At 39.7% G+C, this 288358-nt stretch overlaps 13 protein-coding genes across 23 annotated transcripts in view; 8 read left to right on the forward strand and 5 right to left on the reverse strand.

The window, feature by feature from the left end:
* Positions 1–1022, forward strand: part of LOC118812632 (aldo-keto reductase family 1 member B1-like) — a 7681-nt gene extending 6659 nt beyond the window's left edge. Inside the window, exons 10-11 of one of the 2 annotated variants that reach the window (XR_005007564.1) lie at positions 1–339; positions 371–1022. The exon at positions 1–339 is cut by the window's left edge and continues 218 nt beyond it. The gene's annotated coding sequence lies outside the window, so the exon portion shown is untranslated. The other variant, XM_036577736.1, reaches the window with a different exon arrangement.
* An 887-nt stretch (positions 1023–1909) lies between these two features.
* Positions 1910–7328, forward strand: LOC118812629 (aldo-keto reductase family 1 member B1-like). Its single transcript, XM_036577733.1, has 10 exons — positions 1910–2199; positions 2603–2770; positions 4240–4356; positions 4446–4523; positions 5017–5139; positions 5501–5607; positions 6557–6638; positions 6730–6813; positions 6923–7005; positions 7117–7328. Exons 1-10 carry the CDS (start codon positions 2134–2136, stop codon positions 7157–7159), a joined length of 951 nt encoding a protein of 316 aa, XP_036433626.1. The 5' UTR covers positions 1910–2133; the 3' UTR covers positions 7160–7328.
* Positions 7329–15346: 8018 nt separating this feature from the next.
* On the forward strand, positions 15347–31942 carry LOC118812633 (aldo-keto reductase family 1 member B1-like). 10 transcript variants are annotated; one of them, XM_036577737.1, is made up of 11 exons: positions 15351–15508; positions 15843–15938; positions 28121–28192; positions 28951–29067; positions 29157–29234; positions 30054–30176; positions 30456–30562; positions 31179–31260; positions 31377–31460; positions 31559–31641; positions 31735–31942. In XM_036577737.1, exons 1-11 carry the CDS (start codon positions 15443–15445, stop codon positions 31775–31777), a joined length of 951 nt encoding a protein of 316 aa, XP_036433630.1. In that variant the 5' UTR covers positions 15351–15442; the 3' UTR covers positions 31778–31942. The 10 variants fall into 10 exon arrangements, with proteins under 10 accessions (XP_036433631.1, XP_036433634.1, XP_036433630.1 ...); XM_036577738.1 differs by lacking the exons at positions 28121–28192; positions 28951–29067; positions 29157–29234; ... (4 more) ...; positions 31559–31641; positions 31735–31942 and adding exons at positions 18215–18331; positions 18421–18498; positions 19322–19444; ... (3 more) ...; positions 20849–20931; positions 21025–21230 and having other exon boundaries at positions 15347–15508; positions 15843–16010; XM_036577745.1 differs by lacking the exons at positions 15351–15508; positions 15843–15938; positions 28121–28192; ... (6 more) ...; positions 31559–31641; positions 31735–31942 and adding exons at positions 16017–16430; positions 18215–18331; positions 18421–18498; ... (4 more) ...; positions 20849–20931; positions 21025–21230.
* A 6269-nt stretch (positions 31943–38211) lies between these two features.
* LOC118812627 (aldo-keto reductase family 1 member B1-like) lies at positions 38212–42882 on the forward strand. The gene is made up of 10 exons (XM_036577731.1): positions 38212–38370; positions 38816–38983; positions 39794–39910; positions 40000–40077; positions 40945–41067; positions 41370–41476; positions 42124–42205; positions 42322–42405; positions 42503–42585; positions 42677–42882. The coding sequence occupies exons 1-10, from the start codon at positions 38305–38307 to the stop codon at positions 42717–42719; spliced, it is 951 nt and encodes a 316-aa protein (XP_036433624.1). The 5' UTR covers positions 38212–38304; the 3' UTR covers positions 42720–42882.
* A 9004-nt stretch (positions 42883–51886) lies between these two features.
* Positions 51887–55945, forward strand: LOC118812630 (aldo-keto reductase family 1 member B1-like). The gene is made up of 10 exons (XM_036577734.1): positions 51887–52069; positions 52465–52632; positions 53227–53343; positions 53432–53509; positions 54031–54153; positions 54548–54654; positions 55197–55278; positions 55375–55458; positions 55564–55646; positions 55738–55945. The coding sequence occupies exons 1-10, from the start codon at positions 52004–52006 to the stop codon at positions 55778–55780; spliced, it is 951 nt and encodes a 316-aa protein (XP_036433627.1). The 5' UTR covers positions 51887–52003; the 3' UTR covers positions 55781–55945.
* Positions 55946–62773: 6828 nt separating this feature from the next.
* On the forward strand, positions 62774–78463 carry akr1b1.1 (aldo-keto reductase family 1, member B1 (aldose reductase), tandem duplicate 1). Its single transcript, XM_036577747.1, has 10 exons — positions 62774–63409; positions 64972–65139; positions 67999–68115; positions 68993–69070; positions 69198–69320; positions 70543–70649; positions 72950–73031; positions 75682–75765; positions 75853–75935; positions 77241–78463. Exons 1-10 carry the CDS (start codon positions 63344–63346, stop codon positions 77281–77283), a joined length of 951 nt encoding a protein of 316 aa, XP_036433640.1. The 5' UTR covers positions 62774–63343; the 3' UTR covers positions 77284–78463.
* Positions 78464–81991: 3528 nt separating this feature from the next.
* Positions 81992–97055, reverse strand: LOC118812638 (aldo-keto reductase family 1 member B1-like). Its single transcript, XM_036577749.1, has 10 exons — positions 96864–97055; positions 95558–95725; positions 95106–95222; positions 93358–93435; positions 93122–93244; positions 90396–90502; positions 87690–87771; positions 85067–85150; positions 84885–84967; positions 81992–82227 (listed from the first exon to the last, which is right to left on the reverse strand). The coding sequence occupies exons 1-10, from the start codon at positions 96927–96929 to the stop codon at positions 82185–82187; spliced, it is 951 nt and encodes a 316-aa protein (XP_036433642.1). The 5' UTR covers positions 96930–97055; the 3' UTR covers positions 81992–82184.
* Positions 97056–100220: 3165 nt separating this feature from the next.
* Positions 100221–116120, reverse strand: LOC118812639 (aldo-keto reductase family 1 member B1-like). Its single transcript, XM_036577750.1, has 10 exons — positions 115910–116120; positions 113552–113719; positions 113098–113214; positions 110881–110958; positions 110640–110762; positions 108511–108617; positions 106349–106430; positions 104691–104774; positions 104505–104587; positions 100221–101694 (listed from the first exon to the last, which is right to left on the reverse strand). Exons 1-10 carry the CDS (start codon positions 115973–115975, stop codon positions 101652–101654), a joined length of 951 nt encoding a protein of 316 aa, XP_036433643.1. The 5' UTR covers positions 115976–116120; the 3' UTR covers positions 100221–101651.
* Positions 116121–117523: 1403 nt separating this feature from the next.
* Positions 117524–138111, reverse strand: prdm4 (PR domain containing 4). Its single transcript, XM_036577751.1, has 12 exons — positions 138005–138111; positions 137200–137248; positions 136095–136210; positions 135825–136013; positions 132357–133121; positions 129769–129918; positions 127991–128109; positions 127725–127810; positions 125622–125749; positions 122397–122822; positions 120549–120717; positions 117524–118211 (listed from the first exon to the last, which is right to left on the reverse strand). Exons 3-12 carry the CDS (start codon positions 136207–136209, stop codon positions 117884–117886), a joined length of 2475 nt encoding a protein of 824 aa, XP_036433644.1. The 5' UTR covers position 136210; positions 137200–137248; positions 138005–138111; the 3' UTR covers positions 117524–117883.
* Positions 138112–139117: 1006 nt separating this feature from the next.
* Positions 139118–149525, forward strand: psmc2 (proteasome 26S subunit, ATPase 2). The gene is made up of 12 exons (XM_036577752.1): positions 139118–139284; positions 141790–141827; positions 143180–143261; positions 143384–143483; positions 143919–144050; positions 144153–144225; positions 145550–145645; positions 145749–145913; positions 146057–146144; positions 146987–147189; positions 148989–149085; positions 149230–149525. The coding sequence occupies exons 1-12, from the start codon at positions 139215–139217 to the stop codon at positions 149385–149387; spliced, it is 1302 nt and encodes a 433-aa protein (XP_036433645.1). The 5' UTR covers positions 139118–139214; the 3' UTR covers positions 149388–149525.
* A 5822-nt stretch (positions 149526–155347) lies between these two features.
* slc26a5 (solute carrier family 26 member 5) lies at positions 155348–189807 on the reverse strand. The gene is made up of 19 exons (XM_036577753.1): positions 189690–189807; positions 184991–185205; positions 183957–184096; positions 183748–183858; positions 177034–177206; positions 174938–175102; positions 174510–174662; positions 172707–172789; positions 172456–172603; positions 171141–171254; positions 170778–170855; positions 168851–168946; positions 168019–168125; positions 166509–166578; positions 165692–165784; positions 164955–165083; positions 163177–163386; positions 156471–156525; positions 155348–155650 (listed from the first exon to the last, which is right to left on the reverse strand). The coding sequence occupies exons 2-19, from the start codon at positions 185143–185145 to the stop codon at positions 155511–155513; spliced, it is 2220 nt and encodes a 739-aa protein (XP_036433646.1). The 5' UTR covers positions 185146–185205; positions 189690–189807; the 3' UTR covers positions 155348–155510.
* Positions 189808–200436: 10629 nt separating this feature from the next.
* On the forward strand, positions 200437–214548 carry pwp1 (PWP1 homolog, endonuclein). Its single transcript, XM_036577754.1, has 15 exons — positions 200437–200615; positions 202212–202270; positions 203017–203168; positions 203314–203399; positions 204633–204729; positions 204845–204955; positions 205647–205774; positions 206484–206548; positions 207058–207154; positions 207446–207507; positions 207621–207732; positions 207874–207964; positions 209948–210069; positions 211198–211303; positions 213640–214548. Exons 1-15 carry the CDS (start codon positions 200550–200552, stop codon positions 213726–213728), a joined length of 1443 nt encoding a protein of 480 aa, XP_036433647.1. The 5' UTR covers positions 200437–200549; the 3' UTR covers positions 213729–214548.
* Positions 214549–226384: 11836 nt separating this feature from the next.
* cacna1c (calcium channel, voltage-dependent, L type, alpha 1C subunit) overlaps positions 226385–288358 on the reverse strand; it is a 335868-nt gene continuing 273894 nt past the window's right edge. Inside the window, exons 18-48 of the mRNA XM_036577755.1 lie at positions 286396–286465; positions 284561–284693; positions 281632–281761; positions 281477–281536; positions 279604–279710; positions 277553–277640; positions 277307–277414; positions 274707–274759; positions 274433–274579; positions 271101–271302; positions 269892–270050; positions 269095–269205; positions 262827–262910; positions 262073–262156; positions 254707–254754; positions 251034–251177; positions 250859–250924; positions 249380–249471; positions 247837–247993; positions 246757–246884; positions 245338–245434; positions 245129–245231; positions 244897–244998; positions 242384–242511; positions 242156–242290; positions 238342–238682; positions 236351–236476; positions 234025–234143; positions 233811–233908; positions 231501–231845; positions 226385–229658 (exon numbers count right to left, since the gene is read on the reverse strand). Coding sequence (XP_036433648.1) covers positions 229281–229658; positions 231501–231845; positions 233811–233908; positions 234025–234143; positions 236351–236476; positions 238342–238682; positions 242156–242290; positions 242384–242511; positions 244897–244998; positions 245129–245231; positions 245338–245434; positions 246757–246884; positions 247837–247993; positions 249380–249471; positions 250859–250924; positions 251034–251177; positions 254707–254754; positions 262073–262156; positions 262827–262910; positions 269095–269205; positions 269892–270050; positions 271101–271302; positions 274433–274579; positions 274707–274759; positions 277307–277414; positions 277553–277640; positions 279604–279710; positions 281477–281536; positions 281632–281761; positions 284561–284693; positions 286396–286465 — 4143 coding nt within the window. The 3' untranslated portion in view covers positions 226385–229280. The remainder of the gene's footprint in view (positions 229659–231500; positions 231846–233810; positions 233909–234024; positions 234144–236350; positions 236477–238341; positions 238683–242155; positions 242291–242383; positions 242512–244896; positions 244999–245128; positions 245232–245337; positions 245435–246756; positions 246885–247836; positions 247994–249379; positions 249472–250858; positions 250925–251033; positions 251178–254706; positions 254755–262072; positions 262157–262826; positions 262911–269094; positions 269206–269891; positions 270051–271100; positions 271303–274432; positions 274580–274706; positions 274760–277306; positions 277415–277552; positions 277641–279603; positions 279711–281476; positions 281537–281631; positions 281762–284560; positions 284694–286395; positions 286466–288358) is intronic.

Consider the following 288358-nt stretch of genomic DNA (forward strand, 5'->3'; position numbering starts at 1 on the left):
GAGTGTCGTCCCTTAACAGTATATAACTATATAACTATATAACGTATATAATCATGCAGAGGGTGCTTTGAGTGTTCCTGGTTCTACATAGAACCATTTTCTTTACTAAAGAACCCTTGAAGAACCATAAAATAAAATATGGTAAAATAGGGTAAAATACAAAATATGCAAATGCAGTTTGTTTTTTTAGCTTAGCTCACTCATAAAATAATATTCTGTCATATTAAGTGATGATGAAAAGTGACAATATTTAAGCTTTCAGAGCAGCAAAGACTAAAAGCTGGTAAGTTCTGCTTTTGTTCAGTGCAGATCACTTGTTGTTATCTCTCCACTGACCTGGTCAACCTGCTCTAATGAGGACAGAAAACAGTCAGATTAGTCAAAATTACATAAAATATAGAATATTAGCATATTGACCAGGTGAAAAGAGTGCACAGTAACAAGAGGGCGGGATGACTGAGGTAGGACACAATAATATATATATCTGTAAAACACTGGAACCTGTATATGTTACCTGTATATATTACATCGGAACCTTTAAGAAGTCATGTTGTGTTTTATTTGACATTTTTATCTTTCTGAAAGAAACTGAATGAAGCTGTAGAGCAATGGAGGATCACTGCAGGTGTACTGTATACAGCCTTATGTCTGCTACTTATATCTGAAGGTTCTCTTTGTGAATAAAATAAATAAAATAAATTCCCCCTCCCAGAGTGGCGTGCAGCTGCTTGTTGGGGAGGTGAAGGCTAAGACAGAAGATGACATATATGCATCATTTATATATTTATTTAAACTATTTAATAGTCATTTATTAAAGTGATCAGATCCGTCACAGAGCAACTGCAATAGTTAGATTACAATGTGTGTGATTAAGTGGGATGTTTAATAAAATGTTCAATAGAGTAATGTTTTAAAAGCTAACTGTGCGCTTGTACATTTTGCCATTTTTCTGTCATAAATGATGCAGGTGAATCAGAATATGAGTGTAAACTGTCCAAAAATAAAACTTCTTCATTTGTTCATTGTGTTCAATGTGAAATATGTTGAATGTGAACATTATGCCATCGGAGCAAAACCTTGTATCTCCATTTTTGTTTTTCAGTTTTTGACATAATTTGGAAAAACCTACTGTCCTTTATATTGTGTGTAAATTTCAAGAGGAAAGGACCAAAAGAAACGGCCCAAAATCACTTGGAAAAAAGTCTGGTTCCATTGACATACATTAAAAGTAAAGCATGTTTTTTCCTTCTCCTGTAAAGTTCTCATTTTGGAGATACAAGGTTTTTGGTCTGACCGCAGTGATATATATATATATATATATATATATCAAAACCTCATATCTCCAAAATGGGAAATTTACAGTTCTCATTTTTCTTATTTATTACTATTTATGGTTTTACAATGCTGCTCTTCACCTTTTGTCTTAGTGGTGGTCAAGCAGTAGGTGAGTAGGTGAGAGATCTAATACTTTGAGAACTGACTGCCACTTCAAGCACTACAGGGCAGTACTGGGCTGCAACTGGGGGGTGGGGGGGGGGTGTCCACTTTCAGCATCATTTAAAATGTGTCCTATGCATTTCTAATTCCATCCATATTTGAAATTTACACAAAAAGTTGCCTTTGATGCACGTAATGTAACACAGACGATAAAAAACAACACAAAGTCATCGTAAGATTGTCTCAAGCTGTTTATATTCATTTTTAGCTGCAGACAGTAACCCAAAATGCATTCTAACACAGAATTATCAACTCTGACACCAACACTGATTTGATGCATTAGGCAATGGAAAAATGAACATGATTCAGCATAATTTTTTTTTTATTTTTTTATTTTGACAGCTAGTTGCCAGATGTGATGCCATTGGCTCCTGCACAGAACTGGAGTTCTACATTTTGATTGCATTTTATTGCGGCTGGAATCTTTTGGGGCTGGACTGGCTGCTAACTCTACCCACTTGGCTCCAAGCTCCAGCAGCTAATGGGTGGACTCTATACATGACCAATCAAATCTTGACACTGGCCTTTTATCTGGGGAGCTGCCACAGTGTTAAAAGCAGAGAAACTCCTGCTGAAAGCCACTTCACTATCTAGTACGTCTAGGTAAAAAAGAAAACAAACAAACATTGTTCCATCATGGCATCTGCTCTCACTCTCAATACTGGAGCACGGATGCCCATTTTAGGTCTGGGGACATGGAAGGTAAGAGACTTTAAAATTGTAATTATTGCGCTGCTGAAACACGGCCTGCTTTTGCTTGAGAGTACTTTTACAGTAACAAATGAAATGTGCTTGGAGTTGTTCTCTGAAATTTTCTCTGACTCTCCTTTATACCCATTTTTCATTTGTTAAGTGGAACCTGTGTATTCCATTATTCTCAGTCACTCATTACCAGCTACATGCATTTAAGTCACTGTAACTCAGAACTAATCTTGGAACCTCATGGCCTTTATAGTTCCCTCAATTTAGCTCATGCAAATGCAATCAGGACTTTGGTGGTTGTTCAGTTGGATTCAGTATTTGAGAGCACAGACAACATTAAACTAATGGTAGTTTAGAACTAAATGGCTCACAGTGTTAAAGTGTCAGTGATGTTTCTCCCCAGTCCACCCCAGGACAGGTCACAGAAGCCGTAAAGGTGGCCATCCAGGCTGGTTACCGTCACTTTGATGGAGCTTATGTCTATCAGAATGAGAAGGAGGTTGGGGCCGGCGTCCGTGCCATGATTGACCAAGGAGTGGTAAAAAGAGAGGAGCTTTTCATTGTCAGCAAGGTGGGCAGAACCAATGCTGTCATTAGATTTTACCTCTTACGTTTTTTTGCAATCTGCTTTTTGATAACTACAGTTTTTTTTTACCAACAATAGTGTGTGTTTATAGTCACTGTTGGAACAAAACTTCACATCTTCTCCCCACCCCACCATTACACATGACACCAACGTAATAACTTTTAACAAAAAAAAAAAAATCCCACAAACGCCCTGCAATTATGCCAAGACACATGTCATACAACATAATGCTACTCACCTTTTTCTTCAGTTGGGATGAAGGCTGGTTCACTGGTAGAGTTATGGGGACAGGGAGACAGGCTGGTCATTAGTTGGGGTATGGGGATGGGGAGACAGGGCTGGTTCATTGGTAGGGGTATGGGGATGGGGAGACAGGGCTGGTTCATTGGTAGGGGTATGGGGATGGGGAGACAGGACTGGTTCATTGGTAGGGGTATGGGGATGGGGAGACAGAACTCGTTCATTGGTAGGGGTATGGGGATGGGGAGACAGGACTGGTTCATTGGTAGGGGTATGGGGATGGGAAGACAGGACTGGTTCATTGGTAGGGGTATGGGGATGGGAAGACAGGGCTGGTTCATTGGTAGAGGTATGGGGATGGGGAGACAGGACTGGTTCATTGGTAGGGGTATGGGGATGGGGAGACAGAACTCGTTCATTGGTAGGGGTATGGGGATGGGGAGACAGGACTGGTTCATTGGTAGGGGTATGGGGATGGGAAGACAGGACTGGTTCATTGGTAGGGGTATGGGGATGGGAAGACAGGGCTGGTTCATTGGTAGGGGTATGGGGATGGGAAGACAGGACTGGTTCATTGGTAGGGGTATGGGGATGGGGAGACAGGACTGGCTCATTGGTAGGGGTATGGGGATGGGAAGACAGGGCTGGTTCATTGGTAGGGGTATGGGGATGGGGAGTCAGGGCTGGTTCATTGGTAGGGGTATGGGGATGGGGAGACAGGACTGGTTCATTGGTAGGGGTATGGGGATGGGCAGTAGGGCTGGTGCAGGGGTGAGTGGTGTGGGTTTTGTGTTAGCATGAATAACAACATAGCTGTGATTTGGTTGCAGTGAGTGCAGTAGATCACATAGAGAACTGGAGAATAGTGGATTGTAAGAGAAAATGGGAAAGGGGGGAAACACTACAACGACAGAAACAATGAGAATCAAGGTATTTACACAAAATGCATGGTGTTTACTTACACAATGTTTTTCCTGCCTGTCCAGCCCCAACCCCCTCTTCCACACATGAGTTGAGAAATATGAGAAAAACATATTCGGCTATGGCAGTTTACACTTCGCCATTGCAGATAAGCAAACTGCAGAGTCATTGACACCTTGCAGAATTTTTACTGCTATATAAAGACCTTAACATGAGTGATCACTGGCTGATGAGTCACACTACTCACAGTCCAGTACAAACAGAGGGAACATTTTACATGTTTATCTTTTCAGCTATGGAGCACATTTCATGAGAGATCTCTGGTTAGAGGAGCCTGTGAGAAAACCCTGAGTGACCTAAAGCTGGACTATCTGGATCTCTACCTGATGCATAACGCTATGGGCTTTAAGGTAATATTAATCAATAAACATTTATAATGTACAACATGTGAAAAGCATTACATGTGCACAAGTCCTGATTGCTGGATTTGAATCTGCAGCCTGGAGAATCTTTTCTTCCTCTTGATGCTGAGGGTAAAGTGATTCCAGATAACAGCACCTTTCTGGAGACATGGGAGGTAATTACACAGTTATAAACCTGAAAGTTCAGTACATGTACATAGACTGTTCTGGAACAGGTAAGAACCTCACCACAGCCTCTTTAAATGAACGCATACATATGTGTTAGGGATGTGCATGTGTACTCAAGTATTCAGTTAACTGTTCAAGGTGCCAGCGTTCAAATATTGTAATAACTATTTGGATATTCGTCAAGTTTCATTGCGGAAAGATGGAAAAAATATACAGACTAGCAATTCAGTGAAATGCCAGTTTTACGTTTTGCCAGCTCAGCTGTTTTTGCATAATGAAACACGTTGTCAAATGTACACCACTGTGTTCTGGTGAATTTCTGTGCAACAACAGTATTTTCACCTAAAAAGCTGCACCTACAGTCCTGCATTTGTCACCCAAGAAGATTTTTGCATTGTTTTCTGTTACTAAATTATCCATTTATCAACGCTTAAAGATGTGAATTTGTATCATATAAATGTTTTCAATTTTATCATAAAGGAAATGGAGAAGCTGGTGGACGCTGGGCTGGTCAAGGCCATCGGCATCTCCAACTTCGCCCAAAGCCAGATTGAAGCCATCCTGAACAAGCCAGGCCTGAAGTACAAGCCTGCCAACCACCAGGTAGCATTTTACAATCTGTATTTCTTACTTTATAATTCAATAATAGTTGAGCCTGCAATTTGATTTGATTCACAAAACCAAGCTCATAATTCTGTTTCCTCACATGCAGTGAAGACAAATTATGACTATAATAATGCTTACTAGCAACACTAGAGTTGGGAGGCAGGAGGGGAGCTGAAGGAGGTGTTGATCAGTTTTCACTGTTGTTTAAACAATGCAGTCGCATTATATAGCCTAATTAATCAAAAGCCTATTTTCCACAATGCACAGTTCCACCCTTCAGTAATCATTTTTAATGAGCTAAAGACGGCTTAGTGTTTCTCCAGTAGAAAACAGCTGATGTTTTTATCTCCTACTCCAGATTGAGTGCCATCCCTACCTGACGCAGGAGAAGCTGATCAACTTCTGTCACTCTAAGGGCATCACAGTGACTGCGTACAGCCCTCTGGGGTGCCCTGACAGACCATGGTGGGCAAATAAAACTTTTACCAGAAACCACCAAATTCCAGATTCCCTATTTGTCCTTAAACAGATTTTTCCAAATTTCTTTATAATTCAATTGTTAAGGCGTAAACAAAGTCATTCAGATGCTCCTTTCTAAAGAAACTTACCGTTTTAAATTAGTGGTGATAGGAACCAGACGTCTGAAGACATTAATGCCTCTAAAAGCTTACAGTAAGTTATTACATGAAATGGTTCTGAATATGTTGCCTGATGATGAAGACATTGTAAGATTAGTTTTTGGCCTAAAATGTCCATTCATGGCAGAGAGATTGGTACAAATTTAAGGTGTTGTATGGCATAAATAACCACATCAACATTCAATATAAAAACTCAGAAGATACGTATAGGTTCACTGGTAATTTTATATTTTTATATATTTTATATTTGTCTTGTGCAACCAGGGTCCATTCCGTGTGGAGTTTGCACGTTCTCCCCATGTCTGTGTGGGTTCCCTCTGGGTGCTCCCGTTTCCTCCAATAGTCCAAAGACATGCAATCAGGCCAATTGGACACGTTAAATTGCCCCTAGGTGTGAATGTGTGTGAATGTATATGTCTGTGTGATGAACTGGCAACCTGTCCAGGTTGTTTCGTGCCTTCTCCTCTGTGACCCAGAAGGATAAGTGGCTTAGAAAATGTGTGTGTGTGTGTGTGTGTGTGTGTGTGTGTGTATTTGTCTTGTGACATTTGGTTCCTATCACCGCCACTGTAAAGAAATCTGACTCAGTAAGTTTGCCTACAATAAACCATTTTATATCAAACCACTCTGACTGACTTTGTTTACATCTAAACAATCTAATTATGCTGAAATTTTGAAAAAACAGTGGAATTCCCCTTTGTGTAATCAATGAACCCACCCATCACTGCAGAACTGAACGGAACCCATTAACTCTACTGATCGATCTCTTTTAACAGGGCAAAGCCAGGTGACCCGTCCCTCCTGGAGGACCCGAAGATCAGAGCCATCGCTGATAAATATAAGAAAACAGCAGCGCAGGTACCTGTGTGTGTCGTTATGACATCATCATGAGTGTAGAAAGACGGTTTACGTTACGCGCTAAGAGGGTCATGATACGCTTTATCAACAGATCCTGATCCGGTTCCACATTGAGAGGAATGTTGCAGTTATTCCCAAATCCGTCAATCCGGAAAGAATCAAAGAAGATTTCCAGGTGATCTTACTGGATTGTGTACTGTATGTTACTGCATGTAAATCTTTATATACAAAAGGAACGTGGACCAGATCGTGCTGTGAATATTGCTGTTTCCTTTTTGATGCAGGTCTTTGATTTTAAGCTGAGTAAAGAAGATATGAACACCATTATGAGCTTCAACAGGAACTGGAAAATAATTGTTTTTGACCAGTGAGTTAAGAGATGCTAAGAATATGTGTAGTTTTATTTATTTATTTATTTATTTATTTATTTATTTATTTGATCAGTATAAAACTCTGTGGCACTCATCCTTTCATTTAGGGCTTCTAACCACAAGGACTACAAACAGCACACAGAGGACTGAGCTCCTCACCTGCACAGCCTGAACCAAAGTCAAGCCCAAACAATTCATAAACCAGGAAATCAGATGGTTCTCATGTGTTTTATTGACCACTCATTCCTGAAAGTGTCACTGCCCAATTTCGCTGTACCCTGTGCAATGACAATAAAGAATCTCGAATCTTGAATCTTAACAGCGACTGAACCAAGTCTCTGTGTGTCTCAGTGTTTTGTGTCTGTAAGCGAGCGTCTTCCCTTAACAGCGTAAAACTATTTTCTCAAACATTTCATGATTGTAGATGGAAGCTCTGCATTTACTGAGCAAATCGAAAATTTGATTTTTTTTGTTAGGAATGCAACTATTTTCTTATGTTCGCACCCAAATTCCACCTCAACCATTACCAAAAAAAAGTTGTTTCCACATCAACACTGCACACAGAAAAAATGATTCTTCAAGGGTTCTTTAGTAAAGAAAATGGTTCTATATAAAACCATGGACACCAAAAGAACCTTCTGCATAATTAAAGGGTTCTATATAGACCCATTTTCCTTGCTAAAGAACCCTTGAGGAACCATCATTTTTTAAAAGTGTACATATATCTATTTGATCTAAAACCAGTCATTTCAAGTAAAATATGTAACCCAATTTCCAAAAAAGTTGGGACGCTGTGCAGAATGTAAATAAAAATAGAATGCAATGATGTGCAAATCATGTAAACCATATTTTTAAAAGAAAATACTACAAAGACAACATATCAGATGTTAACACTTAATTATATATCAGATGAAAGACATTTGATTGTTTTTTGAAGAATATTGCCCATTTTGAATTTGATGCAAGCAACACGTTCCAAAAAAGTTGGGACGGGGGCCTGTTTACCACTGTGTTTCATCACCTCTTCTTTAACAACACTCTGTAAGTGGTGGGAACTGAGGAGACACTGCTGTAGTTTAGAAAGTGAAATGTTTTCCATTCTTGTTTGATACAGGATTTCAGCTGCTCATCAGTTCGGGGTCTCCTTTGTCATATTTTTCATTTCATTATGTGCTAAATGTTATCAGCGGTGACACGTCTGGACTGCAGTCCTTTTAATACAGAGCAATGCTGCTGTAATACACGCAGAATGTGGTTTGGCATCGTCTTGTTGAAATAATCAAGGCCTTCCCTGAAAAAAGGCAGCATATGTTGCCAAAACATGTATATTTCGTTCAGCATTAATGCTGCCTTCACAGATGTGCACGTCACCCATGCCATGTGCACTAATGCCCTCCTACACCATCATGAATACTGGCTTTTGAACTGTGCACTGATAACAAGCTGAGTGGTCTTTAGCCTGAAGGACACAGTGTCCATGATTTCCAAAAAGAATTTAAAAATTTGATTTGTCGGACCACAGGACACTTTTCCACTTCCCCTCAGTCCATTTTAAATGAGCTTGGGCCCAGAGAAGGTGGCAGCATTTCTGGATCCTGTTTATATGGTTAGTTCTTTGCATTTTAGATTTTTAACTTGCATTTGTGGATGCAGTGATGAACTGTTTTCACAAACAGTGTTTTTCAGAAGTGTTTCTGAGCCCATGCAGTGATTTCCACTACACACTCCTGTCTGTTTTTAATGCAGTGCTGCCTCAGGGCCCAAAGATCACGGCCAGCAAATACTGGCCTTGTCCCTTACATACAGAGATTTCTCCAGATTCTCAGAATCATTGAATTTATCAAATATATTTTTGCAATGTATGAAATTGGCCAAAAAATTTATGTTAAATATATTTTTAATTTTGCATTTATTTAAATTTGTTATTATATTTTTTCAATTGTATGTAGTTTTAACAAAGCTTACAGACATAATAAACATGAACTGAATGAACAGTACTGACTACAGTGTTCTAGCCATGTACATATGCAGTAAAACACAGTGTATTTCAAATAAACAAGACATTAAATCATAACTGCATTTTCACAGATTATCAATACCTACTACACTCGCTTCTGTCATGTTAAAGGATCATTTGATCATATTTAAAATTAAGATGCTGGAACACAAATTCATTTCTAAAGGTATCAGACAGTGAAGTGCATCAGACAGGATTTTAGATATTTTCACACATTTTCAAATGGAATTAATAAACACATTTACATACAATTATTTTTGTATGTTACATTTCTGTGTGTAAAATTTTCCACATACATTTTAAAATAAATGTATTTTATGGAAATATATTCTGAAATACATTTTCAGTGTATTTCAAATATATAAAAATACATGTCCATATATTTTTTTCATATGGGTAAAATTACGAAAATGATCAAAACAACTTCTGTGGCAGAATTACAATACTTAATTCTGTTGTTGGACATGAAATGATCAAAGATTCAAAATTCACATGCAATAAAACAACTTTAATTTTTGCTAATTGAAAATGCAGTAATCTCTTTTGACAAGGACTTAAATGGCTTTTATTGTGAAATGTGATTCCACGCAGTTAAATCATACAAGACTGGCACACGGTACCCATACTTTGCCAGGGGGACGTTATTAAAATCTTCCTCAGTAATGTTCTGTTTCATTCCAGTTGTGTCTTTAGCTCCTGAACAGATGTGCTGTGTGGACAGAGAAGCCAGTGACACGGACATTGTAATGCTTCATGCGCTGTAAACAACTTTTTCTATTGGTTTTGCTGCCACAGCCATCCAAAAATAACATGTGGCTTGTTGTTATCTTGTGTAGCATTGACTGATGAAGCTGTGGTTCACTGCAGGAACAGCCACAGCCTTACCGTCTGTTTTCAGACCTGAAGATCATTCCACCCTCACACACTTCACCCTGAGAATGACCGTTAGTGGAGAAAATGTCTTTATGAAACCCTGAGAGTACAGCGCCAGTCTCTCGCTCCGCTATTCTATTGTATACAAGCTTGACTGTAACAATGGAAGAACACTTTTTGGTGCTATACAGAACCCTTTTCAAAAACAAGGCTCTACACAGAACCATATATAGCACATTCTATATATATAGCAAGAACCGTTTCACCATGCAAAGAACCATCTGAGCATGCAAATTGTTTTAAGGGTTCATGGTTCTATGTGTAGCTGATTGAAGTCACATTGATAGAGTATCGGTGTATGAAAGCGAGGCAGAGGTCAGATCTATGTCATAATTGGTCAAGGAGTGGTGAAGCGCCTTGACACATTAGGCACAAGACCAAAATCTGCCAAGGACTCAGGATAAGACGCATGACCGTGTATTTTCCAAAACTGCCAAGTCTCTAATTGTCAGCAAAACTTTCACTGCTATCTCGTGTCCTAAGGTTGTTAGCATAAACTGATTAAACAATGGTTCCATAAACGTTCTGTGAGATTTCTGTGTATACAGCCATATCAGCGGTGTGGAGAGTGTTTAAGGGTAATTTAACTGCAACTGCTACAAAATAATAAACCAAAAGTTTGTATTTTTACTTTCTGTTTTTTATTATAATTTCAGCACTAGAGGGGAGCTTGCCAGCTTTCTTAGTGGTTTGGGTGATGATTAACTTTTATTGTCTGTTACGACATCAAATGTCCAGAGGTGAATTAAGGCCGTACATAATAAAACTAAGCCAACACCATCCAACTGCCAGACCACGATAACACCAACTACATATAATGGACCAATTATCAGCATTTATTTTCTTTTAACTTGTACAAGTTAAAGGCACCATCTTGAAAATAAAAAAGGCACTTAGCCAGTAAATCTAGCTTTAAACTGGTCAAGTGCATGTGAGCTTATCGAAGAGAAACCTTCAGGAGGTGAGCCAGTGCCAAAAACAAACTAGAAACCTAATGATAACTAAACTCATCTAACACAAAACAAAATTACAATTGTAAACCTACCTTTCTGTCCCAAACAGGCTAACACAGTTCACAAACAAAGCCTCGGGTGCTTGGTCTGGTCAGATGGAGGCTGATGACCACTGGAATAGCCCTCCTCTTCTGCAATGCCTCACCAGCCCATAAGTAACTGGAGCACCCACTGCTGTACCCAACCAGATCCCTCCAGACACCAACCCTAGGGTAAAAGTGATTACGAGAAAGACAGAGCACAAAACAAACACCATACATCCCCAGGATCATAACATGTCCTTTAAGCTGCACTATGTAATACTTTGTGTTAAAACTGAAAGATGTAACATTACAGAGTCAGGAGAAAAATAAAAATTACAGACAAACATAAAAGTACACCAAAATATGGTGAGCTTGTGCTCCTGCAAATTGCCCTAAAAAGCCTGAAATAATCATTTTAAAGTCATTTTAATGCTAACCAATCAGCACTCAGTAGCAGTAATGCCAGCCAATCAGCACTCAGTAGCAGTCACGCCAACCAATCAGCACTCAGCAGCAGTAATGCTAACTAATCAGCACTCAGTAGCAGTAATGCTAAAAAATCAGCACTCAGTAGCAGTAATGCCAGCCAATCAGCACTCAGTAGCAGTCATGCCAACCAATCAGCACTCAGCAGCAGTAATGCTAACTAATCAGCACTCAGTAGCAGTAATGTTAGCATCCTGCAGCCCAAAACCTGTTTGCTGTAGAAAAATGGAAATGTGCAGGTAAGTTTTCTTTACTTTTTAGTGAAACACATTCTTCTACTTTCTGAAATTAAAGTTCTGGGCGAGTGATTAGAAACTATTTTAACTTTTCGTTTTTAGCTGTTTAGCTCAATTTACTGCCATTCATTGAGGACTCGCTCACAGGCGCCCTCTGGCAATTTGCAGTCATGTTTTTCATAGAAGTATGTTCAGGGGCTGCATCCTTCGAAGGCTGCGTAGACCCACGAAGGCTGAATCGAAATGACGCGGTCTGCTCTACGGTGGATTTCCTGTTTGCATCACAGCTGAGGCAGAAACTTTTATTTTATTTATTTATTTTCATTTTTTCTTTTATTAGAGCTGGAGATGCTTTACTGCCAGCGTCTGCATGTCAGTTTAAGTTTTTTTCTTCAGACCACATCCACTGGATCCTTCGTTGCCATGGAAAAGAAGGACACATTTCTCGACCACATATGCAAGAGCCTTTGAAATGGGACAGCCTAGTCATGCCACAGTGGCGCAGTCGGCCTTCAAATGCTGCCTCTGAAGGATGCAGCCCCTGAATTGGGACATAGCTAGGCTTTTGAAGAATCCAAACCCTCTTGATTCCAAACCAGGGGACTCGATCTGTTGTCTGGACAAGTGAAGTTTATTCATTGCGCGCGCAGGTTCCAGACCCCCAGCCAGCCAGTAAGACACTGAGCTGATACAGTTTTACAGCTGGACTGATGCCAAGATTCGGCTCAGCCTATACATGACAAGTGACAGGTGTGACAGACATGACCATATAAGGAGAAACACAAAATAGGCAGCCTAAAATACATAAATAATAATAAAATAGCGCACACTGTGGCACAACAGTGAGGTAAAATTGACTTCTGAGCCTGTAAAACCAGCTGTCCTAAATACTGAACAGAGGATTGATTAATTGATTAATCTTGGTTAGTGTGTGTTGCGCTGGTCTGAGTGGATCAGACACAGCAGTGCTGCTGGAGTTTTTAAACACCTCAGTGTCACTGCTGGACTGAGAATAGTCCACCAACCAAAAATATCCAGCCAACAGCGTCCTGTGACCACTGATGAAAGACTAGAGGATGACCAACACAAACTGTGCAGCAGCAGATGAGCTATCGTCTCTGACTTTACATCTACAAGGTGGACCGACAAGGTAGGAGTGTCTAATGGAGTGGACAGTGAGTGGACACAGTGTTTAAAAACTCCAGTAGCACTGCTGTGTCTGATCCACTCATACCAGCGCAACACACACTAACACACCACCACGTCAGTGTCACTACAGTGCTGAGAATGACCCACCATCTAAATAGTACCTGCTCTGTTAGGGTCCATGGGGGTCCTGACCACTGAAGAACAGGGTAAAAGGGGGCTAAGAAGTATCAGAGAAACAGATGGACTACAGTCTGTAACTGTAGAACTACAAAGTGCACCTATATAGTAAGTGGAGCTGATAAAATGGACAATGCGTCATAATGTTATGCCTGATCGGTGTAGATCATTTGATAACTTGCAGGTACCACAAGTATTTTTTGGTAATCAGAAGGCTAATTACTGCTGGTTTAAGGGGTTTTGGTGTACAGCCAAGCCTAAGAGAGGTCTTATGCATGGTGATGTAAGAAAGGTGCTGCTCTTCACCTTTCATCTTAGTGGTGGTCAAGCAGTTGGTGAGTAGGTGAGAGATCTAATACTTTGGGAATTGACTACCACTTCAAACACTACAGGGCAGTACCAGGCTCGATTCCCTTTGGGAGTCATTTGAAATGTCCACAGTGCATTTTTAATTCCATCTGTATTTGAAATTTACACACCAAGTTGCCTTTGATGTACGTAGTTACAGTTAAAGAGACATCAAAAAAACAACATTGTAAGATTGTCCCAAGCTGTTTATATTCTTCACTGCAGCCAATAATACAAAATGTGTTCCAATAACTCAAAAATCTTTCCAATAACTCAAAATACATTCTCCGTTTGATATTATAAAAAGTCAGATTATTGTCTAGATGATCTAAGCACAGTATAAGGTGAGATAAGGCTTTATTTTTTGTGCTAAAAAAGTAAAAAAAAAAAAAAAACAGTGCATCTTCTTTCTTTCTAATATCCTTGATTGAACTCATTCATTCATTCATCATCATTAACCGCTTAATCCACATAGGGTCACAGTAGCAGTTGGGAGAGCAGAGAATCCCAGACGGCCCTTTCCCTTGCAACTTCCTCCAGCCCATTCTGGGGGATCCCGAGCTGCTCCCAGGCCAATTTGGAGATATAATCCCTCCAGTGGGTCCTAGGACAACCCTGGGGTCTCTTCCCAGATGCCCAAACCACTTCAACTGGCTCCTCTCAGTGTGGAGAAGTAGCAGCTCTACTCTGACCTCCTCCCAGATGACCGAGCTCCTCACTCTATCAAGTAGAGTGTAGCCGCCACCCTGCGAAGAAACCTAATTTCCGCCACTTGTATCTGGGATCTCATTCTTTCGGTCATGATCCACAGCTTGTGACCACAGGTGAGAGTTGGGATGTAGGCAGAGAGCTTTGCCTTATGGCTCAGCTCTTCACCACTACAGTCCGGTACAGTGACCGCATTACCGCTGCCGCCTGACCCAGCCTGCAACCGATCTCACGATCCCTCCTCACATCAATCGTGAACAAGACCCCAAGATACTTAAACTCCTCCACCTGGGGCAGGTCCTTTAACCTGACCTGGAGTGGGCATGCCATCCTTTTCCAGGCTAGGACCATGGACTCGGACGTGCTGATTGGCTTCAGACTCAGTTGCAAACCGCTCCAGTGAGCGCTGGAGGCATCCATGCAATCCAGCCAAAAGAACCACATCATCTGCAAATAGTAGAGATGCCACCCTCTGGCCTCCACCCATAATGACCTCCTGACCGCGGCTACGCCTTGACACCCTGTCCATGAATATCACGAACAGGAGTGGAGACAAGGCACAACCTTGGCGGAGTCCAACACTAAGACAGAATGAGCTTGACCTAATGCCGAGTATAGGAACACAACTCTCACTCTGGGAGTACAGAGAATGAATGGCCTGGAGTAGTAGCCCCGGCACCCCATCCTCCCGACCCCGACTCCCCAACCACTCCTGAGCCAATAAACTCCAACTGCACAGCAGCCAGCCGGGAATCATGAGCACCCCCGCTCGGTGCCTCTCACCCTGTGCAACTCCTGAGTAGGAGAGAGACCATCCATGGGAGCCAGCTTGTTAAAATGGGTCATTTTCAGTTATTCTTCCCTTGAAATGTTTCAAGGCTTTGCCATTTCACCTTCTTTTACCCATACAATACTGTAGTGACCGTGATCCATTATTTCTCAGTTTGCTTGTATCAAAGTTTCACTGTGCTGGGTTATATAATCATAAGAATGTGTGTGGAGAGAACATGTGAACAAACTCCTTTTTGACACATTGTGCAGAAGCAGATTCTGTATTTCAGCCTATTTATTCATCCAGTTATGAGTTTGTAAATGTTTTCTAAAGATTTTACTTCCACAGACTGAGGAGCTTTTTGTCAAGTCAATTTACTGAGTGCAAGCCTCTGCTGGACCGGCTGCTAACTCCTCCTCCTTGTTGGCTCCAAGCTCCAGCAGCTAATGGGTGGACCCAATCAAATCCCGACACTGGCGTTTTATTTAATGAGCTGCCTGTGTTAAGAAGCAGAGAGACGTCTGTTGGAAGCTACTTCACTATCTAGTACATCTAACAACATTTCTTCATCATGGCATCCGCTCTCACTCTCAACACTGGAGCACAAATGCCCATTGTAGGTCTGGGGACATGGAAGGTAAGAGACTTTGAAATATCGTGCTACTGAATCCCAGACTGCTTTTGTTTAAATGAGCTTTTCAGCAACAGCTTGCAGTTATTCTCTTGCACCATTGTAACTGCACAGTTGTAGGCTATTCTATCTCTCTCACTCCTCTTCTCTGACTCTCCTTTAATCCCTTTCTTACTGTGTTAAGTGGAACCTGTGTATTCCAGTATTCTCAGTCACTTCTTACCAGCTCCATGCATTTAGGTCCCCAAAACTCAGCACTAATCGTGAAACCTTATGGCCTTTTATAGCTCCCCCCACTTCCAACTCCCAGTGTTAAAGTGTCAGTGGTGTTTCTCCACAGTCTTCCCGAGGAGAGGTCACAGAAGCCGTAAAGGTGGCCATCCAGGCTGGTTACCGTCACATAGATGGGGCTTATGCCTATCAGAATGAGGAAGAGGTTGGGGCCGGTGTCCGTGCCATGATTGACCAAGGAGTGGTAAAAAGAGAGGAGCTTTTCATCATCAGCAAGGTGGACAGAACCATTACTGTCATTTGATTTTATCTTCTTATGGGTCTTATAGGTCTTCAGTTTTTAAGCAATTGATCAAATACATCATTGCTGTCGCTACAAAACCTCTCCTTTTTTACATCACCTTTTACATTACAAAATGTCAGGATGAATGGACCGACAGAAGTGCTCCACAATTACTTGGAACAAATAATTTCTCCATTTACTACCATTTAAAAGTTAGTCATGTATTTTTTTCTTCTATAAAGTCCACCACTTTTGGTGAATTTCTTTTTTTGGTGTCTTCTTGCCAGCTGTTAGAAAATGGGAAAGGGCGGAAACACTACAATGACAGAAGTGACGAAAATTCCACACGTTGGTTATAAAAACTCATTCTGCTATAGCAGTTTACACTTCTCCATGGCACATAAGCAACACATGGTAGCTCCTGAAGAAGCCCTCGCTTGACAGCTCTGATGTCAACAACTACAGACCGGTATCACTCCTTTCTTTCCTTTCAAAAATTCTTGAACGTGCAGTCTATAATCAACTGTCTCTCTTTCTCACGCAGAACCAGCTCCAGGACCCCAACCAGTCTGGCTTCAAACCAGCGCACTCAACAGAAACTGCTCTTATAGCAGTGACAGAGAAGCTCCAGTCAGCAAGATCAGCCAGTATGTCATCTGTCCTGATTCTTCTTGACCTCTCAGCAGCTTTTGACACGGTCAACCACACAATCCTTCTGGATGTCCTCACCAACCTTGGAATCACTGGCTCTGCGTGGAAGTGGTTCAAGTCCTATCTGGAGGATCGCTCTTATCAGGTAACATGGAGAGGGTCCATATCCTCTCCATGCAGGCTCTCCACTGGTGTCCCACAAGGCTCGGTGCTAGGTCCTCTTCTCTTTTCTCTTTACACTAGCTCTCTTGGCAATGTAATATCATCTCATGGCTTCTCTTATCACTGTTATGCTGATGACACTCAACTAATGCTTTCTTTCTCACCCTCGGACACACAGGTTTCCAGTCGGATCTCGGCATGTCTGTCTGACATCTCTTCATGGATGGCAGCTCACCACCTGAAGCTCAATCCTAGCAAGACTGAGCTACTGTTCATCCCTGCAACTACAGGTCCTCATCATGATCTCGCCATCTCATTCGAGAACTCTCTGATTGTTCCGTCAGCAAAGGCAAGAAGTCTTGGTGTGGTTTTGGATGGCCAGTTATCGTTCTCGACTCACATTGTGAACATAACTCGGTCATGCAGATTTCTGCTGTTCAACATCCGGAGGATCCGACCCTTTCTCTCGAGAGAGGCCACTCAGGTGCTAGTGCAGTCTTTTGTCATCTCAAGGCTTGACTACTGCAACTCGCTCTTGGCTGGTCTTCCGATGCAGCCATCAGGCCTCTGCAACTCATCCAGAATGCAGCAGCAAGACTCATCTTCAATCTCCCAAAGTTCAGCCACGTCACCCCACTGCTGCGCTCCCTTCACTGGCTTCCTGTAGCTGCACGCATCAGATTTAAAACCCTTATGCTTGCCTACAAGGCCAAAAATGGACCAGCCCCTCCCTACTTGATGGCAATGGTCAAATCTCGAACTGCACCACGAGCCCTTCGAGCTTCGAGTACAGCTCGGCTTGACCCGCCATCCTTCAAGGCGCGTGGAAGGCAAGCAACTAGACTGTTCTCTGTGCTGGCACCCAGGTGGTGGAACGAACTCCCACTGGCTGTCCGTACAGCAGAGTCTCTCGCTGTCTTCAAACGCAGACTGAAGACACACCTGTTTATTCAGCACTTAAATGAGCACTAAATTAAGTATTGATTGTAATGTATTGTACAGCACTTATGTATTTTATCGTATTGCACTGTTCTGTGTTTAACTCTGTCCCTTTTTCACTAGGTGTCAATGACCTTCTGATTCTACCAGTATCTGAGCTTAGGACTGACTTTCTCTCTAACCTATCGGTAGCTAGCGAAGATTCTTTCTCTGGATAGACAAAGCACTTTTTGTAAGTCGCTCTGGATAAGAGCGTCTGCTAAATGATGTAAATGTAAATGTAAATGTAAATGTAGTTTAAAAACTGCTGAGTCATTGACACCTGGCAGAATTTTTGCTGTTATCTAAAAGCCTTTAAATGAGTGATCATTAGCTGATGAGTCACACTAATCACAATCAAATACAAACAGAACAGCGTGGAACATTTTATATGTTCATCTTTTCAGCTGTGGTGCACGTTCCATGAGAGATCTTTGGTTAGAGGAGCCTGTGAGAAAACCCTGAGTGACCTAAAGCTGGACTATCTGGATCTCTACCTGATTCATAACCCTATGGGCTTTAAGGTATTCATATTAAATAAATGTTTATAGCATAAAACATGTGAAAAGCATTACATGTGCACAAGTCCTGATTGCTGGATTTGAATCTGCAGCCTGGAGAAGAACTTTTCCCGCTTGATGCTGAGGGCAAAGTGATTCCAGACAACAGCACCTTTCTGGAGACATGGGAGGTAATTACAGAGTCATAAACCTGAAATTTCAGTACATGAACATAGACTGTTCTGGAACAGATCAAAACCTCATTATTACCTCATTAAATCAATGCATATGTATGTACTCCATTATTCTGTTGCCCTGATATGAATGGATCAGACACAGCAGTGCTGCTGGAGTTTTTAAACACTGTGTCCACTCACTGTCCACGCTATTAGACACTCCTACCTTGTCAGTCCACCTTGTAGATGTAAAGTCAGGGATGATAGCTCATCTGCTGCTGCACAGTGTGTGTTGGTCATCCTCTAGTCCTTCATCAGTGGTCACAGGACGCTGCCCACAGGACACTGTTGGCTGGATATTTTTGGTTCTCAGTCCAGCAGCGACACTGAGGTGTTTAAATACTCCAGCAGCACTGCTGTGTCTGATCCACTCAGACCAGCGCAACACACACTAACACACCACCACCACGTTAGTGTTACTGCAGTGCTGCGAATGGGGGTCCTGACCACTGAAGAAGAGGGTGACAAAGTATGCAGAGAAACAGATGGACTACAGTCTGTAACTGTAGAACTACAGAGTGAAACTATACGGTCAGTGGAGCTGATAAAATGGACAATGAGTGCAGATACAAAAGTGTGCTGGTGAATTTCTGTGTAACACCAGTATTTTCACCTAAAAAGCCTCGTGTTTTCTTCCCATCGGTTAACCGATCATCCGTTCATTAACCCATTAAGATACTCAGGTATCAAAATTAGTCAGATTATAATTGTTCATAAAACGCACATAGAAGGTTCTGTGAATTTGGATCATTCTAATGTTTTCAGTTTTATCATAAAGGAAATGGAGAAGCTGGTGGACGCTGGGCTGGTCAAGGCCATCGGTATCTCCAACTTCAACCGAAGCCAGATTGAAGCCATCCTGAACAAGCCAGGCCTCAAGTACAAACCTGTCAACAACCAGGTAGCATTTTCCAATCTATAGTTCTTACTTTACTCCCCTGTTATTGAATGATAATGATACACTCATCAAGTTCACAATTCTGTATGACTAATAATGCTTACTAGCAACACTAGAGTCAGGAGGCAGGGGGAGAGATGGAGTGAGGTGCTGATTGGTGCTGATTGTTGTTCAAACAATGCAATCATATTAGATAGCATAATTAATCAAAAGTCCATTCTTCACGATGCACAGTTACACCATATTCAATAATCATTTTGGTAAAATAAATGAAAATATCTGATGTTTTAATCTCCTGCTCCAGATTGAGTGCCATCCCTACCTGACGCAGGAGAAGCTGATCAACTTCTGTCACTCTAAGGGCATCACAGTGACTGCGTACAGCCCTCTGGGGTGCCATGACAGACCATGGTGGGTAAAAACTAACACCTTTACCAGATACCACCAGATTCCAGATTTGTCCTTAAAGGGGAATTCCACTGCTTTTTCCAAATTTCTTTATAATTCAGTTGTTAAAGTGTAAAGAAAAGTCGTTCAGAGTGGTTGTGAAATGCTTAAGTCAATCACAGTGGTGGTGATAGGAACCAGACGTCTGAAGAGTTTAATGCCTGTCTTACACTACGGTATTACATGAAATGGTTATGAATGTGCTGCCTGAAGGCGAAGACATTGTAAGATAAGATTTTGGCCTAAAACATATTTTTAAAATATGAGGAGGGATTGGCATAAATAACCACCATCAACGTTCTGTATAAAAACTCAGAAGACTCGTGTAGGTTCACTGGTTTGTGTTGTAGTCCTGGCGATATCTCGTTCCTATCATCACCACTGTAAAGAAATCTCAGTCTTTATAATCAGCCATTTCACACCAAACCACTCTGATTCACTTTGTTTACGTCTAAACAATCTAATTATGCAGAAATTTTGAGAAAACAGTGGAATTCCCCTTTAAGTAATCAGTGAACCCACCCATCACTGCAGAACTGAACGGAACCCATTAACTCTATTGATTGATCTCTTCTTACAGGGCAAAGCGACGTGACCCGTCCCTCCTGGAGGACCCAAAGATCAGAGCCATCGCTGATAAATATAAGAAAACAGCAGCGCAGGTACCTGTGTGTGTCGTTATGACATCATCATGTGTGTAGAAAGACGGTTTACATTTCACGCTGAGAGGGTCGTGTGATGTTCTTACCTCAGACCACCTGATATGCTTCATCAATAGATCCTAATCCGGTTCCACATTGAGAGGAATGTTGCAGTTATTCCCAAATCTGTCAAGCCGGAAAGAATCAAAGAAAATTTCCAGGTGATCTTACTGGATTGTGTACTGTATGTTGCTGCATGTAAATCTCCTCATAATGAAGGAACATATTATTATATTATTATCTTTCCTTTTTGATACAGGTCTTTGATTTTAAGCTGAGTACAGAAGATATGAACACCATTATGAGCTTCAACAGGAACCGGAGAATAATCTTACTAGACTTGTGAGTTAAGAGATACTGAGAATATGTGTGGCTGTGTTTTTATATATTTATAATCTGTTTGTAACTCAGTGGCTCTGTTATCCTTTCATTTAGGGCTACTAACCACAAGGACTACCCACTGAACGCAGAGTACTGAGCTCCTCACCTGCACGGCCTGAATGTTCATTCTGTGCTGATATCAAGTGCAGATATTATGTAAACTAAGAAATAATTTGGTGCTCATTGTGTTTTGATAAATACTTATTCCTGAAATGATGATTAATTAACAAGGACTGAAATAAATTTCTGTGTGAAACTTCTTCAAGCGTTTTGTGTCTGAGCTGTTGTTGCTCCTGGATGCTTCCATTTCACAATAATTGCACTTACAGTTGACTGGGGCAGATCTAGCAGGACAGAAATTTCACAAACGGACTTGGGCAGAGGTGGCATGCTGTGACAGTGGCATATACGCTCATTTATTTTTACTCTGTAACGTTATGAAAATTCAAAGTAGCGAAGTAAAAGTATTTCAGTAAAAATGAACTCAAGTAAGAGTAAAAGTACTATGATTTAATTCTACTCCAAAAAGTACCGTAACAGGGAAAACTGTAATTATAGTAACGAGAGTAAATGAAATTTGTTACTTACACCTCTGGTTACAGGGCTGCCAACTCTCACACATTGTCCATGAGACTAAGGCATTTAGACCTAGTCTCACACCACACGCAGCATTTCTCACACATTTCTACATCTCTCCTCAAAACAGCCTACTGATGAGCCTGAATGCTCAAAGTTTCACACTTATCCAACTTTAATGATTAAAAACAAACTGGCAGCTGTGATTTACTCTAATTCAAGAGAGAGAGAGTGAGCTAGCTAGTCAGTCACTGCCAGTGCTGCACATAAGTGGCCTGTATCTGGTTGTAGAGAGGAGAATTACCACTCAGTATGTCTTCCGGGTTTCTGTAACGCTAGAGGGCACTCTCCTGAGAAAGTCTTAGATGAATGGGTCAAGATGGAGCATTTGAGCAAAATCATGGTTTATAAATACTTTTACATATTAAATATATAAATATTTTTAATGTTAATTTCCTGAACACAGAACAGCATAAAACATCTTAACACTGCTGTTATATCTTTGAGAGCTTTTGAACTCGAGCTATAAGAGTTTGAGACAGTGCCTCATGTACATTTATGACTTCAGTGAGCCAATAAGCTGCTCCACTGACCAGCCAATCAGCACTCAGTGGAATTAATCCTAATCAATCAGCACACGGTAGCAGTAATGCTAACGTCCTGCTTCCTAAAACTCATTTGCTGTAGAAAAATGAAACATGCTGGTAGGTTATCTTTGCTTTTTTAGTGAAAATACAAACTTCTACTTTTCAAAATGAAAGGAAAGTTCTAAGTAAGTCATTCCAGTCAGCTCCATTCACCCCCATTCATTGACAACTCGCAGTCATGTTTTTGACATAACAGGCTAAACAGGAAGAGGCCAGACTCCTCATAAACCGGCTCTGGAAAAACCTTCACTGAAAACACACAACAACCCCCCCCAACTAGTGTGAACTGAAGGGAGATGAAGAGGTAAACGACCGACTTGGTCAGTGAACTGAGCATGACTAATAACAAGTTCTTAAATAGCTAAAATGATAAGCAGGCAGGGGCGCAGGAAGGTTTTTAAGTTGGGGTGTTGCGTATGTGCGGTGTGGCCGATGAGTTGACTGTTTTCATTCGTTATTTATTTATTCATTTATTTGTTGAAGTATGTATCTGTAAGGAATCAGCCCATGCTGCCGCAGCCAGAAGAGGGCGTAGGCGACTCTCTGAGGATGAGAGCCAGTGGCCGTGGGAACTCCAATTCTCAGACTTCCCTGGGTTAATCAGGCCAACTGGCCTCACCTGCTGAGTGCTGTACTTAGGACAGGCAAACGGCACTGACACCTTTGTAGAGGGGTGATCAGAATGACAGCAAGACAGACGTTTGAACATGCTGCTCTGGCATTCCTTTGTTTGAATTTTCTCAAAAAAAAATCCTAATTTTTCCCCAAACCGGTCACACCAACATTCACATGCACATCTTGTACATTCACAAGTATCTGCCCCTGCCCCTGCCCCTGCCCCTGCTCCTGCCCCTGCCCCCGCCCTTGCCCCCGCCCTTCCCCTTGCCTCCCCTTACATCAAGCAGAACATGTCATACAGAGCTATAACGAGTCGAGTGGGGTGGGGGCGGAGATCACCTTCGGGGTGAAGTGTGTGGCTAGTGGTGACCTCCCCCTCGAGTTCAGTGTTTTGTATGGGCTTCTCTGCTGTGCCTTACTGTCTTACTCTCTGTTGCTGTCACAATTACATTGCTATGGAAATCCCTAAACTATGTTAGTGCCAAGCTAGTAATGGGATTTATTCATATTTTATGACATTTATTCTAAAGTTTTGCTGTAAAGGCCCAGCCTGTCCTGCCGGCCGCCAGCAGAGGGCGACGGCAGCGAGGTGCCACAAGTTCAGGGAACTCCAAATCCCAGAAGCCCTCGGGCTGATTAGGCCCAACCTGGCACACCTGTGGACTCCTCTACTTAAGGCTGTGGCAAACGGCAGCCCTTTGTCACACCTTTGTAGAGGGGTGACTGGTACGGTACTTAGCCCAGGTGGGTTAAAAGAAAAGAGGGCTGGGAAAAAAAAGAAATTGGCCCAAAACAACAGAAAGAAGAAAAAGAGGGCAAAAAAAAATACATTGCCCCAAAACTACTTAAAAGCCAAAAAGAAGGCTTAAATAAGAAACGGCTCCAAGCCATACAAAAAGTGTTTGTTCCACAAAGAGCAAACAGGTGAAACATAAAGCTGATCTACCTCTCGTAATCGCACAGTATTTGTTTTTGGTTTTCAGATTATCTTTTATTTCAGTTTTCTGTCTCAGCCTTTATTTGATCCCATTCGTTGAGGTGTGTTTCATGTTCTCGCCTGTGCTTCCCCGTGACAATTGGCAGTTATAGAGTGTGAAGCAGCTACAGAGAGCCTGTAAAATATGTGTGTGTGTGTATATATATATATATATATATATGTATGTATGTATGTATATATATAATTTTATTATATACATTTATTTACTATATTACCCTTCCCTAGTTAATAGCATGTAGACATCTGATATTCAGAGTTCAGAAATACTCACCCATAATTGTAAAATATTATGCAAGACAGCATGAGAGAGAGTGTGTCACCACGTGTAGCATCATAGCTGCACAGAATATGCCTTAAGTACACTAATAAAGAACATGGTTCTTCAAGAATTCTTTCGTAAAGACAATGGTTCTATGAAGAACCAAAAACTATTTGCATGCTTTAAAGGGCTCTTGTGTTGTGTATGCTTCTATACAGCACTAAAACGGGTTCTGCTGTTGTTACGATGTCAAGCTTGTACCATCGGCAGACCCCTTTTTTGGTGCTATATAGAACTCTTTTCAAAAAGGTTCTATACAGAACCACACACAGCACATTCTCCATCAATCTGAAGAACCATTTCTCTATGCAAAGAACCATTTAAGCATGCAAATGGTTCTTTGAGTGTTCATGGTTCTAAACAGAACCATTGTCTTTACTACAGATAAATTGAGGAACTGTCTCTTTAAGAATGTACTTAGCATCACTTGCATTATGGTCATTTATCATTCATGTATTTGTTATGGTTTTGTATTTTTGATAAATATTCCTCCTACATGTGAATATTTTTTCCTACCCCCTCCTTGTGAATTTCCACATTTTCACATATTGTAAAAGCTTATTCTCTATGTAGCACAACGGCACGGCCATGACATTATACACACACAAAAACTGCCGAGTCATTGACAACTTGCAGAATTTTTGTTGTTATCTCATGATTTAAGGGTGTGAGAGTTTTATTGCTCACAGTCCAAAACAAACAGAGAGTGAAGTGTAATTCAATGTTATATATTTACATATTTATCCTTTCAGCTATGGTGCCCGTACCATGAGAGATCTTTGGTTAGAGGAGCCTGTGAGAAAACCCTGAAGGACCTAAAGCTGGACTATCTGGATCTCTAGCTAATACACTTCTGTATGATAAAATTAATAAATAGATATTTATAATGTACAACATGTGAGAAGCATCTGCTTGCTGGATTTGAATCTGCAGCCTAGAGAACAAGTGAAGTCAAGTCAAAGTTTACTTATATAACGCTTTTTACAACAGCTGTTGTCAAAAAGCAGCTTCATAGAAAAATCTGGGTCTGAGTCCCCATGAGTGTCGCCAGTAGCAAGGAAAAACTCCTTAAGAGCATAAAGAGGAAGAAACCTTGAGAGGAAACAAGACTCAGAAGGGGAGCCCATCCTCCTCTGGTCCACATTGGATAGCAAAGCAATCATAAGTGCAATATGAGCAGAGAATAAGATTTTACCATTAATATAATATATTCAAATAGAGAAAAGGGAAAAACAGTCACTGGACAGAAGTATTTAGGTTAAGTAATGATAACTGATGACTGCTGTTAGAGGCTGAGGTTTTTAATGCATGTAATTCCTATGCTAGTAGGAAATTAGTTGCTGCGCCGCAGCTGCTTCCAAAAACTTTGATATAAAGGGAAGATTTGAGATAGGTACACCGATCAGGCATAACATTATGTTTATGTTATGTTTCTACACTCATTGTCCATTTTATCAGCTCCACTTACTATATAGGTGCACTTTGTAGTTCTACAGTTACAGACTGTAGTCCATCTGTTTCTCTGATACTTTGTTAGCCCCCTTTTACCCTGTTCTTCAGTGGTCAGGACCCCCATGGACCCTCACAGAGCAAGTACTATTTGGGTGGTGGATCATTCTCAGCACTGCAGTAACACTGACATGGTGGTGGTGTGTTAGTGTAAGGTGTGATAAGGCTTTATTTTCTGTGCTAAAAAGTAAAAAAAAAACAAAAAAACAACAAACAGTGCATCTTCTTTCTTTCTAATATCCTTGATTGAACTCATTCATTCATTCATTCATCATCATTAACCGCTTAATCCACATAGGGTCACAGTAGCAGTTGGGAGAGCAGAGAATCCCAGACGGCCCTTTCCCCTGCAACTTCCTCCAGCTCATTCTGGGGGATCCCGAGCTGCTCCCAGGCCAATTTGGAGATATAATCCCTCCAGCAGGTCCTAGGACAACCCCGGGGTCTCTTCCCAGATGCCCAAACCACTTCAACTGGCTCCTCTCAGTGTGGAGAAGTAGCAGCTCTACTCTGACCTCCTCCCAGATGACCGAGCTCCTCACCCTATCAAGTAGAGTGTAGCCGCCACCCTGCGAAGAAACCTAATTTCCACTGCTTGTATCTGGGATCTCATTCTTTCGGTCATGATCCACAGCTTGTGACCACAGGTGAGAGTTGGGATGTAGGCAGAGAGCTTTGCCTTATGGCTCAGCTCTTCACCACTACAGTCTGATACAGTGACTGCATTACTGCTGCCGCCTGACCCAGCCTGCAACCGATCTCACGATCCCTCCTCACATCAATCGTGAACAAGACCCCAAGATACTTAAACTCCTCCACCTGGGGCAGGTCCTTTAACCTGACCTGGAGTGGGCATGCCATCCTTTTCCAGGCTAGGACCATGGACTCGGAGGTGCTGATTGGCTTCAGACTCAGTTGCAAACCGCTCCAGTGAGCGCTGGAGGCATCCATGCAATCCAACCAAAAGGACCACATCATCTGCAAATAGTAGAGATGCCACCCTCCGGCCTCCACCCATAATGACCTCCTGACCGCGGCTACGCCTTGACACCCTGTCCATGAATATCACGAACAGGAGTGGAGACAAGGCACAACCTTGGCGGAGTCCAACACTAAGACAGAATGAGCTTGACCTAATGCCGAGTATAGGAACACAACTCTCACTCCAGGAGAACAGAGAATGAATGGCCTGGAGTAGAAGCCCCGGCACCCCATACTCCCGACCCCGACTCCCCAACCGCTCCTGAGCCAATAAACTCCAACTGCACGGCAGCCAGCCGGGGACACATGAGTACCACCACACCTGCTCAGTGCCTCTCACCCTGCACAACTCCTGAGTAGGAGAGAGACCATCCATTGGAGCCAGCTTGTTAAAATGGGTCATTTTCAGTTATTCTTCCCTTGAAATGTTTCAAGGCTTTGCCATTTCACCTTCTTTTACCCATACAATACTGTAGTGACCGTGAGCCATTATTTCTCAGTTTGCTTGTATCAAAGTTTCACTGTGCTGGGTTATATAATCATAAGAATGTGTGTGGAGAGAACATGTGAACAAACTCCTTTTTGACACGTTGTGCAGAAGCAGATTCTGTATTTCAGCCTATTTATTCATCCAGTTATGAGTTTGTAAATGTTTTCTAAAGATTTTACTTCCACAGACTGCGGAGCTTTTTGTCAAGTCAATTTACTGAGTGCAAGCCTCTGCTGGACCGGCTGCTAACTCCTCCTCCTTGTTGGCTCCAAGCTCCAGCAGCTAATGGGTGGACCCAATCAAATCCCGACACTGGCCTTTTATTTGATGAGCTGCCACAGTGTAAAGAAACAGAGGGACTTCTGTTGGAAGCCACTTCACTATCTAGTACATCTAAGTAGAAAAACAACATTTCTTCATCATGGCATCCACTCTCACGCTCAACACTGGAGCACAAATGCCCATTGTAGGTCTGGGGACATGGAAGGTAAGAGACTTTGAAATATTGTGCTACTGAATCCCAGACTGCTTTTGTTTAAACGAGCTTTTCAGCAACAGCTTGCAGTTATTCTCTTGCACCATTGTAACTGCACAGTTGTAGGCTATTCTATCTCTCTCACTCCTCTTCTCTGACTCTCCTTTAATCCCTTTCTTAATGTGTTAAGTGGAACCTGTGTATTCCAGTATTCTCAGTCACTTCTTACCAGCTACATGCATTTAGGTCACCAAAACTCAGCACTAATCGTGAAAACTTATGGCCTTTTATAGCTCCCCCCACTTTAATTCATGTAAATGCAATCAGGAGTTTTAAAGATGAGTTTGGTAGCTGATCAGCTGGATTTAGTATTTCAGAGCACAGACTACATTAAACTAGTGGTAGTTTAGAACTACATGACTCCCAGTGTTAAAGTGTCAGTGATGTTTCTCCACAGTCCTCCCGAGGAGAGGTCACAGAAGCTGTAAAGGTGGCCATCCTGGCTGGCTAGCGTCACATAGATCAGAATGAGGAAGAGGTTGGGGCCGGTGTCCGTGCCATGATTGACCAAGGAGTGGTAAAAAGAGAGGAGCTTTTCATCATCAGCAAGGTGGGCAGAACCATTACTGTCATTTGGTTTTATCTTCTTATGGGTCTTATAGGTTTTAAGTTTTTAAGCAATTGATCAAATACATCATTGCTGTCGCTACAAAACCTCTCCTTTTTTACATCACCTTTTACATTACAAAATGTCAGGATGAATGGACCGACAGAAGTGCTCCACAATTACTTGGAACAAATAATTTCTCCATTTACTACCATTAAAAGTTAGTCATGTATTTTTTTCTCCTATAAAGTCCACCACTTTTGGTGAATTTCTTTTTTTGGTGTCTTCTTGCCAGCTGTTATGTAACAAAACTGTTTTTCTTTTCTGTAATTTTGACTACACTGAGAACCAGATACTCTTCACAAATGAACATACCAGCAGTGCAAGGCATTACATAACAATGTTTACTGCAGAAACCTTGAGGGTGTGTCCTGCAGTCGCAGGGGTGGTTGGTGTGGACTTTGTGTTAGTGCAGTGAGTGCAGTAGATCACATAGAGAACTGGAGAATAGTCGATTGTGAGAGAAAATGGGAAAGGGCGGAAACACTACAATGACAGAAGTGACGAAAATTCCACACGTTGGCTGTAAAAACTCATTCTGCTATAGCAGTTTACACTTCTCCATGGCACATAAGCAACGCATGGTAGTTTAAAAACTGCTGAGTCATTGACACCTGGCAGAATTTTTGCTGTTATCTAAAAGCCTTTAAATCAAATACAAACAGAACAGAGCGGAACATTTTATATGTTCATCTTTTCAGCTGTGGTGCACGTTCCATGAGAGATCTCTGGTTAGAGGAGCCTGTGAGAAAACCCTGAGTGACCTAAAGCTGGACTATCTGGATCTCTACCTGATTCATAACCCTATGGGCTTTAAGGTATATATATTAAATAAATGTTTATAGCATAAAACATGTGAAAAGCCTTACATGTGCACAAGTCCTGATTGCTGGATTTGAATCTGCAGCCTGGAGAAGAACTTTTCCCGCTTGATGCTGAGGGCAAAGTGATTCCAGACAACAGCACCTTTCTGGAGACATGGGAGGTAATTACAGAGTCATAAACCTGAAATTTGAACATAGACTGTTCTGGAACAGATCAAAACCTCATTATTGCTTCATTAAATCAATGCATATGTATGTACTCCATTATTCTGTTGCACTGATATGAGTGGATCAGACACAGCAGTGCTGCTGGAGTTTTTAAACACTGTGTCCACTCACTGTCCACTCTATTAGACACTCCTACCTGGTCAGTCCACCTTGTAGATGTAAAGTCAGAGACGATAGCTCATCTGCTGCTGCACAGTTTGTGTTGGTCATCCTCTAGTCCTTCATCAGTGGTCACAGGACGCTGCCCACAGGACGCTGTTGGCTGGATGTTTTTGGTTCTCAGTCCAGCAGCGACACTGAGGTGTTTAAATACTCCAGCAGCACTGCTGTGTCTGATCCACTCAGACCAGCGCAACACACACTAACACACCACCACCACGTCAGTGTTACTGCAGTGCTGAGAATGGGGGTCCTGACCACTGAAGAACAGGGTGACAAAGTATGCAGAGAAACAGATGGACTACAGTCTGTAACTGTAGAAACAGTTGTGTAGTGAAACTATACGGTCAGTGGAGCTGATAAAATGAACAATGAGTGCAGATACAAAAGTGTGCTGGTGAATTTCTGTGTAACACCAGGATTTTCACCTAAAAAGCCTCGTGTTTTCTTCCCATCGGTTAACCGATCATCCGTTCATTAACCCATTAAGATACTCAGGTATCAAAATTAGTCAGATTATAATTGTTCATAAAACGCACATAGAAGGTTCTGTGAATTTGGATCATTCTAATGTTTTCAGTTTTATCATAAAGGAAATGGAGAAGCTGGTGGACGCTGGGCTGGTCAAGGCCATCGGTATCTCCAACTTCAACCGAAGCCAGATTGAAGCCATCCTGAACAAGCCAGGCCTCAAGTACAAACCTGTCACCAACCAGGTAGCATTTTGCAATCTATAGTTCTTACTTTACTCCCCTGTTATTGAATGATAATGATACACTCATCAAGTTCACAATTCTGTATGACTAATAATGCTTACTAGGGGGAGAGATGGAGTGAGGTGCTGATTGGTGCTGATTGTTGTTCAAACAATGCAATCACATTAGATAGCATAATTAATCAAAAGTCCATTCTTCACGATGCACAGTTACACCATATTCAATAATCATTTTGGTAAAATAAATGAAAACAGCTGATGTTTTTATCTCCTACTCCAGATTGAGTGCCATCCCTACCTGACGCAGGAGAAGCTGATCGACTTCTGTCACTCTAAGGGCATCACAGTGACTGCGTACAGCCCTCTGGGGTGCCATGACAGACCATGGTGGGCAAAAACTAAAACCTTTGCCAGATACCACCAGATTCCAGATTTGTCCTTAAAGGGGAATTCCACTGCTTTTTCCAAATTTCTTTATAATTCAGTTGTTAAAGTGTAAAGAAAAGTCGTTCAGAGTGGTTGTGAAATGCTTAAGTCAATCACAGTGGTGGTGATAGGAACCAGACGTCTGAAGAGTTTAATGCCTGTCTTACACTACGGTATTACATGAAATGGTTATGAATGTGCTGCCTGAAGGCGAAGACATTGTAAGATAAGATTTTGGCCTAAAACATATTTTTAAAATATGAGGAGGGATTGGCATAAATAACCACCATCAACGTTCTGTATAAAAACTCAGAAGACTCATGTAGGTTCACTGGTTTGTGTTGTAGTCCTGGCGATATCTCGTTCCTATCATCACCACTGTAAAGAAATCTCAGTCTTTATAATCAGCCATTTCACACCAAACCACTCTGATTCACTTTGTTTACATCTAAACAATCTAATTATGCAGACATTTTGAGAAAACAGTGGAATTCCCCTTTAAGTAATCAGTGAACCCACCCATCACTGCAGAACTGAACGGAACCCATTAACTCTACTGATCGATCTCTTTTTACAGGGCAAAGCGACGTGACCCGTCCATACTGAAGGACCCAAAGATCAGAGCCATCGCTGATAAATATAAGAAAACAGCAGCGCAGGTACCTGTGTGTGTCGTTATGACATCATCATGTGTGTAGAAAGACGGTTTACATTTCACGCTGAGAGGGTCGTGTGATGTTCTTACCTCAGACCACCTGATATGCTTCATCAATAGATCCTAATCCGGTTCCACATTGAGAGGAATGTTGCAGTTATTCCCAAATCTGTCAAGCCGGAAAGAATCAAAGAAAATTTCCAGGTGATCTTACTGGATTGTGTACTGTATGTTGCTGCATGTAAATCTCCTCATAATGAAGGAACATATTATTATATTATTATGTTTCCTTTTTGATACAGGTCTTTGATTTTAAGCTGAGTACAGAAGATATGAACACCATTATGAGCTTCAACAGGAACTGGAGAATAATCTTACTAGACTTGTGAGTTAAGAGATACTGAGAATATGTGTGGCTGTGTTTTTATATATTTATAATCTGTTTGTCACTCAGTGGCTCTGTTATCCTTTCATTTAGGGCTACTAACCACAAGGACTACCCACTGAACGCAGAGTACTGAGCTCCTCACCTGCACGGCCTGAATGTTCATTCTGTGCTGATATCAAGTGCAAATATTATTTAAACTAAGAAATAATTTGGTGCTCATTGTGTTTTGATAAATACTTATTCCTGAAATGATGATTAATTAACAAGGACTGAAATAAATTTCTGTGTGAAACTTCAAGCGTTTTTTTTTTTTTGTGGCTGAGCTGTTGTTGCTCCTGGATGCTTCCATTTCACAATAATTGCACTTACAGTTGACTGGGGCAGATCTAGCAGGACAGAAATTTCACAAACGGACTTGGGCAGAGGTGGCATGCTGTGACAGTGGCATATACGCTCATTTATTTTTACTCTGTAACGTTATGAAAATTCAAAGTAGCGAAGTAAAAGTATTTCAGTAAAAATGAACTCAAGTAAGAGTAAAAGTACTATAATTTAATTCTACTCCAAAAAGTACCATAACAGGGAAAACTGTAATTATAGTAACGAGAGTAAATGAAATTTGTTACTTACACCTCTGGTTACAGGGCTGCCAACTCTCACACATTGTCCATGAGACTAAGGCATGTAGACCTAGTCTCACACCACACGCAGCATTTCTCACACATTTCTACATCTCCTCAAAACAGCCTACTGATGAGCCTGAATGCTCAAAGTTTCACACTTATCCAACTTTAATGATTAAAAACAAACTGGCAGCTGTGATTTACTCTAATTCAAGAGAGAGAGTGCGCTAGCTAGTCAGTCACTGCCAGTGCTGCAGATTAGTGGCCTGTATCTGGTTGTAGAGAGGAGAATTACCACTCAGTATGTCTTCCGGGTTTCTGTAACGCTAGAGGGCACTCTCCTGAGAAAGTCTTAGATGAATGGGTCAAGATGGAGCATTTGAGCAAAATCATGGTTTATAAATACTTTTAAATATTAAATATATAAATATTTTTTATGTTAATTTCCTGAACACAGAACAGCATAAAACATCTTAACACTGCTGTTATATCTTTGAGAGCTTTTGAACTCGAGCTATAAGAGTTTGAGACAGTGCCTCATGTACATTTATGACTTCAGTGAGCCAATAAGCTGCTCCACTGACCAGCCAATCAGCACTCAGTGGAATTAATCCTAATCAATCAGCACACGGTAGCAGTAATGCTAACGTCCTGCTTCCTAAAACTCGTTTGCTGTAGAAAAATGAAACATGCTGGTAGGTTATCTTTGCTTTTTTAGTGAAAATACAAACTTCTACTTTTCAAAATGAAAGGAAAGTTCTAAGGAAGTCATTCCAGTCAGCTCCATTCACCCCCATTCATTGACAACTCGCAGTCATGTTTTTGACATAACAGGCTAAACAGGAAGAGGCCAGACTCCTCATAAACCGGCTCTGGAAAAACCTTGAAAAACCACTGAAAACACACAACAAACCCCCCCAACTAGTGTGAACTGAAGGGAGATGAAGAGGTAAACGACCGACTTGGTCAGTGAACTGAGCATGACTAATAACAAGTTCTTAAATAGCTAAAATGATAAGCAGGCAGGGGCGCAGGAAGGTTTTTAAGTTGGGGTGTTGCGTATGTGCGGTGTGGCCGATGAGTTGACTGTTTTCATTCGTTATTTATTTATTCATTTATTTGTTGAAGTATGTATCTGTAAGGAATCAGCCCATGCCGCCTGCAGCCAGCAGAGGGCGTAGGCGACTCTCTGAGGATGAGAGCCAGTGGCCGTGGGAACTCCAATTCTCAGACTTCCCTGGGTTAATCAGGCCAACTGGCCTCACCTGCTGAGTGCTGTACTTAGGACAGGCAAACGGCACTGACACCTTTGTAGAGGGGTGATCAGAATGACAGCAAGACAGACGTTTGAACATGCTGCTCTGGCATTCCTTTGTTTGAATTTTCTCAAAAAAAATCCTAATTTTTCCCCAAACCGGTCACACCAACATTCACATGCACATCTTGTACATTCACAAGTATCTGCCCCTGCCCCTGCCCCTGCCCCTGCCCCTGCCCTTGCCCCCGCCCTTGCCCCTGCCCCCGCCCTTCCCCTTGCCTCCCCTTACATCAAGCAGAACATGTCATACAGAGCTATAACGAGTCGAGTGGGGTGGGGGCGGAGATCACCTTCGGGGTGAAGTGTGTGGCTAGTGGTGACCTCCCCCTCGAGTTCAGTGTTTTGTATGGGCTTCTCTGCTGTGCCTTACTGTCTTACTCTCTGTTGCTGTCACAATTACATTGCTATGGAAATCCCTAAACTATGTTAGTGCCAAACTAGTAATGGGATTTATTCATATTTTATGACATTTATTCTAAAGTTTTGCTGTAAAGGCCCAGCCTGTCCTGCCGGCCGCCAGCAGAGGGCGACGGCAGCGAGGTGCCACAAGTTCAGGGAACTCCAAATCCCAGAAGCCCTCGGGCTGATTAGGCCCAACCTGGCACACCTGTGGACTCCTCTACTTAAGGCTGTGGCAAACGGCAGCCCTTTGTCATACCTTTGTAGAGGGGTGACTGGTACGGTACTTAGCCCAGGTGGGTTAAAAGAAAAGAGGGCTGGGAAAAAAAAGAAATTGGCCCAAAACAACAGAAAGAAGAAAAAGAGGGCAAAAAAAAAAATACATTGCCCCAAAACTACTTAAAAGCCAAAAAGAAGGCTTAAATAAGAAACGGCTCCAAGCCATACAAAAAGTGTTTGTTCCACAAAGAGCAAACAGGTGAAACATAAAGCTGATCTACCTCTCGTAATCACACAGTATTTGTTTTTGGTTTTCAGATTATCTTTTATTTCAGTTTTCTGTCTCAGCCTTTATTTGATCCCATTCGTTGAGGTGTGTTTCATGTTCTCGCCTGTGCTTCCCCGTGACAATTGGCAGTTACAGAGTGTGAAGCAGCTACAGAGAGCCTGTAAAATATGTGTGTGTGTGTGTGTGTGTGTATATATATATATATATATATATATATATATATATATATATATATATATATATATATATATATATATAATTTTATTATATACATTTATTTACTATATTTATTTATTACCCTTCCCTAGTTAATAGCATGTAGACATCTGATATTCAGAGTTCAGAAATACTCACCCATAATTGTAAAATATTATGCAAGACAGCATGAGAGAGAGTGTGTCACCACGTGTAGCATCATAGCTGCACAGAATATGCCTTAAGTACACTAATAAAGAACATGGTTCTTCAAGAATTCTTTCGTAAAGACAATGGTTCTATGAAGAACCAAAAACTATTTGCATGCTTTGAGGGCTCTTGTGTTGTGTATGCCTCTATACAGCACTAAAACGGGTTCTGCTGTTGTTACGATGTCAAGCTTGTACCAACAGCAGACCCCTTTTTTGGTGCTATATAGAACTCTTTTCAAAAAGGTTCTATACAGAACCACACACAGCACATTCTCCATCAATCTGAAGAACCATTTCTCTATGCAAAGAACCATTTAAGCATGCAAATGGTTCTTTGAGTGTTCATGGTCCTAAACAGAACCATTGTCTTTACTACAGATAAATTGAGGAACTGTCTCTTTAAGAATGTACTTAGCATCACTTGCATTATGGTCATTTATCATTCATTTGTTATGGTTTTATATTTTTGATAAATATTCCTCCTACATGTGAATATTTTTTCCTACCCCCTTCTTGTGAATTTCCACATTTTCACATATCATAAAAACTTATTCTCTATGTAGCACAACGGCACGGCCATGACATTATATACACACACAAAAACTGCAGAGTCATTGACAACTTGCAGAATTTTTGTTGTTATCTCATGATTTAAGGGTGTGAGAGTTTTATTGCTCACAGTCCAAAACAAACAGAGAGCGAAGTGTAATTCAGTGTTATATATTTACATATTTATCCTTTCAGCTATGGTGCCCGTACCATGAGAGATCTTTGGTTAGAGGAGCCTGCGAGAAAACCCTGAAGGACCTAAATCTGGACTATCTGGATCTCTAGCTAATACACTTCTGTATGATAAAATTAATAAATAGATATTTATAATGTACAACATGTGAGAAGCATCTGCTTGCTGGATTTGAATCTGCAGCCTAGAGAACAAGTGAAGTCAAGTCAAAGTTTACTTATATAACGCTTTTTACAACAGCTGTTGTCAAAAAGCAGCTTCATAGAAAAATCTGGGTCTGAGTCCCCATGAGTGTCGCCAGTAGCAAGGAAAAACTCCTTAAGAGCATAAAGAGGAAGAAACCTTGAGAGGAAACAAGACTCAGAAGGGGAGCCCATCCTCCTCTGGTCCACATTGGATAGCAAAGCAATCATAAGTGCAATATGAGCAGAGAATAAGATTTTACCATTAATATAATAGATTCAAATAGAGAAAAGGGAAAAACAGTCACTGGACAGAAGTATTTAGGTTAAGTAATGATAACTGATGACTGCTGTTAGAGGCTGAGGTTTTTAATGTATGTAATTCCTATGCTAGTAGGAAATTAGTTGCTGCGCCGCAGCTGCTTCCAAAAACTTTGATATAAAGGGAAGATTTGAGATAGGTACACCGATCAGGCATAACATTATGACCACCTCCTTGTTTCTACACTCATTGTCCATTTTATCAGCTCCACTTACTATATAGGTGCACTTTGTAGTTCTACAGTTACAGACTGTAGTCCATCTGTTTCTCTGATACTTTGTTAGCCCCCTTTTACCCTGTTCTTCAGTGGTCAGGACCCCCATGGACCCTCACAGAGCAAGTACTATTTGGGTGGTGGATCATTCTCAGCACTGCAGTAACACTGACATGGTGGTGGTGTGTTAGTGTTAGGTGTGATAAGGCTTTATTTTCTGTGCTAAAAAGTAAAAAAAAAACAAAAAAACAACAAACAGTGCATCTTCTTTCTTTCTAATATCCTTGATTGAACTCATTCATTCATTCATTCATCATCATTAACCGCTTAATCCACATAGGGTCACAGTAGCAGTTGGGAGAGCAGAGAATCCCAGACGGCCCTTTCCCCTGCAACTTCCTCCAGCTCATTCTGGGGGATCCCGAGCTGCTCCCAGGCCAATTTGGAGATATAATCCCTCCAGCAGGTCCTAGGACAACCCTGGGGTCTCTTCCCAGATGCCCAAACCACTTCAACTGGCTCCTCTCAGTGTGGAGAAGTAGCAGCTCTACTCTGACCTCCTCCCAGATGACCGAGCTCCTCACTCTATCAAGTAGAGTGTAGCCACCACCCTGCAAAGAAACCTAATTTCCGCTGCTTGTATCTGGGATCTCATTCTTTCGGTCATGATCCATAGCTTGTGACCACAGGTGAGAGTTGGGATGTAGGCAGAGAGCTTTGCCTTATGGCTCAGCTCTTCACCACTGCAGTCCGGTACAGTGACCGCATTACCGCTGCCGCCTGACCCAGCCTGCAGCCGATCTCACGATCCCTCCTCACATCAATCGTGAACAAGACCCCAAGATACTTAAACTCCTCCACCTGGGGCAGGTCCTTTAACCTGACCTGGAGTGGGCATGCCATCCTTTTCCAGGCTAGGACCATGGACTCGGAGGTGCTGATTGGCTTCAGACTCAGTTGCAAACCGCTCCAGTGAGCGCTGGAGGCATCCATGCAATCCAACCAAAAGGACCACATCATCTGCAAATAGTAGAGATGCCACCCTCTGGCCTCCACCCATAATGACCTCCTGACCGCGGCTACGCCTTGACACCCTGTCCATGAATATCACGAACAGGAGTGGAGACAAGGCACAACCTTGGCGGAGTCCAACTCTAACACAGAATGAGCTTGACCTAATGCCGAGTATAGGAACACAACTCTCACTCCGGGAGTACAGAGAATGAATGGCCTGGAGTAGTAGCCCCGGCACCCCATCCTCCCGACCCCGACTCCCTAACCGCTCCCGAGCCAATAAACTCCAACTGCACGGCAGCCAGCCGGGGACACATGAGTACCACCACACCTGCTCAGTGCCTCTCACCCTGCGCAACTCCTGAGTAGGAGAGAGACCATCCACGGGAGCCAGCTTGTTAAAATGGGTCATTTTCAGTTATTCTTCCCTTGAAATGTTTCAAGGCTTTGCCATTTCACCTTCTTTTACCCATACAATACTGTAGTGACCGTGATCCATTATTTCTCAGTTTGCTTGTATCAAAGTTTCACTGTGCTGGGTTATATAATCATAAGAATGTGTGTGGAGAGAACATGTGAACAAACTCCTTTTTGACACATTGTGCAGAAGCAGATTCTGTATTTCAGCCTATTTATTCATCCAGTTATGAGTTTGTAAATGTTTTCTAAAGATTTTACTTCCACAGACTGAGGAGCTTTTTGTCAAGTCAGTTTACTGAGTGCAAGCCTCTGCTGGACCGGCTGCTAACTCCTCCTCCTTTTTGGCTCCAAGCTCCAGCAGGTAATGGGCGGACCCCAGACATGTCCAATCAAATCCCGACACTGGCCTTTTATTTGATGAGCTGCCACAGTGTAAAGAAACAGAGAGACGTCTGTCGGAAGCCACTTCACTATCTAGTACATCTAAGTAGAAAAACAACATTGCTTCATCATGGCATCCGCTCTCACTCTCAATAATGGAGCACGAATGCCCATTATAGGTCTGGGGACTTGGAAGGTAAGAGACTCGAAAGTATTGTGTTACTGAATTCCAGACTGCTTTTGTTTAAACGAGCTTTTCAGCAACAGCTTGCAGTTATTCTCTTGCACCATTGTAACTGCACAGTTGTAGTGTTTTCTATCTCCCTCACTCCTCTTCTCTGACTCTCCTTTAATGCCTTTCTTACTGTGTTGAGTGGAACCTATGTATTCCAGTATTCTCAGTCACTTCTTACCAGCTACATGCATTTAGGTCACCATAACTCAGCACTAATCGTGGAACCTCATGGCCTTTTATAGTTCCCCCCACTTTAATTCATGCAAATGAAATCAGGGGTTTTAAAGATGAGTTTGGTAGCTGATCAGTTGGACTCAGTATGTCAGAGCACAGACAACATTAAACTAGTGGTAGTTTAGAACTACATGACTCACAGTGTTAAAGTGTCAGTGATGTTTCTCCACAGTCCTCCCGAGGAGAGGTCACAGAAGCCGTAAAGGTGGCCATCCTGGCTGGTTACCGTCACATAGATGGGGCTTATGTCTATCGGAACGAGGAAGAGGTCGGGGCCGCCGTCCATGCCATGATGGATCAAGGAGTGGTAAAAAGAGAGGAGCTTTTCATCGTCAGCAAGGTGGGCAGAACCATTACTGTCATTTGGTTTTTATCTATTACAGGTCTTCTTTTTGCAGCCTTTCAGAACTGTAGTTTTTAAGCAATTGATCAAATACATCATTGCTGTCGCTACAAAACCTCTCCTTTTTTTACATCACCTTTTACATTACAAAATGTCAGGATGAATGGACCAACATAGGTGCTCCACAATTACTTGGAACAAATAATTTCTCCATTTACTACCATTAAAAGTTAGTCATGTATTTTTTTCTCCTATAAAGTCCACCACTTTTGGTGAATTTCTTTTTTTGGTGTCTTCTTGCCAGCTGTTATGTAACAAAACTGTTTTTCTTTTCTGTAATTTTGACTACACTGAGAACCAGATACTCTTCACAAATGAACATACCAGCAGTGCAAGGCATTACATAACAATGTTTACTGCAGAAACCTTGAGGGTGTGTCCTGCAGTCGCAGGGGTGGTTGGTGTGGACTTTGTGTTAGTGCAGTGAGTGCAGTAGATCACATAGAGAACTGGAGAATAGTCGATTGTGAGAGAAAATGGGAAAGGGGGGAAACACTACAATGACAGAAGTGACGAAAATTCCACACATTGGTTATAAAAACTCATTCTGCTATAGCAGTTTACACTTCTCCATGGCACATAAGCAACACATGGTAGTTTAAAAACCACAGAGTCATTGACACCTTGCAGAATTTTTCCTTTTATCTAAAAGCCTTTAAATGAGTGATCATTAGCTGATGAGTCACACTAATCACAATCAAATACAAACAGAACAGCGTGGAACATTTTATATGTTTACCTTTTCAGTTATGGTGCACGTTCCATGAGAGATCTTTGGTTAGAGGAGCCTGTGAGAAAACCCTGAGTGACCTAAAGCTGGACTATCTGGATCTCTACCTGGTGCATAACCCTATGGGCTTTAAGGTAATATTAATCAATAAATGTTTATAGCATAAAACATGTGAAAAGCCTTACATGTGCACAAGTCCTGATTGCTGGATTTGAATCTGCAGCCGGGAGAAGACCTCTTTCCTCTTGATGCTGAGGGCAAAGTGATTCCAGACAACAGCACCTTTCTGGAGACATGGGAGGTAATTACAGAGTCATAAACCTGAAATTTCAATACATTTACATAGACTGTTCTGGAACAGATCAAAACCTCATTATTGCCTCATTAAATCAATGCATATGTATGTACTCCAGCATTCTGTTGCACTGATATGAGTGGATCAGACCCAGCAGTGCTGCTGGAGTTTTTAAACACTGTCCACTCACTGTCCACTCTATTAGACACTCCTACCTTGTCAGTCCACCTTGTAGATGTAAAGTCAGAGACGATAGCTCATCTGCTGCTGCACAGTTTGTGTTGGTCATCCTCTAGTCCTTCATCAGTGGTCACAGGACGCTGCCCACAGGACGCTGTTGGCTGGATGTTTTTGGTTCTCAGTTCAGCAGCGACACTGAGGTGTTTAAAACTCTGGCAGCACTGCTGTGTCTGATCCACTCACACAGCACAACACACGCTAACACACCACCACGTCAGTGTCACTGCAGTGCTGAGAATGACCCACCACCCAAATAATACCTGCTCTGTGGGGGTCCTGACCACTGAAGAACAGGGTGACAAAGTATGCAGAGAAACAGATGGACTACAGAGTGAAACTATACGGTCAGTGGAGCTGATAAAATGGACAATGAGTGCAGATACAAATGTGTGCTGGTGAATTTCTGTGTAACACCAGTATTTTCACCTAAAAAGCTACACCTACAGTCCTGCATTTGCCATCCAAGAAGTTTTTTGCCTTGTGTTTTCTTCCCATCGGTTAACCGATCATCCGTTCATTAACCCATGAAGATACTCAGGTATCAAAATTAGTCAGATTATAAATGTTCATAAAACGCACATAGAAGGTTCTGTGAATTTGGATCATTCTAATGTTTTCAGTTTTATCATAAAGGAAATGGAGAAGCTGGTGGACGCTGGGCTGGTCAAGGCCATCGGTATCTCCAACTTCAACCGAAGCCAGATTGAAGCCATCCTGAACAAGCCAGGCCTCAAGTACAAACCTGTCACCAACCAGGTAGCATTTTCCAATCTATAGTTCTTACTTTACTCCCCTGTTATTGAATGATAATGATACACTCATCAAGTTCACAATTCTGTATGACTGTAATAATGCTTACTAGCAACACTAGAGTCAGGAGGCAGGGGGAGAGATGGAGTGAGGTGCTGATTAGTGCTGATTGTTGTTCAAACAATGCAATCACATTAGATAGCATAATTAATCAAAAGTCCATTCTTCATGATGCACAGTTACACCTATTCAATAATCATTTTGGTAAAATAAATGAAAACAGCTGATGTTTTTATCTCCTACTCCAGATTGAGTGCCATCCCTACCTGACGCAGGAGAAGCTGATCAACTTCTGTCACTCTAAGGGCATCACAGTGACTGCGTACAGCCCTCTGGGGTCCCCTGACAGACCATGGTGGGCAAAAATTAAAACTTGTATAACACCATTCCAGATTCCCCTTTTGTCCTTAAAGGCGAATACCACTGATTTTTTTTTTTCCAAATTTCTTCATAATTCAATTGTTAAAGTGTAAAGCAAAGTCATTCAGTGTGTTTGTGAAATGCTCCTTTCTAAAGGCCTTGAATGAATCACAGTGGTGGTGATAGGAACCAGACATCTGAAGAGTTTAATGCCTGTCTTACACTAAGGTATTATAATGAAATGTTTATGAATATTCTGGCTGAAGGCGAAGACATTATAAGATAAGACTTTAGCCTAAAACATGTTTTTCAAACCCATTCATGGAGGAGAGATTGGCATAAATAACAGCCATCAACGTTCTGTATAAAAACTCAGAAGACTCGTGTAGGTTCACTGGTTTGCGTTGTAGTCCTGGCGATATCTGGTTCCTATCATCACGACTGTAAAGAAATCTCAGTCTTCATAATCATCCATTTCACACCAAACCACTCTGATTCACTTTGTTTACATCTAAACAATCTAATTATGCAGACATTTTGACAACCAAACAGTGGAATTCCCCTTTAATAATCAATGAACCCACCCATCACTGCAGAACTGAACGGAACCCATTAACTCTACTGATCGATCTCTTTTTACAGGGCAAAGCCAGGTGATCCGTCCCTCCTGGAGGACCCAAAGATCAGAGCCATCGCTGATAAATATAAGAAAACAGCAGCGCAGGTACCTGTGTGTGTCGTTATTACATCATCATGTGTGTAGAAAGACGGTTTATGTTACACGCTGAGAGGGTCGTGTGATGTTCTCACCTCAGACCACCTGATATGCTTTATCAACAGATCCTAATCCGGTTCCACATTGAGAGGAATGTTGCAGTTATTCCCAAATCCGTCAAGCCGGAAAGAATCAAAGAAAATTTCCAGGTGATCTTACTGGATTGTGTACTGTATGTTGCTGCATGTAAATCTCCTCATAATGAAGGAACATATTATTATATTGCTGTTTTCTTTTTTGATGCAGGTCTTTGATTTTAAGCTGAGTAAAGAAGATATGAACACCATTATGAGCTTCAACAGGAACTGGAGAATAATCTTACTAGACTTGTGAGTTAAGAGATACTGAGAATATGTGTAGCTGTGTTTATATATTTACAATCTGTTTGTAACTCAGTGGCTCTGTTATCCTTTCATTTAGGACTTCTAACCACAAGGACTACCCACTGAACGCAGAGTACTGAGCTCCTCACCTGCACGGCCTGAATGTTCATTCTGTGCTGATATCAAGTGCAGATATTATGTAAACTAAGAAATAATTTGGTGCTCATTGTGTTTTGATAAATACTTATTCCTGAAATGATGATTAATTAACAAGGACTGAAATAAATTTCTGTGTGAAACTTCTTCAAGCGTTTATTTTATTTTATTTTATTTTTTTTTTGTGTCTGAGCTGTTGTTGCTCCTAGATGCTTCCATTTCACAATAATAGCACTTACAGTTGACTGGGGCAGATCTAGCAGGACAGAAACTTCACAGTCTGACTTGGGCAGAGGTGGCATGCTGTGACAGTGGCATGTTTAAAGCCACTGAGCTCATCAGTACAACCCTCTACTGCCAGTGTTTGTCTATAGAGACTGCAAGACTATGCACTTCATTTTAGCCACCTACTAGCAATGAGTGTGGCTGAAACACCTGAACTCAATAATTAAGAGGTGTGTCCCAATACTTTTGTCCATATAGTGCACCAGTATTTTGCCGGGGGCTGTCGTTCTTACTTCGCATACTATTAAAATCTTCCTCAGTAATGTTCTGTTTCAGTCCAGTTGTGTCTTTAGCTCTTGAACAGATGTGTTGTGTGGACAGAGAAGCCAGTGACACGGACATTGTAATGCTTCATGCGCTGTAAACAACTGTTTCCATTGGTTTTGCTGCCACAGCCATCCAAAAATAACATGTGGCTTGTTGTTGTCACACTTCCCTCCCCTCCCGCTGTCTCCGCCTCCCAGCCTCCAGACTTCATTGCCCAGAACCCCACTCCTGATCACATGACCACCAACCTCCCTCACATGACTCTCCAACATTCTGCCTCACCTGAGTATTGATCACTCACACCCGTTCCTTGTTACAGTTACCTGTGAGTTCAGTATATAAGCCCGGGCTTTAGTTTAGCTCATTGCGAAGTATTGCCTTTGTTATCGGAGCCTTACTGAGCCTTCTATTGGTCTGTTTGCCATTTCGTGTATGAATCTTGCTTTGTTTTTCTTTGGCCTTGCCCTCTCAGTATAGTTGTGATTTCTGGTTTGACCCTGTTTCCGTTTTTTTGGACATTGCTTTTTGGACTCTCCTCGTGGTTACTGTTTTGGTCTATTGTTTTTTGACATTGAACTGGCCAACTTTGATTTCGGATACTCCCTTTGTTAATAAACCCTTTTTACCTAAGCGAGGTCTGCGAACGGCAGAATTCTGTTCGAGCCTGACAGTTGTTAGCTCATGTAGCATTGAATGATGAAGCTGTGGGTTCACTGGAAGAACAGCCACAACCTTACCGTCTGTTTTCAGACCTGAAGATCAATCCACACTCACACACTTCGCCCTGAGAATGACCGTTAGTGGAGAAAATGTATGTATGAAACCCTCAGAGTACAACGTCGGTCTCTCGCTCCTCTATTCTATTGTGTATATATACTTGACCGCTATACAGAACCCTTTTCAAAAACAAGGTTCTATATAGAACCATATACAACACATTTTTCATCAACCTGAAGAACCGTTTCACCATGCAAACAACCATTTAAGCATGCAAAGCGTTCTTTGAGTGTTCATAGTTCTATACAGAAATATTGTCTTTACTAAAGAACCCTTGAAGACCCATCTTTTTTTAAGTTTGAAGCTGATTGAAGTTACATTGACAAAGTATTCCTGTATCAGAGAGTTACTTAGTTACTTTTTCATATTTCCGCTGTCACAACCTGAACATATATCTGAGCTGACTCGGCTACATCATTGAAAACAATCTGGGTAACGCTTTATTTGGACAGTCCACTTTAGATGCTTTGTAGATACTTAATTTACTTTCAAGTTATGTTCAACTAAATATCTACTAAATTGACCATCATTTTCTTTAACTGTAAACCTGCTCTAATCCTAAACTAGAGACATAAAATTCAGGTCCAGAAAGTAAAAGTCCTTCCCAGGATTTTGCTCCAAAGGCCTGGCTTCTCTAGTTAGATCAAACCACCAGCAGAGCTGTCCAGGCAGTTGGAACAAAATCCTGGGAAGGATTTTTACTATCTGGACCTGAATTTTACACCTCTGTCCTAAATACCCTTAACCTCAACCCAAAACCTAAACCCAACCCTCACCCAGGTCCTAGCCCTAACCCTGGTCCAAATCCTAACCCTAACTCCATCACTGTTTAGAATCAACTGAGTTTCAACAGATGGTTTGTGCACAATTTGAACATCTGTCGATCATCTATAGGGGACTATAGTGGACTATCCAAATAAAGTGAGACCACAATCTGTACAGAAAACACTGAGAGCTGAGACTGATCACAGTTCGCTCTGCTAGAGCACATCTACACACCTCTCTGTGAGCTGTGTAAGGAACTAGGTTCCTTCTTCCTAGTTGATCTGTTTCCAATAAAGTATTTTAGAATCCCTGAAAGGCTGTACAGAGGATGTTGCTGTTTAATTAAGTTCATTTAAGACAAATCATGAGTAGACTGCTTAATTAATATGTAATTTTAGTGAGAGTCCTGCTGCCCATCAGCTCCCTGGACTCTAGCTTAGGTGTGAACCTCTACAGACAGTAAACACATTCACAGCCTTCACACTGTATATTTTCACTGATATCTGTTCAGAACATTTACACCATTAAAATCAGCAGCAACATCAGCAAAGTACCCAGCTTTGATTTTTACTGTAATATATTTCACTAATCATGCTGATCACTTCATACAGAATCAGACATTATTACTGCATTTCACAGTTAAACAGCTACACAGCCTCTCACAGTTAAAGACAAACACAGAGAGAGAGAGAGAGAGAGACAGAGAAAGGGCGGGAAGGCGAGGAGAGATCAGATCAGGCCATTCAACAACACCGCAACAGAATCACTGCCAGAGTTTACGAAGAGTCTGTATTAGACTAGATTCCCTGTCTCACAGCCATTCACGGCCATTTCTCTCCAAAACAGCAGCTAAAATAGGCTGTATAAATGGTAAACTGTAGTCTGTGGGCGACACCTGTTAACTAAAGTATCTGACAGACACTTGTAATAAAATATACGCAGCAGATTTTAAGTTTCATAAACAGAAGCATCTTAAAGACAGAAGAAAAGCGTAAACACGGTACCTGTTCAGCTCGGATCAGCTAACTCAGCTAATGTTCCCTTAGGCTGGAGTCAAGTTGTGAGAGCAGAGATCTGATCAGGTTTCGCGTTCAGCTGCTGACAATAATGCCGTTTTCTTTAGTTCATGTTAAATGAACACAGATGACCGTTTGGACGCGGTCTGTTCCTCGTGTGTGCTGGTTCGGTTCTCCTCTGTCCTTCTCTGTAGTGTTTTTCCTGCCAGAGCTGCTGTTTTTTGATTTGGTGAATCTTTTAAATTTAACCACGCTTCGTTCTTATTGGTTTCTGAGCTGATACACTCATTTATTTTTACTCTAACGTTATGAAAATTAAAGTAGCGAAGTGAAAGTATTTCAGTAAAAATGAACTCAAGTAAGAGTAAAAGTACTATAATTTAATTCTACTCCAAAAAGTACCATAACAGGGAAAACTGTAATTATAGTAACGAGAGTAAATGAAATTTGTTACTTACACCTCTGGTTACAGGGCTGCCAAGTCTCACACATTGTCCATGAGACTAATGCATGTAGACCTAGTCTCACACCACACCCAGCATTTCTCACACATTTCTACATCTCCTCAAAACAGCCTACTGATGAGCCTGAATGCTCAAAGTTTCACACTTATCCAACTTTAATGATTAAAAACAAACTGGCAGCTGTGATTTACTCTAATTCAAGAGAGAGAGAGAGTGAGCTAGCTAGTCAGTCACTGCCAGTGCTGCAGATAAGTGGCCTGTATCTGGTTGTAGAGAGGAGAATTACCACTCAGTATGTCTTCCGGGTTTCTGTAACGCTAGAGGGCGCTCTCCTGAGAAAGTCTTAGATGAATGGGTCAAGATGGAGCATTTGAGCAAAATCATGGTTTATAAATACTTTTAAATATTAAATATATAAATATTTTTTATGTTAATTTCCTGAACACAGAACAGCATAAAACATCTTAACACTGCTGTTATATCTTTGAGAGCTTTTGAACTCGAGCTATAAGAGTTTGAGACAGTGCCTCATGTACATTTATGACTTCAGTGAGCCAATAAGCTGCTCCACTGACCAGCCAATCAGCACTCAGTGGAATTAATCCTAATCAATCAGCACAAGGTAGCAGTAATGCTAACGTCCTGCTTCCTAAAACCCGTTTGCTGTAGAAAAATGAAACATGCTGGTAGGTTATCTTTGCTTTTTTAGTGAAAATACAAACTTCTACTTTTCAAAATGAAAGGAAAGTTCTAAGGAAGTCATTCCAGTCAGCTCCATTCACCCCCATTCATTGACAACTCGCAGTCATGTTTTTGACATAACAGGCTAAACAGGAAGAGGCCAGACTCCTCATAAACCGGCTCTGGAAAAACCTTCACTGAAAACACACAACAACCCCCCCCAACTAGTGTGAACTGAAGGGAGATGAAGAGGTAAACGACCGACTTGGTCAGTGAACTGAGCATGACTAATAACAAGTTCTTAAATAGCTAAAATGATAAGCAGGCAGGGGCGCAGGAAGGTTTTTAAGTTGGGGTGTTGCGTATGTGCGGTGTGGCCGATGAGCTGACTTTGTTTTCATTCGTTATTTATTTATTCATTTATTTGTTGAAGTATGTATCTGTAAGGAATCAGCCCATGCCGTCCGCAGCCAGCAGAGGGCGTAGGCAACTCTCTGAGGATGAGAGAAACTCCAATTCCCAGACTTCCCTGGGTTAATCAGGCCTACTGGGCTCACCTGCTGAGTGCTGTTCTTAAGACAGCAGCAAAGGCCCTCAGCCCCTTTGTAGAGGGGTGACCGGTACAGTGTCAGAGAAAAGGAAGAGAAAAAGAACAGAGAGCCAAATGCTCCAAACAAAAGACAAAGAAAAGAGAGACACAAGAAAAGAAAATACAAAGCAGCTTCAAAAGAGAAAAAAGAAAAAGAGAGCCAAAAGAAAAGAATCTCTAATAATAATAGAAAGGTTTATCTGAGTTTAACAAAGGAGAACGTTACTGTAGGCTGTATCCTCTCATTTGGACATAGATAGATAGATAGATAGATATAGAGAGAGAGATAGATAGGTAGATAGATAGATAGACAGATATATATAGATACATAGATATAGAGAGAGAGAGAGATAGATAGATAGATAGATAGATAGACAGATATATATAGATACATAGATATAGAGAGAGAGAGATAGGTAGATAAATTAGATAGATAGATAGATAGATAGATAGATAGATAGATTACATCACATCGCAACTGATTACATCACAAGGTGAAGTTTAAAGCTGAAACGAACACAGATAACAGCTTGTTTAACACATTAGAGGATTTATGTTAAGATCAATATTCTCGCAATTATCTCACTGTTGTCAGAAGAAAACCTCATAGGTCCAAAACTGTAACTTTACAGAAGAAGGAAAAAGCATACTTAACTTTTAATGTAAGTCAAACGTACCAGATGGCCCTATACATTTTGTATAAAGTTCATGATGTATGAATAAAAAAAATGGCCCAAAATGACTTTGATGATTTTTTCCTTCTATTACTATTTTGGAGATGTTTTGGAGATGATTGGACAGGTTTTGTTCCAACAAAAGCGATATATGCTGTGCCTGATCCGCTCAGACCAGCGCAACACACCACCACCATGTCAGTGTTACTGCTGAGAATGATCCACCACCCAAATAGTACCTGCTCTGTGAGGGTCCACGGGGGTCCTGACCACTGAAGAACAGGGTAAAAGGGGGCTAACAAAGTATGCAGAGAAACAGATGGACTACAGTCTGTAACTGTAGAACTACAAAGTGCACCTATATAGTAAGTGGAGCTGATAAAATGGACAATGAGTGTAGAAACAAGGAGGTGGTCATAATGTTGTGCCTGATCGGTGTATATATCTGCAAGCCATTTCACATGTCATGTGTTTCACCTGTTTTGCAGTTTTACTTCAAAAACGAAAGCCCATCTCTGAATATTACTGGAGGAGTTCCAGTTACAGAGAATAGAGTGCAGAGCTGATGCAGAGAGCCAGTAACATTAAGTCACAATATGCTTTTCGGGTGATCGTTAGTGCTTGAAGAACACTGGCCAACCAGACAAACACAGCATGATTAGACCTTTATCAGTGGATTTAGTGCAGTGCAGTGTGTGAAACACTAATTGTGGCACTTTTGGGGCTTTTTGTCTCATCAAATGTCAGAAAACAATGAACATCATGGCACCTTATGATAAATTTCTTGAAATATTACTATACATATTTTTTGCCATATTACCCACCCCTAGTTAAAAGAATCTGATAGTAGTCTGATATTCAGAGTTCAAAAATACTTACCTGTGATTGTGAAATAATCTAGCAAGAGAACACAGCAGGAGCGTGTGACCACGTGTAGCATCATGACTGCACAGAATACGCATTATGTACATTCATAAAGAACACGGTTCTTTAAGGATTCTTTAGTAAAGACAATGGTTCTGTGTAGAACCATGAATGCTCAGAAAACTATTTGCATGCTTTAAGGACTCTTTTCATTGTGAAATGGTTCTTCAGATTGATGGAAAATGTGTTGTATGTGGTTCTATACAGCACCAAAAAAGGTTCTTCTGTTGTTGCAATGTCAAGCTTGTACCAGTGGCAGAACACGTTTTAGTACAATATAGAACCATTTTCAAAAAGATTCTATACAGAAACATCTACAACATTTCGCCATACAAAGAACCATTTTGTAACGCTCGGACAGAAAACCAGACGTGTGCGGATGGTGAGTGCAGGTGGTTTAATATAAACCAAGCGGCCGTAGTCAAAAGGGGAAAAACAGAGATCGTAGTCAAAAAACAGTCCAAAAGTCAAAACACAGATCATACACACAAGCGAAATTACCAAAGGAATAGGCAAGAGGCAAAAACGGAGTCAAACGAAGCAAAAAGGTCAAACACGGTAAACAATCAGATCAGGATGAAAAACGCTCAGTAGTCTCGGAGAAACAATACCTCGCAGTGATTCTAACTAAAGCCCGGGCTTTAGTTTATCTACTGGGTTTATCTACTCTAAACTACCTGTCATATGATCATCAACACAGGTGCAAGCAGTCAAAACTCAGGGGATTGTGAGCGCTGATAGGAGCGCCTGTGAGAGTCTGAAGTCACATGAGACTCCATAGTATCCTGGGAAATGGAGTTCTCGTCAGAGTCGGATTCCGAGTGCGGCTGCTCAGTCACATGATCTCCCAGAGACTTCTGGTAGATGATGTCCGTTTCCTCCATAGAGGGAGCCGAATGCATGACACATTTAGGCATGCATATGGTTCTTTAAGTGTTCATGGTTCTAAACAGAACCATTGTCTTTATTACAGATAAATTGAGGAACTGTCTCTTTAAGAATGTACTTAGCATCACTTGCATTATGGTCATTTATCATTCATGTATTTGTTATGGTTTTGTATTTTTGATAAATATTCCTCCTACATGTGAATATTTTTTCTAGCCCCTCCTTGTGAATTTCCACATTTGCACATATTGTAAAAGCTTATTCTCTATGTAGCACAACGGCACGGCCATGACATTATACACACACAAAAACTGCCGAGTCATTGACAACTTGCAGAATTTTTGTTGTTATCTCATGATTTAAGGGCGTGAGAGTTTTATTGCTCACAGTCCAAAACAGACAGTAGAGTGTATTTCAGTGTTACATATTTACATATTTATCCTTCCAGCTATGGTGCACGAATCGTGGGAGATCTCTGGTTAGAGGAGCCTATGAGAAGACCCCAAGGGACCTAAAGCTGGACTATCTGGATCTTTACCTGATACATTTCCCAATGGGCTTTAAGGCACTATTAATAAGTAGATATTTATAATGTATTTATATAAAAAAAAACCCTGTCATTGGACAGAAGTATTTCAGTTAAGCAGTGATAACTGATGACTGCTGTTAGAGGCCTATGAGAGTAACTTTGTCACCAGTGAAAACCAGTAACTACTGTTAGAAGCTAATTACAGACAACTACGAATGTTAATGACTACTGTTAGAACACTGTAGTGAAGATCTGTTAGTATGAACATGAGAAGAGCTCAGAGTATTGTGAGGCAGGTTAAGCAATGTCTACGCATATATGCTTTAAATCTGGATGCAGCATGTCATCATGATGGTCAGTGGTATGCAGGTGAGGTTTGCACAACGTTGTCTAGGTAATCTCATCACTGTATAAGATGAGAGATATCTGTAAGACTATTTCTTGTGCTAAAAAGTAAAGAAAAAAAACATACAGAAAACAGTAGCCACGTCTACATGCAGCCAAATAATCCGTTAATAATCCGACTAATAGCTCAGTCGGAATAGAATACGTCCATGTAAACATCTCAAACAGAATAGGCTCGTCCGATTGAGGCCATTCAGAATACAATTTCTATCCAACTGAACGAGGTGGGTAATCGTGCAAATAAACTGTTAAATAGAAGAATAATATCCGTGTAAACGCCTGTATCTGATTACATTCCCTATCGGAAAGTCTGAATCTGCAATCAGAATGTATTTAATCAGATTGGCAAAAATCTTTGCATGCAAACACAGCCAGTGCATCCTTTCTTTCTTTCTAAAATCCTTGTTTCAGCTCATAAAAAGCTGTATTGCTATGCATCCACACAAGTCAGCTTGTTACAATGGTACATTTTCAATTCATTTTCTGTTGAAATATTTCAAGGCTTTGCCATTTCACCTTTATTTTACCCATACAATACTGTATTTACCGTAATCCATTATTTCTCAGTTTGCTTGTGTCAAAGTTTCACTGTGCTGGGTTACATTATCATAAGAATGTGGGTGGAGACAACATGTAAACAACAAACTCCTTTTTGATGCATTGCGCAGAAGCAGATTCTGTATTTCAGCCTATTTATTCATACAGTTACAAGTTTGTAAATGTGTTATAAAGCTCTTACTTCCACAGACTGAGGAGCAGCGTCCAAATTAGCTTTTTGTCAAGTTTACTGAGTGCAAGCTTCTGTTGCACCGGCTGCTAACTCCTCCTCCTTGTTGGCTCCAAGCTCCAGCAGCTAATGGGTGGACTCCAGACATGTCCAATCAAATCCTGACACTGGCCTTTTATCTGGGGAGCTGCCACAGTGTAAAGAAGGAGAGAGACGTCTGTTGGAAGCCACTTTTCTGTCTAATACATCTTGGTAAAAAAAAAAACATCGCTTCATCATGGCATCCGCTCTCACTCTCAACACTGGAGCACGAATGCCCATTATAGGTCTGGGGACTTGGAAGGTAAGAGACTCAAAAGTATTGTGTTACTGAATTCCAGACTGCTTTTGTTTAAACGAGCTTTTCAGCAACAGCTTGCAGTTATTCTCTTGCACCATTGTAACTGCACAGTTGTAGGCTATTCTATCTCTCTCACTCCTCTTCTCTGACTCTCCTTTAATCCCTTTCTTACTGTGTTGAGCGGAACCTGTGTATTCCAGTATTCTCAGTCAATTCTTACCACCTACATGCATTTAGGTCACCATAAATCTGTACTAATCGTGGAACCTCATGGCCTTTTATAGTGCCCCCCACTTTAACTCATGCAAATGCAATCAGGGGATTGAAAGATGAGTTTGGTAGCTGATCAGTTGGACTCAGAGCACAGACTACATTAAACTAGTGGTGTTTCTCCACAGTCCACCCCAGGAGAGGTCACAGAAGCTGTAAAGGTGGCCATCCTGGCTGGTTACCGTCACATCGATGGAGCTTATGTCTATAAGAATGAGGAAGAGGTTGGGGCCGGCGTCCATGCCATGATTGACCAAGGAGTGGTCAAAAGAGAGGAGCTTTTTATTGTCAGCAAGGTGGGCAGAACCATTATAATATAATTAGAAAATTCCTCCTTTCACTTCCATTAAATGCAAGTAATGCTTTTCCTGCTCCAGTGAAGGTTTTGGAGATATGAGGTTTCTTTTCTGTTGTTTAATTCTGACTTTAATCTTGATAAATGAACACACAGCAATGGAAATTATTACATAACAATGTTTAATGCAGAAACCTTGGGGGGGGGGTTGTGCAGGGGTGAGTGGTGTGGGTTTTGTGTTAGCATGAATAACATCATAGGTCAAATTTGGTTACGGTGAGTGCAGTAGATCACATAGAGAACTGGAGAATAGTGGATTATGGGAGAAAATGGGAAAGGTGGGAAACACTACAAGGACAGAAGTGATGAGAATTCCTACATGGGTCGTAAACACTCTGCTTTGGAAGTTTACACTTCTCCACGGCACATAAGCAACACATGGTAGTTTAAAAACTGCTGAGTCATTGACACCTTGCAGAATTTTTGCTGTTATCTACAGGCCTTTAAATGAGTGATCATTAGCTGATGAGTCACACTAATCACAGTCCAAAACAAACAGAATAGGCGGGAACATTTTACCTGTTTATCTTTTCAGCTGTGGTGCACGTTCCATGAGAGATCTCTGGTTAGAGGAGCCTGTGAGAAAACCCTGAGTGACCTAAAGCTGGACTATCTGGATCTCTACCTGATTCATTTCCCTATGGGCTTTAAGGTAATATTAATAAAAAACATTTATAATGTACAACATGTGAAAAGCATTACATGTGCAAAAGTCCTGATTGCTGAATTTGAATCTGCAGCCGGGAGAAGACCTCTTTCCTCTTGATGCTGAGGGCAAAGTGATTCCAGATAACAGCACCTTTCTGGAGACATGGGAGGTAATTACAGAGTAATAAACTTTATATTTCAATACAAAGACTGTTCTGGACCTCATCATTGCCTCATTAAATGCATATGTATGTACTCCAGTATTCTGTTGCACTGATATGAGTGGATCAGACACAGCAGTGCTGCTGTGTCCACTCACTGTCCACTCTATTAGACACTCCTGCCTTGTCAGTCCACCTTGTAGATGTAAAGTCAGAGACGATAGCTCATCAGCTGCTGCACAGTTTGTGTTGGTCATCCTCTAGTCCTTCATTAGTGGTCACAGGACGCTGCCCACAGGACGCTGTTGGCTGGATGTTTTTGGTTCTCAGTCCAGCAGCAACACTGAGGTGTTTAATGAGCTGTCTGATCCACTCGCACCAGCACAACACACACTAACACACCACCACCACGTCAGTGTCACTGCGAATAGTCAAATATCAAAATTAGTCAGATTGTACATTCTCATAAAACGCACATGGAAGGTTCTGTGAATTTGGATCATATAAATGGTTCCAATTTTATCATAAAGGAAATGGAGAAGCTGGTGGACGCCGGGCTGGTCAAGGCCATCGGTATCTCCAACTTCAACCGAAGCCAGATTGAAGCCATCCTGAACAAGCCAGGCCTCAAGTACAAACCTGTCACCAACCAGGTAGCATTTTGCATCTGTATTTCTTATGTTAACATTCAGTAACAGGACTGTAACAATACGCTCAGCCTGCAATGTAATTAGGTTTACAAAACCAGGTTCACAATTCTGTATTCTCATAATACTTTGAACTAAATTCGAGTGAAGACAAATTATGACTGCAATAATGCTTACAAGCAATGCTACAGTCAGGAAGCAGGAGGAGAGCTGGAGTGAGGTGCTGATTAGTGCTGATCGTTGTTCAAACAATGCAGTCGCATTACACAGCCTAATTTTTGAAAGTCCATTCTCCACAATCCAGAATTACACCATATTCAATAATCATTATTTAAAGTGTTTAAGAAGGTCTTGTGTTTTTCCAGTAGAAAACAGCTGATGTTTTTATCTCCTGCTCCAGATTGAGTGCCATCCCTATCTGACGCAGGAGAAGCTGATCAACTTCTGTCACTCTAAGGGCATCACAGTGACTGCGTACAGCCCTCTGGGGTCCCCTGACAGACCATGGTGGGCAAATAAAACCTTTACCAGATACCACCAGATTCCAGATTCCCCTTTTGTCCTTAAAGGGGAATTTCACTGATTTTTCCAAATTTCTTCATAATTTAATTGTTAAAGTGTAAACAAAGTTATTAAGAGTGGTTGTGAAATGCTCCTTCCTGAAGGCCTTAAATCAGTCATAATGGTGGTGATAGTAACCAGACATCTTAAGAGTTTAATGCCTCTAAAAGATTACAGTAAGTTATTACATGAAATGGTTATGAATGTGTTGCCTGATGGCAAAATAAGATTTTGGCCTTAAACGTGTCTTTAAACCCATTCATGGTGGAGAGATTGGCATAAATAACCATCATCAACATTCTGTATAAAAGCTCAGAAGACTCGTGTAGGTTCACTGGTGGTTTTGGACAGTAATTAAAATGTCTTATCTAATTATGCAGAAATTTTGAAAAAACAGTGGAATTCCCCTTTGCGTAATCAATGAACCCACCCATCACTGCAGAACTGAACTGAACCCATTAACTCTACTGATTGATCTCTTTTTACAGGGCAAAGCCAGGTGACCCGTCCCTCCTGGAGGACCCAAAGATCAGAGCCATCGCTGATAAATATAAGAAAACAGCAGCGCAGGTACCTGTGTGTGTCGTTATGACATCATCATGTGTGTAGAAAGACGGTTTACGTTACACGCTGAGAGGGTCGTATCATGATATGCTTTATCAACAGATCCTGATCCGGTTCCACATTGAGAGGAATGTTGCAGTTATTCCCAAATCCGTCAAGCCGGAAAGAATCAAAGAAAATTTCCAGGTGATCTTACTGGATTGTGTACTGTATGTTACTGCATGTAAATCTCCTCATAATGAAGGAACATATTATTATTATTATTATATTGCTGTTTTCTTTTTGATTCAGGTCTTTGATTTTAAGCTGAGTACAGAAGATATGAACACCATTATGAGCTTCAACAGGAACTGGAGAATAAGCTTACTAGACTGGTGAGTTAAGAGGTACTGAGAATATGTGTAGCTGTGTTTATATATTTAAAATCTGTTTGAAACTCAGTGGCTCTCTTATCCTTTCATTTAGGGCTACTAACCACAAGGACTACCCACTGAACGCAGAGTACTGAGCTCCTCGCCTGCACGGCCTGAATGTTCATTCTGTGCTGATATCAAGTGCAAATATTATTTAAACTAAGAAATAATTTGATGCTCATTGTTTTTTTTATTAAATACTTATTCCTGAAATTATCATTACTTAATAAGGACTAAAATACATTTCTGTGTGAAACTTCTTGGAGTGTTTTGTGTCTTCCCTTAACAGTAACATTAACACTGACTGAGAAATACATCAGGATTTTTCAACCATTTGTTATATTTGTAGGGCTGCACGGTTTATTGTTAAGGCCTGCGACTAGAAACACCCAGGCAGAGAGTGACATGGGTAGACTGGTGGTAACGTAGTGTCAGGCAGCAATTCTTGAACTTTTTAATTCTAAACCACTCTTTTTTGTTGTTAGTTGCTTAACCTAAACTATATAGACAAACGTATTGGGACACCTACACATTACACCCACAGAGGCTTTTATGAATCCCATTCTAAATCCATAGGCATTAATATGTTGGTCCCCGCTTTGCAGCTATAAGAGCTTCCACTATACTGGGAAGCTTTCTACAGATTTTGGAGAGTGTCTGTGGGAATTTTGACCTATTCATCCAGCCAAGACGGCCTGGCTCACAATCTAGTTCATCCTGAAGGTGTTCGATGGGGTTGAGGTCAGTCAAGTTCTTCACACCAAACTCACCCAGTGATGCCTTTATGGAGCTGCTTTGTGCTCTGGGTCTCAGTCATGCTGGAACAGAAAAGGTTCTTCCCCAAACTGTTCCCACAAAGTTGGAAGCGTACAATTGTCCAAAATGTCTTGTTCTGCTGAAGCATTAAGATTTCCCTTCACTGGAACTAAGGGTTCTAGACCAACCCCTGAAAAACAGCCCCATATCATCATCCCTCCTCCACCACACTTTACAGCTGGCACAGTGCAGCCAGGCAGGTAACGTTCTCCTGGCATTCGCCAAACCCAGACTCGTCCATCAGACTGACAGATAGAGAAGTGTGATTCTTCATTAGCCCGACTGATCTGACTAACAGCTTAATCGGAATAAAATACGTCCATGTATACACCTTAATCAGAGGAGTCTACTCCGATTGAGGCCATAATCCATTAAATAGAAGAATAATATCCGTCTAAACGCTTGTATCTGATTACATTCCCAATCGGAAAGTTTAAGTACGTTCTGATCATGTTCGTCGTGTCATGTTGTGTGAAAGTTTATACTGTTCAGCAAGGCGGAGCAGAAACTGGTCTGCAGAGGAGACGAAGTTTATGCTCTGATCTTTAAAAGACGGCGGTGGGACGGACGTCCAGCTTATGTGTCTCAGAACACGACGTCTTCCTCTCGGCCTTCTTTAATAAGGACATGTGGAGGACGTTTTCCTAAGTCTGACATCATTTTAGATTACTTAAAAACACAAGCACTGCTCACTGCTGCTCATCTCACTCTGACTGGACTCACGTGATGCTGGTTGTCATGGTAACGTTTACACTGAGTGGTTCTCCATACATGAGCGTCATTTTGGATCGGATTACTTGTAGTGCTCATGTAAACTGAGATTTTTTATCAGATCGTTGAGTGGAGTAAGCACATAAACACTTCAGTCTAAACTGTAATTGGAATGTTTTCTGTCAAAAATCTTTGCATTTAAAGACAGACGCTCAGCTTTTTTAGTGAAATACATTCTTCTACTTTCTAAAATTAAAGGAAAGTTCTGGAAAAGTGATTGGAAACTATTTTAACTTTTCATTTTTAGCCGTTTAGCTTCATTCACCCCCATTCATTGAGAACTCCCTTGTGCCCCTGCTGTTTTGCAGTTCTGCTTTTGATATTTGGGGAAATAGGAAGTGGCCAGGCTCCTCACAAACCGGCTCTGGTAGTTCTCTGGTAAACTCCAGAAGTTTTCAGGTTCAGACCTGCAGAAATGACTTCAGTTCCATCTACTGGGGGGAGCAGGGAAAGTGGAGCAGATTGTAGTCCTGTGATAAAGCTGTAAAATCCATATTAGGGTCCAATGGACATTTTATTGGTACATTTTGTTTTTGTACTATTTGGTTACATACTTGTCAGAATTAAGGGTCAAACACATTTTGAGTTTTGAGGAAGAAATGCTCGGACCAGCCGTTTAGGTGTGTTTAGGTGTGCTGCGGCCTTATATGTGTTCCGAAGTGACCCTTTTGTGCATTCTGATCCCATTTGTCCAGATAACCTATGTTTCATGTTTGTATCTTGTTTACTGTTTAGATGAATAGTTAAAAGACTGTTGGACTGTGACGTATGTTGTTGTGCAGCTGCAGTACTACATTTTCACCACTAGACATTTATACTGTAATTAAAGGGGCTACTAGAGAAAAATGTCTGCATGATATAATTAGACCATAAGAGAATACATATTCTTGATTTAATGTCTTGCAATAATTAATATAAACCATTTCACTGGAAGCTGAAAAACTGAAGAATGTATTTTTTTTTTTATTGTAAGTTTCCAATTAAGTTTCTGAAAGAAGAGAAATAGAACTAAATGAAGCAGCAGAACAAAGGAGGATTACTGTACTGTGTACTGTATACAGCCTTATATCTACTCCTAGTGTGTCCCTTTGGACATCCTGATCCCATTTTTGCAGTCAATAAATACATCATCCTTCCAAAGTGACGTGATGCTTATTGGGGTGGAGATGGCTAACATGACATGCGTGCACATGAAGGGATATATATATATATATATATATATATATATATATATAATTTATTTATTTATTTAATTATTTAAATATCATTCCTATACAGGGTTACTGTATTGGCTAGTTGAAAAATGTTATCACAGTTTTTATCACTTATTATACAAATTTCGTCTTTTGGCTACATTAGACTACTTATTCTTCTCAAAACAATAGAAAATTCTAATTTAATTATGAATAAAATTATGAAAATCATACAAAAGGATGATGATCAACCAAGTTATAACTATACAAACTTCATCCCAAGTTCTATTTTCTTGCAATACTTTAATTTATTTGTTGGACATCAAATGGTTAAAGTTTTGAAGTTCACATGCAATAAAACTATATCTTTGCTAAATGAAAATGCAATAAACTTTTATTGCAAAGATTTTTATGACTTTTATTTTGAAATGCGATCTGATGCAATTAAGCCGTGCGAGACTGGCGCACAAGTCTCCTGTTCTCCCTCTGTACACTATTAAAGTCAACCTGAAAACAAAATGGACCTTTTTACCTTGTTAGTTCATGTTCATGGTCACATTAATTACAGTCCATCATGTCGTATAATTCAAGACAAAATTCTTGTTTCTTTGATGGCAGTGTAACTTTTGCTGCCTCTAAACGTTGTTTGACGTTTGGCTGCGTCATTGTGTTCCAGCGGGCGGGAAAAAATCTACTAACCAATAACATTCTTTCGTATAGTGTAAGTATTTAAAGGGGAATTCCACCAATTTTTCCAAATTTCTGCATAATTCAATCACTCATAATTCAGAAAGGTTTGATGTGAAATACTTTATTGTAAAAAAAACGTACCGACTCAGATTCCTTTACAGCAGTGGTGACCTACACGTGTCTTCTGAGTTTTTAAATGTAGGGTTGATGATGGTAAAATAGTGGTAAATAGTAGTGAAAAACACATGGGACAAAGTTCTGCAGGTAGAAGAAGCTGCAGCCATCCTATTTGGTCAGAATGAGGCCGAGGTCAGGTCTCGCCTCTGTCACGATTGGTCAAGGAGTGGTAAAGTGGCATGAAAATGTAGCATGACACATTAGACACAAGACCCAAATTCACAAAGGACTCATGGGACAAGACACATGACCTCGTATTTTCCAGAAAAGTCACTGATTGCTTGGAAATTTTGGTTGCTATCTCATGACTGAAGGTGTTACCATCAACTAATCAACCAGTGAATGAAAGCTTACATAGGAGTCATGTACAGTCATATCAGGGATTTGGGAAGTGTTCAAGGACAGCAACTGCTATAAAATAATAACAAAATTGCTATTCTAATTATAATACTTTTAACAATAGCATTTTCACTTGACTTAATTTTTGTTTTATGTATTTATATTGTAATGACGTGAGCATCTAATTGGTTCCTGACAATTATTCATGCTAATGTGTACTGGGCTATCTACTCTCTGTGAGAAGTGTATCGTGTTTTCTATCTGTTTTTTTGCTACTGCTATTGTTCAAAGCTGATTAAAGAGCAATGTTGTCATGTGCCCAGCCTCCGAGCATGGCTCCCCCTTGGATCAATGCTACAGTGGTGTCAGAAGTGGGACACTGTGTCAGCTCAATGAGTTAAAGCAGAGGCTGCAGTTGGAGCCAGGACCAGCGTCACAAAGTGGAAAGTGTGGCCCTGATCTGGTGTTGAGTTGCTTGGAGATGGCGACAATGGAGCCCTCCCTATGGCCGAACCTGCCAGCCTCCTCCGATATAATGGCAAGACCCCCTGGGAGCTTTCTGAGGCGAGGGTGCAGCTGGTGACTGACTTCTACAGGTGGTCAGATGAGACGGCAGCAGTGCACTCCTGTAGGGGGAGGCACTGCAAGTGCTGCTGTTCACCCTGAGGACCGTTGGCACCTGCCAGGATTGAAGATGGCCCTTCAATGGCGCTTTGGAGGAGCACTGGACCCTGCAGCTCAACATCATTGCTGAGTCAATGCAGGGAAAAAGAGGAGAAGCTGGGGGTGTTTGGTGAGGCAGGCATATAAACACATGGCTACCTGGAAGCAGTGCGGCAGGACCCGGCCCTTCAGGTGTTCCGGAGTGCCCTAATGCTAGAGAGCCTACAACACCATTTGAGACTACTGGTGCCATCATCCCTGGCTAAAGCAGAGAGTGGAGGTGATCCCTTAGAGATTGTCACTGCCAAGAACTGGTGCCAGCATCAACGGAAAACACTGTGCTGTGAGGGGCAGGTGGCCCCCATTCTGCAAGACCCTTAGAAAGGGCTTCACAGTGGGTAGGCTGGGTCAGCAGAGGAGCCTTTGGCTACCATGCAATGTAGCAGCAACGCAGGCACACACTGCAACCTGAGACCTCGTCGCAGCCCCTCCAAGAAGAACACAGAAGTCACTGAAGAGTGATGAGCTTCAGCGGGTGACGATGACCTCGACACCATCACTGGCTTGCAGTGGTTCAGCTCCCTGGACCTGTAAAGGTCACTCCAGAGGCCAAGGAGAAAAGTAGCATTCATCCTAGGGGTGGGGTTATGGCAGTTCCGGGTCATGCCCTCTGGACTGTGCAACAGCCCTGCTACATCATAGCATTTCAACAGGGGATGCTATGTGGAGTCTATCGGCCGATGGGTGGCCCACTTCGGGGTAATCAAGACACTGTTGACACAGATGTGGAGCTCATCATCCACTGTTGCAACACCAGCACAGCTCAAAACATACAATCCATGGTGTCCCGATGGAGTGAGTAGGAGTGGATGTCCTGGGATCCTTTCCAGACACTGAGCCTGGAAACTTTGAGTCCACTTAATCCACAAAGAGACAGGACTCAATGGACGCAAAGGACTCTAACAACACAACTGGCCATCTTGACATCAGCAAGACTGGGACCACCACCTGCCCCTGAGCTTTTTTTTAATCTTACTCACTCAGATGTCTTTACAGTGGTGGTGATAGGAACCAGGGGTCGTCATGACTACAACACAAATATAGACATTTTATTTACCATCCAAAATCATCAGTGAACCTACACGAGTCTGTTTTACACGGAATGTTGATGTTGGCAAAGTAGTGGAAAATCTGAAAAATAAACTTTCTTTCAGGACTATTTTTCCTCATAATGTCTTGCATGTACCTCTCCACCATAAATATGTTTAATAAATACAGTTTAGGCCAACACATTATCTCAAAACGATCATAAAACAATGTCTCAGGCAACAATTCTGACTTGGCAAGTTTCTCTACAAAGATGCATTGAACATCAAACCATTCTGAATGACTCTGTTTACATCTTAGTTAATTTAATTTTAAAAGTCAGTGGAATTTCCCTTCAACTGTTAGGTTAGATGCACTGACCCACTCGTATTCAGGTAGCTATAAAGAGTAGCTTTCTATTGAAACATTTAAAACATAACATATATTGTATACACATATATGTTTATATATATATATATATATATATATATATATATATATATATATATATCCATAGAGATGGGTAATTTCTGGTATGGGCGTTTTAATATGCTGGGTTATATAAGGATGTTTTTAGGATGTGGACATCATGCTAGGTATGGTCACTCAACAAATCACTCCTTTCATACAGTTACTTCAGCCGTTTTATTCATGCATTTATGATGCTTTGTTGATGAGTTTACTTCTTAAAAGTCTTCACATTAACAGTTCTACCACCTTTGTACCTATAATGTACATGAAAGGGCAAAAAGTCAAGTCAAGTCAAATTTATTTCTATAGCGCCTTTTACAACAGATGTTGTCACAAAGCAGCTTTACAAAGAATCCGGGTCCCCCAGTGAGCAAGCCTCGGCGACAGTGGCAAGGAAAAACTCCCTCAACAGGAGGAAGAAACCTTGAGAGGAACCAGACTCAAATAGGGGAACCCATCCTCCTCTGGTCGACACCGGATAACAGCACAGACACAAAACAGTAGAAGTGGATACAGTTTAACACCACTGTGCAGAGCACCGGCCGCATCTCACATCAGACCCTCTTAGGACAGGCAGCCGCTCAGCTCAGGGAAAAAGAGGGGGAGGGGGGAAGAGGGGGGGGGGTAGGGGGGATAAGAGGGACATAGTTAGGAAAACAAATTAACCAAAGGCTCGACTAAACAGGTAAGTTTTTAGCTTAGACTTAAAAACTGAGGCTGTGTCTGAGTCCCGAACACTGACTGGTAGGCTATTCCAAAGCTGGGGGGCTTTGTATGAAAAGGCTCCTCCCCCTGACGTAACGTTATTTATTCTGGGTACTAATAATGAGCAGCACCTTGTGATCTAAGTGGGCGTGTCGGTTGATAGTAGGAAATAAGGTCACTGAGGTACTGAGGAGCAAGGCCGTTCAGAGCTTTATACGTCAGCAGAAGAATTTTGTACTCAATGCGGAATTTAACTGCCAATGTAAGGTACACAAAGTCGGGCTAATGTGGTCTAAATGTCCTGGTTTTGCTGAGAACTCTGGCTGCAGCGTTCTGGACTAACTGAAGCTTGTTAAGGTTTTGGCTGGAACAGCCAGAAAGCAGAGCGTTACAGTAATCTAACCTGGACGTGATAAAGGCGTGGACTAACGTTTCTGCGTCCTGTAGCGACAGTGCAGTTCTTTATTTAGCGATGTTATGAAGGTGGAGGAGAGCTGTTCTGGTAATATTGGTAATATGCTCATCGAAGGCCAGACTGTTTTTTGAGTGCAAGCTTCTGTTAGACTGGCTACTAACTCCTCCTCCTTAGCTCCAAGCTTCAGCGGCTGTTGGGTGGACTTCAGACATGACCAATCAAATCCTGACACTGGCCTTTTGTCTGGGGAGCTGCCTGTGAAAAAGCAGGGAAACTGCTGGTGGAACCCACTTCACTGCTTAGTACATCTAAGTCAAAGAAACTGCCTCATCATGGAATCTGCTCTCACTCTCAGCACCGGAGCACGGATGCCTGTTGTGGGTCTGGGGACATGGAAGGTAAGAGACTTCAAACTTCTAGTTATTGTTGTTTGAATGTATTTATTCAGCAGCAGAAACACAGCACTGTGCAGGTCTTAGGCACATAAGCAGATTATTTAAAGCTATTTATCTTGGCAGTAGGTTTGTTTTTGTTGGTAAAATCACCACATATTAGAATAAATGCAAGTAAGTTCTCTACAATCTTAAAGAAGATGGTTCTTCAAGGGTTCTTGAGTAAAGAATCAGGTTCTATATAGAACCATGAACACTTGTTATATAGCACCTTCTATTGTTATGATGTCAGGCATGTAACTTAATAGAAGAACCCTTTTTGGTGCTATATAGAGCCATATACAACATGTTCTCCATCAATCTGAAGAACCCTTTCACAATGCAGAGAACCCTTTAATCATGCAAAGCGTTATTTGAGTGTTCATGGTTCTATATAGAACCATTTTCTTTACGAAGAAACCCTTGATGGATCTTTTTTAAGAGTGTAGAATGTTGAATTCAGTGTGCAGAGCACTGACAACACTCTTAAAAAAGATGGGGTTCTTTAGTAAAGTCAGTGGTTTTATACAGAACCATGAACACTCAAAAAACTATTCACATGCTTAAAGGGTTCTTTGCATGGGGAAATGGTTCCTCAGATTGATGGAGAATGTGCTGTACATTTTTGAAAAGGGTTCTAGATAGCACCAAAAAGTTTCCTCTGTTGTTACAGTCTTGACATCATAACAATAGCAGAACCCTTTCTGGTGGTATATAGAACCATATACAACACACTCTCCATCAGTCTGAAGGACCATTTTGCAAAGCAGAGAACCTTTAATCATGCACAGTGTTATTTGAGTGTTCATGGTTCTATATAGAACCATTTCTTTACTAAGAGACTTTTGAAGGACCTTTTTAAAGAGTGTAGAACAGAGCGTTTCACATAAAACCACTAAATGTTTAAACTCATACAAATGTTGAATTCAGTATGTCAGAGCACCGACAACATTAAACACTCTAAATGAAAAAAAAATGGTTCTTCAAGGGTTCTTTACTGAAGACAGTGGTTCTTCATTGAACCATGAACACTAAAAGAACCATTTGCATACTTAAATGGGTCTTTGCATGGTAAAATTGTTCCTGATTGTTTGATGAAGAGTGTATTATATAGAACCTTTCTGAAAAGGGTTCTACATAGCACCAAAAAGTTTCCTCTATTGTTACAATCTTGACATCATAACAATAGCAGAACCCTTTTTAGTGCTATATAGACGATATAGAAATAAATAGAAACATACAACACATTCTCCAACCTGAGGAACTATTTCACCATACAAAGAACCCTTTGAATGGTTCTATATAGAACCTTTTTGAAAAGGGTTCTATATAGCACCATGTCAAACACCTTCTCCATCAATGTGAAGAACCTTTTAATCATGCAAAGGGTTCTTTAAGTGTTCATGGTTCTATATAGGACCATTGTCTTTACTAAAGTACCCTTGAAGAACCATCTTTTTTAAGAGTGTAGTGGTAGTTTAGAACTACGTGGCTCACAGTGTTAAAGTGTCAGTGGTGTTTCTCCACAGTCGTCCCGAGGACAGGTCACAGAAGCCGTGAAGGCAGCCATCCTGACTGGCTACCGTCACATCGATGGGGCTCATGTCTATGAGAACGAGAAGGAGGTTGGGGCCGGCGTCCGTGCCATGATTGACCAAGGAGTGGTTAAAAGAGAGGAGCTCTTCATCGTCAGTAAGGTGGGCGCAACACAAAAGCACAGTGTAGTGTTTTAAAAAACTGGCAAGTCACTGACGACCTGCAGAATTTATAAGATTAAGTGACCCTTATTAGTCCCACAACGGGGAAATTTCAGCGCATTTTGACCCATCCATGCAATGAAACACCACATAACACACTAGTGAACACACACACTAGGGGGCAGTGAGCACACCTGCCCAGAGCAGTGGGCAGCCCTATCCACGATGCCTGGGGAGCAGTTGGGGGTCAGGTGTCTTGCTCAAGGGCACTTCAGTCACGTACTGTCGGCTCAAGGGATCAAACCAGCGACATTCCGGTCACAAGGCTGGTTCCCTAACCTCCAGCCCATGACTGCCCCAATGTTTTGCTGCTATTGGCTTTGAGGTGTGATTATTAATTGTTTCCTCAGCAATCTACTGTTTACTGTATTCGTACTGTTTTGTGCAATGCAAAGCTCATATGTGCTCTAATGTGAACCCAGAACTGTCTGTGGACCCTCAGGTCTTCACACCTGGAATTAGAATGAAACACTAGTTTCAACAACACAGCCTTGTTACTAACAATGTCTAAGTCAAAGATAATTCAAATTCAGAGCCTCCATTACCAGCAGAAAAACAAATCCCAGTCAGAAGACTCTGAATGGACAACGAAGCACTTTGTAAGTCACTCTGGAGAAGAGCATCTGCTAAATGCCATAGATGTAAATGATAAGAAGTGCTTGAGCGTGGTTCAGAGCGCAGTTATGAAAAAACAACGTAGTACTGTTTATTAATCACACCATGAACTGAACACCACACTACAGCAGTTACCAAATATATAAGCAGTAGAACACAGAGGGAGTGTGTTATCGCGAAATAACATCACGGCTGTGATTTGGTCGCCGTAGATCATCACAGCCGTGATGTTATTGGCGATAACACACTCCTCGAGTGTTCTATTGCTTTTATACAACAGTTAAATAAATAAAGTAATAAATTAATAAACTGGGCCGTGAACGCGGCGTTTAATATGTTTTAATGTTCGCAGTTCCTTCACCAAATTATAGTTCCTTAACAAGCAGCTTGTTGCTACGTCGGAGTAACGAGCTCCGCCCACTCGCTGCACAGCTGGCAGTTCGTTCTCCAGCTCCTTACACTAAATTCCCAAACTGTCATCAACACTGAGCAGCTTTTCGGTTGGCAGCTGTGACAGAAGAACAGTTTAACAACCTGGAATCAGCCAGAAATGAACCCAACACCATTCGCCAAACGTGTAGTCTGATCTTCAGAGTCTGACCAAATCAGACTGAGCCATAAAACTGCTGCAATATCAGGTTTAGCTCAGTTTTGTAATTTTTTGCCAGATCAGTATTAATGTTGTTTTGTTCCAGCCAGTCTGTAAAGCATCTTACAGCCCATTTAGTTTGGCGAATGGTGTTGGGTTCATTTCTGGCTGATTCCAGGTTGTTTAGCTGTTCTTCTGTCACAGCTGCCGACTGAAAAGCTGCTCAGTGGTGATGACAGTTTGGAAATTTAGTGTCGTCTCATCTTCAGAGTCTGACCAAATCAGCTGTTGGTCAAATGTGATCTTAAAAGTGTCCATTTTCTGTTTGTGGCAAAGTGAGAAGTAAAAACGTTCAAATTCAAAATTGGTTCTACTCTCTTAAAAAACAAGGATTCTTTAAACTTTCTTTAGTAAAGAAAATGGTTCTATATAGAACCATGAACACTCAAAAAACCCTTTGCATGATTAAAGGGTTCTTTGCACTACAAAAAGATTCTTCGGATAGTTGGTGAATGTGCTATAGATGGTTCTATATAGCACCCAAACGGTTCTCCTATTGTTATGATGTCAAACTTGTATACAATAGAAAAACTCTTTTTGGTGCTATATAGAACCCTTTTCAAAAAGATTCTATATAGAACCATGTATAGCACATTCTCCATCAATCTAAATAACACTTTGATGATGCAAAGAACCATTTACACATAGACATGGTCCTATATAGAACCCTTAAAGAGAACCACCTTTTTTAAGTGTGTATAGACCCATGTATACTCAAAGAACCTTTAGCATAATGAAAGCGTTCTTTGCATCGTTGAAATGTTCTTCAGATTGATGGAGAATTTGTTTTATATGGTTCTATATAGAACCTTTTTGGAAAGGGTTCTTCTACTGTTACAGGCTTGATGTTTTTGGTGCTATATAGAACCATTTTCAAAAAAGGTTCTATATAGAACCATCCACAGCACATTGTCCATCAACCTGAAGAGCCTTTAATGATGCAAAGAACCATTTACACGTTGACATGGTCCTGTATAGAACCTTAAAGAGAAGCACCTTTTTTAAGTGTGTATATAGAACCATGTATACTCAAAGAACCCTTTGCATGATGAAAGGGTTCCTTGCATTGTTGAAGCGTTCTTCAGATATAGGTTTGACATCAAACCCTTTTAGGTGCTATATAGAACCCTTTTCAAAAAGGGACCATCCACAGCACATTCTCCACCAATCTGAAGAGCCTTTAATGATGCATGAACCCTTTAATCATGCAAAAAGGTCTTTCAGTGTTCATGGTTCTATAAATAGAACCATATTCTTTAAAGAACCATCATTTTAAGAGTGTATGTTCAAACAAATGAACTGTGAAATGAACTGTAGACAAAATCAACCAAAACAAAGTCGGAAGGAATGCTGGGCAGTTCCACCCCATCACTACAACAGGCTGCTCAAAACTGCTCAGATTAACGGTCACTTTCCCAGTGCTAATCGCTGTTGCTGTTCAAGGAATGCAGTCGATTACTGCAGAGCTTCCTCTGTGACGTTCCATCAGTTCTTGGCTGTGTCCATGTCTCACTATCCGTGTTTAATCCTTTCAGCTGTGGTGCACGTATCATGAGAGACCTCTGGTTAGAGGAGCCTGTGAGAAAACCCTGAGTGACCTAAAGCTGGACTATCTGGATCTCTATCTGATGCATTTCCCTATGGGCTTTAAGGTAATATTAATCAATAATAGTATTTATAAAGTACAAGTGTTAGGGAAGCTACTTTGAAAGCATAGCTTTGCAAACGTCCCATTACTTCACACTGGAAGAAGCTGAACTACAGCAAAGCTACCCTAGAAGAGATGTAGATGCAGATGCTGCTGCACAGTTTGTGTTGGTCATCCTCTAGTCCTTCATCAGTGGTCACAGGACGCTGCCCACAGGACACTGTTGGCTGGATAGTTTTGGTTGGTGGACTACTCTCAGTCCAGCAGTGACACTGAGGTGTTTAAAACTCCAGCAGCACTGCTGTGTCTGATCCACTCATACCAGTACAAAAAACTATATATATATATATATATATATATATATATATATATATATATATATTAGTCATACAGTCATATCATATCAAATCAGCAGTGTATGCATCTGTATCTATTGTGCAAACTATTCTAGGTTAACTTAAGCTACTTAAAGTAGTTCAAATTACTTTGTGAAAAATTATCAAATTGACAATGTACGTTATACAAAATGATAACAAAATATAATCCAGGAAAAAAAAACATGCCAGCAAAAAATCCCAAACTTATTCACAAATCATACATAAACCACAAAAATAAAATACCCCACTATTCACAGGAAAGTGCAAGGAACGTCAGCTTTTTATGGCCCAAAATTGTTTGTCGTTTCAGTAGTTAAATACACAATAAATGGCAAAAAAATGTAACTACTTGAATCACTATACAAATATTAATGTAGTTGAAATACCAGCAAACTACTGTAAAAGTAGTTAAAGTACTAGTGTGAGTAGTTCACTGCTCCCAACACTGTGTACAACATGTGAAAAGCATTAAATGAGCACTGATTGCTGGATTTGAATCTGCAGCCTGGAGAAGAGCTCTTTCCTTTTGATGCTGAGGGCAAAGTGATTCCAGATAACAGCAGCTTTCTGGACACATGGGAGGTAATTAAATGTAAACAGCCTATTCTGGAACAGAAACAAATGACTGCCTTATTAAACTAATACATACGTATGTATTCCCTGAAAGACGTTCTGTGAATCTGGATGATTTAATATGATGTTCATAAAGGAAATGGAGAAGTTGGTGGACGCTGGGCTGGTCAAGGCCATCGGCATCTCCAACTTCAACCGAGAGCAGATTGAAGCCATCCTGAACAAGCCAGGCCTCAAATACAAACCTGTCAACAACCAGGTGAGCCGATTAAAATCTGTAATACTTACTTTTATAAAGCAGCACTGTGTAATATTTTTGTCAAAACTGAAAGAAGTACACTCTTAAAAGAGATGGATCTTCAAGGGTTCTTTAGGAAAGAAAATGGGGTAACACTTTCTATGAATGTCACCTTTGTAAGCATCTATAAACACTTTCATAACATGTTATAATGTATTCATAAGGCATTATAAACATGGCTATAAATATTTATACAAATGCATTACACGTTATAGCCATGCTTATTATGCATTATGAATTGTTAACATAATACATCATAAGTACTGATCATAACAAATTATAAGAGCTCATAAGTTGTATTTGTCCGCTCTAAGTAAAGTGAAGCGTACTGTACTAAAGCCTCCTCCAGTGTTCAGAGTGAGGCTTCAAGTTGAAGTATTTACTGAAGGATTTACTGAAACACTAAAACATTCACAGTAAAGCACATTACAGGCTTCAAATGTCAGAGTTTAAACTAGAGCTGCATCAGTGTTTTACCCAATGTGGGAAAGGTAATGTTCACCACCGTTAGCTTGGTATTTGTTTTTACTTTACACTCTCCAAGCTGGGACTGACTTCTTTAGCACTGGCAGTATAACATGTTATTAACACTACTTATAATGCATTATATTAACAATTCATAATGTATAATAAACATGACTATAAAGTGTAATTCATTTTTATAAATGTTTATAATCATGTTTATAATGCCATATGAATGCATTATAACATGTTATAAATGTGTTTATAGATGCTTACAAATGTGACATTCATAGAAAGTGTTACCAAAAATGGTTCTGTATAGAACTATGAACTCACAGAACCGTTTGCATGATTAACGTTTTCTTGTGCTACAGCTGGTTCTGCATAGAACCGTTTTGAAAAACATTGTATGACATCATAACAATAGAAGAACCCTTTTGGGCTATATGAAACCATTTTCAAAAAGGTTCCATCTACAGAAACATTTACAGCACATTTTCCATCGGTCTGAAGATTCTGCCGCTTGTGGGGGTCCGAAGCGCAACTGACGTTACAAAATATTCTTCTGCACGTTGTGTGCAATTACATACTTCCACCAGAGAGGTCTCCAAATCCCCACATTATACACAGTGTTGCTTTAAAAGAGTTTAAGAAGGCCTAGTGTTTTCCAGTAGAAAAGTATGAATAAAATGATTAATACAGTTTTTATCTCCTGCTCCAGATTGAGTGCCATCCCTATCTGACGCAGGAGAAGGTGATCAACTTCTGTCACTCTAAGGGCATCACAGTGACTGCGTACAGCCCTCTGGGGTCCCCTGAAAGGCCATGGTAGGAAACAATAAGGACAGGGTTGGGTGGGTGACGTGCACCGAAATGTAATTATCAAGTACCGATCCAATACCATTGATATTGGGCCGTAATCAGTAGATCAGTTATAGGAGGGAAAAAGTGGAATGAATCTGATTCAATCCTGAAATAACGAAAATCTAGTGTCCGTATGCCTGAGTGATGAAGGGGAAGAGGAGTCGGATTCTGCAGGCGAGTCAGAATTCGGCACAACACTTGCCTAAAACTGCATTTTACTCATGTTCATAGCTCACAGTGAGTCATACTGTGATCTAAACCACATTGACAAACCTGTGAGACCTTAATGAAGACTTGGATGCAGTTTGAGCGAGTTAGGAGAAGACATGGAGATGTATTTATGGAAACAAGCAAAGTTTGGTGGCTGAATACTGCAATTGTTGCAAGAGGTACATCCTCAGTTCCAACATATAAAAGCAGTGTTAGTAAAGAAGCTGCTGTCGCTCATGTTTAATAGCTGGCATTCTTACTAGTCTACTTACATTACTTTGCTTGCTAACAAGCAAGCAGTCAAAGAAGAAGCTGCTAGTTTTCCAGGCAGCTTTCTGAGAAACTAATAACATGTAATAAGAATGTCCTGAAAAACTAACAACACCAGAAACTGAATTCCATACCCTTCATGCACTGAATCCACATTAGCAGCACTGAGGAACAGAGGGACGTCAGAGAACTTGTAGAGAGGAGAATGTCCACTCTGCAATGTCTTGCGGGTTTCTCAAACGCTAGAGGGCGCTCCCGAGCGAGTCCAAAATGAATGGGTTGATATGGAGCCTTTGAGTAAAATTATAGTTTATAAATACTTAAACATTTTTAATGTAAAAGAATACAATCATTTCCTGAACACAGAACAGCATAAAACATTTTAACACCGCTGTTATATTTTTAAGAGCTTACAAACTCGAGTTATAGGAGTTTAAAACGGCGCATCATGTATGTTCATGACGTCAGTGAGCGCGAACAGCCAATGAGCTGCTGCGCTCGCCAACCAATCAGCACTCACTAGCAGTAAGGCCCGCCTTCTGCTGCCCAAAACCCATTTGCTGTATAAAAAGGAAACATACAGGTGAGATTTCTTTGCTTTTTTAGTGAAATACATGCTTCTACTTTTTAAAATTAAAGGAAAGTTCTGGTTCAGTGATTAGAAACTATTTTAACTTTTCGTTTTTAGCCATTGAGCTCCATTTACTCCCATTCATTGAGGACTCGCTCGTGGGCGCCCTCTGCTGTTTAGCAGTCCTATTTTTGATATAACGGGGGAAATAGGAAGTGGCCAGGCTCCTCATAAACCGGCTCTGGAGATGTTTCTAAAGATAAGCCCCACCTATTGGTTATTTTAATTGGTTGTTCTCTGAGCCAATTACGTTTGTTCTGCCTCAGGGTAGCGCTGCCTTCAGAACTGTTTTGAGTAGTGATTTTGCACATGAGCGTAACATCAGCAACACTGCTGGCAGTAATAAATCACTGCGTAAGCTTAGAAAATCTCATTCTGGAGTAATAATTAAATACGATTAAATATTTTAATAAAGTATTTTAATTCAAAATTAAATTAAGATTTAATATAATTTTGTAAAAATTCTTGATTAGAAATGTTAAAAAATTAAATATTAAAATTCATGGCCAAACTGACTGAGCTCTTAACTTATTTAACCTCTTTCACAGTAGCTGTGAAATGCTATTTCAGTCTTTTTTTTTTATAGGTCAATCAGTTCAGCCTTCAATAATGATATTTTTCATTACACTATTTTATTTGTTTATATTAATAAAAAATACTGCTGGAAAAAGCCACTAGGATGCCTGCAACTCTTGCAGTATCTGCATCGTTTTCTACAGCGGTGCAGGGTTGCCAGGTTCAGCAATAATCTCCAGCCGTCAACCTGAAGCTGAAACTTCAATTTTCTCCTGTGAATTGAATTTTTGAACTAGCCCATTTTGGCAGGAAAACCGCAAACCTGGCAACCCTCACAGTGTCAGCAATGAAAAAATAAAAGCACATTTTATTATTTACATGATTCTGATATTATTTACGTGATGTTTTACACAAAGAACTCCTGCAGTGTGTAAATCTTACATATGGATGGATAAAAGGATGGTGGTTTTAGAAGATGGGGGGGTGTTTTTTCCCTTTGCATCCCACCTTAAATGAAACCCTGAGTATCAGAAAACAAAAACTGGTATTGTCATCTTTAAATCATCAACAACTGCAGAACTGAAGTGAACCCATCTCAGCCTGCATCCTAACTCTGCTGAGTGCTCTGCTTTTACAGGGCGAATGAAGATGAACTGTCCCTCCTGAAGGACCCACAGATCAGAGCCATAGCCGACAAATATAATAAAACAACAGCACAGGTACCTGTGTGTGTGTGTGTGTGTGTGTGTGTGTGTGTGTATATATATATATATGTTTCTATATAATTTATTTGGGATCCAATTTTTCTTCTTGGATTCAGTGGCACTTATTCATCAAAGTTTCATTAAAAGAGTGCAGATTTGACCATTAATGGCATGCATATTAATTTGCGTCTGATTCATGAAACCTTTATATGACGTGGAACCAAGCAGAGATTTGAGCGCAAATAATGCATCAGCTTCAGTGCGTGAAATCAAGCGCCAGCCTACCAGCACCTCATTTACATATCATTTACATGAAACGCCCTAACTCATGCAGATGTTTCAGTAGGGAGCCAACAAAATGATAGTATTTAGCGGCTTATGAGCCAACCGCTGTGCTCATAGGAGTCTGAAGTCAGGCAATGAGCGTGCTGCTCCCCCTACTGACCAAACTCTATAGCAGGGGTATTTAATTAAAATTCAATAAGGCCCAGTTAGAGAAAATTTCCTCAAGCAAAGGTCCAGAACATCATAATGTCTAACCTGCATTATGATTCAGAGCCATATACTGTTTACTGAAGTAGCCTAGTAGGTATATCAACATCTTATACAGTCAACAACTGAATATCAAACCAAATAAAGTCCAATTCAGTCATATTTCAACAACATTAATTGTCAGTTTTCTGTTTTCAGATCACAACATGTGAAATAACTTCCCTCTGACTCACTTTCTTCTCCGACTGCTGTTTCTTGCCTCATCCCTCCCCTGTGTGTGCGTCACTCACTCGAGTCTCAGTGCTCATCGTAATGCACAGATCTGATTGGCTGAGTAGCGTCACGTGTGATATTTACAATGCATGCGATTGGTCTGCGAGTCTCCCGGGCCGCTAAATCGGTACCATAAAGGCTAGAAATGTTACGCCGATTAACACAGGACCACCCCGTCCAAATTAAATAATTCTCCATAGTTTATCAGTTATAGGTCCAGGTCTGCATAGGACAGCGTCTGGGTCAGGACTCGGACCGCGGTCCACCTATTAGTGACCTCTGCTCTATAGTGTTAAAATTATGACACTGCAAAGGATAAACAAAATGTCTTATGCCGGCCTTATACCAAACGACTTTTCAAGCGATTTCACTGTCGCAGACAAATTTCCAGTGTCGGAATTAAATAATGAGAGTCTTGCTGGAGTTGCGTCGCGCTCACGTCATCTCGATCATTTAGTGTGAGGTGGTCAGGGTGGCTGTCTTAACCCTCTATTGCATGGTGTTGCCATATGGCAACAATTACTTTATCTCAATTTTCCTAAAAAGCAGTAATATAAGATTTGTGTTTTCCTATTTATTGTGGAAAAAGGGTCTTTTACTTTGAAAGTACAAGTCCTTGATGACATCACATGACCAGGAATTTTTATTATGGTGTTGTTATTACCATACATTCCAAATACTGAAATTGTATTAATTTCCAATATTTGTAACTATTGGGTCGTATTTGTTTTTGGATTTGTTTGGTCTTGTTTTCAATAAAATATTTTTAGAGAAAAATTAGATTTTATGGTGCTTTTTTTAGATTTTATGGTGCTATGGTTCAATTGCGCATTGTTGCCATATGGCAACAATTTACCCAATATCCAGCTTAAAAAAAAATAATAATAATATTTTCATGTTTTAAGCAATTTTAAATAACTAAAACACATTAAACATTTTCTATCATGTTTAAGTAATAATTCATGCAATAGAGGATTAACTCAATCTTTTTCTCGTCAAAACCGTGTTTAATATTATCGTAGGTTTTAAGTCTTGGATCATGCAAATAGTGACGCACCGGGGAGCGAGAGAGGGCGAGCAGGCAAGCGCATACTCTCAGCGTGAGAGAGAGAGAGAGAATGCATGCGTGAGAGCCTGAAATCTCTGTAAAAAATTAAATCTGCTCTATTTTAAACCAATAATCATATTGACTTAACAATGTAAACTGTTTAATATTTCAGGTTCACTGAGTGTGTGACTACTGTAAGGAAATGGAGGACTTTAAGAACTGCTTATTGAAGACGCATTTTTTTTTGCTTCCTGTTACACTGGTTTCTTATTTTGTTTGTTTTTTATGGTTTAGTTCATAACACCCAATCACCAATGCTGAATCGCTGCATGTTGTGTTGATGTGTAATCTAGTTGCAGTCTTGCAAATAGTGACACTGCAAGATTTCTAGTCTTTGCAGAATCATAGTCTGTGACTAAAAACTGGAAGTGAGAGAGTGTCAGACTTTAGTCTTTCAAAGTCTTCTAGTGTACGGTTAGCATTAGTTTTTTAGGATGGTAGAATGATGTGATTGTGATTATTTTCCTAAAATAACACATTTTAAATACCATATTATTCCAGTGTATGACACTAGCTGTGTTTTGTGTTGTTTATTTTGTGGTTTATTTTATAGCTTTGATTAACCTCAAACCAGCTGTCGGTGTAGTGCGCGTGTGCATGCACTCATTTTAAGTTCAGATTGAATGTCATTTTTGAACGGAAGTAACCGTAAGCAATGTCCTTCATCAGCTTTCAAAAGGAGCTCAGGCAAAGTCTCTCAAACACACACAGTTTACGTTACATACTCTGAAGGTCGTATCACCATCTCGCCTCTGACCACATGACTTGCTAATCTGAGAACTTTATCACCAGATCCTAATCCGGTTCCACATTGAGAGGAATGTTGCAGTTATTCCCAAATCCTCCAATCCAGGGAGAATCAAAGAAAATTTCCAGGTGATTGTACTGCACTGTATACTCTGAGCTACTGCATGTAATTGTTCATATAAAAAATCAGGCAGTGAATATTGTGTTTTTATACAGGTCTTTGATTTTAAGCTGAGTAAGGAAGATATGAACACCATTCTGAGCTTCAACAGGAACTGGAGAGTTTTTCCAATGGACTGGTGAGTCAAAGCAATGCTGAGACAAGTAGTCTTTATCTTAGTATACACACTATATGGACAAAAGTATTAGGACATCCCTCCTAATTATTGAGTTCAGGTATTTCAGCCATACCCATTGCTAACAGGTGGATAAAATAAAGCACACAGTCATGCAGTGTCGAGAGACAAGCACTGGCAGTAGAGGGTCGTACTGTAGTCCATCTGTTTCCCTGCATACCTTGTTAGCCCCCTTTTACCCTGTTCTTCAGTGGTCAGGACCCCCATGGACCCTCACAGAGCAGGCACTATTTGGGTGGTGGATCATTCTCAGCACTGCAGTAACACTGACATGGTGGTGGTGTGTTAGTGTGTGTTGTGCTGGTCTGAGTGGATCAGATGCACAGTTGGACTACAGTCTGTAATTGTAGAACTACAAAGTGCACCTATATAGTAAGTGGAGCTGATAAAATGGACAATGAGCGCAGAAACAAGGAGACGGTCATAATGTTATGGCTGATCAGTGTATGTAGTCATTTTAATAAAATAGTCTTTTATGTCATTTCTGAACGGCGGCGTATCAGGCGATAAGAAAAATGCTCAGTGAAAAATGTGATGAACTATCTCAAATATGTACGTATAGTAATAGATTTAAACTCTGCCGTGCATCCAATCCACTCTATCTCCAGCTCAGTCATGTACCCACTTCTAGCGGGAATATCAGCTCTTTTCTTTTCTAATTAAACAGTTTTATAAGACCACAAACAGTAGATGTGTTTATTGTGACAAAATCACAATCAGAGAAGTTTTACAGCTGTATCATAGAAGACTGTCCTGCACACAGTGTTAGTACAGCACAGGAGCTGCTCTGAAACCACCACACCAGCATCAGCACATTTTAGTAAATACTATTTTAAATCTAGTTTAAAACGCTGTAGAAGGTGGCAGTGGGTATTTGACTGGATCTCTAGGGAGGTTATGCCTCAGTCACACACAAGTGAACCAAACATCACTGGTTGAAAGAATCCGTGTTTTCATGGAGGTGAGATTCATGTCTGGTGCAGCCGGTGTGACTGAAACACTGATTAAAATGGAAGCGTATCTGTTCCGTCAGAACTAAAAATACTTCTAATATTACTGTTTTTAAGGGTGATTTTGAGAACCAGTCTTTAAGTACTCATTTAGAAAATATCGACGAGCATTCAGAGCCTGTAAAATGTCATTTGAGCCAGCATTAGAGACGAGTACTGATAAGGAGAGCAGAGTAGGTGTTTTTGTTTCTTTTTTGATCTGTTTGAAACTCACTGGTTCTCTTATCCTTTCATTTAGGGCTTCTAAGCACAAGGACTACCCACTGAACGCAGAGTACTGAGCCCCTCAGCTGCACAGCCTGGACGTTCCTTCTGTTCCACAGTCAAGTGAAAACATCATGTAAACCAGGAAATCATTTTGGTAACATTTTCTATGATGCCTGTATTGTGATGCTTTGTAACATTGGTAACAATGTATCATTAATCATATTTATAAACTCTTTATAATGCTTCATAAGGCTCTATAATTAATTCTTTAGTGACTTATAAACATGCCATGCGATGAACTGGTGTGTCCTGCTTTACGCCCAATGACAGCTAGGATAGGCTCCCAGCTGGGGCTTATGCTACTGTGCACCCCCCGTGACCCAGTAGGATAAGCGGTTTAGGAAAGTGTGTGTGTGGGTGTGTGTTTGTGTGTGACTTATAAACAAGTAGTAACACTAGTGACACTATCCAATTTTAATGCCTTTTAATTGGATGAGTTATGCATAATTATAAAGCACTTATAATACTTATTAACAATTCTAAAAACATTATAAACATTTAAAAAGCATCACTGAGTGCCTCAAGTAAGTGACCCAATTTACCTTTCAAGCTATCGCAGCTGAACTTGCAATAATTAAAGATATACAGTATATATTATAGTGCACACTGTTAATAAGTTAAATGTTAATAAGTATTATAGGTGCTATATTATTATGTCCACTTCATTGTCTGTATAAATGCATTATAATGGATAGTGACATGTTACTACATGTTTACAAGTCAACAAAGAACTCATTATAGTACATCATTACAGCCTTATGAGGCATTATAAGAGTTTATAAGTATGCTTACACAGTATTGTTACCAGGTTAGAAAGAGTTATAAGCACATTTATTACTATTTTTGAATACAGACCCCAGAAACTGTCCTTGCTTAACTGTGTTGTGGTGGAGACACTACACTCACTGAATAATAACACTGTCATGCCTGAAGGGTTTCATTTATTCACATTATAGACCACTTTTAAACAACCGTGTTACTTTATTTTTAAATATATATGATGTGGAAGTGGCTTTTACACATATGAGAAATTTAAATGCCATATAATGATTAATACCATCTTTATTAGAGAAATAAAAATGTGTTTTTCATTATTCACCAGCTGTTAATCTTTTTAAAAACTTGTTTTTAATATACAGCATTTTGGAATGAAACCCTTTAAATATTAAAGGTTGTAAAGGGGCCTTATCCTAATTTTTTGGTTGTTTTCTCTCCCCCTGACATGCACCTTTGACGTTTATAAGAGTTTACGTACCAAAAACAAATTAAAAGTCATAATTCATTTCTACATGACCTTTTTCAAACCTCTCTTCATGACTCAGACTGAAACAGGCTGTGTTCATTACTGTACCTTAAAGAGTGAGTTATGAATCTGATTTAGTCTTGATAATGTCAGTGTGAATGGGCGGGGCTGAAGTGCTTTAAGCTGAATAGGATATATGTAAATGAGCTGACATCAAATAAAACAAATTCAAAACAGGCTTTTTTACATATTAGCTACAATTGAATTTCAACAATGCTTACATGAAATGAGACGACGGTAGTAACTAGTTATTTTTACTCAGTTCATGTATTTAAGTAGAACACTGATGGATTTGTGCTCTCCTGAGTATTTTCACATCATAATACTTTTACTTCTACTTCTACTCAAGTAGATTAGTGAGTAAAGGTATAGAATTTTTACTCAATTACTTTTTCATTCATATTTAGTTATTTTTATGTGTTTTATTTCATAGTTTTGTTGGTAACAACATCTGTACTGCTTTGTGACTGATCACATTTCTCACTTTTGGAGCTTCAGCAATTCATTCCTAAAAAGAACAGAGCCGTACAGTCTTCAGTTCCGGAGCCGAAAGATGCTGAATTTACTGAGAGGTTCCACTGCAGTTCTAGACGTTACTCAGTACTGAAGTTTTGTCCTGACACTTCTGTACTTTTATTCAAGTTGATTTTTAGGAAGGTACTTTTACTTCAACATGTCATTATTTTACTCAAGTAACAATACTTTACAATACTACAGTCCATCCATCCATCCATCAAACAAAAAAATAAACAAACAAATAAATAAAGTGTTATGCCCTTTAAATGAGCAGAGGTTAAAACATAACTGTGTAACGACACAGTTTGCATTCAAACACGGTTTTTATGAGTTGGTGAGCTCGTCAAAGTCGTTTCATGAGTAACACGACATTTTCACACTGAAGAATAAACGGCAGAAACTGATTGAGGCATTGGCTTCATTTTGAATATTATATAAAACTAATTTTATTTTATAGCCAAGAACTCAGAGGAGTTTTTCACAGTTTGCAAAGCTGGAAGAGCTGAATCATTCCAGAAAACAGGGAGTGTTCAAACAAAGCCAAAACAGACAACATATTGCCAAGAATGCAAATGTTCAAATACACATTCCTGTGTAGCCGTATTTCACACATATTCATTTGAAGGGTAACCTCTTTATTCGTAAGTGCTTCGTTAATTGGAAACAAAGTATGGAGCACAACAGCCTGGAGAAATAACGTCCATATCCACTCTAAAGAACCTCAGTAACTTATTCAGTAACAACTTTCTTAGCAGTAACTCATTTGATTCAGTGAGAAACACTTTGATTTGTACTTTTCTGCACTTGTTTTGATCTGTTCTGGTGTCTCTTGGTAACATAAACTATTTTCATTTTTTTCTGTGTTTTGTCAGAGAGAGGATGCATGAAAAGGGCAGATCACTTCATCTGTCTGACAACCTCATTTCCTTTTTAAAGGAACAACATTTTTCCCTCCAAATACCTTTTCTCAGTTATGCACTATATTGCCAAAAGTATTTGCTCACCCATCCAAGTCATTGAATTCAAGTGTTCCAGTCACTTCCATGGCCACAGGTTTATAAAACCAAGCTCCAAGGCCTGCAGACTGCTTCTACAGACATTAGTGAAAGAATGGGTCGCTCTCAGGAGCTCAGTGAACTCCAGTGTGGTACCGTGACAGGATGCCACCTGTGCAACAAGGTCGTGAAATTTCCTCGCTACTAAATATTCCACAGTCAACTGTCAGTGGTATCATAACAAAGTGGAAGCGATTGGGAACGACAGCGACTCAGCCACGAAGTGGTCGGCCACGTAAAATGACAGAGCGGGGTCAGCGGATGCTGAGGCGCATAGTGCGCAGAGGTCACCAACTTTCTGCAGAGTCAATCGCCACAGACCTCCAAACTTCATGTGGCCTTCAGATCAGCTCAAGAACAGTGTAGAGAGCTTCATGGAATGGGTTTCCATGGCCGAGCAGCTGCATCCAAGCCTTACATCACCAAGCGCAATGCAAAGCGTTGAATGCAGTGGTGTAAAGCGCCGCCACTGGACTCTGGAGTAGTGGAGACGTGTTCTCTGGAGTGACCAATCACGCTTCTCCATCTGGCAATCCGACGGACGAGTCTGGGTTTGGCGGTTGCCAGGAGAACGGCACTTGTCTGACTGCATTGTGCCAAGTGTAAAGTTTGGTGGAGGGGGGATTATGGTGTGGGGTTGTTTTTCAGGAGTTGGGCTCGGCCCCTTAGTTCCAGTGAAAGGAACTCTTAATGCTTCAGCACCAAGAGATTCTGGACAATTTCACACTCCCAACTTTGTGGGAACAGTTTGGGGACGGCTCCTTCCTGTTCCATAAAGACGATGAGCGAGTTTGGTGTGGAAGAACTTGACTGGCCTGCACAGAGTCCTGACCTCAACCCAATAGAACACGTTTGGGATGAATGAGAGCGGAGACTGTGAGCCAGGTCTTCTCGTCCAACATCAGTGTCTGACCTCACAAATGCGCTTCTGGAAGAATGGTCAAAAATTCCCATAAACACTCCTAAACCGTGTGGAAAGCCTTCCCAGCTGAGTTGAAGCTGTTATAGCTGCAAAGGGTGGGCCGACATCATATTAAACCCTATGGATTAAGAATGGGACGTCACTCAAGTTCATATGCGTGAGAAGGCGCACACACACACACACACACATCATCTAAACCGCTTATCCTTCTGGGTCGCGGTGGGGTGCTGGAGCCTATCCCAGCTGTCATTGGGCGGAAGGCAGGATACACCCTGGACAGGTCGCCAGTCCATCGCAGCGTGTGACGGCAGATGAGCGAATACTTTTGGCAATATAGTGTATCTACAGTCGTTTGCAAAAGTTTGGGCGCCCCTAGACGAATTCCATGTTTTATTGATTTCTTAAGTGAAAAGAAAGTGCATCCTCCACAGAGAACACACTTCTGCACATTTTAGTGCACAATTAGTTTATCTGCAGAACTGAACATAAAAAAAAAACAAAACTGTGGCCTGTTCAAAAGTTACACGTTGTGTATTTTATGTTTTTATTTGAACTTCAGCAAATAATCAGTAATTCTGTACTAAAATGTGCAAAAGTGTGTTCTCTGTGGAGGACGAGGTTATCTTCACTTAGAAAATCAACAACAACATGGAATTTGTTCAGGGGCGCCCAAACTTATACAACAGTAAAACAATGGGATTTCTTTGGTAGATTTTATAGAGGAACATCAGGAAGTAAACTCTCTCTTTTTCATGGGAGTGGGGTTATGACATGAGTTTCAACCTGAATATCAAATAAATTCAGTAACTACAAATTCTAGAACTATAAGCTTTCTGTATGGGAGTGTATGGGAGTACAAATGTGACCGAGTGGCCACTGGTGATCTTACTTTACGTAAACATATATTTTCTCCATGCAGACATAGAGAACTTTCAAAAACCTCTTTTATTCTTCCAAAATCAAAACCACTGAAATATCATCACAGACCACCGGAAGAGTAAACGCCCTTTGCTCTGCCAGATCTCCACGAAAACCACAGATTGGGGGAAAATGTAAAGAAATCAGAAAGAACTGGAGTTGAAGCTTTTAGGCAGCATCTTGAACGAGACCTCTTCCCTTTTAATACTCAGCATTAAATGGATAGTCTCTGTGCTTCACACCCCTGCAGAGGAAACACAATAAAAACATTATTAACCAGGAGAAAAATCTGAATCCTTACTTTAATTGTCCTTGAATAATTACTTAAGGGTCCAACTTGTGGAGGCACTACATGGCCAAAAGTATGTGGACACCCCTTCTATTTAGTAGGTTCAGCCCCACAGTGGTAAGTCGCCCGTCCATCGCAGGGCAGGCATTCAAAACCAGTTTTTGTAATTTAATATACAGGGTGACTCAAAAAGATTCATCTGATTTCAAGTGCCATATTTTTACAACTGTGAGGCGCCGAGGAACCACTCCCAACAACACTGGATGATCTTCGAAATCGCAGTGAAAGAGCTGTGAGTGCAGTGACACCCGACATGCTCAATTGAGTTTGACTATGGCTGATGTTGTCCGTACAGCTGGAGGAGCTCATACTGAGCACAATTACATAATAAACTTTATTCTCACTTAAACTATTTACAGTTTACTGCATTGTTCTGTAATGATTTACAAGTAAAATAAATCAATTTAAATCATCAGATGAATCTTTTTGAATCACCCTGTATTTCCACTGCATATTTCCACTTCAAATTCACACACAATGTATTCTGACTTTGTACTCATAAATATGAGCACAAGTTATGTATTCATCAGCAAAAACAAAGATGTTTAAAAATATTTTAAAAGCACTGATAGTGAAAAAAGTATTCAGACATTACAAATTCTTTTGCAAAGCTGTTTACAATTACAGCTTTGAGACGTCTACAGTAAAAAGTAATCAGCTTTTTGCAGCGCTGTTGTTCAGTTTTGGCCCATTCCTCTCAGCAAACAGTCGTCAGCTCCCCAAAGTTACGAGGGTGCCTCTGATAGCTCAAACACTCAGCCCTTCTTTCTCCAAACACGATGAGCTGAATTACTGCCTAACTTCTGTTTATGTTGCGTCTGATCAGAGAACACTGTTCCGAAGCAGTTCTGATTTGTCTAAATGCTGGTGGGTAAATTTTAGACACTCATCTCTGAGCTTCTTGTTTATCAGAGGAGTTTAGTGTGGGGTGTAGACGCCTGGATGGAGTGCTGTAAAGTATTGTGCTTGGTGATGTGAGGCTTGCATGGAGCTGCTCAGCCAAGAAACTCATGCCAAGAAGCTCAATTTTTGTGCTGAAGTTAAAACCAGAGGAGGTTTGGAACTCTGCAGTTATTGAGTCAGCAGAGCGTTGGTATATTAAAGCAATAAGCCACGAGAGGCCGTGGGTTACTGCGGATTTATCACGGGGAAGGTGTTCTTTGGCACGACGTGAAGCAGAGCACCTAAACTCCCTTCCCCGTGATAAAATCGCAGTAACCCACTGCCTCGAGTGGCTTATTGCTTTAACAAAAACGGCGGCCAACACAAAATATATTCAAACAATGTTTTAGATTATTATTTAAGTTGTTATTAATAACAACCGACATAAACAAGTATTCCGCCTAGAAATGAAGTTCCTTTAGAGTACGGTAATGTTGCTAAGCAACCATTGACCGCTGAATGAATGAGGAGAAGAACGTCCGGTCGCCAATCACTGTAAACTGCAGACATTTCATGATTTTTAAAACTTTTTTCATATAACAGTGAACATATGATAACACAGCACTGTTTAATGCAAAAACTATCAGTTTATAAGAACTTTTGGTCACCAAATTACCACCGCGAGTCTCTGCCAGTCTGACGGCGCCACTTTTCTCACACTGGGGCTGAATCTCAAATGGCTCCCTGCTCCCTACATAGTGCACTACGTAGGAATTTAAATACTGACTCCTGCAGAACAACAGTGCAAAATATAGCTAAAAACGGTCATTTGGGATTCATCTACATTCATACTCGACAGGCAGTGCATTATTTGACACCAGAAGCTAAAATTTCTAAATTTAATGTTACACAGCTCACTAATTAGCTAGGGAGTATGGAGCTGTTTGGGATTCAGCCTGGGTTTGACGCAACTTCTGACTGAAACACAGACATTTGAAGCGTGTAAGACATTTTGTATGTGTGTGTGTGTGTGTGTGTGTATGTGTGTGTGTGTATATATATATATATATATATATATATATACACACATACACACACACACACACACACACACACACACACACACACACACACATACACACACTTATGTTCTAAATCTATGTTTGTTTTTGCTTCTGAATACAAATTTTTTGCTCATATGTATTAATATAAAGTCCAAATACATTGTGTGTGTAAATGTGAATTGGATATTTGCATTAGAAGTATATTAAATAACAGCAAAAGTATCTGAATACTTGTTTCCACTCACTGTAATTGCGGTTATTGTTAAGTGGAAATGTACAGAAGCAGCAACAGCTCAGTGTGGTAGGCCACACAAGTTCACAGAATAGAACTGCAGAGTAAGCTTGTTACAGGGCCACGGTCAGTCACGGTGTATGATAGGATGCCAACCCTTTGGGATGAGTGGGAGTGGCCTTTGTGACCTAGAACTAATAATCCAACATCACAGGCTGTTACTGCAGCCAAGGCAACTCCATATTAATGACCATGATTTTGGAGTGGGATGTTCAGGAAGCTCAGACAGGGTGGATGTTCAGATGTCCATATACTTGTGGTCGTGCTGTATATATGTCTTGAGTTTGATATTGTGCACTGAATAACAAACTCACCACTGCATGGGACAAACCCTGAAGTTCCTGTTGAAGCCTAGAATGGTCTTCATCTCATCATCAGTCAGGTTGAAGTCAAAGACCTTTGGACATGAATAAATAAAGTAATAATGAGTTTGAACTATTCAGCATTAAGAGATCCAAGACTTCTGGAACTTTACTGTTCTGGGAGATGAGCTTACTTGAAAGTTGTCCTGGATGCGTGAGGGAGTGACAGACTTGGGTATCACAACGACGTTTCTCTGGATTTGGAAGCGTATGAGGACCTGCGAGGCGTTTTACGTGGAACAAAAAAAAGGACATTTTAAATCCCACTTTAGCCCACTTGAAATGCAAAGCACACTGAAGCTTTCAGCAGCAGAGGACTTTGGCCTAGTTTATTTCCACCATTGCTTTCCTGTGAAATGGTTGATTGTAGAAAATCACATTTTTATTCTCACTTGAACAATGGAATGTTTGTGACTCTACAAAATGATACAGTGGTGGTGATAGGAACCAGGCGTCACCATCACTACAGTACAAATATTGCCATTTTATTTACCATCCAAAAACACCAGCGAACCTACACGAGTCTTCTGATGACAACAGAATAATGGAAAATCAGAAAAGGCCAAAAAGCTTCTCTAAAAAATATCTCAGTCATCAGGGAGTAACTTTCTGTGAGGGAGCTTTTAGAGGTGGACGTCTGGTTCCTATCACCACCACTGTGAACAGTTCTGATTGTACGTTTCTCTAGAACAGAGCGTTTCACACCAAACCAGTCTGAACGACTCTGTTTACATCTTAATTGTTTAATTATTCAGAAAATTGGGGAAATCGGTGGAGTTCCCCTTTATTAGGAACAGTCAGGGTGTGTGAGGTCATGTTACACTGCCAGTGGGCCTCATGCTGGTTTCTGGTTTGGATCTATAGATATTTGCTTGACCAGACTTGCGTTTGGTCCGATATCTTTTTTCTGAGGCCGTTTGGTCTGACGGCGTTTGGTCTGATGTTCAGTTTTACCAGATCTGAGACCTGATGGTGGTTTTCCCGAGACTCAAAGACGTTTAGCTTGAGGAACGATGCTGTTCTGACTCTGAGGTCTGAGGATGTCCTAAAATGTACCCCGTAGCCCCGCCTAGTGCTAATTAACATATATTTGCATGTTGGTCCATTTGAAAATGGAAAAGCAAAGTGGGAAATGAAAGGTACATCACCAGCAGGTGGCGCTGATGTTGAATTGCATTTGCCTTTTCATTCTGACACTTAAAGCGCGTCGACGCCGAAAACTGAATCACAAACTGTCACTTTGCTGTTGATTTATCCATTTTGCATTTTCATTTTGTTGGATATGAAGCCGATTGCTGTGAAAAAGAAATAAGAACTTAAACATTGCAATTTGATTTTAGTTTTGACGCGTATTACGCATTTCATGAAGAAAAGCCAAAGTGAAGCTTGTATTTTCTTTTCTTTATTAGCTTTTCCATTTTAGATACGCCCATGAAATACCAGAATAACGACTAACATGAAATTACAAACAGCTGTTTTAAATTTATTTTTATTTTTGTCACAAATGGCTCGGGCTTATGTGAAAAATGAAATTGCAAATGTAGGTATTTCATTTTCATTTTGGCAGAATATTTGCGCACATGTTTGGAAAAAGAAATGGCAAAAAGAGGTTTGCGTTTACATTTTATTGTTTTAATTTTAATTTCGATTTTTGGCCGGATTTGCCTCCCATAGAAAATGTGCATACAGTCATTAACACACTCAAACTTTCACTCTGATTGCACTTTTCTGTTTAACACAAACAATATTTATCAAGTAGTAATAGCAATTATCATTTTTCTTTAACCAGTACAACTCAAAGGCAGACACAATGGGTATCAGCTCACTCTGCTGAAACTCAGGTGCTGTGTGTGATGGAGGTCAAGGTTCTGCTTTAGCTCAGAGCTCTGACCATTAAAAGAAGCAAACAAACCAATAACAACCATGACCTCTGATGTGAGAGACAGCGTTACTGTTAATGTGCACATTTCCAAAATGTGCCTCTCTTTTTTAACATCAATTCATCATTTTTTTTATGTGTAAAACTCAGAATCTGTGTGCCTTGGACTTTGTCGCCCCCTCTAGCACTACTGGAAACTGTCCTAGATGTAAAATATCTGTGGTTCACCGATCAGACATAACATTCTGACCACCTCCTTGTTTCTACACTCATTGTCCATTTTATCAGCTCCACTTACTATATAGGTGCACTTTGTAGTTCTACAGTTACAGACTGTAGTCCATCTGTTTCTCTGATACTTTGTTAGCCCCCTTTTACCCTGTTCTTCAGTGGTCAGGACCCCCATGGACCCTCACAGAGCAGGTACTATTTGGGTGGTGGATCATTCTCAGCACTGCAGTAAAACTGACGTGGTGGTGGTGTGTTAGTGTATGTTGTGCTGGTACGAGTGGATCAGACACAGCAGTGCTGCTGGAGTTTTTAAACACTGTGTCCACTCAATGTCCACTCTATTAGACACTCCTACCTTGTCGGTCCACCTTGTAGATGTAAAGTCAGAGACGATAGCTCATCTGCTGCTGCACAGTTTGTGTTGGTCATCCTCTAGTCCTTCATCAGTGGTCACAGGACGCTGCCCACAGGACGCTGTTGGCTGGATGTTTTTGGTTGGTGGACTATTCTCAGTCCAGCAGTGACACTGAGGTCCAAACTCCAGCAGCACTGCTGTGTCTGATCCACTCAGACAAGCACAACACACACCAACACACCACCACCACGTCAGCGTTACTGCAGTGCAGTGTTGTTTGCAGTCTCCTTACCTGAGCAGTGGTCTTATTGTACTTCTGGGCAATGGCCTTGATGTCTGGCTCCTCCAGCAACGAAGGGTCCTCTGGTTTGGCCCTGATGTGGGAAACGTAGATGACCAACATTAATTCTCTCTTCATCTGAGCCTTTTACAGTGAGATCTATAGTTCTGTTACAAAAGTGGATGATAAAATCTATGGCTAATTAAATACAAAACAAATAGGTGTGTTATGAGGCTATGAGATAGCAGGTAAAAACAAAAATTCTAAAAAATTCTCAAATTCTAAATTATAATTCCTACTAGTAGTACATTTCAGTTTTGATGTTAGATTTAATTTTTTAAGTCAAATTTAATTTATTTAAGTTTAAATCACAAAGAATGCAACAACTCATTTATTTAAATCCTGATCTGGCCTCGAGCATTGTTGTTCTAGAACTTTCTGGCTCTGTTCTAGCTCCTCCCCTACATCATTCTTTTCACCTGTGTCTTGTTGTCAGATCATCTTCATGTCTGTAAACAGTGACTGTTGTGTTATTGTCCTTTCGAAACGTCATGCACTGGCAAATCTGTGATTCTGTTCCCTGTTTTCTGGTTCCCGTTTCTAGTTTCTCACGCATTTGTAGTAGTTTCCATTGTCTTTTTCTGCTTTATGGATTATCTCATGTTAATTGTAACATTATTGTAAAATTATCATAAAAAACAAAGTCTCATGAATTAAGCAATGCATTTCTAACCACTTCATGTGATAAAGTTCTTTGAGGGAGCTTTTAGAGGCATTTAACACCTTGGACGTCTGGTTCCTATCACCACCACTGTAAAGAAATCTTAGTTGCTAAGTTTCTTTACCTTAGCACATTTCACATCAAACCATTCTGAAGGACTTTAAATTAAGTGACCCTTATTAGTAACTGAAACACCACATATGCACTAGTGAATACACATACACTAGGGGGCAGTGAGACACTTGCCCGGAGCGGTGGGCAGCCCTATCCACGGCACCTGGGGAGCAGTTAGAGGTTAGATGTCCTGCTCAAGGGCACTTCAGTCACGTACTGTCGGCTTAGGGGATCGAACCGTCGCAGGGCTGGTTCCCTAACCTCTGGGCTGGTTTCCGGTCACAGGGCTGGTTCCCTAACCTCCAGCCCATGACTGTAAAATGTTCACATCTTAACTCTCTAATTATGCAGAAATTTAGAAAATGGATTTAACATTACACTACAACAGACTACAACACAGAGGTAGCTGCAGTGGAATTATTTAGTCTATTGAGTTCAACAACTATAGAATTACAAGTCGTACAGTTTATTTATTGAAAATCTGTTTCTGATACCAAGATCAACAAATCAACGTGTACAAAATTAGACATCTCCTTTTGAGACCCCACAGCTAATACAAACAGGCCAGCTCCATTATAGCGCATAGTGCTTGGACCCCGATGATCACCATTTGCAGCATAATGTGTTGACAATAGTTTATCTCTTATAGCAGCTACTGTCCACAGAAATAAAGGTGTTATATATCAGCTTCAGATGGAAACTGAAAAGGAAGCTGACTGTCTTGGATTGTAACAATTATAATTTTCCCCTTTTTTTCTCCTACTGTTTGAAAGATTGCCCTGCGATGGACTGGCGACCTGTCCAGGGTGTATCCTGCCTTCTGCCCGATGACAGCTGGGATAGGCTCCAGCGCCCCACCGCGACCCAGAAGGATAAGTGGTTTAGAGGATGTGTGTGTGTGTTTGAAAGATACTGAGAAAACAGTATCTGACTATATAAAAATTAAACTTCACCGCGCACTAAACGTGGCTCTCTGTTCACTTTTCAGCAGCGTCATCTTAGTCCTGACAGCGAATTTCTACAAATGGTGAATGTATATCAATTAAAAATTAAAAAGTACGAGAAAACAGTCAGTCAAAATCACTTTTTTTTTTCAGGTGATCAAAGCCGTCCCTGCAGCCGCTGTTGCTTAAACTGTTTCATGTTTTAGGACTGTTCTGTGCAATTTCACTTCCTCGTAAGCAGAATTTATTGCTTAGCCAAGCAACCTTAAACTTTAAAGTTCTGTCTAACTCTGGATTTGCTCATGATGGTGGATTGCTGCCCAACTAACCTGCTCTGGGCAGTTTAGTCAGGAATCCTCAGGGCCTTCAGAAGGTCTAATGTTGTCTGGAAACTACATGTCTATAATTTTTAATTAATTTTTCTTCTGGAAGTTCTAGATATGTCACTGACTGAATACGAGCGGCAGCTTGTTCAGTAGGTTGTTAGAAATGGAAAACAAGAATCTGGTGAATATCTGACTTCAGCTTCATATCACTGAAGAATTAGGGGTGGGTGATAATAAATAATTGCCCCCCTCTTTAAAAGCATATGATTCCCTAAATGTAACTAAAGCCCAGCAGTGAAGAGCTGAACTTTACCCTCCTCTGCTGTCACTGCAGACTGGCAGGGTCGCCTACAGAGCAGCGCTGGTAGCTGTTAATGAAGTGATGCTCTTTTTATTTGAGGGTCCCATTTCAGAGGGAAGATTTCAAATCTGGGTGACACTCAAAAACAAGGGGTAGGGGTAAAAAAATAAGAAATGGGACTGGGCCTTTAAGTTAACGCAGCCCTGATTTTTATAGGCCATCAACTATCCATTTGTTTACATAAAATAAAAACACCAAACGAAAAAAATGCACAGCAACCATCATCACAGTCTGACGAGAAACAACACCTACCATGGTCTATCAGGAGAGCCCAGTGGGCTGTACGCAGTCACTGTGATCCCCTTAGACTGACAGAAGTTGATCAGCTTCTCCTGCGTCAGGTAGGGGTGGCACTCAATCTGAATAAAATAAACAAATTTATTTTATAATTTTATTTTAAATATTTTGGTAAGCATTTGCTGATTCACTTCCATCAGACTGAGACACAAAATTTAAATGGTAACATTTTATAATAAGTGGCCCTAATAAACAACAATTTAATCATTATCTAATAATTTGTTAATGGCTGTTAATAATGATATATTAGTTAGATATGCATTAATATTCTACATTTTGTTTTATTTTATATTTTCCCCTAAAGTACTCTTATACTATGTGAGCTTTTATGCACCAAAAACAGACATAATTCAAATTTCCATGACCATTTTTCAACCCATTATTATCCCCTATAATTTAACAGGCTGTTTCTTTTACTCTGTATGTGTAAATGACCTCTGTTTTGACTGTCTCATTCAAAAAGCACTCACATATGAAAAGATCAGTCTACTCTAAAGATATAGTTATTTATACTAATATAAATATAGTTATGTATACTAATAACTGATATATGGCTGTAAATATTAAGTACATGCATAAAATCAATATATATATATAATAATCAGTATTAATAACTAATGATTGTCTAGGTCTTGTTTTATCTTGCTACTGTGATAACATTTTCCTCAATGCTTGTTTAATCATTTAGTTGTTAATACATAATTTTTTAAATATTTATAAGCATTAATTGGACCCCGAATATGAAGTTGTGACATTACAATATGTTTATAACTATGTATTGTATCATTTATTATTTGCAGTGCTGTATTTATGTAAGTGTTAATGGTTAATTATTGCTATTTACAGGCGCCTGTTATTATATAGTGTTACTGTTTAAAGCAGCATTATATAATATCTTTTGCTAAAACAGAAGCATTAATACTTATGGAGTAAAAAGAACACACTAAAATATGGTGAGTGTGCGCTGCGGTGAGTCGCCCTGTAAAGCCTGAAATAATCTTTTAAAAGTCAGAGGTACCAGGACAGATTTGGCAGGAGTTTTCCAGACCACATCATACGTCTTTATGCATCGACCACTGTAGTCGTGTCGTTATTTTGTAGTCGCCATGCTCTTATGCCCATATTAGGAGCTCCGGGTCTGAGCTCCGTTTCTCTATGGCCAGAATGAATAGGGTTTTTGAAAAGTCACCTCTATCGCCCCCCTGTGTTAAATAAACATGTTCAGAGCCCGACACGTTCTGTCCTGTGAACATTCTTCTCTCGAATACCGCTGGATCCTCTGAATTACGAGGTTGTTAATGCTGGTAACATTTTTCTGAGGACATTTTCTCAGGACATTCGCCAGCTTTTTGTTTGACTTTTCCTGTTCCACCTTAAATGGTGCAGCAGTCACGTTCTGAAATGCTGCACCATTTAAGGTGGAACGGGGAAATTCGAACAAGCAGCCAGTGAAAAAGAAGCCGACTTCAGCTTCATGGAGGGTTGAAAGGCCTGATATGAAGAGGTTTCTCCATTTCCGCTGAACAGCTGAGTAACATTAACATATTTTTGCTGTTTCACAGAACTAACAGGTGAGTATTTTGTCTCGTTTGCTAATGTTTGTGATAGCTAGTCACAGATGCTGCCCTATTTAAGGTGGAAAAGAAGCTAAATTCAGCCTCGTAGTTTTAATGCTGGTAGTATTTTTTGGTAAGGAGTTTTAGCCTCAGAATATCCTACCCACAGCAAAAATCGGCATTATACCGATGAAGATCTGATGACAGTAGTAGATAATTCACTCACATTCTTAGACGTGTTCTCTTCAAATACTCTTTCAACGTACTCACAAAAGTCGGATTCATCCACTTGTGAGGCTCTGAAGCAAAACTGACTTTACAAAATGTTCTTTTTCACATTGCGTGCAATTACATAATTCCACCAGAGAGGACTCCAAATCCCCAAAACTTATATAGTGTTGCTTTAAATTTAAATCTAATACAAGACTGGAACATAGGCTATGTTGGAAGGTTTCACCCATTCCAGACAAGAGAAAGCACATTAGGGAAGCAACAGGATTATAAAGCTTGCTGTGGGCAAAAGGCTGCTTATTAGGTACAACATGGCCCTTGTCTGAGGATCTGTCACAGTAAATAAGAGTCAGAGTGCGCTGTAACAAGGTTAAAGCCACTGGCCTTTCTGCTTTCTACTGCCTTTCGAAAAACAGCAAAAGCACAATGAGGAAAATGCTTTTGTACTTGCACATCTTTTCCCCTTCACCCTTATAAACTATGTACAGTGTACAATGATCAAGTTATATTTAATTTTGTTTAAAAACAAAAATCTTCAGACGTCTGGTTCCCATAAATTTCTCTATCATGCAAAGTCTATCTATCATACCCAGTCAATACAGTCAGTTTTAGCCTGGACTGCTTGTAGAATGATGCACAATACGGGGCAGCCAATTAGAATAAAGCTCAGTTACATACTGTTTGTCAGTCTTAAAGGTACTGTAACAAAACAGCCTGTTTAATTTTAAGGAATAAAAATTGTTTTTGGTACATAAACCACATAAATGTCGTCAGTGGACCTTGAGGGAAAAATATAAATACAAAAAAGACCACTCTGAATGACCGTGTACGCAGATCTTCTGACAAATCAGTGGAATTTCCCTTTAAGGACCTGTGATAGGTACGAGTACCCACCTGGTGGTTGGCAGGTTTGTACTTGAGGCCTGGCTTGTTCAGGATGGCTTCAATCTGCTCTCGGTTGAAGTTGGAGATGCCGATGGCCTTGACCAGCCCAGCGTCCACCAACTCCTCCATACCCTTTAACATCAATATCAGTGCACTGAGACGTAGCAGAAACACCGAGAATAATTCTGACCTAGAAACTGTAAGAGCAAAATCAAACAATAAGCCATAAGTAATCATTTCCTCACCTCCCAGGTATCCAGGAAATGGGTGTCATCGTTGATAGTTAAGCCTTCACTGTCCAGAGGGAACATTTCTTTCCCAGCCTGAGAAATTACAGTTACAATAAAAACAACTGTGTTACAGAAGCATCAGCCAGCTAAAACATCACTTTGTATGGCTCTACACTCTTAGCAAAAGACGATCTATACAACACAATACATCTTTTACTTGTAACAATAATAGAACTCTTTTTGATGCAGTATTTAAAACAATTTTTCAAATGTTTCTTCAAAGAGTCATACAGAACACACAGTTAATCATGGTGAAAAACGTTTAATATGCATTAAAGCATTTAAAGGTGCAGTGTGTAAGGTTTTGGGGGATCTATTAGTTAGCAGAAATGGAATAAAGTAAACAAAAACCATGTGTTAATTAGTGTATAATCACCAGTAACCATGAAATATTGTGTTTGTGTTGCGCTCCCTTCATTGGCTTTCCGTAGCTGCACACATCAGATTTAAAACCTACAAAAGCCAAAAACAGACCAGCCCCTCCCTACTTGATGGCAATGGTCAAAACTCGAACTGTACCTCGAGCCCTTTGAGCTTCGAGTACAGCTCGGCTCGACCCGCCATCGTTCATGATGCGTGGAAGACAAGCAGCAAGACTTTTCTCTGTTCTGGAGCCCAGGTGGTGGAACCAACTCCCACTGGCTGTCCGAACAGCAGAGTCTCTCGTGGTCTTCAAACGCAGACTGAAGACCGTCTCTTTATACAGCACTTAAATGAGCACTGAGTTAAGTATTGATTGTAATGTATTGTACTGCACTTATGTATTGTATTGTATTGTATTGCACTGCTCTGTGTTTAACTCTGTTCCTTTTTCTCTGGGTGTCAATAATGACTTTCTGATTCCAGCAGTATCTGAGCTCAGGACTGACCTTCTCTCTAACCTATCGGTAGCTAGCAAAGATACTTTCTCTAGATAGACAAAGCACTTTTTGGAAGTCGCTCTGGATAAGAACATCTGCTAAATGCTGTAAATATAAATGTGTTTTTGTTAGCTTAGAATGAGCCCTTCATATCTACATAGGGAGTGGCTTCTCTTCCAAAAGAGGCCGCCACATTGCGCCGCCATGTTTCTACAGTAGCCCAGAACAGACAAATCTCTGTGCCCTCCGTGTTTTGATGCTGAAACGGCAGCTTGAACTTGGTGGCGCTGTAGCTCCGGCAGGAAGACACTAGAAAGAAGAAGAATCCGTGGTTGCTGCTGGCACTGCTGACCATTTTGTGCTGTGAGGAGTTTGACAACACAATTTTTGACAAATGGAGGTTCAGACTTATTATTTAGCACAAGAAAAAGCGAGGGAGGGTGAATCCTCACCGTCAGAGAAGAGAAAACATGAAGAAGCAAAATGAAATAGGGACAGACGGCAGAAAATCTGATGACATGGTAAAACATAGTAGGGTGTTTCTGCAACTACAGGCACCTTTTTTCATTATTTGCATGAGCTAAAAACTGCATATTATTTAAAAAAAGTTATTTTTTATTTTATAGCAACATAGCAACATAACATTATATAAAGACATTTTCACTGGTTTGGCTGATGACCACCGCAGGATCTACTACATGCTTGGAAAGGGAGGGGTGAGGGAGGGGGAATCAGTTGCTTGCAATCTGCAACCTCGCCACTAGATGCCACTAAATCTTACACAATGCACCTTTAAGTGGTTCAATCTATCTATATTATTCTGGTTAGTTCGTCACCAGTCACCTGAAAGCCCATTGGCCAGTGAATCAGGTAAAGGTCTAGGTAATCCAGCTGCAGGTCACTCAAGGTCTTCTGACACGCCCCTTTTACTGCTGACTTGTCATGGAAGGTGCACCAGAGCTGCGGAGAGATGAAGAGTCTTTAGTTTTACTCTTTTGCTGCACTGCCCTGTTACCTGACTCTCACTCCATCCTGCTCAACGTCAATTCCAGGGGTGCACAACTCCAGTCCTGGAGGGCCGGTGTCCAGCACAGTTTGGTCATTTACCTGCTCCAACACACCTGATTACACTTATTAGTTAAAAGCCAGGTTAAGTGGGTGTGTCTGAGCAGGGAAACCTCCAAACCGTGCTGGACACCAGCCCTCCAGGACCGGAGTTGTGCATCCCTGGTCTATTCAGTCAACAGGCTGCATTCTGCGGTTTGTAATGTATTGGAATTAGACCCATCTCTCACCTTGCTGACCATGAAAAGCTCTTCTCTCTTCACCACGCCTTCTTTGATCATGGCGTGGACGCCCTCTCCCACCTCCTTCTCATTCTCGTAGACCATCGCTCCATCGATGTGCCTGTAGCCTGCAGCTATGGCAGCTTTCACAGCTTCGGTTACTTGACCTGGACGTGACTGGGAGGAAAAACAACAGTGGTTTGACCTTAACGCCTCTGTGTCCTTAAAGACTTAATCACTAAAAGCGCTAATCTTAATTTCTAACAAAGCGGCGCTCCATGCAGGGCACACGGATTAAGGTCCAGAAAACAGATGTTTACTTTTCTGACCACATAAGATAACACTGACTTCTTGGCTAAGTCATGTCAACACAATGTAGTAAAACATAGTAGTGTGTTTCTGCAACTACAGGCACCTTAGGTTATCCAAATTTCTGGACAGAGTTTTTTAGAGTTTTGTAACGCAAATAATGAGCTAAAAATGCATATTATTTACAAAATTCCCGAGTTACTTTTGACTTTACAGCAACATGGCAACACAAGGTTTATATTTATATATGGTTTATATTTATATAAAAACATTTTCAGACATTTTTTTCATGATATACTTTTTTTCCATGTACCTAATAGATATACATAATATACATAAATATATAAAGAACTGATTTTTTTACCCCAAACTTTTTTTAATAAATGACTTTAACTTTTATATTTAGCAGCCTTTCATGTGAAAATGACACTAAATGGTTTATGTTTCACCAGAAACCAGCACAAGGTCCCCTGGCAGTGTAACATGACCTCGCACACCCTGACTGTTCCTATTAAAGGGGAACTCCACCGATTTCCTAAATTTTTCCCGAAGTCATTCAGAGAGGTTGGGTGTGAAACGCTCCGCTCTAGAGAAACTTAACGAGTCAGAATTGTTTACAGTGTTTACAGACTGTGTTTACATCTCAATGACTCAGTTACGCACGACTTTTGAAAAGTCGGTGAACTTACCCTTTAAAGTTAGCCACGAAGCTGAAGTGAGCTTTCATTCGCCATATTCTTGTTCAAATCTTCCCGTTCCACCTTAAATGGTGCACCAGTTCCATTCTGGCGCCTCCAGTTCCACCTTAAATGGTGCAGCAGCTAGCTAACATTCTATCTAAGTTACATTCGTTGTTCGATTTTTTCCCCGTTCCACCTTAAATGGTGCAGGCGCCAGATGCAAATACTGCACATTTAAGGTGGTACGGGAAAATTCGAGCGCTTCGAGAAGCTGGCGAACAGGAAGCCAACTGTAGCCTCGTAAGCTCCGTAGTGAGTCGACCTACCTTCCATGTCCCCAGACCGATAATCGGCATTTCTGCACCGGTGTTGAGTTTCACTGAGGTCGCCATTGTTCAGCGGATACAACTGTAATCGGTAACGGCAACTGATTCAATCCCGAGCCCCTGCAGGACAACCGCCACCGTCAATCACCCGGCGCACGTTCGCGTATAAAAGAGGGGGGATTCGAATCGCGAACGAATCGAATCTTAGAACAGGTTCTTTTGAATGAATCGTGTCACATGATTCACAACAGAACGTTTCGTTTGTGTGGCTTCGGTCTGCGCAATGCTTAACATGGTTTTTTACGGAGCCCCGCTGGTGACATCCTGTATAAATAAAAATAATGCATGGCCACGCCTTATTAACGCGTGGGAACGAGATCCTAATGCATGGCCACGACTTAGTAAAGTGTGGGAACGAGATCACGGCTTACTAAGTCGTGGCCACACATTAGGATCTCGTTTCCACGCTTTACTAAGTCGTGGCCACAACTTAATCATCTCATTCCCATGCCTTACTAAGTCGTGGCCACGCATTATTTTTATTTATACAGGATGTCCACCAGCGGGGCTCTGTAGGGGGTTTTTATACACTAATAACATAAAATACCCCACTGTAGCACATTAATAATCAAAAACAACAGATACGCTAGAGGCACTTTCCATGAATATTTCATGTCCAGTTACTTTTTTAAAGGGGAATCCCACCTACTTTTCAAATTTTCTCCAGAGTGATTCAGATAGATAGATAATTTATTGATCCTGAAGGAAATTTAGCAGCCAGTATCAGTCACACAACACAGGACAGTTATAATAATAAGGGTGATACAATATTAAAAGAAGAATAAATACAAAAAAACATCTACAGGTATATATACAAATAGAAATATACAAAAATCTGCAATAAGATCTATAACCTGAGATGAAAAAGGCAGTGCAATAACAGCATATAATGACAATACTGAATAAATATGTGCATATATTAGTACTGAAATAAAGTGTCCAGGTGTGGAGTGTCCAGATGTGCAAGATGTGCAGTAGGGGTTTCAGAAAGTGCAATATGTACAGTAAGGTGTCCATATGTACAGATGGATAGAATAAACATATGATTTAGCATGAGATTCAGATTCAGTCCTCATCTGTCCTCCTCCCTCTTCTCTTCTGGCCTCACTGGGAAGAGCTGAAGAGCCTGATGGCTCTGGGGACAAAGGATCTCCTGAATCTGTCGGTTGAGCAGCTCTGTGACAGCAACCTGCCACTGAACATGCTCCTCTTGTCCGTGATGATGGTGTGCAGCGGGTGGCCATCATCCTTCATAATGGAGAGCAGTTTGTGCAGAGTCCTTCTCTTGGCCACCTTAGCCACAAAGTCTAGTTAATTCACACCGACCACTGACCCCGCACGCCTGACCAGCTTGTCCAGTCGCATCTCGTCTCTCTAATTTAGATTCAGAGTGGTTTGGTGTGAAGTGATTCATTGAAGAGACTCATTTTTCTTTACAGTGGTGGTGATAGGAACCAGGGGTTGCCTAGACTACAACACAAATATAGACATTTTATTTACTATCCAAAACCACCAGTGAACCTACACGAGTCTTATTATATATTGTATCATATGGAATGTTTTTGGTAAAATTGTGACAAATCTGGAAGAATACGTTTTCTTCGGGGACTATTTTGCCTTAGAACTTACTCCATGTGTCCCTCCAACATAACGGATTAAAACAAAATGTTTTAGGCCACAATTGAATCACAGTTCTATCATAAAACAGTGTCTCAGTCATCAGGCAGTGAATTCATAACCATTTCATGTAGTAACTTTCTGTGAGGGAGCTTTTAGAGGTGGACGTCTGGTTCCTATCACCACCACTGTGAACAGTTCTGACTCTGTAAGTTTCTCTAGAACAGAGCGTTTCACACCAAACCACTCTGAATGACTCTATTTACATCTTAAACACTTAATTATGCAGAAACTTTGACATATTGGTGGAATTCCACTTTAAAAGCAATAATGTCACTGTTGGATATTTATTTTGTAAAAATGAAGAGATCTGTACTTTAATTTTGTCCCACTCTGCATTGAAAATGCACCACACATTCTCTATTGGAGACAGACTGGGATTGTAGGCAGGCCAGTGCAGCACCTGCACCCTCATCTTCCGCAGCCGTGCCTTTGTAATGTGTGCAGAATGTGCTTTTGCAACGTCTTGTTGAAATATGCCTGGGCGTCCCTGGAAGAGGTGTCGTCTTGAAGGCGGTACATGTTGCTCCAAAATCTCTATGTACTTTTCAGCATGAATGGTGCCATCACAATAGTGTGAGACAATTCTTTAGTAAAGAAAAACTTCTATATAGAACCATGAACGCTTAAAGAACCCTTTGCATCATGCAAGCCTTCTTCACATTGATGAAGAATGTGCTGTTTATGGTTCTATATAGAAACTTTTTGAAAAAGGTTATTCTATTGTAACAAGCTTGATGTCATAACAATAAAAGAACCCTTTTTGGTGCTATATAGAACTATATACAACACACCCTCTATCGATCTGAAGAACCCTTTTGCAATGCAAAGAACCCTTTAATCATGCAAATGGTTCTTTGAGTGTTCATGGTTCTATTTAGAACTTTTTTTTAAACAAAAGAACCCCTGAAAAACCATTTTAAAAAGATATATATATATTTATATATAATATATATATATATATATATATATATATATATATATATATATATATATGTATGTATGTATGTATGTGTGTGTGTGTGTGTGTGGGGGTGTGTTTGTATGCATGCATGTAAGTGTAATTTTATTTTATTCTGGAATGTCCCTTTACTTTAAGGGACAACGATTTTTGAAAAACAGCAAAACCAAACAAGTAAAACAAAGTAAAAAATATATATATATATTGTACAAAATGGCAAAACTGAACAATACTTTTGTACTTCTACTCAAGTTGATTTTTGGGAAGGTACTTTATTTTACCCGATTATCAATACGTTTACTTTAGATGGATTTTGACTTTTTTATCCTAATCTAACTTTATATTTTTAATTTGATTTCTTAACTATCTTAATTTAATTTCTAATTTGATTTTTAATTATTAATTTTCTCTTTTAAAACCATTATTTTAATCGTTTTAAATTTCTATTCGTTTACTTTTTTTAAACAACTCTATTTTCTGACTCTGTATTTTCTCATTTGTAAAGCACTTTGAATGACAGCAGTGCTGTATAAACAAACTTGCCTTGCCTAGACTACTCTACCCACCTCTGCACAGTACATAGATAGATAGATAGATAGATAGATAGACAGATAGACAGATAGATAGATAGATAATTTGCTTCATGCATTAACACGACATTTAAAAATAAAAGACAGAAACTGATTGAAGCTTTATTACAAATATCATAAAACTCATTGTATTTTATATCCAATAACTCAAAAGAGTCACTCACTCACAGTTTGCAAAGAAGTTGGAAGAGCTCAGTCACGTTCAAGAAAACACAGTGTTCAAACAAAGTCAAAACAGACGACATATTGGTAAGAATGTTCTACTGCACATTCCTGTGCATTCCTTCACTCTATATTTCATACATACGCATTTGAGGTATGATCTCGATTCCCGAGTGCTTTGTAAAAAGAGAAAAACGTATGAAGCAAAAAACCACAACACGGAGAAACAACATCCACATCCACACCAAAGAAAGCAACTTTGTTCTTACCAGGAGGTCTCACTTGATTCAGTGAGGAACACTGATTCGTTCCTGCACTTGTTTTGATCTGTTCTGGCGTCTCTCAGTAAGATAAACTATTTTCGTTTGTTTGTGTCTCCTCACAGACAGAACATGCTAGAACAGAGCAAATCATTTCTTCTGCCTGACAACCTCATTTTGAAGGAACACCACACTTTACCTCCCTCCAAACACTTTTTCTCCATTATATCTACAGTCGCATGCAAAAGTTTGGGCACCCCTGGTTAAATGACATGTGGCTGTTGATTTTTTAGGTGTAAATAAGTTACACATCCTCTACAGAGACACGTCTGCTCATTTTAATACACAATTACTGTTTATTTACTGAATTTATGTGTTGCATTATGTGAAACAGTTAGGACATTTATATTATATTATATAGTATATTTTATATTAATAATATATTTCACATTTTATATGCTAAATTCAGCAAATAAACAGTAATTATGCATTAAAACGTGCAGAAGTGTGTGTCTGTAGAGGATGCGTTCACTTATTTACACTTCAGTTCATTCAGGGGCGCACAAACTTTGGTATACAGCTGCATAATAATGGGATTCCTTTGGTAGATTTTATAGAGGAATATCAGGAATTGCAAGGGGGGTTTATGACATGAAGTGGTGGAGTGTTTCAACATGAGATCAAATCAAATTCAATAACTATAAATCCAGGAACTATAAAGCTTTCTTGTATGGGAGTATATGTGCATACAAATGTGACCAAGTGACTACTGGAGATCTTTATGTAAACATATGTATTCTCCATGTAGACATGGAGAACTTGCAAAAACATTTAAGGTCTTTCAAATTGAAAAACACTGAAATACCATCACAGAACACAGGAAGAGTAAATGCTTTTCTTCCTTTTTACCGTTAACTAGCACCCATGAAGCCAGTAAGCATGTGTGTTTGCTTTGCTTCCTCTTCTCTCTGCTCAGCCAGATCTCTATGAAAACCACAGACGGTGGAAAATGTAAAGTAAACTGAAAGAACTGGAGTTGAAGCTTTTAGGCAGCATCTTGAACGAGACCTCTTCCCTTTTAATAATCAGCATTAAATGGATAGTCTCTGTGCTTCACACCCCTGCAGAGGAAACACAATAAAAACATTATTAACCAGGAGAAAAATCTGAATCCTTACTTTAAATTATCCTTGAATAATTACTACATGGCACTACATGACCAAAAGTATGTGGACAACCTTCTTATTTAGTGGTTTGGGCTATACGGTGAGGGAAACAAGCATTCTAACTATGTTTGTTATTTAATATACAAGTACTATAAGTAATGTAGGTTCACACACACACACACACACACACACACACACACACACACACACACACACACACACACACACACACACCATGTATTTTGACTTTGTACACATAAATCTGAACAAAGATTATGTATTCATAAGCATAAACAAAAGATATGTTTAAAAAGCTAAATTGATGGTGAAAAAAGTATTCAGACATCACAAATAAATCATCAGTCTTAAAAATAATCAGCCCTGTCCGTAGCTTTTTCCATTCTAGGGTTATTTATTAATGTTCTGCCTGAGAACTTCGGGAAGCTCCTTCACCTTCACCATGATGGATATTTGTTGTGTGAAGTATCCCAACGGCAGCGTCTTTTACAATGAAACCAGGAGCAATTTGTACAAGAACACTATATATTAGTGCCGTGTTAGTGTGTGTTGCGCTGGTACGAGTGGATCAGACGCTACCTGCTCTGTGGTGGTCCTGTACATGCTTTTTGTTCATATTTATAGGTACAAAGCCAGAAGACTTACCTTCACTGGACGTTTATAAAATAAAATAAAAAGTGTCTGAATATTTGCTTTCGCTCACTGTAAGCGTGGTTACTGTTAAGTGGCAACATGTAGGAGCAACTACAGCTCAGCTAAGTGGTAGAGCACAAGGGTTCACAGAATTGTGATAGAAGAAAATAAAAATTTCCAACATAATAATTAAACATGATGATTAAAGAGAACGTCATTAATAAAAGGTTTATACATAGGACACTGGAAAGTATACATAAGACAGCAAAGGCCCTGAGAGGCCTTCAAGAAAACCCTATGAACCTTAAGCTACAAGGATAAGCACCAAGGGAGGTGCTGGGTAACACATACGCAGCCTGCCCTTTTTAATGATTAGATACAAGAAAGACAACTAGACCTTTTTAATGGGTCGAATTTTATTGGGTCCAAAAAATTAATTTAATGATGGGCAAAACAGGTTATGACACATTAAAAGAGAGAGCGGATAACCTCATCTCTGAAAAGTGTATAAAAACACGGAACGCTGTATATTTTATTCACTATTGTATTCATGCACTTTGCCTGTAATAAAGATTGAAGCCTTTTTTCTTCAACAAACCCAGCGTCTGAAGTAGTGCTGGGCAATATGACCTCAAATCAATATCACGATTAATTGAATATTTTACCTCGATTACAATTAATGAACGATTATTTTATTTTTGTTTTTTCTTTTTGTTCGTTTTTTTGCCCTCATAGTTCACTGAAAAGGTCTCTACTGTAAATATGTTCTGCATATCTTAATGTAAATCGTCTCAACAGCCAGATCGGAATTCACACATCGACTTCTACGTCAATCCAACTCGACATTCGTCAATTTCGTGCTGCTGAGACTCAAACATTTGGGGTGATATTTCTGTACAAAAATTAGAACAGACTGATTCAAAACCCTCCATGTTTGAGGAGATTTAGAAAGAAGTGTCCGAACGCGGCCGCAGGAGAACGAGGCTGCAGCGTCAAAGAACAGTTTAAAGTCTGAAAGCAGAGTTTAAAGAATCCGAGGACGCGAACCGAAGAAGTGACCGCGCCCTTTTTACGGCTCGAACACATTCTGGGTGATGAGCCCAGCTGTCAGTCAGTGAAGCTTCATGATGGCTCCTGTGATGCTGGTGAAGATGAAGCTGATCCTCCAGGAGCGACTGGAGGTCGTTGGCAGCCGTGATTGTTTACCTCTGGATGAGCCGTGAAGCAGCGTGACTCTCTGTTCTTTTGAGCATGCGGGTCAGTTTAGGAGCTGATCTGTTCAGACTGATGTCGCATACAGATCACATTTAAAAGATAATCTGAACAGCCAAACAAAAAAATCAGATTTGGTGAGAAAATCAGATTTGGGCCACTTTTACCTGCTGCGTGAACGTAGCCTTAGCTTCCGTGTCGCAGACTGGACGTGGCGGAGTCACGTGATACACGTGTGGTAGTAAGTTTTTAAGGGGACAGCGCATGAACACAGAGTCGGAAAGGATTAAGAGAATTTTAAAACAATCGAAATAACCTGCATGGGCAAGATTATGTCAGTTAGAGGCTCTGAATGTCGGTTTCAATTACTTTTCGATTAATCGCCCAGCCCTACTCTGACGTCCTTTTTTGTAGATCCGAAATAGAATAATCATTAAGTGCAGGTAAATTGTAAGAGTTTGAGATTAAATTAATGCTGTGTCTTGAGTGACAGGATTTGCTTGAGGAACAACAATAGAACTGCAGAGTAAACTTGTTACAGGGTCTCGGTTAGAGTCACAGTGTACGATAAGACGGTTACCCAACATTTGGGATGGGTTGGAGTAGCATTTGTCATCCAACATCACTACCTGACCTCACTGCAATGCCTTTGTGGCTGAATGCAATCAAACCCTCACAGCAAGGTTACAATATCTAGTGCAAAGCCTTCCCAGAAGAGTAGCAGCAAAGGCGGTAGGGTGGGGGGGGACTCCATATTAAAGTCCATGACTTTGGAATGAGATGTTCAACAAGCTCAGACGGACTGGATCTTCAGGTGTCCATATACTTGTGGCCATGCTGTATATAACATACCTTATGTCTTGAGTTTGATATTGTGCACTGAATAGCAAAGCCAAACTCACCAGTGCATGGGGCATGTCCTGAAGTTCCTGTTGAAGCCTAGAATGGTCTTCATCTCATCATCAGTCAGGTTGAAGTCAAAGACCTTTGGACATGAATAAATAAAGTAATAATGAGTTTGAACTATTCAGCATTAAGAGATCCAAGACTTTCAGCTGGAACTCTATCGTTCTGGGAGATGAGCTTACTTGAAAGTTCTCTTTGATGCGTGAGGGAGTGACAGACTTGGGTATCACAACGACGTTCCTCTGGATTTGGAAGCGTATGAGGACCTGCGAGGTGTTTTTTACGTGGAACAAAAAAAAAAAAAGGACATTTTAAAATCCCACTTTAGCCCCTTTGATCTGAAAAGCACACTGGATCAGGATTCTATGGACGGGTGACCAACTGAATCATTATTTCCAGCATTCAGCAACAGTGGCCCTGTACATTTCCATCAACATTATAGCGCAATTCATTTCCTGTGAAATGGCTAAACTGTACACACTTAAAAGGTTCTTTAGTAAACAAAATGGTTCTGTATAGAGCCATAAACACTTAAGGAACTCTTTGCGTAATTAACGGGTTCTTTGCACCGTGACAGTGTTCTTCAGATTGATGAGGAATGTGTTGCATATGGTTCTTTATAAAACTGTTTGGAAAAGGATTCTATACAGCACCAAAATGGGTTCTTTCTCCTGTTACAATGTCAGGTTTTTAACAATACAGGAACCCTTTTTGGTGCTATACAGAACCCTTTTCTAAAAGATTCGATATAGAACCATCTATAGCACACTCTCCATTAACCCTTTCATGATGCAAAGAACCCTTTAATCATGCAAAGAGTTCCTTGTGTGTTCATGGTTCTAGATAGAACCATTTTTTTTACTAAAGAACCCTTAAAGAACCATCTTTTCTAAGAACAGAGAAACTTACAGACTCAGATGTCTTTACAGTGGTGGAAAATTAGAAAAAGCAAGTTTTCCACCTTGAATGTGTATATAATATATATTATATATGTTTTTACATGAAATGGCTATGAATGTTATGTGTATATATATACACATATATATACACACACACACACACACACACACACACACACACACACACCATATTCATAGCCATTTCATGTAAAACCTCTGGAGGTATTAAATGCTTCGGATGTCTGGTTCCTATCACCATCACTATGAACAATTCACACCAAAACACTCTTAATGATCAAATCATACAGAAATTTTGAACAATCAGTGGAATTCCCCTTTACCATCCTGCACGTGAGTTAGGGCTGAGACCACTTATTGATTTATTGGTAACTGTCAATTATGGTCATGAAATCATTAAGTAGATTTTAGCGATTTTTCCATTTTGTATGCGTGAGCGGTCTGCACTCCGACCAAAAAAGTTTCACTCAGACTCTGTGTGAATAGGCCTTGGACTTTGTCGCCCCCCTCTGGCACAAATAGGAACTGTCCAGGATGTTGTGCTATTAAATGAGGACCACAATATTTATCGAAAATACTGTCCAGGTTTATCGTCCCAGCCCTACCGTGAGTGCATGAGCTATAAGAATATTTAAAATGTAACACATCTCAGGGAAAGTAAAGATATATAAGATTAAGAAAAATTGATAACTCTCTCTTTTAAAGCAAAATAAAGAATGAATAAAGTCTGAGCACATATAGCTTAAACCATGCACTGCAATTATGCAGTTATATTGTTCCCCCTCAGTGCTGTGTTGTAGGGTAGAGAGTTGACTTTACACTCTCGGCATCCTCTGTCTGTGCACCGTGATATGTGAACATATCAAACTGAGGCAGAAACTGTCCACAGCAGCTGAAATGACATACTTATGCAGTCTCCTTACCTGAGCAGTGGTCTTACTGTACTTCTGAGCAATGGCCTTGATGTTTGGGTCCTCCAGCAACGAAGGGTCCTCTGGTTTGGCCCTGACGTTGGAAAAGCAGATGATTGAGATCAATAGTTTAGTTTTTATAGTGATAAAAAAGGGACGTTAAAATCTATTTTGGTTTTAATATTCAGCATTAAATTGATAGTAACACATATTGGGTAACACAGAAGATGGGAATAAAATATCTACTAGAAGAAAGATTTGAAACAAAAATTAAATTTAACATTTTCAGGTTTTATTTTACAATTCTTGATACCATAAATTCAATTTGAAGAAGCAAAAAATGTTAATAAAAAATTAAATTAAAAAATTGACAGTTTTATCATTCTATTAAACTGGTCTATATAGAACCATTTTCTTTACTAAAAACCCTTGAAAAAAAAAAACCATCTTTACTACTTCATAAAAGAGAAAAACCCTGGGCCCTGATCTGGAACTTTCTGGCTCTGTTCTAGCTCCTCCTCTTCATCATTCTTTGCACCTGTGTCTTGTTGTAAGATATCTTCGTGTCTGTATAAACAGTGCCTGTCGTGTTATTTTCCTTTTGAAAAGTCTTGCTCTGGTTAACTAGTGTTTCTGTTCCCTGTTTTCTGGTTCCTGTTTCTAGTTTTTGACGCGGTTTTAGTAGTTTCTGTTTGGGGGGACAATGGGGACAATGGGGACAATGGGGACAATATCTCAGGCATCAAGCAATGTATTTCTAACCATTTCATGCAATGACTTCCTGTGAGGGAGCTTTTACAGGCATTAAACACATCAGGCATCTGCGGCCATATTCCAGGAACATATTAACTCTGAAATCTTAACTGTTTAGTCTCCAAGACAACTTCATTTAGGACTGAATTTCGGACAGTAGCTCTTACAGAATAACAGTTCCTAACTTCATAATCTCATCATGAACTCCAGATAAGAAAACAGCATCACACAAACATCCTAACTAGACTAAACCTCCTAAATCCTGTCCTAACTTTAGGATGAACCCCAACAGGGTCCTCACTTCTGTTTAAGGTCCGTTTCTATGGTTTTTAGGCAGCTGTGTCAGCAGCATAGTTCACTACCAGCATAATGAGCTCCATTTATTTCTACTGTAAAACGCTGCTTTCACTGTGAGATGATTTTCTTTTCTAACTCTGCGTTTTAAAGATCTCAGACGCTGCAGACTCGATCTCCACCGCCCCTCTGATTACCTTCGTGTGTTAATGTTGATGATGAAATATTACAGTGATGGTGGTGAATAATGAGGAGACGGAGCTGAACGTGTGTCTGTTTATTAGGAGGAGTAACGTTAGCGCACTCGGCTAAAGCGTTTGGGAAATGGAGACTGAAACTGGGGAGCAGCGACGCTCTGATAAACAGCAGGGGGCGCTCTCACAGTATTCACCACTTAAAGTTTATCACACTTTAGTTTTGTTTGACCTTTTTTACATCAGTAACTGGAGCTGTCTGACTAACTAACCTGTTTATTTCGATTACGAGTTTACGTTTCAGCTGTGCACGTATAGTTGGTTGCTAGGTAACAGACATTACAGTTGACTGTCGACTTCAATCGAGCAGGCTAATATTTCCTAACCTGAGATAAGATGCTGTACGATAAGATAAGATTCCTAAATTAAGGTCAGATTCTCTTCTGTAATACGAATCTGTGAAAAACCTCATCTTGACCTGTCAGATCTTAAGACAAAAAGATAGGAAGGTTATGCAATACGTCCCCTGGTTCCTACCATTACAGTCAGTAGGAACTGCGTCTGTTATTAAAACTGCTTTACATTCTTTATATTTATAGTATAATTTCTTGCTGTAGTCCACATTTCATCTGATTGGCCATTCATTGCAAACGTCATGCTTTGATGTGCCCTTATATGAGGATTAATTATAGCTTTAGTATTTGATCCTGGGTTAACGAAGGACGTTTTTTTTTACCAGCTTCATAAAGTGAGTTAACCGCAGCTGCACCTATTTTTTAAGATGAAAATTGGCAAGTTGAAGACGCTCTGTAAGACAGATTACAAGTACATTTGGCAACAACCCACTTAAATGGCTTTAAGAAATTATGTTTAGCAACTATTAAGTCTCAGTACAGTCAGGACTCTCACTCTCTGAGGAGAAATGATACATACCATGGTCTATCAGGAGAGCCCAGAGGGCTGTACGCAGTCACTGTGATCCTCTTAGAGTGACAGAAGTTGATCAGCTTCTCCTGCGTCAGGTAGGGGTGGCTCTCAATCTGGATGAAATAAACAAAGAATCTTAGGTAGAGAGCTTTAATTCAGCATTTTGGTGAACATTTGCTGATTCACTGCCATCAGACTGAGGCACATCATTTAAATGGCCCAAAAAATAACAATTTAATCATTATCCAATAGTTTGTTGACAGCTGTTAATAACAATATATACTATGTATGCATTAATAAATGGTACCATTTGGATAATTAATGGGCCAATTTCTCCATTTTGGGGGATTTTATTTTCCATGAGGTTCACTTATAATAATATTTGTGTTATTTTTTTGTTATAACAAAATTCACTTTTACTTGATCATTTTCAACACCTTATTAATTAGTAACATTTATTAATGCAGAAATAAAATTATCATTAATCATTAACAAATAAGGCTGAAAGATTTGGGGAAAATATCTAAATGCATTTTTTCTGACCAATATTGCAGAGGTGGTCATAATGTTATGCCTGATCGGTGTATATAGTTGCAACTTTACAATGTGCTTCTACAGATGTACTGTATTACTTATTATTTATAGCGCTTAATTTATTTGTGTTGTATGAATAATTCAAATGGTAGGATTTATAAATGTACAAATTAATTTATTTAATTGTTACCTATCATTAAATAATTAGACAGTGATTAAGTTGCTATTTACAGGGCCCTTATAAAGTTTTACTGGTAAAATTTAATGCTAGACTGCAACACAGACTTTGTCGGAAAGTTTAACCCGTTCCAGACAAAAGAGAGCAAATTAAAACTTGCTGCAGGCAAAAGGCTGCTTAATGGGTACAAGATGGCCTTTGTCTGAGGATCTGTCACAGTAAATAAGAGTCAGAGTGCTGTAACAAGGTTAAAGCCACTGGCCTTTCTGCTTTCTACTGCCTTTTTATCTACAGCAAAAGCACAATGGAAAAAAAAGCTAGTAGGCTTTCTTACTTGCGAATCTTTTGTTTTTCCCTTCACCCTTATAAACTGTACACCAGAGGTAACTAATAGGCGGACCGCGGTCCGAGTCCGGACTCAGACACTGTCCTATGCAGACTATGGAGAATTATTTAATTTTGATGGGGTGGTCCTATTTTCATCAGCATAGCTTTTCTAGCCTTTACGGTACCGGTTTAGCGGCCCGGGAGACTCGCATGCGTTGTAAATATGACACTTGACGCTACTCAGCCAATCAGATCTGTGCATTACGATGAGCACTGAGACTTGAGTGAGTGATGCACACACAGGGGAGGGACGAGGCGAAAAACAGCAGTCAGAGAAGAAAGTGAGTCAGAGGGAAGTTATTTCACATGGCGTGATCTAAAAAGAGAAAACTGACATAAATGCTGAAATATCACTGAATTGGACTTTATTTGGTTTGACATTCAGTTGTTGACTGTATAAGATGTTGATATACCTACTAGGCTACTTCAGTAAACAGTATATGGCACTGAATCATAATACAAGTTAGACATTATGATGTTCTGGACCTTTGCTTGAGGAAATTTTCTCTAACTGGACCTTACTGAATTTTAATTAAAGACCCCTGATGTACACTGATCAAGTTGTATTTCATTTTGTTTAAAAAATAAAACAAATCTTCAGACACCTAGTTCCCATCACCACTATGAACAATTCTGATGAGGCTGTCAAAATATCCTAATTATTCTTTTAACGCTGGTAACATTTGGTGATAAGGACATTTGCCAGCTTATTTATCCTATTACAGTTTAGCCCCGCCCATTCATACTGATGTTATAAGGACTGTTTCAGCCTGGACTGCTTTTAGAATGATGCACAATAGAGGGCAGCCAATCAGAATAGCTGTAATTTACATATATCTACTTCAATATCTACTTCAAACATCCTGTTTAATTCAAAGGGATAAAGAGAGGTTGGAAAATGGTCATGTAGAAATGAACTGACAGTTTTTGGCACATGAAACCAAAAAAGACCACTCTGAATGACTGTGTATGCAGATCTTTTGATAAATCAGTGGAATTTCCCCTTTAGGTACCTGTAAAAGGTATGAATACCTACCTGGTGGTTGGCAGGTTTGTATTTGAGGCCTGGCTTGTTCAGGATGGCTTCAATCTGCTCTCGGTTGAAGTTGGAGATGCCGATGGCCTTGACCAGCCCAGCGTCCACCAACTCCTCCATACCCTTTAACATCAATATCAGTGCACTATGAGACGTAGTAGACTGATTAAGAAACAGTGGACAATAACAGAAACTGTATGAACAAAATCAAACAATAAGCCATAGCTGATAATTTCCTCACCTCCCAGGTATCCAGGAAATGGGTGTCATCGCTGATAGCTAAGCCTTCACTGTCCAGAGGGAACAGTTCTTTTCCAGCCTGTGAAATTATAATAACAATAAAAACAACTGTGTTACAGAAGCATCAGCCAGCTAAAACATCACTTTTTATTACTCTACACTCTTAGCAAAAAGGATCTACACCAATCAGGCATGACATTTTGACCACCTCCTTGTTTCTACGCTCATTGTCCATTTTATCAGCTCCACTTACTATATAGGTGCACTTTGTAGTTCTATAGTTACAGACTGTAGTCCATCTGTTTCTCTGATACTTTGTTAGCCCCCTTTTACCCTGTTCTTCAGTGGTCAGGACCCTCACAGAGCAGGTACTATTTGGGTGGTGGATCATTCTCAGCACTGCAGTAACACTGATGTGGTGGTGGTGTGTTAGTGTGTGTTGTGCTGGTACGAGCAGATCAGACACAGCTCACTGTCCACTCTATTAGACACTCCTACCTTGTCAGTCCACCTTGTAGATGTAAAGTCAGAGACAATAGGTCATCTGCTGCTGCACAGTTTGTGTTGGTCATCCTCTAGTCCTTCATCAGTGGTCACAGGACACTGCCCACAGGACGCTGTTGGCTGGATATTTTTGGTTGGTGGACTATTCTCAGTCCAGCAGTGACACTGAGGTGTTTAAAAACTCCAGCAGCACTGCTGTGTCTGATCCACTCAGACCAGCACAACACACACTAACACACCACCACCACGTCAGTGTTACTGCAGTGCTGAGAATGATCCACCACCCAAATACTACCTGCTCTGTGAGGGTCCATGGGGGTCCTGACCACTGAAGAACAAAGTAAAAGGGGGCTAACAAAGTATGCAGAGAAACAGATGGACTACAGTCTGTAACTGTAGAACTACAAAGTGCACCTATATAGTAAGTGGAGCTGATAAAATGGACAATGAGCGTAGAAACAAGGAGGTGGTCAGAATGTTGTGCCTGATTGGTGTATGTAGCATTAAAAACATTTTTTTGGCTTGTAACAATGAGGGAACCCTTTCTGGTGCAGTATAGGACCATTTCTCAAATGTTTCTGTAAAGAGCCGTATACAACACACATTTAATCATGGTAAAAAACATTTACAATGCATTAAAGCATTTAAAGGTGCAGTGTATACATACTGTGAATTGTGTGTTCATCAGTTTAGAATGAGCCCTTCATATCTACATAGGGAGCAGCTTCTCCTCCAACAGAGCCGGCATGTTGTGTCGTCATGTTTCTACAGTAGCCCAGAACAGACAAACCAAACACTGGCTCTAAGGCTTTGTTCACACAGCAGGTAAAAGTGGCCCAAATCCGATCTTTTCCTCAAATGTGCCACAGATGTGTGTCTGTCTGTCAGTGTGAACAGATAAACACACTGACATTTTCAATTCCGATTTGAGACGCTTTCATATGTGGTAGTGAAATCTGATCTGTATCCAATCTGCAGCAATGCGACTCAGTCTGAACAGCCAGATCGGAATTCATGCGACTTTTACGTCACTCCAACTCGACTTTCGTCATCATTTCGCGCTGCTGAGACTCAAACATTTAGGCTGATGTTTCAGTACCAAAAAATTAGAAGAGACTCATCCAAAACCCTCTGTGTTTGAAGAGATTTTAAAAGAAATGCCATCAAGAAAAAGTCTGAAAGCAAAAGTTTAAAGAATCTGAGGACACGAACCAAAGAAGTGGCCGTGGCTGAATAATGTTCCTTTTTTTAATGCGAGCTCGGACACATTCTGGATGATGAGCTCAGCTGTCAGCCATCGGAACTTCATGATGGCTCCTGTGATGCTAGAGAAGATGAAACTGAAAGCTCAGGGAGTGACTGGCGCTCGTTGGCAGTCATGATTGTTTACCTCTGGATGAGCCACGTGAAGCACTGTTCTTTTGCGCATGTGGGTCAGTTTAGTAGCTGATCTGTTCAGACTGATGATACAGATCACATTTAAAAGATATTGTGAACAGCCAAACAAAAAATTGGATTTGGTGAGAAAATCAGATTTGGGCCACTTTTACCTGCTGTGTGAACGTAAAAAGAAAGATAATAGAATCTGCTGCTGAAGGGTCCTCATGACAAAACACCAGGAAAGTCTCTGTTTTTAAAAACTGGTAGGATGTTAAAAGTTGTGTATCTTTAGTCAAACACTCAATATAATTTTGGTTATTTGGTCACAAATCACCTGAAAGCCTATAGGGAAGTGAATCAGGTAAAGGTCTAGGTAATCCAGCTGCAGGTCACTCAAGGTCTTCTGACACGCCCCTTTTACTGCAGACTTGTCATGGAAGGTGCACCAGAGCTGCGGAGAGATGAAGAGTCTTTACAGTTTTACTCTTTTACTGCACTGCCCTGTTACCCAACTCTCACTCCATCCTGCTCAACGTCAATTCCAGGGGTGCACAACTCCAGTCCTGGAGGGCCGGTGTCCAGCACAGTTTGGTCATTTACCTGCTCCAACACACCTGATTACACTTATTAGTTAAAAGCCAGGTTAAGTGGGTGTGTCTGAGCAGGGAAACCTCTAAATCGTGCTGGACACCAGCCCTCCAGGACCAGAGTTGTGCATCCCTGGTCTATTCAGTCAACAGGCTGCATTCTGCAGTTTGTAATGTATTGGAATTAGACCCATCTCTCACCTTGCTGACCATGAAAAGCTCTTCTCTCTTCACCACGCCTTCTTTGATCATGGCGTGGACGCCCTCTCCCACCTCCTTCTCATTCTCGTAGACCATCGCTCCATCGATGTGCCTGTAGCCTGCAGCTATGGCAGCTTTCACAGCTTCGGTTACTTGACCTGGACGTGACTGGGAGGAAAAACAACAGTGGTTTGACCTTAACGCCTCTGTGTACCTTAAAGACTTAATCACTAAAAGCGCTAATCTTAATTTCTAACGAAGCGGCGCTCCACGCAGGGCACACGAATTAAGGCCCAGAAAACAGATGTTTACTTTTCTGACCACATAAGATACCCTTGACTTCCTGGCTAAGTCATGTCAACACAATATAGTAAAACATAGTAGTGTGTTTCCACAGCTACAGGCACTTTTGGTTGTTCAAATTATTGGAAAATCAAAATAATGAATTTTAAGCATTAAGTTTGTGATGTAAATAATGAACAAAAATGCATATCAGTTAAAACCTCTTATTGACCAGGGTATATTTTGGTTTTTCCATCTGAATTTCCATGACCAAACTGTAAGGCAAATTATTCAGTAACTGCATGAAATAAATGTACATTTTTATTTTATTTATTGGTAAAAGCTCCCCTCAAATGAACAGAAAATGTGTTTTATGATAGACATATTGCTATATGCTTACAATTTACCCAAAAAAAGCCAAAAATCTCAGACGCTCTTTGTATTATTTTATACAAATAATTTGTACAGAGCAGATCACTGAAGAGACGCCATCTGTTTATAGTTTATAGCCCAGATTTGTGGAAAAATGGGTCGAATTTCAGTAGAAAAAAAAAAAATCTGTGAGTTCAGCTTCTTTTATTATGAGGGTTTAAAATGACCCATCTATTTGACTGGAAAGAAGACAGTTACAGCTCTCATACGCCCCCCACCTTTAGAATGTAGCTTATGAAATATGAAAGTTATGAAGAATATGATGAAGTGTGTTTTGGAACCACCGGTGGTCTCAAGTGGCTGAAAAGCTTAAAAAACCATGAGTTAAATGTGTCTTTACAGTGACATGAGGTTTATATATAGCTTAGAGTGTTGCGGTAAAGACGTTTGCACTGTTTTCTGAATGACAAATGGTGTTTGCTTTGGCTGACGTGTAATATATTTGAATTTAACATGAATATGAAATTGTTCTAGATGTCTGACACAAAGTACAAGTTGTGTAGTAAGAACTTAAAGAATATTAAATGTAAAAAGAGGAATTCAGGGACACCCAGATTAGATTTCCTAGATTAGATTCCCACACTTTTCACCATGTGCTCTTTGGCTAAAGTACAGTAGAGAGAGAGAGAGAGACAGAGAGAGAGAGAGAGAGACAGAGAGAGAGAGAGAGAGAGAGAGAGAGACAGAGAAATCACAGTGATTTCACACACGAGCAAGCCTGTTCTATATAATACAATAACAAATAAAATGAATATAATACACGTATACAGCATAAATCCAATAGAATTTAAAGGGGTTAATGGTTAATATGTAAACAGAGTCATTCAGGGTGGTTCGGTGTGAAACGCTCTGTTCTAGAGAAACTTACTGAGTCAGAACTGTTCACAGTGGTGGTGATAGGAACCAGACGTCCACCTCTAAAAGCTCCCTCACAGAAAGTTACTACATGAAATGATTATGAATTCACTGCCTGATGACTGAGACACTGTTTTATGATAGTTTTGTGGTAGTTTTAATCCATTTATTTTAATCTATTCACTGTGAAAGGGACACATGAAGGGTGCTCTAAGGCAAAATAGTATATTTTGGATTTATCACTATTTTTCCATCATAAAACTCAGAAGACTCGTGTAGGTTCACTGGTGGTTCTGGATAGTAAATAAAATGTCTATATTTGTGTTGTCCACATTGGGACCTCTGGTTCCTATCACCACCACTGTAAAAAAAAATCGGTAGAGTTCCCCTTCAAGAACTTTTCACAGAGACACTGCAAGTACAAGTACAAGTACAAGTTCAAAGTTCACGTTTCACAATCCATTTGTGTAAATGACTTGCAGCTTTACTCATGCATACTCAACAAAATGCAAATATATAATCCATATATAACTTAGATCCACACCAGAGGACAGAACGAGGCACACTGGCAGTGTGATTTGATCACGGCAGACATTTAGGAAACGTGTACAGTGTTAAAGCTAAGCTGAAGTCAGCTTCTTGATCCTATCTTTCCGTTCCACCTTAAACTGAGCAGCAGTTCCATTCTGGAGCCTGAAGCTTGAGGCGCTGGAACGTGACTGCCGCAACATTTAAGGTGGAACGGGAAAATTCCACTAAGAAGCTGGCGAATAGGACGCGTTCACCTACCTTCCATGTTCCCAGACCGATAATGGGCATTTCTGCGCCGGTGTAGAGTTTCACACAAGTCGCCATAGTTAAGATAACACTTAAATGGGTGGATAAATGTAGGAAACTCTAGCTAGCTAATGCTGACCCAAACCAAGTCCTGCAAGACAACCAGTAAACTCAGTCAACCGCTTATAAAAGCGAGAGATTTGAATCGTGAACGAATCGATTCTTCGAACAGGTTCTTTCCAATGAATCGATTCACATGTCCGAACATGTACATTCTTAAAAATGATGGCACTTAAAGGATTCTGTAGCAAAGACAGTGGTTCTATAAAGAACTATGAACACTCAAAGAAGCCTTTGCATGACTAAAGGGTTCACTGCACCATGAAAGAGTTCTTCAGATTGAATGAGAATGAGCTTTAGATGGTTCTATATTAAAATTAATTTAAAAAATGAATCTCTATAGCACCAAAAAGGGTTCTTCTATTGTTACAATGATTATATATATATATATATATATATATATATGTATGTAATGAATTTAGTTGACAGGCTGACAAATGCCATTTAAAAATTGGTATCAAGGTTGCATAAAATACAGGAAAAACAGCTCATACAGTCTCTGAATTGACAGTCTGATGTGGGAAAATAACATTTACTGAAGTCCTTTGTCAAAAATGTTTAATTTTTTGAGTTTTAAGGCCTTAAATGAACTGGCTGCTCCTCTCTGTAGCATTTTCCTCTTTGTGTTGTTTGTGCTTTGCAGTCCAGTTGAGACTCTTGTTGTTGTAAAAAAGCAGCGAGATTAGACCTGCAGGATGAAGCTGAAGTCATAAAAACTGGTTCTGGTTCTAGCACATTTTTGAAAATGGTTCTATACAGCACCAAAAAGAGCTCTGTTAATATATATAATCTTTACATCATAACAATAGCAGAACGATTTTTGGTGCTACATAGAACCACATACAACACATTCTCCTCATCTAAAGAACGCTTTCGCCATGCAAAGAACCATTTAATCTTGCTGATGGTTCTTTGAGTGTTTATGGTTCTATACATAACCACTGTCCTTACTAAAGAACCATTGAAGAACCATCTTTTTTAAGAGTGAAGGAGCCTTCTCACATCACATTCTCACTTTATTATACACACTGTAATGCACGACCACTGTATATACAAATTTGAGGTGTTGTGTGTGTATATATATATATATATATATATATATACATACAAACATATATATACACATATACTGTATAATATAATCTTTATTTCAAGGTTTAATATTTATATGAACAACTCCACCAAGAAAGATTCCTCATACACCTGGTATTTGGCAAATAAAAATGCTGATTCTGATTTGACTTGAATCAGTGAATCACTGAAACACTTCCCTTGCCGATGTAACTGCTTATGGATTGCTCTGGTCTGATCATATCATGTGACACATTTCCAAATAAAATGTTTGCAGAGGTGTTTTGATTGGTTACTCATTCTTTTGTTGTGTTTAATTCACATAATAGATGGAAAATGTAATAAATGTAATAAACATACAGGAGTTTACAGTACTGGGTTTATTTATAAAATAAATTACATTATTCCGGTCCATCACCCACAGAAACGAAACAAATAAATAACAACAAGGCAGAGAAGTATGAAGGTACTTTGTGAGTTCATTAAGTACCTAATCTATAAAGGAACGTTAGCACAAAAAGGAGGCAGCATTTCAGTTACTGTTCCATTATTTTCTGACCAATTATTTCAATATGAAAATATTATATACTATTTAATACCATTTTTATCATTTTTAATTACGACTTTACTCACAGTTTCATCTGGCAAGATTTTGTTGTGATGTGAATCATGACGATTTTATGTACTGAAAAATAAAAATAGCTTGTGAACAGAATTTTGGCAACACCAAAAGAGTACGATGAAAGAAGAAAGGGTTAAATAAATATGATAAGCGAGGCAGATCACAGTCAGAGGTTACAGAGTCTTATCAGGGGAGTACCCTGCCATCCCAACACCACACTCTTCTCTCTCATCTGGTCCCCTGGCACTCCTTTCCTCCTCTTCTTCGTCTTCCTCGTCTTCCTCTTCCTCCTCCCCTTCCTCTTCATGGGCGGCCCCCCTGCCTGTCTTTGGGCCCTTGCAGATTTTGAGGTGTCGTGTAAGATGGTATTTCGTGAGGAAGCCCTTATTGCATTTTTCACAGATGAAGTCCCTTTTCCCGTCGTGGGAGTTCAGGTGCTTCTTCAGGTGATCGGTCTTGAGGAACTGCTTGTCGCACTTCGGGCAGGTAATCTGGCGGTCTCTGTGGACGACCCAACAGCATAGAGGAGAAAAACAAACAGAGGTCATACACTGATGGAGAAGAAGTGGCGAGAGAAACACAACATGAAAATCATGTAACATGGATTTAATGTTAATTAATTGGTGATGATTTATATGTAAGCTGATCATGACGCTTCAAAGGCAATAATCACCTTTGTGGGAAAGAAAACTGACAGAGAACTGGACAATTAATTTGCCTAACAACAATAAATAAAGTGTACATGTAATGTTTAATTTCCTTTTATTGTTAAAACAATGTATTACTAAGGGGCATTAATAAGACATTAGGCCAGGGGTCGGCAACATGCGGCTCCGAAGCCACATGCGGCTCTTTTACTGCCCTGTTGTGGCTCCACAGCTGAATCAGATTTGTAGGTAATAATAAAATAATCCTCCTTTACAGTAAAATAAAGCTCTGCTGATCGTTCAACACAGTTTAACAATAAATGGTCTTAAACTCTGGAGTTAATGTAGAACTGCTAATTCACCCTTTAACCCTGAAGATCAGCGCAGACTGCTGGACACCATAGCAACGCAAACAACAGCCTCGCCCAGCTAGTAGCTAACGAAACGGCAAAGAGAGAGATTTAAGATGAACATCGATGATTTGGAGATGAATGGACTTATGTGTGTTTATAATCACTCCAGCTGGTTTCCTGATACGTTTAATCTGCAGTGACAAACAACAAAAAGTCACAACGCTGAATTCAGCTTCTCATTCACCAGCTTCTTGTTTGAATTTTGCCGTTCCACCTTAAATGGTGCAGCAGTTACATTCTGATGCCTCAGGCACCATTTAAGGTGGAACGGGAAAATTCAAACGAGAAGCAAATGAGAAACCGAATTCATCTTTGTGATATTTTAGTGTTTGTCAGTTTCTCATTGCAGATTAAATGAATCAGGAAACCAACTGGAGTGATTATAAACACAAAGTCCACTCATCTCCAAATTATTAATGGTCATCTTAAATCTTTCTCTTTGCCTTTTCGTTGCTGGCGAATGAGAAGCGACTTCAGCCTCGTAAAAAGTCGAACGTTGAGAGACATTTTACAAGAAACTGTTCTACTTTTTCTGAAGAGTTTCCTGCCGGAGATTATTATTATAGGCTATTATAGTTTACAGCCTATACTAGTACATCAGCACATACTGAGACATGTTTACAGCCAAGATGGTAAAATGGACATAAATGTTGTGGCTCCCAAGGTAGTTTGATTCTTGTTGAAAGGAAAAAATGGCTCTTCTTAACATTTGAGTTGCCGACCCCTGCAATAGGCTATGCTTCAGTCAATTCCCGACTCTGACGCAGCATTATCAGCACTTCAGTTTAGATGAGTTGTAAAATTATGAAACTATAACAAAAAATCTAACCTGTACAAGCACAGCAAAGTAGACTATTGCATTTTTGGTACAAAATTGCTGAATGGGTGGCTGTGTTTGTATGTGTATATGCGTATACATATATTTACTTTATTTACTCGGTATAATGCCTGTCTGTCATTATTATTATTATTATTATTATTATTATTATTATTAATGTATTTATTTTTTATTTTTCCTGTTTGGCTTGTCTTCCTTTTCACTTTATTTGTTTGCTTTATGTACTGTCTGTCTGTTGTCAGGTTTTTTTGTGTAGCTTTTCCTGTCTTTTAACTTATTTGTCTGTTTCGTATACGGTCAGTCTGTTGTATAACCTCTAACTGAGTTCCGGAGCACCACTGCAAGCAACAGAAACTATATTATTGATAATCCCAATTTTATTTTTCATTTTTGTAAAATAGAAAATATCATACTAATTATTTTTTAGACATTTCCCAAGTCAAATTAAAGGTCCTGAATTCTATATTTTTCCTTTTTCCTTTTATGTAGTTAATATACCAAAAACAGGTTCATTTTACATAACCATGACTGTTTTCCAACCTCTGTTCATTCTTTAAAATTAAACACGGCGTTTCTGTTGCTGTGCCTTTAAGATACGTTTATGTAAGTGACCTCTGCTCTGATTGGCTGTGCCTTATTCAAAAGCAGTTCAAGTTGTATCACTCTTTTTTTTTATGTAAATGGGCGGGGCTAAACTGCTGTGGGCTGAATATATATAAATGCATTGGTTTTTGTGATAACAGGCCGTTTTTGCAGTCTAGTCTGTAAATATGGACAGTATTGATTAGAGAGTGAAAGGAATGTTTTGAAAACTCAGTGAGGGAAATTTGGTTTTCCATGATATGGGCCTTTAAACATGCGACGTGTGCTAGGCAGTTCATATAATTTGAAACTGTGAACAAACTCCTACCGAGAATAAGAGGGTGATACGCGTACTTACAGCGAGTGTGAGTACATGTGCTGCTTAAGGTCCTGTTTCCTGTTGAACGTCTTGTCACAGTGGTCACACTTGATGTTCTTGGCGCCCGTGTGAATGACCATATGAGACTCTACGTGGGCTTTCTGGGTAAAAGACTTACCACACACGGTGCACCTGAAGTTCTTCTGACCTTTGGGATGAGATCACATGTAATTTATCACAAACCTGATATCACAGGAACACAGGATGGTGAACTTTAGAGATGCTGAAAGTGGAACTATATTCAGCTGGATTTTCATTACAGAACACATCAGTTATTACAACGTTTATAAGCATTTGGCACAGCAGCTATTAGGTTTAGGGGGCAATTACTTTTTCACACAGGTGTTCCGTAAATGAAATAAACATTAAAACATGTGTTTTGTGGTTCTTGTGTTTTTGTCCTCTGTACAAATATCTAAAACCATTTGGCATGACAAATGTGCAAAAATACACTCTTAAAAAAAGATGTTTTTTTTTTTTAAGGGTTCTTTAGTAAACAGAACCCTTGGCGTGATTAAAGGGCTTTGCATCATGAAAGTGTTCTTCAGATTGATGGAGAATATGCTGCAGATGGTTCTATATAGAATCTTTTTGAAGAGCACCATATGTAGCACCAAAAAAGGTTCTGCTATCATTGTGATGTCAAGCTTGTATACAAAAGAAGAACCATTTTGGTGCTATATAGAACCCTTTCCAAAATGGTTATTACATAGAACTATATGCAACACATGCTTCATCAATCTGAAGAGCCTTTTCACGATGCAAAGAACTTTCAATCATGCAAAGGGTTCTTTAAGTGTCCGTGGTTCTATACAGAACTATCGTCTTTGCTAAAGAACCCTTGGCGAACCATCTAAGACTGTAAAGGAAACCAGGAAATGGTGAATACTTTTTCACGACACTGTAATCTATACGTGAGAAATAAACCTACACTAATAAGAAAGATGGTTCTTCAAGGGTTCTTTAGTGAAGAAAAAGGTTCTATATAGAGCCATGAGCATTAAAAGAACCCTTTGCATGATTAAAGGGTTTTTGCATCGTGAAAAGGTTCTTCACATGGATAGAGAATGTGCTGTAGAAGATTCCAAACAGAACCTTTTTGAAAAGGTTTTTCTATGTTACGATATCAAGCTAGACAATAGAAGAACCCCTTTTGGGTGCTATATAGAACCCTTTTCAAAAAGGTTATTATATAGAACTATATGCAACACATTCTCCATCAATCTGAAGAGCATTTTCGCGATGCAAAGAACCTTTAATCGTGCAAAGGGTTCTTCGAATGTCCACGGTTCTATACAGAACCATCGTCTTTGCTAAAGAACCCTTGAGGAACCATCTTCTTTAAGGCCGTATACTTTTTCACGACACTGTAACCTATACGTGAGAAATAAACCTACACTAATAAAAAAGATGGTTCTTCAAGGGTTCTTTAGCGAAGAAAAAGGGTCTATATAGAGCCATGAGCATTAAAAGAACCCTTTGCATGATTAAAGGGTTTTTTGCACCATGAAAGTGTTTTTCAGATTGAAAGAGAATGTGAAGTGGTTCTTCTATTGTTACGATGAACCCTCTTTGGTGCTATGTAGAACCCTTTTCTAAAAGGTTCTATATGGAACCATCTGTAGCACATTTATGCACATTTTTCAATCAATCTGAACAATATCATGATGCAAAGGACCCTTTAATCATGCAAGGGGTTCTTTAAGTGTTCATGGTTCTATACAGAACCGTTTTCTCTACTAAAGAACCCTTGAAAAACAAAACTTTTTTTTAGGTGTAGAAACTGAGCAGCTAGTTTCAGTAAGAACACAGACACAGACACGGCACCTGTGTGGATCCTCAGATGCATCCTCAGGTTGCTCGGGTCACTGAAGGCTTTGCTGCAGTAGCTGCACTTGTGTGGCCTGACGCCCATGTGACCCATGAAGTGCACGTTCAGCTTGGTGGACGTGGTGAACGCTCGTGAACACATGTTGCACTTGAACTTCTTCTCCCTGCCGTGGCGGTGCCCGTTGCTGTCGGCCTGCCCATCGCCGTGGGAGTGGCACTGCCAGGACGGGGAGGAGGTGGGGCTGGGTGCCTCACTGGCCAGCTTCTCCTGAGGGTGGGGCTGACTGTGGACAGCGCGGGTGGGGTCTTCGTGGGTTGGACTTTGACTGTGGGCGTGACTGCTGAGATGAGATTTTAACTCGGGGAAAGAGGCGCATTCTTTTCCACAGTGGCAAATTTGGCCTTCTGGTACTTGGGGTACACCTGAAAGGTGGGTCAAGTGTAAATATTACAGAATCAATATACATGCTGAGCAGCTTGGATAAATGAGCTGCACACTCTTACAAATTTAGGTTCCTAAATGGTACTTGGATCAGACCAGGGCAGAAAGATTTAGTTCGTTTTTATATCAACATCGCAGTAACTGGGCTGGTTCCCTCTCAGTACCTTTAGTCAGGGAACATAACTGAACCATAATCCACTGAAATGATATGTTCTAAGCTGTACTGACTCCACACACCCCGTCTCGTCTCCAGGCTTTTATTTTACTGTTCTGTTTTAGAACATTTGGTTATGAAAAGGTACAAATACGAACTTTTCACCTGGAGAAACGTATTTAAGGTTCACAATCAGACCTTAAAACCACTGTTTGAAGGCAAATTTACACTGTTTGTGCCTTGATGAATGAGAAATGTATCAACACAGTACCTTTATTTCCAACAGTGTACACCGATCAGGCATAACATTATTGTTGGGTGGTGGATCATTCTCAGCACTGCAGTAACACTGATGTGGTGGTGGTGCATTAGTGTGTGTTGTGCTGGTGCAAGTGGATCAGACACAGCAGTGCTGCTGGAGTTTTTAAACACTGTGTCCACTCACTGTCCACTCTATTAGACACTCCTACCTTGTAAGTCCACCTTGTAGATGTAAAGTCAGAGACGATAGCTCATCTGCTGCTGCATGGTCTGTGTTGGTCATCCTCTAGTCCTTCATCAGTGGTCACAGGACGCTGCCCACAGGACGCTGTTGGCTGGATATTTTTGGTTGGTGGACTATTCTCAGTCCAGCAGTGACACTGAGGTGTTTAAAAACTCCAGCAGCACTGCTGTGTCTGATCCACTCAGACCAGCACAACACACACTAACACACCACATCAGTGTCAAGAACAGGGTAAAAGGGGGCTAACAAAGTATGCAGAGAAACAGATGGACTACAGTCTGTAACTGTAGAACTACAAAGTGCCCCTATATAGTAAGTGGAGCTGATAAAATGGACAATGAGCGCAGAAACAGGGTGGTCATCATGTTATGCCTGATTGGTGTATAATTAAATGGTTAAGATGTAAACAGAGTCATTCAGAATTGTTCACAGTGGTGGTGATGGGAACCAGACGTCCACCTCTGAAAGATCCCTCACAGAAAGTAATTACATTAAACATCTGGGATTTAGTTCTATTGGTACTATATTCAATATTATACAGAAGACTCGTGTAGGTTCACTGGTGGTTTTGGATAGTAAATAAAATGTCTATATTTGTGTTGTTGTCATGGTGACCCCCTGGTTCCTATCACCACCACTGTAAAGACATCTGAACTATTTCACTCCAAACCACTCTGAATCACTCTGATTACATCTCACACACTGAACCATATTGTAATCTTTTTTGACAAGTTTCAGCGAAATTTAACCCAATAACACAGCTTGTGAGCTGCCTGCAGATAAGTTAGACCAATCGGAGGCGACCAAACATTCATTTGCTGTGACAGCAAAAACCACAGTTAACTGGCTGTCTGCCACGCTGTGTTCAGTGTTCAAGCCTCAAGCTACAGAAAGTGGATATGCTGGTATTAATGACCAAAGTAACAGGCCTGAACTTCAATTTATAGAAATAAATTGCAATTTAAGTTGTAGTCACAATAGTGGACAGATAAATTGGAATATTTTCCCTAAATTGTTCAGCTCTTCCTTGGATGGTTTGAGAAAAGAAAAAAGCTTTAATAAAGAACCTTTCTTTAAACTTTAAAAAGGTTCTTCACTCTCACACACAGTGCGTGTTAGTAAAAAGGCGCTGTACAGGAATAGTTTAGTCTCCAACTGTACAAACAATGCAAATGTACCCTCGAAAGTACAAAACTGCTCTTAAGGCCCAAATATGCACCTTTAATGAGTTTTAAATGTGCGTTACTTTCACCGTCCTATGAGAACAGGGCACATTTTAACCTTTATATTACTTTTTAAAATAGAAAAATAAAAGAAAAAAGCATGAAGCCAAGACACGGTGAACATTTCTAAAAATCTTTAACCATAATTGAAAATGGTTCCACTGTGATGTTGCCCCAGAAAAGCTTTTTTTTGTTTTTGTTTTTTTAAGAGTATCCTATTTGAAGTTATATATGCACTCACTATAAAAAAAACAGTGTTTTAACTTAAACTAACTTAAAAAGTTAGTTACCAGGCTGAGGAGTTAACTGAACTTCAAATAACAAGCTGAGTGACAGGCACATTCTTGTTTGGGTTCTGTATGGTTTTCCAAGGGTTTTTAGTTAGGAAAATGGTTCTATGTAGAACCATGAACCATGTATAACCCTTTGCATGAGTAAAAGATTTTTTTGCATCGTAAAACGGTTCTTCAGATTGATGGAGAATATGTCGTAGATGGTTACGTATATATAACTTTTTTTTGAAAAGGGTTCTATAAAGCACCAAAAGTGCTCTTCTACAGTTACGATGTCAAGAATCCTTAGATACCCTTAGTACCATATACAACACATTCTCAGTCAATCTGAAGAACCATTTCATGATGCAAAGAACCTTTCAATCATGCAAAGGGTTCTTTTAGTGTTTATGGTTCAACACAGAACCATTTTCTTTACTGAAGAACACTTGAAGATGTGTGTAGTTCATTATTATCAGTCCAATTAGCTAAAAAAAATCAGGTATCTTTTTTCTTACAGTGCTTCACGTCACTCTTCAGCAGCTAGTAATCAAGTCCTTCATGGACCGAATCAGACAGTAGACTCTTTAGGGCAGTGTTAGTCCAGAACAGGGCTGCAGTCTTACCGAGCAGTCTGCTGTAATCTCTGCTGTAGTAGAACAGCAGCTCTTGCTCTGGGAGAATCTCTCTGGACGTGCAGAAGTAAAGCTTCCCATTGTCAATATACGCCACCAAATTCTGCTCCTCTGTGCTCCTGCAAACACATTACTTAGATAAAGATGCTGCGACTGAGATGCTGCTGATATACCGAGAGCTGTAATTTCATTATACAGTCACATGCGAATGTGATCTGACCAGGCGCCGCACACGTTGTGTTGATTTTCTAAGAGAAAATAAGTTAACACATTCTGTACACCTAAAAAAGATGGTGCTTCAAGGGTTCTTTAGTAAAGACAATGGTTCTATATAGAACCACGAACACTCAAAAGAACCCTTTGCATGATTAAATTCTTTGCTTCATGAAAGCATTTTTCAGATTGATGGAGAATGTGTTGTAAATGGTTCTAAATAGCACCCAAAAGGGTTCTTCTATTGTTATGATGTCAAGCCTGTAACAACAGAAGAACCCTTTTTGGTGCTATATGGCTCTATATAGAACCATCATGTTCTTTGCATCATGAAAGTGTTCTTAAAACTGATTGAGAATATGCTGTAGATAGTTCTATATGGAACCTTTTTGAAAATGGCACTATATAGCACCCAAAAGGGTTCTTCTATTGTTACCTTGTCAAGCTTGTAACAATAGAAAAACCCTTTTGGGCGCTATATAGAACCTTTTTGGAAAAGGTTCTATATAGAACAGTCTATGCACATTTTCCATCAATCGTGCACATTTTCCATCAATCCGAAGAACGCTTTCATGACGTAAAGACCCTTTAATCACGCAAAAGGTTCTTTGAGTGTTGATGGTTCTACATAGAAACATTTTCTTTACTAAACAACCCTTTAAGCACACTTGTGCACATTTTAGGGCACAATTACTGTTATGTGAAATTTAAGCTGATGATTAATTGTCATGTAATTAATTGCAATTAATGGTTTAATTGTTCACTGCAGGCAATTATTAAGGGAAAAGCCTTTAAGTGGCCAAATTGGCTCATTAGCCATCTGGCTTCCAAGCTATGTTTACACAACAATATTGAGTGTCCGCACACAAACAAATTACAGTTACACAGAATTGTGTGTCGAGTCAAAGCTACAAGAGACAGTGAGTGCGTTTACATGCACTTAATAATCTAGTCATAATCGGATTTCTGCAGTTATCCGATTATTCAAATGGTCATGTAAATCTAGAAATCCAAGTAATCTGATAAAGAGCTGGATTTTAGCTCAGTAATCAGATTTCTCAGTGCATGTGAACTCTTACTCTGATTTCTTTCGGATTTCTCAGTCCGCGCATGTGCAAAACAGACCACGGTACCAGAAATAAGCGAGCAGTGTTGCCGCAGACGCAGCAAAACACATTTGGAGCGGCGCTGAAACCAAACCTAAATAAAGGATTTAAATATTCTTCATTTTCCAGATGATGTATGTTTATATTTTGAAGTAAAGCAGCACAATGTTTATAAAAAAAGCTGCAGCACAAAGTTCGAGTTTTACGTCACGTCTTCTTCTGAGAGTTTATTGGCTGGTTGCAAAGCAGAAATCTGATTACTGTCTGACTCATGTAGACCCAGAGTTTCCCCATCTGATTACTCAAGTCAATGTAAATGCGTTGATCGGATTACTGACAAAATCTGATTTTCTGCAGTTATCGTATTATTAAGGACATGTAAACACACTCAATATTAGGGAGAACAACATTTACTCTGCACACACACACTAAATACAGTTAGAATTAGCTACACAAATGACTCTCACACTGTAAACTAGAATTTCTGTTGTTTTCATAAACCCCATGATGTCTCAATGAATGCATTTACTGCGTTACTGCGTTACTACCATTACACTCAAAATCCTGGCAGTTAACTTAAATAATTGCGATCAGGTGATGATGCAATAAGTGTGACAGATCCAATAACATTATAGTTCATGTTTTTTAATATGTTTAACTAAATAAATAGAAACAAAACTTCAAATATTTAAATTCTCGTATTTTTACAACTAAATACTTTAATGGAAGTATTCAAATATTTTCATATGACTGCAACACTTTGAGGCTGAGTTACCTGGCTTTTCTCACGAACATCATCCAGTTGCATTCATGTTCATCCGTCGTCACTATACAGAACTCTAGGATATCATTGTGGAACATCTGAAAATCAAACACACAATTTAGCCGTTTTTCCCCCCAAAAGCTACAAAACGTGGCTGGAGATCAAAGTGGAAAATGTAAATGAAGAGCAAATCAAACATTCATTCAGAGGGACCTGCAGAATCTCTTTAAAATGCATTAAAATAAATGTTTAATACTGTTTTATTTCGAACAATGAACCTTCCACAGCTGAGGGGTGTCCTTGTCAGGCCAGTCTGGAAGCTCCACACTGCTACAGTGCTGCCCAACCATTGGTCCGAAGCAGGTCCTGGTGGGGATGGTCTCTCGTGCAAATACACCTGAGGATAAAACATTAAAGAAAGATTATTTAATATCAAGACTACATTTTTATAATTTAATATCAAATTATAATTACATCAATATGCACAAAATAAAATTAGTGTCTACATGTATCAAATTTAATGCTTTCTATCACATTTATTTGTATGATTTGTTTATTTTTTATAACATGTATTTCTTATTTTAGAACAAATCATCTTTTTCTCATTAAAAAAAAAAGTTTTGATTGATAGATTAAGTATAAAGTCAGTGCTAAATATTTTGTCCACGACAAAGGTCAGTTTTCGGTTTAGTTAGGAACCATTAGCTTAAGTTTCCTTTAGTTAGACAGAAACCAGCGACTGTGACAAACTGTCCCAGCAGGTCAGTGTAGCTGGTCGGTCTAAAGGCAGTGAGAGGTTTTTGTTTATATCAGAAATGTTGATTCTAATGAGCCAAAATGTCTTATTTTGGGAGAAAGAAGGAAATGAAAAGATGTTTATGCTGTAATTAAGAGTCCATTAACTCAAATGTTAACTGTTTAATTACCTTTAAGGCTTAATATTTATAAAATTTTAAATAGGAAGACTTTTTAAACTGTAAGAAGGCAGTCAGAGTTTCAGCAACATGTTTTCATGTTTTTATAAGCTTTTCCTGCCGTCACTGAGCAGAGCGGCGACATGACAAAGAGGCAGAACCTGATTGGTCGTCTTGTGTGTATTTGAAGTGCTGACTGGCTGGCAGATAAAACCTTATAGAACTAAGTTAGCATTTGGTTTTGGAGATAGAACCTTTTTATTTTCTAGATAAAGAGTGCATAAATGCACACAACTTAAAAAACATCTCACATAATGTTAAGAAGCTGTGACAGAGTAAGAATATGTGAACTCAATTCTGACAAAAATGTCATAAACACCAATCAGGCATAACATTATGACCACCTCCTTGTTTCTACACTCATTGTCCATTTTATCAGCTCCACTTACTATATAGGTGCACTTTGTAGTTCTACAGTTACAGACTGTAGTCCATCTGTTTCTCTGATACTTTGTTAGCCCCCTTTTACCCTGTTCTTCAGTGGTCAGGACCCCCATGGACCCTCACAGAGCAGGTACTATTTGGGTGGTGGATCATTCTCAGCACTGCAGTAACACTGATGTGGTGGTGGTGTGTTAGTGTGTGTTGCGCTGGTCTGAGTGGATCAGACACAGCAGTGCTGCTGGAGTTTTTAAACACCTCAGTGTCACTGCTGGACTGAGAATAGTCCACCAACCAAAAATATCCAGCCAACAGCGTCCTGTGGCCAGCATCCTGTGACCACTGATGAAGGACTAGAGGATGACCAACACAAACTGTGCAGCAGCAGATGAGCTATCGTCTCGGACTTTACATCTACAAGGTGGACTGACAAGGTAGGAGTGTCTAATAGAGTGGACAGTGAGTGGACACAGTGTTTAAAAACTCCAGCAGCACTGCTGTGTCTGATCCACTCAGACCAGCGCAACACACACTAACACACCACCACCATGTCAGTAATACTGCAGTGCTGAGAATGATCCACCACCCAAATAGTACCTGCTCTGCGAGGGTCCATAGGGGTCCTGACCACTGAAGAACAGGGTTCCAAGAGGACAATGTTAAAAGAGTAAAGCACCATCATAACAGTCCAACAGACTCACCGCTGGGTTCGTCGGCCACAGATACGCGGAGGCACAGTGGGCGGGGCAATGAAAGGCGGGCCCTGCTCTGAATGGGCGTGTCTGGGATGAAGGTGACGGGTCCGTGCTCGGGACAGCTCGAGCTGTAAGAGCGCTCACATAAAGTGCACCCTGCTCACAATAAACACAGCAAACAGGCATAATTAGACACCAAGGACACTGTGGCATCTGTCACTCTTAAAATGACGGTTCTTCAAGGGTTCTTTAGCAAAGGGAACCAACTGCATAGGACCATTTCATGCTCATGAAATGTTTCTTCAGATTGATGAAGAATGTGTTGTATATGGTTCTATATAGCACCAAAAGGGATTCTTTTACAAGTTTGACATCAAACACTCTTAAAAAGATGGTTCTTCAAGGGTTCTTTAGTAAAGAAAAGGGTTCTATATAGAAACATTACACTCAAAGAACCCTTTGCCTGATTAAACAGTTCCTTGCATTACGAAAGGATTCTTCAGACCGATGGAAAACGTGCACAAATGTGTTACAGATGGTTCTATATAGAACCTTTTTGAGGAGGGTTCTATATTGCACTCAAAAGGGTTCTACTACTGTTACAAGCTTGACATTGTAATAAAAAAACTCTTTTGGGTGCTATGTAGATCAATTTTCAAAAAGGTTCTATACAGAACCATCTACAGCACATTTTCAGTCAGTTAGTCTGAAGAACACTTTCACAATGAAAAGAACCGTCTAATCATACCAAGGTTCTTTGAGTGTTCATGGTTCTACCTAGAACCATTTTTTTATTAAAGAACCATTGAAGGGCCATCTTTTTTAAGAGTGTAACAAAGGAAAACCCTTTTTGGTGCTATATAGAACCATTTTCAAAAAGCTTCCATACAGAACCAGACACAACATACTCTCCATCAATCTGAAGAACCTTTTCACCATGCAAAGAACCCTTTCAGCATCTAGTTAGAACTCAAAGCCTCTTTCTGACGACGTATCTTAAAGATAGGAGGAACTTTTGAAAAGTACATGTGCTTTGAGGGCAGGCTGATTGATTGATTGATGGATGGATTGATTGATGGATTGATTGATGGATTGATTGATGGATTGATGGATTGGTTGATGGATTGGTTGATGGATGGATGGATTGATGGATGGATGGATGGACTGATGGACTGACTGATGGATTGATGGATGGATGGATTGATGGATAGATGGGATGATGGATGGATGGATGGATTGATGGATTGATGGACTGATGGACTGATGGACTGATGGATGGATTGATGGACTGATGGATGGATGGATTGATGGATAGATGGATGGATTGATGGACTGATGGATGGATTGATGGACTGATGGATGGATTGATGGACTGATGGATGGATGGATGGCTACTAGAGAAGGAAGCCAGACAGCTAATGTTGCTGCTAATAAATGCACAGGGGTTGTTTTATGTATTTAAGCAATGCATGCTGGGTATTGTAGTGCAAGATCACTGATGAATTAATACACAAAAGAATAAAAAATTGTAAATTCAGCCAATCTGATAAGGCTGAGAGATACAAGACCACACTACAGAATACTATACAACCCAAGACAAACAACTTATTAAATGCTCGTTTTAGGCCAGAATGCCCCTTTAAAGGGAAACTCCTCCACTATTTCAAAATTTCTATGTAATTCAATGGTCGAGATGTAAAGTCATTCAGAGCGGTTTAATGTCAAACGGTTCACTGTAGAGGAACTTACTGCCTCGGTGGTGGTGAATCAGGACTCACTATGTCTACAACACAAATACAGCCATTTTACTTACTATCCGAAACCACGCGCGTCTTTTGAGTTTTCATATGTAATGTTGATAATAGTGAAATAATGATAAATCTGAAAAATTAAGTTTTCTATGGGGAATATTTTGCCTTGGTACACCCTCCATGTATCCCTCCTCCATGTATAGACTAAAATTAATGGATTAAAATACATTTAGGCCAAACCTTCTCACAAAACTATCATAAAACAGTGTCTCAGACATCAGGCTGACCATTCATAACCATTTCATGTAATAACTTTCTGTCAGGGAGCTTTTAGAGGCATTAAATGCCTCAGATGTCTGGTTCCCATCACCATCGCTGTGAACGGCAGGTTTCTCTGGAACAAAGCATTTCACACCGAACCACTCTGAATGACTTAGTTTACATCTTTAAGATTAAGATTAAGTGACCCTTATTAGTCCCACATGGGAAAAATTTCACCTCCCCAATTTAACCCATCCGTGCAGTGAAACACCACATACACACTAGTGAACACAACTAGGGGGCAATGAGCACACTTGCCCGGACCAGTGGGCAGCCCTACCCGCAGCGCCCAGGGAGCAGTTGGGGGTTAAGCGCCTTGCTTAAGGGCACTTCAGTCACGTAGTGTCAGCTCAGTGGATCTTTATCATTTAATAAAACAGACATTTTTAAAAAATGGTGAAATTCCCCTTTAAGATAGATTTCTGTCGTAAGTATGCCTGCCTGTTTTTTCTTGCTAATTTTTCTCTCTGGGTTCCTATAATAATAATAATAATAATAATACAGGGTTGCTAAGTGACTTACAAATAGTGAATGCAGTGGTTATGTTCTCCTTATTTGAAGTGGAGTCCTCCAACTGTAGGGTTGAGTTAACCAGCACCAAGCTATTGTCTGGCCCCAAAGACACCTCTGCAGTAATGGGGGACACGTTTACAGGCTCCAGCCCCATGCCTGAAGGTCCATGTAGAGATACAGGCTCCAGCTGAGTCTGGGGTGCCATGGCTTCAGTGAGCACCACACTGACCACCCCAGCGGTCAGCTCTCCACTAGAGTGCAAGGCTTCACTCAGAGCCCCCGGACCTCCAGCCCCTGCTGAGCTGTTCCCCACCCTTCCGCTCATGTGCTCCTGTTCCATCACAACCGGCAGCTCCAGCCCAGGGCCATGCAGTGGTATGACTCCCCCCGAGGAGTCCACTCCGGCCAGGCCCTCATGGGTCTGAGTCCTCCCCCCTAACTGCTGCTGCGTCTCCGCCACCACCACACCTTCCATGGTGGCCAGCTCTTCTCCCATACCATCAGGGGACATGGGGCTGTTGACGCGTGACTCCATTGCGAGTCCAGTGGTGTCCAGCTGAACCTCGTGAGCACCAGCCTGGTGCAGGTCTGCCTGGCCACCGACCTGCCGCGAGTCTATGGACACCATTCCTTGCTCCAGAGGTCCTCCCGGGCCGCTGTACGGGTCTAGGCCGGAGGGGTTATTGTTGGGTACAGACAGAGTGCCGTCCATGTTAAGGCTGCTGGGGTGGATGTACTGCGGTGGAGGACGATCTGCCAGATATGACAAAATACCTGGAGAAACAAAGACAACAGATATTAATATTTACATGTATACATTTTGCAGGTAATACTGTCATTCATAAAACATTTTGCTGCCTGTTCAAATGACGTTTTGTTGATTTTCTAAGTGTAAATTTGTGACCACATCCTCTAGAGAGAACATACTTCTGCACATTTTAATGCACAGTTAATAGAGCTGAAAGATTAATCGTTTATATATTGAAATCGCAATTTAAGGGAGTGCAATTTTCAAATCGCAAGAGCTGCAAATTAAAAAAATTACAGCCTACATTATCAAAAACGCTGTCCTACGTTGAAAAGAGGGAAAATTAAACCATATAACACAGAATTTGTAGTCTGTAGAGAAGGTTGACCAATCAGAGGGAACCGAACCTCCATATTTTATGACATCACAACCACAACTTACTGGCAGTCTGGCACACCATATTAAGGGGTTAAGCCTTAAAAAAAAAGGTCTGAACCTCAATTTATAGAATATAACCGCACTTTAAATTGCAAAATCAGTTAGAAAAATCATAATTAGATATTTTATCCAAATCGTTCCGTTGTTTATTTGCTTATTGAATTTAATATACTGGAAAAATACAGCATAAGATGTGGCTTGTGCAAAAGTTATGGCACATTTTATATTGCATGTTTTTTTTTTAATTTGTTAAACAAACAAATAAAATTTGTGCACTAAAATCTGCAGATAATGCCAATTTTAAGTATGTTGCCATATTGTTAACATATTTTACTTATTGGGGGTACTAAAACTTTTGCATACAACTTTAAGTCATGTTGGCAGATTTAACATCAAGACTTTTGCCCAAAGACCCTTAAAGGTATGCTTGCCTTGGTGGGAATTCAAAGCTCGGTCTGTTATGCAGAGGGTAACAGTATGACCCACTTTACCAGATATTAAACCACTCAGTACTAAAGAAGCAGATCTAACGCAGAAGTGCCTGAACTTTTTGTCTGCAATATTTGTGTTGGGCCAAGGGCCAAAAAGACAGAACAGCACGCCAATAAAGACAGCAGGTAGCTTGCAAATCTGTTCTTAGACTATATATTTCGTTAAAGTACTTTGAAATACAATCACAAAACCTACATAAACATTTAAAATAAGAAGCTGTACAAAGACGTTTTTCCTCTAATTGGGGTGTTGGCGACCCAAATCGAACGCTTTGGCCCATGGGCCCCACTTTGTGCAGCTCCAGTCTAATGAAACAACTACTTTGCCTAGAAGGATGTTCCAAAAAATCTCCCGTGGAGGAACCGAACTGTTCTGACTCTTGATTATATCACCAATAGTGAAAAGGCCATTTCTGGATCCACAGGGTGCTTTAAAATTGTTCTTTTTTAGTCAGAAATGTTCACCTGGTGATCCATTTAATTATGTTACACTCTTAAAAATGATTGTTCTTCATAGAGGAAATGGTTTTATATAGAACCTAGCACACTCAAAGAATCCTTCGCATGATTAAAGGGTTCTTTGCATCATGAAAGGGTTCTTCTGATTGATGGAGAATGTGGTGTATATGGTTCTACAGCTTGACAAGGTAAAGAAATAGAAGAACCCTTTTGGTGTTATATAGAACCCTTTTCAAAAAGGTTCTACATAGAACCATATAAAACATGTTCTCCATCAATCTGAAAAACGATTTCACCATGCAAAGAACGATTTAACAATGAAATAGTTATCAGGCATAACATTCTGACCACCTCCTTGTTTCTACGCTCATTGTCCATTTGATCAGCTCCACTTACTATATAGGTGCACTTTGTAGTTCTACAGTTACAGACTGTAGTCCATCTGTTTCTCTGATACTTTGTTAGCCCCCTTTTACCCTGTTCTTCAGTGGTCAGGACCCCCATGGACCCTCACAGAGCAGGTATTATTTGGGTGGTGGATCATTCTCAGCACTGCAGTAACACTGACGTGGTGGTGGTGTGTTAGTGTGTGTTGTGCTGGTCTGAGTGGATCAGACACAGCAGTGCTGCTGGAGTTTTTAAACACCTCGGTGTCACTGCTGGACTGAGAATAGTCCACCAACCAAAAATATCCAACCAACAGCATCCTGTGGGCAGCGTCCTGTGACCACTGATGAAGGACTAGAGGATGACCACCACAAACTGTGCAGCAGCAGATGAGCTATCGTCTCTGACTTTACATCTGCAAGATGGACTGACAAGGTAGGAGTGTCTAATAGAGTGGACAGTGAGTGGACACAGTGTTCAAAAACTCCAGCAGCACTGCTGTGTCTGATCCACTCAGACCAGCGCAACACATACTAACACACCACCACCACATCACTGTCACTGCAGTGCTGAGAATGATCCACCACCCAAATAGTACCTGCTCTGTGAGGGTCCATGGGGGTCCTGACCACTGAAGAACAGGGTAAAAGGGGGCTAACAAAGTATCAGAGAAACAGATGGACTACAGTCTGTAACTGTAGAACTACAAAGTGCACCTATATAGTAAGTGGAGCTGATAAAATGGACAATGAGTGGAGAAACAAGGAGGTGGTCATAATGTTATGCATGACCGGTGTGTGTGTGTGTGTGTGTGTATATGTGTATATGTGTACATATATATATATATATATATATATGTGGTGTGCATGCATGTGGAGGGTAACAGTATTATCCACTACATTATCCCAATCAGAAATAAAGAAGCTTAGTATGTCAGTGTAATAAATACTTTACCTGGAAGGATGTGTCGAAAGTAGCTACTCTCCAGATGTGGGTACGGAGGAGGGGGTAGTGTATAGTTCCGCTCTGGAAGGCCACACATGACTCCTCTGTCTCCTAACGGCCCCATGGGTAGCATGAGTGACAGGGCTGAGGGCAGTGGTCCAAGTGATGGACCCAAGCTTGGTATGGCAACAGGCATGCCTGAAAAAAGGATCAACAGATTTAGAGAAAAACCCGTAACATGAAGCACAAATGAATGAAACAAAGAAGTCAAGCTCCAACCTGGGGTGGCGATGGGGTTGTGAGTAGGTGAGGTAGGAAGACCAAGATGACTGGCACTGACAGACGGTACACTGAGTTGGTCCATGCCCACAGGGCTAAGGTTCATGTCATTCATTCTGAACAGAAGAGAGTGAGATAAAGCCAAACCTGGGGCAGCATCTATGTATCAGCAGTCAGCAGTGTTTAAAAAAAGCAAATGTCAATGTAACATCAGTGTTCAAACTGAAAGGGGAATTCCACCCATGTATCAAAATACTGCATAACTAAATGGTTTAGAGGTAAACAGAGTCATTCAGAGTGGTTTGGTGTGAAATGCTCCGTTCTAATTGTTCACAGTGGTGGTGATGGGAACCAGACGTCCACCTCTAAAAGCTCCCTGACAGAAAGTTTTTACATGAAATGGTTATGAATGCGCTGCATGATGTCTGAGACATTGTTTCACAATAGTTTTGAGAAGATTTTGGCCTTAAAGTCCATTTATGGTGGAGGGATACATGCAGGGTGCTGTGAGGTAAAATAGTCCCCAAAGAAAATGTATTATTTCAGATTTTGGAAATAATTTATTATTTTGGAAATGCATGTATTTTATCCCTGGCTGCTATCTTTTTCCTTTTCTGTTTAAACTGATATAATGTTTTATGTTTATCGATTTTGTGTATTACCTTGAGATTATTGTAATTGTACCGGAAAATAAATAAATAAATACATAAATGAATAAAAAATCTCGTGAATGCGATATTTATGACAAAACTAGAAGGCAGCATTTAAAAAAAAACAATAATTTGTTATAACAAAAAAGGACTTACAAAGCAACGCAAACTTAGTAGAAAAATACAAGTAGAAAAAGGGGCGGCGAGGGGAGGACGGGGATATTTATCAAGAATAGGATTATAGCTCAGAAGACTCGTGTAGGTTCACTGGTGGTTCTGGATAGTAAATAAAATGTCTATATTTGTGTTGTAGTCATGGCGACCCCTGGTTCCTATCACCACCACTGTAAAGACATCTGAACAATTTCACACCAAACCACTCTGAATCACTCTGATTATCATTCAGGAATTTTGAAAAATGAGTGGAATTCTCCTTTAAGCAAAGAATTGGTTACCTGAAAGTTTCCTGTCAGTTATGGCACGGCGAGGGATCCATTTTTATAACTGCAGTGAATGGAAGAATAAACATTTAAAAGGATTCGTCAAGAATTGGTCTGATTTAAAACATCTCAAATTACTGCATTTTCACATGTTTCCCCAATTCAAACCAAATAGGAATCAGAATTAGATCCATTGACTTGGGGGCTATAATACAGCACTGTATCATCTATGGGATTCTTTAAGCGCTGCTAGAGCTCCTTCAGCAAAAGTTGAATTAACTAGTTAAATACTGCACAGCTTTTTTAATATATGTTTATATTCTTATATATCTGATGGCTTGTTCTCATTATTTTTAGCCTGATTATCTAGAGCGAGGCTGAAGAAGTTGGATTCCTATTCGCCAGGTTCCTGTTCGAATTATCCCGGTCCACCTTAAATGGTGAGGCAGTTACATTCTCTCGCCTCTGGCGCCAGAACGTAACTGCTGCACCATTTAAGGTGGACCGGGAAAATTGGAACAAAAAGCTGGCGAATAGGAATCCAGCCTGTTATCCGTCTGAATATGAAACACAGAGCCAACCCAAGACTTCTAAAAAATATATTACTCTAAAACAAAACGAAAGAAACTGAATTTAGCACCACATCAAACTGTCAGAAACACAGAAATACAAGCTGTATTTCCTTCATACACGATAATGAGACTATCTGGCTGACCAGCCTGCAACGTAAGTTCTACATTCTAAGTTACAGAATAAGAGTTTGCTCTCTGTTTTACAAATAATATTAAAATAGTGCATGTTGATAAACGGAATTACTCACAATCAAGTTTAAAATTAGCCTGTTCGCTAAAAAATGCAGAGGAAAACAATAACATGGCTAAAGACAAGCGAGTGAGGCACAAGAAGGGGGCGGTCTTTCAAAATAAAAGACCTGCTAGCTCAGGGCTCTAATGCTGTCCTCCTCGGAAGTTCCTTTACGGAAGCCCGTTTCCTGCACAAGAAAATAAAATATAGCCATTTAGTAAATCATAATAATGGGAACCTTTTATTACTTCATAAATCTGACTTAATATCTCATCATTATTTACTTGTTATTTTCTAATTATTATTATGAGATACTAAGTCATAATTGTGAGATAGAATCTTATTATTACTAGATATTAAGAATTCTGAAATATTAAGTCATAATTTATTATTTTGGAATTGCCTGTATTTTATCTCTGGCTGCTATCTTTTTCCCTTTCTGGTTAAACTGATATAATGTTTTATGTTTAAGCATATTATGTATTACCTTAAGATTATTGTAATTGTACTCCAAAATACATAAATAAATAAATACATAAATAAATAAAAATCTCGTAAATGCGATATTTACGACACAGCTTGTAGCCAGCATTAAAAAAGACAATAATTTGTTATAGCCAAAAAGGACTTACAAAGCAATGTAAACTTAGTAGAGGAATAGAAGTAGGAAAAGGGGGCGCTGAGGGGAAGACAGCGGGATATTAATCAAGAATAGGATTAAACAGAATGCATAAATACATAAGTGAGAAAATATTTACAGTCCTACGGAAACAATACTGATAGTGTTGCGAATAGTCGAAAGTGAATAAATAAAAGAAATACGTAATTTAGAAAATTAATTATAATACTGATGGAAAAAAAATACCAAGAGTGTTGCAAATAATCGAAAATTGAGAAATAAAAGAAATAGATAATTTAGAAAATAAATTATAATACTGATGAAAAAAATATACCAAGAGTGTTGCGAGTAATGGTTAAAGTTTTCACAGCTTTTCTACTGTCGGATAAGCTAATAAGCTTGATCAAATTTTAACAAGGTAGCATGTTATCAGAGAATTCTCCAGCTACCGCGTTCGCGACAGAGAAAAGACTTGTATTTTGTAATAAGCATTGTCGTTTGGATGTTGGTCGTATGAACCAGAAGCGATAGCGTTAGCATCGTAGCTAGAAAACCTGCTGTGTAATCTCGTCTCTGCGGCGCTCAGAGAAATCGAAGGAAAGCAACGATGCCGGATTATTTAGGAGCCGAGCAGCGCAAAGTTAAAGAGGAGGAGAAGGAGGACGGGCCGATTCGAGGTACTGACTCGTGTATATTCGTGTATAAAGCGCTGTATGTGTTTATATGAGCTTTCGGGTGCCGAGTGTTGCTGCGCCGCCCGCTGCTTCTCACTCGGCTAGCTGAGAGGCTGCAGCTCTCACTGTCCCGACTCGAAGCGATTTAGGCTGATTTTACTGAGAAACTGGCTGAGAAATGATGAGAAAGAGCTTCGTCTGAAATATCGTCCGCTTATAAAGAGCTGCGGTCCGGATGGAGGTGAAATAATCACCCAAGTCTTCGCTCGCTAGTGCTAACCAGCCGGCTAATGTGGCACAATGTAGTGAACGTAAAGGGGAAGTCCACGAATTTTTCAAAAATATCTGCGTAATTCAGTGGTTGAGATGTCAACAGTCGTTCAGAATGGTTCGGTGTGAAATGATTTGTTCTAGAGAAACGTACCGTTCAGCGATGGTGATGGGAACCAGACATCTGAAGCATTTAATGCCTCTAAAAGCTCCCTGACAGAAAATTATTACATGAAATCGTTATGAATGTTCAGCCTGATGTCCGAGACACTGTGTTAGGGTAGTTTTGTGAGAAAATTTTGGCCTAAAACGTATTTTAATCCATTAATTTTAGTCTATACATGGAGGGTCTACCAAGGCAAAACTTACTGAGTCAGGATTGTTCACAGTGGTGGTGATAGGAACCAGACGTCCACCTCTAAAAGCTCCCTGACAGAAAGTTACTACATGAAATGGTTATGAATGTTCAGCCTGATGACCGAGACACTGTGTTAGGGTAGTTTTGTGAGAAAATTTTGGCCTAAAACGTATTTTAATCCATTAATTTTAGTCTATACATGGAGGCTATACCAAGGCAAAAACTTACAGAGTCAGAATTATTCACAGTGGTGGTGATAGGAACCAGACGTTCACCTCTAAAAGCTCCCTCACAGAAGGTTATTAGCTATATGACGTGGCTATGAATACACTCTCTGATGTCTGAGACACTGTTTGGGACAAAGGTTTGGCTTAAAATGCATTTTAATCCCATTATTTTAATCCAACCAAGGAGGAGGGTTAAATAGGACATATAGATGAAGAAGCTCAATCAGATATTGAGGAACCAGACCGTTCAGAGCTTTTTATATAATAAGGAGAACTTTGAGCTGAACATGGAAGGCAATATATAACCAGTGAGGATTCTGAAGGACAGGGGTGATATGGTCGGTTTTCTTAAAGCAGATGAGGATCCTAGCAGCGGCATTTTGTACCTACTGTAGCCTAATAAGGGCTTTAATAGGGAAGGCCAGATAGAAGAACATTACAGTAGTTTTACTGCAAGGTCACTAATACCTGCACAAGTGTTTCTACATCTGCTGGGCTGAGGGACGGCCAGAGACAAGCAATATTACAAGGATGGAAAATTGCTGTCTTAACAGTGGAATTGATGTGAATGTTAAAGGAGAGGGGGTCAAAGATAACTCCGAGATTGTGAATGTGGGGAGAACGTGTTACGAGAATCCCTTCAGTATTGATGCCAGGACAGGTGAATTAGACATCAGTGCCTCAGATAGATATCAGAAGCCTAACTAACTTCTCCTTTAAGCAGATAGCAAAATACAAAATTTGATAGTATCATTTACTATTGTGCAAAATAATAAGAAATGGCATACTGACAGCTGTTAACATCAGAATTACCTCACAGTCAGCATTACCTCCACAGCTTTTTCTGTAAAGGCTGCAAAATGAATAAATATATCGCTGCTGTCTGAAGAAAACCTTGTATCTCCATTTTTGTCTTTCTTGTTTTTTAGTTTTTGACATAATTTGAAAACACCTGTTCTCCTTTACTTTGTAATTTGAATTGGAAAAAAGTCTGGTTCCATGGTTGTTCAGCCCTAGTGGCTAGATTTGCCTTCTCCACTGGGTTTATATTGTGTCTGAATTTCACATAGCCTCTTAAACCCCTTGAGACCACCCGTGGTTCCAAAATGCACTTCGTCATATTCTTCATAGCTTTCATATTTCATAAGCTACATTCAGAAGGTGGGGGTCGTATGAGAGCTGTAACTGTCTTCTTTCCAGTCAAATAGATAGGTGATGTAATTTTAAACCCTCATAATAAAAGAAGCTGAACTCACAATTATTTGTGACCCATTTTTCCACAAATCTGGGCTATAAACTATAAACAGATGGCATCTCTTCAGTGATCTGCTCTGTAAAAATTATTTTTATAAAATAACACACAGAGCGTTTAAGAATAAATAAATAATTTGCCTTATGATTGGTCATGCAAATTCAGATGGAAAAACCAAAATATACCCTGGAGAATAAGAGGTTAATGAACTGAGTAGCGTCTTGCGTAGACTTGAATATCCATTGTTTGTTGCACAGGATAAACACATAAAAAGCAGCGTATGACATACATGCATATAAGCTGGAGTGAGTGAATAGTTTTTATTTTCTTTAGATTGTTAGTTAGCTGCTTTAACTTAGCCCCGACTCTAACAGGTGTGCTGTTTTATTTTTTCCTCACAGCTTTGGATGAAGGGGACATCGCTCTTCTGAAAACCTATGTAAGTACCATGTCTTTGACTACAAATACAATTCACTGTATTTACCATGCTGGCTACATAACATCATTGGCTGGAACAGATTTATACGGAGCCCCGGAGGGGAAAATAAATAAATAACTAATTAATTCGAGTGAACGTTTTGCAGCTTGTACGGACATTTTCTTTTATTCGTGGTCATGATTTCTTAAATTGTTCCCTCGTTTTCTTTTACTTGTGTGCATGTTTTCTTTACTTCGTGGGTACGGTTTTTTTGTGATCATGATTTTCTAATTTGTTCACTCGTTTTCTTTTAATCGTTGTCATGTTTTATTTTTAACTGAACGCACGTTGTTTATTTTTTTTTATTTGTGCCCAAAATCACTGTAGTAGATGCAGGTTGTGTTATTTGTCCGGTGCAGAAGTAACTAACAGCTCCCTGAGACGGTCTGACGGGTTTTGATGAGTTCGATTGATGAGATAATGAACAGAGATGCTCATCAGGTCTGATTCTGATTTGGGGGGTTATGAGGAAACTGCAGCTCCTCTTCACAGCAAACGGCCCTCAGATTCATCAGTGCAGCTGCAGTTTGGTGGTGAAATGAAGGAAGACAACAAACTACATCCACAATCTTCACTAAACTGCGCTTTCTTATGATCATATTTAACAGAGACAGAGACGCAGCGCGGCCGCTTAGCGCTGTTTCTGCTCCCGCGACAAGCTGCGGTGTTAGAGACCATCACACAATTACAGGAAGAAATGATCAGCGTCAACGTTTCAACAAACTCAAATTAAACACACACAGACATTTTCATGTGGGATGAGGTCAAATGGCGAGAGAGTTTAACAGATCTAGGCATTAGGTGTAGATATATTAATGTGAGGATGTTGAAACGCTGATCATTTCGTCCTGTAATTGTGTGATGGTCTCTAACACCGCAGCTTGACCGGGAGCAGAAACACTGTGGGCCGTTTGCTGTGAAGAGGAGCTACAGTTTCCTCATAAACCCCCCAAATCAAAATCAGACCCGATGAGCATCTCTGTTCATTATCTCATCAATCTAACACGTCAAAACCCGTCAGACGGTCTCAGGGAGCTGTTATCAAAACACGAACAACGAACGTTCAGTTAAAAATAAAACATGACCACGGTTAAAAGAAAATTAGAGAACGAATTGGAAAATCATGATCATGATTTAAAAAAAAAAAGTATCTACGAAGTAAAGAAAACGTGACCACGAATATAAGAAAACGAGTGTACGAACTGCAGAGCGTTCACTCCATCAACTCCGGGGGTCCATAGATTTAAGCTACATGGTTGTGAAACGTTTGGTTAGTGCCCGATTTAAATGTCAACCATTCTTTTAATACACAGGGTCAAAGCACCTATTCTCGTCAGATTAAGCAAGTGGAGGACGACATCCAGCAGCTTCTCAAGAAGATCAATGAACTTACAGGTGTGTTTATGAAAAAGTCAGACTGACTGATCAGTTTTGGGGATCTTTATTCAGTCATTTGCCTTGTTGAGGTGACTGTTGATGTTTTGTAGTACTAAAATGTCTTTTTGGTGTCACTGTAGGCATTAAAGAGTCGGACACGGGGTTGGCTCCCCCCGCGTTGTGGGACTTGGCTGCAGATAAACAGACTCTGCAGAGTGAGCAGCCCTTACAGGTTGCCAGGTACATTATTTTACAGATCCTAGGGATGAACCAATGATGGATTTGTGTGACTGTTTCCAATTTCATTACAGCCAATCGGGCTGAGTTTTATTAGTGTGTTTGCTCTTTAATGAGCCAAACCGACACTTTATGTTGTTTTAATGAAAAATCAGTTTAAATAACATAAATCAGATGAAGGGTTGAATCAAAGTAAGAGGCAACTGGCTGTTTATCACAGTGAGTCATGCAAAAGTTTGTGCTGCGATATTTTGGTACAGGTGTAATAATTATCCAAATACAGTGCAAGTGCCTTTACCTGCCTCGCAGTATTTACCTCATGAAACACGAGAAAATAAGTGTTTGCTGCAAAAATCTCCTGATTCTGGTTGTGCGTCTCTTATAAGGTCCTGACAGATTTCATTTTTGGTTTTGAATGCTGTGATGTTGACCTTTTAGGTGCACCAAGATAATCAATGCTGATTCCGAGGATCCAAAGTACATCATTAATGTGAAGCAGTTTGCCAAGTTTGTGGTGGACCTCAGTGACCAGGTCGCCCCCACTGACATTGAGGAAGGAATGAGGGTTGGGTAAGTAGAGCGGAGGCTAGACAGGGGTGGGCAGTGTAGTTCTCAGGGGTTTGGAGCACAACTAATGTTCTTGTCTTGTTTGTTCCCCCCTTCTCTTCTTAGTGTTGACAGAAACAAGTATCAGATCCACATTCCACTCCCACCCAAAATTGATCCCACTGTTACTATGATGCAGGTGAGAAATGAAAACATAAGGCATACAAAAGTTAAGCTGCTCCTAATGTTTGTTATTGATCTTTAGAATAACGTGATGGAATATTTGTTTTATCCAAAATGGCATGTCAATCAGTCTTAAAGCAGATATTCATCTGGTTTTCAAAACTATGACACAGTTCAATTGATGGGATGTAAACAGAGTCATTCAGGGTGATTTGATGTGAAATGCTTCATTCTAGAGAAACTCGCAAAGGATGCTTTTGCAGTTGTGATAAGAACCAGAGGTCATGATTACTTCAACACAAATATAGCTATTTTATTTACTATCTAAAACCTTTTATACATGTTTTTTGACTTCTTATAAGTAATTTTACACTGATAATGGTAAGACTGAAAAAGTGGTTCTTTTTGAGCACTAGTTTACCATTCAGTACCCTGCATGTATCTCTTTGCCAAGTATGGATTAAAGATATATGTTGGGTCAAAATGTGATTTCAGAACTGTCATAAAATATTTTCCTCAGGTGTCAGGCAGTGTATTCATAACCTGTTACCATCGCTGTTAACAATTTGCCTCAGAGCATTTCACATCAATCCACTCTGAATTACTTTGTTTACATCTGACGTGGTGGTGGTGTTTTAGTGTGTGCTGCGCTGGTACGAGTGGATCAGACACAGCAGTGCTGCTGGAGTTTTTAAACACTGTCCACTCACTGTCCACTCTATTAGACACTCCTACCTTGTCAGTCCACCTTGTAGATGTAAAGTCAGAGACGATAGCTCATCTGCTGCTGCACAGTTTGTGTTGGTCATCCTCTAGTCCTTCATCAGTGGTCACAGGACGCTGCCCACAGGACGCTGTTGGCTGGATATTTTTTGGTTGGTGGACTATTCTCAGTCCAGCAGTGATACTGAGGTGTTTAAAAATTCCAGCAGCACTGCTGTGTCTGATCCACTCAGACCAGCGCAACACACACTAACACACCACCACCACGTCGGTGTTACTGCAGTGCTGAGAATGATCCACCACCCAAATAGTATCTGCTCTGTGAGGGTCCATGGGGGTCCTGACCACTGAAGAACAGGGTAAAAGGGGGCTAACAAAGTATCAGAGAAACAGATGGACTACAGTCTGTAACTGTAGAACTACAAAGTGCACCTATATAGTAAGTGGAGCTGATAAAATGGACAATGAGCGTAGAAACAAGGAGGTGGTCATAATGTTATGCCTGATCGGTGTTTATTGTGAGCAGGAGAGCGGAAACCTTTCACATGGCAGTAGAATGAGTGTTGTTAAGTACGCGCAAATTGTTGTTCCGTGAGTAAGTCTGTGTTCCTGAATAGGTTGAGGAGAAGCCAGATGTAACCTACAGTGATGTGGGAGGCTGCAAAGAGCAGATCGAGAAGCTCAGAGAAGTAGTTGAGACCCCTCTGCTACATGTAAGTCATAATTCCATTGGATTATGTTTGCAACTACATTAAACATTTCTTTAGCTTCTCCATTGCTAGTCCCTGGTTTTAATGTCTACGTTTCTGTCCTCAGCCGGAGCGCTTTGTGAACCTGGGCATTGAGCCTCCTAAGGGAGTGCTGCTGTTCGGACCCCCAGGCACAGGAAAGACCCTGTGTGCTCGTGCTGTGGCCAACCGGACCGATGCCTGCTTCATCCGAGTCATTGGCTCCGAGCTGGTACAGAAGTACGTAGGAGAGGTGAGTTTCTGGCTTCCTTACAAGAAGCTTATAATTGAAAAATAAACAACACAATAAGTTTTATTAAGTTCCAGGAAGATATTTTTAATTGTCCTGGCTTTCTAAATGGGCTTCATTGTTTTTTTGTTTTCGTTTTTCTTCAGGGTGCCAGAATGGTTCGGGAACTGTTCGAGATGGCTAGGACTAAGAAGGCTTGCCTCATCTTTTTTGATGAAATTGATGCTATTGGAGGTTTGTTTCCTGGTTGCGTCCTTCCATAATAGACACTGAAGTATGCACTAGGTGGTCAAAAGTATGTGGACACCCCTCCTAATTATAGAGGTCAGGTGTTTCAGCCACACTCATTGCTAACAGGTGTATAAAATCAAGCGCATAGCCATGCAGTCTCCATAGACAAACACTGGCAGTAGAGGGTCGTACTGAAGAGCTCAGTGACTTTAAACATGGCGCTGTCACAGGATGCCACCTTTGCCATAAGTCAGTTTCCTTTGCCGAGAAGCTGCAGAGAAGCCTAAGATTTCCATATGCAGTGCCATTTCAGATAATTACATGCTTCCAACTTTGTGGCAGCAGTTTGGGGAAGACCCTTTCCTTTCCCTGAGCCCCTGTGCGGAAAGCGAGCTCCATAAAGACATGATTTGACGAGTTTGGTGTGGTGGCCTGCACAGAGCCCTGACCTCAACCCCACTGAACACCTTTGGGATGAACTGGAATGTCGATTGTGAGCCAGGCTCTTCCGTCCAACATCAGTGGCTGACCTCGCAAATGCTCTTTAGACTGAATGGACACACATTCCCACAGTCACACTCCAAAATCTTGGGGAAAGCTTCCCAGAAGAGTGGAGGCTGTTATAGCTGCAAAGGCGGAGCAACTCCATATTAATGCTCATGATTTTGGATTGTGATGTCCAACAAACTCATATTAGTCTGATGATCATGTGTCCACATACTTTTGGCCATGTAATGTATATTGACAATGGGATGTAGTGCTGACAGTTCTGTCCTCACTCTGCTAGCCTGAAACATCTCATTCTATGCAAATCTAACAACCCTGTTCTGGTCCTCGTCTTGCAGGTGCACGTTTTGATGATGGGGCTGGAGGAGACAATGAGGTGCAGAGGACCATGCTGGAGCTCATTAACCAGCTGGACGGCTTTGACCCCAGAGGAAACATCAAGGTCCTGATGGCCACAAACCGACCCGACACTCTGGACCCGGCTCTGATGAGACCTGGCCGGCTAGACCGAAAGATTGAGTTCAGTCTGCCTGACCTAGAGGTGAGTCTCGTCTGAGGGTTGGCCTACATGATGGCAACCTCTGCCAAAACCAGCAAGAGACTAATTGTGAGACGTGTCTCAAAATTCAAGGCTGCAGCTGAGATAGGAAAGACCTGGGTATACAAAAAAAAAAACAAAAAAAAACAATTTATTGACATTGCGGATTTGAACGGGACTTAAATCATTGAAAAACATCAGTAGCCCAATAAATACATTACCTCCCCTCATAATATAAAATGAATCCTGTCCAAATAGAACTTAACTTGGCTATCTCATTACCCTGGCTAACAAATTGTTATTAATTCACTGGATCTTGTTTTATATGTAGCAAAACATAGGTAGTGAATAAATTGGGGAGCGGTGTCAGCCTGATGGATATGACATGCATGCATGTGCATGTGTTTGTTTTGACATGTTAAGCCACTCTTTTTAAATGAAACTGATGGACGTTTGCACATGAGAATGTGGGATAACTGGTGAATCAAAACAGAATACGCTGGAACACTGATGTACTGTCATAAAAAAAAAAATCTGTTTTCAGAGTGTTAAACCTGGTGCACATTTCAATTTTCATTTAGACTGAGTTCTGATTTACTAGTCCTGAGTGATTGTGATGTTATATTTAAATAATATAATAATATTTAAATAATGCAGGTTTTTCCTCTTAGTACAGCTGAGTTGCCTATGTTAAATTAGTGTTGGGCGGTACTGATAAAATTCAATATCATGACAATTTCTAATATGTAAGCTTAGCATGGGTCCCCCTTTTGGGTCTTCGTTCTTGTTTTTGCCACTGTCGTCATTGGCGACACTCATGGGGGCTCAGACCCATTTTTTCTGTGAAGCTGCTTTGTGACAATGCCTGTTGCAAAAAGCGCTATTTAAATAAACTTTGACTTGATTTGACATTAATACAGGTAGTGAAGCCATGCTTCCTGAATTTACGGTTGTTTATGGATTATGATGAAGTGCACAAAAAAAAACACCTGGCAACAGGGACCCTGCTATTTCATCATGTATAAATTGCTCATTACTTATCAAATCACTGTGAATCCAGTGATAGGTTTTCAGTATTTCACATTCTGTATGCGGCACTGAATTCAGTTAAATAGGACTAATTATGCCTTCTTTATTATCCAATATGCAGTTGAGAACTGAACAGTTTGTATCTACGGGGAAGCGTATTGTGACGATTTATTATGATAATGATAAATATTAATATTTGTTCATTCATGGCCATTTTCCCCAGCTCTAACTAAAACTGGAAAGTGATACCATTTGGTGGGTCACTATCAGGGTATACTGACATACCAAATGACTATACTAAAAATTTGGAAAATTAAATTTTGTTAGAAAAGTCATTGAATTCCACTGTTTTAGAAGCATATGAACCCTGTACTCTAGGTGACACAACAGATCATAACTTGCAGCTGTTTTTTCTCATTTTTCAAATTTTTGAGCTTTTGAGAGGAGGATTGTGTGATCGAAACTCTTGAAGGATACATTATTTGAGTCCTTTAAATTCAAAATTCAGAACTGAAGTGTGTCTCTCAGCTGCATTTGAAGGATACTGCAAAATAAGGCAGGCCTCCAGTGACCAAGACATGCAGCCTTACACGGCTGTATCCTCAGCTTTGAGGCACAGCAATGGTCAAAGTTCTCCATTATGAGTTTGTGATGTTTTGCTGCCATCTACTGGTGAAACAGTGTTCCTACAAAGCAATATAGAGATGAGATATACATAGAGCATACACATGTATTAAACCACTGTTTTTTTTTCTGTGCTGTTTTGTTTTCAGGGACGTACCCACATCTTTAAAATCCATGCTCGCTCCATGAGCGTGGAGAGAGATATTCGGTTCGAGCTGCTGGCACGGCTCTGTCCCAACAGCACAGGTACTTTCACAAACGTTAATGTCATGAAACGAACACCATAGTTTATGATCTAAAACCCACACTCTATAATTGTTTATCAGTGACTCATTTGGGCTCAAGAACTGAATGACCTTTTGTTCTCCTTTCGGAAACGTCCTCGTTCAGGCGCAGAGATCCGGAGCGTGTGCACAGAGGCCGGCATGTTTGCCATCAGAGCCCGAAGAAAAATCGCCACAGAGAAAGACTTCCTGGAAGCTGTGAACAAGGTCATCAAGTCCTACGCGAAGTTCAGCGCCACCCCCCGATACATGACCTACAACTAAATCGACGTCTGCGCCTTAAACCTTGTCCGTTTTTCTTTTTCATTTTCTTTGCAAGAGAGCCGTGCAGCGTATTCATGCTAGTTTGATGTTTTCTTTAGCGTTATCAATAATAAATAAACAAAAAATGTACGACTCCTATTACTGAGTGTCCTGTTTGTAACAGTTCAAAGCCGCTTAAAGGTGATAAGGTGCCCAGCGTAGAGTTCGTCAGCATGTTAGAATAAGTATAGAATATAATAAGGTCTCTTTTGCTCTCCTGGAAAATTATAACACTGTATAAAAACATCAATTTAATTATCTTTAATAGTTATGGTCTGTTAATAACTATATAATAGGTACATATGCATTAATAAATGGTACCATTTGAACTATTTCTGATTTACGTAGTGACATACGAGTAATTGGAACTGCAGAAACCTAACACGTGATTATAGATAATTAATAATAAAGATAAGTTGATAATCAATAATTTTATGCAGTGGTAAGTTGGGGCACCCCAGTCAAATTACATGCTTTGTTGAAAACGTTAAAATAAGTGCACATCCTCTACAGAGAACACAATTCTGCATGTTTTAAACATGCTGTACAAAAGTTATGACATTTTTTTTTTTCCCTTTCTCAGTTAAACTGAATTTTTGATCAATATTTTATTGATTATAAATATATTTTTATTGACAATATTTTCACAATAGTAATAATATAGAGTTAATAGATACTATTGGATACCAACAGTAGTAATATGAATGATGAAAGTAGTGGTGGTCAGTGTTACGCTCGCAAAAGAGGAGATGTACATATTAAAAAAGATAAATAAACCGATAAAATATAAATAAAAGATACAATAAACGACCGCAGTATAGAAAAGTTTCCACGCTCACATCAGTTAACAAAAGACGTTAAGCTCTCATTGTTTTTAACAGTTCTTTTTCAGTAATTGTGGAGAAATTTTGAAAAATTGGTGTAATTCCCCTTTAAGGCCAGAAATGCCGGCCTGGAAATGAAAAAAAGACAAAAACAATCATTTAAATGTTTTTATTATACAAAATACCTCTAAAATTCACAAAATAACTGCCGCTGCTTTCAGGGCTTTGGTCTTGATTTATAGGCAGGAGACACTTGAACTCTTCAGGACGAAGTGCTCTCAAACAAACAATGAATGACAGTTAAAAGATTATTGTTGATTCCATATTTCTTGCAGTTTCTTTTTGTTCTTCACTGTGATATTTCTCTCAGTTTGACAGGAGCCACGCCTGCTGTTCACCAGAAATCAGTCAAGTCTGGCGTTCTGTTGGTAACACTGAGTCCTCCAGATAAGAATGTTAGTATTACTACAACTTGAAGTCATTCAGCCTGAGATAGTCCTCACACATAACAGCATTTGCTAAATAAACACTTCTAATGAGCTCTCTATATATAAATATCATAGACTGCCAACATTTACAGCTACTTTTGTGTCACCATTCATCAGCATTTGGACTGTAGTACCAAATTAGAGTCATCCAAATAAAGAACAAGAGCTGCCAGTACAGGAGGGGAGGGGGCTTCAGACTGGTGTGACCTTATTATCATAAAACATGTAGACAGAAATTGGCTGTCTTGAGCTATAATCACTGTTAAAAACGTGTTGAAGCAGCTGCAACGATGGCAGAAGCCAAATAACGTACACCAATCAGCCATCATGCGAAAACCATCTTGTTTCTACACTCAGTGTCCATTTTATCAGCTCCACTGACCGTATAGGAGCGCACTGTAGTTCTAGTTACAGACTGTAGTCCATCTGTTTCTCTGCATACGTTGGTACACTGTTCTTCAGTGGTCAGGACCCCCACAGAGCAGGTATTATTTGGGTGGTGGGACATTCCCAGCACTGCAGTGACGCTGGCGTGGTGGTGTGTTAGTGTGTGTTGTGCTGGTGCGAGTGGATCAGACTCAGCAGTGTTTTTAAAACACCTCAGTGTCGCCGCTGAACTGAGAACCAAAAATATCCAGCCAACAGCGTCCTGTGGGCAGCGTCCTGTGACCACTGATGAAGGACTAGAGGATGACCGACACAAACTGTGCAGCAGCAGATGAGCTATCGTCTCTGACTTTACATCTACAAGGTGGACCGGTGGGCGGTCTAATAGAGTGGACAGTGAGTGGACACAGTGTTTAAAAACTCCAGCAGCACTGCTGTGTCTGATCCACTCAGACCAGCACAACACACACTAACACACCACCACCACGTCAGTGTTACTGCAGTGCTGAGAATGACCCACCACCCAAATAGTACCTGTTCTGTGGGGGTTCATGGGGGTCCTGACCACTGAAGAACAGGGTAATAAAGTATGCAGAGAAACAGATGGACTACAGTCTGTAACTGTAGAACTACAGAGTGAGACTACGTGGTCAGTGAAGCTGATGATGAAGAGTGGACAATGAGTGTAGATACAAGGAGGTGGTTTTAATGTTGGCTGATTGAAATGTGAAGCATCTTCAATACAAACATTAATATTACATCTATAACAGTGTAACAGTCTTTATATTCATGATGGACACTTGACCTTGGTGGGAAAGGACCAGTCAGCTAAAAATCCAGTAACATTAGTTTTGGCAGCAATTCCAAATTACATTTAAAATATTTTAAATAATCTAAATCAGATGTTTGCCGGTGCTTTCTGATCCACGTTCCACAGAGAAACTCTGCTCCAATTAATTGCACTTCATGAACCTCTATGCTAAACATTAGTACAACATTTTGGCGGAGACCAAGAATGTAACCAGTACAAAAGTGCTGAGGAATTCTACGGTAATCAATAAATACGATGTAATCTCTCATCCACACTTGCGCAGCCTCGTCAGTGTCTCAGTGTTACAGCATGGTCACTGCAGCGTACCTGAAAGGGACAGACCAGAACCTGTTCTATTATGTTCTAGCCTGTTGAACGTGGTGAGAGACTTGGATCCACAAGAGCTTCGAGGCAGTAAAAACTACAGCCAGAAGTCCTTGTAGTCCATCGATCGAAGGTTCTAAGAGGCTTGGAACAGTTTGCTCGAGAAGCACAAGGTTTCTGACTGTATCAGTCTGTTACACAATAATTAGACTATTCATTTATGTGTTTGACAGAAATAACACTGATTAAATAAATATAATTAAAAATATCTACAGTGGGGTACAAAAGTCTGAGACCGCTAGTCAAAGTGCTTCTATATGCATTCCGTTCTAATTCAACAGAAATAATATTATCAGCATAATAATTTACATAAAAAGTAGAGATTTTAGCATGAATTTCAAAATTTCTCAGTTTTGGTGACATGTCCCCCTTTTGCTTTAATGATAGGGTGTGCAAAAGCCTCTGATCAGTACATCAAATCCTCCTGAGAGTCATCTGAACTAAATTTCCCAAAAATAAATTTGAATAGTGGCTTATAAATAGTGCAGAATCTTGAATGCTTCTTCTGTTTGCTTGTAATAACTTTGTTTTTATAAAACTTCCTGTTGTTTTTCATGTTTAAATTAATTCAGTTTTGCAATCTCAGACATTTGGACCCCACTTTATTTTGTCTTCTTTATGCAAATTATGACGTTCCTTAAGGGAATATTTTGAGTGAAAAAAAAAAATGCCCAGTTTTCCACTTAGCCCAGATGTAGCTGATCAGCCAAGACATGTTTGGAGTCACAATTTTGCTTCTTTAGTTTAGAACTGGAGCTGCGAGGCTAATGTTGGTAACAAACACTAGGACTCAATAGTCACCCAATCCAGGTGGATAGTAAGGTGGTGAGACTGGTTAACTTGGTCACAGTAAGACTTACTGCCAATTATAAAAATGAACAGGCAGAAACTTTAGACAACAGGGTCTGTATTCACCTCAGGAGTCGAAGTGCTGATCTAGAATCAGTGTTCATGACAATGACCATCATAAATAGAGGAATCGGTCCCGCTTTATATTGTGTCTCTAATAACTGTGTAGTTACACATGAATAACATATGCAACAGCATTGTAACTACTGATGATTTAGCCGATGTTACCGATGGATTACAGAAGTGCAGCCTGTGTAATTACATGTGTAATTACATGTGTATCAACTTCAGTTTTGCCTCATGTAGTTACTCAAGCGTATCTTATTGATACACTAAGATCAGCAGTCTTTTCTAGCAGTTAAAGGAAGAATGTTTTACATAACATTACATAACTGGAATAACTGTGTTATAACAAGGTGACCTAATTACGTCACACTGATTAATGCCATTCTGTTATTACACTGTACCTACATAACATAACTACACAGGAACTTTCTTGTATAATAACACTGTAAAATAAGTGGACAGTTCCTGTGTAGTTGTTATGTAGGTACTGTGTAATAATGGAGTGATAAAATAGATGTTGCTTTGGGGGAAATGCAACACATTTAATTAATGTCATTAAATGTTAATATAAGGGGTCGTCTGCTGTTCTGTCACATTACAGAATGGTTCAAAGCTGAAACTGGTTACAGTGTCTCAGCACTAGCAACATAAACACTAGCTAAATGTTAGGAAAGCTGGCAGATACAGTGTAAATAATGTCTTAATGTAAGTTATTACATACTTAATTTTACTGCTGGAAAAAAATGCTGTTCCAGTCTGATGTACAAATGTTTGTTATTACCCTTGTGTAATTACATGAGAGAATAGGCTGTTACAACTCATGTAATTACATGAGGCAAAACTGAAGTTTATACATGTGTAATTACATAAGGTGTATGTCTGTAATCCATCTGTAACAGTGACTAAATCATTAGTTACATTGTTGTTGCATATGTTGTTCACATGTAACTACACAGTTGTTAGAGACACTTAATATAAAGTGGGACCGAGGAATCTGATCCAAGATCAGTCCTGCTTGGTGAGCACTAGCTGTTGTCTGAAACTGCTATTAAAGTAAGTTATTATTTTTTCATAGCTCACAGTAAGTCATACTGTGTCCTAAAACAAATCAACTAGTCTGTGCGACCTTAATAAAAACCTGGATGTAGGTTGAGGGGACTGAGAGAAGTCTTAGCGATACATCTTTACAGAAACTATTTGGGCTATTTGGGTGACTACTGACTTCTAGTAGTAGTTAGCAACATTAGCTCCACAACAACAGTTCTAAATTAATAAGGCAAAATTTGGACTTAAACATTTCTTAGCTTATCAACTACATCTGGCGTATACAACGGCGTTTTAGGGCCACTGTTAACAAAAATAAAAATAGTAGACTTCGAGAAAAAAGTCGTACTATTTCGAGAATAAATTCGTAGAATTACAACATTAAAGTGGCATTAATGCCAGGAAGGTCGCAATGTTGTGGCCAAAGTCTTTGCAAGGGAAGGCAGCCCCTCCTGGTGTTAAATGAGGGGCGGTGAGTTGGTGGAGTTCTACTTTCATATCGATTCACCCATAAAGAAACACTCAGTCTCCCTGTCTCTCCTGCACATCAGCACCAGTCTGTTATTAGGATAAGAACCGGCTGAAACGGCTGAGCAGGAAACTGTGTTTATCTAGAATAAAGAGCCAGACGGACTCGGAGGAAACTGTCTGTCTGTGTTGTTGAAGGAGAATCTCAGGCAGGGTCGTCTACATGGCTATCGGGGCTCCATCTCCCCCCATTCAAAGAGGGCATGAAGTTTCACAGACAGTGAGAATGATGATCAAAATGATCCACAGAGAGACAGGAGTGAGTGGAGCTCCGGCGCCAGTACAGCAACCGAGACCCCCAACATGTTATGGCAGCCCCCCTACAGTTAGCCCACTTTATCCCCAAATATTATGACTTTTTTTTCTCTAAATATGACGCCTTTTTTTTCAAAATAGTCCGACTTTTTTTCTCAAAATATTATGACTTTATTCTTGAAATATTACTCGACTTTATTCTCGAAGTCTACTATTTTTATTTTTATTAACAGTGGCCCTAAAATGCCATTGTAGCCATAAGTGGAAAATTGTGTAGGTTTCTTCCCCAAACTGTTCCTTAAGGTCTCATGGTTTTTCTTTTTGGCCACAGTTTTAAATCCTGTGAATAAAGCAGGGCACCATTTTCAATGCATGTCACAGTAGAACTAAAACTTGCCCTGCACTACATACTCTAGCCACACTGTCAGTCCTGGTGTATCCTGTGCACTCATTCGACAGCGGGGCAGGAACGGCAACCCCCCCTGTGCTTGCAGTGCAGTACAGCATCATGAATGGTGGGAAAGATGATGTCAGGAGTCACAGGCTCGCTGAAGAACTGCAGAGTCCTGAGGTCAGACAGCAGGGTTCCTGTCCAAGACAATATACAGAATTAGCGGAGAGCTCTTTCAGTGCTCTTTATATCCATAGCTTTGTATAATGGTAACTGGCACCAACCAGCTTTTACTCATTATAAGCAATTCTTGCAGGGAAATTCCACCTATTTTTCTAAATTTCTGAACAACTCAATTGTTAAGATGTAAACAAAGTCATTGCTCTGTTCTAGAGAAACTTACTGAGTCAGAATTGTTCACAGTGGTGGTGATAGGAACCAGACGTCCACCTCTAAAATCTCCCTCCCATAAAGTTATTACACGAAATGGTTATGAATACCTAATGAATGCCTGATGCCTGAGACACTGTTGTCTTTAGGAAGATTTTGGCCCATATTATATACCAACCGGCCTATGACGGCCAACAGATGGACTACAGTCTGTAATTGTAGAAGTACAAAGTGCTCCTATATGGTCAGTGGAGCTGATAAAATGGACAATGAGTGTAAAAACAAGGAGGTGGACTTCTAATGAAGCGGTGAGTCTTTATTTTTTTAATCCATTCATTGCGAAAAATATATGCATAGTTTCCCAAGGAAAACTTACTGTATTTTACCATCACCAACATTACATATAAACATTTATTAGACATGTGTAAATTCACTGTTTCCTGTCATCACCACTGTAAAGAAATCCTAGTCAAAACCATTCCAGCAACTGAATTGGGTAGAAATTTTGAAAAGTCAGTGGAATTCCCCTTTGAGGAAATTTAAATATGACTTTAACATTGCTGAGATGCATATATGGGTGTGTGCAGATAATTTACAATTAAATTCCAAGAAAAGTTTAACACTCACTGTTACAACCAGCAAGGACAACTCTGACATTGATGGTCGCGTACTCCTTAATAATCTGCAATAAAGACAGAGTTTCAGAGTTTCAGTCACAGCAGACAGAAATTTAACTGTATTTGTCCAGAGCTGGAGATGGCACAGTACCGGTTTCTCTTTTCTGATACTAACACTGCAATCCTGAGTATACAGATATGATATTTTTCCTTTTTTTATAAACTACTATGCTTCAAAAACTACTATTCTTCTCTTAAAAGTAGTGTAAGATGCTGAAACTGCACACTCACTATATTATCCTCACAACATCAACATCACATTACACAGTGTGGGTGAGTGCTGTTTCAGGACTGAATCATATTCATTCTTTTATTGACTCCCATATCCCATCCAGAATATCAGCCTGATACTGATACGCCATCATTGTCTAGAAAAGAAATGGACCACTCAAAGTAATTACAGTCAGCAGACAGCTGGGTTTGAGAACAGGTTAAAAATTGGCCTATCAATGTTGCTCCAGGACTGATGGTCACTGCTAGAACCAGCAAGGACAACTGACATCAGTAGTCACACACTCCTTAATAACCTGCAATAAAGACAGTTTCAATCACAACAGACAGAATCTTAACTGTATTTGTCTAGAGCTGGAGATGGCACAGTACTGTTTTTTCTTTTCTGTGACTAACATTACAGTCTTGACTATACAGATATGATATTTTTCCTTATTTTTATAAACTACCAGCTTTAAAAACCTCTATGCTTCACTTAAAAGTAGTCTAAGATGCTGAAACTGCACAGTCACTCTAGTATCCCCACAGGAAGAACTACAAAGCTAACATCATCACATCACATTACACAGTGTGGGTGAGTGCTGTTTCCGGACTGAATCATATTCATTGTTTTATTGACTCCCATATCCCATCCAGAATATCAGCCGGATACTGATACGCCATCATTGTCTAGAAAAGAAATGGACCACTCAAAGTAATTACAGTCAGTAGACAGCTGGGTTTGAGAACAGGTTAAAAAATAGCCTATCAATGTTGCTCCAGGACTGATGGTCATTTCTAAAACCACCATCTGACTCACCATCCCAATATCAGCAAAGCAACACACAAGGCTACTGAGAGCTGGTTCTCCTCTTCAGTCAGGTGGTCATCCCAAAAGATATTGGGAAACCACTTTCAGGGCAGAGCTCTTCCAGTTGCGGAAGTAACTCAGAGTTCCACCAAACTACTTGCTATTATTTTTCAATGTCTTTCTTTACCAACTGCCTCATTACAGGCACACTGAAGTGAGCAGTTATTGTCAGTAACTCATTCTTCCTACATAATTCTAGCTGTTCAAAACCACAGCTATTTAAAAACTGATGCAAATCAAACGATGCCATACTGCTGTATCTACAAAGCATCAAATCACCCCATCCAACATCTACTCTTCCACGCCAGCCAAGCCCAATAGAGTCTGGCTGCAGACGTGCACTCCCAGACAGATGCACTCTCAGCCTCAGTGACGTCACGTGCACATGCATTCTCTGCCACAATGGCAGACGTGGCTTAATGGCACGGTAACTTTTGGCTGCTGCTGCTTAGTGTCATACATACATACATACATACATACATCATCTAAACCGCTTATCCTTCTGGGTCGCGGTGGGGTGCTGGAGCCTATCCCAGCTGTCATTGGGCGGAAGGCAGGATACACCCTGGACAGGTCGCCAGTCCATCGCAGGGCAGACAGACATACACATTCATACACACACTCACACCTAGGGGCAATTTTAGCACGTCCAATCGGCCTGACTGCATGTCTTTGGACTGTGGGAGGAAACCGGAGTACCCGGAGGAAACCCACGCAGACCCGGGGAGAACATGCAAACTCCACACAGAAATGACCCTGGTCGCCCGGCCGGGAATTGAACCCAGGCCATTCTTGCTGTGAGGCGACAGCGCTACCCACTGCGCCACCGTGCCGCCCCTGCTTAGTGTATCCATTACTTAATCCATTTGTCGTCCATAACTCAGCTAGAGAGCTAGAAAAAAAATCATAGAACCCATTAAAAGTGTCTGTTGGTTCCTGGTGGTTTTCAGTAGTGGCTAATGGTATTCTGTGTTTTCCTGATGGGTTGATATCACAGTGTAAAGGATTCTAATCATTTAATCAGGTGTTTTGACTGATTCCACACATTTGATCATCTCCTAATGGCCTCTAACGGCAACCATCAAGCCAATTCCCGTTAGGAAGCAAAACCATCAGGTTTTATTCCTAACGGCCCTGCAAACAGTTACACTGTGACAACGAACTGTTTTGGTGCCCAAAGCGTCGTCTGCTTGGTGCTCTTTACATTGTCACAACGTTGAGATGTAATTCCTCAGAAACTTATGAACGTTGTCTGACAACTTTCTAGGAGGTTGTGACGACGTTGACGAGACAGCGAAAGTAATACCGGATGAGCCCCCATATGTTAAGACCCTCAGCCAAGGGTCTGAGTTTGGGGGTGTATAAGGTGTTGTGGAAGGAGACGGAGACCAAAGACACGAGAGACTTGCAACATTATGCAAAACAGACAGTTAAATTTTAACAAGCATATCAAGTTCTCTGTTCAGTATCTACACAATCCAGGGTTGGAGCTTATCTAGGGAGAATGGCGCCAACAAAAAGAAATAAAACCAAACGTCTACTGCATAAACCTAAACTAAGACCTGCTTTATGTATAGGTGCACCTGCACGTTTCCATAGGTTTTAAAAAGCTACCAACTCACAAACTGGATTCACCAAGGATTTTATACTGCGCTCAAAAGTACTTTAAGTGGCACTGTGTACGTTTTTTTCTGTTCAAATTGAAAGAAGTAGCTTTACTGTGTAAGGAAGGGGAAAAAAAAGATGCTAAAATATGGTAAAAAATCCTTTACGTATTAACATCACACGCACAGACTTTAAAAAGAAGCCCCGGCTTTATGTTTAGGTCTCAAATGATGTGAAAATCAACATTTTACCGATGAAGATGTGTTGGCAATAGCAGATAATTCACTCACATCCTCGGAAGACGCTCCTTCACCACAACCTTACGGCTACATTAAACTAGTGCTTCACCAACAGCCTATGGTTAAATTAAAATATCCTATAAGCTAGATTGAACTGTTAGCTTCAGTGGACTGGACTTTGTTAAACGGTTCAGCCCTTTTTTACAGCAATTTAAGGCCTATTAAAATGTGATTTGTTAGGCCAATAACAAGTTTTTAGCGAGAAAGCAGCTTTCTCTGTGGTCTGACCACATTTCCTGATGTGCTATAAACAAGCTGAGACGATGTGCTGATGGTGCACACAACAAAGATATTGCCTTGTGATATTTACAACCACAGGAGGCTGCTTTTTTATGCTGCCATGCTTGATAACAGCTGCGATTTCTCAAACGACTTTTGTAGGCTCACTAAAGAAAGGTCGGTCAATTACCTCAGCTGACCGACACAGCAAGGTTCAATTTGTGTTTACTCTTGATCTAATGCAAAGTTATCAGCAGGTGGCGCAAGCACCCACAGCTCAGATAAAATCGCTGTCTTTAGCCCTAGTGGACTGTGGCAGTGTTGAATCCTGCCACTCAGCCTCCTCAGCCCCCTGAGGCCCCTGCCAAGTTCTGCAGCGCTGTAAGAGGTATACCACTGACTACTGTCTAAGTCAGGCATGTCAAAGTGGGGACCTTATGGGTCAAAGTGCTGCAGAGATCAGCGTTTACCTTCATCTAACACTCCGAATTCAGTTCAATGCTAATTAGCTGCATCAGGTGTGTTTGATGAGGCAGAGTTTTGGCCCACGTGGACTGGAGCTTGACATGTGCGGTCTAAGGCCCATGTATCAAACACAAGGCCCGCGGGCCAGGTCACGCCCGTGACACAGTTCAGCTCGGCCCACAAAATTATTTTAATTTTCTATTCTTATTAGCCCATTTCACCCTGAGATGCACTACAGTCCCCAGCATGCACTGCAACAGAGTGTGCGTTCTGACCCTCTTCCCCCAACAACAATCTCTGGGCCAGCTGTTACACAAAAAGAAAAGATGCCTGATATTCAAGCAGATAGTTTTAGAAACACTACTGAACACAATTTATTTTATTTAGAATTATTTTTGAATAAGTATTCAAAGCCTATTTTGCTGTTGCAGTTTTGGCATGTTTTGAATACATTTAAAACTAGACTCAAAACGTTTCTGTCTGCACGAGCATTTTGCTAATATCAGTTGTTGCACTATTAACTCACTAATATCACTCCATGAACAGACCTGTCCTGTTAATCAATTTCTCTCTCTCTCTCTCTCGCTCTTTCTCTCTGTCTCTCTCCCTCCCTTTATTTGAGCCCCTGAGCGACGTCTGCCTGAGGCGCCACATGTGAGCCTCCAGAGCTGCTAGAGTCACCAGAGCTCCATCTCTGTTGGCTGATCTGCACCTCACCTGCATGAACTGACCCTCCTGCTGCTGCTGCATAAACTCAAACTATCTAATTGACTGTTGCTCCACCTGTTTTTCCCGTTTTGTATTCTAATATTTTATACTAATGTTGTTTGCTATCCGGTGTCGCCCAGAGGAGCACAGGTTGCCGTTTTGAGTCTTGGTTCCTCTCAAGTTTTCTTCCTGTTGCTCTTAGGAAGTTTTTCCTTGCCATTGTCGCCATTGGCGACGCTCATGGGGGCTGAACTGCTTTGTGACAGTAGTAAAAAGCGCTATGTAAATAAACTTTGACTTGACTTGACTTGAATAAACAATGGCCCGTTCGGCTCACAGCAAAATGCTAAGTAAAAATGAGATAAACACAGCTGGCCCATGAATTCGCTGAGATGTTAATATGTCCCTTTTAGTGGTTGAGTTTGACACCCCTGGTCTAAAGTGATGTAGTTTTTCACTTTGGGTCCTTGGCTCAACACCATGGTCAAGAGGTACACTAGTTAGCTTACTGTACTGGTTGCAGTAGTATTTGCTAGTGAAATTTCATGAGCAAAACTGCATTAATTTCAAAGGACAGTGCCATAATGAGGAATTTCGTGTCCCAAACGTCCAGCTTTGGAGAACTTTGCCATATGAATTATTTGATCAATAGTGCTGCTTTGGCCAGGCTGACCTCTACAGCAGTGGGTGTTATAGACAAGCACTGAACCTCCAAAACGAAATGCTAATGTTACTTACAAAATCCACAAACCTTTAAATATTTAATACCTACTGGCTATAAATAAACAAGAAACTGCTTCACACGCAGTCAGTCAGGAGACTGTATTATTATCTTTACTATTGTGGTTTCATTGTTTGGAATAGATAAGTTAGCCAGCTTGCTAACTGCCATGTTAGCTTGTTTGCTAACCACAGCGGCACACAAGACACCCCACTGATGCCAACAACATCAGTGATCTGCACATTTTCCTGCTACAGATCAGTGTGCAGCACTTTGCTGTAGTGAGAGAATCGTTATCTGATATTATTATGTTCGCTTTTGTGTTTTTAACTGTATAGACAAGTTAGCCAGCTTGCTAAATGTTAGCTTGTTGGCTAACTGTAACTGCACACAAGTGACAGCACCATTGCTAACCAGCTATCTACACCTTTTCTGCTACACATCAGTGTGCAGCACTTTACTACTGAGAGTTTATATTCATGTTCACTGTTTATGGCTGGCGAGTCAGCTACTTTGCTAACTGCACCAACATGGAGGGTTTTTTTTGTTGCTAATCTTCTGGTCCAGCCTCGGTTATTTACAAAGAACTTAATACACCCTCAGACACTGAAAGAAGCATCCAGTGTGGCCGACAGCAGGCCATTTTCCAGTGAAATGAGGCAGCAGGCCATTAAAATGAAAAAATACTGGCATTACCCTTTAAACTAGTTCTAAATGGATCTGTGTTTACTGCTTCACACACAGTCAGTCAAGAGACTGTATTATTATCATTACTTTTGTAAGATCGTTTGCTAACCACAGCGGCACACAAGACACCCCACTGATGCCAACAACATCAGTGATCTACACATTTTTCTGCTACACATCAGTGTGCAGCACTTTGCTGTAGTGAGAGAATCGTTATCTGATATTATTATGTTTGCTTTTGTGTTTTTAACTGTATAGACAAGTTAGCCAGCTTGCTAAATGTTAGCTTGTCGGCTAACTGCAACCGCACACACTTAACTGCATCTTCGCTGACCAGTTATCTACACCTTTTTCTGCTACAGGTCAGTGTGCTGCACTGTGCTGTGGAGAGAAAATAGTAATCTGATATAATTAAGTACACTTTTGTGTTTTTTACTGTATAGACAAGTTAGCCAGCTTGATAACTGCAATGTTAGCTTGTTGGCTAACTGTAACCGCACACAAGTAACTACACCATTGCTAACAAGCTGTCTACACCTTTTTGCTACAGAACAGTGTGCAGCACAGTACTATTGCAAATAAATAATTATGTTCACTGTGTATGGTTGGCAAGTCAGCTACTTTGCTAACCGCACCAACTTGGAGGGTTTTTTTTTTTTGTTGCTAATCTTCTGGTCCAGCCTCGGTTATTTACCAAAAACCTAATACACCCTCAGACACTGAAAGAAGCAACCAGTGTGGCTGACAGCAGGCCATTTTCCAGTGAAATGAGGCAGCAGGTCATTAAAATGAAAAAATACTGGCATTATCCCTTAAAATGGTTCCAAATGGATCTGTGTTTACGAAATGTGTGCTGAAAGTGTTTGCTTACGGCTTTAATAGCCTTGGCCCCTACAGAGTCCATGAAGTTCACAGGAGTAAAGTCCAGTATGATGGAATGGACAGGGCACAGGGGCTGAAGGAAGCGAGCCTCCTCAGAGTCCGATTCGGCCTGGGCCTCAGCCACTTGGCCATTACTGAGCGCGTCCACCTGCTTCTGAGCCTCGTCCAGCACTTCATGAGCCACACCTAGCTCCACGTCCTGTCAACAAAGGCAGGGCAATTTGTCAGAGGTAGTTAAATCACAGGTTTCATATGAAGATAATGAATCATGAGTTAACTCCAAGCTCTACATCACAGCCTGTACCACACGCGGACGCCTGACAGTGAGTGACTAGGGAGATTTTCCACATAGCTGTAACTGTATCCAGTACAGTGTAGTGTTGATACTTGATAAAACATGCAGCTCTAACACGTGAGCTCCCAACCCTCAGCACAGTCTATTCCCCCTCAGCCTCCACGTATTCAGGAGCAAAGGGCCATAACTAGGATTTAGATTCATGAAATTATGCACGTTCTCCTTTTGTTTGTTCCTTTTCCATCCCTACATTCTTCCACAAACTGCTATTACTGTTACATTACCTGATTTGACTCCAGCTACTCTGTTTTACTTTATTTAATAAGTCATTTAGCTAAATCAGTTTTACACTGATTTAAATCACATTTACCTCCCACTCTGCTTGTCTCTTTTTCTCTCTTGCATCTCACTGATTACTAAAAAAAAAGCATACATTAAACATATGTTATAAAAGTCTTTCTCTACCACACCCCAGTTAACCGTAAGGCAGGCGACTCATACAGTTAATGAGGCAAAATACAGCCAAATTTACCTGGTAATTTCTTAATTCTTACATGATATTTTGCCATCAACATGCTAGTTAACTATCTCATGCTTGTTGTTATGAGTAGAACACAAAAAACTTTAATTTCTCATTTAATTATTAATATTGACAACGACTAAAAATAGGCTAAAGCATGCTGATTTAGCTAGCAACATCATGAGTCATCCAAATAATAAACAAATAATAAGTTTTGCATTTTACAAGCATAGTCTGTTTATTATCTTCATAAACGCTCACATTTGTATCATAGGTATGCTGTATTTTATCTTATAGTATCTTATATCTTATGTATAGTGTGTATAATGCATACCTGTACATCTCTGCGAAGCATAGCATTGTGTACAAGAGATAAACAGAGCGGGCAGTTAAATCTATGGCCAAATCAGAGTTGTTTTCATGTCAGCTGAGAACCTGTCACTGCTGATTGGGCAGTCTCATCGCTGTGTCCACACTGAATCTCATGAAATCCCCTTGAAACTACCAAGAAACTTTGTGTTTTGCTACAGACATGAAGGAACTGAAGGCTTGAGGCAATGACGGATAGCAACGGTTGCTAAGCAGTGATTGGAAGGCTGAGGAAAATAAGGCAGAACTTGGCAAAAGGGGGCAATGATTCTGACTGGTCATAATACAGCGACAGTGCTCACTAAAAACTTTAACTTTAAAAATATATATAATAAAATAAAACTTTAAAAATTAAATTTCATTATTTAAAAAAATAATGCAGCTTAATAAGTATTCTTTATTTAACTGGGTAGATCTGTTATTCTCATTGCTGAGCCCCTGAGGCCAAATCAGCGCCATTAAGTCCCATAAATGGAGATACATGGAAAAACAAAAACCTTCTGAAACTACAGAGGTCTGGACCTCAGTGTCCTTGTAGGTAGTTAAGGCCATAGGAGTAACGTATACAAGAAAACGTTCATACCAGTTTGGCAACTGCATTCTTCTTCTGCGCAGGACTGTGACTCGAGTCTTTCTTCTCTCCACTCTTTGTTTTCGCACGCTTCTGTTGAGACTTTCTCTCAGCCAGCAGTTGTGTTGGATCAACGCCTGTCTGTAATTACAGAAGTCAGACCACTGAGAATAAGAGCAAACACATCTGACCTCAAAGTCACTAACATCTACTAAAATGTTTGTCCCTACTGTGGTCACACTGTTTATGCTACTAGTTTTCTTGGTGCTTTCTGCAATATACTTCATAATTTGTAGTTATTTTGTTACTACACTTTGCAATAACTTCAGCACAGTGGAGCACAAAGAGAACCCATACATCTATCAGGCATAACATTATGACCACCTCCTTGTTTCTATGCTCATTGTCCATTTTATCAGCTCCACTTACTATATAGGTGCACTTTGTAGTTCTACAGTTACAGACTGTAGTCCATCTGTTTCTCTGATACTTTGTTAGCCCACTTTTACCCTGTTCTTCAGTGGTCAAGAACCCCTGGACCCTAACAGAGCAGGTACTATTTGTGTGGTGGATCATTCTCAGCACTGCAGTAACACTGACGTGGTGGTGGTGTGTTAGTGTGTGTTGTGCTTGTCTGAGTGGATCAGACACAGCAGTGCTGCTCACAATGTTATGCCTGATCGGTGTATAATACATTTGCATTCATTTAAATAATTTTAAATAGTGATGGGAATGATTTGCATACTTACTTTCTCCTTGAGGCTGTTCACATACAGGTCACTATTTGCAAAGTAGATTGAAGAATTTGAGTGGAAAATCTTAATCCCTGAACATTCAGCAGCCTGAATAGGTGAACAAATAAAAGAAAAAAAAAACAACAACACAAAGAAAGATAATTACAGTAAATCTGTCAATAACAGGTAATAACATAAAACTATACAGTAGTGTGCAAAAGGCACATACCATCCATCATTTATTTAATTTCCAGTAAGCACAAATGATTCATTTTCCGCTTAAGGAAAAAGAACTGGAGTTGAAAAAAATGGTCAAAAGCTAGAGAGAAAATGGGGCTCCTAACAACCACCTGGAAGACCTGGTAGACCCCAAAACTGACCCCATCAGATAAACAGCACTTAAAGCTTCCATCTTTGAGAGAGAGGAGAAAATCAAGCTGCTTCAGATCTGAAAACATCCACAGGTGTTTCTGTCCATCTTGGATAGTGAGAAGCAGAAAATGCTAAACCAACTTCTAAGACTGAACTTTGGAGGTGTGTTTGCAGATTTCTTTGAGAAGCTGAAAGTGAGTCTCCTGAAAAGAATGGGCGCACCAAACACTGACACATCTGATAGTGTATTTAGTAACTGAATGACGTCAACTTCAAGGCTGCTTTGGAAATTAAATAAATACAGGGTCTCTGACCTTTGCACAGCACAGTAAATAAACTGATGTGCAGCAACTGCAAATAAACACAGTTTAAGATAAATGAGGTTTGCTATTGCAGTATATTAGGTCTGCAATGATTTTCAGCTAAACAAAGAAAGATCCAACACAGAACTTTGTATTACCTCTTCATATTCGTCAGTGTCACAGTAGAGTCCAGTGTCTGAGATCTGCCCAAGAATAACACTTTTGGGGCTGGAAAACAGGATCGGCTTTGAGGGAAACATTTTCTTTAACACGCACAAAACCATATCAAATGACCAAAACATGACCATAACATGAAATTAAACACCCTAAAGTTACAAGTGCATTAGTATGTTACCAAATAATTAGTGTTAAAGGGCGCATTTCATGGAAAACTTAATCTTCCTCACTTATTTAATAAAAGAGTTTCAAAACATACCATTGACCCAAGCCTTCATGAGCTCTGTGTGTGTGTGTGTGTGTGTGTGTGTGTGTGTGTGTGTGTGTGTGTGTGTATGTGTGTGTGTATATATATATATATATATATATATATATATATATATATATATATATATATATATATATTGATAGAATCTAAACTGTATCTATATTGATAGAATCTAAACCCCAACGAACCAGGGAACTAGGTCTGTTGTCTGGACAAATGAAGTTTATTCATTGTGCGCACAGGTTCCAGACAGCCAGCCAGCCCGTAAGACAATGGACTGTCACAGTTTTATAGCTGGACTGATGCCAAGAATAAACCCAGCTTATACATGACAAGTGACAGGTGTGACAGACATGACCATATAACGAGAAAGACAACAATAGGCAGCCTAAAATACTTCTGCACATTCACACACAACAACGTACATTTCACAACAATAAATTCCTTCTATATATATATATATATATATATATATATATATATATATATATATATCGCTGTTGTCAGAAGGAAACCTCCATTGTATCTCCATTTTTGTCATTTTTCAGTTTTTGACATCATTTGAAAATACCTGTTGCTCTTTACATTGTATGTAAACGTCATGATGAATGGACCAAAAGAAACGGCCCAAAATGACATGGAAAAAAGTTTGGTTCCATTGACTTACATTAAAAGTGCAGTAGGTTTCTTCTTCTCCTGTAAAGTTACAATTTCAGAGATACGAGGTTTTCTTCCGACAAAGAAAATATACATATATTCCTGTTTATAAAGGAAGTGATATATAGTGGTTGTAAAATGGTCATGCACATATAAATTAATGCTGTTTTTGGTACATAAAAACCACACAAAGGTTGTAAGTGGACCTAAAGGGAAAACATAAAATACAAGAAAAGTGTGAAATATGGGGCCTTTAATGTGGCCAATTATAAAAGTTCCTATCTTATATCAGGTGAAACTTTTGCTTCACCTGATATAAGATATGAACTTTTGAACTTTCACCTCATTACATCTATAGGAATGTTGGTTAAAAAAAAATGTGTGCAATTGTTGTTAAAGCGATTATGAACCACAACGCTCATTTTCTAGCAATGAATGAATGAATGCTTAGAATGTAATTACTCATGAACCAGTTCTCCATGCTCTGGCCATTGTTTGCCCCACTTTTACAGCATGTAAAACAGGTTCACATACATGTAGCATCTATTCAGAGCTACTTTTCTTACCTTTGTGTTCTATAGATGACAGTAAGTAAGGCAAATCCGATCGCCACTAGCAGGCCGTAGTCCAGTCCCAGCAGCACTGAGGCCACAAAGGCCACCACCCAGATTGTCTTAGGATAAAAATACAACCAATATCAATGATTCTAAACATGAGGGGGAGGAACTGTTTACATCACACTGCAAAAAATGCTATCTTGTCAAGTAAAATTATCTTAAATAATTTTAAATATAGTCAATAAATCTAATATTTCTCCTGTTGTGAGCTTAATTTAAGATTACTTACCTTATTCCTAGTCCTATTCCTATTGTTTTATGTAATTTTATTAGGTAAAATTCTCACTATATTGGCTGATCTTGTTTCAAGAAATGTGCTTGCAACCAGGAAAATAATCTGTCAGTATAGTGAGATAATTTTACTCAACAAAATTACCTAAAATAAATAAATAAATGTCTAGAAATAAGGTAAATAATCTTATAATAAGTGCACAACCATCTCAAAATGGGAAATATTAGACATAATCGACTAGATTTAAGATCATTTCACTTGATAGGATACCATTTTTTGCAGTGCAGGCCTGTTAAAGCTGCTTAATTTAGTTTCTGAACTTCAGAAAAGGTGCTACTCAGATTTAAATCAAGCACTGGTATCTATTAGCACTGGTATCTATTTCTATCTCACACCTTCAGGACAGCTGCAAAAAGCACAGCTATGGATAAATGATGGACAACAACTTGGGCTGCTTTAAGAAGTGACAAAATAAATCGTTTTGAAAATCATCAATTATAAATACCTGCAGATCTGCATACTCTATTTGTCAGCACACACAAAACTCACCAACTCAATTTTGCTGGTCCTCCATAAGGCAGGAATGTCTCTCACTTGTTTGAACATGCCCAGCAGATTCACCATAATGATAGCAGCCAACACAGTCTGGCAAACGGAGACACATGTGAAATAGTCCGTGAAGCTGCTCTGCGATCATTTGTACAACCTTCCTGTTATGTTCAACAGTCAGGAACAGCGATAATGTTCCCGGGTCAAACTGACCCGATGTGTGTTAAACCATCCGAAAGTAGTTAAAAATATACATTTCCTTCATACACATTACCCTTAGCTCAATCAATATCAATTTAATCAATATTTAGTGTAAATACGTTTTTCACCCGTTACAGCTCATAGTTTACTTACAATAATTCACTTGTTTTTTATTAAAAAATTGTTAAATTTTTTTCTATATATTGGCAAAACTACACATTTAACACGTGTGTTTTATTTATTTTTATTCAGACTTTTTCAACATTTTTGACATATTTTCTGTCATGGGGGCGTGTTCTGGGTACTGACCCTTTAAACCAGGGGTCTCAAAATCAACCACTAAAGGAGCCAAATTAAAAAATTCAACAAATCTGTGGGCCAGAGAACAAACGTTTTTATTTAATGCTGTGCTGTAACCCCAACTAGCCATTGTTTATTCAACATACGCAAAAACTGCAGTAAAATACAGGCACTTAAAACAGCTTTGAAAAATTACACAAATACTTTAAAATATTCAAAATGTAAATGTTCCCAAGAGCTCAGTCTTTTAAACCTACCTACTCGGGTCATTCGACAGAAACGTCCACTTTTCTATCTCTCCATAGGAGTCACTGGTGTTACTGATCGTCATTGGTGTTCCACATAATAAAGGGAACACCAGAGACATTTTTAATGAACAATGCTTTTTACAAAACGGCTGCTACAGAGCATCAAACCACATGTTGTCAATCATGGAATATCCACTAAAATATGGAATTTAATCCATTTATATTCCATTTTTTCACAATGACCTCAGAATAAAGTCGGTCACACCAGTGACTTCAGCTAAAAGCTTCATATGAAATCATGAGCTAAATGATAAAATCTCTGATAACTGAAAGACTCAGTGGACTCACCATGAGCTTTTCTTCATAGATCCTCAGAAAACAGGTAAAAGGAAGTCGAGTGATGTCATCAGTGTGACTTTTATTTCAAAATAAGAGATTTATTGTTACGCAGTAACACCAGCGACACAACTCCTGGGGACAACTTTCATTATATACAATATTTATTTGGCATTTGTTTATGTCATTTAATTTATATATTCCATAGTCATGTATAGATTATTGTAGTTTTGCTAAATTGATGGCTGAAGAAGGTGTAAGTGCTAAAATAACGTATTGTTTTATTTTAAAATATAAATAAATTGTAACCCTAACATGTTTTTAAGTGTAATACATCTGTAAACACTTAGGACACAAAAATGGACGTTTCTGTAGAATGACCCATTTGCTTGAACTAGACCCCTGGCATCTTTTCTTTGGTGCAAGTTCATTAAGACTTGGGCTCTGAGCTGCTGAGCTCCGTTAGGTGTTTGTTAGTTGAACCTCAGTTGAAATGCAGCTAGTGTGTTTGGTGATATGACTGGTGTAGAATTGTGTAGAACTGAGGTGTAACCGCTGTCCCATAGATTGTTGTTGGGGTAGGAGAGTCAGAGCCCACCTTATGTTGCAGTGCATGCTGGAGACTGTAGTGCAGTGCATTACAAACGCTGTCGTATCCTCCACAGAGAACACATTCCTGCACATTTTAATTGCTTAACTGTTTATTTGCTTAATTTATTGGGGAAAATAATGTGGCCTGCATATAAAACATAATTAAATCAGAGGTGTTCAAACTCCTGTATAGGACTGCATGTGCTACTGTTTTCTGCAAACCATATAAAAGATGAATAGCTGTCACCTACCTGTGGAAGGGGCTGGAATACAAACCCAATGGCCACTATCACCAGCAGAACGAGAAGGGAGGACAGCAATCCAGCAATCTACGGTCACACAGACAGACAAACTGTAAGTGAATTATAACAGAAGCAATGCCTCATTATCTCATCTATATGGCTTAACAACGGCAATTAAGCCACCATCATGAGGCCGTGACTACAGGACACGGCACTTTAAACAAAGCAAGCACTATCTAAATGACTCCTTATCGTCGTATCTGCCTAAAAAACGCCCATAACCTCCGAGTATGTAAACTGGCAAAGTGAATAAAATAGGTCCAACCTTGAGAAGTAAGATGATGTCTTGTGTATACGCTGCTATACTGTTACCTGAGTCTTTCCTCCCGTGCTCTCCTGCACCAAGCTGCGAGACATTGAGGAGGTGATGGCGAAGGTTTGGAAAAAGGAACTGGCGAAGTTGCATAAGCCCAGAGCAATCAACTCCTGCCATTACAAATCAGAACATCATCAGATTACACTGGCTCAGATTCAGAGCCATAAAAAAACTGCCATTGCATAAGATCTACACTTACGAGAAGAAATATCACACCCAAGCTATAAACATTACCCATCACTCTGCCCATGAGAACGTTCCCAGACAGTGGTGGACAGTAAGGAAGTAAACGTAATTCATTGCTGTACTTCAGTAGTTTTTCGTGTATCTGTACTTTACTGAAGTTTTTCCATTTTGGGAGACTTTTTACTTTCACTCTATTAAGAGAAATCTGTCGTTCCTTTTGGTTTATGTGTGAATAAAAACGTAACATGGCAAAACGAAAGAAGAGTGAAGTAAGAACACCAATCAGGGCACAGCGGTCACTTTGTTATAAGCTTGTTTTGACCTTTTGGTCATACCGACCCAGTGCAGCACACGGTTCAACATCAGTGCAGCAGCGTAAAATTTTGGGAGAGTCTATTCAACATAAATGATGAACTAACCTAACTTTGTGTAAACAGACCACAATATAGAAATATGTACACATATGCAGTTGAGACTGACGTGTCTTTTTTCTGAATTTATACAAACACATTTCATTTTATAGTAAATTAGTTTTGGCTAGTTTATGTTTATGAACAGAGACCTACAGATGCAGTTTAGTAAAGGAAACTCATTTGTGAATCTGAGTTTAAAGTTTTTATTAAACTTAAACTTGTAACTAAGTTCAAATAAATCTTAAACTGAAACTTTGCTTATTTGTAAAAAGTCATTTCAGAGCCACTCAGTTCTACCTGATGGAAATTATGTGCCAATTTGTGTTTTGTGCTTATGATAATTTTAATAGACATCAGCGTCACTAATTAATGACCTTCTATTAAAAGACTGGTTTACCAAGAGAGACACTGGAGTATTTTCACCTAAACTGAGTTAATGAAGCGAGTCTTGTTATAAAATGATAATAGGACATTAAAGTCATAATTAATCTTTTAGTACTTTTACTTTTGATACTTAAGTACATTTGAAGGCAAATATTTTTGTACTTTTACTCAAGTGGAGGTCTAAAGGGAGGAACTTCTACTTTTACTGGAGTAATATTTTACCTTGGGTGTCTCAACTTAAACTCAGGTACATGGTTTGTGTACTTCGTCCACCACTGTTCCCCGACCAGCAGATCCCTCCTGTTACTGACTGTAAATGACGAATTACCTGGTTTCCATCCACACTGTAGCCGTACTTGAGAGCAAAGATCTTGGCTAAGGAGATTCCCATCGAGAAGCCCACAATGGCAATAGCGACGGCATCCGCAACCAGGTTAGGAAGAACGGAGAAATCTGGAATGGTGGGGGGTTGCAGTCTTGAGAGGATTGAAAAGAAGACAAGAACCTTACGGTTATTTTTAAAAGATGTACTTAGTGAATTATAAGGTAAGCAGTAAGGTAAACATCACATGTCCTTACCCTGCTGGGATATGACCCACAATATCAACCTGGTAGTTCTCAGAAAGAGACATCCCGTACGAGACCCCGGTGGACACGATCACCTTAAAAACATTGAAGGGAATTTCAAAACAAACTGATTTTTGGTAGTAACATATTTTTTTAGGCACATCACTGAACGTCATACACTCTTAAAAACACAGGTGCTGAGAAGGGTTCTCCAGCGCAATGCCATGGAAGAACCACATTTGGTCCCTAAAGAATCTTACAATGCCTGTTTTTTTTTGTCATTTAAGGAACTTTTTTAAACTTTAAAAGAACTTCCATGTACCTATCTATAACAATTATAGTTTTTCCAAGAACATCAAAGCCAAGAATCATTTAGGAACCTTTGATGTTTAAGAGTGTATGCGTGCAGCTCTACAGAAAATTGTACTTAAAAAGCTATGCAGTCGATTTTCTAAGTGAAATGTTGATTTTCTGAGTGAAAATAAGAAATAAGTTAACACGTCCTCTAAAGAGAACACATTTCAATGCACAATTGCTGGTTATTTGCTGAATTTAATATATTGGATAAAATGACAAAACATAAAATGTGGCCTGTGCAAAAGTTATGTTTCATTTTTTCAAAAATGTTAAACAAATAAATAGAGATTTTGCACTAAAATTTGCAGAAAAAATCCACAATTACACTTTTGCATATGACTGTATATCTGGGCAATACAAATGTATTTGCTCTGAAAAAGGTAATATTAAAATAAATACAAATTACAACAATAAATATCAATCATATAAGCAGTAGTGACCAATCAGTACTTTATTATGTTAATGAATCAGGTGTGCTGGTGCTGTATTTAACAATTCCATGTCATGGCTGGGGGCGTGTATACTGTATACATGAAAACACGCGTCAGAGGTGTGTAGTAACAAGTTACATTTCGCTGTTGTCGGAACAAAACCTCGTATCTCCAAAACGGTAACTTTACAGGAAAAGGGAAAAACCTACTTTACTTTTAATGTAAGTCAATGGAACCAGACTTTTTTCTAAGTCATTTTGGGTCGTTTCTTTTGATCCATTCATCATGAAATTCACACACAATATAAAGAGCAACAGGTATTTTCAAATTATGTCAAAAACTGAAAAACGACAAAAATGGAGATACAAGGTTTTCTTCCGACAACAGCGATTTACTCAAGGGCTGAGTATTTTCAAATCATAATACTTTTACTTCTACTCAAGTAGATTAGCGAGTAAATTAATATAATTTTTACTCAGCTACTTTTTAGCCATTCGTATTTAGTTACTAATTCCCTTTTTGTGTTTAATTTCATTCTGTTTTGATGTTGACAGCATCTGTACTGCTTTGTGATTGGTGGCATGTCAGATTGTATAGATTTAGCATTTTATTTTAGACCAAATAATCCAAAAAATAGAAAACCAGAGCTGTACAGTCTTCAAGACGCTACGCTGCAGTTCTAGAATTTACTCAGTACTTTTTGACCTGATACTTTCGTACTTTTACTCAATTTATTTCAAGGCACTCTTACTTACGTGATTACTGTACCCAAGTATTAATACTTTTACTTGAGTATTGATTAAGGCTACTCTACCCACTTCTGACACGTGTACTGTATTTATGTTTATTTGCATTTATTATAATGATATGTAATGTTTTCACAAGCAAACACACACTTACTGCCCAGACAAATGGTTTTAAATAATGAGCTTAGGTGGCTAAATGTTATAAATAGCCTATACTGGCCACATCTAGAGAATGTAAGTACTTTAGCTCGCTGAATTTAGTTTTAAAAGCATGAGATTACCACTATGATTTCTCCAGGGATGGGGATGGGCAGTTTCTTTTTGAAACGCTCGTTGATGTCTTTCACACCGTAGAGGAACACAGTGCACACCAATCCCACAATGAGAGTGGTGATGTTAGTGCTGGTGATGTCTTTAAAGACAGCGATGAGACTCTGCACAAAATTGAGGAAACACAACATCAACTATAAGCCTAAAATAGCAGGAAAATGAAAATGAAACTGTAAGACATAAATACAGAGGATTTGTGTGAAACAGAGCTGCCAAGTTGGGTTTAGTCCTGGCCTTGTGATCATGTGCTAAAACATGAATAGTTCTGAAAACGGAAAGAATGCTGTGTCCACAGGGAAGCATGGTCACATGAAGCATCAGGAGGTAGTTTTACGTACAGCAGACAGAGCATGGGTCATTGAATGAGAAGGTCACTCACATACACCACGGACAGTGGCCCGCCGAAGCGCTTGGTTTTAACCCCAAAAAAATATTTGAGCTGCGAGACACACACGTGCACCGCAGCCGCCGTGGTAAAGCCCCTCACTAGTGGTTCGGTCAGGTAAATGGCCACAAAGCCGAACCGCAGGATACCAAGGAACAGCTGCAGAGAGGTATGACAAAACCAGCTGTGTTTGAAAATGGAAGAACATGAAAGCCATCAAAGCCTCTTCATTATAGTTATTTAATAACATAAAAATAATACATGCTCTAGAACCGGATCTCATGTCTGACAGGGTAAATACAAGACAACATGGCATTTAAAACACTAACACTGGCACTTGGACCAGCAACTGGATGCCCTGATTGGCTAAAATATATGTTTTTAGACCTAGTAATTAGAGCAGTATATCATTTGGCTGAAAAAATCAGCTGCTATCAAGGTTCCCAGGGCTTATTATCCTGCAGATGTTGCTGATGTTCCTGTAAAGTCATTTGTTTGACATTATAATATAAACTGGGGCTGTCAAACTATTAACAAATCGAATCACGATTAACTGTATTCGTATTATTTGCTCAAATTTGACGCCAAAGAAAGATTTTTTTCCCCATTTAAAAAGCATAGCACTGTTATAGTTATGCAAGTTGACAAAATAAGCCTCATCAGAATGCATTTATTACTTTCACAAATTCAATGAAATCACTTTTTTATCATGTGAATGCAGTTTCCAATTTTCATCACCAACATGCAGTGAGAGCAACAGCGGCTGCACGTTCCAACCAACATCATATATATCATATATACCATCACTGAGTGCAGATTTCATATATACATTATATGGACAAAAGTACTGGGACACACCTCTTAATCATTGAATTCAGGTGTTTAATTCAGTCTCATGGCCACAGGTGTATAAAATCAAGCGCCAAGCCATGCAGTCAGCCTTTACACACATTAGTGAAAGAATGGGTCGTTCAAAGAGCTCACTGAGTTCCAGTGTGGTGCTGTAATAGGAGGCCACCTTTACAACAAGTCAGTTTGCGAAATTTCTTCCCTCCTAGATTTTCCACGATCAGCTCTGAGTGGTATTATTGGAATGTGGAAGTGTTTAGGAACCACAGCAACTCAGACACGAAGTGTCAGACCACGTAAAGTTACAGAGCGGGTCTCCGAGCTCTGAGGAGCTTAGAGCATAAAAGTCACCAACGCTCTGCTGATCAATAACTGCAGAGTTCAAACCTCCTCTGGCTTCAACATCAGCACAAAAACTGCACTGGGAGCTTCATGGCAGGGTCTCCATGGCTGAGCAGCTGCATGAAGCCTTACATCACCAAGCATAATACCAAGCGTCGGATGGAGTGGAGTAAAGCGCCGCCACTGGACTCTGGAGCAGTGGAAACGTATTCTGTACAGTGACCAATCAACTTCTCTATCTGTCAGTCTGATGGACGAGTCTGAGTTTGGCGAACGCCAGGAGAACGTTACCTGCCTGACTGTAAAGTTTGGTGGAGGAGGGATGATGATATGGGGTTATTTTTCAGCCCCTTAGTTCCAGTGAAGGGAAATCTTAATGCTTTAGCAGATCAATAAATTTTGGACAATTGGTTGCTTCCAACTTTGTGGGAACAGTTTGGGGAAGAATCTTTTCTGTTCCAGCATGACTGAGCCCCACTGCACAAAGCAAGGTCCGTAAAGTCAGGGCTGAGTGAGTTTGGTGTGGAAGAACTTGACTGGCCCTCACAGAGCCCTGACCTGAACCCCAACAAACACCGCTGGGACGAACTAGAATGCAGATTGTGAGCCAGGCCCTCTCGTCCAACACCAGGGTCTGACCTCACAGATGCTCTTCTGGATGAATGGGCAAAAATCCCCACGCACACTCACCAACATCTTGTAGAAAGCTTCCCAGAAGAGTGGAGGCTGTTATATTAAGGGGGGACCAACTCCATATTAATGCCTATGAATTTAGAATGGGATTCATAAAAGCTCCAGTAGGTCTAATGTGAAGGTGTCCCAATACTTTTGTCCATATAGTGTATCATATATACAGTCAACTGCTTTAGGGCTACTAGGTGTTCTGGGTCCTGTTGTACCTGAATAAGTCCCACTAATGTTGTGAGGGCCACGGCCACCTGCACTCTTCTAGCATCCCGGGCATCGATGTCCACTAGGCCGGTCACGTTGGTACCATTTAGAGGAAACATGGAGTCGGGGGCTTCTCTCACTGCAACGCCCCCAATCATCAGACTGATCACTGCAAAAGTACCTGCAAGATAAAAACCAAGACATTACACTGCTATTTATATAATCCAATACAGTGTTGATGTAATATGAAACATAAAAGCTGCAGAGCATTTTGTCTGTAATTACTCTGTAGTCCTCATGGGCAAAGCCTGTAGCTTGTAGCTGGTCCTGCTGTATCATGTCACTCAGGCAACGCTGTTAAACAAATATTCAAATTTCGATGATGTTATCATCAAATGCAAACAAGCTGGCCATTACCCAGGAACAGGAACGAATGACTGCTGGCCATTCTGTTGGTCACTACTTTGTGGGGGGGAGGGAATAATAATGTATTGTCAACCTGCATTTCCCTGTTAAATATTATTTTATTAGAGCAATAGAAATATATATTTAACAATATAAATATCTCCTTATTTAAGACATGAGACCCGAAGACAACAAGAAAAGCCCACAACATAATATTAGACCCTGATGGCGTAAATTGTCAAGTCAAGATTTATGTATGTGGTGGTTTTTACAGCAGGCACGGTCACAAAGCAGCTTTACAGAAAATCTAGGTCTAAGACACAAAGGAGCATCGCCAAGGGTGACAGCAGCGTGAAAACTCCCTAACGGCAAGAGGAAGAAACCTCGAGAGGAACCAAAACTCAAAAGGGGAACCCATCATTCTCAGGTCCACATTGGATAGCAAAATAATAACACAACGGCACTATGAACAGAGGATACCATTTCAGGTAAAGTGGGGAGATGTTTAAAAAAAAGCCCCAGCTTTACGTTACGTTTACGTCTCGTCTTCTTCTGTGAGTTTACTGGCTGGCTGCAAAGCAGAAATCCGATTACTGTCTGACTCATGTAGACCTGGAGTTTCCCCATTATCTGATTACTCAAGTGCACGTAAGTGTGTTGATCACATTACTGACAAAACTTGATTTTTTGCAGTTATCGGGCTACTGATGGCATGTAAACAGACTCAGTGACTACTACTAGGAGCATATATCGGTCCACTGACTTGATAAGGTCGGCACCTCACGGACTGTTTGCCACTGCTGGTCCACCCTCGGACCACCCAAATTACCGTCCTGCATACAAGCTCTAACTAGTTTTTAATCTCCTCAAACAGATTTTAAATCCACAGAGACTTTTATTTTAGAAAATAAACTTGGACAAATATTACAAACAACTGAGAGAAAAAAAGACTACGTCTGATGTAAAATGATTTTATAGAAAATGTTGCCGACACTGAGCTAAAATAAAATTATTTACTAAACTAATTTACAAAGTATAACTAAAGAAAAGAAGGAAGGAAAAATCAGTAAATTGGACTGAGTGGAAAATGAGCGATGATAAGTGGAAATGTGTGTAATACTCTGCTTAAACCCAGGTGGGACGCCCGGAAAACGCTGAGCAAAATGCCAGTGGACCACCAGCTTTGCCATCGGCAGGCCAAAAGCGTCCCACTATCCTCTTGAATGTGTGTGTGAGGCAGGTGAAACATCGTCTATGACTAAACAGCTCTAGTTTGAGTCTGTGAAGGCAGCAGCAGCATCAGGAGGGTGAGTGGGGTAAATAATTAGAGTGGGAAATATGATAATAAAATATCATTATGATAAATTATGTCACAATGTGCTTTTCTTAGCGTATCATGGATATAGTCAGAGTATAGAACACTGACCAACTACTTAATTGAGCACAGTTAGGCCCGTTTACTTGGATTTAGAACAGTGAAGTTTGTAAAAAGTTGAAAAAAAAATCACTGAAGTTATAGTTTAATAATTATAATGATTCTTATTTATTTTACTTGAATATTTTTTGCAGCTGTTTTATTTGATGTTCATTCTTTTACTGTTCTATTCTAGAAAATAACCCGATTTTTCTAAAAATTAAATTTTCTAATTGCTTACTAAGTTTCTAAGGTTCTTTTACTTCACTTTAATGTGTTCATTATTATTATTGATATTTCACACCAGTTTTCTATTTAAGCTGTTATTTTTATTATTATTATTTTTTAATTATATTTTTTATATAAATCTATTTGTCTTGATTTTCTTTTGTTTTAGTTGGCAGATTTCATTTCAACTTTTTCAATCACTTGTAATTTGCTCGCCTACAATGAACTTCTGAGTTGAAATAAAGGTTGATTGATTATTACAACATACAACACTGTTTACTGTATATAGAATAGAACACATAACTGCTTACTCTAACAGTACGTAACATACCGTATATATTGTATTTATAGTATTGTGTGTGTATATACACATGCATATATCATTCATAGATATATTTGTAATTGTGTATATATATATTGTTCATATAGTTATAGTTATAGTTCATAGATACATCATATTTATACATTTCACATATTTCATACATACATATACACATATATACATCATCTAAACCGCTTATCCTCCTGGGTCACGGTGGGGTGCTGGAGCCTATCCCAGCTGTCATTGGGCAGAAGGCATATATTTCATTTCTTTATTATTACAGTATTTTTAACATGTGGCACTACAGTTTCTATTTTGTCTGTTCTAACTTATTTAGTTTTTCTGAGATTTAATATCATGATGTATATTGTGTATCATGAAAATATCTTGAAGTGTCATGATTTCATATTTTTGCCTCATCGTCCACCCCTAAATGGACACGCAGGAGGCTCCATAGTGGTCAGACCGGACGGGCAGTGGTTCAGCTCGGCAAAGGACTCCCGATCAGGGCAGATCTTGTCCTCGTTCCTTGCAGGAGTTTTAATACACTGCACACTTATGCATTTATAAAACGTTAATAATATAATAACAATATGAACTGAACCTAATGTATACATCACACAGTAAACATTGAAACACCAGAAAACACCACATAATCCAGAGCAACATCAGCCTTGTCCAAATATAACAGATGGAATTAACCTGCTCATTAACTTGCGAGTACATATAGCAAAAAGATGCACTGTATATTGTGAATTGTTTCACACATTTTGGGGTATTGATCATGTTTGCCATACTAACCGCCCCAACAGTATTAGATAAAGATCCTATTTTATATTTTCAACACCTTTCCAGTATCCTATGTAATATTTGTATGCTAAGGCGTGGCACGTTCTCAACAAACAAGTTAATCAGGACTGGAGAGTTATGAAATAGTTGCAGTTTGGGAGAAAGACCACATCCGAAACTCCGCCCACCTAACTTCCCATACATTTATCTCTCTTTCCTGTTGTGGTCTGTGCTCGCAAATCTGCTGATGAGTACGTGCGCTGAGGGTGTTAGCCGCAAGGGTAAACTAACCCCAGATAACATTATCACATATTATGCTTATTGGGGCACACAACTTGAGCAAATTAACCATCCAAGTCACCTGAGTTCCGGCTCGGGGACTTTAGAGTAAGACACTGTACTGAAGGTGTGTCTACCATATACAGGATTTGATGTGTCATTGTGACAGATGGCTAGACTGATAAGCTGAAGTCACAAAGCAGCAGCGTGGCGTCCTCCAGGAAGGTCACTCCTAAAACGTGCCACGCTTGTTTAATGAGGACTCCTTCTAGCTAACGTCACAAAAATCCCATCTCAGCTCTCCATCTAGATAAGCGCTTCCCTATGGGGAAGTTATTTTCTGACATAAACCTGCTGTGTGTTCAGAGTGAGTGTTCGTTAAACAGGATTGCAGGGCTGGTGCAGCAGCACTCTTGCTCAACACTTCTGTCTACAAGCCATGGAGCCAATGGTCAATATCCTGAATCAACAAATCTAACCCCTTTAGGACTTTATCGTCTCTTTAGAAAGCGGCGCTTTTAGCCTCCTTCAGTTTTTCGAATCAGGAGCCTGTTCTCTACTTATTTATTCATTTTTCATTTTATTTTAGAACCACTGACCAACTGTGCTTACACACAGGGGAATTAGACCTCCGCATTTAAACACCCACATACATGCACTAATGAACACGCACACTAGGGGGCAGTGAGCACACTTGCCTGGAGTGGTGGGCAGCCCTATCCACTGCACCTGGGGAGCAGTTGGGGGTTAGGTGTCTTGCTCAAGGGCACTTCAGTCATGTCCTGTCGGCTTAGGGGATCAAACCGGCGACCTTCCGGTCACAAGGCTCGTTCCCTAACCTCCAGCCCACGACTGCCTCTATCTCTATTGAAGGAGAATTCCACCCATTTTTCTAAATTTCTGCATAATTAAATGTTTAAGATGTAAACAGAGTCATTCAGAGTGGTTTGGTGTGAAACGCTCTGTTCTAGAGAAACTTACAGAGTCAGAGCTGTTCACAGTGGTGGTTATAGGAACCAGACGTCTGATCCTTGATGCCTGAGACACTGTTTAACGAAAGCTTGGACGAGGTTTCGGTCTGAACATATTTTTTAATGGAGGATGGAGGCATTTCAAGGCAAATTAGTATCTAGTAGAAAAATACTTATTTAGATCTGCGATTATTTGACCACTACCAAAATTACATATATAAACTCAGAAGACATGTGTTGTTTGTTTTGAGTAGTAACTAACTGCTAGTAACTGGTTATATTTGTTGCAGACATCATAACCCCTGGTTCCTATCACCACCACTGTGAGTAATTCTGACTCAGCAGGTTTCTCTAGAACGGAGCGTTTCACACTAAACCACTGAACTAAACCACAGTGAACCACTAAATGACTTTGCTTACATCTCATCAACTGAGTTATGAAAATTAGAAAAATTGGAGGAATTCCCCTTTAAGTTGTACCTAACTTTAGCTCTTAAATGAGACACAACCCACACAAACCACCAAAAACTCTCATACAGGAACTTTTGAAAACGAGCAATGCTGTGCCAGGGACACAGGCACTGACAGCTCCTAGAACTTCTTCAGAACTTCAGAACAGAGGTATCACATCTGAGATATCGCAAACTTCAGTTACTGTTGCTTTTGGCAGGGAGTGTGGAAAACTGACATTCAAGCTAAGCTGGAGTCCACAGGAGTCCAAAAGGGGGGAGGCTGTGTTTGTTTTCCTGCTGATTAGTTTTCATTGTAGTGGCTGACAGAGAGAGCCCTTTAGCCTCCGCTCCACAGTCAAACTTCACAAAGCGGGACTCTCAATGCAAGCAGGGCTCTCGTAGATAAATGAGCACAAATGACTCAAGTCCTGGTCCTTAACTACTGCTGCAAGGAATGTCAGACATTCCCTGCAAATTCTGAAATGAAATACCCTCACAGGTTAGATATGAAGATCGGACAGCCTTGAATGAAAATACTCCTCCACTGTTTGTCCTTGTGTTGTAAAATTTAAAGAGATAAATTAAAATAAGTATTAATATAAGTGTCCAGCTAACCACCACAGACATGCATTGGTTTCATCTATGTAATAGATCACTTATACGTGGCAAGTCAAAATTCAGCAACCACCTCAAAATGTGTGTAAGATTAATTTTAATATTACACTGATCTCATCACCACCATTGTGTATTCCTGATTTCTGCCAAAAATGTCCATTTGTGGCCTGTTATGGTCCTCTGATATCTTTAAACAAACGTTTTATACTGAACGGTCATCCGTAGAACCAAAACTGTATTAAGAAATTGATCTGATTAACAAAGCAATACTACTTTTGAGCTCTGTAATACGATGTGACACATGCATAATGTTTTAAATGGTCCATATCAAGGAAAACCTAATTTCCCTCGCTTTATTGTAACAATGATTCATTTGTAATTAATAATATGTAAACAGCTTAGAAGTTTCAAAAACATACCGATCACTCTCCACTCCTTAAAGCCCATATTTGGAAACTAAGCTCATTTTGGATTCATTGTGTCTGTGATGTCACAAAAAACAACTCATTTACATATTTATACCTATTCAGCCGACAGTGGTTTAGCCCCACCCACTCACACTGAAGCTCTGGAGTGTTTTAGATTTGAGATGCAATACAGGGCAGCAATTCAAAACACAGCTCATTTACATATATCAGTCATATAGGCTAAGTATGCAGGGTAAAAAGAGGTTGAAAAATGATAATTTAAAAAATAATTCTGACCATGTTTGGCAGATAAAACCGCACTAATATTATAAATGGACCCCAAAAGGAGGGGAAAACGTAGGAAACAGGCCCTTTAACTATTGCTATTGACTGGAACAGGTCATTTCTGTTCTGGACAAAGTTCTCACTGACTTTTATGGAAGGGCAATGATAGCTTGTCAGATTGCATGGCTTCTAGCCAAAGATGGTCAGCAAAGATGCACAGAGATATGTAGGTCAATCACATTCTCAAGCTTAAAAGGATCAGCTGGCTGAGAACTGCAGAGTCTAAGTTGGGAAGGTAACACACTAGAGTCTAAAACAGGGGTGCTCAATCCTGCTCCTGGAGATCTACCACCCTAGTTTAGCTCCAACCCTAATCTAACACACATGGTCCAGGTAATGGAGGTCTTGAGAGACGTCTGAACTTTAGAGCCTGGTGTGTTGGATCTGACCTCTCCAGGGTAGTAGATCCCCAGGACCGGGATTGGGCAGCCCTAGACTAAAACAGCCAGCATGTACTCAGTTTCACTATGAGGTCTGCAACTTGTTGAGGCTCACCTATTGAAATATGTCTGGAGGTACCGAAGAAAGTGTACAGCAGAACAGGGTAGAATGACGAGTACAGGCCATAGACTGGAGGGACTGCTGCAAGCAACGCATAGGCCAGACCTGGAGGGAACGAGAGAGAAACAGACAGAAACAGTGATCATGCATATTCAACCAGTCTCAGTCTGAACAACATTATAATCAGTGGTATATGAGCCAACCTTGAGGCAGCTGCATGACTCCTGTGCTGAGACCAGAAACTATGTCCCCAAACAGGTACTCCTTGACTGGATAAGACGGTAGCCATGATAGGATGGGCAGGAGGCTCAGGACAACTGACTTCGCTTTTTCAGAGGAACAGCTGAGGGGGGAAGGGAGTTTAAAGGGGAAAGCCACAGATTTTAGAAAATTTCAGCAATATTTGATTAAACAAAGTCATTCAGAGTGAAGAGAAGAAACCTACTTACAGTGGTGGTGATAGGAACCAGGGGTCACGATGCCAAATACAGCCATTTTATTTACTATGAAAAATAAAGTGAACCTACACTTCTCCTGAGCTTTTATATGAAATATTGATGATGGTAAAATACGAAAAAAAAGTCTTGAAAGAAGGTTTTCTTTGCCTGACAACACCCTGCATGTGTCCCTCCACCATTTATGGATTGAAATAAAACATGTTTCAAGCAAACCCTTATTTCAAACCTATCGTAAAACAGCGTCTCAGACATCAGGCAGTGAATTCATAACCATTTCATGTAGTAACGTTCTGTGAGGGAGCTTTTAGAGGTGGACATCTGGTTCCTATCACCACCACTGTGAACAATTCTGACTCGGTAAGTTTCTCTAGAAGCAAGAATTTCACATCAAAAACATTCTGAACGCATCTGCGTACGGAAATTCTGAAAAATCGGTGGAATTCTCCTTTAAGGCCATTGTGCGCGACATGTAAGCCAATTGACGTCATGAGAAATTCTTCTAAAATTCACTAACGTCAAATAACATTCACTACCACTGGAAATGACAATGCTGCTTCCGTCAATGGAGATTCTGCAAAGTAGTTTAAGCTCAATCTATTAAGAGTTTTAAAAAACAAACAGTAATTACAGCACAGCTGTACACATAAGCATATTTATGGAACACAATTTAAGTATAATTACTTGGTGCAAAGGCGGTATAATTAGTGTTGTGTAATAAAACAAAGGCTTAACCACAAAACTGACCATGCTTGTTATCAAAACTGAAGATGAGGCCTTACCGGAACTGTTCAGCTACTCTCTGCCCAATAGTCTTGGGTGTCCTTTCCTTCGTGTGCAAAAGCTGTGAGCTGACGTATTCCTCATCGAACACTTGTCGCTCGACCCGGTACACCAGCGTAGCAGAAGGTTCCTCGTCAACATTTACATGTTCCATAACAACAGAGAACGGCTTTGCATGACAGGATGCAACCCTCCTGCTCTCTCTTCTGCCTTCCTGTTTAAATGAGCAGAGAAAACAGTCCAAAGCTCTGATGAGTAACACTCTTAAAGGGGAATTTCAGTGATTTTTCAAAATTTCTGCAAGGTTTAATCACTGAGCTGTAAACAAAGTCAGGTTTGGTGTTTAATACTTCACTGTAGAGAAACGTAGTAGGTCTGATTTCTTCACAGTGGTGGTGCCACAATGCAAATACAGCCATTTTATTTGCTAGTATTATGATTATAATGCTTAAATAAGACTAAATCAGAGAAAATAAGCTTTCTTTGGGGACGTCTTGCCTCAGTCGACTGCCTCAGTTTAGAATCACTTGTCATGTTAATAATTAATATTCAGTAAACTTCATTCAGTGCAGATTGAAATGTTATAAACTGGACACCAAAACTTAAACCAACACTTTATTCACAGTTTAAAACACTTTGGGAACAACATGAAGTCAGGACATGCTAAAAAACCTACATATGTAAATGTAATGAAATAATAAGATGTCATTATCGGTTTATTGGAATTTCTAGTCATAAAATACTATGATTAGCTGTTAAATTAGTGAGATTTGATTATTGCTTTTCAAATATAAAGCATAAAGCATTGTGGGTGTCGGTTTCTTTATAAGTTAATTCTCAATGCTGTACAGATTTAGCAATTATCATTAAATCACTTACAGCTCTGTTTATCATTGAGATTGCATATAATATATATTTTGGACATCTATATCTATTCATTTGGGGCATCTATAAACTTTTGGGTTTTAACATTATATATATATAGATAGATAGACAGATAGATATAGATCTAGACACATGCACGCATCTTCAAAGAAACTGGTTTCATATTAATAAAACCAGTGATTCCAAACTTTTGTATGACAGTGTACTTTGTTATCAAAGGTTATCAAGACGAACACTAAGAGGTTCATAAGAATTTTCTTACATACAACTCTTTAAAAAAAACTTCAGAAGTTCACAAATATTCTCTTAAGATAATCTTAATTATTTTCTTGAGATTTTCTTAAGAAAATCTTCATTGTTTTGTTATGGAGGCTACGCTGCATTTTGCCCCGTACCATAAATGACGCAAGATACATTTTGAATTTATATTAAATGTTATTTCCGTTATTAGGTTAATCCACTCAGAGGAGCAAAATGGAGGGAAAATGTCAAACCAAGAACTAGAGGTGATGGAGGAAGAAACAGCTAAGAGGAAAAAATCCTCCTTAGAAAATAAAATAATTACGGAGTGGCTGCGGAAAGCAAGAGTCGAGGATGAGGAGCTGCAGAGGCAGCGTCTGTGACGAATTTAGATGCTCAACTTGTCAACTCTTACAGCCCAAGACATGTGTGAGGCTATCATAATGTTTAAGAACATAATATTGTCAAGAATAACATCTGTTCTTCAAATAATTCTTAAGAAAATAGTTAAGAAAAGAAAAATCATTCTTAAGATGTTTTTGGAAGAATAACTTTTTCATAACTTTTGTCTTCAGAATAAAGATAAGAAAAAACTAATTTAGAAGATTTTCTTTCTTAAGACTAAGGCTGAACGATTTGGGTAAAATATCTAATTGTAATTTTTCTGACTGATATTGTGATTTAAATTGCGATTATATTCCATAAATTGAGGTTCAGGCCTTTTTTTGACAAGACCAGAATATCGACCTTTACTAGCTTGAGGCTCGACCCCTCAATGTAGTGAGCCAGACTGCCAGTAAGTTGTGGTTGTGATGTCACAAAACATGGAGGTTCAGTTGTCTCTGATTGGTCTACCTTATCTACAGGCAGTTCTCAAATTCTGTGTTATTTGGTTAAATTGTCCCTCTTAAAACTTATTGCAGCTCTTGCGATTTGAATCTTGCACTTCCTTAAACTGCGATTTCAACATAAAAATGATTCATCTTTCTGCTCTGCTTAAGACACTCTCATGAATCCAACCCCTGGTTCCTATCACCACCACTGTGAACAATTCTGGCTCTGTAAGTTTGTCTAGAACAGAGCGTTTCACACCAAACCACTCTGAACCGCTCTGAACCTCTCTGTTCGCATCATTTTTCCATACATCCTAACTATTTACTTACGCAGAAGCTTTTGTAAAATGGGTGGACTTCCCCTTTAACACCCCCACCTGTCCCTAAGTGTGATAGAATCAAGTCTTTTTTAATCTGTCACTGCTGGTCAGAGTCACTGTCCAAGCGTTCCAACATCTCTGGCAACCTTTCTTTCTGTGTTCCTGGAATAAAAGTGCTGAAAACACTTGTGGGTGAAGCAACAGGTCCACCAAATACACTGGAAGGACAAACTGTTTTGGCCTTTACTGCCTGCCAGAGACAGGAGGGGTGATGACCTTTCAGCGCTGTATACAGGGTGTCGGTCGGAGTGAGTTAGTACAGGCCAGTGTAAGTGTTCACGAATGTTAATCTCGAGAACACAGATGAGTAGTTTGCTCCTTTGAAATCTCGGTTCTCTGAAAGATCAGGCTGAAGGAAATGACAGCTCATTAGCACGGCAGTACGTGATGCAACGGCACGGAGCTGACCTCTCCATGGACTCCTCTTAGCTGCACATCTAAAAGAGATGGTTCTTCAATGGTTTTTAATAAAGGGAATAGCTCTGAGTTTATATAGAATCATTTCACGCTTAAATGGTTCTCTGTATGATAATAAGGTTCTTCAGATTGATTCAAGAACAATCTTGTTAAGTGTGCAGATAAGGGGAGTCCACAGAGAGGTTGGCTCCGTGCCGCTGCATCACGTACTGCTGTGCTAACGAGCGGTCATTTCCTCCAGCGTGTCTGATCATCTCAGGAGAAAACTATTTATCTCCGTTCTCAAGATTAGAACGTGTTGTTTATGGTTCTATAGAGCACCTTTTTGAAAATGGTTCTATATAACAGCAGAGCATTTTTTTGGTGCTACATAGAAACACTTAAGCATATATAAACAACTATATACATGCTTAAAGGGTTCTCTGTATGGTGAAATGGTTCTTCAGACTGATGGAGAATGTGTTGTGTATGGTTCTATATAGCACCTTTTTGAAAATGGTTCTATACAGCACCAAAAAGGTTCTGCTGTTGTTGTGATGTCAAGCTTGTGACAGTGGAAGAACGCTTTTTGGTGCTATGTAGAACCACTGAAGCCTATATACAGGACCATATACATGCTTAAATGGTTCTCTGTACGGTGAAAGGTTCTTCAGATTGATGGAGAATGTGTCGTATATGGTTCTATAGAGCACCTTTTTCAAAAGGGTTCTATATAGCACCAAAGAGGTTCTGCTGATGTTATGATGAGAAGCTTCTAACAATAGAGCAACCCTTTTTGGTGCTATATAGAACCAGTTACGCATATATACAGAACTATATACATGCTTAAATGGTTCTCTGTATGGTGAAAGGTTCTTCAGACTGATGGAGAATGTGTTGTATATGGTTCTACATAGCACCTTTTTGAAAATGGTTCTATACAGCACCCAAACAGATTCTGCTGTTATTGTGATGTCAACCTTGTAACAATATAAGAACCCTTTTTGGTGCTATGTAGAACCACTTAAGCATATATACATATCTATATACATGCTTAAATGGTTCTTCATATGGTGAAAGTTTCCTCAGATTTATGGAGAATGTGTCGTATATAGCACCTTTTAGAAAACGGTTCTATATAGCACCAAGCTTGACATCAAAACAACAGCAGAACCTTTTTTGATGCTACATAGAACCACTTAAGCATATACACAGAACCATACACACGCTTAAATGGTTCTTTACATAGTGAAATGGTTCATCAAACAGATGTAGAATGTGTTGTATTTGGTTCTATACAGCACCTTTTTGAAACTGGTTCTATATAACACCAAAAAAGCGTTCTTCTACTGTTACAAGCTTGACATCATAACAACAGCAGAACCTTTTTTGGTATTACGCACATACACAGAATCATATACGCGCTTAAATGGTTCTTTTCCCGGTGAAATGGTTCATCAGATCGATGGAAAATGTGTTGCATATGGTTCTATATAGAACATTTTTGAAAATGATCTATGTATACCACCAAAAAAGGTTCTTCTATACTTACTATGCTTACAGTGTCAAGCTTGTGACACCAGAGGAACCCTTTTTGGTGTTATATAGAACCAGTTTCAAAAAGGTTCTATACAAAACATGCTCCATCACTCTGAAGAACCATCTCACCACGAGAAGGACCATTTAATCATGTGTATGGCTCTATATAAAACTTATGGTTCTAGATAGATCCATTGCCTTTACTGAGTAACCCTTCAAGAACCATGTTTAAGTGTGTGGATGATGGAATAAGGGATCCATTAAGGGATGTAACAGCACACGTGTGAGGAACCCAGCAGAGAACAGAGAACTACACTGTTCACCCTGTAGGTGCAGGTATGACTCGCCGCTGTACTCAGAAACTACTTGTGGTACTCCTGAGTACTTCTGCCAGGGTTCTAAGAGAGAAGAGAGAAGAATCATACCTGAGGTTCTTGAGTCCCTGATGAGGATGAAACACGCGGACTCGGGCTGAATTCGGCGGAGGTGTCCGCGCATCAAGCGTCCAGTTACTGTTTAACAGCGAAACGTCCTTTAACTACACGACAGCTGCGCAGTCCGACCCCGGCGTGACGTGCGTAAACCGCGTAAACTCCGTACGTCATGCGCCCCGCTGCGCTATGGGATATGTAGTTCGGTGATGTAAAGTCGCAAATTAAAGGGGAACTCCACCAACTTTTCAAAATGTCAGCATAATGCAGCGTGTGTGATGTAAACAAAGCAGTTCAGGGTGCTTTGGTGTGAGGTGGTTCATTTGCAAAGAAACTCTTGTTTTTACAGTGGCGGTGATAGGAACCAGGGGTCGCCATGACTACAACACAAATATAGACATTTTATTTACTATCCAAAACCACCAGTGAACCTACACGAGTCTTTTATGTGATGATGATGATAAAATGAATGTCGATAGTAGTAAATCTGATTTTCTTTAGGAACTACTTCGCCTTAGAACATGCTTTGTGTATCCCTCCACCATGAATAGATATTAAAATACGCTTTGGGACAAAATTATTATCACAAATCATCATAAAACAGCGTCTCAGTCATCAGGCAGTGAATTCATAACCATTTCATGTAGGAACTTTCTGTGAGGGAGCTTTTAGAGGTGGACGTCTGGTTCCTATCACCACCACTGTGAACAGTTCTGACTCGGTAAGTTTCTCTAGAACAGAGCGTTTCACACCAAACCACTCTGAACCGCTCTGAACCTCTCTGTTCGCATCATTAAAAAATTTAATTATGCATAAATTGGTGGAGTTCCTCTTTAACTTAAGTTAATCTGAAATCAAAATGGACCTTATTCACCTTGTTAGTTCATGTTCATGGTCACATCAAGCACAATTCATCGTGTTGTATTATTCAAAAGTTTTCTTGTTTCTCTGTAATCTGTGATCAAAGTGTAGTAGCCTTTGGTTGTCTGGCGTTTGGTTGCGTCACTATGTTGCAGTGGGTGGGAATAATTATACTATGCAATAATATCTTAGCATGATTTCCCTCCCCCTCCCACCATCCTGACCTCAGCAGACGACATTCTTTCTTCTCATCACTTTAGTTTGTCTCTTTGGGTCGACCAGTTGTGAAATGGCCATGTGGTGGACAGTAATGGGGATGGGGGCTGTGGCGGGGGGTTTGACATTTGATTGTTTTAAAGAATACAGATGAACAGTGACATTTATGCCTTCAGAGGAGCAAAGACTAAGAGCTGGTAAGTTAGCTGGATGTTAGCTCTCCACTGAACTGGTCAACCTGCTCTAATGAGGACAGAATACAGTCCAATTACAGAGAATACAGAATACAGAGCGGTTAAAAAAATTAGTTAATAGTAACCAGCGGTGCAGCCAGTGGGTAGTACAACTGGGCCTAACAGGTCTCCGCCCACCCACTTTTATCACTGACCCAGACAGAATGATGCTTCAGTTTAGTTTCAATAATAAAATGTTATGCATAACTAAATGAAATTATAAACCATTTTCGAAATTTCATTTTAATGTCAACCAACAAAAAATGTCGGTTTAACCAGTAAGTTTAACTGTCTTTCAACACTAAGGAGATGTGTGAGTTAATGGAGTCCTGCATTAGCAGTGATACTGCCAGTGCTTTAGAGATGAAGGTGGTTAGGACTGTTATGTGACTTTAAGGATTAGAAGCGTATGATCATGGCTTGTTTTAAGTTTTTGGTTGGTTCCCTATCGCTATGGAAACCGGTCCCGCCCCCACTAATCTAAAACAACATGCGGACTGGCAGTGACTGACTAGCAAGCATGTTCTCCTTCACTTGCATTCATATAGCCTGCCATTGCCGATCCTGAGTGTCTTTAATCAGTGAAAACTTGGCAGAAGTAGGAAACTTCTTAAGTGTTCAGGGTTGTTTTGTAAAAATGCATGAGACAATGCTGCTGCTGCATAAACTCAAACTATCTAATTAACCGTTGCTCCGCCTGTTTTTCCCCGTTTTGTAGTATAATATTTTATTCTAATGCTGTTTGCTATCCGGTGTCGATCAGAGGAGGATGGGTTCCCCTTTTGAGTCTTGGTTCCTCTCAGTGTTTCTTCCTCCTGCTCTTAGGGAGTTTTGCTTGCCACTGTCGCCACTGGCGACGCTCACGGGGGCTCGGACCTGGATTTTTCTGTAGAGCTGCTTTGTGACAACACCTGTTGTAAAAAGCTCTATATAAATAAACTTCGACTTGAATTGACTTGACTTGAAATGTGGAGTGTGGCGTGAGAGCATGAGATCAGACTGAACTGGTTCTCACGGCCAATGCATGAGAGTTGGCAGCCCTGCACTCACACAAACACACACACAGTCCAACTCTTGCTCGAACTGGTGGTGAAAGTGTAATAAAACCAGCGGATGCTATCAGGCTGACCTTCTAACTGGCGTGTCCAGTGAACCACAGTGATCTCCAAAAGGAGAAAACTTGATCATTTGGAGAATCTTCCCAAAAGTGGCCAGCCTACCAAAATTCCTCCAAGAACACAGCGACGACTCATTCAGGAAGGCACAAAAGAATGCAGATGAACATCTATGGAAGTGCAGGTCTCGATCGCCTCAGATAAGGTCAGCGTTCTCATTTTTGCCAAAAACTCCTTGCTCACCCCCAAGCCTTTTGGAAAAATGTTCTGTGGTCTGAGAGTTTGAAAGTGAGACTGTTTGGAAAAGAACATCTGGCGTAAAGCTAACACATCATTTCACAAAAAGAACATCACACCAGCAGTGAAGCATGGTGGTGGTAGTGTGAGAAACACCCCCTGGTATTTGGAGGATCCCATGTTGGCTGCCTACTCCGGTGTTGGCTGGCTGCTAACTCACTCACCATAGCAGTGGTCAATGGCAACGAAATGTTTGGCTTAACAATTTTTCTTCTGAAAATGCTTTTCTAGTTTGGAAACACAGCCTTCTCACTCTTAAAAAGAAGGTTCTTCAATCGTTCTTTAGTAAAGAAAATGTAGAACCATGGACACCCAAAGAACCCTTTTAACCCGATTAAAGGGCTCTTTGCATCGTAAGAGGGTTCTTCGGACTGGTGAAAAATATGCATGAATGTGCTATAGATGGTTCTATGTAGAACCTTTTTAAAAAGGGTTTTATATAGCACCTAATAAGGTTCTTCTATTATTACAAGCTTAACATCGTAACAATAAGAGAACCCTTTTGGGTGCTATATAGAACAATTTTCACAAAGGACATCTAAAGCACATTCTCCATCAATCTCAAGAACCCCTTCATGATACAAAGAACCCTTTAATCATGCAAAGCATTCTTTGAGTGTTCCTAGTTCTGTATGGAACCATTTTCTTTACTAAGGAACCCTTGAAGAGTTTTCAGATTTACAGATCTGCTGCAGCTCATTGTAAAGTTTTTCAGAGGAATCCAGGCAGAGTTACAGTTTCTAGGCTATGAAGGACCAACTGGGTGAACCAGTCTGCTACAGCGCCACCCTGAGGCAGAGCAGTGCTGCAGCTCTAGTTAGTTAAGACCACCAAAGACAGCAGCTGATTGTGGGGGAAGCAGATAAACAATGAGCTTCACTGAATCTGGATTTGAGCATCTATTTTTCCCTAAAGGACATTATTTTCAGGGACACCACAGAATTTTCATTTTGAGACATTCAGAGGGGCCAAGTGGTTAATTAGAACTTGAACCCAATTGAGATACTGTGGCAGGATCTTAAACGGGCAGTGCGTGTTTGAAAGCCCTCCAATGTGGCTGCAAAGAAGAGTGGTCCAGTTCCTCCACAGTGAGGTGCAAAACTGAACTCAAGTCATTCTCAAGTCAATCTGTTTTGTGGTTCCACATGTTCTCCTTGTCTCATGTTACAAATTTTGCCTTTCAGCCTGACGAACATGCAAAATAGAGGAAATCAGGAAGGTTCAAACACTTTTTCACAGCGCAGTAATTCAGGTTCACCTTTACTGTTGACGCTGCCTCACTGACATCTCTTCATGGATGGCAGCTCACCACCTGAAGCTCAATCCTAGCAAGACTGAGCTGCTAGTCATCCCTGCAACTACAGGTCCTCATCATGATCTCGCCATCTCATTCGAGAACTCTCTGATTGTTCCGTCTGAAGAGGCAAGAAGTCTCGGTGTGGTTCTGGATGGTGAGTTATCCTTCTCGGCTCATATCGCGAACCTAACTCGGTCATGCAGTTTCCTCCTGTACAACATCCAGAGGATTCGACCCTTCCTCACTCGAGAGGCCACCCAGGTGCTCGTTCAGTCTCTTGTCATCTCAAAGTTTGACTACCGCAGCTCGGTCTTGACTGGTCTTCCTATGCGGCCATCAAGCCTCTGCAGCTCATCCAGAATGCAGCTGCACAACTCGTCTTCAATCTTCCTAAGTTCAGTCACGTCACGCCACTGCTGCGCTCCCTTCCCTTGATGTAGCTGCATCAGATTTAAAACCCTTATGCTCGCCTATAAAGCCAAGAACAGACCAGCCCCTCCCTACTTGATGGCAATGGTCAAAACTCGAACTGTACCTCGAGACCTTTGAGCTTCGAGTACAGCTCGGCTCGACCCGCCATCCTTCAAGACGCGTGGAAGACAAGCAGCAAGACTTTTCTCTGTGCTGGAGCCCAGGTGGTGGAACGAACTCCCACTGGCTGTCCGAACAGCAGAGTCTCTCGTGGTCTTCAAACGCAGACTGAAGACCGTCTCTTTATACAGCACTTAAACGAGCACTGAGTTAAGTACTTAATGTACTGTATTGTACTGCACTTATGTATTGTATTGTATTGTATTGCACTGCTCTGTGTTTAACTCTGTTCCTTTTTCTCTGGGTGTCAATAATGACTTTCTGTTTCTAGCAGTATCTGAGCTCAGGACTGACCTTCTCTCTAACCTATTGGTAACTAGCAGAGATACTTTCTCTAGATAGACAAAGCACTTTTTGTAAGTCGCTCTGGATAAGAGCGTCTGCTAAATGCTGTAAATGTAAATGTAAATGTAAATGCTGCCTCAGTCGTCTTTCCCTCATTACATACTTTCGTTTTTCTTCATTGTTTGTTATTTTCTTTTCTTCTTTTCTTCTTCTCCTCCAATATTTTCCATCATCAACATTCCATATAAACTCAGAAGACTTGTCTACGTTCACTGGTGGTTTTGGATAGTAAATGTCTATATTTGTGTTGTAGTCGTGGCGACCCCTGGGGCCATATTACAGAAACTTCCTATCTTTTTGCCTTAACTTAAGATCTGACAGATCAAGATAAGACTTTTCACAAATCCGTATTACAGAAGCAAAACTGACCTTAATTTAGGAATCTTATCTTATCTCCAGTTAGGAAATCCTAACCTAATCGATTGAAGTCAACAATCAACAGTCATGTTTGTTGCCTGGCAACCGACCATACACACACAGCTGAAACGTAAACACGTAATCAAGTCAATTAGCCAGGCAGCTAACGTTAGCTACCGTTACTGAGGTAAAAAAAGGTCAAATAAAACTAAAGTGTGATAAACTGTAGGTTGTGAATATTGTGAGAGCGCCCCCTGCTGTTTATCAGAGCGTCACCGCTCTCAGTTTCAGTCTCCATTTCCCAAACGCTTTAGTCGAGCGCGCTAACGTTACTCCTCCTAATAAACAGACACACGTTCAGCTCCGTCTCCTCATTATTCACCACCATCACTGTAATATTTCATCATCAACATTAACACACGAAGGTAATCAGAGGGGCGGTGGAGGTCGAGTCTGCAGCGTCTGGGGTTTTAAACGCTGTTAGAAAAAAACTCAGTCAAAGCTCCGTTTTCAGTGTAGATAGATGCGTCACTATGCTGGTTATAGTGGACTGAGCTGTGTCACTGCATAAAACAGTAGAATCAGACGGTTAAACAGAAGTTCAGACACTCTGGAGTTTATCTTAAAGTTAAGAACATATTTAGGATATTTTGGAAACTTAGGATGTTTCTGTAAAACCGTTTTCTTATCTGGAAATAAGATCAGATTACAGACTTAAGATCTGTTGTTCTGTAATGGCCTCTGTCCTAAAATCAGTCTTAACTTAAGTTGCCATGACAACAAAGCAGATCTCAGACTTAAGAGTTTTCTGTAATACGGCCCCTGGTTCCCATCAGCACCACTGTAAAGACATCTGAGTTGGTGTTCTTTGCTCCTTTCTTTCTGCTCTGCATTGATCCAAATTCCTCCTCTTCCCTTACGTTGTCGTTTCTCTCGTTGTCCACTCTGGGTGACGTAAAATGATAAAGTATTAGAATTTTGTTGAACTGGCCCAAAATGGAACATAATTCCACATCATAATTTGGGTCAGTGTAGGTCCGTGGGGTCTGTGTACCTTCGGTTCATTTGATATTTGATATATCGTTTCATTGGATCAATCACTAAATCAAGAAATAGCTTCGTTTCACAGCTTCACAACTAATCACAAAATCAAACAACAAACAAACAAAGGCTGAATACAGGATTGCTCTGATTCTACTGAGCCAAACTGAAAAATTCCATCACTCTAAGCAGAAATAAAGTGCAGAGCTCCGGTGGTCCCAGACGTTCAGGGTACGGGACTCGTTTACTGGTATATTGGTTGACTCTTCACACTCCACACTGATTTTCAGACTTTGGGACACATTTACTTCAAAACAATGGGATCTCACTGCTCACCATGTGGCCATGAGGGACAGGGAAACAGCCTCACTACCTGATCTAAAGTGTAGGGGTGTGGCTAAAATAAGGCTCCGCCCACATAGTAAAACTCTTTGTGTTTCAGTAATGACTTTAAACCTTGGGACAGCATTTTTAGAATTAATTTTTTAGAAGCTTTTTGTTTAAAGTTAATTTCTTCATAAATCAAAATCTTTCATCTTTAAAAGAAATACAAAAAATCTTTTAAAATCTTGAAAAAATTGGGAAAAAAGTGTAAATTTAGGGGTTTGGGTTTGGGACAGACACCTCCCAATAGAAAGTACCCTGTAATTGATGATTGTGTATGTATTTGGCATATGACTGTCTCTATTAATGCATTGGGTTTAAACAGATCAGGGGCCGTATTACAGAAAGCTCTTAAGTCTGAGATCTGCTTTGTTGTCATGGCAACTTCAGTTAAGACTGATTTTAGGACAGAAGCCATTACAGAACAACAGATCTTATATCTATAATCTGATCTTATTTCTAAGTTTCCAAAATATCCTAAATATGTTCTTAACTTCAAGAAAAACTCCAGAGCGTCTGAACTTCTGTTTAAGGTCCGTTTCTATTGTTTTATGCAGTGACACAGCACAGTTCACTATAACCAGCATAGTGACGCATCTATCTACACTGTAAAACGCTGCTTTCACTGTGAGATGATTTTCTTTTCTAACTCTGCGTTTTAAAGATCTCAGACGCTGCAGACTCGATCTCCACCGCCCCTCTGATCACCTTCGTGTGTTAATGTTGATGATGAAATATTACAGTGGTGGTGGTGAATAATGAGGAGACGGAGCTGAACGTGTGTCTGTTTATTAGGAGGAGTAACGTTAGCGCGCTCGGCTAAAGCGTTTGGGAAACGGAGACTGAAACTGAGAATGGCGATGCTCTGATAAACAGCAGGGGGCGCTCTCACAGTATTCACAACCTACAGTTTATCACACTTTAGTTTTATTTGACCTTTTTTAGATCAGTAACGGTAGCTAACGTTAGCTGTCTGACTAACTAACTTGATTAAGTGTTTACGTTTCGGCTGTGTGCGTATGCTTGGTTGCTAGGTAACAGACACAACAGTTGATTGTCGAGTTCAATCGAGTAGGTTAAGATTTCCTAACCTGAGATAAGATAAGATTCCTAAATTAAGGTCAGATTTGCTTCTGTAATACGAATCTGTGACAAATCTTATCTGGACCTGTCAGATCTTAAGTTAAGGCAAAAAGACAGGAAGTTCCTGTAATACGGCTCCTGATCATAATCCTGGTTTATAATCCTGGTAAATATCTAAAGTGTAAATACTTCACTGTGTTTTTAATGGGTCTGTTTTCACTGTGGGACCTTCAGCCTCACCTTCAGGTCATCTTCTGCGGAATTTGTCGCTTTCCCGGTGTCGAGGCCGGCGTTATTCATTTCCTCCTCAGACGTGTGTCCATCCTCTGAGTCATCCCTGAGGGTCAGGGTGTCTGAGTCTCTGCCAGACAGTGGGCCGAGTTCCTCACTTCCCTCACCAACCTCTGCACTGGGCTGCGCTGTGAGTTCAGCTAGATGCTTTAGGCTGCTCTGGGCTCAGGTTTAGCAGGGCACCTCCGTTTTTAACCCAGTGCTGCCTGAAGATCACGGCCAGTAAATACTGGTTTTTGGCCTTGTCCCTTACATACAGAGATTTCTCCAGATTCTCTGAATCTTTTAATGATATTATGTACTGTAGATGATGAAAAGCAAAAGTTCTTTGCTATTTTATGTTGAGAAACTTTATTCTTGAATTGTTGCACTATTTGATGGTGCAGTCTTTCATAGAGTGGTGAACCCCTCCTCATCTTTACTTCTGAAAGACTCCGCCTCTCTGAGATGCTCTTTAGACCCAATCATGTTACTGACCTGTTGTCAATCAACCACCAGGTGTTGTTTTTTAGCATTACACATCTTTACCAGCCTTTTGTTGCCCCCGTCCCGACTTTTTTGGAACGTGTTGCTGGCACCAAATTCCCGGTGTGGGTATAACTGTGGTAACTAGCGATCTAGTGCCATCTAGTGGTTACTGTGTGATGAGCATTGTAGTAGTAGTACTGTAGTAGGTACACTCTTAAAAAAAAGATGGTTCTTCAAGGGTTCCTTTGTAAAGAAAATGGTTCTATAAAGAGCCATGAACACTCAAAGAACCCTTTGCATGATTAAATTGTTCTCTGCCTGGTGAAATGGTTCTTCAGGTTGATGGAGAATGTGCTGTAGGTGGTTCTACACAGAACCGTTTTGAAAAGAGTTCTATATAGAACCAAAAAGGGTTCTTCTATTGTTACAAGCTTGATATTGCAACAATAGAAGAACCCTTTTGGGTGCTATATAGAACCCTTTTTATGTAGAACCATCTACCGCACATTCTTAAGAGCTCTTTAATCATGCAATGGGTTCTTTATGTGTTCATGGTTCTTTCTAGAACCATTTTCTATAGGCTCCAGCAGCCCCCGCTACCCAGAAGGATAAGCAGCTTATATGATTGATGGATGTTCCTCTACTACCCGCCTCCCCATTATTGTGCGTTTTTTAACGTAAGTGAAAGTGCAGAACTACGCCCTCTGCTGGTCGAGTTTAAAACGTTACGAATCACCACAGAGACGGTTTTAATTACAGATTAAAAATCATTTAAAGCTGGATTTTTTGTAAAACGGTCAATTTGCGACGATAAAATCACAGCAGCTACCAAAAGAATAGCAGAGTATTTTACTGAGCGTTCTGTCTGTAACGGTCAAAGCCAAAGAGGATTTACGAAGCCAAGAGTCGCCATGTGAAAATATTTCAGGGAACGCCGTCACGTGGTTTTGGAGAGTGGGAGGGGGGACTCATTCCCCCCTTAAGCAGACAACAGAGACTCGAGCCTCCGTTCACACAAGCGGGAAATTCTGACGTTTCACCAAACCTTAGCGATTATATTCCCCCCCTTTTAAGTTACAGCGAGGTTGTGGCCAATTTTGTGACTGTTGGGTTCTGGTGAGTATTTTGTGCCCAAACAAACATTTTCAGATGAGCTGATTTAAAGAAAAAAACCTGTTTTGTTTCGTGTTTGTTCAGCTTTGCTCGGTCTCTCAGCACAGGCTGCTGCTGTTGCCCCGGGAGACGGGGGCGGGGCGAAGCGGGTGACGCAAGACTTAAGCAGACCAGAACTGAACCCCTTTTTCGCTCCTTTGACTTGAATAGGTTTGCCTTTTATAATCTTTGTCAAAGCTGACAGCTAATTCAGTCAACACCACGGCAGAATCTATAATTAACAATATTATAATTGTAGCTAAATACTAAACACATAAATACAGAACCTTTAAAAACTCTCCCAGTTGGTTAGCCTTCCCGAATGATTTGGCTTTGTTTCACAAATCTTTAAAATTATGTGTAGTAAAAATGCCATTAAACCGTGCTTAATATTTTTTATATTACATTTGTACATATAATATTAATGCCTTGCGTTTTTGTTTATTATTTTTTAATTTTTTTTTCCCTTGTGTACCCCGTAATCAGTTTTATGTAAGATCTTATTCTGATTGTTGAACGGATTGTTGCTGCTCTGGTTATCAAAGTTGCTGCACAAAGCCTTTTTCATACTGATTGAATTAAAAACAACAACAACAACAACAATAATAATGATAATAATAATAATAATAATAATAATAATAATTCAGTCGAGCTCGGAAGAATTCACTTTGCTTATTTGTGTCTTATCTTGTTGCTTAAATCTAGACTTTATTTCTGCAGTCGTTTTTTGCAAATACCAGAATTTTGAAGGGACGGTTGTTTTAGAAGAGAAAGACTTCTTTTATGGAAATTTGCCAGAAAAATACCTTCATACATCACGTTTGTACCCACAGATCTGTGTAATTACATTTCTACATTAGTGAACTGGCGCCAGCAGTAAAATAAGAAATACTGTAAACCCGCTGCTGCGTTAAAGCTTTTCAATGATTTTATGCTTGAAATAAAAAAAAACAAACAAACAAACAAAAAGACTTCTTTTATGGCGGGGCGCGTACGTCATCACTCCGAGTCAGGCTGTAGAAGAGCCCCGGAGAGCCCACGTGGTTTGCAGCTTAGGCAGCGCAGCTGTTGAAACGCGAAAAGACTGAAAAATAAATATTAAACCAAACCGGCCGCCGCGGTCATGAGCTCCCAGATCACCTGTGTCGGGTGGGTGAAGAGAGGAGCTTCCAAAGAAACGCCGGATAAAGTGAGTGACAGACTGAAGTCCAGTCAGCTGAGCTGAGTGACCTGCCTGTTATTCTGGGGTTCGTTCTGAGACTGACAGGCAGTTATTGTGCTCTCTGGCTGCTCATATCCTCATAATTTTGCTTCCTCGTGTATTTTTATTGTTCAAGAACAACGCAAATATATATATATATATATATATATATATATATATATATATATATAAAAACATAAACACACACATCAGACAGGCCGCACATTCTCAGTGTTTTTTCAACAGGCAGTCATTTCACATTGTTTAGGTTAATCTATAAAACAGTCAGTGGCTCAGACTTCCAGTGTTTATGTTTATGTATATGGATTTTTGCTCATTAAAGAATAAAATGAATAAATTAGTGTTTATCTGCTTTATTAGAGATGTTTATGAAGCCATACAGTAAATTCAGAGAGATTACAGTCAGTCAGTTTTTTATGAGTTTGAGCAGTTCTGAAATCATTGAATCACACTTTTAGGAAAAGATTCAGATAATCTATATTTCTAAATTTAAAAGCTATGTTTGAGAGAGAGAGAATGTTCATATATAACATTCCACAAAAGCTTCTTTCACTTTTTTGTTTAAGCCCATGTAGAAATATGGCTGAACAATTTGGGGTAATATAGGTTATCTAATTGAGATATTTCTGATCAATATTGAGACGGCAAATTAAATAATACATTGTAAATTAAGCTTCAAGGCTGTTTTTGCTCAAGGAGACCAGCACATGAGTTTTCCAGGCTGGAGGTTTGTACAGTGTAGTACAGGGGTCTTTAATTAAAACTCATAGAGAAAATTTGCTCAAGCGAAGGTTCAAAACATCATAATGTCTAACTTGCATTATGATTCAGTGCCATATACTGTTTACTGAAGTAGCTTAGTAGGTATATCAACATCTTATACAGTCAACAACTGAATATCAAACCAAATAAAGTACAGTTCAGTCATATTTCAACTTTTATGTCAGTTTTTTCTTTTTAGATCACGCCATGTGAAATAAGTTCCCTCTGACTCACTTTCTTCTCTGACTGCTGTTTCCCGCCTCGTCCCTCCCCTGTGTGGCGTCCCTCACTCGAGTCTCAGTGCTCATCGTAATGCACAGATCTGATTGGCTGAGTAGAGTCACATGTGATATTTACAACACATCTGATTGGTCTGTGAGTCTCCCGGGCCGTTAAAGCGGCACTGTAAAGGCTAGAAAAGTTACGCCAATTAAAATAGGACCACCCCATCAAAATTAAATAGTTTATCGGTTACAGGTCCAGGTCCGCATAGGACAGCGTCTGTGTCCGGACTCGGACTGCGGTCCGCTTATTAGTGACCTCCGGTGTAGTATTTCAAACTACCTGTTTGCTGGCAGTGTTATTAATTTCTCCAGTGTTGAATGATGTAAAGTATAATAAAAATTGCAGCTTTGGAAAAAAAAAAAAATTGTTCAGGATTATGTAGAACGTTATTTAAGATTCTGAAACTGCATCCTTCTGGAATAATGTTCATATTCCACAGTTACTGACCTAAATCAGTAAATCTATCCATTAGAAGTAGACGTATCTGACCAGTATCGGTTTTCCTCTCTGTTTAAGGTGGAGCTGAGCAAAGAAGAGCTGCAGCGCATCATAGCCGAGGCGAAGGATGAATTACGGTAAAAGTCGCTCGTGGACAACTTTCACCTGTGTTGTGTCTGACTGTGGCCTGTGTGTTAGTATAAAGAGACCAGTCTGTTGTAGAATCACACATTAAAAAGTCTCATTTTAAGAGGATCACGTTACTTTTTTAAATGAAATCATTTTAGACAATTATTTTTTTACACGAGCACCTTAATGCGTCTCATATTGCCATCTGGAATGTACACGGCTTAACCTCACCTTGGTTTTTTGTGATCCAGAGTTTTTACTTGCTTTTTATCTTTCCTATCAAGATATCAATACAAAACTATCCACCCCCCCCCCAACTCAGAAATACAGCAACTCTCATCAGACTTGGTCTCTTTTAGATCTTAGATGAGTAGAGAAAGTACAGGATAAATGATCCATACATTCCTGACACAACAGACAGCCTACAGACACTGAAACACCAACCCTGCACCAACAAGCCTCCACACATGTACCACACCCTAAACCTTAAATCAAAGGTCTTATCAAACTTTATCAAAGGTTTCGAGCTTAAAGCCTAAAATACTATTTAAATGAAAATGAATTTTTGTGAATTTTTATGAACGTTTGTTATTCTGATTTCCCAACAACAGTGTAGCATCAAAATCATTGCTAGATGGTGGTGCAGCATCACTTTGATCTTCCTCTCTAGTAGTTAAGATGATCTCAGTGCTGCAGTGATGTTAGGAGACTAGGTTTTGCGTTATGACCGTTATGTTTTGATTCTGTTGTCCAGGGAAAGTGATGAGGATGAGGAGAGCATGGCGAACGAGCCGGACGAGACGACTGAAGCTCCTGCAGAAGTGAAAGGTGATGATGATGCAAAGCAAGAGGAAGAAGATGAACTTGCTGAGTATGACCTGGACAAGTATGATGAGCAGGACATAGGTAAGACATCGTCATTATTATTATTATTATTATTATTTTCGTTGTAATTGGGCAAAAATTCCTGTTTACCATTGAATTCTTATAGCTGCTCAGGAAATTTGGTCACATTTTGACTTTGTGGTTATCTGTCCTATTTGTGATCTAGCGACGGCCAACCTCGGAGACAGTTTGGCGGGTTTGACGGTGTTCGGCACTAATGAAGAAGATCCTTATGTCACCATTAAAGACACAGTAAGACAAACAACACAGTTTTTGCACGCCTGTGAACAACACGCGCACGAGCTGTGTCCACTCCGATTATAGTGACTTTCCAAGTTTATAAGCCTGCAATTATTAAGTAATTAAACAGTTGTGTGCAATTTTGCCACTTTTTCTTTATGCTTAATAAATATGCATTTCATGCTGCAAAATTTTGCATCTCTCTGAGGCTAATTATATATAAAAATGCTATACAGCACATTTATTATGAACTATGATTTTGCTCAAATGCTCCACATTAACCCATTCGTTTTGGACTCGCTCAGGAGGGCCCTGTAGTGTTTCGGAAACCCGAAAGACATTACAGAATGAAAATTCTTCTCTTTTCAAGATGTCTGGCCGCCACTGATAAAACAGATGCTTTCTTCCTGAACTAAGCATCAACACAACGAAAGAAGGCTTCGCAATAAGAGTCTTTGTAGAAACAAACCCAGAAAATAACGGCGACAGCACAGATAATCCAGAATAAACATGTAAACAGTTTTTGAAAGCGCTACAATATGCTGGGAAACGTTTAAGAAGTGTGCTGTTGCACACCCCGGTGGGTTGGGGGGGGTGGTAGTGGTGAAGGAGGGTTGTTAAGGAGTTCTCTCTGCTACGCGCTGTTCTGCTAGCTTTACCGCACGGCTTCCTCTTCTTATTTTATGTTAACTTAAGCTTCCCTCAGAGTGACTTACTGCAAAAAAAAAGAGCTAAAGTGATTGGATTTTACTCTAGAGCAGCTAGGTTAGCTCTAACCTGGAGAGAAAGCTCTTTTGATCCCTGTTTACACCTTTACTGAAAAAAGGTAAGAACATTAGAACGTTGCGTTGTCCTGGGGCCTTTAAAAGTAAATGCGTGTGACACGAGTAGAATTTGCAGTGTTTTCTGTACACTGTGTGCTGGTAGTTAGTTGAGTCATGAAAACTTCACTGTATCGCCGGAAAACGCTTTGATGTAGTGTGGAAAAAGTGCACGGCCATGGCTTTGAAAACTGCTTGCAGTCTGAAGTTTCTCCTGCAGGGAGCGCTTTTAGCATGTAAGCACGACACAACCAGAAGAAGCTCATAAATACATTTCAAATCACGTTTGTCACATCACATTAACACAGGTGCAGGAATTGAATTGAATGGAATTGGTTTTAGGTTTGTCATCTTTTCCCTGCATGTGTGTTCTCTACGTTAAACTCAGTGGGGTTTGTTTATCTCTGTGTAATCTGTGTTTTAGGAACAGTATGAAAGAGAGGATTTCCAGATTAAACCTACAGACAACCTCATTCTGGCAGGCAGGGCAGAGAAGGACTGCTGCAACCTGGAGGTTTACGGTCAGTGACGTGTGTGTGGTCATTGCTCATTACTGTGAGGTGTTTTCTTTCACTGTAACATCTATGTGGTGTTGAATTGGTAGTAATTATGGAATATCTCTGTATATACTCTCAGTGTATAACCCTGAAGAGGACTCTCTGTACGTCCACCACGACATCCTCCTCCCTGCTTACCCCCTGAGCATAGAGTGGCTGAACTTTGACCCCAGCCCCGAAGAAGGAGCAGGTAAACACACTAGCTGTCTCTTTATAGTCGTATGCAAAAGTTTTGGCACCCCAGGTCTAATGACATGTTGTTGATTTTAACACACATCTTCTCACTTTTACACATTTTGATGCACAATTAGTGTTTATTTATTCAATTTAACATAAAGGGTAAAATAAAACAGTCGCACATTTTATACTGTGTTCGTTTCCCTGTGTGTTATTTTCACTTAGAAAGTCAACAATACATAATTTGATTGGGGTTGTTCAAACTTTTGCATAATACATAAACTGCATTCCATGGTCAACACAGCTGTGAGGTCCTGGGTTGGTTTTTAGGGAGTAAGCAGTTTGTAAATGAACAGTGTTAACAGTAAAATACCTCATATAATAACTGCATACTTAATAAGACTTGAATTATATTCTTATGATAAAAATGAATGTCAACATGACATTTGTCCTCCTACCTCTGCATTGTTTGCTCTGTACGGTTAGCTTTAAAAAAAAAAACATACAAGTTTAAAGTTGTTAATTACTGAGAAGTTTGCTGTTTCTGCCCTGAGTGTGGCAGTATAAGGTTATTCAGTAACACCATGTATAGTGTGATAGAATAATTCCTTTTCCATGTTCTAAAGTTCTGCTGAAATATTTAAAACTGTCCTCTTCGCAGGGATTTTCTGATGCTTTGTAATCTACCGTGTTCTTTCTCACAGGGAACTATGCAGCCATAGGGAACATGACTCCTGTTATTGACGTGTGGGACCTGGATGTGGTGGACTGCCTCGAGCCTGTGTTTTCACTGGGCAGCAAGAAAGCCAAGAAGACCAAGAAAAGCAAGAAGGTTTCAGCTTCACAGTTCCTATTTGTGCCAAATGGCACACGACATTTTGGTCAAATGTAGGAGTAACATAGCAGCAATGTAAAGCAGGAAGAGTTTTAAGTTACGGTTTTATAAAGGAGAAAAATGGAGGTGAAAGTCTGGACTGGGACAGTGAAAGTTTCAGCTGTATGCTTCTGTTTTTATCAGTCAGACTGGAGACAAACTTTATTTTTTCACACTAAATGTCAGCTGGTCACCAGTGGCAGTTTGCCTACTCTGCATATCATCACATTGAGTCGCTGGATTGAGAGAACTTTACTGATTCCTGCCTATTTAATTATTCAGGATGTTTATTTGAAGCATTTAAAAGCTTGTAAATGGGGGTGTTGGTTGACAGGCATACTGCTTTTATTCCTTTGGGTCTGTTTTTGTTGTAGTACTGTTTGGACAATCTCTGTGTCCCTACAACACACAAAAATATTGGTTTTGTGGTTGGTTGTGTTTTCATGTCTGTCAAACGGCCCCTTCCTGTCAAAGTAGGTGGTGCTAGGCAACATTGAGCATCGAAAAGCATATATAAAACATTTATCTGGACCTTTCAGTACTACAATTTTGAGACATCGTGACTGTTTGACAGCTGTCCACGGTGCTGACCACTGAATGCGTCAGTCAGCTAGTTCACACATCTCCAAGTGTTCTGTGTTTTTCATAACGTCTGTTTTTCTGTTAGGCTGCTGAGCGTGTCGAGGGGCACACTGATGCTGTGTTGGATCTGTCATGGAATAAGTTGGTCAGGTGAGCCAAACTGGTGTTTAATAAACTTTTAATTTAGGGCATTTGCACAAATGATGCAGCTCTGTTTATCTAATGACATGATTTTCATTAATAATGTGTCAATAATTATATTTTTATTTATCCTTATTTTATCTTATTTATTAAGCCCATATATTGTTGTAATTTTAATGCTTTATTGATTAATTTTTAAATTTACAAATGATTATTATTACATTTTTTAGCATTTGATATGTTTTCACTAATTAAATTCTCAATCCCTGATTTCTTTATTGGCTCGACGACGTTGTAGATGGATAGAGCTTTATTGTAATTTAGCAGCTCTAGAACTGACAGCAAGGACATATATTAAAAAGAAAATGAAGGTAAATAAGGCCAGTGACGTAAAGATAAAGACAATGTGTATATGAAAACATACTAGAAACATATTAAATGAGGGTCTCCCTCAATGTACTCCAAGCTTAAATAAGGACTGATTGATTTATTGATTGATTGATTTTTGCTTTGCTCAGGAATGTGTTGGGCAGTGCTTCAGCTGATGAAACTGTGATTCTCTGGGATTTAGTGCAAGGCAAACCAGCAACGACATTAAGACTGCACACAGATAAGGTTTGTATGGAAATGTACAGAAGAGGCTTATGTAGCACCTTCTATGTATAGAGATACAACTTAATGTAGTTTACCAAAAAGTGCAAATAAAATGTGTTAATGAGAAAATTAATTGCTAACTTGCATAAATTTGAATTGTTTTTAAATGGGCCATGGAAGCTGAAGGTTAATTGGGTCCTTCTTAGATATTATACGCTGGTTACAAGTGCCACATATTGGTGTAAATAGAATTGTGACTGTAACTCTAACTGTGTTTAAAACGATCCAGATCCTGAATTTCTGTTGTTTCAGGTTCAAACTCTGAAGTTTCACCCGTTTGAGGCCCAGACACTCGTCACTGGATCCTATGATAAGTATGCAAACCAGTGAATTCCTATAACTGGCTCATCATTCTGTGTCTCTTCATGGTTTTATCTTAATCAAAGCTGTAATGAGGTCTGTCTTTGTTACTGCATGTGCTTTCCAGGTCCGCTATCCTGTACGACTGCCGGAGTCCAGAATCCAGCCATCGTATCTGGCGGTTCAGCGGTCAGGTGGAGCGTCTGGTGTGGAATCACTTCTCTCCCTGCAACTTCCTCGTGAGTATTGTTGTTGGCAAATGTGGCAATTACGTTTTTTTTTCCTAGCAAATAAACGAATGTGAAGTGAAAGAGGCTCGTCTCAGATATTATATATTAGCCTTTCGGTGCATGTAAATGATCACTGTCTTTATATTTCAGGCAAGTACAGAGGATGGCTTCGTTTACTGTCTGGACGCCCGGTCAGACAAGCTGGTGTTTACGCTGAGAGCACACGACGGAGAAGTGTCAGGTAGGACCCCAGAGAAGGAGGGGGGCAGAAGTTCGCTGTAGTCCTCAAAGTAGATTTAGTGTCCTTTTTTTTCCTCTTCAGCTCATTATATGTATTTGTTGAAGCCTGAATAAAAGAGTTATCACTGAGAAACTGATAAAGGCATCAGATTGCAAATAATAAAATATTATGTAGTGATTCTGAGATTTTAAAAATTTTAAAAGTAGAATCTACTTTTTTCTAAGCCTTCAGAAATTTTTTGAAAGTGGGAAATTCACAGTATAGTCGCACCAACAGTAGTATGCAGAAGCTTCAGCATCCCCGGTCCAATTATTAATCATTTTGCTAATTTTCTAAGAAAATAAGAAAAGTGAAAATAAGTGAACACATCCTATACAGAGAATACACTTAAATATGACATTGTTCTGCAGATTTAAATGCATAATTTTTATTTGTTTTAACATATAAAACATAAAATGTGCCATAACTTTTGCACAGACAAGATTTTTTTCCAATTTGTTAAATTCACTAAATAAACAGTAATTGTGTATTAAAATGTGCAGCTGTGTGTCTCTGTAGAGGATGTGTTCTTTATTTACACTTAGAAAATCAACAAAACGTCATTTGACTGGGGAACTTTTGCATCCAAGTGTCACAATAGAGTACAACAGACATTTTTGCTTTTTAGTCAATTACAATTTAGTTAATTACAGTAAATATGTATAAATAAGATTGTCGAAAATGTTTCATGTTTACATTTATTAATGCTTACAAAAAAAAAATAAATCAGGAATTGTGAATAAATAGTCCTGGGGGGCTTTTAAGCGCTGTATTCTTTTGTGTGTATAAGTGAGTCCCAGGACCCCCAGTGTGAATCTGCACAGTTATAAATGATGAAGAACAACAATTTAATATGGTTCATGTTGAAAAGAGTAAACAAAACCTTCAAGTTTCCCCAACAATCAACAGTCAGACTTAAACCTGTTAAAGAATAACAATCAAACACTTTTATCTTCAGAATAAAAAAGAAAAATCAATAAAAAATCAACTAATCTAAGCACTCTAGAATAGTGACACTATAAAAGAGTGTTATTATAATTAATTACTCATAATAACTGCTAGCTAATAACTAAGGCTGGTGCGTTTACATTTCACACCTAATATTTCCATTTAAAATAAAATGTGATTTTCGTCATGGTCATTTGTTTTAACATTGGATGTAAAACTGAAGTTTTGAAATTTTTTGAAACTTTTTTAATTGAATAGTAGTGTTTACAGATGTAATTAATTTTCAAACATTTTATAATATTATGCTATGTTTTTTATTACTGAATAGTAACAAGGATAGAAGGAAATCAAACTCAAACTCTTCATTTCTTTTATTAATGTTAAACTTTATGACCTGTCTGTAAAGCACTTTGGGTTGCAACCATTATGAAACAGCTCTATAAATTATCATTATTATTATTATTATTATTATTACACATATAAACTTGTGAACCTCACTGTAATAAACATCTAATTATCTGATGTTTAATATGTGAGGCTTCCTGAAATGTAAAAGATGACGTGTGATGGTTCTTTTTATCACATTAAACCTGCTTTCTTTGTGCTTCTTACACCCTGCTGACCTTTGAGGGAAGAGGATTTTTGTTTTTTTTTTCTTTCTTTTTTTTTTGTATACTAATATACAGACCTTTTTCAAGGGTTTCAGTGTTTTAATTACACTTTTGCTCTTTATTTTAGTTCAGTATTGTAAAAAATAATTAGAATGTAAATAGTTAATACAAAATAAAAATATATTAATGCTGTTATGCCAGAAGTATTAATTCAGAAAAAAGTGCAGCGAATACATGATTACGATATTCACCTCCCATCATTCTCTGCTTAGCTAATTTGATCCACTGTCACTGAGTTTATCCTGCTTCTGTCTCTGGTCTGTCTCTTATTAAGGTGATGGAGTGTTCTCTTTAAAGTTCTGTGATCTGCTGTTCTCTCTTGCAGGTTTGGACCTGAGCAGTCAGGTCAGCGGCTGTCTGGTCACGTCCTCGGCTGACAAACACGTGAAGATCTGGGACATCCTGGGCAACAAGCCCAGCCTAATTCACTCCAGAGATATGAAAATGGTACATCTGCACGACAGCTTCCCCACCTTTAGTCATATCAGATCTAGAATCAAGTCTCAGTCAGATTATATGGCGACACTTTATTGTAGGGCAGTGTTTATAAGGCTACATGACACCAACATAAACAAGACCTACATGAGCATTTATAAAAGCCTGTTCCAGTAGCCGTTTGTCATAAAGGCTGCTTTAGTCAACTTTAATGTCAAGGTTACATAACGCGTGTGTCAGGTGTCCGTTTTTTTTTGTGAAATGACATAACATGTTATAACAGTTGACTTTGTAGCTCAGTGCACACTGATCAGCCATGACATTAAAACCACCATTGGCTGTCCATTTTATCAGCTCCACTGACCATATAGTTTCACTCTGTAGCTCTACAGTTACAGACTGTAGTCCATCTGTTTCTCTGCATACTTTGTTGCCCTGTTCTTCAGTGGTCAGGACCCCCATGGACCCTCACAGAGCAGGTACTGTTTGGGTGGTGGATCATTCTCAGCACTGCAGTGACACTGACGTGGTGGTGGTGTGTTGGTGTGTGTTGCGCTGGTATGATTGAAGAACAGGGTGAAAGTGGGCTAACAAAGTATGCAAAGAAACCTCCTTTTGGGAATCTGAATTAATGTAGAGTAATTAAAAAAAAATATTATTAAAATACAAACGATTTACATGCCACTTATGTTTTTTGTAGTTAAAATTACAATTTTTAGCTTTCTGTGTAATTTAATCTTAATGCTAAGAAAGTTCATTTGTGCTACAACACTTGTAGCTTTTATAGCACCAGTAAATTTTTGCGTACAGCTTCTGGACTATGTCATTTGCCGTGAACTGTTCATGTAGGTTTCATGTAGCCTTATGAGCACTGCCCTACGGTTAAAGAAGCTAATAATGATTAAAAGCCATTACCTAGTAATAATTACTGAAATGGCTTTCTGAGAGGTGACGACTGTCAGCCATTGTTAGTCACATTAGCTTTTTTGGTTCCACATTTTTTAACGGCTCTCTGGGGGAGTCTGAGCACTGATGAAGTGTCCAGTTTTAGGAAAACATTTCATGGCTATAATATAATGATAACATAATAATAATATAATAATTTATAGCTATAAAATGTATATGCTTTTTCTCCATCAGGGCGTGATGTTCTGTGCGGCCTGCTGCCCCGACTTGCCGTTCGTGTATGCATTTGGAGGACAGAAGGATGGACTGCGTGTGTGGGACATTAGTGATGTAGCTGCTGGTATGAAACATGTTACTGATCTTCTGCTCAGTGTTTGTGCATGTATGTCTCAGAGGTTCTGCTTGGAAGTTTTGGTTCTGGTCACAGTGTCTGGAAATGATTCAGTTTGCTGGACAGAATGAGTAAAAGTCCAGTCGTTATTTGTGAAAACGTTGCACAGAACCTACACTGTGTTCTCACGTGACGTGACGGCCTAATCCAAACACTACATACTGCATGTTCTTCAACAGACCTAAATAAGCCTCTACTAAAGAAAACATATTTTCTGGAATGGCGGCTATTTCAGCATTGCTCTTGATGAGCGTTTGACAGGAGGCATGCAAGCTAACTTGATGTGACTTTTTACTAGCATAGTCAAGTTAATTGGCTACAATTAAATACTTAAAAATAACATTATTTCTTTTAGCATATGCCTACTGTGGCATGCGCCCACCCCCTGAGCCCCCGACGATGACTGCCGCGAGAGCCGGCAGGAAGGCAGGGCCCGAACACCCAGCGGCGACGAACCTCGGCCGCGACGGCAGGGAGAGAGCCGCGAGTGGGGAGGGGGCGGAGCGCAAAGCCCGAGCTCCTCCGAATAACCCGAGTGATGCGAGTGACGGCGGGAGGAGGAGGAAGACGACGACAGTGCCGGCAACGAGAGGCACCAGGGCAAGGAGCGAGTCCCGAGCTCCGCCTCCTTGTCACCGCCCCCAGCTGGCAGCTCAGCCGCCCGGGTCGAAAGTGAGGTGTAAGGGAGCGGCCTCGCCTGTAACAGGGGGCGGGGCCCAGGCGGCGGAGCTCGGGACTCGCTCCTTGCCCTGGTGCCTCTCGTTGCCGGCACCGTCGTCGTCTTCCTCCTCCTCCCGCCGTCACTCGGGTTATGTGGAGGAGCTCGGGCTTTGTGCTCCGCCCCCTCCCCACTCGCGGCTCTCTCCCTGCCGTCCTGGCCGAGGTTCGTCGCTGCTGGTTGTTCGGGCCCCGCCTTCCTGCCGGCTCTCGCGGCCGTCATCGTCGGGGCCCGGGGGACGGGCGCATGCCACACCTACATTTATCAGAAAAAACATGCATGTTTGGTAGAATTAGTAAATCATCGTTGAATTTTGAGGAGATAAAGCTGAAACCAAACATGCGCTTTATTTAAGCTTGAGTTCTGTGTTGTGCCAAACTTTCAGCAGAATTTTGCGTCTGATGTGTTTTTAATTTACCGGCCTTGCAGAGTTTTTACCAGTCAAATGCTGGTATTTGCCAGCTAGTAGAAACCCTAAGATACAACTCCTTTCCAAAAAAGTTGGGAAGCTGTTGCTGGTATCAGATTAAAAATGGTATATATTTTTCAAAAACCAATTTTCTCAGTTTCAACATTTGATATGTTGTCTATTTTCAGTTTAAAAATAGGGTTTAAAAGATTTTCGAATGATTGCATTCTATTTTTATTTACATTTTGCACAGCGTCCCAACGTTTTTGGAAACGGGGTTGTGTGTGTTTTGCATGTTTGTTTTGAAAAGTTTCTTTTACACAGCATTGTACATAATTTCCAGTGTAAAGATGCAGTAACTGTCACTGTGTTTCTGTGTTGTATCTTATTAGCCGTGTTTACATGCTGCCCAATAATCCGTTAATAATCCGACTAATAGCTAAATTGGAATAAAATACGTCAATGTAAACACTTCAGTCAGAATAGTCTAGTCTGAGGCCATTCGGAATACAGTTTCTATCCGACTGATCGAGGTGGGTAATCCTGTAAATAATCCCTTAAATAGAAGAATAATATCCGTGTAAACGCCTGTATCTGATTACATTCCCTATCAGAAAGTTTAAGTCCGTTCTGATCGTGTTCGCCGCGTCACAGTGAAAGTTTATACCGTTCAACATGGCGGAGCAGAAACTGGTCTGCAGAGGAGACGAAGTTTATGCTCTGATCTTTAAAAGACGGCGGTGGGACGGACGTCCAGCTTATGCGTCTCAGAACACGACGTCTTCCTCTCGGCCTTCTTTAATAAGGACATGTGAAGGACGTTTTCCTGAGTCTGACATCATTTTAAAGTAGTTAAAAACACAAGCACTGCTCACTGCTGCTCATCTCACTCTGACTGGACGCACGTGACGTCGCTGTCATAGTAACATCTACGCTAAGGGGTTTTCCATGCATGCGCATCATTTTGGATCAGATTACTTGTAGTGAGCATTTAAACAGATTTTCATCAGATTGATGAGTAGAGTGAGAATAAACACTTCAGTCTTAATCTATAATCGGAATCTGTTCAATCGGATTAGCAAAAATCTTTGCATGTAAACACAGATGCTGTTGAGTTTGTTTGCTGATGACTGAAGTTCTGTTGTTTTCTGTCTCCAGTTTCAGAGGTTTTCGGCAGTAGAGAGCGTTTGGTGGCCAACACGGTGTCGGGGACTTCCAGCAGTACAGCAGCCATGGAGGTTTCATAACAACTGCTTACAATTCCCTAATTCATTTGTGCATTTGACTCAAATACATCCAGTGGAACAGACAGACTCTTGTCATCAAAGACGTATTCCAGGTCCCACTTCAGACGCTGTCAGGAGTTTCTCCTTGAGTGTTTGTGGAATGAGAAAGGACCAATAAGGAACAAACATCTGTGTTGCTGAAGTCTGAGAAGGCCTTAATTGATGGGGTGTATTTTGTGAGCAATCCAGCTGTTATACCGTGCTCAGACTGCTGGATAGTCACACCTTACTTTACTGAGCAGTTGACCTTTTTATGCACTTTTGGTAAAAAGTTTGAGCTTCTCCAGTTCAGTTCTTTATGGTTGTCTATCTACATAAACTTGACTATAACTATAACTTGATTACAATTAATATATTGTCACTGTCCAATGAAAAATAAGTATCTCCGAAATAGTAACTTTACAGAAGAGGGGAAAAACCCTCTTTACTTTCAATGTAAGTTAATAGAAAAGGTTTTTATTCTAAGCAATTTTGGACCATTTCTATTGGCTCAATCATGAAATTTTCACAGCTGCTGAGTCAAATGATGCAGAAAAGTAAAAATCACAAAAAATGGAGATACATGTTTTTAATTGGACAGTGACGATATGCTTTTACATAAGCAGATGATCTTAAGGGAGTTTTTTAATGAAAATGGGAATCATAGAGTTCAGTTAAATGAATAATGGCCAAAGCAAAGCAAAGTAAATTTGGTTTGAAGTCAACCCAAACCAGTCAAAAGTTTTATCATTTTATTGCTTTGCTTTCTGATTGCTAGTAAAGGTGAGCCTAATTCAAGCTACTACAATGTTTTTGTTTGATTTATAGCTTCGTAATGAGGTTTTGACAGAGTGTATGAAAATATTCTGTCCCTAAACAACACATACAAATTGGTTTAAGCATCAAATATAATCTTGATTGTTGAATCACTCTGGACTTCACATGCCTGTAATGCAGTGTTGGAGGCTGAAACACTCTATGCGAGAGCAGTCAAACGTTTGAAAAGTGGATAAGTGGGGACCCTGAAACAGAAGTTGGGAATACAATTGTACCTCAACAATGGGTTCCAGTTGCCCAAATTTATACTGGTGAGGATCAAGAAGTGCTAATATTCTTGCCTTTTTGTCAGTTAAACATAGTGGAACTTATTCAAATTCATTAGAATAAAGACAAATGAACATAAATACAGTTAAAAGTAACTAGAAATTCCTATTTTGAAACATTTATCCTGGTGGAAGAACAAAGTTCCTCCTGGATGCCTCAAGCCATTACACGGATTTATTAAGTTCCATCACTAACACTCTTTATTTAACATAATGAAGTGTTGATTAGATAAAGCAGGTATTGGATGATGACTGTGGATACTGAGGAGAGGTTTTACAGACATAAAATCACTGCTTATTGTATTAATAATATTTGTATATCGCTGCTGTCAGAACAAAACCTTGTATCTCTAAAATGGTAACTTTACAGGAGAAGGAAAAAACATACATTACTTTTAATGTAAGTCAATGGAACCAGACTTTCTTCCAAGTCATTTTGGGCTGTTTCTTTTGGTCCATTCATCATGAAATTTACACACAATGTAAAGCAACAGGTGTTTTCAAATTATGTCAGAAACTGAAAAATGATAAAAATGGAGATACAAGGTTTTGCTCATCTGGCAAGATAAAGAAGAAATAAACATCCTTTGGCACCTGGAAATAAACATCCTTGGTAAACCATAAGGGTGAGAAATTGCAGAGAATCAGCATCTTGAAACTAAACCAGGAGTGTATTTCACAAAGCAGGAACTCTCAGTTACCCAGATAAGCCGAAAGATGAGGACTGTCCAATAGGAATGTCGCTCAACTCTTTTCCTATCATCTGGCTAAACTGAGAAATCTTGTTTTGAGAAATACTATCTAGAACAGAGTCTTATAAAGATCCTCACGGTTTTTCTAAACTCTTAAATTTGTATCGTAATGTCTAATCATTCTGTTGCATTTCTCTGAACTGAAATCCTTTGACACACTTTACGAATAGAAGTTGCTGAATCTATTAATAAATATGACTGTATAACAAATATATAAACTATCACTGTCGCACTCTTGACAGTACCGGTCTTCGGATGAACACACATTAAAAAAAGAAGGTCTTCCCAAATTCAGCAGTTCCTGTTACTTTTTCACTTTCTAATACGGTATTCAGATCAGTCGTCACCTTCCCTAAACAAACATTCAGAAACAAATAAAGCCTAAAGACATTTTGTGATATAATTAGAAATACTGAGTTTTATTCCAGACACTAAAATATATTGATTACCTCATCTCCCAGTTTGTTTCTTGGAGGCGTGGCTATGTGTCTCCACCGTACAGCCACACCCCCCCTTTAACCAAAACATCACTGAAAAGTTATGGATTCTATGGCAGCTCATTCCCACCAGGTACAGGAAAAAATCTGTGAGACTCCCCTGGAATGGGCTTTCATAGGACTTATATCATCTCTGTGGGGTTCATGGTTTCCCCACCAAATGGGACTTTGAAAATGCAGTCATGGGTGAAATTTCTAACTGGAAAACTAAAGTAGCTAGAAGTAAAAACGAGTAAAAGCTACAGCTGTGGATCCTAACAACCACCTAGAAGACCTGGTAGACACCAAAACTGCCCCGTCAGATAAACAGCACTTAAAGCGAGAGAGGAGAAAATCAAGCTCTTGAATCAGATCTGAGAAAATGTACATGTAAACATGCTCCAGTGTATAAATGTAAAAATTTGATGTTTTAAAATCAAATTAAAGTCACTTCATGCTTTTTAGAGCAACTTTAACCCTGAACACAAGCTGATCACTCCCAGACTGGCAACTCTGCCTCATCTAAACCCTTTTTCTGCACACTGTGTGAACGCTGATGTGACTAGTGTGTGGTAGTGTTCCTAGCACAATGGTAAATTAAAATATGCATTAATTATATGACAAATATGTTAATTTTATTAAACTATATTTATGGACAGTTTCATTTTACAATGATAAGAATTAAAAAACTCAACTGGCAGCAGAAAAATAAAAGCAATTTCCAGTCAAAACAGCCATTAAATACAAGTTATTCAGTTTTCAGGAGATATTTCTGAGGCAGTTAGATACAAAATACATCTATCAAGAACTGATTAAAAGCTACAGAGAAAACGGGGCTCCTAACAACCACCTGGAAGAGCTGGTCGACCCCAAAACTGCCCCCATCAGATAAACAGCACTAAAAGCTTTCATCTCTGAGAGAGAGGAGAAAATCAAGCTGCTTCAGATCTGAAAACATCCACAGGTGTTTCTGTCCATCCTTCCACTGTGAGAAGACGACTCAGCGCTGTGGGTCTGAAAGGATGTGCAGCTGTCAAGAAGAACCTCACTGAGAAAAGGAGACGGACACATCAAACAAAGAAGCTGAACAATGGACTGACCACCCCAGAGTCCAGACTTCAACACCACTGAATGTGTTTGATTACTTCAGAAAATGATCAACCAGCTTCTAAGACTGAACTTTGGAGGTGTGTCTGCAGATTCTTTGAGGAGCTGAAAGTGAGTCTCCTGAACAGAATGGAAGCTGGAATAAAGGGAAAGAGTGACTCACTAAACACTGACCACTCACACATCTGAGAGTAGATTTAGCTGTTATCGCTTCTGTGTTAAATATATGTTTTCTGATACTGGAGTTAATGGCCATTTTGACTGCAAATTAACTGAAGGGGGTCCGGCTTTTGCACAGTACTGTACATCAGTGCTCAACTGAACTAAAGATGCATAAACACTCTCAGAGGATATTTGGTTAAACTTGTGTTTTGGCAGTTTGGAAATGGATATTTTGTCACTCCTGCCCCAATAATCCTCTTTATAAGTGTCCTCAAACATCAAATTAGTGTTAATTGGCAGGCAATATGCAGTTCAAAGGAAAATAAAATTCATATTTAGATGAAACACACTGATCCTAACAAAGTTGTTGCCACCATTTTTCACCCATTGAAGGTACACTATATAGATGAAAGTACTGGGACACACCTTTTTTTTGCATAATCAATTTCAGGTTTTATTCAGTCTCATTGCCACAGGTGTATAAAATCAAGCACCTAGCCATGCAGCCTGCCTTTACACACATTAGTGAAAGAATGACTCGTTCTAAAGAGCTCGCTGAATTCGAGTGTGGGTTTATAATAGATGCCACCGTAGCAACAAGTCAGTTTGTGAAATTTCTTCCCTCCTAGATTTTCCATGATCATAAATAAATTCAATAAATCCACGAGTGGTTTTATTAAAAAGTGGAAGTGTTTAGGAACCACAGCAACTCAGACCACGTAAAGTTACAGAGCGGGTCTCCGAGTTCTGAGGAGCACAGAGCATAAAAGTCACCAACGCTCTGCTGATCAATAACTGCAGTTCAAACCTCCTCTGGCTTCAACATCAGCACAGAAACTGGGCCGGGAGCTTCATGGCAGGGTTTCCATGGCTAAACAGCTGCATGAAGCCTTACATCACCAAGTACAATGACAAGCGTCAGATGGAGTGGAGTAAAGCGCCACCACTGGACTCTGGAGCAGTGGAAATGTATTCTGTGAAGTGACCAATCACGCTTCTCTATCTGTCAGTCTGATGGACGAGTCTGGGTTTGGAGAACGTTACCTGCCTGACTGCACTGTGCCAGCTGTAAAGTTTGGTGGAGGAGGGATGAAGATATGGGGCTGTTTTTCAGGGGTGGGTCTAGAACCCTTAGTTCCAGTGAAGGGAAATCTTAATGCTTTGTGGGAACAGTTTGGAGAAGAACCTTTTCTGTTCCAGCATGACTGAGCCCCAGTGCACAGAGCAGCTCCATAAAGGCCTGACTGGGTGAGTTTGGAGTGGAAGAACTTGACTGACCCTCACAGAGCCCTGACCTCAACCCCATCCAACACCTTTGGGATGAACTAGAAAGGAGATTGTGAGCCAGACCCTCTCGTTCAACATCAGTGTCCGACCTCACAAATGCTCTTCTGGATGAATGGGCAGAAATTCCCACAGACTCTCTCCAACATCTTGTAGAAGCTTCCTGGAAGAGTGGAAGCTCTTATAGCTGCAAACTCCATATTAATGCCTATGGATTTAGAATGGAATGCCATAAAAGCTCCTGTAGGTGTGATGTGGAGGTGTCCCAATTCTTTTGTCCATAGTGTATAATGAAGGACAGGAACTGGGTGGTTAACTCTAAAATGGTCAATCCAATCTGAATTACTGATCTGGTTGATCAACTGAGAATTAGGACTTCACATCAGGAAGGTATGGACGTCCAGAGAGGCCATGAGATGGTTATAATTTTCTGGAATTTTATCTTGCGACCTTGAAATTTAATTGTCTGGTGATCTCAAGATCACAAAAGTTGTTTTCTCGATATCCCAACTTTTCTTGTGATCTCAGGATTATCAAGATATCTCGAGAAAACTTTTATCTTGATATCACGACACTAATAAGTTGTGTATCTTGAGAAAACAACATTTGTTATTTTCATATCACAGGAAAAAACAAGTCATGATCTCAAGATGACAGCCCAAAAAATTATAGCTATGTCTATATTTACGTGTTTACCTGTGAAACTGCAGTTAAAACTTCTCAGGAACAGAAATGAATCCACACAGAGAGGAAATGAAAACTCTAACATTGAGAGAAAAACTATAGAAAATTCAATTTATTTGCAATTTCTTTAATAACATCATTCCTCAGATAAAAATGCAATGTTACAGGAATATACATCAGTACATCAGAGATTAAAACTTGCTTTCAAGGACCATAAAGTCTAATATATATATATATATATATATATATATATATATATATATAAAATTTATTTTACTGATAGCGTGCGTTATATGCAAGACACACTCTGTCACCAAAGACAGGCTGACGGTTACAGATACAAACTGTACATCACTTATTTACAAATATTTTGTTACAACTTTTTGTTTTGCTTTTCTATTCATATATATATTTTTTTGAAAATAGGAGTAGAAAAGTGATTGAATATTCTGACTTATCATATTCCCTTTTGAAAAACTAAATGAAAGGATGACGTAAATGAAAGAACTGTAAATGCAGAGGAGGGGGACGGTGGACGTTTCTCAGCGAGAACACCCTAAAACTGGATTGGCCTCTGACCGCGCGGGCTGAGAGTTCCACGTTCACAGCTGAACGCGGCGTCACTCGCCTCCGGAAACTACCGAAAAACACAATATACATTCTAAATTTAAATCAGCATTTAAACCTTAGAAATAACTCTAACCTACGTTTCCATTCGCACCACTATAATCAGAGTTACACAAGTGTTTCTGTCGGAAAACAAAGTGATAAAGGTGTGACACATGTCCTCCTTTAGTCTAATAAAGATGAAGTGGATGGTGGGCTTTTTGCAGGCTTAAATTTATAGCTCCAAAAGTCAAAAAATAAACCAAAACAAAAACAAATCTCAGGTCAGTGTCACTCAAAGAATACACATCACACATTAGGCTCGAATGAGCGTCATACCACAGAGTACATTAATGATTTCTGGTACTATACTGGCTTTACCACCAGGACAAAGCGAGCATTTCAGTCCTCTCGGTCTTCTTCTGTATCTTCAGAGCTACTTCAATTATCAGGGGTGAAACCCAAGAACCCTCCCCCACTCATTGACTGAAGAAAGGGAAATGTGGAAGATAAAGAACCAACAGGCAAAAGAGCCACTCTTGAGCTAGACCTAAAAATCAGAGTTCTGAAGACGTAATCGGTCCAAAACCACCACCACCACCACCACCTCCTGTCTTTGGTGCTACATCTGCTGGGTTGATGTGGAGGCTAGGCAATGATCCGCTAATTGTATTATTTGAGGGACTGAACGCATGGCAAAAATAACTATAACTAATATTAGTGTAATGCAAAGCAGACTGGTGTCCAATTTTCCCACAGCTAGCTTTAATGCATATGGCAGAATCTGCATTCCGGGCAGCAAATCAGTATTTACATGTCATAAAGTGTGCCTAATGTGATTTCAATGTGCAAATAGTGGTAGCTTCTGCAGATACCGCTTATTGCATTACTAGTGCTATAACATCACCACCTCTGCATTGAATTTACGTTAGTAGCTGATGATAATATCAAATTAACAGTCGTTTAAAAAGGATGTTAGAGAGATGTGCTACATAAAGGTCCAATGTTAAACTCTGGGGCACTCAGCGTTGCACCTGTCCGGCTTTTCTGTTTCAATCAGTCAGAGATTAGAGACATAACTCACTTCGTGTGGTTCTAGATCTTAAATTCATCTGATAAGAACCATCCTTCCAAAACTCCAAATTTTACTCACGAAACACTTCATAATGTTAAAATAGCATGTATTATTTGTAATGCACAGATTTTTCATGTACGGCTTGCATTTTGGGCCTAACTATATAAACGTTTGGTCATTTTTTAGGCCACATTAGGCTAAAAATACTCTTCTAAAATGCTTAGATCTAAATGTAGGTCCAAGGCAAGTCTGTAATCTGTCCACTATAAAGCTTTTAAATAAGGAGATTCTATTCTACCATATCATAAACTCGCACTCTTGCCGCCCAGCATACTAATAAAAAAATAGTTTATGTTTCCAAGCTGATCCAAACATTTCTAAATAGTGCCTGGAACTGCACTGCAGCATCCTGCGGAAATATCATAAATAAATACAGGTGCCTCTGCAAAGTTAAACATTTTTAAAATCTCACTTGAGAATTTTTTTACATAGCTTCGTAAATAAGTGTGAGATGCAGAGAAGGCTACATCACTCATTGAAAGGAAATGAATGACAAACATTTCAAATATACCTACAATGTAATTCGGTGAGTTTCAGCACGTTTTCTTCATGCCTCTTTAAAGCTGGAGTTTAGAGCTGATCATCCAATCACACAGAAACTACACACAATTAAATATTTCCAAACTCTTAAACTGTACATCACCACCGCTGTCTGCTTTTGTCGTGTCATCCCTGACAAGTTTAGCGCTCAATTAACAGCAGATAAAAGTACGATAAAGGTGAAAAAAAGCTTGAAATTCTGCTGATAAGCCTGAATAACTCAGTCTTTCAAACACTTTAATCACAGAAAACTTAAATGGATGCTCTACCAACTTTGAGTTGAGCATGTTACATTTCATAGGTCAGTATTAAACACCATATAGGCTACATTTATTGATTTTAAAGTTGGACAGCTGATTCACAGTTATCATATATTGAACTGTAAAACTACCATCTTAAAATGTAACCTGAAAGTGTGAATTAGTAGGAAACGTTAGCCTATCTAACTGTAACATTTGTGAAAGTCTATCAAAATAGATGCTCCTTTCAACTACTGTAGATGCTGATGCATAAAAACAAAACTACTGGATTTACTTTTGCTTGCCAGCCTACATCCCATAATGATGTGTATTAAACAGGTAGGTTTGCCATAGCCTCGCACAGATTAATCTAAACCCTTAAAAGACTGAAAATACTGAAACTGTCATTGATGCAATTCATTTTGTTGTTGTAATTTTGAAAAAATGTCGCTGCTGTAACTTCAGCTATACACAAGGGCTACTTGATTGTTTGACACATAAAATGCATCACTTGCCCAGCCTGTAAGATCTATTCCAGCATCCATTATCAATCAGTACATTCATGCAGGGGCATGACCTTTTCTTCCTCGATGCCTACATTCAAACAGTCTAAAAAAACCTTCTAAATTCCTTGCAAAGCTAAACAGTCTTTATACATTGCTTTCATTTTTGGTTTTTAGTGTAGTGAATTTGAGTAATTCTGATCATATTAGAATGAACATTTTTCATTTTTGAGTTTTTGTATATACTCTATGGCCAAAAGTATGTGGACACCCCTCCTAATTTTAGAGATCAGGTGTTTCGGTGACACCCATTCCTCAAAGGTGTATGCAATCAAGCACACAGCCATGCAAACTCCATAGACATACACTGGCAGTAGAATGAGCCATACTGAAGCTCACTGACTTTAAACGTGGCACTGACATAGGATCGATAGGATTGATTTGTGAAAATTCTGCACTGCTAGATCTGCTGATCAACTGTAAGTGCTATTATCGGGAAATGGAAGCGGTAGACTAAACTCACAGAACAGGGCTGCCAAGTGCTAAAATATACAGTACGTAAAAATGACCTGTCCTCTGTTACATCACTCACTACAGAGTTCCAAACTGCCTTTGGAGGCAACATCAGCACAAGAACTGTGCACCAGGAGCTTCATGCGCAATGCCAAGTGTCAGCTGGAGTGGTGTAAAGCACTGCCACTGGACTCTGGAGCAGTGGAAACATGTTCTGATGAAGCAGTGATGAAGCATGCTTCACTGTCTGGCAGTCTGATGGATGAATCTGGATTTGGTGGATGCCAGGAGAACGTTACCTACTGGAATGCACAGTGTCAACAGTAAAGTTTGGTGGAGGAGGGACGATGGGCGGGGCTGTTTTTCAGGGATGGGCTCTCAGTTCCAGTGAAGGGTGATGTTGATGCTACAGCACAAAGACATTTTACACAACTGTATGCTTTCAGCTTTGTGGCACCAGTTTGGGGAAGAGCCTTTCCTGTTCAAGCATGACTGAGCCCCTGTGCACAAAGCGAGTCCAAAATCAGTGTCTGACCCCACAAATGCTCTTTTGACTGAAATTCCCACAGACACACTCCAAAGTCTTCCCAGGAGTGGAGGCTGTTATAGCTGCAATGAGGGGGAACTCCATTTTAATGCCCATATAGGTGTGATGGTCCGGTGTCCACATACTTCTGGCCATATAGTGTGTATATATATGAGCCCTGGTAAGAATGTGAACGTGTATATGTTCAAGTGAACAAAGCAAACTGAATACTGACCTTAGAGAAGCCAATGTGAGAACTCTAGATCTATATAATAAGGTTTCAATGCCTGATCCTCTGCAAAACCATGAAACCATTCACAAACTGTCCCAAACAAGCAGCATCCACTCAACACATGGGCCAAGTTCAAAGAGCAGGTTCTACTGTACTTAATGATTTATTCTACAATTCTGTACACTTTAAATTGTACATTTTGCTCTGTGATCTGCCTTTCTTGGAATCATAGAAGAGTGTCATATATATATACACATATATATGCACACTCTCATTAATATTTCAAAATTGCCCAGTTAGCCCAAGAGTGGAAGAAGAGAAAAGAAACAAGGAAGAATGAACATATGAACATAAAGGGGGGGAAAAGACAGAGAATGCTGGTCTCAGTTTATATACAGCCACTTTTCAACTGGATGAACTGGATGAACACAAGATATGCAAAATCAGCTTACGCCACATACATCCTATAATGCTTTCTATAACAGCAAGACATAGTTCTCTGCCCTTATTTACACTTTTAATCTGATAAAAAATAAAACATTTATCTGCTCCATCATCGATCACATATTCTTTCCAAGTCAAAAAAAGGAAATATGAAAATATAAGAAAAGCTTGGCACACCAAAATGCTCAAATGAACTTCATGCAGAGGTGTACACCCTAGTAATTGAAACCAACATACGTAAACAAACTAGTGGTTAAAGAGAGAGAGAGAGAGAGAAAGAGAGAAAGGAAAGAAAGAAACAGACTCAAACCAGACACAATATTTGTACTGAAAATACTGAAATGCACCTGATTTCAAGTATAACAGGTTTCTTAAATTTAAAGATCTGTAACTTAATACACAACAACTGTGAATATATTATCTCTTTATCTTTTTTTTTTTTTACAGCTATATTTCTTTTTGATTCTAGTATACAGTCATAGTTGTTATTGCATTGTTTTTGCATATCTTGTGGTATGCAGGCACACATCCACATAATCATCTGTGCATTCTGCATATACTGCACACACATGGGCCACGATCCGCACACGAACTCACTCTCTCTCTCTCTCTCTCTCTATCTCTCTCTCTCTCACTCTCTACGCACAGTCGTGGCCTAGAAGAAAACGCAGGGCCGGATGCAGCCTCACGTAACACATGGCACATTGTGTGAAAAGAGAAGAATGCTTAGGAGGGTTTCGAGGACGGGAACCGACGTAGTGGCTTTCGGACAGAGGGTGTAGGTGGGTGGATATTGGCTACATGTTTTTTTCAGGTTTTTTTCCCCACAAGCTTTTCCTTAAGAGTGGACAACAATACATTCACCCACTTTAAACAGGTGCGGAACACTTTAACAGGGAGACAGCTTCGCCAGAACCTTGGAAAGAACCTAAGGCTGCGTTCGAAATAGCGTACTGTGTACTGTATACTGCGTACTGCACCAGCATATACTGTATACTGCATGCTACTCTTCATCGGTAGTATACAGCGTAGTGTCCAGTATGTGACGAAAGCCGTGCGCCGTACTACAGGGCAGGGCTGTGACTAGCTGTGATGTGTCATTTGCTCTTTCAGATGATTGTTAGGGGCCGACTCGCTTTGAGGAGCTGAATTTTTTCTGTAAATTAAGTTACAACATATGGGGAGATCACGGACCTGTATTTCGTCACTGTCCAATGAAAACCATGTATCTCCATTTTTGTTGATTTTTAGTTTTCTACATCATTACAACACACCAGTTGTCCTTTACATTGTGTACAATGTAAATGTAATTTCATGATGAATGGACCAATAGAAATGCTCTAAAATCACTTGGAACAAAATCTCTTTACACTGACTTACATTGAAAGGTGAGAGTGTTTTTGCCCTCTCCTGTAAAGTTAATATTTTGAAGATACTTGTTTTTCATTGGACAGCAGCTTCTCTGAGCAGGAGTGCTGGTCTAGGATCTCTTTTTTTACTGACTTTGCTGACAATACTCCTAACCTGAGACGCATCACGACCCCTCTCCTGGAACATTTCCTTCTCGGAGCATTTCAGCTCCGCCCGCTTATTATTCCCAACGCCTGTTGCTTGTTTTTCTAGTTTGTCTCTGCTTTTGTTCTTGGCAGGCTGTCATGTATTTCTTAGCCGTGTTTCTTAGTGCGCCTCTGATTTTCCATGTCTGATTTTTTACTTTTACCTGCCTTTGTTTGTTGAATTTGTTAATCTTGGAGCTACTTACCAACACCTGACTTAGGCCCAATCCTATCTCAGCCCTCACCCCTACCACTTAGCCCTCTGCTTTGTGTGTTCACGTCTAGGGGTAGGGTGTCCTGATTCTTGTTGAGATAGAGGGGTGGGGTGAAGTGTTGGGGCTACTTGACCCTCCAAACGGAGGTTTTCAGAGACTCCAAACTGAGAGATATGAGAAAAAAAGAAAAACCAGCAAGATGGAGAAAAAGAGACCAAAGAAACCCACAAATGTGAGAATTTTCCCCATTAAAAATTACGATAATCACTGTATTATCTTAGTTGAATGTTGTTTCAATGTATTATGGTTCTTTTATTCATAACAAGTATAAAAAATCGCTAATAGTCTGCTGATGTCTCAGTAGCTAGCTAAATTTCTGGTCCGTTCTGCCTGAAGCGCCAGAATATAACAGCTGCTCCATTTAAGGTGGAACAGGAAAATTCGAACAACAAGCTGGTGAATATCTGACTTCAGCTTCATATCACTGAAGAATTAGGGGTGGGCGATAATAAATAATTGCCCCCCTCTTTGAAGGCATATGATTCCCTAAATGTAACTAAAGCCCAGCAGTGAGGAGCTGAACTTTACCCTCCTCTGCTGTCACTGAAGACTGGCAAGGTAGATTTAGACCACTACCCTGTAACTCAGTTCCAAGGGGCGAGGTGACATGCAAAAACAAGGGGTAGAGGTAAAAATAAGAAATGGGACAGGCCCTTATTCTGTTGTTTGAATAACAAACATAATACAACTTTTGGTAATTAGTCTATTGAAAAGATGACTAAGACTGAGGTTTTATTGAAAATTAAATTATAGATAATATCACTAACTTGTTTGGCCCCTCGATCTGACACACAGATTGCCCGTTAATATTGACTTCAAATATTATAATAAAAAGGGCCGAGCCAATCAGACCCATCTCAAGACCTGCCCCACTGTTCGGGGCAAACCAGGTGGTAACGTCACTGGTTACGTCCTCCTGAAATGACCACCTCTCTGCCCACTTGCTAGAATATTAATCCGGTACGTAATCCAGGTTTCCCTGACGTACTGGGGCAATTCCTGTTGGCCACATTCTGCCTTCTACTCAAAACTTTTGTGCACAGTCAGTGCGTGAGCAGTACATAGTAGGCTACTTCCAACACAGCCTAAATGTTCGATTGAGAATCCGTTTGAGAAGCCTGGAATGAAGCACACACGCAGTATTGCAACAAACATCTCAGCTAAGTTTCAATCTGGGAAGAAAAATAGGAAAAAAACAAAAAAAAACAAAACACTTACTCACTTATCAAAAGCTATAAGTTACCGATACCCAGTGTGCAAAGCAGTGACATTTCTTTACCCCCTTCGTTTTGTATGGATTAATAAAGAATCAACTAAGTATGCTATATCAGTTCATACGTCATCAAATTGAAAATTCTTCATAAGCGCGTGTGTCATTCTGGCACTATACATGATGGGAGAACAGCCCACACTCCTTACCGCACATTATGGTCACGTAATAATATAACCTAGAACACCTTATTTGCATAATAGTTCGCTAAATCTTCCTCTCTGAGTATGTGTCTGTGTGATTGTATGAATGCATGCATACACTGCTAAACCAAGCAAAAATATTTCCGACAACAGCAACAACAACAATAATAATCATAATAATAATAATAATAACAATAATAATAATAACAATAATAATAATAATAATAATAATGTAATCTAATAGTGACTTTAATGATGATATATTTAGCCCTGTGTAAACTACATTAGAAAGAGTGTCTTAAATGATAGGCTACCCAGATGTCCCTGAATAAATAAACGTTTTTTTTTTTTTCCTCTCTCCTATCTCTCCCCAAAGTGCACCTTTAATGTCATGATTAGTTTAGCAGTATTCTCCCTGGTTTCGGGAGAGGATCTTGAAGTGGTCTATATTAACTGTGATAACAGTTCGACTGTGAAAAGTCAAATAAAAGCATTTTGGCAGTTTGAGCCATCCGGCTACTTCAGTAGTTTTACTCTTCAGACCGTCAGTCAAAGTCAACCAGCACAAGAGCAGCAATAAAGAACAAGCCTTGGAAGCATGTCTGCCTTCGATACCCTTTGACTAAGCGGGCCGTCGCGCCGTCGGCACACTTCTGCTACCTTAAGATTTACCTGAACGCAACGACAGAGAGCATCCCCAACTGAGCACACATCCTCTCTGGGAGAAATAAATAAATAAATACAATTGTCAGAGGTGCATCCCGGCGGAGACGCTCCACGATGCTATGCGTTAGCCTCAGGCAGGATTATTAAACATCTTAATCCCCTTAAGAAAAAAAAAACAGGGGGCGCTAGAGTGGCTGAGAGTACAGGCAGGTACCCTCTCTTTTTTAAAATCAGGATAAATTACATTACAAAAATTCAAAGGCTGGCCTAGGAGAAAAAAAATTGATCTTTAATGCTGAAAATACTGAACGTTACCAAATACAGCATGCGTGGACACGACTGTTATGGCCTGAACCTTTCACAGCCACTGAGCAAGAGAGACAGCAGTAGAGCTGCGGATTAACTCCTCCTGCTCTCAGAAACACACCAAACTGGCCTACAAAATGAAAACGAGTCACAAAAGAAATCAGAAAGCAATGCCAAATCATTAAAAGGAGCAAAGTAGTAAAGTGAAACGATGGACAAGTCGAGGTATATGGCGGGCTGGGATGCAGGCCTCCTCCTGGTGGTCAGTTAAACAGAGGAAGAAGAGAGGAGAGCATTAGCTCCTGCACTTTAAAGTCTCTCTGTTGTACGCTCCTCCTCCCAGCGCTCCCACAAACACCCCCTTTCCAACCACACCGCGGCCTGTTGGAGGATACTGACTAGAGCCTGCCAGCGAACTGCTCTGCACGTCGGAGAACGCGAGCAAGAAGAGGAGCAGGAAGCCGCTTCCGCTCCGCGACGTCTTCTCGGCTGGAGACAGACCAGCGTGGTCCCCACTGAGCCCTCACAGGCGGCCTTTCGCTGCTGATGACGCCTTAACGATGAAGCGACGAGAAATGACGTGTGACGAAGTAGAGTTCTACTTTTTTTTTTTTGTCTGTTTTGTTTTGTTTTCTGTGTCGAAGTCTTTTTTTGTCTTTGCATCTTTACTTCAATCTCTCAGTCAAAGTTCTAAGAACTGTGAGGCACTTTAGATACTTTCTCTCCCTGTCACTCTCGCATTCGTACGCCCACGGACTCACTCGCACGCACACGCGCATCACATTTGCTCACAGCCATTCACACCTTTAAAAAAAAAAAAAGAAAAAGAAAAGAAAAACAAAACAAAATCAGTTTCGGCTAAGTCAAATTGCATTATACTCCTACAATAAATACAGGTTTGAAAGAGACCGTTCTGACTAGAGGCCGCCAGTGTCCCCACACAGAGCCGGGGGACCAATCGGGGGACGAGAGTGGGGCGAGACGGAGGAAGTCCTCGGTGCTGATGTCGTCCCTACAAGCTGGTCACACACTCCATGTCCTCGTCCTCCATCAGCCCGCTGTTCCTTTGACTCCCCCCAGCTGCCCGCAGCCCCCCTGCCCCATTCTCGTTGTCCTCCAGGCCACTTCTTAGCAGCTCCTCCGTTTCCCCAGCTCTGGACAGCCCCTGGCTGTTGCTCCGCAGTGGTTCCTGGGTCCCAGCATCCCTGCAGTGCATATAGGGCAGAAGGTTGCCGTTAGGGCTGGGAGGTCCGTTGGCATTAAGTATATTATCTGCCGCGTTCTCCATCTCCTCCATTGTCATCTCGCATGCATCAGCAAGCTCCTGCTTGGCCACTGCAATGAAGGAGGGATCCTGTGCATAGCAACCCAGCCCCTCAGATATCAACACCTGAGCAGGGAGAGAAAGAGAGAGAGAGTTACGTCTTTTTACTATTCTGCTGAAAGAACATGTTATTGCAGCACTCACCAGTTTGCGGCAGTCGTCACTCATACGGTTTGAGTATCAACATCGGTATTACGTGTTCATTTGATTAAAAATGTGCTTGCTGTCTGCGGAATGTGGCAACTTCTTCACCACCATACTACAAGCCCAAATCCAGCAAAGCTGGGACAGTAGGTAAATGCAAATAATAAAAGAAAGCAGTGATTTGTAAATCCACTTTGACCTTGATTTATATGAAAAGAGTATAAAGACCAGATATTTCACATTTTACCTTCATTTTGTCTTGTAAATTTACTCTCACTCTGAAATTGATGCCTGTGACACTTTGATTAAAGACTAGAAATATTGTGACATGTTCCAAAAAAGCATCTTAAAGGTGATGTAATCATGCTTGGATATAAAAGAAGCATCCAGGAATTACCTAGTTCTTTATGAGATAGAATGGAGGCTCCCAATTTTGCCAAAAAAAATGCATTAACAGTTAAAGAACAACAATGCTCAACAAACATGTGCAAGGATTTTTGGTATTTCAGCCTCTACGGTGCAGAATATCATCAAAAGCTTCAAGGAATCCAGAAAAATCACTGTGCAAGGGCCAAAAACTAATATTTAATGCCTGTGACACTGCACCCCTCAGATGGCACTGCACTGAAAGCCAACATGCTTCTGTAATGAAAATGGCCACATGGGCTTGGGAGTACTTTGGAGAACGCTTGTCAGTAAACACAGTTCATGGCTGATCTGTAAATGAAAGTTAAGAGTCTGAAATGCAAAACAGAAGCCAGTAGTAGAAACGCCGCCAACTTCTCTGGGCTAAAACTCAACTGATATGGACTGATGCTCAGTTGAAACGAGTGCTGTGGTCTAACGATCCAGATTGTTACCCATGTAAAGTTCAAAAGTCAGCGTCTGTCATGGTATGGGAAACCTGCACATCTGTGAAAGCACTATTAATGTTGAGGGGAACAGATGCTGCCTTCTAGATGACGTCTTTTTCAGGAACATGACTGCTTGTTTCAGCAAGACAATACCAGACCACATTCTGCTTGTGTAAGAACAGTGTGGTTTTAGTAAGAGAGTGTAGGTGCTAGACTGGCTTGCCTGTAGTCCAGAGCTGTCTCAAATTCAAAGCGTGTGGCACATAATGAAGAATAATATACAACAACTGAGACTCCAGACTGCTGAAAAGCTGAAGTGTTAAAAGGAAATGTGATGTCACACAGTGGTAAACATGCTCATGTCCCAACTTTTTTAGGATGTATCGCAGGCATCAAATTTAGAATAAGCATGTATATACAAAAACAATAATGTTAATTAGTTGAAACAAATACAAAAATATAAAATATATATATATAAAAAGAATTTGCAAATCCTTTTTATATATATATGTATTGCTTTCTGTTTTTATTTGCTTTTTTGGAATTTGGATCTGGGTCTGAGCCTGTTTTTCTATTTGAACTCATTTGAACCCACCAGTGGGTCCAAAGTTTTACTGCACAATTCTATTACATGAGAATATCTCAGCCAGTTTGCACTGACGTCCATGTAGTTACTGAATAAAAAGCCTTAGTTTGTAATTAGCCTGGGATTTTAAGACGTTAAAACATGTACCACTGAGTTTGAGCCTGTAATAATAATAACAATAATGATTAACAATTAGCAATAATATAAAGAATGGACCTGAAATAGCCTAATACTCACTGCATCAGATGCTGGTGTTTTGGAGATAAACTGATTAGATGAACCAAAAACAGAAAGTGAGGCACTGAGAGAGTGTCTTTTCCTCACCGCTTCCACAAGACTGCCAGCGCTGCCGTGCGAGAGTAAGCCCGTCTCTTTGCATGTTACAGACGGCACTGTTAGAGAGACGGGACGCAGCGCTCTCCGAGAGCCCCTGGTGTCGTTTCCATTGCTGTCGCTGCGGCATGTGCCACAGTTGACTGACGGTAGACTGCTGTTGAGCTTCTCGCAGGAACCAGTTCCTTCCAGCCTCAGTGAGGGTACAGGCTGATCGCACAGCCCACCTGGCCCTTGGGTGCAGGGACTGGCAGGAGGCGTGGAACACAGACGAGTGAACAGAGTTGGAGAATGACTCCTTCTCAGCAAGGGGCTCAGCCCTGCTACTGCCAGTGCCTGTGTGCATGCGTGAGGGGAAATAATGAGTGAGAAAAATAACACAGAAGTTACTGCTTGACCAGTTCCATTAACAGGGATTGGAGCAGATAACCTTATAAGGCATTAGGATTATACCTATTATAAGACATTTGCTTTTTAGTCATATCATCTTGTTTAAAGTTGACTCAGGGGGTGGAATTAGGGAAAACTGGAGAGCTCACAATTTGGTTACAGTAAAATAACTACCTTGTTACCTAAATGACTAATCTGGTTGGCCAGTGCATCCCTTCACTAAAACAATAATAATAATTATAATAATTTTTATTTATATAGCACTTTTTGTGCCAGTGGCAGCTCAAAGTGCTTTACAGACAGGTGGTAAAACACAGTTATACAAGAAATCATAAGTATTTATTTAGAATCAGAAGAAATGTTTTCATGTTTTCTGTATTTTACAGAGGGTATTTATAGAAGGCCACTATCTGTGAAATAACATCACGGCTGTGATTTGGTCGCCGTAGATCATCACAGCCGTGATGTTATTCATGATAACACATGACCTCGAGTGTTCTACTGCTTTTATACAACAGTTAAATAAATAAAGTAAGAAATTAATAAACTGGGCCGTGAACGCGGCGTTTAATATGTTTTAATGTTCGCAGCTCCTTCACCAAATTATAGTTCCTTAACGAGCAGCTTGTTGCTACGTCAGAGTAACGAGCTCCGCCCACTCGCTGCACAGTCTGCTGTAAGACTCACCTTTTGAAATACGGACTGAGCCATAAAACTGCCGCAATATCAAGTTTAGCTCAGTTTAGTCAGTTTTTGCCAGATCAGTATTAATGTTGTTTTGTTCCAGCCAGTCTGTAAAGCATCTTACAGCCCATTTAGTTTGGCGAATGGTGTTGGGTTCATTTCTGGCTGATTCCAGGTTGTTCAGCTGTTCTTCTGTCACAGCTGCCGACTGAAAAGCTGCTCAGTGGTGATGACAGTTTGGGAATTTAGTGTCGTCTCATCTTCAGAGTCTGACCAAATCGGCTGTCGGTCAAATGTGATCTTAAAAGTGTCCATTTTCTGTTTGTGGCAAAGTAGGAAGTAAAAACGTTCAAATGTATTGAGCGTCTCCTACAGCTGTCAAAGTCGTTGCTTAGCAACGGTGTCTCAGCGGAGTGATACAGTGTTTGTGAAAAAAACGTGATGTTATGGTGAAATAACAGCACAGTTAGAACGCTTCTCAACCAATCAGCTTGCATGGCCAGAACTAACTGTTGTATAACTGTTGCATATGGGATATTTTGACTACATTACATTTTTTTTCACTTGCTAAGATGTCATATTTTGCAGTGCATATGTTCAGTTCCCTGGAGGCCAGCACTGAGATCCAGGGATTGTTGGAAAGGGCACGTCACACTCTACTAACGTGGAGTTTGGCTTCGTTACAGATTTTTGTAGTTGCTTGTTGCAAAGCATTCGCTTCTCCTGTGGTTTTATTCGTTGCATCATCAGCAATTATTCGGCGTCTACTCGACTTCCATCATATAACTGTTGACTTTAAAAAATCTAACCCTGCCAACCCTAATTAGTAGCGCATGATATGTGGGCCTTGATCAGCAGAACAGCTTAACTTCAAGACAGAAACATGCTAAAGCAACATTAGGCCATTTAGACTACAATCATCTGCAATATGAATGTTGAGTTGTTACAACAAAACCATGATTTAGTTTTATATTAATTGCCTTTATTCTTTTATTTCACAGTTTGAAGTGAATTACTATCCAAACCCTCAGGCAAGCAATGTTTAAGGTCTCCATTGACTACAAAGCTTATTTGCAAATATGCAGTAAATATTCTTTAGCTTGACTGACTAGCAAATGCTTTTCACGCCCTGTTAATGCAACTGGCCCCAGATGCTTGTAGCTTAAGGTCATCTCCATAAATCAGTTTTTATGAGTAAATAAATATCCATTTTGCTATTTTTCCCACCTGGTGGTGGACTAGGTGCAGGGGTACTGCTGTCTTCTGAGAAGAATCAGCTCTGGTTTGTCTCCGTAGACATTCTAGATGAAAGGAAGATCGTCTGCCTGTGTTTGTCATGAGAAAGGATGCTAATTATTGAAGGTAAACCGACTGTCACAATAAAATGGATGCATTTCTTTTGTGTTCTGCATTTCTTTGCGTGAGAATTAATCATTCTTACCCAGTGCAGTAGGACAAAGAAAGGCTCGTCGGGGAGACTGCCACGGTCTTCTGTCCTCACCCACATCTCCTTCCTCCATCTCAGCTAGCTGCTTACACTCTTCATCCTGTAACGCCAACCTGTCACGCACACACATTCATTTATTCACGTTTTTGTACTGGATTTTGAGGTTTGGTAGGGGAGATGGGGGCACAAACTAATGTGGGGTTAAAATGTAGCAGTGATATTTAGTGGAACAGGTTCAAGCTGAATGTGCTTTTAGTCATGTTCTCCTATTCCCACAGCAACGTCATCTGAATTTTGACAGCAGTCGGACAGATAATTCTCCAGATTCACCCTGAAGACTGTTTTTACACCATGAAAGCATTTTGATTAGTGAGTCACAGAATTCAATCCTATCTTATTTTAATCTGTAATAAAGCAGCATTTAGAAGCAGATAAACAGCTCACAGTGAGAGCTAGCCAGGCTAAAGTACAGCCTCCACATGGGGGGGTTAGTTTTATTGCAGTGTTACAACTAAGCCTCCTACAACTACAATGTAAACAATGAGAGAACTCTGTCTCCTCCACATCCTATTTTTCTGTGCACAGATTTATCAAAAACATTGTACATTGTTATGTAAATAAAATATATTTTTAAATGTATTATTGCTGTTCTACTTCAAGATCAAAAATAAATTTCTGACACAAATTAAATTTACTATGAATATATTATTATGTGTTTACGCTGTAATTTACTCTCATAGTTGTGTATTGTATTAATTGAGTTTTGCATTAATTTATCAGATTTTTGGTGTCAATTTGCCCCTCAGTCTGTTACCCCTGCTGAAAAAAGACCATTAGAACTATTACATCAGGTATCAATCCCAGAATACCTGTTAACCCTCTGGGGTCCACAAAATCACCCGCATGACAAATTGGATGTTCTATCTCTGTTTGTGTGTCTTTGTGATGATCCAGCACAGAAATCCAGTTCAAACACTTCCTGAATCTGTAGAGTCGCCCTTTCCATTCCATCTTATCTCGAGATCATACGAGACTCACATCCGGAGTTATGAGCCTATGAAGAGGGGCTGAGATACACGTCATCTGCCTCTCACCGCGTGGAACTGGTGGATTGGTGTGTCTGTCTACATTCTGTGTGAAACGGAGGTGAGAGTCCGAGTGGAGTCTCTGAGGTGATAGTCCGAGTCGACTCTTGAGTCTCTTAGATTTAAGTCCGAGTTGAGTCTCGATTCTCTGACGTTCGAGTCAGAGCTGACTCTGGAGTCTCTGAGTCGAGTTTCTGAGGTGAGAGTCCAAGTCGAGTTTTGAGTCTCTGAGGTGAGCGTCCGAGTCGAGTCTCGAGTCTCTGAGGCGACTGTCTGAGCTCAGTCTCTGAGGTGAGAGTCTGAGTTGAGTCTCGGGTAACTGAGGTGAGAGTCCGAGTCGAGTCTTGAGTCTCTGAGGTGAGAGTCCGAGTTGAGTCTCGAGTCTCTGAGGTGAGAGTCCGAGTCGGGTCTTAAGCCTCTGAGGTGAGAGTCCGAGTCGAGTCTCGAGTCTCTGAGGTGAGAGTCTGAACTGAGTCTCCAAGGTGAGAGTCTGAGTCGAGTCTTAAGTCTCTGAGGTGAGAGTCTAAGTTGAGACTTAAGTCTCTGAGGTGACTGTCTGAGCTGAGTCTCTGAGGTGAGAGTCCAAGCCGAGCCTCGAGTTTCAGCCTATGAAGAGGGGCTGAAATACATGTCATCTGCCTCTCACCGTGTGGAACTGGTGGACTCGTGTATCCTTTTACATTCTGTGTGAAACTGACCAATGGACACTCGGGAAATCACTAAGGACTGACCATCATGCTGGAAACCCTTCATTCTTCATTCAGTCCACATCGGAGACTCATGTGAAACGGCGTGCAGAGAGTTTACAGCTGCTGAAGCTGCTGCAGCGGTTTTGGAAAGTAGTGATGAAGATAACGGAGCATTTAGATATGAAACATATGAGGATCATGATATATGAAGAGCCTTTAAAGGAGAGTTTAGGAAGAGATTAACAAATCCAGAGAGAACGACCTCAGACCACAGAGGGTTAAACCTAAACAGCAGGTGCCAAAAACAGAGTTTAGATTTTCATTTGTAGCTGAGACGTGTAGGTTGATGGCATAAAAAATTGATTAATCTTGCTCAAATACTTTTAGAGGTATTAATGTGTGAGGTTGTGCCCCTTTCTCCCCTCCTCCACACATGTATTCAGAATACACAAAAGACACAAACACTCCAAAACAGAGAACCCCTCAAACACAAAAGAGAAAATCAGTAAAATAACGTAAAAAAGAGGAAATTTTTGTATATTTTACATTTCAGTGGACAGCATGTTCTGATCACGATGGCACTCTCTCTCTGTGAACATCTCGTCATATGTTTCATCTCTGGACACCTCCTCCCGACGGATTATGGGGAGGCAGCTGTCACTTGAGTCCGAGCTGAACAGACAAAAAGAGATAAAATAAGTCAGTGGTGCCCAAAAATTATTAATTGCATCAATTAAACTCCCTTAAAGCAAAACTGATCTGATCTTGTTGCATCCCTAAAAGCAAGAGGATAGTGGGCCACTGTTGGCCCGCTGATGGCAAACCTGGCGGTCCACTGGCATTTGGCTCAGCATTCTCTGGATGGCCCACCAGTTGCTAGACAAAATTCCACTTATAATCCCTCATTTTCCACTCAGTCCAATTTACTGATTTTTCCTTCCTTCCTTTCTTTAGTTATACTTTGTGAATCACTATAAAGTCATTATTTTTTTCTCTCAGTTTGTTTGTAATATTTATCTTAGATTATTTTCCAAAATAAAAGACTATGGGCATTTAAAATGTTTGAGGAGATTAAAAACTAGTTAGAGATTGTATGCAGAACAGTAATCTGGGTGGTCTGAGGGTGGACCAGCAGTGGCAAACAGTCAGTGAGGTGCCGACCTTATCAAGTCAGTGGACCGATATATGCGTGCTATCTGGGATGACCCAATGCAACGCTTTGTGAGAGATCCTGACAGACAAGACTTTTACTTTGTATTGGACAAAAGACAAAAGTTTTGACATCCTCTGATATCTTTTCTTTTCAAACTTATCAAACAAAACTGACCTTCATTATTGTATATCTTGAGATTTACAATAAAAGACACCACTTTTTCAATTACTGACTTGTCACAGAATTCACAGAAATTTGATTTTAATCGCCTTTACGGTGTCTATATATATATATATATATATATATATATATATAGATATAGAGCAGCGTTTAGAAGCATATACACAGCTCAAAGCAAAAGCTAGCCAGGATAAAGCACAGCCTCCACATGGCAGGGTGAGTTTAACAGGCTGCTACAATTAAGCAGCCCCTAGTAAACTATGGCCTCTTGTCCACTGTAGAGCCAAAAGGTTCCCATGGCCGTATTGTGCCGTTCCATGCTGGTGCAGACTCGTGAAACCAGTTACAGTTTCTTATTTCACCTGCTGCCAAATCAGGTCTAGAAAATACCAAAGGAAAACTATGCAGGACAGTGGCTCAGTGATGCCTAACAGACTGACAGCTACACACACACACCACTTGAATGATTCTGGCTATATACTCTAAATATATGTTATTTGAGTTGGAACCAATCCTGTACTGTGGTGTGACGCACATTTAGCCTGATAATTAAGCTAGCATTAGCGTAGCCCAGCAGGCTACAGCTCAAAACTCCACAGAAAAGGTTAGATTTCAATTTTCTTTGACCCCAGCTCCACTCACTTGGAGTCATCTTCATCTGAACATGAGTTTTAGCCAGAATCAAATGTGTTCTGTGGTGAGAACATCTGTTAGCATGCTACACTAACGCTAACAAGCTCCTCTTCCGTAGTTAAACATTTAGTTGTTAAGATGGACTGAAAATCACAAACTGCTTACATTTATTTGGCAAACTGAACTTACCTGATTGTTTTCGGGTTAATAACACAGGATGTGGTGGCACAATACCAACGTATATGTAGAACCACTCAGCGAAGAGCTATGTCATTAAGTTATCCCACCTAACAGTTCTGTGGCCTCCAGCATGGTTATTTAACCATGCGGAGGAAATGCCATGCGTCATGGTGGAAAAGGGGCTGAAAATAGCAGTCCATATCTTCCCTACAGAATTTTAAAGACTTTAAATTAACTGAGGTTCAAATACTTTTCTTTATTGTTTCAAAATTTCACATAGAAAGGTTATCATTCAAAATCAGGGCCTGTTTTCTGGCTTACACATGGTGACGTGGTGACTCCACCATGGAGTCGTGCAAGCTTGTTATGTTTCTGCACCTCCTTTCCATACCTCTTGTTAGGGAAGCACCATGAGGAGTGAGGCAGTAGTACAGGTGCAAGCAGTGGTCTGGTGTGGCCGTCCACAGTGCTGATGGAGGGGCTGGGGTAGCAGTGTCCGATGGCGGTGTTGTTGGCGTTGTTGATGTTGGCATTGGAACCTGAGGAAGAGTAGCTGCTTGGGGTGAAGGTGGAGTCCACCAGTTTCTCATGCGATGGCGACTCTCCCTCTCCAGGGCTGCCTGACTTGCTGATGTGCAGCGGTCGCTGAGTGGTGAAGGACTGCGGGAAGGAGGCGCGGCCATCACTCTGATGGTAATAGTTCACGTGGTTTCCGAAGAGGCCGCCTGATCGCTGCAAAGAGACAGACTTGATCACTACACGCCAATATACACATAAATCACCCAACACAACTGCTTCACAAGCTGTCCTCTGCACAGCCACATTCAGTTCCCCTTTTTATTAAAAATGAAACACTGGAGTCACATATGACTTGGTAATTACTGCACTAAATAAAAAATATGAATACACACATTCAGTCACTCTTGCTTGCCAGCATGAATGAGAGCAAAGCGCAGACATGCATTCACGTAAATGAAATATACTGCATTAGACTGAAAGATGTCGAGGCAAATAATATGAAAGCATCACATTATGCATTTGTTTTGTTCTTATTTAAACTATATTTACCAGATATGCTGGATGCGCCAAAGTTATAGCGCATACCACATCAGCTCAACTTTCTTGTTCATTAATGCTTGTAATAAAGGAACAACTGCTAGATTTCAAATGGCAAAACCATTATAAAGGCACAGTAAAGATCACAGTAAGACTAAAGAGAGTATCACTTTGACCTCTAATAGTTAAGATGATCTTAAAGGAACTGAAAGATTTAACTGTCACTACATATCATCGCTGTCCAAAAACAAAAACAAAATAGGTAACTCCATTTTTTGCGATTGTGATTTTTCTACATCATTTGAACACAGCAGATATTCTTTAAATTGAATGAAAATTTCATGATTGAATGTATGGACCAATATAAATGCTCCAAAATTCCTTGGAATAAAATCTCTTTACATTAACTTACATTAAATGTAAAGAATGTTTTTGCCTTCTCCTGTAAAGTTGCCGTTTCTGTGATGTTTTTGCTAGCTGGCAAATGCAGAAGGAATTTAGAAGTTACTGTGAATATCTCATCGCAACCATATAGCTGTCATCATTTTTCTTCAAATCATCATTACAGTAAGCAGCACTGATTAAAACAACTTGTCAGATGAGAAGGAGAACGAGATAAAAGCTAAAGTTATCAAGGTTCTAAAGTACATGTGTCAGACTCCAGTCCTGGAGGGTGGCAGCTCTGCAGGCTAATGAGGCGTTCTGCTGCATTAAACTCACCTGATTCAGCTGATCAGCTCATTAGCAGGTCATGCAGAGCTGTAACCCCGCAGAACCCAGTTTAACACACCTGTTCTAAGGTATCTTAGCTAACTCTGGATACTGTACCTCAGTCCGACTCCCTTTTCTCTGGTTCAAAGAGTAAACAAACTTGTTTGGTGTTCACATTTTGTGTTGTATTTCTGGCCAAACACTCCTAAATATATATTTTTTCACCATATTTTTGGGAATTGCAAAATGCACTTATTCAGAAGAATAAGAAAGGTAGCCATCTTGCTCACAAACTCTGTCTGTGGGTTGGGCGAAAGCGTTATCTAGTACACTAGCCAATTCATGATTTCCAAATCCAAGTATACTGCACTCCGCAGGCATTCTTCAATTAAATTGTGACTCTGATAAAGAAAAAGCTGAGTTATACTAGTGCTAACTTGGTTGTATTTAATAGCTTACAGCTCAGTGGACAGGCAAGCAGTCAAGACTGGTTGACCCCACAGGGATTTCCAATGATATAATGATATAATAATATTAATTCTGTCCAAGGAATTCAGTTCTGCTCTATGGAGTACTGCACAACACAAAAATAACACTGAATGCCAGATTTTGTGGCCATTTAACTCAGAGGATATAAATTAGTGAATAACCAGGCGTAGCAGGTGTTTTGGAGCAGGGAAATAACCAAACTCAGGCACAGAGCACTGACTCATATGTGTCAGTTACTGTAATGCTGTGTAAAGCCCTGTTGGAGCTGGATTAGTTTTCCCAGAGGAGGTTTGGTAATGTAATTTGTGTGATTTGTCTGGCTGATTCATATGGATTAAAGAATCTGTGCAATTTCCCCAAACTACCTCAAACAGCCATTGTGCAGATGTTTAAGTCAGCATTATGCGACAGGCACCACATTTCTGAACCATAACGACACACTGTATGACTAAATGGCAAAAATGGCGTCAAAAAACCCCAAAGTGTGACACTGGACGAGGGAGGAGACTTTGGATCTCATTTCAGTGTGGGGCAATCAATGATGGTGCATAATCATAGCATATGGGAGGGAATATAAACCAAATTTTGTCACAAATGTCTTTTCATTTAAGCTGGTTTTCATGACTGGTTGAAGTGCTGTGAAAGTAAAACTTTCCAAATTCAGCCCAACAAAACAGAAAATGCTTTGCAAATATATTTGAGAAGATATTTCTTTTTGCTTCCGCCATCAGCAAAAATGTTGTGGATTTCTTTAGTCTTGTTCTAAACTCGAGGATTAAGGAATTGGATCAAATCAAGCTCCATTTTAGCTGTTAGCCTCATCTTCAGGATGCCAAAAAAAGCAAAAATAAGAAAAAAATGGAGGCAGCGTTTCCTATCACCCAGTTTTATTATTACAGCTCTGTGATGTTGATTTGAACACGATTACTATTACTGAGGGAGCTCCGAGTTCAGCCAACTCTACAAAGTAATTTGGGTAACACTTTCTATGAATGTCACCTTTGTAAGCATCTATAAACACATTCATAACATGTTATAATGCGTTCATAAGGCATTATAAACATGACTATAAATATTTCTAAAAATGCATTGCATGTTATAGCCATGCTTATTATGCATTATGAATTGTTAACATAATACATTATAAGTACTGTTCATAACAAATTATAAGAGCTCATAAGTCGTATTTGTCCGCTCTAAGTAAAGTGAAGCGTGCTGTACTAAAGCCTCCTCCAGTGTTCAGAGTGAGGCTTCAAGTTGAAGTATTTACTGAAGGATTTACTGAAACACTAAAACATTCACAGTAAAGCACATTACAGGCTTCAAATGACAGAGTTTAAACTAGAGCTGCATCAGTGTTTTACCCAATGTGGGAAAGGTAATGTTCACCACCGTTAGCTTGGCATTTGTCTTTACTTTACACTCTCCAAGCTGGGACTGACTTCTTTGGCACTGACATTATAACATGTTATTAACACTACTTATAATGCATTATATTAACAATTCATAATGTATAATAAACATGGCTATAAAGTGTAATCCAGTGTAATTCATTTTTATAAATGTTTATAATCATGTTTATAATGCCGTATGAAGGCATTATAACATGTTATAAATGTGTTTATAGATGCTTACAAACGTGACATTCATAGAAAGTGTTACTGTAATTTGCTTAGAATTATTACTTAGCAGATTCATGCTGGATTAAAATCATTGATCTCATCGGTAGTCACTCAAATTTAAAGCACCTCCCCAGATAAAGCTAATCCAGCTCCAACAGGGCTTAACGTGCTGAAAAACACAAAAGAAATTATCTGATACAAGAAGCTTGGTCTGACTGTGATGTGCAGATGCGGTGGTCACCCATAGGTCAGGAAGCTCCAGCGGCAGAAGCGATGGTCTGAGCTGAGCGAGGGAGAGGAAAAGAGAAAAAACTATCAGACCTTTACCCTGAAGATATCATCCTCAGATGCGGCACACACCGTCTCCTTCATGGCCTTCTCCAGCTCCTCCTCCACGGTCAGGTCACCGGATATGGCCCTCCTGATCTCTGGACCCATGTCATGCAGCGTACGCAGGCCAGCCTAAAAACGAGATCACATTCAGATTAATTAAAGGCTGTTGATACTGTGCACGTGCATAAAGAGACAGCAGCATGTGTATCGTGTTAGACCCACCTGCAGAGAGAGAGCTGACTTTGGGGGCACTTTAGCCACCAGGCCCTGCTCCTTCCGCTTCTTGAACTTCCTGAAGTATTCCTGGATGAGGAACGTGGCATAGAACTTCCCCACTGTCACCTCGTCATCTAGAGACAGACACCAGCACGAACACAGTCGAATAAGCGAAACCGCGATCAGATAAAGTTAAAACTTTTTATTTTTATAATTTGATTTATAATCAAACCCAGAGGAAGGAAATATTGTAAATGGCATCTCCTCTTTATCTCAAGGAACTTATCCTGGATGTGGTCCTGTTTGAAACCAGTGTGAGGCTCAAGCCATTTTCTCCTGTTCCTGAAATGTGGCTCTTGAGAAATAACCCTCAGATTTTCTCACTACACAGGCCTCTGGATTAACTCTCTAGTGTCTGACTCATCTCACTCCAGTCTGAGCTGAATAGTATTTCCAAAAGAAAAGTGTAAGATCTCTTTGTTTTCTTATACAGCTCTATTTCATATCGCAGAACTCTCTCAGCAGTCTGTCAGTGTAGAAGGAGAATTCATGCTTTTCTCATTCAGCACTAGATCTTCTCACAGTGAAATGCTGATGTTAATCTCTCTTTTCTCAGAGAGTCAGTGATCCTTCATTAATACAGTATTGAGATCTGCTGAGACAATCTTAAGAAAGATATTTCTCTCTGGGAAGAGACAAAAGGAGGTTAAGTGAAAGGTACATGAAGAGCTTCATTACTTCATTCCCAAGTTGAAACTTTGAACGCTTTCATAAATAACATATACACTGATCAGACATAACATTATGACCACCTCCTTGTTTCTACACTCTGTAGACTTTGTTAGCCCCCTTTTACCCTGTTCTTCAGTGGTCAGGACCCCCATGGACCCTCACAGAGCAGGTAGTATTTAGGTGGTGGATCATTCTCAGCACTGCAGTAACACTGACGTGGTGGTGGTGTGTTAGTGTGTGTTGCGCTGGTGCGAGTGGATCAGACACAGCAGTGCTGCTGGAGTTTTTAAACACCTCAGTGTCACTGCTGGACTGAGAATAGTCCACCACCCAAAAATATCCAGCCAACAGCGTCCTGTGGGCAGCGTCCTGTGACCACTGATGAAGGACTAGAGGATGACCAACACAAACTGTGCAGCAAGAGATGAGCTATCGTCTCTGACTTTACATCTACAAGGTGGACTGACAAGGTAGGAGTGTCTAATAGAGTGGACAGTGAGTGGACACAGTGTTTAAAAACTCCAGCAGCACTGCTGTGTCTGATCCACTCAGACCAGCACAACACACACTAACACACCACCACCACATCAGTGTTACTGCAGTGCTGAGAATGATCCACCACCTAAATACTACCTGCTCTGTGAGGGTCCATGGGGGTCCTGACCACTGAAGAACAGGGTAAAGGGGGCTAACAAAGTATCAGAGAAACAGATGGACTACAGTCTGTAACTGTAGAACTACAAAGTGCACCTATATAGTAAGTGGAGCTGACAAAATGGACAAGGAGGTGGTCATGATGTTATGCCTGATCGGTGTACATCCACATATAAAAAGGATTCTTCTGAGTGGCGCAACCGTCTAAGCGTTGGCCCTCATCAGGAGATCGCGAGTTCGATCCCTGGTGATGCTACAGCCGTCCGTAGCCGGGAGTCCGAGAGAGCACAATTGGCCTCGCTCTCTCTGGGTGGGTAGGATGGCCCCTCCTTCTCCCCCCATCACTCAGCGCGATGCTAGTCAGCGCAGGCGTCTGTTAGCTGACGTAACAGATCTGGCGGTTGGCGCTTTTCTCCGAGCGCGTTCGGCTGTCCAGTGACGTTGCGTGAGCGGCAGTTCGAAAAGAAGCGGTGGTTGGCTTCACAGGTCTTGGAGGAAGCCTGTGTTAGCCTTCACCCTCCTAGCGTTGATAGCATCGTGTGATTGGGGGAGTCCTAACTAGCGGGTGGAATTGGAGACGACTAAATTGGGGAGAAAACCGGGTAAAAGGATTCTTCTATTGTTACAAGCTTGACGTTGTAAAAATAGGTGCTATATAGAAGCTTGCACAACATTTTCTCCATCAATCTGTAAAAGTATTTCACTATGCAAATAACCATTTAGCATGCCAATGACTGAACCACTGTCTTTATGAAAGAACCTTTTTTAAAGAATGCACTAAAACATTTGGTAAAGTTTGGTGATATGATTATATGTAGTTTGTTATGAAGTGTTATGATTGTTTTGGTAGTAAGAAAATCAAATGTTCTATCATTTTTTGTAATAAAATAAACATAATTAAGGTATAAAGTCCAGGATCAGTTAAAAGTCCCAAATATGTTTTTTTTTTCACACTGATTTTGAACCAATGAATGATGCATATATGCAAATGCTCTTGCTTTCGTGAAAAAATGGTCTATTTTTGCTTATATGGACTGACTGGGGAGTGAACAGTATGTTTTAAAACTTTGAGTGTTTACTAGTAAATCAAATACTACAACTCCATGAAATATTGGCCAAATACTATTACTGACCTCCAGCTGGGGGCACAACCTGGTCCAGCAACTTCATACTAGTTCTCTTCCAGATTTTCTTCACTATGGCCCTCAGTTCTTCATTTGCCTGCTCCAGGTTACCTAACAGCACAAACCAGTGCACACCCACACAGACAGACACATGGAAAGTTAATGCTCTGAGAGTGTGTGTGTGTGTGTGTGTGTGTGTGTGTGTGTGTGTATAATACAGTGTGATTAGTGCATTTTATACCTTCAGTTTTAATGCGTAGGGCTGTGCGCACCAGGGCAAACAGAGTAGCGTTGAACATCACTGTGCCGTCGCTGTTCAGAGGCATGTTCATGGACACCAGGCGCTGGGAAGGTCAAGTCACGCATGCACCGTAAGTTGATGTTACGAGTTTTTAGCTTTATGAATATGTATTTGGTTCGTATATAAAGGCAGGTGGACTTGATATTTACCTTGCAGGCCACTCTGTGGGGACAGAGTTTGCCAAAGCCCAGAGGCGGCTGAATCCTCCTCAGTAATGTCACCACATCCAGATGCTTAATCCTTCCCCTGTGATCAACACATACAACTTTTATCAAACCGGAAAAGACAAAACTCTGGTGTTTTTCATGGTCTTTAATGTGAGCCCATATGAAATTGGCCATAAATGAATGAAATCAAGTAAAAAAAGAAAATTAACAAAGTGCAAATTGCACTAATGAGAACCAGAAAACATCAACATTGCACTGACACCATCAATAAACTTTCGTTGAGATCACCAATAGGCTTTCGAGATGCTCTGCATGTATCACATGATGAGGCAGGACCCACATATCGAAGAAGTGAAATATGAAAATATCAGCCTGCCAAACAAGTTGAGTCTCAATATACTGTTCTTTAAATCAACAAGCAGAATAACATACTATTAGAAAATACTGAAACACAAGTAGGTCTACACTATTACATATTTAGTGAAATTATGGAATAGAGAAATAATGAAATAAGGATAATATTTATTTCTGGACTGCTCACAGTGTTGGTGATGGGAACCAGACGTCTGAAAAGTTTAATGCTTCTAAAAGCTCTTGGATATTATATGTTATTATATGAAATGGCTTTAATATAATAGTTTTAAGATTTTGGCCTAAAATGTGCATTTATTAGCCATGGTGGTGGGATACATGCAGGGCGTTTTGAGGTAAAATAGTCCCTATAGAAAACTTATTTTTTTGGCCTTATGTCGGAGAGATTTTAAGGTAGTTTTGTGATAAAATGTTGGCCTAAAGTGTATTTTAATTAGTTTATGTTAATCCACTCATGGTGGAGGGATACATGAAGGATGTTCTAAGGCAAAATAGTCCCCAAATAAACTTATTTTTTCAGATTTATTACTATTTCACCATCATCTACATTCCATATAAATCTCAGAAGACTCGTGTAGGTTCACTGGTGGTTTTGGATAGTAAATAAAATGTCTATATTTGTGTTGTAGTCATGGCAACCCCTGGTTCCTATCACCATCACTGTAAAGACATCTGAACCATTTCACACCAAACCACTCCGAATCACTCTGTTTACACCTCACACACTGAATTTAAAAAATCAATGGAATTCTTTAAACATTTAATTAATATTTTTTTAATATTAAATGTGTCATTTAAATTTATTTTAATTTTATTCTTACAACAATATCATAATGAGAAATATTAGACTACATATAAGAAGTTTTCTCTTGCTAAGATATTATTTTTTGCAGTCTGTTGAACCAGGCCTTAGATGCATGTCTAGGTTCCAGTGGTTAAATACTGTAAACAGGTAGGTACACAGTATAAGAAGCATTTTAAAAGGAGTTAAAAACTGGATGAGTTACGAGAGAACAGAAAACGACTGACTTGGCCTCAGGGTCATACTCTGCCCATATCCTCTTGAACTCATCCAGATGATGCGGCCCCAGGATCGACCAATCACGTGTCAGATAGTCAAAGTTGTCCATGATGACAGCCACAAACAGGTTGATAATCTGTTGGAAGGGAGATGGGAAGCTGTGTTAATGCAATGAAGACTGAAAATATACCATACGGATGGTGCAGTGGATGATATTCTAGCTTCATAAATTACTGTAAGATTTTTAGTAGTCAGATAGTGAGAGATTTCCTGGGAACTGTCATTTAAGCTGCCATTTAGATGAAGTTATATTTCATTGTATTGGCAAAATGTGAAAAATGTTCTTCTGCACATTGCCTGCAGTTACTCATTTCCACCAGAGAGGTCTCCAAATCCCCAAATCTTACATTGTGCAGCTTTAAATACATTATTTAAAACATTATTGACATTTTTTGCAAATAAAATAAGCAGGATATATAACTGCAGCAAACACCAGATTTCTAAATCAATGTTATATTTTCTGAATCCACAAGGGGGCATAAATTATCAAGTACCATGAAAGAAAAGGTCTGTACCTGCAGTAATTTTAACTGAAGCAGCACTTCACCACTTTATAGATACTACTAGACTTCTAGCTTATAAAGCGTCCACACTCAGAACAAAAAAAAGTCTGCTATCTGAAGCAGATCATTCTCTTACCTCATACGAGAACATTTCACTACATTAGTGTTATTCAGAATGTCTGAGCAGCTAAAAAGCTGTACATTTGTAAATATTCCCATACAATTTAAAATTCTAATTAAAGCCAAAATAATCATAGTTTTGTTTGTTTATGGTCAGCAGTGGAATGTCCTTCCCTCCGGCGCTTGTGATAATGTTATTTACTAAGTAAGCTGGAACACAGTAGGAGCCGCAGCCGGTAGCTTTAATTGGTCAAATGGATGTTTTCATTATACTGGATTCAATAAATACTCTACATTTTGTTGTATGCAAGTATAACGACAATCAAAGTTTCTATTCTATGTAAATATTGTTTTTATTTTGAGAGCTTTACTACTGAATAGTCTGAATCATAAGAAGCTGCTCACCAGAAAGGCACAGAGCATGTAGAAACTGACAAAGTAGATAATGGCAAAGTGGCTGCCACAGTCTTCACTGGTAGGACCCTCTTCAGAGCCCTTCTCACATGGCCGGTTAGGGGAGCAGGCCAGCATGATCTCCTGCCATGCCTCACCTGTTGCACACCTGCACATGGAAAGAAATTGGTTTATTTAATCTTTGCCATTGGATTTCGTTTTCAGGGATATTTCTGACCAGTTACAGAGCATTTTTGACCTTAGAAAAAGACATCATAAAGTCACTGAGTCGTCACAAATCCTCTAATTAAAGGTGCAGTATACGATTTCAACCCAATACACTTTATGTCAAATTCAGCAAATGTCTACTCATGGTCCTCTAGCCCTCTGTTCTGTGCGCACTGGAAAAAAGCCGGTGTTGGTATACAGCCCTAGCTCTGTTAATGGGAACCAAACAAAGTGTCTTGGGCCAAACGACACAACACTATTCCAGCCAATCAGCAACAGGGGGAGCTCATGCTTGTGTACAGGACAGGGGAAAGGGGAAGGTCTACGTGCTAAACTCCATGCATCATCAAGAAGGATAGACGGCCGGGAAACAGCCAAAGAGGAGAAAATCTGAAGAACGCAGATTGAGAAAGAAGCCCTTAGATTAGGTGAGGAGAACTCAGAGCGCTGATGAGGCTGAATTGGCTTACGATTCACGTTTTCCTGTTCCACCTTAAATCCCACAGGTGCTGTTTGAGGAAAATTTGAACAACAAGCTGATGCGCTGGAATGTAACTACTGCACCATTTAGGGTGGAACGGGAAAATCTGTACAAGAAGCTGGCAAAAAGGAAGCTGATTTCAGCTTCATGGAGAGTTGAAAGGCATGAAAAGGGATGAGGAGGCTGCCCTGTTTCTGCTTGATGGATGGGCAACATTATCTTATTTTTGCTGCTTCACAAAACTGATAGGTCAGTACTGTTTTGTCCCGTTTGCTCATGTTTGTGATAGCAACTGTTTAGCTTCGCAGCAGCCATTGTGGCAACAGTTTGCTAACCCACAGCCTAGCTAATGTTAGTTACCTTACTTGCTGTGTTGCTGTTCGCTCTAACGTTATGTAATTGTATTTGTCTGTACAACACTTGTGAACAGTTTTATGGCCACAACGATGAAAAAAAAAAGTTTGCTTGCCCAACTTTCTTTGCCTTGGCAATGTGCATCCCTGAATTTGTGAGGTGGAGCTTCTGAAGGAGAACTGAAGGGAGGGTGTATTGTATACTGCGCCTTCAAATCAGTTCATTCTTTGTGTCGCCACGGCTCTCAATTAGAATTTGTGCCTCAAACTGTAGGTTTTGCTGTATGTGTGGTTTCAGATGTTGGAGATGGAGTGTTCTCTACTGCTGGCATAAAACAATTGATTCCCTGCTAATGGACATTCAACCTAAGAACATTCAAAAGGTCCTCAGTGAATTATCCAGACAGATTTAAAAATGTGGCATCGATAAATCTGCCAGGTTACTATTACAGTGTTACAGTAAGAAAGAGAGAAGAAGGAAAGGAGATCTGACCTGAAGAGCAGTAGCACAGCTTGTGGGAAGGTCTGAAAGTTGTTGTTTCGGTTGATCTGGCTGTTGTCCCTCAGTGCTATCTTACCAAACACCTGTAGAGTGAGGAGGAAGAGGAGCTATTAAGAAAAAGTTGGCTGATATCACTACTGATATTCAGCTGATAGATGTAGAACTGGAGATATTTATGGCCAAAATAAATGTTTTCCTTTTTTTTGGCCAATTTTTATCCTTTTACTCTATTTCTACCATACGGGTTACTGCTAAATACAAAAATGGAGCTGGCTAGGTTGCAGGGATGGTTTAAAGATGGTTCAATAATTGGAAAATATGACCAATATCAGTCAGTTCTCTTTGATTTCAGCAAGCATTTGACAGAATTAAGATTGGCGAACAAATTGAACTATATATTATGCAACGTACTACAAAAATTGGCCATTGTGGGGCAAACCATGTTTCCAAAAAACATGTGGACATCATACTGAATTCAGATTATAGGAGATATATGGGACTACTAACTCTGTGAATATAAGTCTTTTTAAAAATGTGCAACATCCATGGATTTTCATTGGATTTTCATTGGATAATTTCGAAATTGAAACAATCCACATAGTGTGAAACTACATAATTATAATAAAATGCTAGATATTGTGTTTTTAACACAGTATGTCTGCACTGCAACACATCAATCAGTGTAAACTTAATTTTTAGGAGTCAATCGCCTAAAGCTTAATCATGGAATGTCTGATTGTGACAAAAATTGGTATATACATACATAAAGACACTCTGAGGACAGACACTAAATTTGGTTTGAATTGACCTCTGGGGGGCACTACAGTGCTCAATTTTGTGCCAATTACATAATCTCTACATTTCTTACTCAGTCTACAGTAGAGAAACACTATGTGGCAAATTGCAACATAACTGAATCTTGTCTGGATGCCTTTTTTTCTGTTTCTGAGAGGATAAAAAAGAAAGAAAACCTGCAAAATATTATGTTTATTCTAAAATTGTTTGTGGTGTTTTTAATTGTTTAATAAGACAATATCACTTCAATGTATCAGTTATTGGTTGTCTTAAGCCAAGGGTTCCCAAACTTTTGTCTCATGGGGCCCAATTTTGGGGTGGGCCAAGGGCTAAAAAGGAAAGCACTTTACACATAAAGTTAGGCAGGCTTCTTTTTGAGTCTCCGAAATGTAGTTTCATAACCCTACACTATATTTTGTATGTCAAATACTTAAAAATGCTACTTTAAAGGGAAAATAAAAGTTGAAAAAGTTACATATAGTATAAAAATATATTTTCTGTCAACTTTCTGGAGGGTCAGTTCAAACATCATCACAGGCTATTGGTAATAAAAACCCATACTGATCAATCACTAATCACTTCACAATACTAGACAAGCGCAGATTGATGATGACATACAGGTGCTGAACAGGAACCGAGCAGAAGACAGCGGATATTGAGTGAAGTCTTACCCACCTGCATTCCGATAACAGCGTAGATGAAGAAGAGCATCACAATGAGCAGTGCTACATATGGAAGAGCCTGTGGAGAGACAGACAGACTGGTCAGCGAGGGCGATCATTCTTTTTTCTTTTATAAGGTTGAATTTCATGGCTTGTTCCTCAGCATGATACGCTCTGCCACTGCTCACTTGGAAGGATTTGATGAAGGTCCACAACAACGTCCGGATTCCTTCTCCGCGAGATAGCAGCTTGACCAGTCTCATCACTCGAAAGAGCCGGAAGAAGGTGATGGAGATTCTGGCGTTATCTTCCGGGTTCTGGTTTTCTCTTTGCTATTGGTGACAATGATTTTTATTATTTAACCACAAATCAAGTAATTTTCAAAACTGTCATTGTATATTTATATTTTTATATTAGTATACGCATTACTAATAACTGCTATATATACTGTATATATCTATCATCACTGTCAATGAAACAAAACTTCAATTTTTTTAAACATCAGACGAAAATGCCACATGCCGTTTTATACAGTGTCGAAATTACATGCCAAACAAGCCAATAGAAATGTTTCGATTTTCTTTGAATACATTTTTATGAAAATGTATATTTTTAAAGTAAAAAAAAGTTTTTCACTTTTTTTTTGCATAATGCTGATAATGTATTTTTGCCGATCCATTTAAAACCACGGCTCATGAAAATCAGCCAATACTATATTCCAACCAGTATATCGGTCAGACCATGATTCCAGCTAGACGTGAGCTTGCGCCAAACATGAAATTGATGAACAACCAAACCGTCTGTGAAATATGCCGTCATATTCTGATCAGATTTAACCGTAAGCAGCTTTGGTGTATAAGGCCCACTGCATCTTGAACCCAAACAGAGTTTTCCATTTACTTCTATCTAATATTCGTCTAATATGTCTTAACTAAACCCACTATTAAGGTATAACTTACCGTTTCAACTATTAAATATCTCACTACAGGCCTTACAACAGTAACGTTATGCACATCTGGCAAAGTACGAACAAGATCAAGGAGCTGCAAGATGGATCTGATTCTGACTTTCATTAACACACTGTTATCTGTAATGGACAGATTTCTTAAGTTGTTGATCTCTTTTTTAAAATACTGGACAAAATTTTAGCTTTTCTCTGCACATCTTTTAACCAGACACTTTAAAAGACTCTCCAAACAGCCACAAATCTCTAACAGCTCTAACAGCAGCATTTTTTAACTATTAAAAGAAAATGTAGTTATTTGAAATCAGACCGCCAGGTGTGCACACATGGACCTACAACCAACAAGTATTGCACAAAGAAGGACAAATGGATCATGCATTAAATCCATGAATGGCAGATATCTTTCCTAAAGTTAACAGCTCACGTCTGACTACTTGTAGACCTTGTGGAGGTTGTGCATCACTCTGTAGGGGGCGTCACACCCATATTAGGAACTCTGGGTCTGAGCTGGTTTTCTTTATGGGAAAAATGAACCATGTTTTGGGAAATCGCTATGCTGTGATAAACAAAGTGTTCCAGATGTAATATGTTTTCCCGTATGGCCACTTTTCCTCCGAATGTCACAGGATCCTCTGAATTACAAAGTCATTAATGAGCTAAAATATGAAAATTGCTACATGCAGACTCACGCTACTGACTGGCCGCACCAAAATACCCTACGCAAACTGGAAAGCTTTGTCAAATGTGGTAAGAGGCTTTTGCAGTTTTAGGGCCAGGACATGAGGCCAGTGTCAGCTGTCAGGCCACTTGTGAGCAGTGGTGGCTGACCGTCACCTGGAGTCAGTGCAGCGTTTACAGCACTGATGGTTCTAGTCAGTCCTCATTAGCATTTTTTGGCCAATTGAGCAGGAATCGGTGTTGGCGGTCGGCTGAGAGAGCTGGCCAACGAGCAGAGAAACGAAAACAAGGCCAGCAAAACAGAGGACACAAACAGAATTACCAGTAGCACTATGAATGGACAATTTAAATATATGTTTTTTAATAATTAAAATGTCCAAATACTAAAACAAATAATATTTATCAAATTCCTAACGAGAATAAAAATAATACTGTAATGAATAAACGCATATGCACAAGATCTTTGAAGGCACTCTGATAATAATATAAAATTGCTAACTGGACTAAGCCTAAATGGACTTTTTTTACTTTACAGATTACTGTACTCCATACAAGCTCTGACTAATTTTAATCTCCTCAAACAGATTTTAAATGCACAGAGACTTTTATTTTAGAAAATAAACTAAGACAAATATTACAAACAACTGAGAGAAAAAAAATTATGACTAGGCCTGATGTAAAATGACTTTAGATTAAAATTATTTACTAAACTAATTAACAAAGTATAACTAAAGAAAGACATAAAGGAAAAAATCGTGAGTGGAAACTAAGCGATAACAAGTGTAATTTTACCTAATACTCTGCTTAAACACCAGCTCGGTGAACTCCACAGAGAAAGACACTACACAACAAAGCCTGTGATTGGCCGGAAAACAAAGAGGCGTGCCATGAAGCAAAGATGGATGACTTTGAGGAGCTTCACCTGGCAAAAAGTATGATAAGTGCTTTAGCAGAGACACCAATATTTCACTGTTAGATGCGCATTTATTAAATAATCAATAAATACTTCCTAAATGTAAGATGTTTAGTTTGTTATCTGTAGCACTAGTACTAAGCACCAAAACATACAGGCTATCTTAGATTTTGGTTCACAAGAGGACGAGGCTGAAGCTTCTAGTTCAAATTTCTGTTCCACCTTAAATAGCGGCAGCATTCTGGACTCACACATCATCACAGTTAACTGTGATAGAATCGTTTTCTAGCAATCATGGAACATTAGTGAAGCATCTGGCGTGCGAGCTTGTAGTGTGCAGCTCTTTTCTGTGCAATATTTTCAATGTTCTCATTGCTCACTTGGGCACTTTATCACTATTCACCAGTGTCAAGTTTACATTTCCCTTTACACTGTGCAATAATGTCATCACTGAGAACAATGTGCAATATTCTTCTACATAATGTGCAATATCTTTAAAAAATATGCATATATTTTTCCTGATATGTATATTTTATGTCTAGTATGTCTATGTGCATTTGCCTCTATGTTATATTTAAGTTATATTTTGCACATCGGAGCTGGAGAAACGCAATCTTGTTCAGCTGTATGCTCCTTGTTGCATAGTCCGAATGACAACAAGTTCAATTTGAGTTTGACTTTGTATGTTTGCAAAGGCGCTTTTGGCTTTGTGCAACCCTCGAGAGTTTCGTTTAGCAAGAAGTATGCTGAGCGCTTTACTCATTTGAATGCACAGAGGTGGTAGCTTGCTATTAGCATGGATGTATTTCGACTGCTAAACAACCTCGTAATTCAGAGCATCCAGTGACATTCTGTGGAAAAACATATGTGTGACAAAAGTTTGGAACTTTTTTGTTCAGCACAGTTTGCGATTTTCAAAAATGGCTTCTAATTTTTCTCATAGACAGAACCAGCTCAGACCCGGAGTTCCTAATATGGGCATGACGCAGACTACGGAATGACTTCAGAGGTCGACTGCACCCTGATAGTAGAGTGTAATACCAGAGCAAACCAGCAGGGGGGTAGAGGTATAACACAGAGATCACAATGAGCACAAAATCACCAGTGCATCAATAACAAGGAGGCATCAAACACAGGGGGAGGGGATGCAACGATGCAACTGACACACAACAGCTCTCAGCGTGTATGTGTGTTCGTGTGTACAGGGGTGGGACATGCTGGAGGCTTGATGTTAATGGCGATGGGGAGGGTAAGTATATGGAGGGGTGGAGCGTGAGGGTGGGGTTTGATTACCGTCGGTTCGTACCATTGGTCTTACCACAGACGAGGGGGTGGAGGCGGACGGGTCAGCTGGCTTTAAAGAAAGGTAGACAGATCAAAGCTATTGCAGCGCTGACCTCCCATCACACAGCTGCCATTAAAAGTGTACGTGCACGTGTGTGTGCGCTTGTGTATTCTTGTGTAGGGACTTGCACAGTGTTTGTTTTGTTTTGTGTAAGTTAGTTAGCCTGTGTAGCCTGTGTTGTGAATGTATGTGTGTATGAATGAGTGCAGTGTTCATTAGGCAGGGCTGGGCTGTAAGCAATACCAGTAATGGCGTATTCAGAATACAAAAACCAAGTATCTATATTCAGTCCGTGATACGTCTCGAAAAGGCAGTATGGTTTTTAATATCGATATTTTTAATGATATAAAACCAATTTTCCGGCTGAAAAATGTATTAAATTATTCTGAAGTGCTCATTTAAATAATTAGTAGGATACTAGGAAGCTGTACGCTGCATAAAACAATATCTTAACAAGTGAAAACATCTTAAATGTAGCTAATATATCTAATATTTCTCATTATGGGACTGTTGTGAGAATATTATACAATGATGTAACTTATTCATATACATTTTTGCTTGTTTTAAGTAATTTATTTAGTGAAAGTGTCTTTTTCCATCATCAGATCGTTTTACTTGTATCAAGAAACAATGAAGGTAATTTCAAGAAATAATGCTTAAAACAGGTAAAATGATCTGCCAATGGAATAAAGATTCAATAATCTTATAATATTCTCACAGTAAGGAATATTAGATATATAAACTACATTTAAGATATTTTCACTTGCTGAAATATAATTTTTTTGCAGTGTAAAGACATTTTTGTGCTTCCAGAATGATGAACGGCACTGTAGATGATTTTAAAAATGAAATTAATATCTAGAATTCCTCGTAATTCAACGTGAATAAGGGCAGAAAACCTAAAAAAACAGATTTACAGTCTTGTTGATGTCAAAACATTTTTTGGGGGACATTTTTTCCAATTTTCTCCCCAGTTTAGTTGTATCTTGCTCCACCCACTAGTTAGGACTCCCTCAATCACTCAATACCACCAATTCTAGGAGGGTGAAGGTAAACACAAACTTCCTCCGAGTCCTGTGAAGGACCACCGCAACTTTTTGAACTGTCTCTAATACTGAATGCGTTTGGAGGAGAACGCTAACTGCCAGTCCTGTTATGTCAGCTAACAGACGCCTGCACTGGCAAGCACTGTGCTGGGTGATCATGGGAATGGGAGGGCCATACTGACCACCCAGAAAGTGTAAAAAGGCCGGGATTGGTCAGTAAACAACAGGTGTGCCATGAAACAAAGACGGACGACTTTGAGAAGCTTCATTTCACAGATATTTCACTGTTAAACACGCATTTATTACATAATCAATGAATGCTTCCTAAATGTAAGGTGTTAAGTCTCTTATTCTGTGGTACTAACTAGTACTAAGCACCAACACATATAGGTTACCTTATATTTAGGTTCACAAGAGGAAAGACACAGTTTAGTTTGGCCACAGCTAGCTGTAGCATCACCAGGGATCAAACTTGTGATCTCCTGATAATAGGGCCAACGCTTAGACGGCTAGACCACCCAGGAGCCCCAAAAGCACATTAAATACTGAATATAATATCTAAAAATACCCTTTGGCGTCTATTTAATAATATATCGCTGTTGACGGAAGAAAACCTCGTATCTCCAAAATGGTAACTTTGCAGGAGAAGGAAAAAACCTACTTTACTTTTAATGTAAGTCAATGGAACCAGACTTTTTTCCAAGTCATTTTGAGCTCTTTCTTTTGGTCCATTCTTCATGAAATTTACATACAATGTAAAGAGAAACAGGTATTTTCAAATTATATAAAAAACTTAAAAATGACAAAAATGGAGATACGAGGTCTTCTTCTGACAGCAGCGATATGATCTATATTATCTATTATCTATAGCTTTTATTGTGTACCAAATAAAAAATATCAGTTTTAAACCTTTCAATGGTAGTGTACTATTTTAAGAGCACCTGTTTAGAACACCAACCTACTATTTAAAAAAAATACATCTAATTTTATAAGATGAACACCATTCATGTCTATTTCAACTGTTTTTACATGATTACACTATTATGAATAATCAAAGAGCAGAGGAAATGGTAAACAGTTCACCGTCCAGAATCCAATCATGGCTGATTGTGGTTGTGAAAATACATTATTTTTCCCATTATTATAAACGAGACACTGGAAAAGTCAAATGTGGGGCTTTCAATTAAAAGCAATTTTAGCAAGTGACTGTTGAGTTTAGGCTTAACTCTGTAAACTATGTGGCTGCTGCCATCGTTAATTCTGCAAGTCTGCATGAACTCGTCTGGAGGTCTTTTGGCCATTCTATGCAAAAAATAATGAACAAATTCACCAACCAGAAGCACTACATAAAGAAAACTAGATGATTTAGCACATCTGCCTTTTCAAGACGTATTCCAGATGTATTCTGAATAAGTTACTCTTTTTATGTATTTTAATGGAATGTGTTACTGAATACATCCAGGACAGTGTATTCAGTTTTCAGCCATCACTGCTTTCTCAAAGTATGCTGCCCAACCCTACCAGCACGGGGAGACGCCTCATAGCGTATCTGTCTGTCCTCCAGCTGAGGGCGCCACAGAGCATGGTCCCTGTGAAAGAGAGCTGCCATCTACTGGCCAAGCCCAGGTCTTCAACTATATGTTCAAAAGTCTCCAGACACCCTTTCCAATACGGGAATTCAGCTAAGGTGCACCTGCTCTGACAAAGGCGTTCAACTGTGCACAAACAGCTCCTATAAGAAATAGAATGGGATGCTCTAGAATATCACCAGACTGCTCCAGCGCTCTCCAGCCCTGGCCTAAAGTCACCATGTACAATGTGGAGCAGTGGACAGTGTTCTCTGAAATGATGGAGCTCTATCCACCTTTGGAGTGAGCTGGAGTTAAAGGCCCACAACTTGAAGCCCAGACCTGACCGACCAGGCCAGACTGATACTGCTAAATTTGAAACCCAAACCTGACCTGAACCCACTCGCACGCACTAACATTAACAGTGATGTATTGTCCCAGACAGAGCTTTACAGAGCTTTGCTCTGTTACTGAACACTTGAGTAGATCAACAGAAACTGTCATGCTGTATCTGTAATACAGTATTTCTGTAAATCTGTACAACAGTATTTATTATCCATGTTTTTTTTTTGTCATACCGATCGTCGTCAATAAACAGCATCCATATAGTTGCTGATACTTTCACTACTCCTGTAGAAATACTTAATGTTTCAAGCAAGCTTAACGAACAGGAGGAAAAATATATGTAATTGTGTTTTTTCTGATCAATATTGTAAATATAATTTACAATATTGTATTATAATATTATAATTATTTTCTGTCAATTAAAGTCCTGGCCTCTTTTTTTAGCCAAGAAGACCAACACATCCACTTTTTCTGGCTTGAGTCTTCAACACTCCTGCTCAGTTGTGTCTTTGGTTGCATTTGATTGGTCTAACTCATCCACAGGCAGTTCACAGGTTAAATTCCCCATATTAAAACTTGGTAAGATGGTAATTTAGATATGAAAATGATTATAAAAAGTAGCTCTGAACTTTCACTGACCCAAAACATCCCTCTCATCATCCACGGTTTAATTCAGGGGCACGTCCACCCACACCTTAACATTATGAGAGAGTCAGTGAGAGAGTATGTACTAGTACTCTACTATAAATATAATACTATATAAATATAATAAAAAACAAGCCCGAGCCTAATGTTGCCTGGGAGAACCGGCCCAAACCTGGCCCAGAACCTTATGTTATACTGGGCCCTGTCAGGCTCAGGTCTGGTAGCAAAGGTCTAGTTTGGAGTGGTGTGTGTGATCCATCCAACATCCAACATCCAACCTCACCTCACTAACACTCTTGGAAGTTCAAGCAAATCCTTACAGCAATCTTAAATGTAGTTAATGTATCTAATATTTCTCATTATGAGACCATTGTAAGAATATTATATGTAATATTATATACATAAGGTTATTTCTCCTATTTCTAGACATTTTCACTTGCTTTAATTTTGTCTTAAGAAGGTGTCTTGTTCCATTGACAGATAATTGTACTGATCTGCCAGTGCAATAAGACACTTTCACTGGATAAAATTACTTAAAACAAGTAAAAATGTATAGAAGCAGGTGTGATAATCTTACAGTATTCTTACAACAGTCTCATAATGAGAGATATAAGATATATTGACTACATTTAAGATGTTTTCACTTGTTAAGATATCATTTTTTTGCATTGAACATCTTGTGTAAAGCCATCCCAGAATAAATTCACCCTTCATTTCAGAAGAAGCTCTACATCAGCAGGTGTCTACAAACTTTTGGACATACAGCACAAACATAATACTGCACCGGTCATCATCTGTGTTTTGATTACACAGATCAGTGTGAAGATCAGTGTGAACTCTACAGAGTGCTGCACTGTGTGTGGAGTGGTAAGAATGGGAGACTGTTCAGTACACGTGTGTGCGGGCGTGTCCATCTGTGGTGGGGTAATGGGTGCATGTCCGGTGTCTACATGGTATGGGCAGAAAGATACATTGTCCTCTTTACTCAAATCCTCTGCAGATCCGCAGCACACAGCATGGTCTCATTCGCATCATTTAATGATCGCATCGTTTGGAACTTTCCCACAGTAAATATGAGGATGATTACATGGCGTTTTTGCGGATAACTGCAAAGGATCTGGCAACCCTGTCCATGCACACGCACAACACTGCTTGGTCGGTCACGGAAACTCCAAATATGCAATTGCGAGAATGCCAGAGAAGCACGATCTACTCGCAGGCATTTTCATTTTAGAGCATTTGACGAAGTTCTCTCATGTTGCATAGTATCAGAGACCGGCTAACCCTGCTCCCTGACGCTCAGGCAGAAGAGATCTCCACCCTTTTTCAGCTAAGCGTCAGTTATTTTCCACCACGGGTGAAGAAAAGAGCTTTTTGTCCATGGATTTGTAGCTGGTTTACGGACTACCACTCAATTTCTCCGCAATTAGCAGCAGTTCGGTCAGAGAGCAGGGCTGTCCGGCGTGAAAGTCAAGTCAACGAGAGCACTAGATAAGGAATAGAGGAGAGACAGAGCAGAAGACACAGATAAGAGAGTAAAGGTGCAGAACTGACAGACAGGAGTAAAGGCATTCAGAGGGGAGGATGCAGTGTGGCATCGCCAACAAGACAAGAGCTGGCAAACATGACCTTCTCACCTTCCGAGTCTAAGTCAATCCAGACACAAACAACAGGCCTTTAAGGAGGCACTGCAGACTAATGGCTTAAGGTGGGGGCAGCTTCAGATTTCAGAGAGGAACAATCTAATGCTCTTACTGAAGGAGAGCCGAATGCTTGAGCTGATTTGATCGTCGAGTACGGGTCTTCTAGAGTATTGTACTTCACCGATAATTACTGGAACTGGTTAATCGAGCTCCATGGAAAAGTGCAAAGGGTATTTTTTTTTTCTCGAAAAAGAAAACAAAATGGCAGTCCAAACACAATGCTGAGATCAAGGCCATGCCTTCTGATTAAAGTGAAATGAAAACAAAAATGGAGATAAGAAGGGAGAAACCTCAAACCAAAGTTAGGTCAGTGCCAAGAGGGCCTCTGTATAGCAGAATAGGGGATATATCTCTGACAGTCCAAGCGTTAATTATCACTACCACTCGTCTGTCTGTCTGTCTCAATGTGAATCCAAGTGTAATCACAAATAGGAAACATATTAATGTCAATAGAGTTTTGAGTCACATGGAGTACATCCATTACAGTGTATGCAGTATGTGTATGTGTATCTACTCATTGCATTCTTCAGTTTTAGTCTCTTTCACATGCTTTCTTGGTGAAAATAAGTTAACACATCCTCTGCATGGAACAAACTTACATATGGCGTTCTCCTGCACAGTTCGTTATTTGTATTGGAAAAATATAACACATAAAATATAAAGGGTGCCATAACTTTTGCACAAGCCACATTTTATGCTTTATTTTTTCCCCCAACATGTCAAATTCAGCAAACATACAGCAACTGTGCATTAAAATGTGCAGAAGTGTGTTCTCTGTAGAAGACGCGTTCACTTAGCTACACTTAGAAAATCAATAAAACTGTTATTGTAACTCGACCAGGGGTGCAAAAACTTTTGCATGCAACTGTACGATTTTCAAAATTCCCATAACATTACGAGAAGTTTCAGTTCCCTCAAAAACTCTTCCTATGAATACCATTCTGTAACAACTATAAACACATTCATAACACGTCATAAGGCGTTATAAACTTGGCTATATATATTTATAAAAATGCATTACACTTTACAGCCATGTTTATGTATTATGTATTGTTGACATAATGCATCATAAATGGTGTTCATAACTGTTCTACTGTCCTACTGTCAGTGCCAAAAAAGCTCAGTTCCAGTCTGCATAGACGCAAACATATGCTGTGATTGCTATGGCGAAAATAAACTAATTTAATAATTCATAGCAATAGTTAATTAAACAGTAGTAGTTTATAAGACATCTATTAGCTGTTCATTTATAATTAATTAACTATTAATGAACTAATGATGCATTTAGAAGCTCTGCCTCATCATCAGTGTTTCCACCTGTGTAGTTCGTTACTCCCCTTTCCCAGGTGGTTGCTATTCTTTGGTATAAGCAGCTCTTATGGTTTGCTTTTGTCTGACATCATTTGCTTCAGGTTTTGCTTGAAGTGTTCGTCTTAAGTTTAATTATCGATCAATTCATGCCTCACAGAGGTTTAATGGGGGCAGAAACAGAAAGTGTTGGTACGTTGTGCTTATTTTCTGAAGAAATACAGCTGTATGCCAAAGTTTGTGCACCCCTGGTCAAACGACACATTACTGTTGATTTTCTATGTGTAAATAAGTGACCACGTCCTCTACAGAGACACACTGCACATTTTATACACAATTACTGTTTATTTACTGAATTTAACATATTGGGGGAAAATATAAAGCATAAAGTGTGGCCTGTGCAAAAGTTATGGCACATTTTATATTTCATTTTTCATTTTATATGACTGTATGTTATGGTTTATAGATACATTTGCACTGCATATTTATTCAGAAATGTCAGAATATATCTCCCACAGCTCCTGCTATACAGCGCGTTGCATGCTCATGTGTGCAAGTGGAACTTAAACAGTGAACGGTTTAAAAAAAGAAGAGGAAAACAAAGAAAAAAAAAAGAAACAGGGAGCTTAATCTCTATTGTTCTTGGGGGGGGAAAGAGAGAGAGAGAGAGGTGTTGTGTGCAGGCAGGCAGGCTGAAAGACAGACTACTTACGTTAACCTCTGTGATAGCTATGTCAACAACGCTACCCACTACTATGAGAGCGTCAAATGTATTCCATGCATCGACAAAATAATGCTGCATTGGGTTGGGAGGAGGAGGAGGGGGAGGAAGGGGGGGGATGAAAAGAAATGAAAGAAGAAGGAAACAAAAACAAGAGAGAGGAGAAAAAAATAAGAAAGAAAACAGTTACATATGAACATCGACTTCTCTGAACACATGGGGGCAAATCATAAGAACCAAGGGACGTGGAGTGAACGAAAGAAAGAATAGTATCCGAGACATGGCGGAGGAGAGGACCTGCGGGCGCTCATGCTTTCTGATGAGAAAAAAAGAACATCAACAGTCAGACAGGCTGTCGGAACTGCGCTGAAGAGAACACAGGGGTCTGTTTGGTTAGTTTAGGTGCATTTGGTTAGTCACAGTGAGTCTCTCTCGCTCTCCTTCTCTCTCTCGGGCTCTCTCGCTCTCTCTCTAAATCTCTCTCTGTGTCCCCTACAACGTGATGACACGGCAAACCCGCTACCGGCTACCTCAAACAAAACATCACAGTGGTCATCTTGCCTCCGGGTGAGGTGGAACTCGAAGAGGAGAACAGCAGCAGGACATGGACGGAGGGAAAAGGGGAGGAATCAGAGAGGAGTGAGAGGAAGAGAATGGAGAGAGAGACAAACGTGATAGAGAGAGAGAGAGAGAGAGAGAGAGAGAGAAGGAGAGAGAGAGAGAGAGGTGATGGCGGTGTACTTACGTTTATTTCACTCAGAATGACGTCTATAATGCTGCCAATTACGATGAGGAAGTCAAAAACATTCCAGGGGTCACTAAAGTAACCCTATACAGGACGAAGGGGTAGTTAGACAGGCAGCATCAACCAATTAGCCATCAGCAAAGTGCATACCTACCACTCTCCTCTAGCACTCTGCGACTGAGCACTTCCTTTCAGTCAAAAAACAGGAACAGGTACACATCACACACAGCCTGAGAGCGGAGCACAAACTGACACGGCGTAAAAGGTAAACAGGTAACACAGTCGGATGTAGTTAAAGGGCCTGTATATCATGGAAAACTGAATTTTCTGTAAAACTTCCTATGAATCCTGTGTTATTAGTGCTTTATAAATGCATTTATAAGGCATTGTACGACAAACATAATACATTATAATCACATAAGCTTACAGAATTGCTCTTAAACCGATTTTTTAAGTGTCTGCATAATTAAATGGTTAAGATGTAAACAAAGTCATTCAGAGTGGTTTGGATTGCTCACAGTGGTGGTGATAGGAACCAGACGTCCAGCTCTAAAAGCTCCCTCACAGAAAGTTCCTACATGAAGTGGTTATGAATTCACTGCCTGATACATCGCTTTACGATAGTTTTGATAAAGTTTTGGTCTAAAACGTATTTATTTTAGTTTATATTCATCCACTCATGGTGGAGGGATACATGAAGGGCGTTCTAATGCAAAATCGTCCCCAAAGAAAACTTAATTTTAATAGATTTTCCACTATTTTCCATCATCAACATTCCATATAAACTCAGAAGACTCGTGTAGGTTCACTGGTGGTTCTGGATAGTAAATAAAATGTCTATATTTGTGTTGTAGTCATGGCGACCCCTGGTTCCTATCACCACCACTGTAAAGACATCTGTCACAAGTTTGTCAGCAAATGAGTCTGTAAGTTTATCAGCAAATGAACGATTTCACACAAACCACTCTGAACAAATTGTTTATATCTAAAACCAGTGGAAAATCGATGGTAAGCAGTTATGACTGCATGCATAACACTTTATAAAGCAAGAGCATATGACTTAATAAAGTCAGCTTCCATAACACACTATTATATCTGTTCAGTTACCAGTTAGCTAAAAATGAACTGTACCCATAATTCATTATAAATGCATTTATAAGGTGTTATATGGCATAAAAGTTTCTTTTTTAATGAATATTACAAAAAATGCTCAAGGGCTACTGTATTTTATCTAAGCTGATGATGTGTTGATGCTACACAAAAAACTTTGTTACAGTGCATAACAACATTCATGTTTACTTTCTATTATAACAATATAACCATATGTTCTTGCTTTATAAAGTGTTACGCATGTAATTATAACTACTTATAAGCAATTATACAGACGTATTTAGATTCATTTTGATGTATTTTTTAAATATATTTTTGCATTTATATATGTATATATATATATATATATATATATATATATATATATATGCACACTGAAAATAAAGTTTTAATTTGTTTTTAATTTAAATGTTTATTTCTTCTCTTTTAAATCTATTATCATGTTTTAAAAATGTTTTTTAGTTCTTTTTGAGTGTTTTTTAAGGTTTTTTTAAGTGTTTAAGTATGCATGGGTATATATAATATAGGAACGTCATAATCAGAAAAACATCAACAGGGGCAAGGAAGAAAAGGGTTGCCTGTGGTTACAAAACACAACAAATTAGTGTGTTTGAAGGTGTAATATCCTTGCATTTACCTCAATTTATCCCTATGTTTTTTTTTTCACTCGTGTCATATGTCGTCCGTTTTCACCACCTGTTAACAAACACGTTTTCTCTCACTCAAAGCTGGTAAATCATTTTCTATGAATTCTGCCCACTGTTCTACAGAGGGATCTTATACCTATTTCGTGTTATTGCTTTTTTGCTGGCTACCAAAAGTCTCCTTAAATATTTGTTATTATCCATAACATGATCATTTATATCTCCAAGGTACAGAACTTTGCATTCTTTGGGAACTGAATAATCCAGAATGTGTTTAACCACATCATATACATTTTTCCAGAAATGTGTTAAAAAAAACATGTTAAAAAACAACACATTCTGTCTCTAACTAGACACATTATTGTGTTTGGTTGGATTCACATATTTTGAGTTAGTTTTGACACAAAATGTGTTGAAATATTTTTGTGCCCACTTACAGAGAACACATTTTGTACGACAGCATTTTAGGGCCACTGTTAATAAAAATAAAAATAGTAGACTTTGAGAATAAAGTTGTAATATTTAGAGAATAAAGTCGTAATATTTCAAGGATAAAGTTATAAATAAATATTTTCTCAAAATGTTACAACATTTTTTCTCAAAATATTATGCCTTTTTTTCTCAAAATAGTACTTTTTTCTCAAAATATTACTTTATTCTCAAAATATTACGACTTTATTCTCAAAATACGTCTTAATTCTCGAAATATCATACTGTATGACTTTTTTTCTTGAAATGGTACGACTTTTTTCTCTAAATGTTATGACTTTTTTCTCTAAATTTTACGACTTTTCTCTTGAAATAGTACAACTTTTTTCTTGAAATTTTACGACTTTTTTCTCAAAATTTTACGACTTTTTTCTCAAAATTTTACGACTTTTTTCTCGAAATATTATACGAACATATACGAAATACATACGAAATATACTACTATTTTTATTATTTTTTTATTACCATAAAACACCATCATATATTTTATGTTTGAAAACAATATGACACAAAAAGTGTTAAAACGGGTAATACAAGTAATGTGTTGTTATTTAACACACTACTTTTTGACTGTACATCTTTTAAAATGTTCATTTGAATTATCCCTGTATTTTCTAACTTGTAAAGCACATTGAATGACCACAACGTATGAAACTGCCAAACTTGCAAAACTATTTTAAAACTTAATTTAGCAAAAAATATGTTAGGTTGTGCTCCGCTCTCATCTATTTTATAGCTGACGAAAAACACAAAGAACCTTATTCCCTACACTCTCACATCCACTCGTCATCTCAGACATGTGGTCTAAGTGATATCACCGTTATTCTTCAGTTCCAGCGTAATGTCCCAAAAAGACAACAGTAGTGCTGTCTACTGTAAGGATTTTAGTATTTAAGCTTTTCACTGCAACATATTGCCGAGTTAAATAGTGTTAAATATAGCAGTGTGTTGAACCTGATGAGTCAGGGTAACAAGGCATAATAGCTGTTAAACATGCCATAAAAAGTAAAAGTACTAAGTAATTTAGGGCAGAGGGAGCTACACAGCTCTGTGAAAGAGAGAGCGAGAGAGAGATTTCTACTTCAGCTAGAAGTACAGCCTGGTCTTTACTACTGTAAAAACCCCTTACTACTGTAAAAGGACAGATTCAGTTGTTATCAAGCCATTTTAAACATTAGGCCATGTACATAACTGTCTCTGAAGTCTCTGTAAAGGAAAATCTAAGCAGAAGTAAACAGTAGTGGACGATAAATCACCTTGGCGTCCAGAAGATACCTGAAATATCAGTTATTAAGCAGAACACTGTTGTGTAGTTGTGACAAGTTCATGCACAGAGTAAACACAGCCTGCCTACAGCAAACACTGCACAATTTTACACTGTAGAAAACCATTTTCTGAAAGTTGAAAGTATGATTACTTGCTGTGAGGCCAATCTGAGAGAGTGTAAAAATATTCCTGGAGCTATGACTCTGGAGTTTCAGGCTATCAGGTCAAACTCTGGCCTAAATCTTGGCCCAGTTCAGTTTGTCTGGAAACAGACTGAGACAGATGTATGTATTCCAGTCTGGGACTGAATCATTCAAACTTCTGTAAAGTCACCAGTGCTGAATTAACCCTCCTGTTGTACTGTGGGTCAAACTGACCCGTTTCAAAGTTTAAAAATACAAGAAAAATATTTCTAATCATTTGTGGAGCATGAAACTGTTTCTGCTGGACTTACGGTGCATTTAGTGTGATTCGAATTTAAAGAGACGGAACAGAAGAGATGTTTTGTTTTTATTAATCAACACACCCCCATGACAGAAAATGTCCAAAATGTTGAAAAGTCTAAATAATAATGAATAAATGTATTGAATGTCTAATCTTATGCCAATGTACAAAAAAACTGTGAATTATATACATATATATATATATATATATATATATATATATATATATATATATGTATGCAGATTTTTCTAAGTGTACATAGGAATATACAGTGATTTTTTTTTTATTCAAAACAAGTGAATTATTGTAAGTAAACCATGATCTGTAATAGGTGAAAAACTTGACTACACTATATATTGATCAAATTGATATTAATTGAGCTAAAAATGTTTATGGAAAAAAAAATATATATCACTTTGACCCAGGAACATTATTGCTGTTCCTTACAGTTGACCATAACAGGAGGGTTAACACATGAAGTGCACGTTTGGAAACAGTCCAGGTGCTGGTGATATTTGTACTGAATTTGGGTCTAAATTGGTAAACAGGGCTGCATGATAAACTGTATTTTTATTGTTATCTTGAGATGAGTTTTGGTGATAAACACATCAATAAAGGCTGTGATGACAGAACGGCTTAAATCGGCTCAACTGTGCAGCTAATTCGATTGGAGAGCACATAGCGATGGAAGCCCAATAAGTATTTCCCTGCACTGAATTTGGACCTTGGATCACGTTCCCCAAAACATTCCCAAATAATGCATACAGAGTGGCAGGTCATGATCCTGTTGAAAGAGGCCACTGCCAAAGGGGAATACCATCGCCATGAAGGGGTGCGCCTGGTCCGTAATAATGGTTAGGTAGGTGGCACGTGTCAAATTGACGTCCACATGAATGCTCAGACCAGAACATCTCCCAGAGCATCACACCTTCTCAACCTGTCTTCTTCCTGCAGTGCATCTTTGTCCATCACGTCCCCAGGTAAACGCCACATACCCGTCCATCCAAGTCATGTAAAAGAAAACAGGACTCATCCAGGTGAGCTTCTTCCATAACTCCACGGTGCAGTTCTTACACTCGCATGCCCACTGGAGTCTCTTTCGACACTGAGCAGGGGTCAGCATGGGCACTCTGACTGCATCTGATATAATTTCTGTGACTCGTGTCAGAGTAGCTCTTCTGTCAGTTCAGACACAGACACTGACTCACATCAGCTCTAAGGTAAAGTTAACTTCATCTAAGTTACTGTATTGGCTAAAAGTAATTTTAATATAAAGTCTAACAATAAATAACATTACAGGTTACAGAACAGTATTAAAGGGCTTATATCCTGTATTTTTCTTGCTTTTTATTTGTACCCTAATTCATTTTTCAACCTCACTTTAACCCTCAGATTGTAAAAGACTGTTGATGTTACTGTGTCTTTAAGGCTGATGTATGTAAATGAGCCATATTCTGATTGTTTGCCCTAAAACTCCTTCACTGAGTGACTCAACCATTTGCCTGCTTTGATTAATGTAAACATGGTTTACAGAATCCATTTTTATTTAAACTGTCCAACATTCATATTTTGTCAGTTTTTAAGCATGACTAATGAGAACACCATATAAAGCCATAATAATAATAATAATAAAAATAAAAATAAAAATAATAATAATAATAATAATTATTATTATTATAATGATACTAATAACAATAACAATAATAATAATAATAATAATGATGATACTAATAATAATAATAACAACAATGATGATAATAATAATAATAATAATAATAATAATAATAATACGTTTTTAGAGTTCCTTAAGTCTGTTAGCACAAGTGTTACGGATTCTACCAGGCAGCCTGAACTCAGAGTGTGATGGACATAGCAACAGTAACCGAGGGAGGAGGGACTAGTCCAAATTATGCAGTCTATTAATGTAATGGAAAATAAAAATTCTGTCTCAGTCTGGTTTCTGTCAGTTAATCAGCAGCTGAAACTCCAGAGAAAGTCCTCTAAAGACGGTATGGTTCACTCAAAGGGAAGATTCTAGTGAGCTGCGTTCACTCATTTATACTCAGGGGAGAGAGAGAGAGCGCAGGAGGCTAGTCCAGAGTGACCAATGAGGAAATAACCATTAAGAGTAAAATTAGACAGTGTTTGAAAAACAACACCTTTCAAAACGGAACTTTTAAAGTTGATCATCACTGGTGATCACTTGCCACGCTCAAATCACTCTCTACAGATCATTCTGGACGTCTTAATAGTGTTTATATGTAAAGAACGCTCGGTCCTGTAACAGAGCTGGAGAAGAAGGGAGCAGATCGTACCCTGGGCTTGAAGGCAATGAGTTTGAGGATCATCTCCACAGTGAAAAGACCGGTGAAAAGCATGTTGAGGATGTTCATGGCGATGTTGAAGGACGCAGACTGACCGTGGTGCTGCAGAAAGACAAAACACAAACACTCTTTTCCTCTCAAACTCGGAAAGAAGCATTCTCACAAACATGCTGCTTATCACAAGACATAAAACAACCTGTTTGTAATCATAAATCAGCTTTGTGAAATGTAAAAAATTCCAGAGTATTCCTCCATCCTCACCAATCTGTCTGTTAATTAATCCTTTACTGCATGAATTATGAAATACACAGGAAAAAAATATGTCTTTATGATTTTTTCTGATGGAAAATGAAATAAAAAATCCAAAAAAGAAAAACTTGTGCATGACAGTCTGTATCAATCTTTTAAGAAAACAGAAAGGAATAAGAAAATAATTATACTGATGAAAAAAATCAGTGTGTCCAAAGGAAGCATATTCATATTTAGGTTGTAGCTTTATTGTTACATGCTGTTGCCTTATGGCAACAATTATATTTTATCGTTTTTATATAAAACTCATAAAATCTTTTTTTGTTTTATTTCTGACCTCCCATAGATTGGTATTTTTGTCACACATACTATCTACAATTTCAGTTTAGAGTGGAGGAAAAGGACTTTTATATTGTACTCAGGCAAAAACAAACGCAAAAGTCACTGTTGTCACTGCAGTAAAGGGTTAATTCATTTCTAATTAATCCAGCTACCAAATAATCATTCAATCATTCAAACACAGAATCACAGACACTGACCTGCATTGCCAAGCAGATGGTGTTGAGTAGGATTAGCGTGAACATCAGGTATTCAAAGTAGGTGGAGTTGACCACGTACCAAACCTTATACTGATACGGGTTTTTAGGAATGTACCTGCGCAGCGGCCGCGCCTTCAGAGCGTACTCGACACACTGCCGCTGTACCACGTCCACAGAGACGGACAGACAGACAGACAAGTAAACACATACAATCAGTTTTGCATTAATAAAATATGGACCAGTGGCTAGACAAGCAAAGTGTTCTGCATCCAGAAACTCTATGGTTAAAAGGGGACGTCCACCGATTTTTCAACATTTCTGCACATTTATTGCATCAATACATAAACAAAGTCATTCAGAGTGGTTCGGTGTGAAACGCTCTGTTCTAGAGAAACGTGCTGAGTCAGAATTGTTCACAGTGGTGGTGACAGGAACCAGACGTCCACCTCTAAAAGCTCCCTCACAGAAAGTTACTACATGAAATGGTTATGAATTCATCAATTTATTCAATCTAGTGGAGGGACACATGCAGGACATTCTAAAGCAAAATAGTCCCAAAAGATTATTTTTTCAGATTTAACACTATTTTCCCATCATCAACATTCCATATAAACTCAGAAGACTCGTGTAGGTTCACTGGTGGCTTTGGATAGTAAATAAAGTGGCAGCAAAGTCATTCAGAGTGGTCTGATGAGAAACATTCTGTTCTAGAAATGTCAGAATTGTTCACAGTGGTTGTCATAGGAACCAGAAGTCTGTAAAGTTTAATGATGCTGGAGATATTGTTTTAAGTTTTGATAAGGTTTTGCCTTAAAACATATTTTTTAAATACACTCACGGTGGAAGGGTTCACGCAGGGCGCTGTGAGGCAAAATAGTTCCCAAAAAAAAATCAGCTTTTCCGCTATTTTACCATCACCAACATTTCACACAGAGCTCAGAAGACTCGTGTAGGTTCACTGGTGGTTTTGATAGTAAATAAAATGTCTATATCTGTGTTGTAGTCATAGCGACCCCTGGTTCCTATCACCACCACTGTAAAGACATCTGAACCATTTCACACCAAACCACTCTGACTCACTCTGTTCACATCTTAATGATTGAACTGTGAAGAAATTTTGAAAAATCAGTGGAATTCCCCCTTCAACATCAGGATTCTGGGTAGGGACAGAATCAGGCCCGCTGACTGTAAACCACAGGCCGCCTCTACCTGGTTCTTGTCCAGCTCGCAGTTCTTGTACTCCTGCTCTCCTTGCTCCTGGAAGGTGACGATGACGAAACCTACGAAGATGTTCATCATGAAGAAGGCGATGATGATGATGTAGATGATGAAGAAGATGGAGATGACTACACGGTAGTTGTAGATGGGGCCAACATCTTCAGCGTGGGAGTCAATGGCTCTGTACAGCAGCCTGCAGGGCAGAGAGGGAGTGTTAATGTGACAGAGAACGTTTCTCTCAAATCACGCTCAGAATTAAAGCCTTTAAACAGGAGTAATATGCTAGTTTTTACTGTTCTGACCTTTTTGGTGGACATAACACTGCAAAAACTGATATTTTAGCAAGTAAAATTATCTCAAGTGTAGTTAATATATCTAATAGTTTTCATTGTGAGACTGTTGTAAGATTTTTTTCACTTATTTCTAGACATGTTTTACTTGTTTTAAGTAATTATATCTAGTGAAAGTGTCTTATTCCATTGGCAGATAATAATAAAGGCAAATAATAAAGATAATTTTCAAGAAATAATTTTTGAAACAAGCAAAATGATCTGCCAATGAGATAAGACATTTCATAAGATAAAATTACTTAAAACAAGTAAAAATATCTAGAAATAAGTTAAATAATCTTTACAATGTTCTTACGACAGTCTCATAATGAGAAATATTAGATATGTTAACTACATTTAAGATGTTTTCACTTACTAAGAGATCATTTTTTTCAGCGTAGAGAACAATGTTGCTTAAATCTAGCCAAAATACCTTCAAGTACCCACTTTTTTATTTTTTTTTCTCCCTGAGGCCCAATAAGTTGTTTGTACTTGTAATGGTTCTGATTGGATGTGCCTAATTCAAAAAGCAGCCTGTGTGGAAACACTCCTTATAACTTCAGTGTGAATGCACTAAACTGGTTTCACCACGAAAGGTGGTCTGATGCTACGTTCACATTGCAAACCTCATTTCTCAAATCTGATTTTTTGCTCAAATCTGATCTCTCTGACAGGATGGTTCACACTCGTTTAGGTAAGTGATTCAAATCTGTCATTAATGTGACGAACCGGCGTCCTGAAATGACCCTCATGATCACATCCTACTCAGTAACGTCACGTGAACGAATCACGTTCATCATCAGCACAAACTAACGAGCAGAACGAGCTTCGCTGAGAAGATAATTAACTCTGATCAGCTCTCAGCTTCATTATTAGAGCGAGATGATGGAGAAAAAGGTGAGATGAGCTGCTTTTCCACCGTTTACAGGCTTTAACTTCTGCTCGGCGCTGTTGCCATGGTAATGCTGAATGACGGCACACGTGCCGTGGAAAAAAAGCACATGAATTCCGATCTGAGCGTCACAATAAGGTCACATGGCCACGAATCGGATACGTATCCGATCTAGGACCACATATGAAAGTGGCTCAGTTCGGATTCGAAAAGATCGGATTTGCGTGTCCACACAGCTCTGAAAACATCAGATCTGAGTCACATTAGGGCAAAAAATCAGATTTGTGCCACTTCAACCTGGTAATGTGAACGTAGCCTGAATGAGTGAATATCTGTAAATAAGTTGTTTTTTGTGACATCACAGAAACAGTGATTTCAAAACAGGCTGTTTTTGCAGCTTAGTTTCCATATATGGCCCGTATGGACTGGCATCTTATGCAACTTCACCATACTACAATAAACGCTTTTAATTTAGAAAAAAGTGGGAAGATTCAGTTTTCCATGATAAAGGCCTTTTATCCTAATAATATCTGTCTGCAGAGCCGCAGAGCCACAGTCTCGCTCCAGCAGCTTCAAGCCAGTGGCATTCAGCTCATGTACCAACACTTGTTTTGGTTTTTCTTAAAAAAACGCTTCATACATTTTATGTGGGTTTCCAATAAATTTGTGAGGAATCTGCGTTGAGCTAACATTATATTTTAAGCTTTAGGCTAAAACAAACTATGGTTTGAACGCATATAGAGATTCACAGAGTAAATATTACACGAACTACAGCTGATGTGGCTCTGGGTAAACTAACGGGTGATATAGACACATAGCTCAATTAACTTACATACAGGGGCTTTATGTGTAGACTTACATTACATGTGCAGGAATAAAACTTTACCTTAAGCAGGTTTAAACTGAGTGTAATATTAATATTTAGACTTTAGTTTTTGAATGTATCCCTGCTGAAAAAATCCATAGAAACCATTAAGTGTTTCTTTTAGTATCTGATGGTTTTGTAATGTGTTTTGTCTTATAGTTTAACCAATTACCAGTTACCAATGGTTGATTAGTATATTAGCAATGGTATCCCTTCCTGAATGGTGATATACATGGCGACACATACAACCAGCACAAACAGTCGCTGTTTACATCAGAGAGGTTATAAATACTGTCTATGCATCTCTTACAACTCGTACATAATGCAGCAGCATCCTAACAAAAACAAAACAGAGAGATCAGATCAGTCCTGTTTTAAAAGAGCTGCACTGGCTGTCTGTATCATTCAGGATAGAGTTTAAAGCTCTGCTACTAGTTTTTAGAGCTCAAAATGACCTAAAAGCTCTGCTTACATCACAGAGCGTCTGTCTGTTTATGTTCCGGCACGTAATCTAAGATCTGCAGATAGTGGCCTTCTACAAACACCCTCTGTAAAATACAGAAAACATGGAGAGACTCTTTCAGTTATTATGCTTCTAAACTGTGGAACTGAATTCCATCTTTTATTAGACAGTCAAGCTCAGAGCTCACTTTTAAGAAGCATCTAAAAATGTATCTCTTTAACTCTCTTTAATCTGATCTGTTTCATTTCCTTCTGATTCTAAATAAATATAAATACTTATGATTTCTTGTATAACTATGTTTTATCACCTGTCTGTAAAGCACTTTGATCTGCCACCAGCATGAAATGTGCTATATAAATAAAAAGTATCATTATTATTATTATTATTATCATTATTATTATTATTATTATTATTATTATTAAATAAGGAGACCAGCCACTGGTTGAAATACGAATGTGACGCTTGTAACGCTCAACATTTTGACCAAAATCTTCTCAAAACTATCATAATATAGTGTCTCAGACATCCTATAATGACTTTGTTTACGTGACACAATCGCCCTGTCCCACTGAGCATGGCTCCACTGGCCTGAAACCGCTGGAGTGAATCTGTGGGATGTAAATCTACGGCTCTGCAGTGAGACCTTTCTCCTTTAAGTAGGATTTCTACTGATTTTGAGTTCCTCTATTTAATTTATGTTTTTTTTTTCTTTCTCTTTTAACCTCAGTTCCTCTGCGTACTGGACAAAGTAATAACAGCATGGGCCAGACGTACCCTGGCCATCCCTCAAAAGTGGACACAGCAAACAAGGCCATCATTCCTTGCAGAACATCGTCAAAGTTGAAGTCACTGTTCTCCCACGTGCGCTGAGCTCTCTCCGGCTTCCCAACATTTCCATCCTTATACAGAATATAAGTCCCCCTGTAAACACACACAAAAAGGGAGGAACGACACTGTACATCATCGGCATTTTTTCTTTGAATGATTCGTGAATGCCTATTATGGTTGTCATGTTGTGTTTACCTCCAAGCAAACACCAGATTCTTACCTGCATTCTGCCTGCGTCTGTTTGGAAGAGTCTGTGCAGTAGTAGAACTTGCCCTGAAACGCACCACAGTACAGTCAGACTATCAGGGGTATGAATAAAGACTGAAAGTTTTCACGAAATCTGTTTTCCATTTCTAATAATTTGGTTTAGGAATCACCGGAGACATTATCGCAATACTTGAACCGTTATGCAGCTCTACTGTGATTTTGGTAGCACTTTATCTGAAGGCTGCCTGCATAAAGACCTTATAACACATGAATAAGTATTGAATTATGTACTTAGTAAAGTAGTTAAGTATTAATGAACAGCTTATGTCATTTTAAGTTGTTAACATAAGGGTGATAGACATTTATTTCTTTTTGTAGCACATTAAAACTGGACTTTTACACTTATATGTACAACTGATAGTGTTTTTATCTAGGCCTCTCCATAGTTTGGAATAAGCTCCATCATTTGAGAAGGACATAGTTATAACAGTGTTATAAATGAAACTGTGCGTCGCTTCAGTTTGAGGTACTTATATATTTACTTCATAAAACATTGTATGTTATCTTGTGGTTAATAAGCTGTTCACCAATACCCAAGTATTGCTTTATGAATACATTATTCAATGCTTATTCATATGTAATGAAGTCCTCATGTAGGTAGCATTCAAATGAAGTGTTACCATGATTTTTAAATATATGTCATAGTAAAAAGCTAAATATATACAGCGTCATTATTTAGTGGTCACTTTCTATTGGAAGGTGTCTGTCCCAAACTGTCCACCAAAATTTACACTTGTAAAAATGATATTTACATTTTTTTTGCATTTTTTTTCAATGTTGATTTCAAAAAACTAAAAAATTGTTTTCTTTCGAAGTGAAGTTTAAAGATTTAGGTTTATCGTGAGTTTTAATTTTTAAATAAGAAACTTTCTTGTCACTACTAAGTTTTAGTCTGTGGGCGGGGCCTTATTTTAGCCACGCCCCTGCATTTTAGAGCAGGTAGTGAGGCTGCATCCCTGTCCCTCATGGCCACATGGTGAGCAGTTAGATCACATTGTTTTGAAGTAAATGTGTCCCAAAGTCTGAAAATCAGTGTGGAACATTAAGAATCGTCATATTTTCTGCAGTTCAGCACTTTTTAGTGTTTTAATGAAAAATATGATGATTTTCTGTGTGAACAGCTGTTCAAAGCTGTGTTTGCTGGTCATGAACTGGCTGAGTTTCTGAGCTCAAAATGAGCTCAAATTCTCACCGAAACAGTCACTACTGACACATTTGGAAAAGTTTGGGTAATGATATGATTGTTTTGATAGTGACAAAATATAATGTTCCTTCATTTTAATAAAATAAGCATAAATAAGGTATTGAGTCACTCAAAGCAAAAAGACTCAGTAGAATGATCGTTGTATTGAGCAGGTGCTCCTATTTGTTTATTATAGTGGAGTTCCTGATTTCTGCAGGATGAAATGCTGATGAAATGCTGGTTTCACCACATAAAGTCAGTCCTGTAGACTAAAGCCCCATTAGGACAGGGTTAGTTTTGTATGGGGAGGTGGGTAATGCCAGTTTACCACTGGACGTCTGTACTGTTTATGACCGATTTGCCCAGAAATCTCAGTATAAACAACAGAAATGGGAGGGGCTTCTAAATTTACACCATCTTTACTCCAGAAAAGAGTAGATGACGTGAAAACATTATAGCCATTATTTTGTTTACCCTAACCATCTACCATGCTGGCATAATTCACAGCAAACACTCAAGTTCACTGTGTAAAATAAAAATATTATTCTTCCATTTTTACATGTTCTGAGTTGTATATTACAGTAATGTTACCTACTGGCTTGATTTTAGCCACAGAGAAACTTACACGCTTCTTCAAGCCTCCATACTTAAGAAACACTTTTTCCACAGGATATGATACCATTTTCACCAACATATCAATTTACATGGGATTAATCTAACCTGAGATTATTTCTGCAGCTTGTTTTTACAGAATGTAAAAAGCGCCTGAATCTTTATTGATGCGGAAAAATTACATTACCCAGCTCCTCATGTAAAACCAAGCCAGTCCAAATAGGGCTTAAAAACAAAGAAACTGATGATCCACGGCTTTGAATCCTTTTAATCTCCCAATGGCTTTTAATACAATATCAAAACATGGGCTTTTATTGTCTATACCAGGGGTCGGCAACATGTGGCTCCGAAGCTGCATGCGGCTCTTTTACTGCCCTGTTAAAAATAAGGTAAAAATAAAATAATCCTCCTTTACAGTAAAATAAAGCTCTGCTGATCATTCAACACAGTTTAACAATAAATGATCTTAAATGCTGGAGTTAATGTAGAACTGCTGATTCACCCTTTAACCCTGAAGATCAGCACAGACTACTGGTCTGTACTTGTACATCAGCACATACTGAGACATATTTACAGCCAAGATATAACAATAGACATGGCTTATCTTAACATTTGTGTTGCCAACCCCTGATCTATACTATCTACATCATTATTTTACCCTAAATATTGCGATACTGTCGATTTTTTTCTTCCACCCCTTCTACTTCTAAAGCAGTGAAATTTAAAACACATTTAAGCTGTTTGCAGTGTGTTCCCACCTTAAAGAGCTGCACTCCAATACAAGCAAACATGAACTGCAGCAGCGTGGTGACGATGACGATGTTCCCGATAGTGCGGATGGCCACGAACACACACTGGACTACATGCTGCAGATTCACAGAAACACAAACGCTCAGAGTTGCTGAGGATAAATGAGTCACACATTTTAATTCGGGCAAGGCTGTTTGAGCAGCCCTGCAATCAGCGGTCACTGCAAAAGAGCAAAAGGGTGTGTTTGGACTCACTTTGAGGCCCTTGGCTCTGTTGATGGCCCTCAGGGGTCTGAGGACTCTGAGAACTCGCAAAATCTTCACTACGTTAATGGCACTCGACCTGCAGGGCAGAGAACAGAGTGGAGCAGAGCTTAGTCTAACAGGGTTTGGCCAGAAACAACACAAAGGAGAACTTACACAAGCTGCTGCTTCATGGCTCTACAGTGAGCTAAATACTCTTTTAAAGTGCACATAGCAAAAAATAACAACTTCACAAGTGAAATGATTCTAAATCTAGTCAGTATTCCTGATATTTCTCATTTTGAGGTTGTTGTAAGTTTATTATAAACTAATTTAATGTATGACCTTTTTAATTTAAATTACAGAAACTGTAAGAGGAAAAGTTTCCTGCCGGAGATGTGAGAAAAGTGGCTATAGACAAGCTAAAGCTTAAAGCTGAGCAAAGTAAGTCTGTGTTTTTGTTTATATTATATTTGTTAGCCTATACTAGCACTTTAGCACATACTGAGACCATATTCAACAGTATTAACTTATTAAAATATTAATTTAAATTACAAAAATGTGTGTTTATTTACTGCTCAGATATAAGCCCTCTGTTTCTCTCATATTTGCCACCATTTGAGACAAAAAAACACCCACTTTTCATCAAAATAGACGCTTAACAGCTATGGGATCACAATCAAAGCAATAATATTAAACATTACTTGATATCTGCTTCTTTATGATGGGTTTGTCAGTATGAATTTAACCAATCAAGCTGATGCTAGGCAAAATAAATAAATAAATAAATTGCAAATTAAAAAAATTCAAATAAATTCCAAATAAAATTCTGTAATCCACGTGGCAAAATCAAACGCAACACGTCACAATTATTTCACCGTTCGGCTGATGTTTTTATCAGCTGCTCGTGCTGCGGGAACAGTATGAGTGTCTGTCAAAGGTCAGACGTTAAAACAGGCAGGTTATGTAAACAGTACAGCGCTAACATGCTCCTAGAAGAAGAGGAACTCCTCCCATGTTTGGTGTGGACCACTACCATCATAACAAATGCATCCCACCAGCTTGGAACTGAACAAGGGCTCTGTGACGGACCACAGTTCAGTTCTTTGGTGGGCACCAAACAAGTTCTTCTGGTGCGTACAGACCTGTCAGAATGACCCGAACTAAAGAAAAGTTTGATTGTTCTGCACCAAACAAGGTACACTCCTAAAAAGATGGTCCTTCAAGGGTTCTTTAGTGAAATTAAATTAGTGAGATTTTCTGTTTAGAACCAAAAGTTCGATATAGAACCCTTTCATGCTTAAATGGTTATTTGCTTTGTGAAATGCACTGCAAAAAATGATGTTTTAGCCAGTGAACGCATATTAAATGTAGTCAATATGGCTAATATTTCTCATTATGAGACTGTTGTAAGAGTACTGTAAGATTACTTAACTTATTTCCAGATATTTTTGCTTGTTTTAAGTAATTGTATCTAGTGAAAGTGTCTTATTCCACTGTCAGATCATTTTAAGCAAAATTATCTTCATTATTTCTCAAAACAAGTGAAGTGATCTGACAGTGGAATAAGACACTTTTACTAGATATAATTACTTAAAACAAGGAAAGGTGTACAGAAACAGCTGGAATATAATCTGTTAATATTCTTACAACAGTCTCATAATGAGGAATATTAGCCATATTGACTACATTTAATATGTGTTCACTGGCTAAAATATCATTTTTTGCAGTGTGGCTCTTCAGATTGTTCTACATGGCTCTACATAGCACCAAATGGGTTCTGCTATTGTTATGATGTTGGCTAATAACAACTGCAGAACTCTTTTTGGTGCTGTATAGAACCCACAACACATTCTCCATCAATCTGAAGGACCATTTCACCATGCGCATTCTATGTAGACTTCATGGTTCAACAAAGAACCATTCCCTTTACTAAAGAACCCTTGAAGAACCGTCTTTTTCAGGAGTGTAGCGGGTTACTTCACCCGCTTGCGTCATGCACCATAAGCTGCTCAGCCTTTCGGCTGGGTTTGGACCAAACACCGGATTCGGCCTGTACTCACTGAATCCCTGAGGAGATGAGAGAGACACTGACCACCACCAGATCCAGAATGTTAAAGTAGTTACGACAGAAGGAACCCTTATGTAGGAACGCGCCATACGCTGTCATCTGCACAGAAAAGACATTAAGGGGAGTTAAATGGAGTTAATATATCTAATATTTCTCATTATAAGACTTCTGTAAGAATATTATAAGATTATTACACCTGTTTCTATACATTTATACTTGTTTTAAGTCTTTTTATTTAGAGAAAGTGTCTTGTTTCACTGGCAGATCATTTGTTTTGAAAAATAGTAAAGATAATTTTCTTTATTTAGACAAAAATGCAAGTAAAATGATCTGCCAATGGAATAAAACACTTTTTTTAAAAGATAAAATTACTTAAATGCCTACAAATAAGTGAAATAATCTTACAATATTCTTACAGCAGACTCATAATGAGACATATTTTGATATCACTGTCCAAAAAAAAAAAGTATCTCCATTTTTGTTGATTTTTATTTTTCTACATCATTTCAACACACAAGCTTTCCTTTATGTTGTGTGAACATTTTATGATGAATGGACCAATAGTAACGCACTAAAATCATTCAGAGTAAAACCTCTTTACATTAACTTACATTGAAAGATACGAGCGTTTTTGCCTTCACCTGTAAAGTTACTATTTTGGAGATACTTGTTTTTCTTATAAATATATTAACTACATTTAAGATGTTTTCACTTGTTGAAATATTATTTTTAAGCAGTGTATTAAGAGTTACTTCTTACCAATAGCAAAACATTCACATCAATGTCACAACAATAAATCAATAAAATACAGAAGCTGTAGTTGCAGTAATGATATCATGTGCACACAATGTCAGAATCAGTGGGACAGTAAAAGTTTCATATGGAAAACTTCCTGAAAGAGGTCAGTAAATGGGTGAGGGAAAGTTTCAATTGTAACATATCAGAAGTTTTGTTGTTTGGATCAATAAAACAAAATCACTAATATCACAAAATCACTACACTAATATGTAGTAGGACTGTATACTAACATACAGTCCTACTGTCCTACTACACTGCAAAAAATGGTATCTTCTCAAGTGAAATGATCTTAAATCTAGTCTATATATATAATATTTCTTATTTTCAGATGTTTGTGCACTTATTATAAAATTATCTAACTAATTTCCAGACATTTTCTACATGTTTTAAGTAATTTTACTTAAAACAAGCAAAATACAAGATTACAAAATACAAAATACAACATTTTTGAAGCGAACAGTCCTACTAAGATATTATCTTAAATTTAGTCAATAAATCTAATATTTCTCCTGTTGAGATTGTTGTGAGCTTAATTTCAGATTATTTTCCTTATTTCTAGACATTTTTACTTGTTTTTTGTAATTTTATTAAGTAAAATTATCTCACTATATTGACAGGTAATTGTGTTTGTTTTAAGAAATGTGCTTGAAACTAGTAAAATTATCTGCCAGTATAGTGAGATCATTTTATTTGATAAAAATGACTAAAAACAAGTGAAACATGTCTAGAAATAAGGAAAAAAATCTTAAATTAAGCTCAGAACGATCTCAACAGGAGAAATATTAGATTTATTAACTATATTTAAGATCATTTCACTTGACAAGATACTATTTTCTGCAGTGCATCTTCCGATTCCTCTGCCTTACATTATTACAAAGCAGCTGTGGAGATGAGTTTCGACCTTTTCTGCCACAAATGAACACCATATCCAAGATCTCATATTTTTATTTGAAAAATATCTCTAAGGTGTGACCTCAGCAAAGGCAACGCCGAGAAATGTGTCTTTGAAGAGCGAGTAAGTGGGTGAGAATTAATATGATGACATCCAAACAGAGAACATACTTCACCTTTAATATGATCTCTATGGTGAAGAGACCTGTAAACACGTGATCTGCATAGCCGAGAATCTGCAGGACAGAACAAAACGGATTAGCACGTATTAGTGACTCAACAGAACAACCACAGAAGCTGAATGAGCGTGAGCGTGTATTTGCATGTCAACCTGGTTTCTGAATGAGTCGCTCTTCACCGGGTCCTCCGCAGCCAGAGAGACGCTGCTCAGCAGGATGAAGAAGAGGATGAGGTTGGTGAAGATGTTGTGGTTGACGATCTTATGACACAAAACCCGAAACCTGAAGGGGAGAGAGAGAGGGGTTTACAAAACTAAAACTCTTTACTCATCATAGATTTCTCCAAGAGTACAGATATTTTTGCAGTCCGATTCCACCAAGGTCTTCTAGGTGTGTTAAAGTGAGAGGCTACAGGGAAATAAGGACATTTTAATAACCATAGATATCACAATGCACCTTTGCCAGTTCATTAATGACATATGTTTTGAAAAAATTACATTTAGATATGCAAATGAGATGTTATTTACCTAAATATGTATATTCATCAATAGATTTGAATACCAAAAATCTAGCCTTTGGATGACTTTAGAATTATGAAGACACACTTCAGAAAAAGATTTTTACAGAACAGATTGTTGGGCATGTTCGTTTACATGCACTTAATAATATGATCATTGTCCAATTTCGGCAGTTATCCGATTATTAAGGGGTTGTGTGAAGTGCACGCTCTGATTTCTGAGATCGGATTAAAGCCCAGAAATCCGATTAAGAAATCTGCTAAAGAGGCTGGATTTGAGCTCAGGAGTGGGGTTTTTCAGTGCATATAAGCTCTTACACTGATTTCTTTCATTTTTCAACGAAAACTGTACAGGTCTATTTTTGTTTTGAGAGGGGTTACAAAACTAAACTCTACTCATTATGGATCTCTCCAAGACTTTTAATAGTCCAGATATTTCTGAAATCTGAACAGCTTCCTCCAAGGTCTTCTATGCACTTAAAAAAGATGGTTCTTCAAGGGTTTGTATAGTTGGAACAATGAGTTCTGTTCAAAGTGTGAAGTATATGATTCTATATAGCACAAAAAGGGTTTTTCTATTGACACGATATCAACCTTGTAACAACAGAAGAATCCTTTTTGGTGCAACATAGAACAATTGGTAACACTTCACTGTAAGGTGCTGTTCATAAGGCAACATGACACCTACATAACGTTGTCATTACAACTGACATAACCCTACATAACTGTTTATAAATGCTTATTACAACAGGCGTCATCTGTCATGAAGACTACTTTAGCTGACTTTGATCAAAATTGGCAAAAGTAACCTTTATAGTGAATGATGCTTATTGGAACAAGCATTTATAAACAATTATGTAGGGTTATGTCAGTTGTCACGACAAGCTTATGTAGGTGTCATGTTGCCTTATGAACAGCGCCCTACAGTAAAGTGTTACCAAACAATTTTCAAAAACAACACATTCTCCATCAATCTGAAGAACTATTTCATCATGCAAAGAATCATTTAAGCATGGGAATGGTTCTGAATAGAACCACTGCCTTTAATGAAGAACCTCTGAAGAACCATCTTTTCTGAGAGACTACAGGTGAATGTAATAATTTTTACTAACAACAGATCCATCTTTGTCAGTTGCTCACTGACATTCTCATGAGTATTTTTGTACTTAACGGTTTGCAAAAATTACATTTAGATATGCAAATGAGATCTACTTAAATATGCATACATATACATATGCTTAAAAAATCTAGCCTTTGGATGACATTAGAACTGTGAAGACACACTCCAGAGAAAGATTTATACCCAGCAGATTGTTGAAATCTCATCATTTTATTGTTTAATCAAGAAAAAACTTGGCACTGCATTTATAAAATGTGTTTCAGGTCATTTTCTAGTAAATAATCGATCATACATGCAGACTGTAATATCCTTCAAAATAGGGTTAGGAATGAACAGGTAACATTTCCTGAATGCAGGTGCTCTAGAAACTGATGTTTAGAGAAAAGCGATGAGAAAAACAGTTTTAAGACGGGGCCTCAAAACAGCCAGTGAGAGCTCAGAAAGCATGCGCCACTTGATAGAATGCTGTTGTTAGTTAAAATGAATTATACATATTTGGATATTCTTATTTGGTTCTACAGGAAATTAGCTCTTCAGTGACATAAGACACAACTGGTTGTGAATAGAGTGGGCGGAGCTAAGCCTTCAGTGAAGTCATAAGTGGGGTGGTAGTTTTTGTGCACGTTCACATGGTTTTTATTGGAGGTAAAGAAAACACAGAGGATGTGAAATGGCTGTTGTAGTTTAGTAGCTTGCCGGAGTCTATTCCCTGTTTCACTGGTGTTTCTGAGCACGAAGCAGAAATAAAAAGTGGGCTACATGTTTAAATTTACTTTACCATTTATTATATTTGTACAGTGGTCTTTGATCAGGCTGATGGATTGTTGCTTCTTTCTCAAAATAGCATTGACGTCATAAAGCTGCATCAAAAACGACAACATACTGACTCAACTGTCCAACTTCAAACGGTCCTCATACGGGGCTTCCTGGTGGGAAACTTGTTTTTCCAATAAAAATAACAGTCAAAAGCAGAATTGTCCACCTACAAAGTGCACTTTATAAGGTAGGCGTTTCTGATATGATGCCAGTAGGTGAAGGGACGAGCCTAATGCACGCACAAACTGGCAACCCAGGAAAAAGAGAGAAAGAGAGAGAGAGTAAGAGAGAGAGGGAGTGAGAGAGAAAGAGAGTGAGAGAGTGAGTGAGAGAGAAAGAGAGAGAGAGAGAGAGAGAGAGAGAGAGAGAGAGAGAGTGAGAGAGTGAGTGAGACAGAAAGAGAGAGAGAGAGAGAGAAAAAAGAGAGAGTGAGAGAGAGAGTGAGAGAGTGAATGAGAGAGAAAGAGAGAGAGAGAGAGAGAGAGAGAGAGAGAGTGAGAGTGAGTGAGAGAGAAAGAGAGAGAGAGTGAGAGAGAGAGAGAGAGAAAGAGAGAGAGAGAGAGAGACAGAGAGAAAGAGAGACAGAGAGAGAGAGAGAGAGAGAGAGAGAGAGGAGAAAGCCTCTCACTTGTTGGTATGGCTGAAGATGAAGAAGGCTCTGGCCTCTGGCATGGGAACAGCTTTCTCCTTCAGCTGGATGTCAGAAAGTGGGCGTGGTCTCGGACCCACCGGCATCTCTGGCTCTTCGTCATCCTCCTCTCCTATGAAATGAGTGAACGAGAAGGCAGGAAAGAGAGAGAGCAATGAAAAGGCTTGTTATGGTGGCCATTGAATGCAGAAAATGGTATCTCAGCAAGTGAAAACATCTTAAATGTAGTTAATAAATCTAATATTTCTCATTATGAGACTGTTATAAGAATACATTATACGATTATTCCACCTGTTTGTACATTTTTACTTGTTTTAAGTAGTTTTATCCAGTGAAAGTGTCTTATTCCATTGGCAGATCATTTTACTTAAAACAAAGTAAAATCATTTTGCTTAAAACAAGTAAAATGATCTGCCAATGGAATAAGATACTTTTACAAGATACAGTTACTTAAAACAAGATATGCACAAATCGAGAAAATGCCTTCAAACCTCAGAGGATTAAAAAGTGAGGTATGTGAAGATTTATATTTATTATTAAACTCCACTATTTGTAAATAAAAACACAACCATCCACAAACATGCAATACCCTCATATACAATAACATAGCAACTACATTCTTTTATATTCACCCTTTTTTATTTTACTTTTTAATCATTTTAAATTATACAGCCTTTCCCTTTAATATTGTGCATTTTACTCCGATCAGGCATAACATTCTGACCACCTCCTTGTTTCTGCACTCATTGGCCTTTTTATCAGCTCCACTTACTATATAGGTGCACTTTGTAGTTCTACAGTTACAGACTGTAGTCCATCTGTTTCTCTGATACTTTGTTAATAGCAGGTACTATTTTGGTGGTGGATCATTCTCAGCACTGCAGTAACACTGACGTGGTGGTGGTGTGTTAGTGTGTGTTGCGCTGGTCTGAGTGGATCAGACACAACAGTGCTGCTGGAGTTTTTAAACACCTCAGTGTCACTGCTGGACTGAGAATAGTCCACCAACCAAAAATATCCAGCCCACAGCGTCCTGTGGGCAGCGTCCTGTGACCACTGATGAAGGACTAGAGGATGACCGACACAAACTGTGCAGCAGCAGATGAGCTATCGTCTCTGACTTTACATCTACAAGGTGGACCAACAACGCAGGTGCATCTAATAGAGTGGACAGTGAGTGGACACAGTGTTTAAAAACTCCAGCAGCACTGCTGTGTCTGATCCACTCATACTAGCATAACACACACTAACACACCACCACCACGTCAGTGTTACTGCAGTGCTGAGAATGATCCACCACCAAAATAGTACCTGCTATTAACAAAGTATCAGAGAAACAGATGGACTACAGTCTGTAACTGTAGAACTACAAAGTGCACCTATATAGTAAGTGGAGCTGATAAAATGGACAATGAGCGTAGAAACAAGGAGATGGTCATAATGTTATGCCTGATCAGTGTGTATACTAGCTTATATTATTATTATATATATTATTATTTTATTCCTAGTTTAATGTTTTTTTGTCAATGCACATTTAGGATTGCTGCTCTAAGCAATGAAAATACAGCATCTTATCTTATTTTATCTTAGCTCAGCTTAGCTTTATTTCAAAATATGTGCCCTTTAAAAGAACCTGTTCCAATGACTGTGTTTTTATACCTTACAGGTGCTATTTTAGAGAGTGTCCTATATACACACTCATACACATAATTCTTTGTGTACTAGACTATAGGGGCTCATTCACTGTTTATCTCTGTGTTCTGTGCTGCGATCAGATACATTAATCTCCTGTTTTAACACTGGCGCTGTGGTACCTGGGAAATCGTTCACTGGATATGGATTCTTCTCCTCATTCTCATCACCTGTGTAGTCATCGATATTGATCTGCACGTCACACACAAAAACCACAAGTCAGGATTGAAGGAAAGCAGCAAATAAAGAAAGAACACTTCTGTTTCATCCAGTATGGTGAGGTTATGGAGGGCTGGGCCATCTAGATGAGACATTATTTTGGCTCTATGCAGAATTCACCATATCTCAACAACAGAATCTTGTGAATCTGACTATAAAGCGGGTAGCTGTGATTTTCAGTTGATGAGGTAACACAAAACACCTGCATGAGTCCAGTACAACACCAATACTAAGCTTATCACTGGTAAACACGTCCACTACTGAGGAGACTGTTCAGTTCCATCATCCCTCAAACGAGTTTAGTGATGCTGAGATTAATAACTGGCTCATCAGTTTGGTTTATCAGTCCACTTAGGCTTTAGCAGGAGCTTCGGTGTCTGTAAAGAAGCCGTTTTTGAGTTCTTCTTTGGAGTCTTTTATATGCTGTGATTTTAAAATAGTTAATAAACAAGCATTTCTTCTAAAGATGGTACATTTCTTAAGGTTGGTAGGTAAGTTTTCTAAAAGTTTTTCTACAAATGTAAAAGTAACTATTCTGAATACTGACTTGGCAAAATGTAACTCGGACTGAATACAGATAATTTCTATAGTCTGAATACATATTCTCAATACGTTTTCTGTTACATCCCAACATATTCTGACACGATTTTGATTATGTGACACAGATTAAATCTTATAAATGTTAAAATGCAATTCACTTTATCTAAGAGCCACAGAAAGTGCTCACTTTGGTTCAACCAGCCTGACCTGAAAAGCTGCCATTTCACCCATTTTAGCTGGACGCTCCAACACTTTAATAAATAAGGTCCAACTGGTCCAGAATGCAGCTGCTAGAGTCTTACAAGGACCAAAAAGTTTGACCATATATCCCCAATCCTGTCATCATTACACTGGCTACCTGTTAAATGTGGTGTAGAGTATAAGATCCTTCTCTTAACGTATAAATCATTAAATGGCCCCGAAGTATCTCAGTGAATTAGTTCAGTCATACGAACCCACAGTACGCTCCGCTAACAGAATAACGGCCTGCTGACAGAATAACGGCCTGCTGACGGTTCCTAGAATTAGAATAAGCACAGCAGGGGGTCGAGCATTTTCCTACGGAGCCCCAACATTGTGGAATCATCTCCTGACCTCTGTTCGGGACTCAGACACACTCTCCACATTTAAAACTAGACTCAAAACTTCTGTCTGCACAAGCATTCTGCTGATATCAGTTGCTGCACTATTAACTCACTAATATCTCTCAATAAACTGACCTGTCCTGTTAATCTCTCTCTCTCTTGCTCTCTCTGTCTGTCTCTCTCCCTCCCTTTACTTGAGCCCCTGAGCGACGTCTGCCTGAGTCGCCACATGTGAGCCATCACAGCTGCTAGAGTCACCAGAGCTCCATCTCTGTTGGCTGATCTGCACCTCACCTGCATGAACTGACCCTCCTGCTGCTGCTGCTGCTGCATAAACTCAAACTATCTAATTGACCGTTGCTCCACCTGTTTTTCCCGTTTTGTATTCTAATATTTTATCCGGTGTGGACCAGAGGAGGATGGGTCCCCATTTAGAGTCTCGGTTCCTCTCAAGGTTTCTTCCTGTTGCTCTTAGCGAGTTTTTCCTTGCCACCGTCACCATTGGCGACGCTCATGGGGGCTCGGACCCGGATTTTTCTGTAAAGCTGCTCTGTGACCACACCTGCTGTAAAAAGTGCTATATAAATAAACTTTGACTTGACTTGACCCCAGAAAGTGTAACAACAGCCTAATGTCCGAGAAAAATCAATGGAACTTGACACAGATGTTTTGTCAAGTTGACACTTTGTGCCAATTGGAATAAGTATAAATGTAGGTCTGTGTCAGCTGTCATGAAGGGTTT

Source organism: Colossoma macropomum, unplaced genomic scaffold (genome assembly GCF_904425465.1).
Source record: "Colossoma macropomum unplaced genomic scaffold, Colossoma_macropomum, whole genome shotgun sequence".
Classification (NCBI taxonomy): domain Eukaryota; kingdom Metazoa; phylum Chordata; class Actinopteri; order Characiformes; family Serrasalmidae; genus Colossoma; species Colossoma macropomum.

Excerpts from the sequence above, each read along its gene's own strand:
- LOC118812629 (XM_036577733.1), top strand. The coding sequence starts at position 2,134 with ATGGCATCTGCTCTCACTCTCAATACTGGAGCACGGATGCCCATTTTA. Across the intron at positions 2,771-4,239 it reads AGCTTTTCATTGTCAGCAAG|CTATGGAGCACATTTCATGA; the intron begins GTGGGCAGAACC and ends TTATCTTTTCAG. Across the intron at positions 4,524-5,016 it reads CCTTTCTGGAGACATGGGAG|GAAATGGAGAAGCTGGTGGA; the intron begins GTAATTACACAG and ends TTTATCATAAAG.
- LOC118812633 (XM_036577738.1), top strand. The coding sequence starts at position 15,443 with ATGGCATCCGCTCTCACTCTCAACACTGGAGCACAAATGCCCATTGTA. Across the intron at positions 18,499-19,321 it reads CCTTTCTGGAGACATGGGAG|GAAATGGAGAAGCTGGTGGA; the intron begins GTAATTACAGAG and ends TTTATCATAAAG. Across the intron at positions 19,445-19,745 it reads ACAAACCTGTCAACAACCAG|ATTGAGTGCCATCCCTACCT; the intron begins GTAGCATTTTCC and ends CTCCTGCTCCAG.
- LOC118812627 (XM_036577731.1), top strand. The coding sequence starts at position 38,305 with ATGGCATCCGCTCTCACTCTCAATAATGGAGCACGAATGCCCATTATA. Across the intron at positions 41,068-41,369 it reads ACAAACCTGTCACCAACCAG|ATTGAGTGCCATCCCTACCT; the intron begins GTAGCATTTTCC and ends CTCCTACTCCAG. Across the intron at positions 42,206-42,321 it reads ATAAGAAAACAGCAGCGCAG|ATCCTAATCCGGTTCCACAT; the intron begins GTACCTGTGTGT and ends CTTTATCAACAG.
- LOC118812630 (XM_036577734.1), top strand. The coding sequence starts at position 52,004 with ATGGCATCCGCTCTCACTCTCAACACTGGAGCACGAATGCCCATTATA. Across the intron at positions 53,510-54,030 it reads CCTTTCTGGAGACATGGGAG|GAAATGGAGAAGCTGGTGGA; the intron begins GTAATTACAGAG and ends TTTATCATAAAG. Across the intron at positions 55,647-55,737 it reads AGAATAAGCTTACTAGACTG|GGCTACTAACCACAAGGACT; the intron begins GTGAGTTAAGAG and ends CCTTTCATTTAG.
- akr1b1.1 (XM_036577747.1), top strand. The coding sequence starts at position 63,344 with ATGGAATCTGCTCTCACTCTCAGCACCGGAGCACGGATGCCTGTTGTG. Across the intron at positions 63,410-64,971 it reads TGGGTCTGGGGACATGGAAG|TCGTCCCGAGGACAGGTCAC; the intron begins GTAAGAGACTTC and ends GTTTCTCCACAG. Across the intron at positions 65,140-67,998 it reads AGCTCTTCATCGTCAGTAAG|CTGTGGTGCACGTATCATGA; the intron begins GTGGGCGCAACA and ends TAATCCTTTCAG.
- LOC118812638 (XM_036577749.1), bottom strand. The coding sequence starts at position 96,929 with ATGGCGACCTCAGTGAAACTCAACACCGGTGCAGAAATGCCGATTATC. Across the intron at positions 93,245-93,357 it reads ATTTCCTGGATACCTGGGAG|GGTATGGAGGAGTTGGTGGA; the intron begins GTGAGGAAATGA and ends TTGATGTTAAAG. Across the intron at positions 84,968-85,066 it reads GCATCCAGGACAACTTTCAA|GTCTTTGACTTCAACCTGAC; the intron begins GTAAGCTCATCT and ends TCATGTCCAAAG.
- LOC118812639 (XM_036577750.1), bottom strand. The coding sequence starts at position 115,975 with ATGGCGACTTGTGTGAAACTCTACACCGGCGCAGAAATGCCCATTATC. Across the intron at positions 106,431-108,510 it reads GGCTCTCCTGATAGACCATG|GGCCAAACCAGAGGACCCTT; the intron begins GTATGTATCATT and ends TTCCAACGTCAG. Across the intron at positions 104,588-104,690 it reads GCATCAAAGAGAACTTTCAA|GTCTTTGACTTCAACCTGAC; the intron begins GTAAGCTCATCT and ends TCATGTCCAAAG.
- prdm4 (XM_036577751.1), bottom strand. The coding sequence starts at position 136,209 with ATGAATGACATGAACCTTAGCCCTGTGGGCATGGACCAACTCAGTGTA. Across the intron at positions 133,122-135,824 it reads CTTTCGACACATCCTTCCAG|GTATTTTGTCATATCTGGCA; the intron begins GTAAAGTATTTA and ends TTGTTTCTCCAG. Across the intron at positions 128,110-129,768 it reads TGTGGCCGACGAACCCAGCG|GTGTATTTGCACGAGAGACC; the intron begins GTGAGTCTGTTG and ends TTTTATCCTCAG.
- psmc2 (XM_036577752.1), top strand. The coding sequence starts at position 139,215 with ATGCCGGATTATTTAGGAGCCGAGCAGCGCAAAGTTAAAGAGGAGGAG. Across the intron at positions 143,262-143,383 it reads GAAGATCAATGAACTTACAG|GCATTAAAGAGTCGGACACG; the intron begins GTGTGTTTATGA and ends GTGTCACTGTAG. Across the intron at positions 144,051-144,152 it reads GAGGAAGGAATGAGGGTTGG|TGTTGACAGAAACAAGTATC; the intron begins GTAAGTAGAGCG and ends TTCTCTTCTTAG.
- slc26a5 (XM_036577753.1), bottom strand. The coding sequence starts at position 185,145 with ATGGAACATGTAAATGTTGACGAGGAACCTTCTGCTACGCTGGTGTAC. Across the intron at positions 175,103-177,033 it reads CATTAGTGGGACTTATTCAG|CTGTTCCTTGGTATCCTGCG; the intron begins GTACAACAGGAC and ends ACCTCTCTGCAG. Across the intron at positions 165,084-165,691 it reads TGAACAGCCTCAAGGAGAAA|ACAGGCGTTGATCCAACACA; the intron begins GTAAGTATGCAA and ends CTGTAATTACAG.
- pwp1 (XM_036577754.1), top strand. The coding sequence starts at position 200,550 with ATGAGCTCCCAGATCACCTGTGTCGGGTGGGTGAAGAGAGGAGCTTCC. Across the intron at positions 206,549-207,057 it reads TCATGGAATAAGTTGGTCAG|GAATGTGTTGGGCAGTGCTT; the intron begins GTGAGCCAAACT and ends TGCTTTGCTCAG. Across the intron at positions 207,733-207,873 it reads TCTCTCCCTGCAACTTCCTC|GCAAGTACAGAGGATGGCTT; the intron begins GTGAGTATTGTT and ends TTTATATTTCAG.